Source organism: Hemiscyllium ocellatum, chromosome 35 (genome assembly GCF_020745735.1).
Source record: "Hemiscyllium ocellatum isolate sHemOce1 chromosome 35, sHemOce1.pat.X.cur, whole genome shotgun sequence".
In the NCBI taxonomy this organism is placed as follows: Eukaryota; Metazoa; Chordata; class Chondrichthyes; order Orectolobiformes; family Hemiscylliidae; genus Hemiscyllium; species Hemiscyllium ocellatum.
This window is the reverse complement of record NC_083435.1, coordinates 25,124,709-25,382,187: the sequence shown is the minus strand read 5'-3', so window position 1 is coordinate 25,382,187 and position 257,479 is coordinate 25,124,709. Positions and strand designations below refer to the sequence as shown.

The window sequence follows — 257,479 nt, the reverse complement described above, 5'->3', positions numbered from 1 at the left end:
GACAGCTCAGGGCTAACCACGTGGCTTTGCGTATGGGGTCACGTGCAGGTAAGGCCAGTTTCAGATGTTAGCTGGAGTACTGTCCACTGTTCGCCTTAGAGGATGGACGCCATTGTGTAGAGTCACAGAGCCGTACAGCACAGAAACAGACCCTTCGGCCTAACTCGTCCATGCCGGCCAGATGTCTTAAGTGCCAACATTTGGCCCATATCCCTCTAAACCCTTCCTATTCATATACCCATCCTGATGCCTTTTAAATGTTGTCATTGTACCAGCCTCCACCACTTCCTCTGGCAGCTCATTCCACACACACACCACCCTCTGTGTGAAAAAGTTGCCCCTCAAGCCCCTTTAAAATCTTTCCCCTCTCACCCTAAACCTACGCCCTCTAAGTTTCATTTTAGATTCCCCTACCCTGGGGAAAATAATCCTTGCCTATTTACCCTATCCACGCTGCTCATGATTTTGTAAACGTCTATAAGGTCACCCCTCAGCCTCCGACACTCCAGGGAAAATAACCCCAACCTATTCAGCCTCTCACTACAGCTCAAACCCTCCAAATCCTTGTCAATATTTTCTGAACACTTTCAAGTTTCACAGCATCTTTCCTATAGCAGGGAGACCAGAACTGAATGCAGTATTCCAACAGTGGCCTAACCAATGTCTTGTACAGCCGCAACAGGACCTCCCAACTTCCTGTACTCAATGCTCTGACCAATAAAGGCAGCAGAGGAGATTTACTGAACTAGAGAGCTTCAGTCAGCAAGAGAGATTGGATAGACTGGGGTTGTTTCTTTTAGATCAGAGGAGACTGAGAGGGATTCTGATTGACATATCGACAATTGTCAGGGGCATAGTGAAGACGGGAGGAAATCTTTCCCCTTGACGGAAGAATCAATAACCAAGGAAGATAGATTTAAGATATGGGACAGGAGGTTTTGAGATTCGATGTCATTCAAAGTATGGTGGGATTCTGAAACTCGCTGTCCATAAAGCTGGTGGACACACAACCCCTCGTAACATTCAAGAACATAGATGTGCGTCAGTGATGCCGAGGTAAAATGGGACTAGAATAGTTAAGTCTTTGTATTTGACGGGTGCGGATTCGATGGGCCAAAAAGCCTTTTTCTGTGCTGCTGCCCTCTATTACCTTCCCTAGGAGACAGCAGTGAACCAGATATGTTCTATTTTAAGACAGCAATCAATGCAATGGTCACCATTACTAATATCAGCTTTACATTCCTGATTTATTTATTGAAATTTAATTCCACCAGCTCCCCATCATAGTAGCTTATGCCTTTGGATGACTTGCCCAATGACATGACCACCATGACATCATCTCCTCCTTTTTTGCAAGGTTTGTGAAGGTTTGTAGCTCAGGTTGAGGTTTAGGGTGTAGGTTTGCTCGCTGAGCTGTAGGTTTGATATCCAGACGTTTCATTACCTGGCTAGGTAACATCATCAGAGATGACCTCCAAGTGAAGCGAAGCTGGTGTCTCCTGCTTTCTATTTATATGTTTGTCCTGGATGGGGTTCCTGGGGTTTGTGGTGATGTCATTTCCTGTTCGTTTTCTGAGAGGTTGATAGATGGTATCTCGATCTGTGTGTTTGTTTATGGCGTTGTGGTTGGAGTGCCAGGTCTCTGGGAATTCTCTGGCATCTATCCCAGGATAGATGTGATGTCCCAGTCGAAATGGTGTTTTTTTTCCTCTGTGTATAGGGCTACGAGGGAGAGAGGGTCGTGTCTTTTTGTGGCTAGCTGGTGTTGGTGTATCCTGGTGGCTAACTTCCTTCCTTCCTGGGAAGTCATCTCCTCCTGTTGTGGTTCTGTAGACTAGAACAGCCTGGATCTACGATCCCCAAATTTCAGTAGAACGAGGGATGACATAATTGAAACGTCAACAATTCTTAAAGGGCTTCTCAAGGAGGAATACTGAGAAACTGTTTCACCCCTGTGGAGAATCTAGGAGCAGGAGACACAGTGCCATGGTCATGGCTGGATGATTTGGGACTGAGATGAGGCTGTCCCTCCTCAGTTTTAAGCAATGTGAGTTTTCAGAATTCTCAGTCTGGGAGAGCTGTCTTGTTCACCATCCCCAGGACAAAGATCGTGGACACTGAGAGAGTTTAGGGACATGGGAATAAGGTGGATGGTCATTTGAGTCCACACTGGATCACCAGAAGAGTATCCCATCCAGTCTCAGCAACCCTGCATTTCCAATAGCCAATCCACCGTAACCTGCACATCTTTAGACTGCGGGAGTAAATCAACACAAACATGGGGAGAATGTGCAAACTCCACACAGTTGCCTGAAGGTGGGATCAAACCTGGGTCCCCAGCACTGTGAGGTAGCAGTGCTAACCATTGAGCCACCTAATCTAGTGAATGAACCTGCAGTAAAAGGTTACTGGCTCCTCGGATGCTGCCTGACCTGCTGTGCTTTTCCAGCACCACTCTAGTCTAGACTCTGGTTTCCAGCATCTGCAGTCCTTGTTTTTACCTTAGTGGGAGTAATGTTGACTGTGAAACTACTAAGTTGTTGTAATTTGGTTCACTGATTCCCTCAGGAAAGGAAACCTGCAAATGTTATTCTCCAACCCAGTCTACATATAACTCCAGACCCACAACAATGTGGGTGAATCTGAACCCACCCCCTTGGAAATGGCCAAGCATTCCGTTTGGTTGTATCAATGTGTCACAGGAAGTGATCCATTGTGGGTGTAAATGTATTGCAGTGGTTAGAGAAAGGGTTGGGTAGGAGGGTGTCTCACCCACCTTCTCAAGGGCAACAAGAGACAGGCGAAGTCTATATACAGGTACGCTGACACAGCATTAGGCATTCAGTGTGGCTCCAACAACCCAGTGTAAGAAACACTTGATCGAACTCCTACTGACTCTCGCACACATTAAGGCCCGCACTCCAAATAAATCGAAAACAATTTCAAAGTTGCAGCTGCTTTCTTTTTCGAAGGCTGGCGTAAAAGGTCAAACAGGTTCACACCTTCCTCCCTAGTTTGGTTGAATTCAATAAAACGTTTCATGAAAATTAACCGACTTGGTCAAAGGCTAATTTCCCCTTGTTAGTTACTGCTCCCCTCTCTGTATACTGAATGCTCTAGGTCACGGTGTGTCTCTGTCACTCTCTACTACCCTACACGCCTTTCCCTCTCTTTCTCTCTCTCCCCCCCTCTCTCTCTCTCTCTGAGTTCTGGGCAGGTAGAGGGACCATCTTATCCTTTCAACTGAAGTGACCATTTGTCAGTTAATAACAGGAGAGTGGTTGCTCACCAGGCTGTTCAGACTGATCAACATCAGCATATTTAATATCAGTTACAGACACCGGCCAGAATTGCTGCCATTGCTATGGTTCCTGTGGGCATTATCCCGAGATTTCACTGGAAGGAGCCTCCGTCTCATTGAGCTTATTCCATGGGTTTGGAACATTAATACATTGCTCAGGAAATGACCCCAAACAGAGCCTATTCCTCTCTGACTTTGAGTTTGCTCTGTAGTTTGTGGCCAGAGAGAGAGAGAGAGAGACTGTCAATTTTAGGTTGTCCGTAGCAACCAGCAGCCAATGAAGGCTACCAGAACATCTCAGAACTCTCGGATCCCTTGGTGACCCAAAGCGAATTGGGAGCAGTTTTTAATGAACTGGCTTGACTGGGGAATTCAAGGGTTTTAAGTCTCACCCATTACTGGCTTCAATAGTAGACCTAAAATCAAGAGCGGGGTGGACAACCATTGTGATAGAATCATTGATTCACTACAGATAGAGGCAATTTGGCCCATCAAGTCTGCAGCAACCCTCAGACCCAGTCTCCCACCCTATCACCACAAGGCGTCTTAATCCCCATGGCTAATGTACCCAGCCCACGCATCCCTGGACAGCACAAGACAATGTAGCACTGCCGATCCACCTAATACGCACACCATTGGACTGTGGGAGGGAACCCAGAGCAAACCCACACAGACACAGAGAGAATGTGCAACCTCCACACAGACAGTCACGCTAGGGTAGAATCGAACCAAAGTCCCTGACACTATGAGAAGATTAGAGTGGCACTGGGAAAGCACAGCAGATCAGGCAGCATCCGAGGAGCAGGAAAGTCAACGGTTCGGCAAAAGCCCTTCATCAGGAATAATCTTGACCGGGGCACTATGAGACAGCAGTGTTAACCACTGAGTCACCGTGCCATCCAATGGGAGCAGAGGATAATATACAAGTAAAGGTAGAGATGGAGGTAAGGATTGACCTCAGAGCACCACGTAATGGGGAGCAAAGGGATAGGTGGGAATGTGGAGTCAAGGCCATTACTAAATTAGCCAGGATCGTACGGAATGGTAGAAATTTGTTCCTTAATTCCCACATTTCTGCATACGAGAAGAGAAGCAATTAGTTCTTCCCACTTGGGGGAGTGCAGCGATCTGGTGCAAGGTAGGAATACCAATCAGCTACTATGGTGAGTGTAACTTTGAGGGGATGGGTGTGGCCAGTGGCAGAGGCATAACCCACTATCAGGCCTGGTCAGAAATCATAGGCTACAACTCACCAAAGCCTCCTTCGCAAAGCTGCAGTCTCCGCAGTGGCTGGATGGGAGCACCACCATTTGTCATTCCCCTCCAAGCCACACACCATCCTGATGCGGAACGGTATGGCTGTTCATTCACTGTCATTTGGAAAAATCCCAGAATGCCATCTTTAACAGGGCTGGGGATGTTCCTGCACGACATGGTGTCCAATGCTACAAAATGGGAGCTCAACCCTTCCTTTTCACAAAGGACAGACGATCCCTAATGGGAAGGGGTCTGATTCAGCACAGATTCCCACACTGCATCACAAAGTCATGCTCCAGTAATGTAAGTGAATCCCAAAAATAATATAACTGGCTCCTGAGCCAAGCCTATTCCACTGCCTCCTGAATGAGTTAGGTTCAAATCAAGGCTATCATAATATTTCCTGAATATTTTCTGGAACAATCCCTTTCCGATCATGGAACACCTCACCTCTCTAGCCCAACAGCTCACTCATCATGCGGTGGCCCAAGGTCTCCATTCATTCACCAGGGAATCCATCACAACCAACCCTGACGTGGTACTGGGGCAGCACGGTGGCTCAGTAGTTAGCGCTGCCTCAGCCCCATATAAACGGGCTGTCCTCAATCCCATATGACATCAGTCACTGAACTCTCAGAGCCCTTCACTGCCTGTGACTCACATCAGAATGTCATGATGTTTTGAAAGGCACGAGAGAAATGCGAGTTGAAAAATAGAAGTCCATCGCTCATTTCAATCTGTGTTTCCCATCAGCTCAAAGATAACCTGCAGACTCCAGCCGTCCAAAGCGGCTTTGGCTAGTTGTAGGCGATGTCGAGGGTGTGGCAGCGGGGGGCAGATGTTCAATTCTCCACAGAGCCACGAACACTGACCACAAACTGTGACCAGCTGCAAAGGATTGAAAGAAAATGGAAAGTTCAAGAACACGTTTCTCAAATCCACAGTTTCGTTTCGACACATTCTGCGCAGAGTGAACGTCATCGAAACTGACCATTCGGCCTGGTTGGTTTCTGTGTAACTTCCAGCTGAGCGTCCTCACTGTCATTCTCATCTCAACCCCATCAGCATATCCCTCTGTCCCTTTCTCGTGTGTTTATCTGGCCTCCACTATCCACCCGTTCCCCTCTGCCTAACGTGTACAAAAATATCTGTCAGTAGCAATGATGAGTCGGTCTCTCGAACCTGTTCTGCCATTTGATGAGGTCACGACTGATCTGATCGCGCTGCCAATTACACTTGCCTGCCAGTTTCCCATAGCTTTTCACTCCCTTGTTAGCTAACCTTGAACTTCTTCAATGGCTTTGCATCCGTGACTGTCTGCGGAAGAGATGACCACAGATTCTCTGAGGGAGGAAAACAATTATCTCTCGACCTCAATAACTGGGAAACTCTCCAGTTTGAAACTGTCTCCTCATTGTAGGCCAAAAGAGGAAACACTCTCAGAATCCAAAATCTCAAAGCTCCCCAGTCTACGTTTCATTGAGATCACCACTCACTCTTCTAAACTCCAATTAGGCATAACCTGTCCTGTTGTTCAGCATAAAATATCTCCCCTGTGGTAGCAGGGTTTGAAAACTGATTGAGTTCTGATTGAAACATTGCTCCTGAATTCTCTATTGGATTTGTTAGTGATTCGTTCACTGGGATATGAGGTGATCCCCGTGAATCACTGGGTGGCACAGTGGTTAGCACTGCTGCCTCACAGCACCAGAGATCCAGGTTCAATTCCTGTCTCAGGTTACTGTCTGTGTCGAGTTTGCATGTTCTCCCAGTGTTTGCTCCGGTTTCCTCCCACAGTCCAATGATGTGTGGGTCAGGTGAATTGGCCATGCGAAATTGCCTGTAGTGTTAGGTATGGGGTAAATGTAGGGGTATGGGTGGGCTGCGCTTGGGCAGGTCCGTGTGGACTCGTTGGGCCGAAGGGCCTGTTTCCACGCTGCAAATAATCTAATATATACCTGAAATTTATTATAGAGTTTGGATTCTGAAATAGTGGCATTTGGGTTTTTCGTCGATTTGCATTTAACGGTTGGCTTGTCAGTCCTTCTGGGACCATGATTTCAAACCAGGGTTTGACAGAGAGCAAGTGACTGGAGTGATAGGGTGAGTTTGAATTGTGACAGTTTTCCAATCAGAGACAGCAAACATTTGCACGCTTTCCGTTTTGAATAATCAAGAGGTAATTTATTTGCAGAGGAAAACTTATAGGTTGGAGGTGTTTTGGTTTATGCTACAGAAGACATGTTTGGGGTCAGCTGTAAGAAGAGTTTCTTTTGGAGAAAGTAGTTAAGAAATAGGTTACTCCCAATGAAAGTGTTTTAGTTTGAAAACTCCAGGCCAGAATTATTAGAAATCTGGAAGAGATAGTGGAAAGCTAAGAACATTTAAGCTCAGTGGTGTGAATAATCAAAGTTTATTAAGCTCTCAAGACCAGAAATGGAAAGGGAGAATTAGCTCAAACCTAAAAAGAAGGGAACCTCTTCCCTGGTATTTCAGTAAAGCAATGGTGTTGGGACTAGATGGGATTTAATTTTGCAATATGATTTGAAACATTTCAAATTGTGTCATGTGTAAATAGCTTGGTTTGTTCTTTATCTCCAAAACATTTGTGTAATAAACCTCTGCTTTATTGCTAAAACCAAATCTGCAGCATTGTGTGTCTTACATTTTAAAGACCACCGCATTCAACTAAAACACAAATAATCTGTCAAGATTTTGGACTCATACCATCAGCTGGGAACATAAGGTTACTGCCTCTAGTTCTGGTTTACCCACCAACGAAGACATTTCTGCATCTATACTGGCAAAACCTTTTTTTAATTTTAAAGATCCCTCTATTTGTGCAACCATTTTTACAGATAAACAGCCCAATCCTCCCTGACTGATTTGACCGATCATTTCTTGTCTCATTTGAATAAATCTTTCCTCTGTACTCTCTGCAATGCCTCTCTATCCTTTTTCTTTCTATAATCTAAGACGGTGCACAGAGTTGTCTGTGTGGTCAAACTAAGGACCGACACAAGACAGTGCAGAGAGAGAGAGAATCTCAGACCACAGTCACTTTCTTTTTTCAGCACTTGGCTGAGAAACATTGGTGCAAAAATGTTTTTTTTAAAAAAAGTCTTAAAAGGAAGTCGGCGTGTAACCGTCCGCCTCAGCCTCTACAGGAAGAGTGCCACATCTTGAGAAGCAGCCGGACTTCAAAGCACCTCAACAGAGGCTGCCTCTGGTCCGAGAAGTGGACGTAGAAAAGTTTCCACTGTTCTATTTTGAAATGGGGGCTCAGGGCTGGGGAGCTGTGAGCTCAATCTCCTGCACAGCAGCTGCATCTCAAAGGCGCTGCTCAGCTCTGAGATCCTGCGTAAGTGATCTGCCTCTTTTGCCTGGGGTCCCATTGGCAAACCTTAAGCAATCTTAGTGAAAGCATCTTGATGATAGGAGCTGCCTGAGTTGCAAACTGTTTCCATTCTTGAGAATGGCCGTCAGGCAATTTATGGGTCGGCGCGACCAAAGGGTCTGTTTCCATGGTATATGACTCTATCACTAGGGGGTTCAGGTACATAACTCTTTGAGGTTTGCGTCACATATAGATAGGGTGGCATTTAGCACACTTGCCTTCATTGCTCAGACCTTTGAGATTAGGAGTTGGGACATCATGTTGAGTACTGTGTCCAGTTCTGGTCACCCTGTTACAGGAAGGAGATTATTAAACCAAAGAGGTTTCAGAAGAGATTGACCAGGATGTTGTTGAGAGTGGAGGGCTTCACTTATGAAGAAAGGCTGGGGCTGTTTCCCCTGGAGCGCAGGAGGTTGAGGAGTGACCTTTTGAAGTTTATAAAATCGCGAGGGGTATAGATAAGGTGAATGGCAGGTGAATGGCAGTTAATTTCCCCTTAGGATGGGGAATTTCAAAACACGAGGGTATATGTTTAAGGTGAGAGGAGAAAAAATCAGAAAAGGCATTTGAGGGGTGACTTTTTTTACACAGAGAGTGGTTTGTGTGTGGAATGGGCTTCCTGAGGAAGTGGTGGATGTGGGTACAGTTACAACACTTAAACGACATTTACATAAGTGCATGAATAAGAAATGGCTGAGGAACTGAATAATTACTTCATGTCATTCTTCATGGTGGAAGACACGCTTAATATCCCAAAAAGTCAACGGAGTGACAGGGCAGAGCTGAGGGTGGTGGCCATCACCAAGGAGAAGGTGCTGGAAAAACTAAATGGCCTGAAGGTGGATAAGTCACCTGGACCAGATGGATTACACCCCAGAGTTCTAAGGGAGCTACCTGAAGAGATAGTGGGGGGGAGGGCGTGAGTGGTGATCTATCAGGAATTCCTACAATCAGGGAGGGTCCCAGAAGATGGGAAAATCATTAATGTGTCATCTGTGTTTAAAAAGAGAGTAATGCAAAAGACGGAAAATTACAGACTGATTAGCCTAACCTCGGTCGTGGGAAAGATCCTGGAATCCACTGTGAAGGATGAGATTTCTGAATACTTACCAGTGTACGGTAAAATAGGGCAAAGTCAGCATGGTCTCATCAAGGGGAGGTCATGCCTGACAAATCTGTTCAAATTTTTTGAGAAAATAATGAGCAGGTTAGAGCTGATGGATGTTATCTACTTGGACTTCCAAAAGGCCTTTGACAAGGTGCTGCACAGGAGGCCACTGAGTAAGATAAGGGCCCATGGTATCAGAGGCAAGGTGCTAACATGGATAGAAGCTTGGCTGTCTGGCAGGAAGCAGAAAGTGGGGATAAAAGGATTCTTCTCAGGATGGCAGCTGGGGCCAAGTGGTGTTCCGCAATGCTCAGTGTTGGGAGTACAACCTTTCACTTTATACATTAACGATCTAGATCAAGGAACTGAGGGCATTCTGGCTAACGTTGCAGATGATACAAAGGTAGGTAGAGGGACAGGTAGCATTGAAGAGATGGAGAGGTGGCAGAAGGATTCAGACAGGTTAGGAGAGTGGGCAAAGAAGTGGCAGATAGAGTACAACGTGGGAAAGTGTGAGGTCATGCACTTGGGTCAGAAGAGTAGCGGCATAGACTATGTTCTAAATGGGGAGGAAATTCAGAAATCTGAAGTGCAAAGAGATTTGAGAGTTCTAGTCCAGGATTCTCTCAAGATAAACTTGCAGGTTGAGTCAATAGTTAGGAAGGCAAATTCAATGATGGCATTTATTTTGAGAGGACTTGAATATAAAAGCAGGGATGTACTTCTGAGGGTCTAGAAGGCTCTGGTCAGACCACATTTGGAGTATTGTGCACAGTTCTGGGCCCCATATCTCAGGAAGGATGTCCTGGCCCTGGGGCATGTTCAGAGGAGGTTCACGAGAATAGTCCCAGGAATGAAAAACTTGAGGAACGTTTGAGGACTCTGGGTCTATACTAGATGGAGTTGAGAAGGATGAGGGGGGATCTAACTGAAACATACAGCGTACTGAATGGCCTGGACAGAGTGGATGTTGGGAAGGTGTTTCCACTGGTGGGAGAGACGAGGAACCAAGGGCACAGTCTTCGAGTAAAGAGAAGACCTTTTAGAACAGAGATAAGGAGAAACTGCTTCAGCCAGAGAGTGGGCAATCTATGGAATTCATTGCCACAGAAGACTGTAGAGATCAGGTCATTCAGTGTTTTCAAGACTAAGATAGAGAGAGATTCTTGAGTATCAAGGGGATCAAGGATTATGGGGAGAAAGTGGGAGAATGAGTTGAGAAACCTATTAGCCATGGTGTAGCAGACTGGATGGGCTGAATGGCCTAATTTCTGCTCCGGTGTCTTATGGTCTTAAATGTTTGGAGGGATATGGGCCAGGAGCAGGCAGGTGGGACTTGTTTGGTCTGGGATTGTGTTCAGCATGGACTGGTTGGACCGAAGGGTCTGTTACCTGACATTGTGATAATGTAAGTTGGAACACAGTACAGTACAGTCAGTTCTTCGATAATGCAATGGATGCTATCTTGTGCAACTCTGCATTTTACAAATATCACGCTTTAGAAACAGCGTTTAAAGTTTTGGCGATGTCATTGCGTTACAGCCAGCACACATTTTAAAAGTTCCCTCTTTAGACCACAGCATCCCCAGTGAATAAACGCTGATGAAACCTGCATTCTAGCAGAACGACTTGTACAGCGTAATATCTGTTTGCAAGTACATATGATCATTGGCCTATCGGATCCTGAAAACTGCCGGCAATATGGGATCTTGTTGTAAATCAGGGACAACCTGTATACGAAAGGAAAGCACTGAATTTAGCAATTAACATGTCAGATGAGCCACACTGGGAACCTGGAGTAGGGATTTAGAGCAACATGTCTGATTCATAAAATCCCTGAGAGTGTGGAAGCAGTCCATTGAATCTGTGCTGACCCTCTGAAGAGTACCTCACCCAGACCAAGGCTGTCTCTGTAAACCTGCATTGCCCATGGCTAACCCACGCTCCCTGCACATCCTGGGAAATCTAGCATGGCCAATCCACCCAGCCGGCACATCTTTGGACTGTGGGCGGACACAGGGAGAGGGTGGAAACTCCACACACACAGTCGCCCGGGGCTGGAATCGAACCCGGATCCCTGATGCTGTGAGGCAGCAATGCTAACCACTGAGTCACCATGCCATCTCAAATGTGATTTTTTTGCTTTTTTTTTGTTACAGGATTTCTGGAGCATTGAACGTGCATGAGTGCGGTGCTGGAAAAGCACAGCAGGTCAGACAGTATCCAAGGAACAGGGAAGTTGAAGTTTGGAGCATCAGGAAGGAGGTTTGTGGCCCAAGGGGGCTGAGAGATAAATGGGAGGGGGGGGGGTGAAGCTGGGGAGGAAGGTAACTGGGAATGCCATGGGAAGATGGAGGTGATAGGTTGGAGAGGATAGGTGGGAAGGAAGATGGACAGGTAGGTCAGTTCAAGAGGTCAGTGCTGAGTTGGAAAGTTGGATCTACGGTAAGGTGCATTCCTCAACAGCAGTGCAGGCGGGTGGGCAGATTTCAGGCTCTCGTATCTATTGTGCTGTGCTGGGGTTCTCAGGGTGTTGTCAAACCCATGGCAAGCCATCTGTCCCCACGGTGACGAAGCCAGTATGACACAGGGCAGGCTGAAATGATGTCAACCAGCAACCACTTGCATTTTAAACCTCCCCCCGAGCAGTCTTCCCGGGGGTTTGGTAAATCAACGCTAGCCAATGGAGGAGACGTCCAAACAGCTAGGCCACCTTTTGTAGCCATTCAGGTAGGCCCCAAAGGGGGGGGCGAACAATAGTTAGAGATACTGATAGCTTGAAGGAGACACACCAACAGTACAGGGGATGGCCTACTGTTATTACTAATGCACGAATATCCCCGGTACTGTTCTGGGTTCAAATCCCATCCGTGGCAGGTAGTGGAATTTGAATTCAAGTAAAGGAATTGAGTCTAATGATGACCATGCTGTGAGGGGACTGCATTCGTTGTCCTTTCCTTCACCCATTTTGTGCCAACACGTGCCTGAGATCCACAGCAAAGCAGCTAGCTCCTAACAACCCTCTGGGCAGTAAATGCTGGCCCGGCCAGAAACACCTACTTCCTGTGGACGCATTTCGAAAACAAAAATACACCTCAGCACGACCAGCAGCATCCTTCATGTTGAGGTGAACCGTGTAGGTAATGCATAAAGAGGTGAGAAGAGGAGAGAAGTGCAGAAAGTTAATGGGGTACAGTCTGTGCTGCGAGAACGAGCATTAGATTGGATTGCTTACAGTGTGGAAACAGGCCCTTCGGCCCAACAAGTCCACACCGACCCGCCACCCACCCATTCCCCTACATTTACCTAACACCAAGGGCAATTTCCCATGGCCAATTCACCTGACCCGCACACCTTTGGACTGTGGGAGGAAACCGGAGCACCCGGAGGAAACCCACGCAGACACGGGGAGAATGTGCACACTCCACACGGTTCAATTCCTGTCTCAGGTGGCTGACTTCGGCTTTAATGCGATGGAAGAATTTCGACCGCGATTTGCAGAAAGTGAACGCTCCTTCCCTGTGTTGGCTGTGACGCCAATGCATGCGTTTAAACGGCGCCATTTTCTTACAATGCGAGACAGCACGAGAACGGAACTATCGTGTTACGTCAGTCATTTGTCCAATGAAGAGGGCTCAATATACAGAGCTAGAGTCTGCAAAGAATTCACTTTGCTCCTTTGTAAGATACAAATACTTGGCCCGAGCACCGGTGAGCAGTCAGCCACTTGTGTCGTTACAAATCGAGCCAGACCATGGAATCCAGGACCCTGGTCAGGTATCCCCCCCTTAAAGCAGTAGAAGGCATGGTCCAAGGTGCTGGTAAGACCACATTTAGAGTATTGTGAGCAGTTGTCATTGATCATAGAATTCCCCTGCAGTGCAGAAACAGGCCTGACAAGTCCACACCGACCCTCCCAAGAGTAACCCACCCAGACTCATTCCCCTATCCTATTACTCTTCTGACTAATGCACCTAGGTTCCTGGTGAAGGGCTTTCGCTTTCGCTGCTCGTTGGATGCTGCCTGAACTGTTGTGCTCTTCCAGCACCACTGATCCAGAATCTGACTAATGCACCTAACCTACACATCCCTGAACACTATGGGTTGGCCCCTTTATTTATGGAAATGATATTATTTCACGGAAGGCAGTTCACACTCGGATGATCCCAGGTATGGAGTGGATGTCCTATGAGCAAAGGTTACGTCAGTTGGGACTGTATTCACTGGAGTTTAGAACAATGAGAGATGATCTCATTGAAACGCACGGGATTCATTAGGGGCTTGACAGAGTCAAAGCTGAGAGGATGTTTCCCTCATGGGAGAGTCTAGGACCAGACTCAGAATATTGGGGCACCAACTTTAGACTGAGATGAGGAGGAATTTCTTCCGTCAGATGGTTGAGAGAGCTGTGGGGGCAGAGTCCTTGTGTATATTTAAGGCTCGGATTCTTGATCAGGAGGGGAATCAGAGGTTACAGGGAGAAGGTAGGAAAGGGGATTTGAGGAATACCAGATCTTATTGAATGGCGAAGTGGGTTAGATGGACTGAATGGCCTAATCCTGTTCTATTTTTCTTTTGGGTTAGCTGTAAGGAACACCTGAAAGGAGGGAAATAAAGCGGAGAGGTTTCGGGAGGCTCAACTGAAGGCCCAGTCATGAGAAATTATAATTAGGCGTGCGCACGAGACCAGAATGAGAGCAACACAGACACCTTTGGAGAGTGTGGGGTTGGAGGAGGTTACAGAGATTGGGAGGGGACGGGTCATGGAGGGGTTCGAATGCGAGCGTGAGTTTATTTTAAATCAAGTCACTGGTTGACTGGGCGCCAAAGGAAGTCAGTGAGCAGAGAAGTGATGGGGAAAACGATGCAAGTAAAGACACAGAGAAGCAGAGTTTGAGAACCTCAGGCTTATGGAAAGCAAACCGTTGGCATGGTAACAAAGGCATGGAGTTGGCACAACACTTTACCGACAAGAATAATTTGAATCTGGAACCCTTTAGATTTCACACACCACCACCAACCTCCCTCTGCCCTTTGACTTCATCCCCTTCCCCCAGCTTCACATACTCTTCCCAGCTTCACATACCCTCCCCCAGCTTCACATACCCTCCCCCAGCTTCACATACTCTCCCCCAGCTTCACATACTCTCCCCCAGCTTCACATACCCTCCCCCAGCTTCACATACTCTTCCCAGCTTCACATACTCTCCCCCAGCTTCACATACCCTCCCCCAGCTTCACATACTCTCCCCCAGCTTCACATACTCTCCCCCAGCTTCACATACCCTCCCCCAGCTTCACATACTCTTCCCAGCTTCACAGCCAATGGGACTGGATTGGGTTAGGACAACTGGTCAGCATGGATGAGCTGGGCCGAAGGGTCTGTTTCCGTGCTGTACAGCTCTGTGACATGTGGTCAACATGGACGAGTTGGGCCGAAGGGTCTGTTTTTGGGCTGTACAGCTCTGTGACATGTGGTCAGCATGGACGAGTTGGGCCAAAGGGCCTGTTTTTCTGCTGTACAGCTCTGTGACATGTGGTCAGCATGGACGAGTTGGGCCAAAGGGCCTGTTTTTCTGCTGTACAGCTCCGTGACATGTGGTCGGCATGGATGGGTTGGGCCGAAGGGCCTGTTTTTGTGCTGAACAGCTGTGTGAAGTTTCTCTTGCCTTGTCATCAAGGCCAGATGATTATTATCCTGGAAGCGGGGCCTGAAAACCGCCTACATGATTTCAGTTGCGGTCTGACCTGTGCCTTATGTAGCTTTCCCTCCCCCGACGACAGCTATTTCAATCTGTGACTGAAATGGTCTTGTTTCAGTGATGGCAATCATGAGCTGGGACTATTAAAAGCTAAACCTGTCTTGCCCAGCTATTCTGGGGTGGGGGAGGGGGCAGGAGTTCAGCCAATGCAGCTGTCTCCAGGGTTACAGGAACACGCTGGATATATTTTGCCCACTCAAACAGTCCAGCCACCCCACTGAGTCTCCCATGCCCATTACATTCACCCTTACAGACTTTGTCTTTATTATCCATTCAAGGATAAGGCAGTCACAGGCCAGGCCAGCATTTATTGCCCATTCCTAATTACCCAGAAGGCAGCTCAAGAGTTGGCATGGTGGCTCAGTGGTTAACACTACTGCCTCACAGCGCCAGGGACACGGGCTCGATTCCAGCCTCGGGTGAATGGTCTGGGTGGAGTTTGCACATGCTCCCTTGTGTCTGCGTGGGTGTCCTCCCACAAACTAATGATGTGCAGGTCAGGGTGGATTGGCAGTGGAAAATTGCCCGTAGTGTTAGGTGTATTATTCAGAGGTAAATGCAGAGCAATGGGTCTGGGTAGGTTACTCTTCGGAGGGTCAGTGTGGACTTGCTGGGCCAAAGGGCCTGTTTCCACACTGTAGGGATTTTATGAGTCAACGACAATCGCTGTGGGTTTGGAGTCACATTTAGGCCAGACAAGGTAAGGAGCTGAAAGTGTGCTGCTGGTTAAAGCGCTGCAGGTCAGGCAGCATCCAAGGAATGAAGGGCTTATGCCCAAAACGTCGAATTTCCTGTTCCTTGGATGCTGCCTGACCTGCTGCGCTTTAACCAGCAATACATTTTCAGCTCTGATCTCCAGACCTCAGCTTTTCCTCCCAGACCAGGTAAGGATTCCAGCTTCCTTCCCTGAAAAACATTAGCGCCCCAGATGGGCTTTTCCAGCAACGGACGAGGGTCATCCTTAGACCCCCTAGCTCTTGCTCCTCCAGAATCAAATTCCACCATCTGCCGCAGCAGGATCCGAACCGGGGTACCCGGAACATTACCTGGGTCTCTGGCTTAACGGTCCAGCGATAACACCACTCATCCATTGCCTCCCCCTGTGTCTTGTGTGTGTCAGAGATGCCTTTAGGTTGTTTGGATAGAGTCAAACGCCAATGCTTTTGTTTGTTTCATTGTTAGGCTACTGTACAGAACCGAACTGCGCTTGTAACTATGTATACATACATAAAAATATTTTTTACAGATAAAATATATTTTTGAAATTTAAAAAAAAATGACTGGCGTGTTCTCAGCTGCCCTGCTCCACCCCAAATCAGGGACGGCCTGTAAATCCTTGATATAAGGGGCTGCTCCCTTTTCACCAGGCTCTGTGGCCATCGCGTGACCCCCGCAATTGTCGATTCAGAGTACAAATCGGTAACGTCAAAGTGGTCACCAACCTCCGAAAGCTGGCTCACTGAGAGTTATTTTTAAAAATAAATGACATAAATACATGTCCCGGTGGAAAGGAATGTACGGTCAGACAGGAAAGCGTCCCTATCGGGCGATGAATTTGCAGGCGGGTCACGGGCCTACCATTTTTCCTCGGACGGGAATCCCACTGGCTCGGGTGCAACGACGCAGTTTCATGCTCCCGTCCGCCGCCCAGCGCAAAGGGGGGGCACGGAATCCAACCCCCCCACCCCACCCCCTCCCCTGACCTTGACCAGGGTGCGTCATCATTGCTGCTCCACTCCACCTCCTCCCACCGTCCCACGACAGCGGGAGGTTCGTTCCTTCTCAGGGGTATTCGCAACTCGTGGGCGGAGGGTGGGCAGCCCCGCGGGGTCCGGCCATCCCACTGCCCGCCCACCCCCCAACCCACCCCCAAGGGGGCAGCGAATCACGGTCGCCAGGGAGCGGGCGAACAGGCAGGACGGGCACTTTGGGGTCCTCCGATGGGGAGGTGGCCAGTTGGGGTTCACGCCGAAACACCGCAGAGGCGAGAACGAGGCCGGTGATGATCACCCACTTGGCACCCTCCCCCCCCGCCATCGCCCCCGTCATCCCATGGTGTCAAGGCATGGTCTGGGCCCAATGTGGGGTGGGGGAGGGGATTCCTTTCACTGAGAGGTTGGGGGGAGCAGAGGGATCGGCCTGGGGGAAGGGAGTTAAGAAAGCAGAAGCCGGTCACTATCCATATGGATGCCACGGAGAAGAGGAATTTGTCAGTCGCTGCCAACGCTGGTGGGAAATGGCATCAAAGCTTGGCCAATCCCGCGGACGGTATCGCCCTTATTAGTGTTACACAAAGAGGCAGAAGGCCTCGAGTCGAGTGTAGTGCTCATCTACGGTCACCCTCGAAGCACGTTGACAGGGGGAGGAGGAGGGGGTGGCCTGGGGAAGGAAGGACCCAATCCCCCATTAAATCGTCACATTGCTTCCCATCGAGTTAACCTGGTCGAAAAGAGAGAGAGGGAGAGAGAGAGAGAAAGATAGTGAGAGAGAGAGAGACAGACAGACAGACAGACAGACAGAAGAAGAGAATGAATGAGTGAGAGAAAATGAGAGAGAGAAAAAGAGAGTGACAGAGAATGAGGAAGAGAGTGAGTGAGTGAGAGAGAGGGAGGGTGAGAGAGTGACAGTGTGACATTCTGAGAGAGACAGAAAGACAGAGAGAGAGAAAGGTGGAAGGAGAAGAGAGGGAGAGAAAGGGGGAAGCCAGCAGCAGTGTTTGAGCTGGTGAAGAACCACAGCAGATTGAGGTGAAAGGGAAGGCACTTCCATTGCTGCTTTGGCTTCTGGTCCAGTATTCACCCCGACGGGCCGAACCACCTCGTTTCGGCTTCTGCGCGTGTGAAAGGGGACGGAGGGTGAGGGTGAGGAAGGTACCTGTCTGTCGGCCGCTGCGGTGGGCGGGGAGCAGACCGCCCCGGTTCTGGAACATTCATCTGGTCAGATTGCTGAGGCAGGGCCCCCCACGCCCCATCCCCGGGGGTGGGGGGGGGGGGGGAGGGTTGGCGGGGGGGTGGGGGCTGGGGAAGGGGAGATTGGACAACAACGCAGACACCACCCAACGAAAAAAAAACAACCCCTCTTCCGGTCGATGGCTCTGTCAACATCGCCTCCCGTACTGCCAAGTTGAGCCACCAAAGCCAGCCCTTCCCAGAAAAGGGCACCGACCCAGCGGTAACTGGGCAACTGCAGTGGGTATTGGTGAGGGGGGGGGGCGCAACTCAGATGGCAGAGTCGGGCGTGTTCTGTGGTCACAGGGAGGGTAGTGGGGGGAGGCGGTGGAACCGGGATTGTGGAAAGCGGGCACCTTCTCCCGTCCCATCGCCATCGCTAGACAGACCCTTCCCTCACCCCTTTCCCGTGTGTGTGTGTGTGTGTATGCTCACCGCCCAGTTCCAGGGCAGTGGTGGAAGGTGAGGCGGGGGTTATGGGAGGGGTGGGGTGTGGGGTTGGGGAGTGGGACTGGACTATGACCCGCGCGGGTGGCAGAGGCCACCGCCGTTCACCACAGACCTGACCGCGACGTTTCCCCGGCGCTTAGAGCAAACGGGCTGCCCCCGCCCGCCCCCCCACCGCCGAAAACAAAGTGAGACTTTTATTTTCAGAGCCCCCCCACCGCAAGACCGTCATGTTCCGTACTGCCATCCTGTTTAACGTTGCGGGCAGGGCCGGGGGTGGGGAGGGCGGAGGTGTAGGCTCCCCTGCCCTCAGCCGCGACCCGCTTTGTCGGTTCACGGCCGCCCTGCAGCCTCCTCCTTCCGTGGGTCAGAGGTCCGCATTTCCCCTGCCCTCTGGCGGTTAAGGGCTAGCCTCTAAAACAAGGCCCTGGCGATCTTCTTCCCCTTGGACTTGATCTTGGGGAAGGGCGAGCCGTGCTCCGCCCTCAGCCTGGGCGACGCGTGGCCCCGCCTCCGCAGGATGAAGTCGATGCTGGTGGAGCTCATGGCGTAGAAGACGTTGGCGTTGTGCGGGATGGTGAACTCTGCGGACAGAGGGCAAGGGAAGAACAAAAAAAAAGGGGGCACACGGTTCAGGGCGAGCAATTCCTCACAGAGATCTACAGCACGGAAACAGACCCTTCAGCCCATCCCGTCCCTATATCCTAAACTAGTCTAGCCCCATTTGCCAGCACTCGGTCCATATCCCTCCAAACCCTTCCTACCCTAACTGCAGATTTTAAGATGGCGAGGCCATTCAGCCTGTCACCCCTCTACTATCTAGCACCATCCTCCCCCCCCGCACCCCCACCTCCTAAACAGATCCCTGCATGTCATTCCTGTCTGAATAACCACCCAATGGCCCATCTTGAAGGCCTCAATTGAGCCTGTCCTCTGCCACATTTCCAGACTCTGCATTTCACACCCAAAATATTGTCCCACAATATGTACATTAGGTCGATGGGCCGTGCTAAGTTGCCCACAGTGTCCAGGGATTTGCAGGCTAGGTGGATTAGCCATGGGAAATGTAGGGTTACAGGATAGAGGGGAAGGACACTCTTCGGAGGGTCAGTATGGACTTGATGGGTTGAGTGACCTGCAGTAGGGTTCCATGATACACACACACGGTGCTGTAAACTGGAATAGCTCACTGGAAAGTAGGCGGATGGAAAGATTTCTCACATTCACAAACATGCAATTGCCTAAGGCGTGGACTGGTGTGCACTAATCCAATTGGCAAATGTCTCGGAACATGACCTCCCAACTCCTATACTCAATCTCAGCCACGTTGCTGTGGGGTCTGGAGTCACGTGTAGGCCAGATCTGGTAAGGATGGCAGATCTCCTCCCTCGAGGTCATTGGTGAGCCAGTTGGGCTTCTGCCCTTGACAACGGTCTTCCTGGTCAGCATTAGACACGCTTCCAGATTTTCCACGGGTTTCAAATTCCGACACCTGCCGTGGCAGGATTACAAACCCAGCTCTTCTGAACGTTACAGGGGTCTCCGGTTAATAGTCTAGCGACAGCAGCCACGAGGCCATCAGCTCGCCGGTAGCTGCTAAAGGCTTTGAGTGGAGAAATCTCTGCTCACCTCGATCCTGGACGAGCCCCCCTCTCCCAACACTCCCTCCCTTGAACAGAGCCCCAACCCCACATTCTCCACCTTGTTGGGGTGGGGGAAATGCCCCAACCAGTGAAGCCCGCTCCAAGAGCCCTCACCTTTGTCCTCAGAGATGAGCTGCACCAGTTCGTAAGACGGAGCTGCATTGGAATCCTGGTTGTGTTTCTCCAGCGCCTTTGCAACCACCGCTGGGGACTTGTCCTGACTGGAGACCTGTGGGAAGCAAACACAGGCCATTCCATTATCCGCAGCTTGTGGACGTCTCCTGCTCAGTTTGGTCACAGCAACTTTACACAGAGGGTGGTAGGTGCCTGGAATGCGTTGGCAGCAAAAGTAGCAGAGGCAGGCATGGTAGATTCATGTAAGGTGTGTCTGGACGGATGCATGAGGAGGTGGGGAGCAGATAGTTAGGAATTGGGCGATACAATGGACTTGGATCAGCTCAGGCTTGGAGGGCCGAAGGGCCTGTTCCTGGGCTGTAAAGGATCTTTGTTCTTTGTATATACCCGTGTATAGGTTGGATTTTGGAGAGGAGTTTTTTAAAAAAGTTGAAATTAGGGGGTCGACTAATACATGAGGTATTGTTTTCGAGGGGATGAAATTCATGCCTTGTATGAGTCAAAAAGTGGACAAACAAGAGCCAGATCTCTACATAAAACAAAAGGAAAAAGAATTATGGCCATATTGAAATATTTATCTTCAAAATAACTGTTTCCATTATCTGTGCTCCAGTAGAACAGTAATGTTGCACTGTTTCCCAGTTACCAATACCGTGCAGTGCATGTTGGTCTACCCATATGAAAGTTGAAAATGCGTTGCTGGTTAAAGCACAGCAGGTCAGGCAGCATCCAAGGAATAGGAAATTCCCATATGGCCAGGAAGAGAGGGTCGACCTATACATGAGATATTTGAAAAATTTGGGGTTTTTTTGCGTTACAAGCAGTGGGTTGACTTTTACATGAGCTCAAACTTTACACGAGTATATACGGTAATAATGATTCCATGCAGGGTGCAGTTGATGCTGGAGGAAGGTAGAGGGCAGTGGTGGTGGAGGTCTTTAATTTGGCCGACTTTGTGAAATTTAAACTTGGAATGTGCAGCACTCAAGCTTTCATGGATTCACGGATTCATAGATCCGTAGAGTCATCCAGCACGGAAACAGACTCTTCAATCCAACCAATCCATGCCGAGCATAATCCCAAACTAATTTCGTCCCACCTGCCTGCTCCTGGCCCATATCCCCCTCAAACATTTCCTATCCATGTATTACCTAAGTGCCTTTTAAACATTGTATCTGAACCCACGTCCACCACTTCCTCTGGAAGATCATTCTACACACAAATCACTCTCAGCGTAAAAAAGTTGCCCTGTGTCTTTTTAAAACCTTTCTCATCTCACCTTAAAAAATACCCGAGTCTTGAACTCCCCAATCGAGGGAAAAGGTACCTGCCATTAACTCTATCTATACCCCTCGTGATTTTATAAACCTCTGTAAGGTCACCGTCAACCTCCTAAGCTCCAGTCTCTTATAACTCAGCCCTTCTATACCCAGCAACACTTTGGTAAATGTCTGCTGAACCTTCTCCAGCTTAATAATATCCTATCCATAACAGGGCGACCAGAACTGGACACAGTACTCCAGAAGGGACCTCACCAACATCCTATACAGCCTCAACATGACGTCCCAACTCCTGTACTCACAGGTCTGAGCAGTGAAGGCAAGCTAAACACCTTCTTAACCACCTGTCTACATCCAAGCCTCAAAGAGTTATGTCTTGAATCCCTGGGTCTCTCAGTTCTACAACACCACCCAAGGCCCGATCATTAATTGTATAAATCCTGCCCCTGCTTGTTTTAACAAAAATGCAATACCTCACATTTATCCAAATTCAACTCCATCTGCTACTCCATTGACCCAAATGATCATGTTCTCTTCATAATCTGGCATAACCTTCTTCACTGTCCAATACACAACCAGTCTTGGTGTTATCTGCAAACGTCCTAACCATGCCTTTTATATTCTCATCTCAATCACTTATATTTAAGTCTAACCAAGGGAAATGGGCCGTGATTGTTTAATAGGAAGCCATTTTCACCCGTTGTTGAAAATCGATCGCTCATTTACACTTGCAGCTGCATTCAACTCAGAACTTGCCTTGGAGGGAAGGACGTGCCAGAGGTGTGGGGAGCTGAGGAATCGGCTTGGGTAGCTCCAGCCCAGTTTGGTCGTGACGGTTTTGAGGGGCACTCATTTAACACTATATCAAAAGGCACTGAGATTGAGTCAGTGAAGAAACCTTCATCTCCTGATTTTTCAGTTGCACCTCCTGGGAAGCTTCACTGTTTTGTGGGAGATTCAAATGGACATTACCCAGATGAGGTAGGAGTACTCACGTTTTTAGATTAGATTAGACTTACAGATTAGATTACTTACAGTGTGGAAACAGGCCCTACGGCCCAACAAGTCCACACCGACCAGCCAAAGCGCAACCCACCCATACCCCTACATTTACCCCTTACCTAACACTACGGGCAATTTAGCATGGCCAACTCACCTGAGTCGCACATCTTTGGACTGTGGGAGGAAACCGGAGCACCCGGAGGAAACCCACGCAGACACGGGGAGAATGTGCAAACTCCACACTGTCAGTCGCCTGAGTCGGGAATTGAACCTGGGTCTCAGGCGCTGTGAGGCAGCAGTGCTAACCACTGTGCCACCGTGCCGCCCGCTACAAGTTCACTACATTTCAGCTAATGACCACAGGCAGAGAAGAACCAAAACTTTGTAACATTGAGGAGAGAGGGACAGGGCTTCTACACTTAGTGGTAGTGCCTTGGGTAGCGTTGTAGAACAGAGGGACTTAGAGGGTCAGGTACATAATTCTTTGAAGTTTGCATCACATGTAGGCAGGCATTGAGCACACTTGCCTTCAATGCTCAGACCTTTGAGTATAGGAGTTGGGAAGTCAGGTTGAGGCTGTACCAGACATTGGTGAGGCTGCTTTTGGAACACTGCCCCCAGTTCTGGTCTCCCTGTTATACGAACTAGAGAGGGCTCTGTAGAGATTTACCAGGACGTTGCCCGGGTATGGACGGTTTGAGTTATAAAGAAAAGGCTGGATAGGCTGGGACTTTTTTTTGTCTCAGACTCTGTGAAGTGGCAGGTGAGCTATTATTAAGGCCCATTCAAGGATCAAGGAATCCCAATGTTCTGAGTGCTCCAGGAATTCTCCTCAAATACTCAGGAGGCATGAGAAAGATGCCTGCTTGATCATCACCCTATGCAAGGTTCAATTCCTACAACACCTGCGCAAAGGGGCACCACTCCGTACCATCTGTAGGTGCCCTGTGGCAACACACCCAGTCTCCTTCTGAAGCAGCTTCCAAACCAGTGACCTTTACCCCTGAGAAGGGCCGTAGATGTCTAGCATCACCATGGCTCCTTTGTCAACACTCATTTCACCAAGAAGGACAGCAGAGAGAGACCTAGAGCTGTATAGCACGAAAACAGCCCTTCAGTCCAACTTGTCCATGCCAACCAAATATCCTAAATTAATCTAGACCCATTTGCCAGCACTTGGCCCATATCACTCTAAACCCTTCCTATACATATACCCATCCAGATGCCTTTTAAATGTTGGAATTGTACCAGCCTCCACCACTTCCTCTCATTCCACACAAGCACACCCTCTGTGTGAAAAACCTGCCCCTTAGGTCCCTTTTAAGTCTTCCCCCCTCACCCTAAACCTATAGCTTTGGACACCCCTCCCCTATCCATGCCCCTCATGATTTTATGAACCTCCATGAGGTCACCCCTCAGCCCCTGACACTCCAGGGAAAACAGCCCCAGCCTATTCAGCCTCTCCCTGTAGCTCAAACCCTCCAACCCTGGCCACATCCTTGTACATCTTCTCTGTACCCTTTCAAGTTTCATGACATCCTTCCGACAGGAAGGAGACCAGAATTGCATGCAATATTCCAAAAGTGGCCTAATCAACATCCTGTACAGCTGCAACATGACCTCCCAACTCCTGTAGTCAATACTCTGACCAATAAAGGAAAGCATACCAAACGCCTTCTTCACTATCCTATCTACCTGCAACTCTACTTTCAAGGAGCTATGAACCTGCACTCCAAAGTCTCGTTGTTCAGCAACACTCCCTAGGACCTTACCATTAAATAGATATTATGTGGAGATGCTGGTGTTGGGCTGGGATGCACAAAGTTAAAAATCACATGACACTAGGTTACAGTCCAACAGATTTATTTGGAAGCAGTAGCTTTCAGAGCGCTGTTCAGAGTTACCTGATGAAGGAGCGGCGCTCTGAAAGCTAGCACGTCCAAATAAACCTGTTGGACTGTAACCTGGCGTGGGGTGATTTTTAATTAAATATCTAAGTCCTGCCTTCGTTTGCCTTACCAATTACAGCTCCATGGGAACACCACCACCTATAAGTTGCCCTGCAGATGACACACCTTCACGATAGCACTGTTCCTTCAGTGGCGCTGGGATCAACTTCTAAGATTTCCAGAGGTTGAAACAACCAGCACCAATCTCGAGGACAATTAGAGATTGTCAATAGACACTGGCCTTGCCAGCGGCATTCCTGTACCAGGAATAAACATCCAAGAGACTGTCCTCATGGGCAGAGTGCACCACCTACCAAAATGCTCTTGTACAAGTTCCCATTGGAGACGTCGAGGCGCACCCGGATGATCCGACAGTCGGACTGCGGAGAGCCGATGGGCGAGGATGGCGGCACATACGTCGCACCACAAGACGCAGACCGCCTGTGCCCTTTGACAAAGGTGGCGGTGGGCGACAACGTGGAGGGCGAAGGGGGGCAGGTCGGGCTTGGGTCAATGCCAGCTGAGTCCAGAGAGGAGACCGAGGGGAACTTCGTGTGCTGTGGGAGGAGAGAGAAACAGAGAGAGAGGGAGAGACAGAGAGAGAGAGACCAACAGAGAGAGACAGAGAAGGCAACAATGAGAGAGTGAGAGAAATACAAAGAGAGAGAGAGAAAAACAGAGAGACACAGAGAGAGAGAGAGAGAGAGAGAGAGAGACCAACATAGAGATAGAGAGAGCAACAGCGAGATAGAGAGAGCAACAGAGAGAAAGAGAGAGAGACAGAGAGACCAACAGAGAGAAGAGAGAGAAAGGCAGAGACGGAGAGAGAGCAACAGCGAAAGCAGTGAGAGAGACCAACAGAGAGACAGAGAGAGCAACAATGAAAGAGAGATATAGAGAGAGAGAGAGAGAGAGAGAGAGAGAGACAGAGACCAACAGAGAGATAGATAGAGAGAGAGAGAGAGACAGAGAGCAACAGCGAGACAGAGACAGAGAGACCAACAGAGAGAAGAGAAAGAAAGGCAGAGACAGAGAGAGCAACAGCGAAAGCAGTGAGAGAGAGAGAGAGAGAGAGATCGAGAGATCAAAAGAGAGAGAGAGAGAGAGCGAAAGAAAGAGAGACAGACAGGCAGAGATGGAGAGAGAGAGACAGACAGACAGGGAGAGCAACAGAGAGACAGAGAGCAACACAGAGAGAGAGATAGAGAAAAACAGAGGGAGAGAAAGAGAGATAGGCAAGAGAGACCAACAGAGAGAAGAGAGAGAGAACAATAGAGAGAGAGAGAGAGAGACAGTGAGAGAGACAGAGACAGAGAGAGGGAGGGACAGAGGGAAGGAGAGAGAGCAACAGAGAGAGAGAGAGAGATAAATACCATATTAATTCCCCGCTCAGCAAAAATATCCCAATCAGGTTCATCGTTTCAGCAGTTAATCACGACTTAGAAACGTCCACTCTGCATGTAGTGCTGGCACAGCTGACAAGACCAACCGAAAGGCACTTCCCATCCTTGAACGGAGCAGCTCCCTCAGCAATTTTATAGTCAACCCATCTGCAGTGGGCCTGACCACCACATGTAGGCCGGGACCAGGTACGGACGGCAGACTTCCTTCCCCTGAAGGCAACATGGATTTTCAAAATGATCATTGCCACCACCTCACCTGCAGCTCAACGTTTCTTATCTGACGTTGACCACACCCAGCCTGCCGTTGTGGGGGTCGTGTCCTCACAGCGTTAGACTAGGCCTCAGGATGGAGGGCACTGCGATGGTCAGCCACCCTCGTGCAACCGTACAGCGCAGGACCCGGCCAGGGAGACCTCCCTCTTCTCTTGCCGTGCCATCGTACCCAAATGCCCCCTCCTCGATTGAAAGCACGCCCCACCACCGCCACCTCGCTCCCGGGCAGCGCTTTTCCACACCCAGGGCGAGAAACCTTTACTTCAGCTCCCCCCACTTTGCTTCTTCCGCTCAACCCTTGCGATGTGTTCCTCTCTCCCTCATCGCCGCCCCTTCACCAGCCCCCTCCCCGACTTCTCAATCCAGCCCACCCTGTGCTTTTCGAAGAGCTCCCACCACCCCCCGCCAACCCTGAGCCAAGTCTCTCCCTCGGCAGCGCTGCAAAAGGGATTGCCAAATGCTGAAGCGATCGAGAGCACGCCCTCTCAACGCGCCCCCCTTTCGTAAAGGGTGTCAGGGCAGGCGTGGGGGTGGGTGGGCGTTCATCATTACCCGGGCGACCTTGCACAGCAACGCGTTGATGGGTTTGAACGAGTGCTCCTTGAGCCCGGGGAATTCGCCGGGGCTGTCCTGGTCTGGTGTGGGTGAGCCGGGCACGTCCCACGGTACCAACCCGCTGCTCGGAACAGTCGGGCTGTTCTGGCCAGACGGAGGGCTGAAACGACAAAGACACCCCGCGTTTAAAAACATTTTACTTTGCTCAAAAACTGGACAAATCCGTGTAAACTTCGAGAAAACTACACAGAGGGCTTGTCAAGCTAGATCGGAGTGGTGCTGGAAAAGCACAGCAGGTCAGGCAACATCCAAGGAGCAGGAAAATCGACCTTTCGGGCAAAAGCCCTTCATCAGGAATACAGGCAGGAAGCCTCCAGGGTGGAGAGATAAATGGGAGAGGGAGGGGTGAGGCTGGGGAGAAGGTAGCAAAGAGTACAATAGGTGAATGGGGGTGGGGATGGAGGTGATAGGTCAGAGGGGAGGGTAGAGGGGATAGGTGGGAAGGGACATTGGCTGGTAGGACAAGTCATGAGGACTGTGCTGAGCTGAAGGGTAAGGTGGGAGGAGGGGAAATGAGGAAACTGATGAAGTCCACATTGAGGCCCTGGGGTTGAAGTGTTCCGAGGCAGAAGATGAGGCGTTCTTCCTCCAAGCATCGGGTGGTGAGGGAGCGGCGGTGAAGGAGGCCCAGGACCTCCATATCCTCGGCTGAGTGGGAGGGGGAGTTGAAATGTTGGGCCACGGGGAGGTGGGGTTGATTGGTGCGGGTGTCCCGGAGATGTTCCCTAAAGCTCTCTGCTAGGAAGTGCCCAGTCTCCCCAATGTAGAGGAGACGGCATCGTCGTCAATCTGACATAGCATTGGGACACAGACAGACTTCACATTTACTGAGCTGTCTTGAGAATGTAACTTAAAGGAAGTTGTGGGATTTACATATCGAAGAACAGAAACCGGCAAATCCCATTCTAAAAGATGAACAGTTTAATCTAAGATGTGTCACATCTCCATGACACTGAGACTCCTTTTGCTATAAATTCCGTGAGGTAAAAACATGGACTGCAGATGCTGGAAACCAGAGTCTAGATTAGAGTGGTGCTGGAAAAGCACAGCAGGTCAGACAGCATCCAAGGAGCAGGAAAATCAACGTTTCGGGCAAAAGCCCTCCATCAGGAATGATGATCTATACATTCCGTGAGTTTGATCTTAACCTCCACAACCCCCTGATGAAGGAGGAGCGCTCCAAAAACTAATGCTTCCATATAAACCTGTTGGGACTGTAACCTGGTGTTGGGTGACTTTTAACCTTGATTATTAAGTCAGCATTCACTCTCGGGCAACCGTCGCATTCAGAACCATCACCTCAGCAGGTGAGCACGGATGTGGCTGGAGGGGGAGGTGGTGGTGATGGTTGTGGTGGTGGGGGGAAGGGGCATGAATGGTTGGTGGGGCGAGAGAACATCGGAGCCACCTTAAACCATGAACTTCCCTCGCATCAACTATGGATTTCACCTATTGCTGCAGGAACTAATGTTCCACAATCCCGGAGTGGGAACACAAAAGTACAAGAGGTACGGAACTGGTTTGATCTGCCCATTTCGACACTTTTGAACAGACTGAAAGCTTTCAAATGGAGGAAAGCGAGGGAACCACTGACCACCCAACGACATGAGCGGCTACCCATGGCTGAAAAAGGCAATTAATTGACACTTAATTTACAGGACGGCATGGTGGCTCAGTGGTTAGCACTGCTGTCCCACAGCGCCAGGGACCCAGGTTCAATTCCAGCCTCGGGTGCTGTCTGTGTGGAGTTTGCACATTCTCCCCGTGTCTGTGTGGGTTTCCTCCCACAGTCTAAAGATGTGCAGCTTAGGGTGGGTTGGCCATGTTAATTTGCCCAGAGCACTCAGGGATGTGTAGGTTAGGTGATTTAGCTGTAGGAAACGCGGGGATAGGGTAGGATTGGATCTGGGTGGGATGCCCTCCGGACGGTTGGTGTGAACTTGATGGGCCGATTGGCCTGCTTCCACACTGTAGGGATTCCATGACACAGAGAAAATAACATGCCTCTCGAAGCGGGTTGGGTGCGTTTCTGTGTCCCATTCTGCGCACCACACTTTAGAAAGGAGATGAGAGCATGCAAATTATTTACCAGGATGTCCCAGAGATGATAGACTTCTTACATATTAGATAAGAATATGGCTGATCTCATCTCGGCCTCAGCTCCAAAATCCTGCCCGTTCTCTGTAACCCCATTCCCAATTAAAAATTGACTCAACATCCCACCCGGAGTCTCGGGGAATCAACTGCACCGATTCACCACTCTTTGGGAGAAGTCATTCCTGCTTTCAGACTGCCATCCCGAATTGCCCTAGCAACCTCACTACTTTATGCACCAATAGCCCAGCTTTCCCTTGCCCCATTCACATAATGCAGCTTTCTGACGGTGGGTCTAGTTGCGTCGGGTGAGGAGGAAGGTCCCCAGTTCAACCCCAGCCTGAACAGGGCTTGATCCCATGACAATGGCTCCCATCTGATCCACACAAACCACTCTGTTCCCAGCATGCACGCTGTTTTGGCAACAGATACACTTTCCCATGTATCTGCTGAGACCTGGGAACCTTCCTGGTGATGGTAGTCTCTATAGCTTCTTCCAACATGTGACTGAACAGGAATCTCTACCGTCTTTATTGTTGATGTGCGTTAGAACGTTTTACTTTTTAATATTTGTTCACTTCCTGTTAGCATCACTGCTTGGGTCACTCATCCCTAAGCAAGGACATCACATGGCTGTGGGTCCGGAGTCACACATAGGGCAGAGCGTGTAAGATTGTTTTCACTGGAAAGACAGCGACTGACATGAGACCTGATAGAGGTCTACAAAATTACGAGAGGTGTAGACAGGGTGGATAGTCAGAGGTGTTTTCCCCCAGGGCTGAAGTTTCAGTCACAAGGGGCACCTCAGTCAAGGTGAAAGGGGGAAAAGTTAAGGGAGATATGCGAGGGACATTTTAAACACAGAGAGTGGTATAGCCTGGGATGCACTGCCAGAAGGATGGTGGAAGCAGGCATGTGGGCGACATTTAAGAGACACCTGGATGGTTACATGATTGGGGTGGCACGGCAGCTCAGTGGTTAGCACTGCTACCTCACTGTGGCAGGGACCCAGGTTCGATTCCAACCTTGGGTGACTACCCGTGTGGCGTTTGCACATTCTCCCCGTGTCTGAGTGGGTTTCCTCCCACAGTGCAAAGATGTGCAGGTTAGGGTGGATTGGCCGTGCTAAATTGCCCCATAGTCTTCAGGGATCTGTAGGTGAGCTGCATTAGTCACGGTTAAATGTTGAGTAATGGGTTTGGGTGGGATACTCTTTGTTGTGGGGGGGGGAGAGAACAATATGGGCTTGTTGGGCCAAAGGGCCTGTTTCCACACTGTAGTGTTCTATGAAAGGGAGGGAACCAAGGGATAAGGGCAAAAGGTTTGCTTTACAGTTTAGTTAGGGCATGATAATTGGCACAGGCTTGGAGGGGCGAATGGCCTGTTCCCTATGCTGTCCTTCCCTTTATTTTCTTCTTCTATGAAGGACAGGAGTGAACCAGACGAGGTTAAACGACAATGCTTCACTCAAATTAAATTTTATCATTAGCCTTGGTAGGATTCGAACCCATGTCTCCAGAACATTATCTTGTGGGGGATGATGAGGATCCTACCAAGATGATTAGATTCCCTACAGTGTGGAAACAGGCCCTTCGGCCCAACAAGTCCACACTGACCCTCCGAAGAGTAATCCATCCAGATGCAGTTGCCTACATTTACCCCTTCACCTAACACTATGGGCAATTTAGCGTGGCCAATTCACCTGACCTGCACATCTTTGGATTATGGGAGGAAACCCACGCAGACACAGAGAGAATGTGCAAACTCCACACAGACAGTTGCCTGAGGCGGGAATTGAACCCGGGTCCTGGGCACTGTGAGGCAGCAGTGCTAACCACTGTGCCACCGTGCTGCCTAAAGATGTAGGCTGTCTCATGAACGCAACTTCACCAGGGCCATCAGGGAGGCCTGGGGAGGGATTGGAAGCAGGGGTGTACAGCATGGAAACAGACCCTTCGGTCCAACCCGTCCATGCTGACCAGATATCCTAACCCAATCTAGTCCCATTTGCCAGCACCTGGCCCGCATCCCTCCAAACCCTTCCTATTCATATACCCATCCAAATGCCTTTTAAATGTTGGAACTGTATCAGCCCCCACCACATCCTCTGGCAGCTCATTCCAAACACGTACCACCCTCTGCGTGAAATAGTTGCCCCTTAGGTCCTTTTATATCTTTCCCCTCTCACCCTAAACCTATGCCGTCTGAGTCTTACCCACTCCCACACACCGTGCCACAAGAGCACCCCAAACCCTGCTAACCCCCTGAAACCGCCAGATGTTTCCGGTCACCAAGCTCGCACTCCTTCGATTTAAAAAAAACACCCTTGACCTCCCAGGCGGAGCGGGGGATTTCCCACGGCACGCGGCAGAGCGCGCTGGGTCAGCGCAAGCCCGGCAAGGCGTACTCACTCGCTGCAGTGCGTGATGATCAACGTCGGCCGAGTCTTGGTGGGAGTGCCGCTCGCTTCCACCAGCGGCTCCACTTCGCACGATAACTTGTAGCTGCAAAAGACACCAACCGGTTGGCCGTTTGCCCGGAAAGATGAACCCTGCCGGTACTCTCTCTCCTTCGCCTCACTCGCACACACGCGCAGTATGGGAGGGGGGCTTTCCTCTTCGCCTCCGAGATCCCCATCCCACTGTGAGCTGACTCTACACATGCGCGCAGCGGGACCCCAGTGCAAAGCCACCACTCTGGGTTGGGGGGGGGTGGGGGGAGGCAGCCAATGAGGAGTCCACTACCGGTGCCTCTGTCCAATCAAGTGTGGGTTTGGCTCCCAGCAGCGCACCCCCCCCCCCCCCTCGCCAATGTTGCCAACACCAGCCACAGGCTCGTCCACCTCAAGTGGGGTGGAGGGAAAGGGCCTCCAAGTGTCCCGACTGGGCACGGCGCCAACCCAGAGATACATGGCACAGGAGCTCTAAGAGATTGGGTGCTCCCCCCGCCCCTCCACGCCTCACCCCCACCCAACGTCCAGCTCTCCTTACCTCGCCCTCCTAACGCTTGGAAAACTGTGCCGCTTAAGGGCACTAGGGCATCACAGGGACGGCGAACGAGAGAGAGGGGGGGGGGTGGGAGAGAGGCAGTTCACCAACATTCCTCCTCCACAAGGCCTAACGCTGCCAAGCCGTGCTGTCTCCTCAGGCGAGGGTACCAAGTGACACACTAGGCCGGGTTCAGTGAGTTTATTGCCTGAATCCTATAAGACCATTAGACGCTGGCCTAATTTCAGCTCCTTTCAGCCCATTGAGCCCGCTCCACCATTTACTCATGGCTGATAAGTTTCTCAACCCCATTCTCCCCCTTTTTCCCTGTAATCCTTGATCCCCTTCATACTCAAGAACCTATCTACCTGCATCTCAAATACACTCGGTGACCTGGCTTCCACAGCCTTCTGTGGTAATGAATTCCCTAGATTGCCCACTCTCTGGCTGAAGAAGTTTCTCCTTATCTCCATTCAAAAAGGTCTTCCCTTCACTCTAAGGCTGTACCCTCGGGTCCTGGTCTCTCCTACCAACGGAGACACCTTCCCAACATCCACTCTGTCCAGGCCACCTTTGTCGGGCATCAGGAGGGAGAAATGTCGATTGGAACTTTTGTGTTGTCGGAAGGGCAAAAAAAACGATACAAAAACCAAATATCAGCCACATGCAAGAGAAAGAGAAACAGAGGGGGACAGAGGGGGACCGAGGGAGACCGAGGGAGACCAAGAGAGACCGAGGGAGACCGAGGGAGACCGAGAGAGACCGAGGGAGACCGAGACCAACGGTCTGCTGACTGACTCATTTCCCACACCCCTTCAAACAGGGCAGTGTCAGACTGTTCTGGGAAGAAGCTGAATTCCCACACTTTAGAAATTTATAAGGAACAAGACGAAGACTGACATATGCCCCTCACGTCTGAAAGAACAGAATTGATTGCCGTTGGATCGTTCAGCCCATCGAGCCGCGCTATGGAAGGAGGGTGACTGCGCAAACATTGGAATGCTTGCCTTTCATGGCCTCAGCAGGTGCCAAAGCACTCCGGCGCCCGATCTGAAGGGAGGCCGCAGGGGCAAGCGGCAGCCAATCCGTGCACAGCTAGATCCCACAACCATCAAGGGGGTGAAGCCTGGCTCACCGATTTCCCTGATGCCCTCGGGTTGGGGGATAAATCCTGGGTGGGACGCCGGGCAGAAGTCCTCAGCTTTCCTTCCAAGGGATCCATCGCCCGTCCAGCTCCCGGGTGGCCGGCTCGGTCAGAAAGGTGACAGCCCGGCCCTCCCTCCGGCCTTGCACAGCCTCTGAACTGCATCTTAAATCCACGAGCCTCTGCGGTACAAACGCTGCTGTCTGACAGGCAGTTGGCACCAGGAGGTGGCATCCAAGGTGGCTATGGGGCCAAGAATTGCCAAACCCCCAACGTGGCAGAAGTGGGATGGGGTGGAGTGGGCAGGGGGACGCATGGGTGCAGATTCAGGCAAGACTGCATTGATTCAATCAATTGACTGCAGTAATAACTAGAATCAAGGGAGTTGTCTGCTGAGGGCAGGCCAGAGTTCAGAGGAGTAAGGGACGACTTGATGGAAAAGCATAAGGTTTGAGTTGACAATGCAGACGGGGATGAGTCTCCTGGGGAGGGGGGGTGAGTCTAGAGTCAGGGAGCACTGTTTAAAAAGCGAGGGGTTTCAGGAGTGAAATGGGAGGGGGGGGAGGCATGTTCTTCTGACAGGGTCCCGGCGCTCTGTCACTCTGTGCCTCAGTAAAGGCAGACACGGGCAGATCTGAAACTCATCAGCCCAAGACGGACAGGAAGGGAGCCCGCCAGTCCCAATTTCCCCCCAGTCCGAATTCGAAGCAGATTCGCTTCAGGAAAAGAGGATGGAAGGGTTACCGTGGGGTGGGCTCGGGGGGGAACAGGGTGAGAGGGGTCTACGCCCACTCGGTGCCTCCCACCCGGGATTCCACCCTGCTGGGGTTCCAGTCGGCACGCCATGGCTGCTGCTGGGTCGGCTTCAGCGACGTCTCAGAGACCGCCTGCCTGACCCCTGGCCGCTCCCTGCTCACCGGGGCTGGCTCGGCCGACCTTTTCCGAACCGCTCCGGTGCCAGTGTTTGGGGAAGTGGGTAACCCTCACGGGGCAAGCCAACAGGGGAAGGTGACGGGGGAAGGGTCAGGCTTTGAAGATGGGGCCGACAATTCCCTTTTGATTTGAGTTGCCTTGCTGGCATTGATGGGCGTCAGACCACCTTGAACCTAAACTCGGGAAACCCGCCTGACCGGGTGGAAGACTGTTTAGCGTCCTGGATGGGGGAGTCAGTGGAATATATTAGGGGGTTGCTCAAAAAGCAACTTGTCAAAACATTTCACTTTGCACTCATCTGGACATCTCACAAGAACACCAACTCAACGGGTTCATACTGCAGCAGAGGAGGGTGCTGATTGGTTGCCAAGCGAATGCTAATTGGTTCACCAGAGACAATGCATCCAGTGAAGCTGATTGACAGTTAACGGCCAGGCTTTGTTTAAATTTTGAAACGAGGACAGGTTGACCTGAGGGGTGTGGTGGGGAAGGCCAGAGCACTGGGCAGCATTTCTTTTGTCGAGTTGACAGAGACAAGTAGTGTGTGCACACGTTCTCACTCATGGCAAAGAAGACCCTGCTCAAGATTACTCTCCACTGGCATCTACAGAGACAAAACTCAGGGAACAGGGAGAGGGGAGGTTCTCCCATTTCAGCGTGATCCCCTCACCTATCAGTCAGAAATCTGGCTAGACCACACCCCCTGGGCACTGCAGCTCAGGAAGGGTATATTTCAGTTTTAGAGGGAGTGCAGTGGGTCAATTTACCAAAATAATGCCTGATCTCCAAAGGGAGTGCTTATACAGGGGAGGTTTATGATAGGGTGTGGGAGAGTCAGTGCAAACTCAATGGCTTTTCGGTACTGTAGGGATTTGATAATACTGATTCAACTAGTGAAAAAATTAAACAGAACAGTCAAGGTTGAATAGAAGACAATCTTGTCCAGAAGGAGAGAGAAGTCTCTCAAATTAGAGTTAGACTTACCAAGTGATTATAAAGGACATAGGTCCCCACAGAAACAGGTAGACCATTTCAGCCCGAGATTGATAGGTGTTAACGATAGGTAAAGGGCGTCGTTTTTTCCAGTTCTTTGACCTTATATGCGCAAGGCCAGCATTTGCTGTCCTTCACGTTGTTGTTGTTAGGGACGTGATGGGGAGCCGTTTTAATGAACTGCTGGGATCCATGTGAAGTGGGTGTCGAACACACAACTGAGTAACTCGCTACACCAATGCAGGGGGCAACTACCAGTCAACCACGTTGCTGTGGGTCTGCAGTGATACTTAGGCCAGAGAATGCAGGGGCGGTAGCTTACTTCCCCGAAGGGACCGCCTGAATCAGACGGGCTTGTGGTCATAAGGAGATAGTGAGGACTGTGGACGCTGGAGAGTCAGAGCCGTAAAGGGTGGAGGCGTTGGAAAGGCACAGCCGGTCAGGCAGCATCTGAGGAGCAGTAGAGTCAACGTTTCAGGCATAAGCCTTTCATCAGGAACGTGGGGGTGGGGAAGGGGGCTGAGAGATAAATGGGGATGGGGGGTGGGAGTGGGGCTGTGGGGGGATGAGGAGGTAGCTGGGAAGGCTAACCACTGAGCCACCGTGCCGCCCTGACGCATATCCACGTGCTTACCTTAAAGTCCCTTAAACACCCCTCTCGCATCTCCCTCCACCACCACCCCGGCAGCGTGTTCCAGACTCCTGCTACTCTCTGTGTAAAACAACTTGCCCCTCGCATCACCTTTGAACTTCCCCCACCTCACCTTAAACGCATTGCCCCCCCCCACCCCCCATAGCAATAAATATTTCAACTCAGGGACAAAAGATTCTGACAGTCAATCATCTCTGTGTCTCAGTTTTCATCATTCATTCTCATCAATCGTCTTTCGGAGCGGATAACTTGAAATTGTCCTGAGTTAGACAATTTAGGATCATAAGGGTCCACAGCTTATTCCTCCTAGATCTGCCCAAATGCTTCCCAAATTACCAAATTGTACTCAGCTCCATCACTACCTCTGGTAGCTCATTCCAGACACTTCCCCACCTTCTGTGTGAAAAACATTGCCCCTCTGGACCCTCTCCCCTCTAGTTTTGGACTCCCCTACCCTGGGGAAAAGCTATTGAACATCTATGCCCCTCATGATTTTTTTTAATCAACCTGTATAAAGTCAGCCCTCGGTCTCCTCCGCTCCAGCGCAAACACAAGTCCCTGATCATGAAGCAAGGAGTCAGCCAGGAGAAAGTGGGGGGCGCAGATGCTGCAGATCAGAGTCGAGGGTGTGGTGTTGGAAAAGCACATCTTGATGAAGGGCTTATGCCCGGCCCTCCTGCTGCTCGGCTGCTGCCTGAGCGGCTGTGCTTTTCCAGCACCACTCGACACAGAAAGCGGTCAGGCACCAAGGCCCTGACAGGTCTGTCTCACCTTTCGGCTTCACTGAGCGTCTCCAGGCCGTCGAACCAGTTCAGGAATTCCGGATCTTTCTCAAAGTGGTAATTCTTGCAGGCTTTCTGGAGCAGCTTAATCTGGGCGATGATTTCAAATTCCTGTCAGTCCGCCACAATGTACCCCCCGCACCCCAGCCCGGGGACAAACAGAGAGAAAAAAATAAACATAAGGATTGGAACAACTAGAGAAAAAAATAAAATCACACACCGAAGGAAAAGAGCAGCAGGAAGTGGCAAATTGCCGCGGGAAACTGTTACCTTTCTCCGCTTCTCAAAGTTAATCATTCCGTTCTGGAAGAGAGAGAGAGAGAGAGAAAGTTGCTTGCGGTTATGTTCTGAAAGAGTTGCAAAGTTGAAGAGCCCTCCCTTTCCCAACGCTTTAAGGAGTTGGGAAAGAGTCCCTCCCCTCCCCTTTCCTGGAATTTATGCTCTAGGGGCGGCACGGTGGCTCAGTGGTTAGCACTGCTGCCTCACAGCGCCAGGGACCCCCGGTTCGATTCCAGCCTCTGGTGACTGTCCGCACTGGAGTTTGCACGTTCTCCCCCCGCCCCCCGTGGGTTTCCTCCGGGTGCTCTGGTTTCCTCCCACAGTCCAAAGAAGTGCAGGTCTGGGTGGATTGGTCGTGCTAAGTTGCTGTGTGGATTAGCCATGGGAAACGTGGGGTTAAAGGGATAGGGTAGAGGTGGAAGAGGTAAAAACAAATGACTGCAGATGCTGGAAACCAGATTCTGGATCAGTGGTGCTGGAAAAGCACAGCAGTTCAGGCAGCATCCAACGAGCAGCGAAATCGACGTTTCGGGCAAAAGCCCTTCATTGTAGGGATTCGATTAAGAGTTAGCTAGATGGAGACAGAAATGGAAGTGGATGTCTTCACAAAGAACAAGGGGGACAAATATATATATATTTAAAAATGATCATCCCCGCATTTCCCATGGCTAGTGCACCTAACCGACACATCCCTGAACACCCCGGCCAGTTTAGCATGGCCAATCCACACTAACCTGCACAGCGTTGGGATTGTGGGAGGAAACCAGCGCACCCACAGGAAACCCAGGCAGAACATGCAATCTCCATACAGGCAGTCGCTCCAGACTGGAATCGAACCCAGGTTCCTGTCACTGTGAGGCAGCAGTACTAACGTGCTGCCCTTTGATTAGCTGCGTCCCTTTGTGCTCCAAAGGAGAAAGCTGTGAGGGGGCAGGGGGCATTGATTGTCTTCGGTTCATGAGCAGCTACAGCAAGACATCAGGAAAGCTAATCGAATGTGACATTTACCACGTGGGGGAGGGTGAGAGCAAAGTAAGGGAAAGTGAGGACTGCAGATGCTGGAGATCAGAGCCGAAAATGTGTTGCTGGAAAAGCGCAGCAGGTCAGGCAGCATCCAAGGAGCAGGAGAATCGACGTTTCGGGCATGAGCCCTTCTTCAGGAATGAGGAGAGGAATGAGGAAGAACGGCTCATGCCCGAAACGTCGATTCTCCTGCTCCTTGGATGCTGCCTGACCTGCTGCGCTTTTCCAGCAACACATTTTCAGGCAAATTAAGGGAGGCAATTCTTCAGTGGTAAGGGACATGGATGAGATCAGTGCAGCGCACTGGTCCCCTTATTGAAGGAAGGATGTTGGAAGCAGGCCAGAACAGGGTAACCCCTCGAACAAGAGGATTGTGTTATGAGGAAAGGTTAGTCAAGGGTGCGCTTGCATTGGAGTAAGAGGCAACCGCATCGATAAGATCCCAAGGTCGACTTGGGGATCACTTCCTTCGATGGAATTCCAGGATTCAGAGTCACAATGAAAGGGTCAAAATAAGACCGACAAGGAGAATCTCTTTTCTCAAGAACAGTGTTCCTAGCGACCTTATTAGATTACAACTAACATAATGTGGCCTTCTAACATGAAAAGGTTCCCCACCTCTGTCCTAAATTAATATCGTCCCATTTGCCAGCACTTGGCCCATATCCCTGTCAACCCTTCTCATTCATGTCACCATCCAGATGCCTTTTAAATGCTGTAATTGTACCAGCCTCCACCACTTCCTCTGGCAGCTCATTCCACACACGCACCTTAGGTCTCTTTTATATCTTTCCCCTCTCACCCTAAAATTACGCCCTCTAGTTCTGGTCTCTCACCCCAAGGAAAACACTTTGGGCTTCTCACCCTATCCATGCCCCTCATGATTTTATTAACCTCCTCAGCCTCTGATGCTCCAGGGAAAACAGCCCCAGTCTATTCAGCCTCTCCCTGTAGCTCAAACCCTCCAACCCTGGCAACATCCTTGTAAATCTTTTCTGAACCCTTTCAAGTTTCACAACATCCTTCCAACAGAAGGGAGACCAGAATTGCACGCAATATTCCAACAGCGGCCTAACCAATGTCCTGTACAGCCACAACATGACGTCCCAACTCCTGCACTCAATACTCTGACCAATAAAGGAAAGCATACCAAACGCCTTGTTCATCAACCTGTCTACCTGCGACTCCAGTCTCAAGGAGCTATGAACCTGCACCCAGAGAAAAGAATAAACTATAAAAGCACGTGCGGAACAATAGTGGGTGCAACTGAATGAGACAAAGGGAGAAGTTCAAGTGGCAGATAGACATCAGCATGGACACACTGCAATGACTGGTCAGTTGGGAGATCTATATAGTTCTGAAATGTCTCTTATTATTACTTGAGAGAGGGTCAGGGAAGGATGTGCTCCAAGTATTCACTTATTGGTTCCGGGTGCTCGCTCTGCTGTTTTGTCTGCTTTCAGATCGTAATGAATTTGAATTAGAATTGGCTTTATTGTCACATGTACTCAAATCAGCCCAGTGAAACGTTTACAGGTTGTCACTTATAGCACCATTTTACGTACAAAGGTACCTAGGCACAGATTCTTAGGTGAAAATTGTCAGGGGCAAAAAAAAATAGAAAAACACAAGAGTGTCGGAGAAAGCGTTTTGATAGAACCCTTACATTGTGGAAGCAGACCATGCAGCTTATCGAGTCCAAGCCAACCTTCAGAGAGCAACACACCCAGACACACCTCATACACCCAGTCCATATCTTTGGACTGTGGGAGGAAACCGGAGCACCTGGAGGAAACCCACGCAGAACATGCAAACTCCACACAGACAGTCACCCAAGGCTGGAATCGAATCCGGGCCCCGGGTACAGTGAGACAGCAGTGCTAACCATTGAGCCACCAGCCACCCACACTCTGCAAGCTTCAATATCTGGTGGGCTTGATGGTTCAGTTGGATATTTTCCTGCGTCCCACCCCCAATATTGTACTGTTCACATTTTCCTTTCCAGCTGAATGGATTAAGCCAGGACAGGCTCCGATTTCTGCTGGTTCAAACCTTTGATCTCTTCTGTTTGTGTTTTGGTGTTTTCACTGGAATAATAATCCAGGGGCCCAGATATTACCACGATCACAGGCCAGCAGAAGGTGGATTTAATCAATAATGAAAATAAAATTGGCTTTAGTTACTGTCAGTGAGCATCAACTGGTCATAGAGGTGTACAGCACAGAATTAGACCCTTCAATCCAACTCAATCATGCTGACCAGATATCCTAAACTATTCTCGGCCCCATTTTCCAGCATTTGGCCCTTATCCCTCCAAACCCTTCCTATTCATATACCCATCCAGATACTTTTTAAATGTTGCAATTGTACCAGCCTCCACCACATCCTCTGGCAGCTCATTCCATACACCCTCTGCATGAAAAAGTTGCCCCTTAGGTCTCTTTTATATCTTGCCCCCTCACCCTAAATGTTTACCCGCTAGTTCGAACTCTCCCCCCACCCTGGAGAAAAAAGACCTTGGCTCCTCACCCTATCCGAGGCCCTCATGATTTTATAAGGTCACCTCCCAGACTCTGACGGTCCAGGGAAAGCTGCCCCAGCCTGTTCCCAGCTGGTTCACCGATGACCCCCCCCTCCCCCCCGAGGGTAGGAAATTGATTCAGTCTGGTCTGTACGTGACTCCACACCCACAACGACGTGGCTGACTTTGAGCTGCTCTTTGAAAGTGACGAGGGCGCTATTCAACTTCAAGGACACCTCGGAATGCACGACCAAGACAGACTTTATCCCATATAATACTGCATTGCCACATGGGGGCGCCTTGGTACTGACAGTTCGATGTCTACATGAATGCGGGATACGCACATCCGACCTTGATCCTGCCTCATTTCTTCAACACCTCTTGGGATCTGAGGAGGGGCTTCTGACAGGGACTCTCAGGGCACATCGGTAGTGTCCCTATCTCTGAGCCAAGTGGCCGGCGTTCAACCCCCACCTTGTAACAACAGCCCCGACAGAAAATATCCGCAGGGGGCTATCTTCGAACAAGTGCCGCCCTGAATTTGTAACCTGCTGCGGCTTATTTCCATTGTGATTCCTTTCCCTTGCGCGTGCCAGGGGTTTTGAAGGCTGCTGGTGTCGTGGAGAGGTACTGTGGAGAGTCCAACTGGATGGAAGAGTGTGGCAGGAGACGCTTGGCCTCGTGTGTCTATTCTGACTCTTTCGAAGGCTGTCACCGCTTTGGAAGAATTATTACCATTGCAGCAAACCCTGTAATGATTTATCCAGTTTCCTTTGGGAAATTCCTGTTTTATCAGCTTCCATCACTATTTCCGTCAGTGCACCGCAGACTATAACAACTCATTGTGTAAATGTATCCTCACAACGCCCACAACGCCCTTAAACCTGTGTCTTTTTGGCCTTTGGAAACAGTTTCCCCTTACTTAAAAAAAATCCTTCTCTATTTTGGACACCCCTCCCTCCAGCAAATTCCATCTCAACTCTGCTCCAGTGAGAGTTATCCCAATCTCTCCACGTTTGCTTCATTGCAAACAGCATTCTAGTAAATCTCCTGGGCACCCCTCCCACACGGTCCGACATCCCTTCCTAGAGTCTGGTCCCAAATCCAACCAGGAGCCAACAACGAGTTCAGGGTCTGTGTGGGTGAAAGGCAGGAAAGTGGAGTTGAGAATTATCAGCTCAATTGTGATTCCATTGAAATGCGAGAGGGATAGGACTCAAACTGGGGGCCGAATGGACTACATGCGCTCCGACATCTTAGGATTCCTACTGCAGTAGGAACGGGTGGCCATGTGCTTACAAGTCATCAGTTGGAGTGTCCACACATGAAAGACATTGAAGAAGTGACAGCGAGGGTCATGGGAAATTCGTACAAACATTCTCAGTCAAATGAACGCAATCTATTTGGTCATCTCATCTGTGCCATTCCGTCCCTTCGACGTTCCCCCCATCCCCTGCCTTTCCGTTTTTCCACAAGCCACCCTCGCATGCCCCTTCCCTTCCATTGGCATGTCACCCCTCCCATGCCTTTCCAACGCTCTCACACACCACCCATTGCTTCTCTTCCTACCCATCCAATGTGCTGGCCTTTTCATTGGGAAAAAGACCCAGGTATAAGGACAGAATTCGACACCCCTGGGGTGGCACGTTAGCTCAGTGGTTAGCACCCCTGCCTAACAGGGACCCGGGTTCGATTCCAGCCTCGGGTGATTATCTGTGTGGAGTTTGCATGTTCTCCCTGTGTCTGTTTGGGTTTCCTCCAGGTGCTAAATAATGTGTTGCTGGAAAAGTGCAGCATCCAAGGAGCAGGAGAATGGACGTTTTGGGCATAAGCCCTTCTTCAGGATTCCTGACGAAGGGCTTATATCAGAAACGTCGATTCTCCTGCTCCTTGGATGCTGCCTGACCTGCTGCGCTTTTCCAGCAACATATTTTTCAGCTCTGATCTCCAGCATCTGCAGTCCTCACTTTTTCCTTCAGGTGCTCCAGTTTCCTCCCGCAGTCCAAAGATGTGCAGGTTAGGGTGAATTGGCCATGCTAAATTGCCCCATAGCATTCAGGGAGGTGTCAGTCAGGTGAATTAGTCAGGGGTAAATATAGGGGAAATGGGTCTGGGTGGGTTTCCCTTCAGACGGTCAGTGTGGACTTGTTGGGCCGAAGGGCCTGTTTTCACACTGTAGGGATTCTATGATCCCGAAAAGAATTCGGAGACTTTTGTCGGTTGTAAGGCACGGAACTGAGCCTCACACATGGCTGGTGTTACGGTCAACTGCCCAGCCTCCTGAACACCACCATCTGAAAGTGCCCCTCCACGCCCATCACCATCCTGACTCGAGAATATCTCACTGTTCGTTCACAGTCGCTGGGTCATAATCCTGGAACTCGGGACCTACTGGAATTGTGCGCAACATCTGCAATGAGTCAGCTCACCATCACCTTCTCAAGGGCAATTAGGGGCGGGGAGAAAGGCTGGGCCTACATCCCACCAATGAAAACAAGCCTCCACTATCAAACAATGACTCTTTGCTCCCTCAAGTGCTTGTCTAGTTCCCCTGCAAAATTTGTCTATTTACCTCAACCACACTCTGTGCGATGACAAGTTCCCCATTCTCACCACCTTGTTCTGGGTAAAGTTTCTTCCGAATTTGGGACAGATTTCTTGGGAACGGTCTGACGTTGATAACTTCTGGGTTTGGTCTTATTTTTATTGGGGGGGGGGGAACTGGTGTAGGGGGAATATTCTCACTACATCTACCCAATCAAAATCTTTCATCATTTGCAAAGAGCTTTGCTGGGTTTGCTGTTTTCGAGAGCGCGCAGCGGGAGGCTGTTAGTTTGAGAGGGGAATGGTGAACTAATTATAGTCGTAGTGATGGCTGCTTCAAGTAAGGTTGACTGAAAGGTGAGGCAGACTGAGGGCAGTTAGGGCAGACACTGCCTTCCTTCAAGAAACAAGGGTGTTGTTTAAAAGGGGAGCAAAAAACACTTTTGACTATAACCCCCTCCAGAAGTGGTCAGCACATAGTGCCTTCGAGACCCCATGGGAAAAGGGGGTGGTCAATACTGTGGTATGGTTCCCCGAGCAGACTGTCCCAGTCATTTGGCAGAATGCCTCATCGCCAGAACTTTCCAACAAGCACCAAGACATCGCTCAGCTGCTGGTGAGAAGGGCTCTGTCTGTCAGATCTTTCATGGACACCCTTTGGTCTGTGCCACCACACGCTGGCCTCAAAGCAGCTGTCGAGGGGGTGGGTACAGACTGTCAGCCATCTCCCTCTGGAGTGTGCCTTTGTAAAGGGAGTCTGGAGGGAGATGCAGCGGTTTATGTCGAGGCTCGTCCTGAGCAGCTCCGTGACTCCGTGCTCTACGGGCTGTTCCCCAGGACACACACACCAAGACAAACACTGACTGTGCCTGGAGGACCGTCACCTCGGTGAGAGACACTCTTTGGTCTGTCCGAAACCTGTCGGTCTTCCAGAGCAAGGAGTTGACCCTGACCAAGTGTTGCAGACTGGCACATCCCAAGGTCCAGGACTGTGGGCTGAGGGACGCGCTGAAGCTTGGGGCAGCTGCCGCCAAGGGGCAGTGGGGACAGACCACTGTGTGGGGCTTTCCTGCTGAAGCGCTCTGCTTTCAGTTATCAGACCCTCCCGGTGCCTCAAATGTATGTAGATATAGTCTTGTACAAGTAAGAAATGTCTTTGGTTTGGATAATTGGAGAGGTGGATCTCAAGCCTGCTCCCTGCGGATGCAGGGATATTGAACATTGAATTTGCAAGATTAGTGACAGTTTGTTTGCAAGATGGAGTCAAACTCCTTCAGACGCTACTGTACAGAACTGAATTGGTTCAGGTGTTATGTGTGGAAAGATATTTTGATGAATAAAGTACATTTTTGAAATATAAGTAAAAGGAGTACCATCTACAATAATGTCCCCGCCAAATCACACACCATCCTGACTTGGAATTATATTTCTGTTTCTTCAGCTGGGTCAGAGCCCTGGAACTGCCTTCCTTACAGCACTGTGCGTGTACCTAACCCCTCTCTCTAAGGACAGACGCTTACAGAGAAGAAAGCTCATCATCGCCCTTCCCAAGGGCAATTAGGGACAGAATATAAATGTGAGCCGAGCCAGTCGTACCCAAGAACACGGGCTTTGGATAGGTAGCTCCAAACAGGATTTCGCTCTGCCCTTTCACAGCTCCTGAGGTCTATTTATTGCACAGGGAGGTGCATTCAGGACAGCGGTGCAGCCTCCCACTCCCATGTCTCTAAGGGGACAGAGGTTTACTGGGCCTCCAGGATGCTCTGCCTGGTCCTACGTCGCATAGTGGACTCCAACACTGGCTACATCCGAGGTGCAGGAGAGTCGACGTTTCGGGCAGAAGTTCCTGATGATGAGCTTATGCCTGAAACGTCGACTCTCCTGCTCCTCGGCTGCGGCCTGACCGGCTGTGTTTTTCCAGCGCCCCACTCTTTCTGACTCTGATTCCCCGGCATCTGCAGGCCTCACTTGCTCCATCACTACGGATCAGCGAACTGACTAAACCGAAAAGCAACCCAACGAACGGCGGGTGCTCGAAGTCAGAAACTGAAACCAAAACTGCTGGAGAAACTCAGGCAGCATCTGCGGAGAGAAACGTTTCGGGTCCAGTGACTCACCTTCAAGAACGGACGCGCGAGCATAGGTTCAGGGTGAGAGGGGAAAGATTTAAAAGGGACCTAAGGGGCAACTTTTTCACGCAGTGGGTGTATGGAATGAGCTGCCTGAGGATGTGGTGGAGGCTGGTACATTTACAGCAATTAAAAGGCATCTGGATGGGTACATGGATAGGAAGGGTTTGGAGGGATATGGGCCAAGTGGTGGCAAATGGGACTAGATTAGTGTAGGCTATCTGGTCAGCATGGACGAGTTGGACCGAAGGATCTGTTTCCGTGCTGTTTATCTCTAGGTCTACGACTGACCAGCCACTTTCCGATTTCTCTGATTCTTGACGTTAGTAACTCGAAAAGCAAAGAGGTGACAAACGCACCGTCTTATTTGCAAAAGGTTGTGCACATGCTATTTGTTGGCTTCTTTGAATCTTTTTTTTTAATGCGTCCACACACCGTCACCCAACGGAACAAGAACAGGGTCTGTGAGTCACAGACAGAGACACGGGGCGGGAAAGACTCTCAGGGCTAGGAAAATTCCAGATGCAGAGTTGCGCGTTGCCCCCACCTCCCACGTCGCTTGCCTCCCCGCAACATCAACATCCTGAGAGCAATCGGCCGAACGCCCACTCACCTCCACGTAGTCCTTCACAGCAGTGTCTAACATCACCAGGTCAGTCAGGAAGGTCCCAAGGTATGGCACAGTGCCCTGAACGACGTTCTGCAGAGACACCAACACAAAGAGAGACAACACTGAGCGTCCCTGCTACCTCGGTCCTGTCGACACCTGAACTCACCAGTGGGCAGCGTCTGCTGCTCTCCTCCCCCCACTAACCCCTCCCCTCCCCCGACTCGGTCTTCACTGTGCGCCTAACACGAGTGGAACTCAGTACGGCCCCACAATGTCTGGGGGCAACAGGTCGCCGGGGACTGACGTAGTCATACAGCATGGCAGCAGACACTTTGGCGCATCCAATCCATGCCGAACATAACCCCAAACTAAGATACAGGTCAGTAGTGCCATAGAGATGTACAGCAAACAGATCCTTCCATCCAAGTCTCCCATGCTGACCAGATATCCTAACCTAATCTAGTCCCATTTGCCAGCACTTGGCCCATATCCCTCCAAACCCTTCCTATTTATATACCCACCCAGATGTCTTTTAAATGCTGTAATTGTACCAGCCTCCACCACTTCCTCTGGCAGCCCATTCCACACACACGCACCACCCTCTGTTGTCCCTTTTAAATTTTTACCCTCTCACCCCAAACCTATGCCCCCTAGTTCAGGACTCCTCCACCCCAGGGAAAAGATCTTATCTATTTACCCTATCCAACCCCCTCATGATTTTATAAACCTCTATAAAGTCACCCCTCAGCCTCCGACGCTCCAGGAAATAACGCCCCAGCCTGTTCAGCCTCTCCCTGTAGCTCAAACCCTCCAGCCCTGGCAACATCTTTTCTCATTCTGCTATAACGCATGTGTATTGTTAATGCAAAGCGTGATTGACGAATTGTTTCTAAACCACGATCTTTCAAAGCGTGTATAGGTTATAACGTGATTTCACCCCCATTAGATAAATGGTGCTGCTATTACACAAGTTTCTGATAAGACTAGACTGCATGAGGATGGAACTACTGCATTATAGCAGAACCCCCTCATCCAACCTTTATAGGTGCGCCAGCGAGCGCATTCTGTCTGGATGTATAACCACCCAGTATGGCAACTGTACCATTCAAAATTAGAGACGGTTACAGAGTGGTGAACGCAGCCCGGACAATCACAAAGGCCAACCTCCCATCTATGGAATCCATCTACCAGGCTCCACTGTCAGGGAAAGGCCGCCAGCATTCTCAAAGATCCATCCCAACCTGGCAATACTTTTCTACAACCTCTACCATCGGGGAGAAGGTACAGAAGCCTGAACACACGCATCGGCCGGTTTCCAAACAGTTTCTACCCCACTGTTGTCAGAACAGAGAATGGACTCACAAACTCTTAACATTCGCCTGTCCCTGTGTGTTTGTTTTTGCCGCTGTTTCCCTATTATTGACTTATCTCTGCTATTTAACTCTGGGATCTGCCTGTATTGCTCGCAGGACACAGCGTTTCACTGTGCCTCGGTACACCTGACAATAAACTCAATTCAGTTCAATTCCGAAAAGTCTTTAAAACATTGCAACTGCACCCACGTCCTCAGGAAACCCTCTGTGCAAACAATTTTCCCCTCATGCCTTTCTTAAATCTCTCTCCTCTCACATTAAAAAATGACCCCCTTGTGTTGAAATCTCCCATCCCAGGGGAAAACCAAACACCTGCCATTCAAGCTGTCTATGCCCTTCATGAATTCATACAACTCTATAAGGTCACCCCTCAACCTCCTACACTCCAGGGAAAAAAGTCTCAGCTCCTCCTTATAACCCAAACCTTCCACACCTGGCAACATCCTGGTAAATCTCTTCTGAAGCCTCTCTCACTCCACAATTTCCAGCCCCTGTCCATTGCAACTGAACAGCCATGTTCAAGGCCAGCTCACCACCACCTTCTCAAAGGGGCAACTAGGGATGGCCAGTAAATGCTGGGCCCAGCCAGCGACGCCCACGGCCCATGAATGGATTAGAGAGAAAAAAGATCAAAACCGTGCTTGTGAAACCTGAGAGGGAGGGGGAACCCTCAAGGGCGTAGTTGCCTAGCAACGAGACAGGGATGGAGGAGCGAGTTCAGGAGGCTGGATTAGCAGCAGCTTTGAGGATGGGAGACGATACACCTCACTGAGGTAAGGCTTTAAGATGCAAATGTTTCCTTTTCTTCTTGGCTGTTTCTTGTGTCGCTGGGTTTTTTAAAAATTCTGTTTCTTGTATCTAAGATGGTTGTTGCTGTGAAATTCTGGTTCTTTGTACCTAAAATGGCGGCACGCGTTCACCGTACTCCTGTATTTGCCAATGAAACCTAATTGGAATTCTAGCGTCTCTGAACAGGAATAGACTGTATTATAACCGCTGTTTGCTTTATAATATAGGCTTGGATATATACCCATGTCGGTTGTGACTGCTCAGAAGGTATGTCAGGGAATGTTCCCCAAGTGCCCGGGTGGATGATCAAACCTCCATTAACACTCAGGGAACTTGACACCATCCAGGCTACAATGAGCTGAATTACCAGCACACTAACCATCGCTATGGTGAGGCGACGGCCTACTCATATTATCGTGGGCGGCACGGTGGCACAGTGGTTAGCACTGCTGTCTCACAGCGCCTGAAACCCGGGTTCAATTCCCGACTCAGGCGACTGACTGTGTGGAGTTTGCACGTTCTCCCTGTGTCTGCGTGGGTTTCCTCCGGGTGCTCCGGTTTCCTCCCACAGTCCAAAGATGTGCGGGTCAGGTGAATTGGCCATGCTAAATTGCCTGTAGTGTTAGGTAAGGGGTATATGTAGGGGTATGGGTGGGTTGCGCTTCGGCGGGTCGGTGTGGACTTGTTGGGCCGAAGGGCCTGTTTCCACACTGTAAGTAATCTAATCGTGGACTATTAATGCTAAAGACCTAGATAATGTTCTGGGACCCTGGGTTCAAATGCCACTGAGGCAGATGATAGAATCTAGATTTAATTTTAAAAAAAGAGAAATCTGGAATTAAGAGTCTCATGATGATCATGAATCGATTTTGGGAAAAACCCCATCTGGTTCACTCATGCTGCCTAGGGAAGGAAGCTGCCATCCTGATCTGATCGGACCCACAGCAGTGTGGTTGACTCTCAGCTGCCCCTCTGGACAATAAACGCTGGGCCCAGTCAGTGACATCCCGGTGAGTGATATTAAAAAAATAATTCACTCTCTCCAAGATGGGTATCCAACGCTGGCCTCACCAGCAGTGTCCACATCGCCAGAATCAATAAAGAGTGGATTTTTCTCACGACGTTCAGCGGGGGCAAATATAAAAGTAGTTCGCTGGTTCAATGCAGAGCTCAGAGGGATCCGGGATGTGCCATTTGACGAATTACAAGAAGTTAGTGTGCAGGTACAGCAAGTGATTAGAAACGCGAATGGAAATCCTAAGAGGGGTCAAAGGGTTGTGAGACCTCACTGCACCGTACAGAGGTGGGGACCAAAATCTGACATATCATGTACTATGTTGGACAGCCTTATTTGAAAGGGGAATTGAGAGACGATACACTTGAATAGCTTATATAGTGAAGAAACATTCCACGGCATGGGCCGTTTAAGGTAAAGGTGGATTGCTGAGTAACAGAGGAGCTGAAGGTCAGGCGGACAACAGAAGTCAGGTCAGCCAGACCAGCCATGATTATACTGATTGCTGAACAGGCTCAGACAGCTTACTCCTGGCCCCTACTCTGCACAACACACAAGGGGGACCTTGTTATTTTCTTTCGGGGGTGGGCTTCCGGATAGCAATCCTGAGCTGCTCAACTTTCCAGTCATGTCTGCTCCAGTTTCCCAGGAACGGTTTCCACCCTGGGCCCGTATAAATGCACAGATAGCCATAAAAGCTGCCAGAGATTCAGGGCCCACCCTGATCGAATCGGTACCGTCTCTCGCTTTCAACTGCGTCAAGATGTTATGAAAGGAGACTTACGGGAGCTTTATGGTCTTTCAGCCTTTTTGGGTGTTTCTTGTCCAACGTGGCGAACTTCGACGTTCCTTCCTGCAAAACCGTCAAAACAAGGAGACGCTTTTTAAAATAAATTTCCCGTCTGTCAGAAACTTCAGCTCAGAGGCCCAGGACGTATCTCCCAGGATGGGTTCCACTAATCAACGCCAATGTTACCGCGACAGGCATCTGGGGAGATGCCAACCATCACCGAACACAGAACAGTACAGCACGGGGAATGGACCCTTCAGCTCATGAGCCTGACGCCAAATTAAATGAACCCCTTCTACCTGCCCATGGTCCATATCCCTCCAGTCCTCGCATACTCACACACTTATTCAAAAGCTCCTTGAACACCCCTAACATATGTGCCTCCACCACCATCCTTGGTTCCAGACTCCTACCACTCTCTGTACAAAAAAGACTTGCCCCCTCACATCTCCTTTGAACTTGCACCCCCTCCCAGCCTCACCTAAAATGCCCCTCCAAGGGGAGGGGGGGGGGGTCATCCGTGGAGAATGGGCACAGTTAGTGCCAGCCAGAGGCGTAACCTGGCTAAGGGGGTGGAACCATGCATGCCAATAGGAGACTCAGTACGAGGGCAAAGACAGGAACTCCGATCTGAGGGAAGAGGGTGAGGGGGTTCTGTGGCCTGAATTTCCACTCCACCCCAGGGGCTGGAGACCACAACAGCAGAGTGAGATCGGGAGCTGCGGCCACTCATCCCAGAGAAATAGTGCCAGGCGCAGAGACAAACTGGGCACAGATTCTGCCTCACTACAGCGACACTTTGGTCAAACGATGAAGAGGTGCCAAGGAACAAGAAAAAAAAGGCACATCCACCCACCACCCCCCAACCCCCAACCCACTCAAACCTCACCCCCTCCTCAAGGTCCCCTCATGCACTCTCCGTTCCATGTCAGTACCCAACCATATCACTTCATGACCCCCCCCCCACCACACACACATCTGTTCCCCCATGACATCCGACACCCCCACCCTGTTCCAATCAGTTCCCCAAGTCCCCTTTACAGTCCCTACACCAACTGGGTACTGGTTGATGCCAAATCATGCACACCTCCCCTTTTTCTTACCCATGCCCGGTAACCACCATGAACCCACCTCAAACCCCTTGCTGAAATATTCTTCATCCTAAACGATAAATGCATGATTTCAAGCGATTAACTGCTCTCATTGACAAAATCTCATCCACTCCATTCATCTTTCTTGCATCCTTTATGAAAATTCATATCTCCACTGAGGAGGAGGAGACAATGGCCGAGAGGTATTATTGCTAAACTATTCATCCAGAGACCCAGGTAATGTTCTAGGATATGGGCCAAGTGCAGGCAGATGGGACTAGTTTAGTGTGGGATGATGGTCGGCATGGACTGGTTGGGCCGAAGGGTCTGTTTCCATGCTGGATGACCCTATGGCTCGAGTTTGAATCTTGCCACTGGCTGATGGTGGTACGCGAATTCAAGAAAACTTTGTCATTAAGAGTCCAACAATGACTATGAAGCCATTGTCAACTGTTTTAGAGTCATAGAGATGTCCAGCACGGAAACAGATCATTCGGTCCAACCTGTCCATGCCAACCAGATATCCCAACCTAATCCAGTCCCATTTGCCAGCATTTGGCCCATATCCCTGTAAATTCTTCCTATCCAGGTGCCTTTTAAAGCGTGTCATTGTACCAGCCTCCACCACTTCCTCTAGGAGAAAGTGAGGACTACAGATGCTGGAGATCAGAGTCGAGAGTGTGGTGCTGGAAAAGCACAGCAGGTTAGGCAGTACCCGAGGGGCACTGATAAAGGGCTTATGCCCGAAACGTTGATTCTCCTGTTCCTTGGATGCTGCTTGACCTGCTGTGCTTTTCCAGCACCACACTCTCCACCACTTCCTCTGGCAGCTCATTCCATACACGCACCACCCTCTGCGTGAAAAGGTTGCCCCTCAGGTCCCTTTTATATCTTTTCCCTCTCACCCTAAACCTATGCCCTCTAGTTCTGGACTCCCCAACCCCAGGGAAAAGGCCTTGTCTATTTATCCTATCCATGCCCCTCATGTTTTATAAACCTCGATAAGGTCACCCCTCAGCCTCCGATGCTCCAGGGAAAACAGCCCCAGCCTATTCAACCTCTCCCTATAGCTCAGATCCTCCAGCCCTGGCAACATCCTTGTGAATCTTTTCTGAACCCTTTCAAGTTTCACAACATCCTTCCCATAGCAGGGAGACCAGGATTGAACAAAGCATTCCAAAAGCGGCCTCGCCAATGTCTTGTACACCTTAGGGAAGGGAAATCTGGCTTCCTCACCTGGTCTGGCCTACACGTGACTCCAGACCCACTGCTATACCTGGGTCTCTGGATTAGTAAACTCGCAATAATGTTGCTAGGCCATCGCCTTCCCTTAGCGGTGCAGTGGTAGTGCCCCTATGTCTGAGTCAGCAGGTCCATGTTCAAGTCCCACCTGCGCCAGAAGTGTACCATAACATCACTGAACAGCTTAACTGGAAAATATCAGGACATGAGAATTGGTAGCAGTACTCCGTCTCAACCACAAGTCCTGACACCTAGAGGACAACTCCTGGTACCTTGTGGTAGTGGTAAATACTACCAGTTTGAAGTAAGGTAAGGCCACCATTGTCCTAACAGACCATGGGGCTGCACTCACATTAGCGGGGGGGGAGAGAGAGAGACAGAGAGAGAGAGAGAGAAAGAGAGATGACTAGAGGTGGTCTAAGCCAAGGATCACCATGCCTCAGGTGAGTGGGAGGAGTTGAGGAGTAGAGACCTTCAGAACCTCTACCAGTGTGGGAACTGAACCTGCACTATTAGCATCACAAACCCGCCGTCCAGCTAACTGAGCTGACTGACCGCAGGAGCGGCACGCTGGCTCAGTGGTTCGCACTGCTGCCCCACATCGCCAGGGACCCGGGTCTGATCCCACCCTCGGGTGAATCTCTGAGTGGAGTTTGCAAGTTCTCTCCATGTCTGCGTGGGTTTCCTCCCACAGTCCACAGGGTAGGGTGAATCGGCTGTGCCAAATTGCCCATAGTGTTCAGGGCTGTATAGGATAGGTGGGCTTGCCTTGGGAAATGTGGGGTTACAGGGATGGGATGCTCTTTGGCAGGTCTGTTCAGACTCGATGAGCCGAATGGCCTCCTCCCACATTGTATGGGTTCTATGACCCCATCCTCCCCAGTATGTGGTACAGAGTAGCGATTGTTTATAGCAGTTTTCGAAGGGGTCCAGTTCTCAGATAACAAGGCGGTTCATTGCAGGATCGCAATCAGGAAAACTGCATTTAGTCAGACATTCCAGGACCTTCAGAGAGCTGGAACAGATACATCTGCTCCTTCCGAAAGCTAACTTGGAACAATCAACCCACAGACGGTGCGTGGCTTCAGGAGAATCAATGGAGCCCAAGTGATGTCAACGGTAGCCCCATTCAAAACTAACACATAGCAAGACAGAAACAGAAAATAAGAACAGGAGTAGGCCATTCGGCCCTTCGGGTCTGCTTCGCCACTCGTGATGATTGTGCCTCATCATCCGATTACCCTTGTCCCCCCGTCCCCTTCTATATCCAACTCGGTCTCGGAAATATGCAGAATTCTGGTCTTGCCTGCTTTGCCCGGCTGAGAATTCCACAGGCTAACCACTCTGTGAGTTAACAATAAATTTTTCCTGATCTCAGTCCTAAACGGTCCACTCTGTATCCTTAGACTGTCACCCCTGGGTCTGGACTGCCCCAGCCACTGGGGACATCTCCTTCCTGCATCTACCCTGTCCCGCCCGGTTAGAAATTTTATAGCTGTTGACCAGACTCTCCCTTATCCACGCCAGTGAATGCAATCCTAACTAACTCAACCTGCCCACTGCCATCGCGTCAATCAATCTATTCAAAAGTAACCATTTGGACCTGCCATTTATTGTGTATAATCTATGGGTATACGTGTTATGGACCAGGCTAAACCACTCAGAACATTCTGAAGCAGGCAACCCAGACCATAACTTTCCATTTTGCTTTGGTAAGTGTACAGTGAAAATTACACAGAGTAAGTTAGCGAGGTTGACTACCAGGTTTTAAAACAGACAAAAATGCATTCACTAAATTACACAAAACACAAAGGACAGAATAAAGAACCTCTACAGAACTCAGTCTATCCAAACTAGACTTAACTATGCTGTTCCGAATATACACAACAGACCCAATAAGTAAACCCCCTTAAAAAACAGTAAAAAGGGAACAAACTCTTACAGGTTAAAGTTAGAAAGGCAGAAGGAGAGATAGAGACAGAGCTTTGCAGTCTATTTCTACACAATTCACTGCTGAACTCCTAACTAGTTCTGGACTGACCTGCTCAGCGAGACATCTGACCACTTCCCTTTCATTATACAGGTCACTTCTAAAACATGACCACTTTGTCTCATCTGTTCACATATTAACAAAAAGGCCTCTCAATACCCTTTAATCTCTCAACCAAACCAGTCTAATCAGAAGCAGGAGCTGTTTACGACCGCTCTGAGAAAAACCAAGGACACAGAATTCCTGAGAAAAGGAACTGCTTTTAGAGAAAAGGGACAGGCTTTGTGTCACCTCAATCTTCCCGTTGGTGTGTCATTATCTAGCTGCACACTAATATTGAGCAGAGAGAGCTGTATCTTCCAGGTCCAAATCCGAATTCCTTACCCTGATTAGCAGCTCCCGGCTTTGGGAATAATTGTTCTCCTCCGAAAAGATCTCTGACAGTTCATTGTAACTCCGGAAGATTTCTCTGGAAATGGAGGCAACACAAGACGTACTAATTAGAGAGTGATAATTTTGATCCTTGTCTCTCAGGACTGGAAATGCAAACGGATCCAATTTATCGTGACACTGTCTGCCCGTGAGGTGCCTCTTGGGAATTCTGAGCTGCCGACTGTCAGTTGGAGTCTGCGGAATTGTCCCCTCTCCAGATGAGAATCTGGGAACAGAGCTCCAACACTGAGAAATGCAAAAATGTAGTCCTCCACACTACAGGAACAATATCGGAACATCACGTCAACTTCACATTGCACTGGAAATTGGGAACGCCATGCCATAATGAGTTACTGACCCGAACAGCGCATTATACCCGAGAATCTGGGAACGTGAAACATTGGTCCTGACTCGCAGTGGGATCCTGGCCACGGTGTGGACAGTGAGATTCCTGGGAAATTTTGCTCCAGTACTGGCTAGATGATTCCTGGAACTGGAAGCCTGGTCCCAATTTACACCATCCCTCGGGATCTGGGATCATTGCTCCGATGCCGAGACACTAACATCACCCCCTCCCCGCCTCCCCCCGCCGACCGGGCACACGGTCCACTCTGGGGAACGTCGCCCCAGTACTAGGATCCCATCTCCCCCTCCGCCGCACATACCTGGGAATCTCCTCCCACGTTTTCTTCAGTCTGTGGACCGGGTTCGACTGGAGGGCGGAAATGATGGCGTAGAGTGAGGAGAAGTTCTTCAAGGCCCGGCACTCCTGGAGACAAACACAATGGGGAGGGCCGGGAAAAACAGAGTCAGTTCCAGACGGATTCCCACCGATAACGCTCAGCGCAGACAGCCTCGACCACCTTCCCCCCCATAACCCCCCAAACACAGCGGCGAACCAAAGCAGGGAAATGACCGTCTGGGGAAAAATTCAAAAGCTTTCGAATTCCCCAATCTTGGCGAAATTCTCCCGCTGACCTCAGGCTGTTACTGAGATCGCAGGGATCCCCCCTTGACAATGGGGACAATTGGGCGTGTTCAGGATGACGTCCATCGCAGGGAAGGTGCTAGCAGAGGCAATGGTCTGGCTGTGTGATCGTTAGAGCTATTAACCGAGAGATGCGGGTAAGGTTCTGGAGAAAGTGAGGACTGCAGATCAGAGTCAAAACGTGCGGCGCTGGAAATTCCTGATGAAGGGCTTAGGCCCGAAACATCGACTCTCCTGCCCCTCGGATGCTGCCTGACCTACTGCACTTTTTGACTAATATTCTGGAGACTCAGGTTGGAATCCCAGCGCTGCAGATGGGTGGAACTGGAATTTGTTAAGAATCTGGAGCTATGATGAGCTTGGGATCCTGAAAACCGGCTGGTTCCCTGATGTCCTTGAGGGAAGGAACTGCCATCCTTACCTGGTCTGGCCTACACGTGACTCCAGACCCACAGCAGTGTGGCTGACACTAAACTGCCCCTCTGGGCGATAAGGGATGGGTAATAACGGTCAGACTAGGCCAGTAACACTCTCATCCCGTAAAATCCAAAGGGAGATGACCTGTTAACACAATAGTTACTGAGTTACGGCACTGGCGTGATCAGACGTATGGGGCACTGGGGGAACTGGCGATCCCACGGTTAGAGGGGGCTATGGTATGAACTTACCTCTGCGACACGGATCCATTTCTCCAGGATTCGGGCTCGCTGCTGTGGCCGGAGTCTGGTGTTGGTGAGACAGGAGCTGATCACACAGTTGGCGAGTTTGTTGAACTGCCGGACCGTGGCCCAGATGGTAGCAGCCATGTCCTCCTTCCCTTTCTTATCGCGCTGAGACCAGATCGAGCCCAGGCAGTGGTAGGGCACCACCTTCATGAAGAGCTCCTGGTTGGGGGTGGGGAACAAGCAACAAGCAGTTTAACCACACATCGAGTGGTCTCCGCGGGGCAGGGAGAGATCAGGAACATGACTACAAGACAGGAGCAATCAGAACATAAATCCGGGACAGGAGAGGCCAGGAACAGGAGAGACAAGAGGGCCTAGAAATTTCAAGGTTGGGTAGCAGAGACCAGGATTGTAATTGAGAGGAGAGACCACGAACATAAACATGAGATAGTAGAGCAGGAACGTAAAAGTAGGACAGAGGAGATCAGGAACATAAATGTTGGACAGGGGAGAGATCAGGAATGTAAATGTGGGAGAATATAGAGATCAGGAACATAAATGTGGGACAGGGGAGAACAGGAACGTAAATGTGGGACTGGAGAAAGATCAGAATGTAAATGTGGGACAGGGAAGAGATCAGGAACGTAAATGTGGGACAGGATGTTAATTGGATTGAAACATAATAGCAAACTGAGGACCATTCTGCCCATCACTGCTGTGCCAGCACAGTCAAACAGCTGTCCCATTAGTTCCACTGCCCTGCCCTTTCAAAAATTATTATCCAAACCAATAATATCTTGTACTGCACTCCACATGAGCCAAATGTGCACTCTACAATTTAAGCATTATAAATTCCACACATGTCAACTCCTCACAGTGCCATCTGGTGTAAAAAAGCAACACCTAACATTCTGCCCTGAAATGATTAATGTTCCCATCCTCACGTCCTGATTTGAAGCTAACCCACCCAGCAAGACCCACGCTGGAAGGGCAAGCAGGCATCTGACCCCCTCTTCATCAACCTGCCGCCCCCCCCTCACTCTTTAACTCCCCACAATCGCCACCTTCCTGTCCCCACTGACAACAGAAGCCAAATACCAACACCGTATCTTGTGTCCATCGTCCGTTTGCTGTCAAGACTCGTGCTTGAACGGTAAATAAACAACATGGGGACAGCTGTGCTAACAGACACGACAATTGGTTCAGGACAGGATATTGCTGTACTCTGCCTCCCATGGCCATCAGTTCTGAGCACATCCGAGGTGGATTTCTGTCTCGTGAAGGACTCACAGAGTCATGAGATGCATGGAAACAGACCCTTCGGTCCAACTCGTCCATGCTGACCAGATATCTTAAATCTCATTTCATTTCCCAGCACTTGGCCCATATCCCTCCAAACCCTTCCTATTCATATACCCATCCAGATGCCTTTTAAATGCTGTAATTGTACCAGCCTCCACCACTTCCTCTGGCAGTTCATTCCATACACACACCACCCTCTGCATGAAAAAGTTGCCCCTTAGGCCCCTTTTAAATCTTTCCCCTCTCACCCTAAACCTATGCCCTCTAGTTCTGGACTCCCCCACCCCAGGGAAAAGACCTTGTCTATTTATCCTATCCATGACCCTCATGGTTTTGTAAACCTCGATAAGGTCACCCCTCAGCCTCCGACGCTCCAGGGAAAATAGCCCCAGCCTGTTCAGACTCTCCCTGTAGCTCAAACCCTCCAACCCTGGCAACATCCTTGTAAATCTTTTCTAAACCCTTTCAAGTTTCACAACATCTTTCCGATAGGAAGGAGACCGGAATTGTACACAATATTCCAAAAGTGACCGAATGATAATTCTGATTTCTCTTTCTCTCTCTCTCTCTCTCTCTCTCTCTCTCTCTGTCTCTTTCTCTCTCTCGGTGCAGCTAGGTTGCTTTTGATTGGAGGTTTCAGCCCAGTGCCGGTACAGTGTGGCAGTCAGACTTTATGACCCACTGCTTCAGATGAGCAAGTTCAGGTACTGGGTACCTCGCTGCAGGTGAAACGATGGTCGTGATTCACACAGAGTCTCGCCCTGACACCAACAGAGTGAGGGGGTCAACTCCTACCAGTCACCCCCTCCACCAGAGGGAGGAACTCCAGAACGGGCTGGTTTTAATCTCACTGGCTGGGCTGGAGTCTCCCCCTGGTGGTGCACGTTTGACAGCTCATCAAGGCTCTCTCAGGTGAACAGCCAAGCCCTTTTCCCTGAGGTGGGGGAGACCAAAACTATAGGTGCAGGGTGAAAGGGGGAAGATTTAAAAGGGACGCAGAGGATGGTGCGTGTGTGGAACAAGTTGCCAGAGGATGTGGTGGAGGCTAATACAATTACAGCATTTAAAAGGCATCTGGATGGGTATAGGGATAGGAAGGGTTTGGAGGGATATGGGCCTAATGCTGGCAAATGGGACGGAGATTAATTTGGGATATCTAGTCAGCATGGACGAGTTGGACCGAAGGGTGTGTTTCTGTGCTGTACGACTCCATGACATCACGGGGAGTAAAACCAGAGCAATATCATAGAGTCATAGCGACACACGGCATGGAAACAGACCAACCCATCCATACCGACCAGATATCCTTAACCTCATCTAGTCCCATTTGCCAGCACCCGGCCCATATCCCTCCAAACCCTTCCTATTCCTGTACCCATCCAGATGCCTTTTAAATGCTGTAATTGTACCAGCCTCCACCACTTCCTCTGGCAGCTCGTTCCATACGGGCGGCACGGTGGCACAGTGGTTAGCACTGCTGCCTCACAGCGCCTGAGACCTGGGTTCAATTCCCGACTCAGGCGACTGACTGTGTGGAGTTTGCACGTTCTCCCCGTGTCTGCGTGGGTTTACTCCGGATGCTCCGCTTTCCTCCCACAGTCACAAAGATGTGTGGGCCAGGTGAGTTGGCCATGCTAAATTGCCTGTAGTGTTAGATAAGGGATAAATGTAGGGGTATGGGTGGGTTGCGTTTCGGTGGTTCGATGTGGACTTTCCACACTGTAAGTAATCTAATCATACCTGTACCACCCTCTGTGTAAAACGTTGTCCTTTAGGTCCCTTTCATATCTTTCCCCTCTCACCCTAAACCTATGCCCTCTAGTTCCGGACTCCTCCACCCCAGGGAAAAGACCTTGTCGATTTACCCTATCCATGCCCCTCATGGTTTTATAAACCTCTGTGAGGTCACACCTCAGCCTCCAATTTCAGCATCCTCCCTCCCACCCCCTCAGGCCTGTGATGGTCAGGACGAGTTAAAACGAACCCCCACTTTCTCATAATGAGTGTACCCCGTGAAAAGAGATCTCCCCGAGCACAAGCAGCTGCAGTTGTCTCAGAGCAGAAACTCATTGACGGCAGCAACAGCCGAACTTAGAGAAACCTCTCCACCGGTCTATGCAGGCTGCGTGCAACGGTGCAGCACCAAAACCGTCGTAACTGGGTGTATTATCACGGGCCTCAGAAAACACAGCAATTCCTGGACTAGTTTCCAAGTGTTAAAGGAGAAAAATGGTAAAGGGGGGTTGATGCCTTTGTTTAATCAGTGCACAGGTCTCAGCCAAACTGTTGAAAAACAGAAGCACATGTCTGTCCATCTGTTCCAAATGTTTCTCTTGATAATTTGGCAGACGCTCCCATTAAAACGGTCCAAGAACTGTGGGTGCATCTGACTCTCAGCAGCCAATGTTTACATAGCCCAGAGGATATCACTTAAGCTGACATTTTTTTTTGAACAGCCTTTTTCACTGCCTGTTTGTCTATTCATGCAACATTGAGAGGGGCGAATCGAGCATTAGCTTTTCGTCTTTTAACTCGAAGAATGGCTGAATTTGATGTTAGGCCACAGTAACAGGGGCTTTTGTATTCCAAAAGGAATGTTAAATGGTTGTTTCAGGTTTGGATCCAGACTACATAACTATGATTCTCAACTCCATTGGGACAGTGGCTCAGTGGTTAGCACTGCTGCCTCACAGCACCAGGGACCCGGGTTCAATCCCAGCCTCGGGTGGCTGTCTGTGTGGAGTTTGCACATTCTCCCCGTGTCTGCATCGGTTTCCTCCCAGAGTCCAAAGATGTGCGAGGCCATGGGAAATTACCCGTAGTGTTAGGTACATTAGTCAGAGGGAGGTGGGTCTGGGTGGGTTGCTCTTCAGAGGATCAGTATGGACTTGTTGGGCCTGTTTCCATACTGTAGGGAAACAAATCTAATCTAATCCATTCAGGTATTGTATGCTACGTCTCAGAACTGAATGGGTCCAGATCTATCAAAATGGCATGGGAGGTGTCTTTCAAATGACCACCTTCCTGACAGATTGTCAGAAGCATGAACGGGAGGTGGGAACGTCGGAAAGGTGACCCTCCCGCCAGTGCTAAAGATCTCCATGACTCCATGAGAATCTGGAAGTTAGGAGGTCATTGCTTCCCGTAGAGCATTCAGACAGTCCCATTTCCCCCCATCCTACCCGCGAATCTCAAACACCCACCCAATTCCCTTTTGGAATCAGTTACTGTCTCCACTTCCATCACCTTTCACAGGCAATGTGCTAATAGAGTCACGGAAACAAACCCTTCATTCCAACCAGTCCATGCTGACCACAGTCCCAAACTAAACTATTCCCACCTGCCTGCTCCTGGCCCATATTCCTCCCAACATTTCCTATTCATGGACTTATCTAAATGTCTGTCAAACACTCTACCCGTAAGTGTATCCACTACTTTCTCAGGGAGTCCGTTCCCAACACAAATCAGTCCGTGGGTTACAATATTCATTACTACTTTGCTGTACAGAATGGTTAAATCTCGCATCCCCTTATCCATCCCCTTGCCACCAAAAGATTAAATCTGAGTTGACTTGTCCCTGGCCTCTTTAGATAATGGCAAGAGGTTTTCTTTACCAACTTGATTCAACCCATCAGAATGTGGTACCCACTCAACAACCCTTACTTAATCCCCAGCTTCTCCAGCCTCAGGGGATTAGAGTAAGGGTTGGGAACTCTCTTTGGTACACTGAGCGATCTATCTATCTATTTATCTATCTATCTATCTATCTATCTATCTATCTATCTATCTATCCATCCATCCATCTATCTATCCATCTATCCGTCTATCTATCTCCCCCTCTGTCTCTTTGTCTCAATCTCTCTTCCCCCCCCTCTCTTTCTGTCCACGTCCCTCTCCTTCTCTCTCTATCTCTATCTCTCTTTCTGTCTCCCTCTCTATCTCCCCCTCTCTCTCTTCCCCCTCCCTCTCTCTGTCTCTATCACCCTCTTTGTCTATCTCTTTCTCTGCCTATCTCCGTCTCTCCCTCTCCCTCTCTCCCTCTCTCTCTCCTCCCTGTCTCCCTTCCTCTCTCTCTCTCTGTCTCCCTCTCCCCTTCCTCTCTCTCTCTCTGTCTCCGTTCTCTCCCCCATCGTCTCCATCTCCACCTCTCTCTCTCTCCATCTCTGTCTCTCTCCCCCGACCTCTCTCTCATCCCCCTCTCTGTCTCCCTCCCTCTCTCTGTCTCCGTCTCTCTCATTCTGTCTCTGTCTCCGTCTCCGTCTCTCTCTCTCTTTGTGTGGCGGTACTAGCCTGGCCTACTGGCCACCTGCCTGCGTTGCCTGATTATCGGATAATGGGGTTTACAGAGTGAATCAAGATTCAGGACTCACCGCTTCGATCATAGTCAGCTGCGCGGCCGTCACATCTGCCGTGAAGGTCAGGATATCGACTGTTTCCTCTTTCTGCTGAGGCTTGGTCTCAGTCTCCTCAGCCTGGGTCAGCTCGTGGCCCTCCTGGTCCTGAACTGTCAATCGGAAACATTCATCACTGGGACACGGATAAATACCGAGCTGTACACATATCAGCGGGAGCATCCCAAACCAACAGTGCAGATGGAGTGGAGCTAGTTCCACCAAACTCTCAAACTGAGGAAGGTGGGTCACGGTCTTAGGGTGGGAGAAAAATTCCGAAGCACTTCTCCACACAAAGGCTGGGAAAAGCCTGAAAGGGTGGCACAGTGGCCCAGTGGTTAACACTGCTGCCTCATAGCACCAGGAACCAAGGTTCAATTCTACCCTTAGGCAACTGCCTGCATGGAGTTTGCCCACTTTCCTGGCGTCAGTGTGGGTTTCCTCCCAGAGTCCAAAGATTAGGGCGGATTGGCCACGTTCTATTACCCACAGATTGGCCATGGCAAACTGCCCCATGGTGTGCAGGTTGGGTGGGTTAGCCATGCAGGGATAGAGGCATGTGGGCGAGTCTGGGTGAAGATGTTCTTCGAGGAGGGCCGGTGTGGCGTCGATGGGCCAAATGGCCTGACTCTACACTGTCGGGGTTCTATGAAACGTCTTCCACTAAGAAATACCTGTTGATGCTGGGGTCACCCGTGCACTTGAAGTCGGTGATTGAGTAGGAGAGGAATAGATTCTTATTTTTTTTTTCAGATTTGAGAGGCAGCGAGCACTGAGGTAGTGGGTCCGCCCATAATCATATTGTGAAGTGATTGTAACGCGATCAGCCAGAATGTGAGTCCCCTGACTGGGGCTGTTAATCCTGTCCAATCAGGAAGCTCTGGCTGACATTAAAAAAAGGGACAGTGACGCTCTCGTACCTGACTCTGAATGAGGCAGTGTTCGAGTCAAATAGAAACAAAGGGTAACTGAGTGCCGGCCTCCGTGGAGGTATTTCGATATCGACTGGTGGAGCAGTCTCAAAGGGCTGTATGGCCTAATCCTGTTCCTAATTTCCATGTTTCTATGACTTTTGGTGACCAAACGCGTTCCGGGATATGGGACAAACACTGGGTCACAGAGTGTGGTCAGAAATCAACCAGGGTCTCCTTTAGCATCGACACGAGGTTGAGAAACAAAATAGGGTGCCTTCCAGTTGCCATGCCCCGACTTAGCACCATCGGTGATGCATCGCTATAAATAATAACGCAGCAGGAGTGAGACCAGTGGGACGGCTCTTTCAAAGGCGCAAGCACGATAGGCCGAACGGCCTCCTGCTGCCCAGTCTTGTTCCCTGACGTTGCTTCCCAACCATTTTCCCGCTGTGACCCAGGGTGAGCCCACCCCTGTGTGTGAAAATCTGGGAGCTACGGGATTCTCTCGAGGGGGTTTCGGGGAGAAAGCGAGCAGGGCTCAGTTCTTGAACTGGGAGTCTGGGGAGAGGAGAGAGCGTAGGCCTCAGTCATTCAGGAGGAGCAGGGAAAGGGTTAAAAACACAGCGTTCCTACAAAAGCTGACAAAAATTAAATAAATATTCACACATCTGTTGTTTTTTTTTTGGAAAGGCAACTGAAAGGACAGTGGCCATGCCCCAGAATTATCGAACTCTGAGACAGGCCTCAGAGCTGGGGAAAAGGTGCCTGAAAGTTCAAATATACCACATCTACTGGCTTCCCCTCATCCAGGTCTTTTCTCCGTCACATTCTCACAGAATTCCAGTCGATGCTTTCCCTTTTGCAAATCCACATGCTCCCTTCTTAGTTCTTTTACAAGCGACCCTAGCACTTCCCCCTCTACTGACAGCAGCCTGACTGGTTTGTAACTCCTCTCTTTAAAAGTGGGGTGACGTTAGCTGCTCTCCGGTCTGCAGGAACTGTTCCCGAGTCAAAAGGTTCTTGGAAGATGACCCCCAATGTATCCACTATTTCTCGGGCCCCTCACCCCGCTCCCCCCTTCCTTACGTTCTCTGGGATGTAGATTATGAAGCCCTGGGAATTAATCATGGTTAATTTCATCAATTGCCCCAACACCATTTCCTCACACAATAAAACTGCAAATGCCAGAAGCTGAAACAAAAGCAGAAATGGCGAGAGAAACTCAGCCGGTCTGGTAGCAGCTGTGGAAGGAAAGTAGCATTATCATTTTCAGTGATCTTTCTTCATTAACACTCTGCTGTCTGCGCACAGATTAGATTAGATTACTTACAGTGTGGAAACAGGCCCTTCGGCCCAACAAATCCACACCGACCTGCCAAAGCACAACCCACCCATTCCCCTACATTTACCCCTTACCTCACACTGCGGGCAATTTAGCATGGCCAATTCACCTGACCCACACATCTTTGGACTGTGGGAGGAAACCCACACAGACACGGGGAGAATGTACAAACTCCACACAGTCAGTCGCCTGAGGCGGGAATTGAACCCGGGTCTCTAGCGCTGTGAGGCAGCAGTGCTAACCACTGTGCCACCGTGCCACCCCAGGCTGGTTGAGTTCCAACCAGAAATTTCTGTTCTTCTAACTTCAGCTCCTCCCAGTCACTAATAGATGTGTTCACTAACATCTCTAGCATGCTATTTGTGCCCTCCTTTGTGAACACAGAACCAAACTATGTCTTTAGTCAGTCAGTCATTTATGTATTCACCGTTAGGAATTCTTCTGTAAGGGCCTTCATTCATCTTCACCAGTCTTTTTTCCTTCACATACCTATCGAACCTTTTATCGTCAGCACTTAAGTTCTCAGAGTGCTATAATGGGGTTTTTTCTTTCTTAATCGATTCCTCTTTTGCTAAATTCTTGTCTCTATGTTTTCTAGCTAATTTGTATGCTCCTCTCTTGGATCTAATACCATCTCTAATTTCCCTTGTGAACCACAATCTGGCCACCTTTCCCATTTTATTCTTGTGTCAGACGAAAGAAGGAACAATTGGTGCAGTTCACCCATGCACGCTTTCGAAGGTGGGTGGCATGGTGGCTCAGTGGTTAGCACTGCTGCCCCACAGCGCCAGGGAGCCGGGTTCAATCCCAGCCTCGGCTGACTGTCGGCGTGGGGTTTATACGATCTCTCCCTGTGTCAGTTTCCCTCACAATCCAAAGATGTGTAAGTTAGGGTGGATTGGCCATGGGAAATGGAGGGGAGGGGTGGCATCTTGGTGGGATGGACCGAACAGCTTGCTTCCACACTGCAGGTGATTCTATGTTGGCAATTACCTTTCCCCTATCATCCCTTTGAGTGATGTTCTCTAATGTACCATCGTCAACCTGCATGTCGTAGATTCGGGAATTTGGTCCCTGAATCAACTAAGCCACACTCTAACTTAAGAAATTACAAATAACTAATACTGGCATTTGAGAGCTGGGCAGACAGATGGAGTTGGGTTGACAGACACAGATTGGCCAATGTCCTCTTGTTTCACTTTCTCAAACTGTTTTTTCTCCATTGTGTGACCTCAGTTATTGCACCATTTCCCTGCTTCGCCTGGTACCACACGTTAATAAACATCCTCAAAAAAAGTATCACCCAGCCTTCATTTTCTCTCGAAACTTCCTAACTCTAACCCTAATCTGTCGTCGTTTCAGCATGTTTGAGGGTTCACACTCTGCCTGAATTAATTTGGTTTGGTGTTAATCCCACAACACAGTTAGGAAACAGGGGGTTCAGACAGTGATCTTGGAGGAGGTAATCAGAGAGTGCTTTTTAGAGGGGTAACTAGACAGTGTTATTGGGGGGGTAATTAGAGAGTGTTGTGGGGGGCAATTAGTGTGTGTGGTGGGTAATTAGAGAGTGTTCTGGGGCAATTAGAGTGTGTTGTTGGGGTAATGAGAGAGTCCGGTTGAGGGGTAACTAGAGAGTGTTGTTGGGGGTGATTAGAGAGTGTTGTTTGGGGTAATTAGCATTTGTTGTTGGGGTAACTTGAGAGTGTTGTTGGGGGTGATTAGAGAGTGTTGTTTGGGGGTAATTAGCATTTGTTGTTGGGGTAACTTGAGAGTGTTGTTGAGGGTAATTAGAGTATTGTTGGAGGTAATTAGAGAGTGTTGTTGGGGCGTAATTAGAAAGTGTTGGGGGTAATTAGAGAGTGTTGTTGGAGTAATTACAGAGTGTTGTTCAGGGGCAATGAGAGAGTGTTGTTGGGGTAATTAGAGAGTGTTGATGGGGTAATTAGAGAGCGTTGTTGGGGGAATTAGAGAGTGTTGTTGGGAGGGTAATTAGAGAGCATTGTTAGGGGTAAGCAGAGAGTGTTGTCGGGGGGTAATTAGAGTGTTGTTGGGGGTAATGAGTGTGTTATTGGAGTAATTAGAGAGTGTTGTTGGGGGGTAATTAGAAAGTGTTGGGGTAATTAGAGAGTGTTATTGGAGTAATTACAGTGTTGTTGGGGGCAATGAGAGAGTGTTGTAGGGGACAATGAGAGAGTGTTATTGGGGTAATTAGAGAGTGTTGTTGGGGTAATTAGAGAGTATTGTTGGAGTAATTACAGAGTGTTGTTAGGGGGGCAATGAGAGAGTGTTGTTGGGGTAATTAGCGAGTGTTGTTGGGGGGGTAATTAGAGAGTGTTATTGGGGTAATTAGAGAGTGTTGTTGGAGGGTAATTAGAGAGGATTGTTGGGTGTAATAAGAAAGCATTGTTGGGGGTAATTAGAGAGTTTTGTTGGGGGGGTAATGAGGGAATGTTGTTGGGGGGTACAAAGTTTGTGAGAAGATTTGTAGCTCGGGTGCTCATTGTTGTGGTTCTGTTCGCCGAGCTGGAAATTTGTGTTGCAGACGTTTCGTCCCCTGTCTAGGTGACATCCTCAGTGTTTGGGAGCCTCTTGTGAAGCGCTTCTGTGATGTTTCCTCCGGCATTTGTAGTGGTTTGTACCTGCCACTTCCGGTTGTCAGTTCCAGCTGTCCGTTGCAGTGGCTGGTATATTGGGTCCAGGTCGATGTGCTTATTGATTGAATCTGTGGATGAGTGCCATGCCTCTAGGAATTCCCTGGCTGTTCTGTTTGGCTTGTCCTATAACAGTAGTGTTGTCCCAGTCGAATTCATGTTGCTTGTCATCTGCGTGTGTGGCTACTAAGGATAGCTGGTCATGTTGTTTCGTGGCTAGTTGGTGTTCATGAATGCGGATCGTTAGCTGTCTTCCTGGTTGTCCTATGTAGTGTTTTGTGCAGTCCTTGCATGGGATTTTGTACACTACGTTGGTTTTGCTCATGCTGGGTATCGGGTCCTTCGTCCTGGTGAGTTGTTGTCTGAGAGTGGCTGTTGGTTTGTGTGCTGTTATGAGTCCTAGTGGTCGCAGTAGTCTGGCTGTCAGTTCAGAAATGCTCCTGATGTATGGTAGTGTGGCGAATTCTCCGTTCGGTGTTCTCTGTACCATCACGTCTAGGAATGGGAGTTGGTTGTCCTTTTCTTCCTCTCTAGTGAATCGGATTCCTGTGAGTGTGGCGTTGATGATCCAATGTGTGTTCTCTATTTCTGTGTTTTTAATGATTACAAAGGTGTCATCCACATATCTGACCCAGAGTTTGGGTTGAATTTGCGGTAAGACTGTTTGTTCTAACACTTGCATTACTGCTTCTGCTATGAGTCCGGAGATGGGTGAGCCCATGGGTGTGCCGTTGATTTGTTCATATATTTGGTTGTTGAATGTGAAGTGTGTTGTGAGGCACAGGTCCAGTAGTTTGAGTATGCAGTCTTTGTTCATAGGTTCACCGTCCTGTTGTCTATTCTGTATGTCCAGCAGGTTGGCTATTGTTTCTCTGACTAGGGTTTTGTCGATAGAGGTGAACAGTGCCGTTACATCGAATGAGACCATGGTTTCTTCCTTGTCTATGTGTATATTTCTGATGATGTCCAAGAATTCCTGTGTTGACTGTATAGAGTGTCTGGATCCGCTGATCAGGTGTTTCAGTTTCTGCTGTAGTTCTTTAGCCAGTTTGTGTGATGGTGTCCCTGGTAGTGATACTATGGGTCTGAGTGGGATGTCTGGTTTGTGCACTTTCGGTAGCCCATCGAATCTGGGGGTGTTGTTGTTTTCAGGTTTAATTCGCTGTAGGTCATACCTGGTTATCTGTCTGTTTTTTTGTAGGTTCCTCAGTGTGTTGCTTATCCTATTGGTGCCTCACAACACACTTCACATTCAACAGCCAAATACATGAACAAATCAACGGCACACCCATGGGCTCACCCATCTCTGGACTCATAGCAGAAGCGGTAATGCAAGGATTAGAACAAACAGTCTTACCACAAATTCAACCCAAACTCTGGGTCAGAGAGTGTTGTTAGGGGTATTTCGAGAGTTGTTGGGGGTAATGAGGAAGTATTTTGGGGTAATTAGAGAGAATTGTTGCAGGGTAATTAGAGAGTGTCAGGGTAATTAGAGAGTGTTGTTGGGGGGTAATTAGAGAGTGTTGTTAGGGAGAATTAGAGACTGTTGTTGGGGGTAATTAGATAGAGTTGTTATGGGTAATTAGACAGTGAAGTTGGAGGTAATTAGAGAGTGTTGATTGGGGGTAATTAGAGAGTGTTGTTAGGGGGAACTAGAGAGTGTTATGGGGGTAATTAGAGAGTGTTGTTAGGGGTAATTAGAGAGTGTTGTTAGGGGTAATTAGAGAGTGATTTTGGGGGTAATTAAAGAATGTAGTTGCGGGTTAATAAGAGAGTGTTGGGGTTAATTAGAGAGTGCTGGAGTAATTAGGGAGTGTTGTTGGGGGAGTAATGAGGGAATGTTGTTGGGGGTAATTCGAGAGTGTTATTAGGGGTGATTAAAGTGTGTTTTGGGGTTAATTAGAGAATTTCATTGGGGTAATTAGAGAGTGTTGTTGGGGGTAACTAGAGAGTATTGTTGGGGTAATTACAGAGTGTTGTTAGGGGGCAATGAGACAGTGTTATTGGGGTAATTAGAGAGTGTTGTTTGGGGCAATGAGAGAGTGTTATTGGGGGAATTAGAGAGTGTTGTTGGGGGTAATTAGAAAGTGTTGTTGGGGGTAATTAGAGTGTTGTTGGGGCAATGAGAGGGTTATTGGGGTAATTAAAGAGTTTTGTTGGGGGAAATGAGGAAATGTTAGTGAGTAATAAGGGAGTGTTGTTAGTGGGTAATTAGAGAGTGTTGTTATGGGCTAATTAGAGTGTTGTTAGTGGGTAACAAGAGAGAGTTTTTTGTGGTAATTAGAGTGTTGTTAGTGGGTAATAAGGGAGTGTTGTTTGGGGTAATTAGAGTATTGGTGGGTAATAAAAAAGTGTTGTTAGTGGGTAATAAGAAAGTGTTGTTATAGGTAATTACAGTGTTGTTAGTGGGTAATAAGAGAGCAATGTTATGGGGTAATTACAGTGTTGTTAGTGGGTAATAAGAGGGTGTTGTTAGTGGGTAATTAGAGTGTTGTTAGTGGGCATTAAAGAGTGTTGTTTGGGGTAATTACAGTGTTGTTAAGGGGTAAAATGAGAGTGTTGTTTGGGGTAATTAGAGAGTGTTGTTAGTGGGTAATTAGAGTGTTGCTATTGGGTAATAAGAGTGTGTTTTTGGGGTAATTAGGGTGTTGTTAGTGGGTAATAAGAGAGTGTTGTTAGTGGGTAATTAGAGTGTTGCTATTGGGTAATAAGAGTGTGTTTTTGGGGTAATTAGGGTGTTGTTAGTGGGTAATAAGAGAGTGTTGTTAGTGGGTAATTAGAGTGTTGTTAGTGGGTAATAAAAGAGTGTTTTTGGGGTAATTAGGGTGTTGTTAGGAGGTAATAAGAAAGTGTTGTTATAGGTAATTACAGTGTTGTTAGTGGGTAATTAGAGAGCGATGTTTGGGGTAATTAGAGTGTTGTTAGTGGGTAATAAGAGAGTGTTGTTTGGGGTAATTAGGGTGTTGTTAGTGGGTAATAAGAGAGTGTTGTTTGGGGTAATTAGAGTGTTGTTAGTAGGTAATTAAAGGGTGTTGTTGGGGGGCAGTGAGAAAGTGTTGTTTGGGGATAGTGACAGAGTGCTGTTGTGGGGTAATTAGAGAGTGTTATTGGGGGGTAAATCGACAGTGTTGTTAATTGATAATTAGAGTGTTTTGGGGGGGTTATTAGAGTCTTGTGGATGAGTTAGTGAGTGTGTTGGGGGTAATTAGACAGTGTTGTAAGAAGGTAGAGAGTGTTGTTATGGGATGGAGTGCTGCTCACTGGGCTAATCGCATTGTACTGCCAGTGGTGGCAATCTCACAGAGCTGTTTATGGGATGGGGGGGTAATCAACAGTACCGCTGTTGTAGCATCATCACCCCGCTGATTTAAGGGGGGCAATTCTCAGGGAAAGAGTTCCCAGTCACAACCCAGCTCCCATGAAGGGACAGTTAGTACATTCTGAAGTCCCGGGGAGGGGGGGAGTGGATCTGTGACCTGGAGGGAAAGAGTTTCTCCTGTGTGTCCCTGCCAAACTCACTCATGGTGTTCATCACTTTGACACATCAAATACAGTAATACTTCAGTGAACATCGAAGAAACACAGACTAGATGGCATACCATCGGTCGGTACTCTCCCATCGCTGATGGACAGACTCTCATTCTGTAACAGGAGTTCTTCAGCTCGCCGCTCCAGATCCGAGCCCCGGCATTCCTGTCGGATATAAAGCACCAGGCGCTGCAGGCAGTCACCATCCAGGCTGAGAAAATCTTCCGAGTACTGTTCTAGCCACGTGGAGAAAACAGAGGAGGCCGTGCTGCAACGTGAAGGCAGGGCAGTTAGGAGACGGGACCTTGGGTCTGTTTGATTCTATGACCTTGATCAGATGGGCCAACGGGCTGAGGAGTGGCAAATGGAGTTCAGATCGGATTACTTACAGTGTGGAAACAGGCCCTTCGGCCCAACAAGTCCACACCGACCCGCCAAAGCGCAACACACCCATACCCCTACATTTGCCCCTTACCTAACACTACGGGCAATTTAGCATGGCCAATTCACCTGACCCGCACATCTTTGGATTGTGGGAGGAAACCGGAGCACCCGGAGGAAACCCACGCAGACACGGGGAGAACGTGCAAGCTCCACACAGTCAGTCGCCTGAGGCGGGAATTAAACCCAGGTCTCTAGCGCTGTGAGGCAGCAGTGCTAACCACTGTGCCACCGTGCCACCATTTTGATAAATGTGAGGTGCTGCATTTTGGAAAGGCAAATCAGGGCAGGACTTATCCACTTAACGCTAAGGTCTTCGGGAGTGTCGCTGAACATAGAGGCTTTGGCATGCAGGTTCATAGTTCCTTGAAAGTGGAGATGCAGGTAGATAGGACAATAGAAAAGGCGTTTGGTGTGCTTGCCTTTATTGGTCAGTGCATTGAGTATAGGAGTTGGGAGGTCACGTTGCAGCTGTACAGGACATTGGTTTGGAATATTGCGTGCAATTCCAGTCCCCTTCCTATTAAAATTAAGTTAAACTTGAAAGAGTTCAGAAAACTTTTACAAGGATGTTGCCAGGTTTGGAGGATTTGGGCTTATCGAGAGAGGCTGAATAGGCTGGGTCTATTTTCTCTGGAGCACCGGAGGCTGAGGAGTGACCTCATAGAGGTTTATAAAATAATGAGGGGCATGGATAGGATAAATAGAAAAGGTCTTTTCCCTGGTGTGGGGGAGTCCTGAACTTGAGAGCTTAGGTTTAGGGTGAGAGGGGAAAGATTTAAATGGGACCTAAAGGGCAACTTTTTCAAATAGAGAATGGTGTGTGTATGGAATGAGCTGTCAGAGGAAGTGGTGGAGGCTGGTACAATTACAGCATTTAAAAGGCATCTGGATGGGTATATGAATAGCAAGGGTTTAGAGAGATATGGGTCAAATGCTGGCAAATGGGGCTAGATTAGGTGAGGATATCTGGTCAGCACAGAAGAGTTGGACTGAAAGATTTTTGTCCATTCTATACAGTTCAATGACTCTAGGATAGGGATTGAGTTATATTCCAATAGTTGAACAATAATACTAGGAATTAATTACTCAATGTAACATTTATTTATAGTGTGCAACATCAAAAGCATGTACCTCCTAAATCTGGTTTCAATGAGTGTCATTTTAGATCTGAAACCTCAATTCATGCCCTCCAGCTGTAAATTATTAAAACCAACTGATGTGTCGTGAAGAGGAAGTAGAAATCTCAACCAAAGTTAGCTGGCCAGCTCTTCCCAGTCATAGGCTTTGCAATTCCCCACTGAGGTGATGAACTGGCTCTGGCTCATTCAAAAGATGCCACTCCCAACAGTGCTGCACTCCCTCAGTATTGCACTGGGTGTATCAACTGGGACATTTAGCTTCACGTCTCTGGAGTTGGCCTTTGAAACCACAACCTCCTTCTGTCGAGGTGAATGTGCTGCTTTCTGAACCATGACGGCAGAATTCTACATTGGTTGTCAAGTGCTTTGTAAGGTCCTGGGGCCTAAGTCTTCCTCTCACACTGGTTCATGATCACTTATATAACCCGTTCATCTTTCCTTTTAGGCTTTTGGAGTGGGAATGAGTTCCCTGATTAGGCACCTCCTGGTGGCTTTGAATGAACGATTGCAGGAAAGAACTCTCCAATAAGCAAAAGAGCAAATGAAAAGCGTCAAAACTTACTGTCGAAGATGGTCCCAATCGTTTAATGAACAGCAGTCTGTGGTCTCTCCTAGTTCTCGTTTTAAGTGGTCCAGCCTACATGGATAGAAGGAGGAATACATTAAACTCATGACCGATCAGTTACAATAGACAATAGGTGCAGGAGTAGGCCATTCTGCCCTTCGAACCTGCACCACCATTCAATATGATCATGGCTGATCATCCTTAATCAGTATCCTGTTCCTGCCTTATCTCCATAACCCTTGATTCCACTATCATTGAGAGCTCTATCCAACTCTTTCTTAAATGAATCCAGAGACTGGGCCTCCACTGCCCTCTGGGGCAGAGCATTCCACACAGCCACCACTCTCTGGGTGAAAAAGTTTCTCCTCATCTCTCTCTCCTAAATGGTCTACCCCGTATTTTTAAGCTGTGTCCTCTGGTTCGGCACTCACCCATCAGCGGAAACCTGTGTCATGCCTCCAGAGTGTCCAATCCTTTAATAATCTTATATGTCTCAATCAGATCCCCTCTCAGTCTTCTAAACTCAAGGGTATACAAGCCCAGTCGCTCCAGTTTTTAAGTGTAAGGTAATCCCGCCATTCCAGGAATTGACCTCATGAACCTACGCTACACTCCCTCAATAGCCAGAATGTCTTTCCTCAAATTTGGAGACCAGAACTGCACACAGTACTCCAGGTGTGGTCTCACCAGGGCCCTCTACAACTGCAGAAGAACCTCTTTGCTTCTATACTCCATCTCTCTTGTTATGAAGGCCAGCATGCTATTAGCCTTCTTCACTACCTGCTGTACCTGCATGCTTACCTTCATTGACTGGTGTACAAGAACACCCAGATCTCTCTGTACTGCCCCTTTACCTAAATTGATTCCATTTAGGTAGTAATCTGCCTTCCTGCTCTTGCCACCAAAGTGAATAACCATACATTTACCCACATTAAACTGCATCTGCCATGCATCTGACCACTCACCTAACTTGTCCAGGTCACCCTGTAATCTCCTAACATCCTCATCACATTTCACCCTGCCACCCAGCCTAGTATCATCAGCAAATTTGCTAATGTTATTGCTAATACCATCTTCTATATCACTAACATATATTGTAAAAATCTGCAGTCCCAGTACTGATCCCTGCCGTACCCCACTGGTCACTGCCTGCCATTCCGAAATGAAGCCATTTATCACTACTCTTTGTTTCCTATCAGCCAACCAACTTTGAATCCAAGTTAGTACTTTGCCCCCAAGACCATGAGCCCTAATTTTGCTCACTAACCTCCTATGTGGGACTTTATCAAAAGCTTTCTGAAAATCCAGGTACACTACATCTACTGGATCTCCCTCGTCCATCTTCAGAGTTACATCCACAAAAAATTCCAGAAGATTAGTCAAGCATGATTTCCCCTTCATAAATCCATGCTGACTCTGACCTATCCTGTTACTACTATCCAGATGTGTCGTAATTTCATCCTTTATAATAGACTCCAGCATCTTTCCCACCACTGAGGTCAGACTAACTGGTCTATAATTTCCTGCTTTTTCTCTCCCACCTTTCTTAAAAAGTGATATAACATTAGCCACCCTCCACTCTGCAGGAACTGATCCCGAATCTACCGAACTCTGGAAAATAATCACCAACACATCCACAATTTCTCGAGCCACCTCCTTCAGTACCCTGGGATGTAGACCATTAGGCCCTGGGGACTTATCAACCTTCAGACCTAACAGTCTCTCCAACACCAATTCCTGGCAAATATAAATTCCCTTAAGTTCAGGTCCTTCAGCCACTGTTACCTCAGGGAGATTGCTTGTGTCTTCCCCAGTGAACACAGATCTAAAGTACCAATTCAATTTTTCTGCCATTTCTTTGTTCCCCGTAATATATTCCCCTGTTTCTGTCTTCAAGGGCCCAATTTTAGTCTTCAACATTTTTTTGCCTTTCACATACCTAAAAAAGCTTTTACTATCCTCCTTTATATTTTTGGCCAGTTTACCTTCGTACCTCATTTTTTCACTGCGTATTTCCTTCTTAGTAATCCTCTGTTGTTCTTTAAAAGCTTCCCAGTCCTTCGTTTTCCCACTTATCTTTGCTATGTTATACTTATTCTCTTTGAACTTTATATGTTTCTTAACTTCCCTCATCAGCTACGGCCGCCCATGCCTCCTCCTAGGATCTTTATTCCTTTTTGGAATGAACTGATCCTGCAACTTCTGCATTATACACAGAAATACCCGCCATTGTTCCTCCACGGTCATCCCTGCTAAGGTATTGCACCATTGAACTTTGGCCAGCTCCTCCCTCATAGCTCCATAGTTCCCTTTATTCAACAATACTAACAACAACTGCTTTCCTTATCAACACGGATGTTCTGATGAAGGGTCACTGGATTCAAAATGTTAACTCTGCTTTCTTCCCATAGATCCTTCGATGCTCAATTTCGCCATCAATTTAGATTCATCGAGTCATAGCAATGTACAGCACAGAAACAGACCCTCCAGTCCAACTCCTCCACATGAACCAGATGTCTTATCCTAATCTAGTCCCATTTGCCAGCACTTGGCCCATATCCCTCTAAACCTTTCCAATTCATAGAACATAGAACATAGAACATAGAAAAATACAGCGCAGTACAGGCCCTTCGGCCCTCGATGTTGCGCCGACCGAAGCCTACCTAACCTACACTACCCCAATAACCTCCATATACTTATCCAATGCCCGCTTAAATGCCCATAAAGAGGGAGAGTCCACCACTGCTACTGGCAGGGCATTCCATGAACTCACAACCCGCTGAGTAAAGAATCTACCCCTAACATCTCTCCTATACCTACCACCCCTTAATTTAAAACTGTGTCCCCTAGTAACAGCTGACTCCATTAGCGGAAAAAGGTTCTCACTGTCAACCCTATCTAAACCCCTAATCATCTTGTACACCTCTATCAAATCTCCCCTAAACCTTCTTTTCTCCAATGAGAACAGCCCCAAGTGCCTCAGTCTTTCCTCATACGATTTTCCTACCATACCAGGCAACATCCTGGTAAACCTCCTCTGCACTCGTTCCAATGCCTCCACATCCTTCCTATAGTATGGCGACCAAAACTGCACACAATACTCCAGATGAGGCCGCACCAGAGTCTTATACAACTGCAGCATGACCTCAGGACTCCGGAACTCAATTCCTCTACCAATAAAGCCCAGTACACCATATGCCTTCTTCACAGCATTATTTACCTGGATGGCAACTTTCAGAGATCTGCGTACATGGACACCAAGATCCCTCCGCTCATCCACACTACCAAGTAGTCTACCATTAGCCCAGTAATCCATCTTCTTGTTACTCCTACCAAAGTGAATGACTTCACAATTAGCTACATTGAACTCCATTTGCCACCTTTCTGCCCAGCTCTGCAACTTATCTATATCCTGTTGCAACCTGTCACATCCTTCTTTGCTGTCCACAACTCCACCGACTTTCGTGTCATCCGCAAACTTGCTCACCCAGCCTTCAAGCCTCTCCTCTAGATCATTTATAAAAATGACAAACAGCAATGGTCCCAAAACAGATCCTTGTGGAACACCGCTAGTAACTGCACTCCAAGATGAACCTATACCATCAACTACTACCCTGTGTCTCCTTCCAGCCAGCCAATTCCTATTCCAAACCTCTAATGCACCCTCAATGCCATACCTCCGTAGTTTTTGCATTAGCCTGCCATGGGGTATCTTATCGAACGCCTCGCTAAAATCCATATACACCACATCTACTGCTTTACTCTTGTCCACTTCCTTGGTCACCTTCTCAAAGAACTCAATAAGGTTTGTGAGGCACGACCTGCCTTTCACAAAACCATGCTGACTATCCTTGATCACATTATTCCTATCCAGATGTTGATAAATCCTATCCCTTACAATTCTCTCTAAGACTTTGCCCACCACAGAAGTCAGACTCACTGGCCTATAGTTACTAGGGCTATCCCTACTCCCCTTCTTGAACAAGGGGACCACATTCGCTATCCTCCAGTCTTCTGGCACTATTCCCATAGGCAACGATGACATAAAAATCAAGGCCAATGGCTCCGCTATCTCCTCCCTAGCTTCCCAGAGGATCCTAGGATAAATGCCATCAGGCCCAGGGGACTTATCTATTTTCATCCTTTCCAGTATTCCCCAGACCTCTTCCCTACATACCTCGAGGCCATCCATTCTAATCACTTGCAACTCAATATTCACATCAGCAACAGTGTCCTGTTCCTGAGTGAATACTGACGAAAAGTATTGATTTAGTGTCTCTCCAATCTCCTCCGCCTCCACGCACAACTTCCTACTACTATTCTTGACTGGACCGATACCTACCCTAGTCATGTGCCAATCCAGATGCCTTTAAATGTTGTAATTGTACCAGCCTCCACCACTCCCTCTGGCAGTTCATTCCATACACGTACCACCCTCTGCATGAAAACAATGCCCCTTAAATCCCTTTTATATCTTTCCCCTCTCACCCTAAACCTATGCCGTCTAGTTCTGGACTCTCCCACCAGAGCGAAAGGACCATGTCTATTTACTCTAGGCCTCGGAACTACAGGTCGTTCTGTTATAACGCAGGGTTTCATCAACACGAAATCACTGTAATGTGATTGATGAATTGGGGATGCTTTATTGATAGCATGACCTTTAAAACCATGTGCCGTAACACGATGACATCGCCAGTGTGGCTTCTAAAGCGCGACTTTTCTATAACACGGGGCTGCGTTAACAAGAACGCAACCATTGCGTTACAGAAGAATTGGCTGTATATCTAACTCCTTGAAAACCTTCAATGTTTTGGGGCTCTTTTGGTGGAGGAAACCCACATGGACAGGGGGAGAATGTGCAAACTCCACACAGTCAGTTGCCCGAGGCTGGAATCGAGCGTGGGTCTCTGGCGCTGTGAGGCAGCAGTGTCAACCACTGAGCCACTGTGTTGCCCGAGAGGTCCGAGGGAGCACTACTTGTTTCCTGTCCTAGAGCACCCTGAGAGTGGGCCCAAGCCAAAACAACAGGAAGCAGGAAGTCAGGTAAGTCTTTTCATGTGCTTTTGAGAAAGCTTACAGCAACTTAGGCAATTAGCTGCAGAATTAGCCCTTAAAGAGACAATGTAACCAGCTCCAGCTTCAAAAGGCGATTGAAATTTAAACTAAAATGACATTTTTTACCCAAGAAAGGCTTGAGGCCTAGCAAGGGGACACTGCTCAAGGACCAACTGGGTTCGGACACTGCCGAAGAAAAGGAAGTCAATTTTCGGAGTTACCAACTCAAAAAATATTTCAAAGTGAAACACCAAAATGTTGTTCTGGTTGGGGGTGGGGGAGATAATGCTCTCCAGTCCCTGGAGTGTGCATTACATGTGGAAGGCCCCATTGGACAACATACACTCCCTCTTCAGGGACCACGAAACACAGACGTAAACACAGAAGAGGTATAAGTACTCGATCCAACAGTCTGCTTGATATTTGGGTGTGTTAATGGTCTACTGTGGCCAGGTCCACACCCAACACCAGCCCAACCTTCACTCCCGGCACCTTCCCCTGCAACCGCAAGAAATGCAAAACTTGTGCCCACACCTCCCCCCTTACTTCTCTCTAAGGCCCCAAGGGATCCTTCCATATCCACCACAAATTCACCTGCACCTCCACACACATCATTTACTCCATCCGCTGCACCCGATGTGGCCTCCTCTATATTGGGGATACAGGCCGTCTACTTGAGGAACGTTTCAGGGAACACCTCTGGGACATCCGGACCAACCAACCCAACCACCCCGTGGCTCAACACTTCAACTCCCCCTCCCACTCCACCAAGGACATGCAGGTCCTTGGCCGCCTCCATTGCCAGACCATAGCAACACGACGGCTGGAGGAAGAGCGCCTCATCTTCCGCCTAGGAACCCTCCAACCACAAGGGATGAACTTAGATTTCTCCAGTTTCGTCATTTCCCCTCCTCTCAGTCAAATCCCTCGAACTCAGCACCGCCTTCCTAACCTGCAATCTTCTTCCTGACCTCTCCGGCCTATCACCCTCACGTTGAACTCCTTCCACCTATCACATCTCCATCGCCCCCTCCCCCAAGTCCCTCCTCCCTACCTTTTATCTTAGCCTGCCTGGCACACTCTCCTTATTCCTGAAGAAGGGCTCTGGCCGAAACATCGACTCTCCTGCTCCTTGGATGCTGCCTGACCTGCCGCGCTTTTCCAGCAACACATTTTCAGCTCTGAGCTCCAGCATCTGCAGTCCTCACTTTCTCCTACTGTGGCCAGGCCCAGGAGCAAAGCATCAATAAACCCCACCCCCATCCACCCTGGTCGAAAGTGAGAATCCCTGCTCATCTAGCCTCCCGCCTGGTGGGGGCGCCTCTGAGTGGTAAGACAGAATGCAAAGTTGGAGCTGGATGGTTGGCGGACGATAGGAGATTCCCAAAGTACTGAGAATCAATTCATACCCTTCGCCTTAACGTACCATTAATGCCTGACCATCAAAAAACTGGCACACAGCCAACTTAAATAGAGGACACACCAGTGTTCTCGTTCCTTCCTGTTTGCTGGTCACCCCCTTCATCTGCAGGACCATCCTGCAGGCCATGGTGGGTGAGACGCACCCAATGGGTGAAGCTACATGCCCTGCCATGGGCAGAATGGGTGCCGAGTCCGGGCTTGGGAATTAAGGGGTTCTTATTTTCCTTTCATTCATTTACGGGGACATGTGCATTGCTGGCTGAGCCCCCTCCCTAACGTTGTTGTTGAGAGGTTGGCGGCGAGCTGCCTTCCTGAACCCCAGCAGTCCACATGATGTTGGGAGACCAACACTGTTGGCAGGGAGGGAGTTCCAGGATTTTAAGCTGGGTAATACAAGCCACAGCTGGTCTTCAGAAAGGGCTGGTGCAGGTGAGGAAAGTGGTAACTTTTAGGGTACTGGACTGGCAGAAGGAACAAAGGTGGGTGAGACACATATATATCCTTCACACAAACGCACCACATGAGCTTGTTTGTGACAACATTTCCAAACCGGTCAAACCAGCACCCACTTCCAGCAACCTTATTTCTCAGCGAGCAGTTAACAGCTTCGCAGTTAATAAGGGAGCAATTATTTCCTGATAGTCAAAACAACCCCAGGCTCCTCTTGCCAACAATGACATCAACAAGCTAGGCCCTGAAGTGTAAACATCTTGCAAAGCGATCCGACTGGCCGTGAGGACCAGTCAACAAAAAGCTGGAGAAACTCAGCAGGTCTGCGAGAGAGAGAGAAACACAGAGTTGACACTTTGAGTTTGATCTGACCCTTTCTCAGAACTGTGAACCATAGAAACCGTACAGTGTGGAAACAGGCCCTTTGGCCTGACTCTCCCGCTCAAACCCATTTCCCCATTAGTCTATATTTATCGCTGACTAATACACCTAGCCTAACTGTCCTTGAACACAATGGGGCAATTTAGCATGGCCAATCCACCCTAACCTGCACATCATTGGACTGTGGGAGGAAACCCACACAGACAGTTGCCCAAGGCTGGGATTGAACCCAGGTCCGTAGTGCTGGCAGGCAACAGTGCTGACCGCTGAGCTGCCATGCCACAGGACAGAGAACCCTGAAGAAATCATATCAAACCTAAAACAGTAACTCCCTCACTCACTCACTCTAAACAATTCCAGCATTTTCTGTTCCTATTTCAGCATCCGCACTCATTTTAGGTATTTTCCTAGCCAGCTCTCTCAGAGACGCTATTACACACCTATGGAGTAGATGGGTCTTGAACCCAGGCCACCTTGATCAGAGATAGGCTACTATCACAGTGCCACAAGAGGTCCTGGTCTTTTGCTTTTAACTGTGATGCCCGGGTTCAATTCCCACCTCGACGACTGTCTGCGTGGAGTTTGCACATTCTCTCTGTGAATTTCCTCCGGGTGCTCCGGTTTCCTCCCATAGTCCAAAGATGTGCATGTTAGGGTGGATTGGCCATATTAAATTGTCCCATAGTATTCAGGGACGTATAGGTTCGGGATGTTAGTCAGGGGTAAATGTAGAGTAATAGGGTAGGGGGAATGGGTCTGGGTGGGTTACTCTTCGGAGGGTCAGTGTGGTTGGGCCAAAGGGCCTATTTTCACACTGTAGGGATCCTATGATTCTTCTATGATATCAGTTAACCCTTGCAACAAATATGTCTTAAACACAAAATAGACTATAATAGAATATTCTAACACAGTAGGAGGGCATTCATTACTCACTTAGAGATCAACCAGCTATTCCCACTTCCCTGTTCTTTCTGCATTTCCTTCCTTTTCCTATCTCCATTGTATTTATCCACAATTTCAAAGCCCGCATTTCCAATGCCAACCACTAGTTGTGCTATTTCTGTTTCTCTTGCCACTCACCTGAAATCTGTGCCTACGGCCTTCAGTCACTAGTAATAGTTTAGTTTTTTCACCCCACCTCAACCTAATATCTTGATTAACAAAAAAAAAACAGAAGAACAAATCCAGCTCAGTTACCATGATGCAACCCCGCATTTCCTATGGCTAACCCACCGAGCCTGCATATCCCTGGATGCCATGGGGCAATGGAGTATGGCCAATCCACCCTTAACTGCGCATCTTTGCATTGTGGGAAGAAAGCAGAGCACTGAGAGCAAACCCCCACGCAGACACAAGGAGAACGTGCAAACTCCTCACAGACTTGAATCCAGGTCCCTGGTGCTGTGAAGCAGCAGTGCTAACCACTGAGTCCTGGTATTATGAAATGAAAATGGCTATTTAATAACCCAATTGTGAAGAACTTTTACGGAATATTGACCATTGCATCATGGGACTTTTCCATTAAGCTTGAAAAAGAGACCCTTAAACCAGGGACAGTCATAGTCATAGGGATGTACGGCATGGAAACAGACCCTTTAGTCCAACTTGTCCATGCTGACCCAGATATCCTAAATTAATCTAGGCCCATTTGCCAGCATTTGGCCCATATCTCTCTAACCCCTTCCTATTCATGTACCCATCCAGATGCGTTTTAAATGCTGTAATTGTACCAGCCTCCTCCACTTCCTCTGGCAGCTTATTCCATACACACTCCATCCTCTGCATGAAAAAGTTGCCCATTAGGTCGCTTTTAAATCTTTTCCCTTTCACATTAAACCTATGCCCTGTGGTTTTGTACTCCCTGACCCCAGGGAAAAGACCTTGTCTATTGTCTATCCATGCCCCTCATGATTTTTTAAACCTCTAAAAGGCTACCTCTCAGCCTCTGACCCACCAGGGAAAATAGACCCAGTCCATTCAGGCTCTCTCTATAGCTCCAACCCTGACAACTTCCTTGTAAATCTTTTCTGAACCTTTTCAAGTTTTACAGCATCCTTCCTATAGCAGGGAGACCAGAGTTGCACACAGTATTCCACGAGTGGCCACACCAATATCCTGTACAGCTCCCAACTCCTACGCTCAATCCACTGACCAAGAAAGGTAAGCGTACCCAAAGTCTTCTTCACTATTCTATCCACCTGCAATTCCACTTTTGAGGAACTATGAACCTGCACCCCAAGGTCAGCAATCCTCCCCAGGACCTTCCCATTAAGTTTATAAGTCCTGCCCTGATTTGCTTTTCCAAAATGCAGCACCTAACAATTATGTAAATTAAACCCCATCTGCCACTTCTTGACCCATTGGCCATCTAATTGAGATCATATTGTACTTGAGGTAACCTTCTTCGCTCTCCACTACACCTTTAATTTTGGTATCATCTGCAAACTGTACCTCCTACGTTTGCAACCAAATTATTTGCATAAGTGATGAAAAGCAATGGATCAAGCACCGATCCTTGTGGCACACTGCTGGTCACAGGCCTCCAGTCTGAAAAGCAACCCTCTACCACCACCCTCTGTCTTCTACCTTGTCGCCAATGTTGTATCCAAATGGCCAGCTTTCTCTGTAATTCCGTGTTATCTAACCTTGCTAACCAGTCTATCGTGTGGAACCTTGTCAAGCACTTTACTAAAGTCCACATCCATCACTCTGTCCTCATCAATCCTCCATGTTACTCCTCCAATAAACCTCAATCAAGTTAGTGAGACACGATTTCCCACGCACAAAGCCATGATGACTATCCCGAATCAGTCCTTGCCTTTGCAAGTACAAGTGAGTAATTGTAGTGGATTGAAAAGCAGACGACAGAGGAACCTCGGTTATCCAATGGACACAGGTGGGGGTAAATGAAAGTCCAGCTAATCGAATGCCAGGTAACATAGTTTAGCTAAGCATCGGAATCTTGCAATCTTGCTGGATAATCTGGTATTCGGATAATCGAACGCCGGATAATCAAGGTTCCTCTGCAAAAGGTTAGACAGTAGATAGGCAAGGCTATTATTTAAAGAAATAATGTTGCTTTACAAAACAAAACATATATTCCTTTTTAGCAAAAATACCCAAAAGGGTTAAGCAAAAGAACCATGCCTAGCAAGGAAAGCTAAATATCACACTAGTTCAGAGGAGGTGTGATATAAAGTTTCCAAAACAAGTGGTAAGCCTGGGGATTGGGATAATTTTAGAACTTAGCCAAGTAGGACCAAGAAAGAAAGAGAATAAACTATGAAAGTAAAATGGTAACAAATATAACAATGATTACAGAAGCTTCTAAAGGGAGATATCAGCAAATATAAATCTATTGGGGAGAAATTATAAAATCCAAAGAGAGAGTCAGTGCAGAGAAGTCCTCTTTTTGTCTGTCCTCACAGAAGATATCACAAGACTCCCAAAAGTCATTAAAAAGCAAACACCTCGTGTGGAAGTAAAGAATTTAATTCAAAAATGTAGCAATGGAGAAATTAATAGGACTGAAAATTGAGAAACCCTAGTCACAATGATCTTCAACCCAGAGTACTGAAAGAGATGGCTGCAGAGAGAATGGGAGAAAGTGAGGACTGCAGATGCTGGAGATCAGAGCTTAAAAATGTGTTGCTGGAAAAGCGCAGCAGGTCAGGCAGCATCAAAGGAACAGCAGAATCGACGTTTTGGGCATAAGCCCTTCTTCAGGAATGAGGAGGGTGTGCCAAGCAGGCTAAGATAAAAGGTAGGGAGGATGGACTTAGGGGAGGGGCACTGGAATGTGATAAGTGGAAGGAGGTCAAGGTGAGGGTGATAGGCCGGAGAGGGGGTGGAGAGGGGAGAGGTCGGGAAGAAGATTGCAGGTCAAGAAGGCGGTGCTGAGTCTGAGGGTTGGGACTGAGAAAAGGGCGGGGGGGGGTGAGATTTCTCCAGCTTTCTTATTTCCCTCCCATTTCTCATTTCCCAGCACCCCTCTCCCAAGTCCCTCCTCCCTACCTTTTATCTTAGCCTGCTTGGCACACCCTCCTCATTCCTGAGGAAGGGCTTATGCCCGAAACGTCGATTCTCCTGTTCCTTTGATGCTGCCTGACCTGCTGCGCTTTTCTAGCAACACATTTTTATGCAGAGAGAATGGGTATACTAGTGGTCACCTTGAATCCTGCACCAATGCCTGCAGGTTGGAATGCTGTAAACTTACTTTTCAAGAAAGGAAGGAGAGAGTAAACATGGAAATACAGACCGGTCAGCCTGATTTATAATGTCTGTATTAGGGGAAAGACTGGAATCTGTTCGAAAAGGGTGTGATTACTGGATATTTATAAAACAATTTTCGAACTGAACAGAAGCAACATGAATTTATGATTTGGAGGTGTCGGTGTTGGACTGGGATGTACAAAGTTAGAAATCACACAACACCAGGTCATAGTCCCAACAGGTTTAACTGGAAGCACTAGCTTTCAAAGCACTGCTCCTTCAACAGGTGTGCTATAAATTGCGATAAATTCCGTGCCTTATGATCTTATACTCCAGAACCACATGATGAAAGAGCAAGCTTTCCAAAAGCTAGTGCTTCGGATTAAGTATAAGTGAGGACTGCAGATGCTGGAAATCAGAGTCTAGATTAGAGTGGTGCTGGAAAAGCGCAGTAGGTCAGGCAGCATCCGAGGAGCAGGAAAATCGACATTTCGGGCAAAAGTCCTTCATCAGGAATGAAGGCAGGGAGCCTCCAGGGTGGACGATAAATGGGATGGGGGGGTGGGGTGGGGGGGGGGGGGGTGAAGATAGCCAAGAAACCTGTTGGACTATAACGTGTTGTTGTGTGACTTTTAAGTTTGGATTTCTGAAAGGATTATTGACAAAGCTGGCAGAGATTATGGAGGGGGTTTGCTGGCAGCGTGGATAAAGAGCGCAAGAGAAAGTGACACATGTGCATTTTCAGAAGGTGAGCGGACAAAACTGAGGTGCATGAGAGGGCTGAGGAGGGGGTGACCTTATCGCGATTTATAAAATCATGAGGGCTATCGATACGGTTGGTGTCTTTTCCCGAGGGTGGGGGGATTTCAAGACAAGGGGGCATATTTTCAAGGCGAGAGGAGAAAGATTTAAAAAAAAGGACATGAGAGGCAATTGTTTTTACGTGGAGGGTGGTTCTTGCGTGGAATGGACTTCCTGAGGAAGTGGCTGACGTGGGTACAGTTACGTTCAGAAGACATTTACATAAACTTATGAGTAAGAAATGTTTGGGGGGGGGGGGAAGATGGGCCAGGAGCAGGCAGGTGGGACTAGTTGAGCTTGGGATTATGTTCGGCATGGACTGGTTGGACCGAAGGGGCTGTTTCTGTGCTGTAAGAAGCAATGAGGTTGGGGATAAGAAGCAAGCATTGGGGATTGGTGAACAGAAAGCAAGCTGAGAATAGGAATCAATGAGTTATTTTCCGATTGGGGGCAGGCTGTGGTCAGTGGGGCTGTAGTTATTCACAATCCATACTAATAGTCTGAAATTACAATATTTTGGAGTTTGAAGATAATACAAAACTGGCAAGAAAGTGAGCTGCGAGGATGAAGTCAAGGGATTGAGACAGGCTGCGTGTGTACTGAGGCGGACTACAGTGTGGGTAAGTGAGAGGTTATCCACTTCTGTTAAAACAAAGGGGTTGCAGGTTTTCTGAAATGGCGGAAGTTGGAAACTTCTGAGGTTTTGAAGAGCTCAAAGTCAGATGGCACAGAAACAGGCCCTTCGATCCAACTCATCCATGCCAACCAGGTAACCCAAGCTAAACCAGTCCCATTTGCCTGCGCTTGGGCCAGACACACCTCAACCGTTTCTATGCATGTACACATCTTTTAAATGAGTTGAAATGCCCACCAGCCATGATTGAATGGCGGAGTGGACTCGATGGGCCGAATGGCCTTACTTCCACTCCTATGTCTTATGGTTGAAATGTAAGTGTTCCTGCATCTACCACTTCCTCTGGCAGTTCATTCCACACATGAACGATGCGCTGTGTGAAAAAGACATCCCTCAGGCCCATTTTTAAATCTTTCTCCCCTCACCTTAAAATTATGCCATCTAGTTTTAACCTGCCTTATCCTAGGGAAAAGACCTTTGCTGTTCAGCTTATCGATGTCCCTCATGATTCCAAAGGGAGCTGTGTCCTTGCTCATAAACCACTGGCATGCATGTTCACCGAGAAACGCAGAAGATAAGCAGTACGTTTGCCTTTGTTGCAAGAAGATATGAGTATGGGAGCAAGGAAGGCTGACTTCAGTTGCGTCAAACACTGGCAAGGCCACACCTAGAGTGGTTTGCACAATTCTGGTCCCCTCGCCTATGGAAGGATGTACTCACACTAAAGGGAATACAGCAGCGGGTCGATAACTGAAAGAACTGCCTGAAATCTGAAATTAGAGCAAAAATTGCTGGAAAAAGCTCAGCAGGTCCGATAGCACCGTGGAGAGAAATCAGAGTTAACGTTTCGGGTCAAGTGACCTTTCCTCAGAACTGAAGTGAACCTCCTTCGGAACTAAAGTGACCACTGACGTGGAAAGGTGTCAAACTGGACCCGAGACGTGAACTCTGAGTCCCCTCCACAGAGCTGCTGAGATTTTCCAGCAACCTCCGTCTTTTTATTTGGTTCACCAGGCTGATGCCTGGGAGGGTGGGACTGAGGACCTGCACGCGTGAGATTTAAGAACGAGGGGTGACCTCACAGAGACGTGAGAACAATTCAAATGCAGAGAGTACAGTCCAGAACCTGGGGCTGGAGGGGAGGAGCAGAATGGAAGGTAAGCAATTGAAGACTGAGATGGGGAGGACCTTCTTCACTGAGAGGGCGCTGGATGTTTGTAAATCCTCTACCCCAGAGGGTGAGGGAAGCTCAGTGAGCTCCTGATGGAGGTTGATTGCTTCTGGTTGGCAGTGACATTAGGGGAAGTGGGTATAATGCCATTGAGGTAGCTGATGAGCCCAACATCACCCATCGCACCCTAGTGATGATCTCCCTCAACCTGTTCTGTCCGACAGAAGATACAGAAGTCTGAACACACACACCAACAGATTCAGGAACAGCTTCTTCCCTAGACGGGATGTTATTAGACGGATGAATGGACTCTCCAGCCTCAAATAATGCTGATCTTGCCAACGTTTGTCTCTCTTGTATGCCCCGTGTACGCCTCCCTCGAAACCTTCTGTTCTGAACATCTTTGCTCTCCATCTGTCTGTACCTGTCATAAACAAAGCTTTTCACTGTACTTCAGTACACGTGGCAATCAATCAATTATACCTAAAACTACTGTGCTAAATCTTTCCCGTTCCCTCTCCAAAGCACTCACTCTCTTTCCGTCTAGAACAGTTACCGGTAAATCGAGTCAGGAATTCAACTATGCGATGAGAATGTGCTTTTGGAGTGAGCCATTTGGGTGAGCAGCAACTGGAGATGAATCGGGTAACCGTGGTTACGTGACTGAAACACCTAGGATCTTGACAGTGTGGATGAGGAGAGAACTAGATGTCTCTCTTTCAAAATAAAAGGTGGTCCCTTTAAGACACCCCTCAGGAGACATTCTTCGTCACTTGAGGGTATAGGTCTTTGGATCCCTCTTCCTTAACATGATGTGGCAGCTGCACAGACGTCGAATGCTTTTTGACATAGAGGTAGACAAATTCTTGATGAAGAAAAGGTTGGTTGGGAATGTGGAGTAATCACATCATCCACGCCCTAAGTGAATGGCAGAACAGGCTCGAGGGGCCGAATGGCCTCCTGCTGCGCCGAATTCACACGTTCATACAAAGGAGAAGAAGCAGACGGTCATGATGACGGTACGAGATGAAGAGCAAACAGGCTTTTGCGGAATATTACTATCGGCGTGGACTACCAGGGCTGAATGGCCTAGACCTATTGGGCAGATCCAGTGAGGCTGATTGCCTTCCTCGATAACGGGAGAGTGAAGTTGTGAGCAAACTGGGACACTGTAGATGAGCACAGCCCCAGCAACGCTCAAGAAGCCCAACACAAGTACACTTGGTTGACACCTCATCCATCACCTTAAAGAATTCACTCCCTCCACCTACACCTCTCCCTGCCTCGGAAAGGTAGTCAACACCAAAAGTCCCTCCCCACCCCGATTATCATCTCTTCCAACCTCTTCTGATAGGCAGATGATACAGATGCATAAACACATGGGTGGCACGGTGGCACAGTGGTTAGCACTGCTGCCTCACAGCGCCTGTAGACCCGGGTTCAATTCCCGACTCAGGCGACTGACTGAGTGGAGTTTGCACGTTCTCCCCGTGTCTGCGTGGGTTTCCTCCGGGTGCTCCGGTTTCCTCCCACAGTCACAAAGATGTGCGGGTCAGGTGAATTGGCCATGCTAAATTGCCCGTAGTGTTAGGTAGGGGGTAAATGTAGGGGTATGGGTGGGTTGCGCTTCGGCGGGTCGGTGTGGACTTGTTGGGCCGAAGGGCCTGTTTCCACACTGTAAGTAATCTAATCTAATCACACGTGCCAAGCAGTTCACAAACAGCTTCTTCCCCACTCAGATTTCAAATCTAATGCAGATCTTGCTTATTGTGCACCTTTGTATTCCTCGCTCTGCTCATTCACCCGATGACCTTTGTACCCTACAATCAGCCTGCGCTGCACACAGAACAAAACTTTTCATTGTACTTAGGTACACAGGGGACAATAACAGATCAAACATAAACCAACGTGTGTGCCATCAACAAGATGCAGCGCAGCTACTCTCCAAAAGCCATTCGAAAATACCTTCTAAACCCGTGACGTTCACCAAATAGAAGGGCATGGGCAGCAGAGACATGGGAACAGCCCCACCTTGCAAGTTCCAAGCCATCTCTGTCACCAGGGTTAACATCCTGGAGCTCCCTCCCTAACAGCATTGTGGGTGTTGCTATAGCAGTGGTTCAGGACGGCACCTCACAGCACCTTTTCAAAGGCACTTAGGGGATGGAGCAATAAATGGGCTGGTTTCATCCGCAATGACTAACCTCAGGCACATTCTAAAACAAATACGTAGACCTGGGTCTGTGTGAGAAGGAGAAGTTTACTACCCAACTGATCGCACAGGAACCAAACAGATCTCTAGTCCAAGAGTGTGGCGCTAGAAAAACACAGCCGATCAGGCAGTATCTGAGGTGTGGGAGAATCGACGTTTCAAGCTTACACCCTTTATCAGGAATGAGGGGGATTTGGCATCAATACCAGCAATCATACATCAGTATTGGCCAAAATGATAGCTGGAATCCAAGGGTTGTATTATGAGGAGAGGTTGTCCAACGTTGCCTTGTGCTCCCTGATATCTTGGAGGTTAAGGGGTGAGTGCGTTGAGCTGGACTGAGGGTAATTAGAGAAAAGGAATTTATGATGGTCAGTTTAGGGGACATCATCTGACATGGGGCGCCAGGCCTTTCAGGAGTAAAGGTGGGATGCTGCCTGAAATGATGAGCTTTTCCAGCTCCACACTTTTCGACTCTGACTCTGCAGCATCTTGAGTCCTCCCAAATGGACCTCGCCCACAACCAGACAGATTCTCCCAAATGGATCTCTCCCACAACCGGACAGATTCATGGCCATTTTTACTGGTGTCAGCTTTTTATTCCCAGGTTTTTCTGAAACAAATTGAATTTAGCAAATTATTGTGCTGGAATTTGAACTCGTTCATGTTCTCTGGATTAATAAGTCCAGGATGCTGAGAGGCACCCTATAATGCGAGAGTAGCCATCTTGCCACTGTACTATTTTTTTGAAAGGCCACATGCAAAAATCCATAAGAAGATTTAGTTGGAAAGAAACGTTAAATACTCCGTATTTGATCATATTTCAGGTCCAGTGACTCTTTTTCAGAACTTGGATTTGATAAGGTGGATAGTCCATCACCATAATCCAAATATCACCACTTTTTGCGACAACATAACATCCCTTATTGGCACGGTGGCTCAGTGGTTAGCACTGCTGTCTCACAGCGCCAGGGACCTGGGTTCGATCTCACCCCCCCCAAACGACTATCTGTCTGGAGTTTGCACATTCTCCCCGTCTCTGTGTGGGCTTCCTTCCACAGTCCAAAGATGTGCAGGTTAGGGTGGATTGGCCAAACTGCCCATAGTGTCCAGGGATGTGCAGGCTGGGTGGATTAGCCATGGGGAATGCAGCCTTACAGAGTAAAGGGGGGGTGGGTCTAGTGGGATGTACTTCAGAGGGTCAGTGTGGATTTGATGGGCTGAATGGCCTGCTTCCACACTCTCTGATTAATGCAGCATTGTTGACATTAATACACAATAGCTGGCATCGATATTAATTTCGGAACACTTCACACTCTTTCAGCCTTTCCAATGGTTAGTCTACAACGTAACGCTGAATACCTACGTCTAACAAAAACCCCATCAAGCTTAGACTTAAAAGTTTAACAATCCTCCTTGTTTCATTAGCTGTTTGTGGAACAGAATTCCAAACTTCTGTTACCCTTTCCCCACAGACCAGCATCCCACCTTTACTCCTGAAAGGCCTGGCGCCCCATGTCAGATGACATCCCCTAAACTGACCATCATAAATTCCTTTTCTCTAATTACCCTCAGTCCATCTCAACGCACTCACCTCTTAACCTCCAAAATATCAGAGAGCACAACGCAACGTTGGACAACCTCTCCTCATAATACAACCCTTGGATTCCAGCTATCATTTTGGCCAATACTGATGCATGATTGCTGGTATTGATGCCAAATTAATTATGGTTGAATGCAACAACTGAGACTAATGTTGCTGCTTTGATGTCATAGTGACTCATGTCATATTACTGACATTAATCCTGTGTCATTGTTTTTAATGTCATGCTGTTGTCATTGAGATAAAAACACAACTTAATATGAATGGAATGGTTATTGGTATGTGTATGGAATAGTCAGTCAAAGAGTCATAGAGATGTACAGCATGGAAACCAACCCTTCAGTCCAACTCGACCATGCCAACCAGACATCCTAACCTAATCTAGTCCCATCTGCCAGCACCTGGTCCATATCCCTCCAAACCCTTCCTATTTATATACCCATCCAGGTGCCTTTTAAATGCTGCAGTTGTACCAGCCACCACTACTTCCTCTGACAGCTCATTTGAAGGTGATGTAATTTCAATAGTGGTGAGTTCTTGAGATATGTCTTAAAAGTCATAAACTCATCATAACAGTAAATGGTGCCAATGTAACATAATGGTTATGACTGGCTTTGCCTGAAGGGCATTACAATGATTACTGTAATTAACTGGCAAGTTACGATCACAAGATCAGGAAGTTATTCCAATGAGCTGCACTGCATTCATTGAAAGCAGATGCAACGGGGACGTTCAAAAAGGAAATGAATAAAGGAAAAATAAATTTGCAGCAAGAACAGGGGGGTGGTTGAGGAGGTGAAATGTGGGATCGACTGGCCAGCTCCTTCACTAGGCCAGAAGTTGAAGGACGGGCCCAATGGCCTCCTACTCTGACACACGCTGCGGGTTGTATGTTCAAACCCCCAACTCAGGACACTGGCACCGAAAACTCTCAGCTGCCACTCCTGCGGCTGTCAGTACTAAAACCAAAGGGCTTTCCCTACCCTCTCGGGCTGATGTAAAAGATCACTTGGTGCTATTCAGCTCAAGTACCAATGGGGGTGGCGCAGCTGGCAGCGAAGGTGGTGATCTCAAGATCGTATGGGACCAAGTTCAGGGGGGCCAAGGAGTGGCAGATGGAATTTAGTTTTGATAAACACAAGGTGCTGCATTTTGGGAAGGCAAAAATGGGGCAGGACTTATACACTTAATGGTAGGGAGTGTTGCTGAACAAAGAGACCTTGGAGTGCAGGTTCACAGCTCCTTGAAAGTGGAGTCACAGGTAAATAGGATAGTGAAGGCGGCGTTTGGTATGTTTTCCTTTATTAAAGTCACAGAGATACACAGCATGGAAACAGATTCTTCGGTCCAACCCGTCCATGCCGACCAGATATCCCAACCCAATCTAGTCCCACCTGACAGCACCCGGCCCGTATCCCTCCAAACCCTTCCTATCCATATACCCATTCAAATGCCTCTTAAATGTTGCAATTTTACCAGCCTCCACCACATTCTCTGGCAGCTCATTCCATACACGTACCACCCTCAGCGTGAAAAGGTTGCCCCTTAGGTCTCTTTTATATCTTTCCCCTCTCACCCTAAACTATGCCCTCTAGTTCTGGACACCCCGACCCCAGGAAAATACTTTGTCTATTTATCCTATCCATGCCCCTCATAATTTTGTAAACCTCTATAAGGTCACCCCTCAGCCTCCGACGCTCCAGGGAAAACAGACCCAGCCTGTTCAACCTCTCCCTGTAGCTCAAATCCTCCAACACTGGCAACATCCTTGTAAATCTTTTCTGAACCCTTTCAAGTTTCACAACATCTTTCCGATAGGAAGGAGACCAGAATTTCATGCAATATTCCAACAGTGGCCTAACCAATATCCTGTACAGCCGCAACATGACCTCCCAACTCCTGCACTCAATATTCTTACCAATAAAGGAAAGCAGACCAAACGCCTTCTTCACTATCCTATCTACCTGCGACTCCACTTTCAGGGAGCTATGAACCTGCGCTCTAAGGTCTCTGCTCAGCAACACTCCCTAGGACCTTACCATTATGTATCTGAGTCCTGCTAAGATTTGCTTTTCCAAAATGCAGCACCTCGCATTTATCTGAATTAAACTCCATCTGCCACTTCTCAGCCCATTGGCCCATCTGGTCCAGATCCTGTTGTAATCTGAGGTAACCTTGTCGAACGCCTTACTGAAGTCCATATAGATCACGTCTACTGCTCTGCCCTCATCAATCTTCTTTCTTACTTCTTCAAAAAACTCAATCAAGTTTGTGAGACATGATTTCCCACCCACAAAGCCATGTTGACTATCCCTAATCAGTCCTTGTCTTTCCAAATACATGTACATCCTGTCCCTCAGGATTCCCTCCAACAACTTGCCCACCACCGACATCAGGCTCACCGGTCTATAGTTCCCTGGCTTGTCTTTACCGCCCTTCTTAAACAGTGGCACTACGTTTGCCAACCTCAAGTCTTCCAGCACCTCACCTGTGACTACCGATGATACAAATATCTCAGTAAGAGGCCCAGCAATCACTTCTCCAGCTTCCCACAGAGTTCTATGGTACACCTGATCAGGTCCTGGGGGTTTTTTTTTGATTAGATTAGACTTACAGTGTGGAAACAGGCCCTTCGGCCCAACAAGTCCACACCGACCCGCCGAAGCGAAACCCACCCATACCCCTACATTACCCCTTACCTAACACTACGGGCAATTTAGCATGGCCAATTCACCTGACCCGCACATCTTTGGACTGTGGGAGGAAACCGGAGCACCCGGAGGAAACCCACGCAGACACGGGGAGAACGTGCAAACTCCACACAGTCAGTCGCCTGAGTCGGGAATTGAACCCGGGTCTTCAGGCGCTGTGAGGCAGCAGTGCTAACCACTGTGCCACCGTGCCGCCCACTAACCTTTACCCATTTCAAGAACCCAGCACTTCCTCCTCTGTAATCTGGACATTTTGCAAGATGTCACCATCTATTTCCCTACAGTCTATATCTTCCATATCCTTTTCCACAGTAAATACTGATGCAAAATATTCATTTAGTATCTCCCCCATTTTTCTGTGGCTCCACACAAAGGCCGCTTTGCTGATCTTTGAGGGGCCCTATTCTCTCCCTAGTTACCCTTTTGTCCTTAATGTATTTGTAAAAACCCTTTGGATTCTCCTTAATTCTATTTGCCAAAGCTATCTCATGTCCCCTTTTTGCCCTCCTGATTTCCCTCTTAAGTATACTCCTATTTCCTTTATACTCTTCCCAGGATTCACTCGATCTATCCTGTCTATACCTGACATATGCTTCCTTCTTTTTCTTAACCAAACCCACAATTTCTTTAGTAATCCAGCATTCCCTATGCCGATCAGCCTTCCCTTTCACCCTGACAGGAATATACTTTCTTTGGATTCTTGTTATCTCATTTCTGAAGGCTTCACATTTTCCATCCGTCCCTTTACCTGCGAACATCTGCCCCCAATCAGCTTTCGAAAGTTCTTGCCTAATACCATCAAAAATGGTCCTTCTCCAATTTAGAACTTCAACTTTTAAAACTGGTCTATCCTTTTCCATCACTATTTTAAAACGAATAGAATTATGGTCACTGGCCCCAAAGTGCTCCCCCACTGACACCTCAGTCACCTGCCCTGCCTTATTTCCCAAGAGTAGGTCAAGTTTTGCACCTTCTCTAGTAGGTACATCCACATACTGAATCAGAAAATTGTCTTGTACACACTTAAGAAATTCCTCTCCAGCTAAACCTTTAACACTATGGTAGTCCCAGTCGATGTTTGGAAAGTTAAAATCCCCTACCATAACCACCCTATTATTCTCACAGATAGCTGAGATCTCCTTACAAGTTTGTTTCTCAATTTCCCTCTGACTATTAGGGGGTCTATAATACAATCCCAATAAGGTGATCATCCCTTTCTTATTTCTCAATTCCATCCAAATAGCTTCCCTGGATGTATTTCCGGGAATATCCTCCCTCAGCACAGCTGTAATGCTATCCCTTATCAAAAATGCCACTCCCCCTCCTCTCTTGCCTCCCTTTCTATCTTTCCTGTAGCATTTGTATCCTGGAACATTAAGCTGCCAGTCCTGCCCAACCCTGAGCCATGTTTCTGTAATTGCCATGGTATCCCAGTCCCATGTTCCTAACCATGCCCTGAGTTCATCTGCCTTCCCTGTTAAGCCCCTTGCATTGAAATAAATGCAGTTTAATTTATTAGTCCTACCTTGTCCCTGCCTGCCCTGACTGTTTGACTCACTTCTGTTCTAAGCTGTACCCGTCTCAGATCGATCTCTTTCCTCACTATCTCCCTGAGTCCCACCCCCCACCTTACTAGTTTAAATCCTCCCGAGCAGTTCTAGCAAATCTCCCTGCCAGTATATTAGTCCCCTTCCAATTTATGTGCAATCCGTCCTTCTTGTACAGGTCACTTCTATCCCAAAAGAGATTCCAATGATCCAAAAACGTGAATCCTGCTCCCACACACCAGCTCCACAGCAGTATTGAGTACAGGAGTTGGGAGGTCATGTTGCAGCTGTACAAGACATTGGTTAGGCCACCATTGAAATAGTGCGTTCAATTCTGGTATGCCTCTTATCAGAAGAATGCTGTGAAACTTGAAAGGGTTCAGAAAAGATTTGCAATGATGTTGCCAGGGATTTGAGCTATAGGGAGAGGCTGAACAGGCTGGAACTGTTTTCCCTGGAATGTCAGAGGCTGAGGGGTGACCTTATAAGAGGATTTTAAAATCATGAGGGGCATGGATAGGGTGAATAGTCAAGGTCTTTTTCCCCCCAGTGTGGAGGGGGGGGGGGGGGGGAGTCCAAAACTAGAGGGCATAGGTTTAGGGCGAGAGGGGCAAGATTTAAAAGGAACATAAGGGGCAACTTTTTCACGCAGAGGATGGTACGTGTATGGAATGGACTGCCGGAGGAAGTGGTGGAGGCTGGTACAATTGCAGCATTTAAGAGGCATCTAGATGGGTGTATGAATAGGAAGGGTTTGGAGGGATATGGGCCGGGTGCTGACAGGTGGGACTGGTGAAATGTAGGATATCTGGCCGGTATGAACGGGTTGGACCGAAGGGTCTGTTTCCCTATCGTACAACTCTATGATTCTACGAGTCAGGTCAGCTATCAGCCCCTCTCAGTGCCTCAAGTGCATGTGACCATAGCCCTGCATAAGTAAGAGCTGTCTTGGGTCTCTTTTTCATAATTGCAGGGAATGCCAACTTTCGGAGGTTTGTTGTTATTCATGTGGAAAGACTGCACAGAAATTTTTCAATACGTACATAAAGTTCACTTTTAATGAATAAAGTATATTTTTGCAATAGAAGGAAAATCACTTGGCACCATTCTGAGGAAGGAGCACGCGAGGACTGCAGATGCTGGAGATCGGACTCGAGAGAGTGGCGCTGGCAAAGCACAGCCGGTCAGGCAGCATCCGAGGGGCAGGAGAGTCAACGTTTCAGGGATATCAGGAATCTGATGAAGGGCTTATGCCCGAAATGTCGATTCTTCTGCTTCTCAGATGCTGCCTGACCGGCTGTGCTTTTCCAGCATCGCACTCTCGACGCCATTCTGAGGAAGAACAAGGGCACTATTCCTGACCCATTGGTAACTTAGTTCCACCTTGATGAAAATCGCTGCAGCGATTGGTCCAACTGCAGATTTGTGGGTTCATGCTTTGTACAACCAGGTCTGCTGGGCCCCCTGAAATGAAGCAGCAACCACACACCTGACCTGACGGCACCGTGGCTCAGTGGTTAGCGCTGTTGCCTCACAGTGCCACGGACCCAGGTTCAATTCCAGCCTCGGGCGACTGTGTGTGTAGAGTTTGCACATTCTCCCTGTGTCTGTGTGGGTTTCCTCAGGGTGCTCCGATTTCCTCCCACAGTCCAAAGATGCTGCAGGGCAGGTGAATTGGCCATGTTACACTACCCATTGTTTTAGGTGCATTAGTTAGAGGGAAATGGGTCTGGGTGGGTTACTCTTCAGAGGGTTGGTGTGGACTTGTTGGGCCAAATGGCCTGTTTGCACACTGTAGGGAATCTGATCTGACATAGAGACATCTGCAAAGCACTCGAGGACCTCTTAAGGTCATGAAAGGTGCTATGGCCGAATTTGAATTTTACTCTCTAGATCCTTCCTCCCTTGCCCTCTCCTCTCATTCCACCCCCTCCCACCAACCCCACTTCCTGCCATGTATTCATCACCCCCCTCCCCACCTTCCGTTCTCCAATTCCTAACATTCCGTACTCGGCAAAGGTCTTGGCTTTATCTCTCTGCGTTCCCACCTTGATGAGTTGCGGGCATGACGTCAAGCTCTTCTTCCGTCCCCTTCACCTCCGCGCCCACCTCTTTGGGGCAAGAGCCCTCTCCCTATCCCACAATCCCCTTTCGCCCAGCTCTAACACTCTCCCTCCACCTGCACCCTCCCTCTGGCCTTCGACCTGCACCCAACCCGTTCATCAAGAACTATCAATGTGACACTGGTCGCCTTAATTTCTCTGCGCACTCCACCCCCCCACCCATTCCAAACGACGAACTGACTGCATGTTGCGTGATTAGATCCATCCCTGACTTTGTTACCAAGCTTGCTGGCGGTGCTGTTGTAGTTTGGTGTACTTTTTCTTTAATTTATTCACAGGATGAGGGCATCATTGGTTAGGCCCGGAATTTATTGCCCATCCCTAATGGCCCAGAGGACATTAAAAGTCAACTACTTTGCTGTGGGTCTGGAGTCACATGTTGGCCAGACCTGGTAAGGATGGCAGTTTCTCACCATAATGGACATTAGTGAACCCAATGGGTTTTTCCAACAATTGATAATGGATTCATGGTCATCATTAGACTCTGAATTCCAGATATTGAATTCAAACCTCACCTTCTGCCATGCAAGATTTGAACCTGGGTCTCCGGGATGTTACTTGAGTCTCTGGATTAACAGTCCAGCGATAATACCACTAGGCCATTGCTTTCTCGACTGACCTCTACATTACAGAGCCTGAGCACCAGCTCTCAAGTACCTCCTCCTATCTCCCCCTGCTCCATAACCCCACCGTAGCACACCAGGTCATTGGGTCCACAACATTCACTGACCTCATTTCACCTGGTGATCACCCCCCCACCCCACCCAACCTCACAGAACTCACCTCTTCCGACCTTGGCTCAGTACTTTCTCCCCGGCCCAGTCCGTGCCCACATAAACCAGCGATTCCGCTGACGCTTGACGCCGGTTTCGGAATGTCCAGTTCGCGAGCTCCAAGCCGCCTCCTCTTTCCCATGACCGTGCAATCCCTTCACACGTCCATCCCTCACCAGGATGCACTCAGGGCTCCTCGCTGCTTCCTGGAGCGCAGGCCTGACCCGTCCCCATCCACCACTTGGCCATCCTCACCCTCAACAGCTTTTCTTTTAACTCCTCTCACTTTCCTCAGGTCAGGCGGGTGGGCGTGAGGACCCGCATGGGCCCCAGTTATGCCTGTCTCTTTGTGGGGATACCTGCAGCAGTCCTCGTTCCATTCCTGTTCCAGACTCCAACCCATAATTCTCTCTCCAGGACATCCTCGGTGCTGCTTCCTTCTCTTGGTTAGAATTAGAAAAACATTATCTATTTTGCTTCCAATTTCCAGCTCGCCCTGACCTTCACCTGGTCCATCTCAGATGTCCCCCCTTCCCTTCCTCGCTATCTCTGGCCGATATCCACTACAAACCCACTGACTCTCACAGTTACCTTGACCAAACATCCTCACACCCTGCTTCCAGGAAAGACTTGGAACCCTCTCCTGGCTGCTAAAACATAGATAGAGTGTCAACTTGACCAAACCGCAAGGGATGCTGGGTACATTGGTCAAGTAAATCCACACACCAAACAATGCAAACACAGTGCCCCCATGTTAATGACATTAACATAATCTAAAAGGCGGAGGGAGCAAGGACTGCAGATGCTGAAGGTCAGAGTCAAGCGTGTAGCACTGGGAAAGCACAGCTGGCCAGGCAGCATCCGAGGAGCAGGAGAGTGCATGTTTTGTGCATAAAGTCTTCATGAGGCTTGTGGTCCAATGGAGATGAGAGATAACTGGGAGGAGGGGTGAGGCTGGGGTAAAGTAGCTGAGAATGCGATAGATTAGATTAGATTACTTACAGTGTGGAAACAGGCCCTTTGGCCCAACAAGTCCACACCGACCCATCGAAGCAAAACCCACCCATTCCCCTACATTTACCCCTTACCTAACACTACGGGCAATTTAGCATGGCCAATTCACCTGACCCGCACATCTTTGGACTGTGGGAGGAAACCGGAGCACCCAGAGGAAACCCACGCAGACACGGGGAGAATGTGCAAACTCCACACAGTCAGTCGCCTGAGTCGGGAATTGAACCCGGATCTCTGGTGCTGTGAGGTAGCAGTGCTAACCACTGTGGCACCGTGCTGCCGGGGAGCTGAAAGTGATGGTGATGGGTCAGAGATGAGATAGGTGGGAAGGAAGATGGACAGGTCGGACAGTTCTAGAGGGAGGTGCCGAGTTGGAAGGTTGGATCTAGGATAAGGTGGGATGGAGGGGAAATGAAGGAACTGGTGAAATCGTCATTGATTCCATGGGGATGGGGGGTCCCAAGGCTGAAGATGAGGCGTTCTTCCTCCAGACGTCGGGTGGTTAGCGTTTAGTGGTGGAGGCGGCCCAGGACTTGCATGTCCTTGGGGGAGTTGAAATGTTCGGCCACAGGGCAGTGGGGTTGTTTAGTGCGTTGTGTCCCAGGGATATTCTCTGAAACATTCCGCAAGTTGGCTTCCTGTCTCCCCAGTGTAAAGGAGACCACATTGAGAGCAACGGACACAGTGGATGACGTTTGTGGAAGTGCAGGTAAATCTCTGTTAGGTGTGGAAGGATAATGTAAAAGGCAACTGTTATCCTGGGCAGACACCCCAAACAACTTATCTACTAAACCAAAGAGGGGCCGAGACAGAACGGTCATGCCACACAAAGATCCAAACAAGAGCAAGCCATCCAAATGATTGACACTGTTTCAAAGTATTCAGAGAGTCTCCCTGGTCAGCCAGGACTACAAGTTGTTGTGGTTCTGTCACCGAGCTGGGAAATTCCCAACTTGGCGAACAGAACCACAACAACGAGCACCTGAGCTACAAATCTTCTCCCAAACTTTGAAGAACCACAAGTTGCAAAAAACCATCCACAAATAAAGAGAGAGAGAGAGAGATGAGAGAGAGGACTCGATTGGGTTGGGATATCTGGTCGGCATGGACGGGTGGGACTGAAGGGTCTGTTTCTATGCTGTACATCTCTGTGACTCTATGAGATGAGATAAAGAGAAAGAGAGAGAGAGAGAGAGAGAGAGAGATAGAGATAAATGTCTGTGTACAACAGAGAGAGAGAGAAACAGACACAGAGAGAAAGAGAGAGATAGAGAGAGAGATAAATGTGTGTATAAGAGAGAGAGAGAGAGAGAAACAGATAGACAAAGAGAGAGAGAGAGAGAGAGAGAGAGAAGTTTTCAGTCCCACAGAGACAGAGGGGAAATTTACAAGCGACTCAGGAAGTATTGTAAGCTGACTGGGTTGAATAGGATGAATGACAGTATTGTTTAGGAGGAAAAGCGATTGTAACTTGCTTCCTAATAAAGTTGGGACTGTTTTGTATTGGTACCAGTTTGTGTCTGTCGTGATTTGTCAGCTCCAAATTATGGGATACCTGGGAAAATACATTCACAACATTCTAGTCAGAGTTGTCTGACTTGTTTGATGAGGGACCAGACAACATACTCTCATCCATTCTCCCAGTTACTCTGACCGTTCTGATATGATGCCAACTTTGACAAGGGGGGGTCTCTGCATTGTCACCGACTGCGGGTGACAGGGCGCTCTGATCCATCTCCCACACCTCTGCCTTCACGCCCCTCTCTTCCCTCTCACAACAGTGATAGGCTCCCCCTTGGCTTCCCCTACTATCCCACCAGCATCCACGTCCAAAGTATCATTAGCTGCCATTTCCTCCAGTGAGATGCCACTACTGGACACATATTCCCCTCCCTCATGAGCCTTCTACAGGGGTCATTCTCTCTGGGGCTATCCTCGCCCATTCCGAACATCCCACAACCCCACCCCACCCCTCCCCGCCCCACCACAGCACCTTCCCCTGTAACACCTGCCCATTTACCTCCCCCCTCCTCAGTATCCAAGGGCCCAAACATACTTTGCAGGTGAAGCAGCAACTCAGCTGCACTGCTCACAATCTTGACCACCAGCATTCGCTGCTCACAAAATGGCCCCCTCTACACTGGGAAGATGAAACACAGACTGGGTGAATTCTTCTCAGAACATCGACGTTCTGCGAGCCTGAGCTTTCCAATTTTTAGATTAGATAACTTACAGTGTGGAAACAGGCCCTTCGGCCCAACAAGTCCACACCGACCCTCTGAAGAGCAACCCATCCAGACCCATTCCTCTACATTTACCCCTTCACCTAACGCAACGGGCAATTTAGCATGGCCAATCCACCCTAACCTGCACATCTTTGGACTGTGTGAGGAAACCAGAGCAAACCCACGCAGACTCAGGGAGAACGTGCAAACTTCACACAGATGGTTGCCTGAGGCGGGCATTGAACCCGGGTCTCTGGCACTGTGAGGCAGCAGTGCAGACCACTGTGCCACCGTGCCGCCCACTTTCCTGCCACTTTAACACCCCACCCTGTTCCCTGGCCAGTATCTCTGCCTCGGGCCTGCTGCAGTGCTCCAGTGAAGCTCAGCGCAAGCTGGAAGAACAGAGCCTCGTTTTCCACTTGGGGAACCCTGCAGGCTCCTGGACTCGATATCGAGTTCAACAGTTTTGGGACCTGAGCATTTTCTCCCCTGTCCTGACGCCAACCCCCACACACACAAGGCCCATTTGTCACATTGTCTGCTATTACACATACCCCATTGTTAGCCACTAACCACAAGATCATAAGACATAGGAGCAGAAATGAGGCCATTCAGCCCATTGTGCCTGCTCCACCATTCAATCCTGGCTGAGAAGTTTCTCAAACCCATTCTCCCCATAACCCTTGATCCCCTTGATAACTATCTCAGTCTTAAATCTACTCAATGACCTCCCCAGCCTTCTGTGGCAATGAATTCCACAGATTCACTTCTCTGGGTTGAAGACGTTTCTCCTTATCTCTGTTCTCAAAGGTCTCTCCTTTACTCTGAGGCTGTGGTCTTGGTCTCTCCTACCAATGGAAGCATCTTCTCAACATCCACTCTGTCCAAGCCATTCATTATTCTGTATGCTTCAATTTAATCCCTCTCATCCTTCTGTCAAGTATGGAGCTAGAGTCCTTAAACATTCCTCATATGTTAGAATCCCCATTAACAGCTTTTGACTCGACCAGCCAGATAGTCATCCACTCCTTGGTCTGTCCAAACGATCCTCTCTCTCTCTCTCTCTCTCTTTCTCAATCTCTCTCTGGGCTCTATCTCCATCTATTGTTTCCTCCTCCTCCCTCCCCACCGTCTGTACAAACACCAACCCTTTTCCAAGCTGCCGTCAACGCTGAGGAAGAGTCACTCGATCCCCGAAAACGTTAGCCCTGGCTCCCCCCCACAAGCCTGCCAAGCTTCGCCAGAAATCCGCAGCCCCTTTCCGTTTCTCAAATCTGATTTGCCTCTCCCCTCCGGCCGGGGGAGCGGTCGCCTACCTGGTGAGGAGCAGGTCGAGAACCTCCTGGGTGGTGCTGAAGGCCCGGTAGGTGGCGAGGAAGACCGAGACGTAGGACAAATCACCGCAGTCGAAGGACTCGAGCAGGTGCTGCACTATCTTCGCCAGCGTTCCAAACTTGATGGTGCGGGTTTTAACCGTCTCGCACGTGGTGCCCACCAACTCGTTTTCCATCTGCAAGGGCGACAGGGCGGATCATAAAATGACACCGGGCGGAGGGGGCTGCCCCCTCAGTCGCGTCAGTGCCAGCGAGCGCCTGCAGGGGGTGCCGCTCCCCCTGTCCCACTACGGTTGGGGGAGGGGGTTTACTGCCCCTTCCATGCCATGACCAAGCAGGTCCTGCTCCTCGTGCCCACGTGACCATGGCTAATTACTCTCTCTGGAGTCTGAGAGCCAGCTCTTTGGGAAATGGCGCTACTCACTGTGTGCCTCGGTGAAGGGGTTTTGCAGGAGGTCACCACGGAAACAGAGAAAACAGGAGTTGCAGAAGGCCATTCAGCCCCTTGAACCCGCTCCATCATCCAATATAATCATAGTGGGTCATCCAACTCAGTCCCCTGATCCCACACTCTTCCCATGTACCCTTTGACCCCTTTAGCCCTAAGAGTGATAAACACCAATGAGTCTCTTTTCCCCACACAACTCCCTACAAGGGCAGCACAGTGGCTCAGTGGTTAGCACTCCAGCCTCACAGCGCCAGGGATCCGGGTTTGATCCCACCCTCAGGCAGAGTGTCTGTGTGGAGTTTGCACATTCTCCCCGTGCCTGCCTGGGTTTCCACCCAAAGATGTGCAGGTTAGGGGTGGATTGGCCCATGCTAAGTTGCGCTATGGCATCCAGGGACGTGCAGGCTGTGTGGGTTAGCCATGCGGGGTTACGGGGATGGGGTGGGCCTGAGAGGATCGATGGGCCAAATGGCCTGCTTCCACAGTGCAGGGATTCTATGAGAGAGACCCGTTCTTTGGGGGAGTGTTATGGCTTACGGTAAGACCCTCTGACCACACTTTTTGACTCTGATCTGCAGTCCTCCCTTTCCCCAGAACATGCTTGCAGAGTGAAGAAGCCAGCTTTCAGTCTCACCTCAATACGCCATGATGTGGAGGCGCCAGTGTTGGACTGGGGTGGACAAAGTTAAAAATCACACAACACCAGGTTATAGTCCAACAGGTTTATTTGGAAGCACTAGCTTTCAGAGCGCTGCTCCTTCATCAGGTGGTTGTGGAACAGGACCAGAAGACACAGAATGTTTTTTAATATAAAAACCTTAAGTTATCTGGAGAATGTGACTTAAAACAAGTTCTGGGATTTACATATTAATGAACTAAAACCTGCAATCCCATTCTAAAAGATTTAACAACAATCGAGGTTGTTCAATGCAGAGATTAGATTATTTACAGTGTGGAAACAGGCCCTTCGGCCCAACAAGTCCACACCAAAGAGCAACCACTCAGACCCATTCCTCTTCACTTAACACTACGGGCAATTTAGCACAGCCAATCCACCTGACCGGCACGTCTTTAGACGACGGGAGGAAACCGGAGCACCCAGAGGAAACCCACGCAGACACGGGGAGAACGTGCAAACTCCACACAGAGAGTTGCCCGAGGCGGGATTTGAACCCGGGTCTGTAACACTGTGAGGTAGCAGTGCTAACCACTGAGCCACCGTGCAGCCCAGAGGAACCTCGATTATCCGCCATTCGATGATCTGAATATCGGATTGTCCAGCAAGATTGCAAAGTCCTGATGTTGTCTAACATTCCATTATCCGGAATTTGATTAACCGAACAAAATACTCCCGCCCGTGTCCTTCACATAATCGAGGTTCCTCTGCGTATCATTTCAGTTTCATGACCCTGCGATCTTATGTTGTATGTTCTGCTCCACAACCACCAGATGAAGGAGCAGTCCTCCGAAAGCTACTGCTTCCAAATAAACCTGGAGTTGTGTGATTTTCAACCTCCTCCCCAGTACAACCTCACAAGGCTTAGATTTATATACAGCTGCCTGCATCGATTAAATTGCACTGAATCATCCACCTCCACGTGTTTTACTGCTTGACTCACATTGCTCTAATTGAGAAAAGATCCTCAGGCTCCATTCCCCCACCCACCAATGTCCTCCACGGGTCATTTTGCTATAATGCCAACAGTTCTGTTCCTGTGCAACGTCAAGTCGTGGAAAATCGCATTGTCAAAGAACAACCTGCTGTGAAACTTGAAAGGGTTCAGAAAAGATTTACAAGGATGTTGCCAGGTTGGAAGATTTGAGCTACAGGGAGAGACTGAGTTTTCCCTGGAGGGTCGGAAGCTGAGGGGTGACCTTATAGGAGGTTTATAAAATCATGAGGGGCATGGATAGGGTGAACAGACAAAGTCTTTCCCCTGGGGTGGGGAAGTCCAGACCGTGAGGGCATAGGTTTAGGGTGAGAGGGGAAAGATATAAAAGAGACCGAAGGGGCAACTTTTTCACGCAGAGGATGGTACGTGTATGGAATGAGCTGCCAGAGGAAGTGGTGGAGGCTGGTACAGTTGCAACATTTAAAAGGCATTTGGATGGGTATATGAATAGGAAGGGTTTGGAGGGATATGGGCTGGGTGCTGGCAGGTGGGACTAGATCGGGTTGGGATATCTGGTCGGTATGGACGGGTTGGGCCGAAGGGTCTGTTTCCGTGCTGTACATCTCTCTCTGACCCTACGACCTGGACTTGTCTCCTCCTTGGCTCCGTCACCAGCACCAGCTCCAAAAGCCCCTGTGCGATATCTGTGCCCGCTCGGTCTCTGTCCTGAGCCGTGTATCCCAGGATTCAATCAATCCGACAACGGCTGGCGTTTCCGCGGCAACCCTGGCCACAAGCATTGGAACCGTTCCCCTGCCCACCCCACGTGCTCTCTCAACCTCGATTCCCTCCAGCATTCTGGTGAAAAAACCCTCCTCAAACCCCTGGCAGTGCTTTTCATCACCTCCCTGGTGAACTGCCTTGGGAGGACATTAAATGCACATAAAACTATCGGCGGCCGACGTCCACACAACAGAGAAATGGCCTCAGGCTGAGCCGCAATACACTTCAAGGATCAAATCCCTTGACAGTTAAGAGAGCTCTTTCAGCCGATGCAGAACAGGGGGTCACCGAAAGGTGATGAGCTGCGATGAATCAAGTCTATACCCACTGGGTGGGAAATCAAATGCCAGTCTGCACAGCATGGTTTTCCCAAGCAAAAGGGGAAGCAAATTTAAAGTAGGGGGAGAGGGTGGTTATCCAGAACGGATACAAGGTCTCGTTGGCACAACAGGATAGACTTTGATCGCTGCTGAGTTTGCCTCACCAGTCGCTAATCCTGGCACAGACGTGAACTGATATCTGTGACCACCCCCTCCTCCCCTCGTCGTTTCTTTTACTGATGCTCGCTGTTTGTCCATCCTTCACAAAGGCCCCGGACGCAACGGCGGGCCTTGTTACCTTCACCAGTGCTGAATGAGGCGATAATTACCCAAATGATCCAGTCTCGCTTCAAGCCTCAGCCCTGCCATCCCAGGAATTAGCCCGGTAAACCTTCACGGCCCTCCCTCCACAGCCAGGAACATCCTTCCTCAGATACTGAGACAAAACCTGCACACAGTATTCCACGTGGGGTCTCAGCAATTGCCAGCAAGACATCCCTGCTCCTGTACCTGACTGCTCTTCACTGCCTACCGCACCTTACATCCAAGCGAGTGATGATTCCCTATCATATGAATAAGACGTGGGGCGTGTCGTGCTGAAGGATTTAAAAGACTTTTGTTACAGCTCCAAGTATATTTGAATGTGCAGCACTCCAGTGTCGGAGTTGGGAGGTCGCGTTGCAGATGTTCAGGAGGTTGGTGAGGCCACTTTTGGAAAACTGCGTTCAATTCTGTTCTCCCTGCTATAGGAAGGATGTGGTGAAACTTGAAAGGGTGCAGTAAAGATCGACGAGGATGTTGCCAGGGTCGGAGCTATAGGGAGAGGCTGAGTAGGCTGGAGCTGTATTCTCCTTCCTGAGTCCATTTGCAGCCTGACAGAAGAGTCTAACATACAATGGGATTGGGGGTGGTATACTGATATAGATAGAGAACTGGGTGGCAGACAGGAAACAGTGCGAACAAATGTGTCTTTTTTTTTGTGATTAGATTAGATTAGATTCCTTATACTATGGAAACAGGCCTTTCGGCCCAACCAGTCCACACTGACCCTCCGAAGAGTAACCCACCCAGACCCATTTCCAGCTGAGTAATGCGTCTAACACAGCGGGGCAATTTAGCATGGCCAATCCACCTGACCTGCACATCTGTGGACTGTGGGAGGAAACCAGAGCACCCGGAGGAAACCCACGCAGACACGGGGACAATGTGCAAACTCCACACAGACAGTCACCCGAGGCTGGAATCGAACCTAGGTGCTGTGAGGCAGCAGTGCTGACCACTGAGCCACCATGAGCGGCAGGCAGTGACTAACTGGGTACCACAGGGATCAGTGCTTGAGCCTGAGCTAATCATAATAATATATTAATAACTTAGATGAGGCAGGGATCTAATTGAAACTTACAGAATACTGAAAGGCCTGGACAGAGTGGATGTTGGGAAGGTGTCTCCATTGGTAGGACAGACCAGGACCCAAGGGCACAGCCTTAGAGTGAAGGCAAGACCCTTTAGAACGGAGATAAGGAGAAACTTGTTTAGCCAGAGAGTGGAAATCACTGCCACAGAAGGCTGGGGAGGTCAGGTCATGAAGTATATTTAAGACGGAGATAGATAGGTTCTTGATTGTTTACGGGATCAAAGGTTTACAGGAAGGAAGCAGGAGAATGGGGTCGAAAAGCCGATCAGCTGTGCTTGAGTGGCGGAGCAGACTCGGTGGGCTGAATAGCCTAATTTCTGCTCCGATGTCTTGTGGAACTGAATGGGCTACCTCCACATCAGCTGAGTACACAAAGCTGGGTGAGCTGCGAGGTGGCTGGCAGAGATGCATCAGTGTGACGTAGGCCAAGCTGTGTGAGTGGGGTGGGCGCACGGCAGGTGAAATAATAACGTGGTTAAATGCGAGGTGACCCACTTTGGGAGCGAAAGGTAGATCGTTGTCTGATTGGTGACAGATCAAGAAACGGGGAGGTGCAACAAAACCTGGGTGACCTTGTACACCACGCGCTGAGAGTAAGGTGCGGTAGGCAGTGAAGAGCAGTCAGGTACAGGAGCACGGATGTCTTGCTAGCAATTGCTGAGACCACACGTGGAATACTGTGTGCAGGTTTTGTCTCCGTATCTGAGGAAGGATGTTCCTGGCTGTGGAGGGAGGGCAGTGAAGGTTTACCGGACTAACTCCTGCAATGGCAGGGTTGAAGAGAGATTGGATCATTTAGGGTTACATTCAGTCGAATTTAGAGAAAAATATAAGGGGGAGGCAGGGTCTCTTCAAAATCTCTAAACTTCAATCGGACAAGACAGGGTAAATACAGGAAGGAAATTCCCAATGGGACTCTCCTACCCCAGGGGAACAGACCAGCACTTGGGGCTGTTCTCATTGGAGAAAAGAAGGTTTGGGGTGACTTGATAGAGGTGTACAAGATGATCAGGGGTTTAGATAGGGTTGACCATGAGAACCTTTTTCCACGTATGGAGTCAACTATTACGAGGGGACATAGCTTTAAATTAAGGGGTGGTAGGTATAGGACAGATGTTAGGGGTAGATTCTTTACTCAGCGAGTCGTGGAATGCCCTGCCAGTAACAGTGGTGGACTCTCCCTCTTTATGGGCATTTAAATGGACATTGGATAGGCATATGGAGGATAGTGGGCCAGTATAGGTTAGGTGGGCTTGGATCGGCGCAACATCGAGGGCCAAAGGGCCTGTACTGCGCTGTCTTTTCTATGTTCTATGTTCTATATCTATTCACCCTGTCCATGCCCCTCATGATTTTATATACCTCAATAAGGTCACCCCTCAGCCTCCGCCGCTCCAGGGAAAACAGCCCCAGCCTGTTCAGCCTCTCTCAATAGCTCTCCAACCCCAGCAGAAACCTCATCAATCTTTCCTTGCAGGTTTGACAACAGTTGACCAGACAGAAGAGCAGCTCGGGATAGGAAGCCATTACTGCTCGATGGGCTGCCGCTGAGGCAGCCGGTTCAGGTTCTGGCTGGTAAACAGGAGCGCAGGGGTAGTTCTACCAGCCAGGGGTGCCTAAGGGCAAATGGATAACCAGCGGGGGCTGGATATCCCAACACCGAGCGCAAGAGACCCAGGCGAGAAGATCTGCTTACCCCCAGCCATTGCTGTCCCTTGTTCGCTGCCTGTTGAAGCTGCACTTGCCTCTGTGACACCGAATAAACGGCCCCGTCCACTGTCTCCTCGCTGAGGCTATGTGGGGACTGCAAAAAAAAGGGGAGCCAGGTTACTCACATAGCAACAACTTACATTCGCACACCGCCCTAAAGGCCATGAAATGCACCCCACCGACCCACCCGCTAACACATTCCCATAATGCAGCTAACTTGCACATGCCGAACACCGTGGGCAATTTAGTAAGGCCTATTTAGAGTCATAGAGTCATAGAGATGTACAGCATGGAAACAGACCCTTCGGTCCAACCCTTCCATGCTGACCAGATATCCCAACCTAATCTAGTCCCACTTGCCAGCAACTGGCCCCATATCCCTCCAAACCCTTCCTGTTCATATACCCTTCCAAATGCCTCTTAAATGTTGCAATTGTACCAGCCTTCACCACATCCTCTGGCAGCTCATTCCATACACGTTCTACCCTTTGCGTGAAAATGTTGCCCCTTAGGTCTCTTTTATATCTTTCCCCTCTCACCCTAAACCTATGCCCTCTAGTTCTGGACTCCCCAACCCCAGGGAAAAGATTTTGTCTATTTACCCTATCCATGCCCCTCATAATTTTGTAAACCTCTTTAAGGTCACCCCCCTCCGGCTTCCGACGCTCCAGAGAAAACAGCCCCAGCCTGTTCAGCCTCTCCCTGTAGCTCAAATCCTCCAACACTGGCAACATCCTTGTAAATCTTTTTCCAGCCCTTTCAAGTTTCACAACATCTTTCTGATAGGAAGGAGACCAGAATTGCACGCAATATTCCAACAGTGGCCTAACCAATGTCCTGTACAGCCGCAACATGACCTCCCAACTCCTGTACTCAATACTCTGACCAATAAAGGAAAGCATACCAAATGCCTTCTTCACTATCCTATCTACCTGCGACTCCACTTTCAAGGAGCTATGAACCTGCACTCCAAGGTCTCTTTGTTCAGCAACACTCCCTAGGACCTTACCATTAAGTGTATAAGTCCTGCTAAGATTTGCTTTCCCAAAATGCAGCACCTCGCATTTATCTGAATTAAACTCCATCTGCCATTTCTCAGCCCATTGGCCCATCTGGTCCAGATCCTGTTGTAATCTGAGGTAACCCACTTCGTTGTCCACTACACCTCCAATTTTGATGTCATCTGCAAACTTACTAACTGTACCTCTTATGCTCACATCCAAATCATTTATGTAAATGATGAAAGGGATTTGAAAGGGCTCAGAAAAGATCTACAAGGATGTTGCCAGGGTTTGAGCTACGGGGAGAGGCTGAATAGGCCGGGGCTGTTTTCCCTGGAGCGTCGGAGGCTGAGGGGTGACCTTATAGAAAGGTGTGTAAAAACATGAGGGACATGGACAGGGTGATTAGACTCCTGGGATGGGGGAGTCCAGAATGAGAGGGCATTGGTTTAGGTGAGAGGGCAAAAATATAAAAGGGACGAAAAGGGCAACATTTTTACACAGAGGGTGGTGCGTGTAGGAGGTACAATTACAAGATTTAAAAGCCATCCAGGTGGGTATATGGATAGGAAGGGTTCAGAGGAATATGGGCCAAGTGCTGGCAAATGGGATTAGATTAGGTTGGGTGATCTGGTCGGCTTGGATGAGTTGAATCAAAGGGCGTGTTTCCGTGCTGTACACCTCTATGACTCTAGGACTCGCAGGCTTCCACGGTCCACCTCCAGGAATCTTGGGGCTCCAGTAGAAAGTAATGCCTCTAGATGCTGGAGATCAGAGTCGAGAGTGTGGTGCTGGAAAATCACAGCCGGTCAGGCAGCATCCGAGAAGCAGGAGGATCGATGTTTTGGGCGAAAGCCCTTCATCAGGAATGAGGCTTGTGGGCCAATGGGGCTGGGAAATAAATGGGAGGGGAGGTGGGGCTGGGGGAACAAGGTAGCTGGGAATGTGATTGCTAAGTGGAGGTGGGGGGGTGATGGTGATAGGTCGGAGAGGTGGATGGAGAGGATAGTTGGGAAGGAAGATGGACAGGTCGGGAGGGCAGTGCCGAGTTAGAAGATTGGGACGCAGGGAAGGTGGGGAGAGGGGAAATGGGGAAGCTGGTGAAATCCACATTGAACCCGTGTAGTTAGAGGGTCCCAAGGTGGAAGATGAGGCGTTAGTCCAGAGCTCTCTGAAAGTGGTCGGGTCAGTAGGAAGGCTGGTAAAGGAGGAGCAGGGCAGACTTGCCTTCATCGGCCAGGGAATAAGAGTCAGGATGTCATGTTGAGGGCACGGTGGTTCAGTGGTTAGCACTGTTGCCTCACAGCACCATGGACCCAGGTTCGATTCCAGCCTCGGGCAACTGTCTGTGTGGAGTTTGTACATTCTCCCCGTGTCTGTGTGGGTTTCTTCCAGGTGCTCCGGTTTCCTCCCACAATCCAAAGGTGTGCAGGTTAGGGTAGATTGGCCATAGCGTTCAGGGGTGTGTAGGGTTTGGTGCATTAGGCAGGGGTAAATGTCATGTAAGAGAGTGGGGGTAATGGGTCTGGGTGGGTTACTGATCGGAGGGTCGCTGTGGACTTGTCGGGCTGAATGGCCTGTCTTTCACAGTGTAGGGATTCTATTCTATGTGGCAGCTTTATAAAACTTTGTCCAGGTCAAGAGTATTGCATTCGATTCTGGTCACCACATGACGGGAAGGAGGTGAAGGCTTTGGAAAGAATGCAGGAGAGGTTTACCAGGATGCTGCCTGGATTAGAGGGTATGAGCTACGAGGAAAGGCTAGAAAAACTCAGGTAGTTTTCTCTGGAGCAGGAAGACTTGATATAAAATCATGAGGTGCATTGGTTGGGTTGATGGTCAGAATCCTTTTCCCTCAATGTCGAATGCTAGGGGTCATGCATTGAAGATGAGAGGGGGAAAGCTCAAATGAGATGTGGGGGGCAGGTCTTTTTTGCAAAAAGAGTGGTAGGAATCTGGAACATACTGCCAAGGGGTGGTGATGAAGGCAGGGGCGTTTGGGGCATTTGTAGATAAGTACATGAATCTGTAAAGAGCAGGGGGGATACGGACCAAGGGCAGGCAGAAGGGAACTGGTTTAATTTGGTGTCATGTTCCTACGTTGTTCTGTTCTATGTTTGATGTCAAACAATGAAATATTTTGACAAAGGGTTGGGATTTAAGGAATAGAGTGAGGCAGAGAGGCTGGGAGGGGAATTCCAAAGCTTGGATCCGAGGCAGACGCCAGTATCCAAAGCGTCGGGAATGGTTGGCAAGGGGCAGGGGCTGGAGATCACACCGAGAGCGAGGGGGAGAGGAATCTGAAAACAATATGACGAGTTTTAAACTCAAGGAGAGACTTGACCGGGTGCTGGCGTAGGTCAGCGAGTCCAGTGGAGGTCAGGGACTTGATGAAAGTTAAGACACGGGCAACGACCAAGTATTTGAATGGGGCAGAGCAGCGAGGGGAGCGTTGGGACAGCCGAATGCAGGGATAACAATGGTTTGGATGGGGACTTCAGATAGCAGGAGGTGGGAGAGGAGTCCAGTAATGTTAGAGAGGTGGAAATTAATGATGTAATAACGAGACCCAGACATTTCTCTCAGATGTACATTTCACTCCCGTACAGCAATGCACACGCACACATATACCTGTATACCAAAAGAATACATACTGAATCCCGCCCATATGAATAGTTGGCCCCATTGGTGAACAGGCCATCTGTGTTAAAGCCTATCCCATGCAGGATTATGGAACAATAAAGCATAGGTACAGCAACGAGAGGCCACAGAGAGTCAATGGCCTCCAGATATATCCCACCACGACTCTGACGGAATCCCCTGCTCCCCTCTTCCCAAGCCCCTCCACCCTCCAAGTCAAACAAGTCCGGAAAGTGCCCGCTGGAACCTCCCTCCTGTTGGAATGGTGCACTCCAGAACTGCTTCAAGGTAAATCGGCAGGCACCACCTCATGAATAGCTGTGGTTCAGGAATCCTGCTCCAGCATGCCTCAGTGTCAGACTCAGCCGAATGAGCCCCACCATCTAATTCCACGTTAGACAAATGAAGGTGTTTCACAGGGACTCACTATCAAACAAAGTTAACCAGAGACTGTCAGTGTAACACCTTGCTTAATTTCCTAGAACCCTGACAGTGTGGAGACAGGCCATTTGGCCCATCCAGTCCACACCAACTCTCTGAAGGCATCCCAATCCAGACCCACCCCCTCACTCACTCCCTGCAACCCCGCATTTCCTGTGGCTAACCCAACTAGCATTCACATCAGATGGATTGGCCATGCTAAATCGCCTATAACCCAGACATCTTTGGACTGTGGGAGGAAACCGGAGCGAACCCACGCAGACACGGGGAGAACGTGCAAATCCACATGGACAGTCATCCAAGGGTGGGGATCGAACCCAGGGGCCCTGGCACTGGGAGGCAGCAGTGCTAACCACTGAGCCACTGACCCTCCAGTCCTACTCACCTTTTCTCCCATAAACCTCCATTTCTCAAAACACATTGGTTTCTAACCTGAACTATTCCTCTTTATGGGGTGGCTCAGTGGTTAGCACTACTGCCTCTCAGTGCCAGGAACCCGGGTTCGATTCCAGCCTCGAGCGACTGTCTATGTGGAGTTTGCACGTTCTCCCCGTGTCTGCGTGGTTTCCCTCTGGGTGCTCCGGCTTCCTCTCACAGTCCAAAGATGTGCAGGTTACATGAATTGGCCATGGGAAATTGTCCCATAGTGTTCAGTAGTGCATTAGTAAGGGGTAAATATAGGGTAGGGGAATGGGTTACGCTTCACAGGGGTTGGTGTGGACTCGATGGGCCAAAGGGCCTGTTTCCACACTGTATGGATTCTATGACACATATTCAACCTCATCCACTGGACATAACCATGCAGCTGAAAAATTGACAAAGACAGAAAGAAAGATCGTTTTGACCACCCCCAGCCCAGTGTCACAGAGGATGGTAATATCCAACTACTATGTTAGCTAAGAACAATCAGATGGGCCAATGGGCTGAGTAGTGGCAGATGAAGTTTTATTCAGATAAATGTGAGGTGCTGCACTGTGGGAAAGAAAATCTAAGCAGGACTTATACACTTAATGGTAAGGTCCTAGAGAGTGTTGCTGAACAAAGAGACCTTGGAGTGCAGGTTCATAGCTCCTTGAAAGTGGAGTCACAGGTTGATAGGATAGTGAAGAAGGGATTTGGTATGCTTTCCTTTATTGGTCAGAGTATTGAGTACAGGAGTTGGGAGGTCATGTTGCAGCTGTACAGGACATTGGTTCGGCCACTGTTGGAATATTGCGTGCAATTCTGGTCTCCTTCCTATTGGAAGGATGTTGTGAATCTTGAAAGGGTTCAGAAAAGATTTACAAGGACGTTGCCAAGGTTGGAGGATTTGAGCTACAGGGAGAGGCTGAACAAGCTAGGGCTGTTTTCCCTGGAGCATCGGAGGCTGAGGGGTGACGTTATAGAGGTTTATAAAATCTTGAGGGGCATGGATAGGATAAATAGGCAAAGTCTTTTCCCTGGGGTGGGGGAGTCCAGCATTAGAGAGCATAGGCTCAGGGTGAGAGAGGAAAGATATAAAAGGGAACTAAAGGGCAACTTTTTCACACAGACATTGGTGGCATATGTATGGAATGAGCTGCCAGAGGAAGTGGTGGAGACTGGTACAATTACAGCATTTAAGAGGCATTTGGATGGATGTAGGAATGTGAAAGGTTCAGAGGGATTTGGACCAAGTGCTAGCAAGTGGGACGAGATTGGGTTGGGATACCTGGTCAGCATGGACGAGTTGGACCGAAGGGTATGTTTCCATGCTGTACATCTCAATGACTCTATAACTAATGCATTACAAATCAAGAATCAAAGAATTTATGGAGGACGTGAGTCAAGCTACAGCAGTGTTCAATGAAAATGCACATCCAGTCTTTCATCCGACTCTCTGGAAATAGTGGAAATGATTTCTGTGACTGAACAACATGTGATAGTCTGTGTAGGGCCAGAGTGTCCTCCTTCTGCAACACCCTAGCACCAGCGTCCATGAGGCACTCCTTCCCACAAGAACGAAAAAACAAACCGGAAACAATAGAATGAAGCCTGAACTCTCAGCCCTGTGGCTGAAGTTACCCGTTGCCCAGGCAGAATACAAGCGCGTTCAGATGGGCTTTGGCTGTAAGGAGGTGAACAGGTTGTGGTGGGGTTCCCAGCAAACCTATTCCGCTATAACGTTCGCCTGTACCTCAACCGAAGGTGTAACGTGCACAGGCAGAAAAGAGACCCTTTCCTCATCTCTGAACAACTGTCTCCTCCATCCATTCTCAGACTGACAGAGATGACATGCCTGAATCAATGCATCTGTGTTCAATCACAGTGCACACACACGTGTACCAACATTACATAACGTTCACTAATGAAGGATTACAATGCCTTGCTTACTGTGTGTGCACTTGGATGCAACGTGTAGCTGTATCAGGCTGAGTGGTGACCCTCCATACGCAACCACGAGGTACTGAGGTTCTACGTCGCCCCGGTGTGCGAGGGATGGGCCTGCCCTCGCTGCCACGGAATGCTCCGAATAGTTGGACCATTCCGCATCTCCAATCCTCCGTGGAGAACTTGCAAAGTGAAGCTCCTTTTACCACAGCTCCATCAGGAAGTGTTCAGCACGAGATGCTTTGGAAAAAGGTGAGGTTGGATTCTGACGCCTGGTTCCCCGAGCCTGTCCAAGTCATTTGGCAGAACATCTCATCACCAGAACTTTCCAACAAACTCCAAGACATTGCCCGGCTGGTGGTGAAAAGGGCACTGCCCGTCAGATCCTTCTGTACACCTGGTCGGACTACACTACCTCACGCTGGCCTCAACCAGCTGCAGGGGGGTGGCTACAGACTGTCAGACATCTCCCTCTGGAGTGGGCCTTTGTAAAGGGAGTCTGGAGGGAGATGCAGTGGTTTATGTCGAGGTTCGTCCTGAGCAGCTCCGTGACTCCGTGCTCTACGGGCTGTTCCCCGGGACACACCGAGACAAACATCGACTGCGCCTGGAGGACCGTCACCTCAGTGAAAGATGCTCTTTGTTCTGCCCTAAATGCGCCAGCCCTCCAGAGCAAGGAGTTGACCCCGACCGAGTGTTGCAGACCGGCACTTCCCAAGGTCCAGGACTCCGCGCTGAGGGACACCAGAATCCTGAGGGGAACGCTACCCCTGCTCATGACTCCACCCAATTCCCCCCACCATCACACCCACTCCAGTTACAGGTTCCGGCCCCCTCTCCCAGCTCCACAACCACACCAGATCCCAGCTCTCAGCCCTGCTGAGTTTTCACCATCCCCCCAGACCTTCCCCTCACTGAGGACGAATGATCAGTCCTTCATCCCCCTCCGTCCACGCATCAATTAATTTAATACACGCTGTGACGTCGAACAATTCTTCTGTCGCCTCCGCCTCTGAGCTTACTTTCACAATCAGGATTCCCGCCCACCTTCCAAGGACCCCTTCACCCACCTCCAACACAGTGCATCCACCTGGACACCCCGCGCTGGCCTATTACCCGCCCTCGACCTCTTCATTTCCAACTGCCACCAGGACATTAACCGCCTCAACCTGTCTACCCCCCTCCCCCACTCCAACCTCTCACCCTCACAACGTGCAGCCCTCCAATCCCTCTGCTCCAATCCCAACCTCACCATTAAGCCAGCGGATAGAGGGGGTGCAGTGGTAGCCTGGCGCACTGACCTCTACACCGCTGAAGCCAAACACCAACTCGAGGACACCTCTTCCTACTGTCCCCTCGACCATGACCCCACCCCCACCATCACCAAACCATCATCTCCCAGACCATACAGAACCTTACCACCTCAGGAGATCTCTCACCCACAGCTTCCAACCTCACAGTCCGGGATCCCCGCACTGCCCGGTTCTACCTCCTTCCCAAGATCCACAAGCCTGAACACCCTGGCCGACCCATTGTCTCAGCATGCCCCACCGAAGTCATCTCTACCTACCTCAACACTGTCCTATCCCCCCTAGTTCAGGAACTCCCCACATACGTTCGAGACACCACCCACACCCTCCACCTCCTCCAAGACTTCCGTTTCCCCGGCCCCCAACGCCTCATCTTCACCATGGATATCCAATCCCTCTTCACCTCCATCCGCCATGACTAGGGCCTCCAAGCCCTCCATTTTTTCCTCTCCAGATGTCCCCAACAGTACCCTTCCACCGACACTCTCATTCGTTTGGCCGAACTGGTCCTCACCCTTAACAATTTCTCCTTCGAATCCTCCCACTTCCTCCAGACCAAAGGGGTAGCCATGGGTACCCGTATAGGCCCCAGCTATGCCTGTCTCTTTGTTGGCTACGTTGAACAGTTGATCTTCCGTAGTTACACCGGCACCACTTCCCATCTCTTCCCCCGCTACATTGATGACTGCATTGGCGCCATCTCATGCTCCCGCGAGGAGGTTGAGCAATTCATCAACTTCACCAACATATTCCACGCTGACCTCAAATTTACCTGGACCATCTCTGACACCTCCCTCCCCTTCCTCCATCTCCATCAATGATTGCACCTCTTCCCACTCTACCACTTGCAAAAATGCCATCCCATATTCCCAATTCCTTCACCTCTGCCGTATCTGCTCCCAGGAGGACCATTCCACCACAGAACACACCAGATGGCCTCCTTCGTTAGAGACCGCAATTGCCCTTCCCACGTGGTTGAAGGTGCCCTCCAATGCATACTCGTCCACATTCCATACCTGCGCCTTCAGACCCCACCCCTCCAACCGTAACAAGGGCAGAACGCCCCTGGTGCTCACCTTCCACCCTCCCAACCTTCGCATAAACCAAAACATCCGCCGACATTTACGCCACCTCCAAAAAGACCCCACCACCAGGGATGTATTTCCCTCCCCACCCCTTTCCACCTTCCGCAAAGGCCATTCCCTCCATGACTACCTAGTCAGGTCCACTCCCCCCTACAACCCACCCTCCCATCCTGGCACCTTCCCCTGCTACTGCAGGAACTATAAAACCTGCGCACACACCTCCTCCCTCACTTTTATCCAAGGCCCTAAAGGAGCCTTCCACATCCATCAAAGTTTTACCTGCACATCCACTAATATCATTTATTGTATCCGTTGCTCCCGATGCAGTCTCCTCTACATTGGGGAGACTGGACGCCTCCTAGCAGAGCGCTTTAGGGAACATCTCTGGGACACACGCACCAATCAACCACACCGCCCTGTTGCCCAAGATTTCAACTCCCCCTCCCATTCTGCTGAGGACATGGAGGTCCTGGGCCTCCTTCACCGCCGCTCCCTCGCCACCAGACGCCTGGAGGAAGAACGCCTCATCTTCCGCCTTGGAACACTTCAACCCCAGGGAATCAATGTGGACTTCAACAGTTTCCTCATTTCCCCTTCCCCCACCTCACCCCAGTTCCAAACTTCCAGCTCAGCACTGTCCCCATGACTTGTCCTATCTGCCTATCTTCTTTTCCACCTATCCACTCCACCCTCCTCCCTGACCTATCACCTTCATCCCCTCCCCTACTCACCCATTATACTCTATGCCACTCTCTCCCCACCCCCACCCTCCTCTAGCTTATCTCTCCACGCTTCAGGCTCTCTGCCTTTATTCCTGATGAAGGGCTTTGAATGCTGCCTGAACTGCTGTGCTCTTCCAGCACCACTAATCCAGAACATTAAAGCTTGGGGCAGCTGCTGCCGAGGGGCAGTGGGGAAAGACAAGGGGGTCTGTTTAATTATCAGATCCTCCTGGTGCCTCAAGTATACGTAAATAGTATCTTGCTGAAGTAAAAAATGCTTTTGGATTTGTTAGAACTGTGGAGAAAGTCAAAATCTAACGTTTGTTTATTTCTCCAAATGTAACGACTTTACAGAATCAAACTGCTTCAGTGACTATGTACACATTTGAAGTTTTTTTATGAATTAAAATTAAAAATAACTAGATAGAGTTAACAGTGAATGTGCTCAGTGATGTTGTACTGGGTGTACTAAGTTACATTCCAGTTGGTTTATCACTGTGTGTGTGTGTGTGTGTGTGTGTGTGTAGCATGTAGGTGGTATGTACCCAGGATGTGTTGAGATGTTCACCGTGTGTATCTATGTTGGTGCTTCAGTGAGATGTGTACAGCCTGGTACAGACAGTCATCAAAGGCATGGCGTGCTCATCGAGGGTCTTATCCCTGACCTTTGTCAAATATAACCTCAGCTCTCCCCTTGGACTATGGAAGTTTACGAATCCTATGCAACACTTTGTTGCTCACGTGCCCACTTACATTCTAGTATTTTTTGGATGTATATCTGAGTTACAGTGTGTTTAGGCAAATACCTGAGTTGCATACAAACATCCAGAGGGTGTGGTTACATGGATGTGTACACTGTGGGTGTGTGCTGAGGTAAGATTGTGGTGAATGCAGTACATGGTCACATGGTCGTATTGGGAGTAGACCATACTGCTCACGGTGTGCAAGTCCACGTTACATTGTGTGTTTGCCAGGCCTTCTGGTGCAGCGTTCACAGAGTGAACGTCCAGCTTCAACTAGATTGGTATGGAATACGCGTCTGTTGTGGGAATGGGAGATCTCACTCTTTGCGCATTTCAATCCACCTTATTGTTCTTGCGATGAGTACACAATGAATTAAAACAGACTCCAGTTCTGCTGAACAGAGATGTTTTGTGAGGAGAGATTGGAGAGATTGATTCATGCCACAAGAATCTCAGACACGTTGGTATGGTCACTGTTTATGGCAATAAAATGATTAAGAATCTTAAGTGTACCACATAACCATGGCAACAGGAAAACTGAGATGAACACGAGCGTATTGTTTTAGTTCCGTGCTGTCTGAAGTTGGCACTGTTTGTTCTTTGAGTGTTTGTACTGTAGTTCAGTGTCAGTGCGTATGAAATATAGAGACCAAAGGCACAACTGTTGTCGTGTTTAAATGAATCGGTTTGCTGTAGTCACATTACAACTGTGAGGCACAGTAAATGTGGGCTCGCAGTGTCCACGGTGGTATCCCCATCACATGGCAGGTTTTTTTTTGTGTTTTTTTTTCTTACAAGGTATACAAATTTTTATTTAGTTTCCACCACCAGGAAGAAAGGAAACCCCCGAGTGGCCAGTGACAAGCAGTGCCCTTCACATCAAAGGGCAATGCTGTGTGATCAAACAGTGAAAGGGGAGGGCAGGGGTTAAATCAAAATAGAGTTGGAGGGGGAAATGATGCACTCCACTCCCTGCGGCGCCCACCTCTCCCTGAGCAACTCCAGGGCGTTGGTGGGCACTGCGTGCTCCCTCTCCAGGGACTCCCGGGCTCTGACATAAATGGCAGTGTTTATGCTGCGTGCCTAGTTACATTAGCGTATACATCCCGTTAGGAACGTACGAATTAGCGGCAATGGAGGACCTTACACTGCTCCTTGGACATTCAGTAAGGTCATGGGCCAATCTGATTTAACCTCAATTCCTATACGCCCTGACAACCACTGCTTAACTCTCGCTCAGCAAGAATCGACCTACTTCACCCTCACCAACATTCATAGATCCTGCCTACGCAGGCATTTGAGGAAGTGCTCCAACCTCCTGAGAGAAAAGTAAAATCTCCTTATCGTGGTCTTAAATCAGCGACCCTCTATTTTCAAACAGCGACCTCCCCCCCACCCTCCCCCTATTCCGGTTCTCACACCACAGCGAACAGCTTTTCCACAACAACCTTGTCAAAGGTCTGCCAGGATCTTACACATGTCACACAACTTTCCTCTCGCTCTAAATTCCGACAGATATAAGCCGACCTTGTCTTAGGCAGACAACCGCCCCGTTCCAGGTGTTGATCAAGTCAACTTTCTCAGAGCTGCATCTAGTTATGCGAAAGTGAGGACTGCAGATGCCGGAGATTAGGAAAATCGATTCCTGATGAAGGGCTCCTGCCCGAAACATCGATTTTCCTGCTTCTCAGACGCTGCCTGACCTGCTGTGCTTTTCCAGCACCCACTCTAATCTTGACTCTGTATCCAGTTATGCCCATCCCTCAACAAGGGTGACCAGATCTGATCTTACCAGAACCCTGGATAACTGAAGCATGACCTCTGTACTTTTCCATTCAACTCCACTTTCAATAAGTGTTAACATCCTATATGCTTTCCTAATTATTTGTTATACTTTTTTATGATAACGTTTTGCGAATATCCCACTGGGAGACCCAACACCTTTGCACCTCGGAGCTCTGCAACATTTAGATCATTGCTTCCTCTGCCAAAAAGGACAATTGCGCATTTTCCAACATTATACTCCATTTGCCCAATATTTGACCAGTCTCCTACTCTCTCTCTCTCTTTCTCCCTCACTTATAACCCCTTCACACCTTACTTTCCTCCCCGGTGCTCTGCCATCGGCAAATTTAGCCACAGCGCCATCATCCAAATCATTTACCAAAGCTGTAAAGACCCCAGCACTGAGCCCTCCAGCACAGCCCTTGTTCTTTATGCTAATTGGAAAATTATCTGGTTATGCCTATTTTGGATCTGATTAGCTAACCAACCTCGTACCCATGTTACTCCCTGCAGCACAGCTCTCACTTTTAGTGGTACCTTAACAAATGCCTTATGAAAATCGAACTACACCGCAGCATTCACTGTGTGTGTAGTTAGTTATACTGCAGTATACTGCAGCACACGTGATATGTGGCCAAGTTATTGCAGCGTTCATGGCGTGGACCTGATCATACGTTAGCACACCTGTCTCGATCACAGTTTTCATGGCACGGTGAACCTGGTTACAGCGTCAAAACTGCAAGGACTACGGATGCTGTAAATCAGAACCAATCCGGGCAGCATGGTGGCTCAGTGGTTAGCACTGCTGCCTCACAATGCCAGGGCTCAATTCCAGTCTCAGGCGACTGTCTGTCTGGGGTTTGCACAGTCTCCCTGCGTTCCTCCGGGTGCTCTGATTTCCTCCCACAGTCCAAAGACATGCAGGTTAGGTAACCTGGCTATGCTAAATTGTCCCATAGTGTTCAGGGATGTGTAAGTTAGGTGCATTAGTCAGGGGTAAATGCAGAACAATAGTGTAGGGGAATGGGTCTGAGTGGGTTACTCTTTGGAGGGTCGGTGTGGACTTGTTGGGCCGAATGGTCTGTTTCCACACTGTAGGGATGGTATGATTCTGTGAAAACAGAAATTCAGTTCTGAGCAAGGTTTCCATTAACTCTGATTTCCCTCCACAGCTGCTGCCAGATCCTCTAGGATTTGTCAGCAATTCCTGGTTAGATTGTAGCATTCATGCTGTGTGAGTGTGCATGTCTGCATGTGTGTGTGTGTGTGTGTCTGCCTGTCTGCATGTGTGTGTGTGTGTGTCTGTCTGTCTGCATGTGTGTGTGTGTGTGTGTACCCTCTGGATTATGTGATTCTTGAAGAAGCCAACACGTGCTGCTTTCAATAACTGATACAACTGTAGGTTTAAGTCAGTTGCACGTTACATACCTGGGCGAGTTTGCAATACCACTGCGTCTTCATCTCAGGCAGCTGCAGCCAGTCCAAGTTACTCGCTCGCTCGCTCACTCACACTCACGGGAGGTCACCCTGTGATTCAGAACTGGCTCGCACTCACGCTGTGCCCCAGCAGCTCTCTGTTCCGGTTGCGCTCACACAGACCTCGCTATTGACATTCCCAGTCCAGCTGCCAATATCATCTCTGCCCCCGACATACACTCACAGGGACATACAAACACACGATTCAGTCAAACTGCATGAACGACGATCCAAACACAGCAGGCAGTGAACTATGCAGTCAGATCTCTCAGGAATAGAATCCCACTCCTCTCCCTTTCTATTAATTGCTCCTTCTTTCTCTCTCTCTCTGTCTCACTCTTTTTTTTCTCAATTTGGTCTCTCTTTCTTTCTCCTTGCACCCTTATGACAATCTCTCTATTCTCCCTTTTGACTTGACTCCCTCCCTCCCTCTCTCTCTCTTTCCCTTTACACCTTTATGACAATCTCTCTTTTCTCCCTTTTGACTTGACTCACACTCTCTCTCTCTCTCTCTCTCTCTCTCTCTCCCTTTACACCTTTATAACAATCACTCCATTCTCCCTTTGACTTGACTCTCTCTCTCTTTCTCTTTAGACCTTTGTAAGAATTTCTGCATTCTCCCTCTTGACTCTCTGTCCTAGACCCTTGTCTGTCCGGTACAAGGCTGTGTTTTGAAACAGGAGCCGGAGATATGACTTGTCTAGTGAGCAACCATTACTTCCGGACTCACTGACCCACCTGTTTAACCCCTTCCTTTCCGATCTGCTCAGACGCTGAAGTGCAGGCATGTTCTACACTTGGTTCTCGCCCATTCTCACTCCACTGCTTGGGGTAGCCAGGGAGTTAAGGTCCCACACACCCAAGGGCAGACTGGAGCAGATAGGAAAGGAAAATGAGGTGATTAGACGACAAGGTAAGAATTTCAAACTGCAGGAGGAACTGGGGAGTGAGCCAGAGCATTGAGGTGAATCCCAGACTGGAGAACAGTGTCCACAGCTTATAAATTCCACTGACGTCACAGTGACTCAGTGGTTAGCACTGCTGCCTCACAGCGCCAGGGTCCAGGGTTCGATTCCAGCCTCGGGTGACTGTCTGTGTGGAGTTTGCACATTCTCCCCGTGTCCGTGTGGGATTCATCCAGGTGCTCCGGTTTCCTCCCACAATCCAAAGATGTATGCCGTACATCTCTATGACTCTATGTGCAGGTTGGGTGAACTGGCCGTGATAAATTGCTCCAGGGATGTGCAGGTTGGGTGGGTTAGTCATACGGAATGCAGGATTACAGGGAAAAGACGGGTCTGGGATGCTTTTCGGAAGGTCAGGATGGACTCGATGGGGTTGAACGGCCTGCTTTCCACACTGTTGGGATTCTAGGGTTCGGTTCTACGTTTCCTGCTGAGAGACTGGTGAATGCACTCCCCTTGCCCCTTCAGGGGAAGAAGGTCAAGTAGCCAACTCAATCTCATTCCTTCCACCATCAAAGCAGGGGAGCAGCAGTGTGGATTATCTCTGAAGCCCTAATTCACCAGCACAGCACTTTCCAAGGTGACGGTCCACGATCATGGGGAGGGAAGCAGATACATGGGAACACCATCCCCTTTTCTTGCCTTAAAACACCCTAATCTTCGCTTATCTTCTCCCACGGCTTGAAGTCAATGTTATCAATAACACTCCTGCAAAACTATTTGGGAAGTTCCTCTGCTGTCCCCAGTCTTGTGGCCTACTGTCTGAGCTCCAGTGAGAGGTCCAGGGCAGGGGAAGGGTGGGGTAATTATGAAAGGAGATTCTGGTGGTAGTGTCACAGCTGATGAATGAGAGCTGTCTTGCTCTCAGTACAGTCAAGGTACAAAGAGAAAAGGTAAGTGATATGGGAGACCATTTGGGGCGTGAGAGGCGTAGGACAGAGCGGAGAACACGATAGGCTCAGAGAAGGTTCCCTCACTGTACTCTGGGGGAGAGATTGGGCTGATACGCACTCGGGCTTTGAAGAAGGACAGGAGATCTAATTGCGATAAAAGGGACTGACAACATAGACACAGGGAGGATGTGGGGCAAATTAAAACAAGAGGTCATTTAGTGTAAGGGTTGGCAGGTTGAAAACAGAGATAAGGAGGAATTACAGGTTGTTGTTCTGTAACACAATGATTGCGCAACCCCGTATTATTGGAAAATCGCGGTTTGGAACAGCGCTCAAAGTGCCGACGATATAATCGCGTTAAAGCCAATACCCGTTTTAAAAGTTGGCACTTTAGAAACAGAGTCTCCATTTCGGTAACCCGTCTTACAGCGAATTTGCGCGTTCTAGCAGGGCAACCTGCCTTCCTCTCAAAAGGTCATGAATCTGTGGACTCCCCAGAGTCTGGTAGACGTTGGAACACTTAATAACTGTAAGGACGGGTTTTTAATCATTAATAGATTGAAGGGGGTACGTGCAAGAAAGTGGCATTGATTAGATCAGCCATGATCGCATTAAGTAACAGAACAGGCTTGACGGGCTGAATGGCCTACTCCTGCTCTCAAGGATAGAAAAGCCTTCAGAGGCTGAACGGCTTATTCCTTCTCTTAAGGATAGGAAAGCATTGAGGGCTGAATGGCCCACTCCTGCTCTATTGATAGGAACAAACTTGGTTCGAGACAAAATAACACTGTAAACACTGGAATCCGAAGTAGACAGGCAGGAGGCTGGAAGAACACAGCAAGCCAATACACCCGAAACGTTGACCTCTCCACCTCCTGGTGCAGCCTGGCTTGCTGTGTTCTTCCAATCTTCTGGCTGTTGACTCATAGATAGGAAAGCCTGGGCTAAAAGGCTTTTTGTCGTTCTACGTCCGTGCCCATTGTGAGTGCCACTGGGGAGAGGAAACATCAAGTCCTATAGACACAGCCTCCCCAGTGCGGACAGCAGTGATGAGAAGCAGCAAGTCTGTTGCTTTGAGCATATCTTCTGGGCCACTGGTGTGAATGTGGCTGACCACGTTTCACTATCCCTCCTGCGAACAATGACCGTAGGATCCCTGCCGGGCCTTCAGTACTTGAAGGTTGCTGAAAAGACTGGAGGAATGCGAGCAAGTCGAACTGCAAATGGTTGCGACGTTTGCCAAAGGGATTGTGGAGTCGGACGCTCTCTCTGGCTGAAATTTGGCATTCTTGAGTTAGTACTGATGAGTCCGAGTCAAACAACCTCAGCGAGACACTCACGTTCCTTCAGTCACGTTCAGGTTTCATGGCAAGGCATATGTTCGAAAGCACAAGATCAGCTTTGGCTTGGTCAATGGCTCATCAGTTGGACAGCCTTGAAGGCTCTGGCAGGTCCATAGCAAGTGCCAGTTGTGGAAGCTTGGGTCAAGCAGCTGCCCCCCTGGTTCTGCCTCTTCGTGTCTGCCTTTGTTCATCAGAAGGTCATCAGAGCATTTTCAACGGTGCACCAGGATTATACATTTGCCTCCCAAGTAAGTCCCAGGTAGACAGGATAGTGAAGAAGGCATTTGGTATGCTTTCATTCATTGGTCAGGGTACTGAGTATAGGGGCTGGGAGATCATTTTGCAGCTGTACAGGACATTGGTTAGGCCACTGTGGGAATACTGCGTACAATTCTGGTCTCCTCCCTATCGGAAAGATGTTGTGAAACTCGAAAGGGTTCAGAAAAGATTTACAAGGATGTGGCCAGGGCTGGAGGGTTTGAGCTACAGGGAGAGGCTGAACAGGCTGGGGCTGTTTTCCCTGGAGTGTCAGAGGCTGAGGGGTGACCTTATAGAGGTTTATAACATCATGAGGGGCATGGACAGGATAAATAGACAAGGGCTTTTCCCTGGGGTGGGGGAGTGCAGAACTAGAGGGCATAGATTTTAAGGTGAGAGGGGAAAGATATAAAAGAGACCTCAGGGGAAACATTTTCACACAGAGAGTGGTACGTGTATGGAATGAGCTGTCAGAGGAAGTGGGGGAGGCTGGTACAATTACAGCATTTAAAAGGCATCTGGATAGGTATATAAATAGGAAGTGTTCAGAGGGCTATGGGCCAAGTGCTGGCAAATGGGACTAGATTAGGTTAGGCTATCTGGTCGACATGGACAAGTTGGGCCGGAGGGTCTGTTTCCATGCTGTACACCTCTATGGCTCTATTGATGTTAACAGACCTTCCTGGAGGCTGTGAGATTGACACTGAGACATTTCCGAGCCCCCAGTATGTGAGCATGCTCCCTCGCTCTGACGGGAGCACCTATTTGAACGCTCTTGACTCAAGTCTTCCGACGACACCACCCATCCACGTCAGCCGCAGTCAGGGTATTACAACCCGCACGCCTGACCCATCAACAGCTGGGGGAGCAATGCTGTGTGTTCACACCTGGATAAGCACAATCCCGGAGGATGGATACACACGGAGGTATTCCTTCACCCACAGAGTGGAGGATCTGTGGACTTCTCCGTCACTGGAAGCGGTTGATGCCAGAATGATTTCATGAAGGAGCTCTGTATGGTTCTTAGGGCTAAAGGGACCAACGGTATGGGGAGAGAGCAGGAACTGAGTTGGATGATCAGCCATGGTCATATTGGAACAGGCTCAAAGGGCCAAATGGCCTCCACCCATTACTATTTTCCCTGCTTCTATCAGTCAAAGGCTGCTGTTCTTCTTGACATAAGGTCTATTTAGTCACTGTCCTTTAGCAGCCTGGAGAACTGTTAACCCACTGACTTGGAATTTAGTGTCAGGCTTGTTGTTGTGATTCTCAAAATTGCCAGCGTGTAACTTAGCAAAGGCTCAGCTGGCACATTACACTCAGTGGTACAGCCCTTCAATAATGGCTATTGTCAGGGACTGAGCTGCCAAGAGGCCAAGGCGCAGAAGTAGGCCACTCAGCCCATCGAATCTGTTCCGCCTTTCCGTGAGATCACGGCTGATCTGACAATCCTCAACTCCACCTTCCAGCTTCTGTCCCATTCCCTCACTAAGTAAAAATCTGCTCTGTACCAGCCTTGAATATCCTTTACAATCCAGGGTAAAGATTCACTGCTCTGTGAGGGAAGAAATTCCTTCCCACCTGGTCTTCGATGGGCAACCCTTCAGTCTGAGATGACAACCCTCCCCTCCCCCTTCCAATCTCCCACAACCTTTCCGGTTCAACCCTGTGACAGCCTCTAAGGATCCCTTACATTTCAGTAAGATACGCTCTCAAACTTAGGATGCGAGATGAGCACAGGCCTAACCTACTCAACCTCTCCTCATCAGACAGACCCTCCATAGCTAGGATCAACCCAACGGACCCTCTCTGGACTGCCTCAAGTATATCTTGACGGGAGTCAAAACTGTTCACAGTATTCAAGCCACAACCCCAAAAACTACAGTGAAATTCACGTTACCCAACACAGCAGACTCTTCCAGAGGGAGAAGTTGTAAAACTTGGAAACAAGTGAAGTGGACAACTTGAATGGGACAACACTGTGTTTCATTTATCAGTTTCCCATCAACTGGGAATCTCTGATATGGCAGGTGCACTCCTGAATTCCCTGCTACAGTATACAATTCGCGAGTTTTGAGAAGATTCGTGGCTCAGGTTTGAGGTTCTGGATGTAAGTTTGGAAGGTTCATTTTCAGGCGTTTCCTCACCATACGAGGTAACATCATCAGTGAGCCTCTGCTGAAACCCTGGGGTTATGTCCTGCTTTCTATTTATGTGATTAGGTTCCCTTGGGTTGGTGATGTCATCATCAACACAGGAAATGACATCACCAACCCAAGGAAACCTAATCACATAAATAGAAAGCAAGACATAACACCAGGGTTTCACCAGAGGCTCACTGATGATGTTACCTTGTATGGTGAGGAAATATCTGAAAAATGAACCTTCCAGCTCCGTGAGCAAACTTAAATCCACAATACATAATCCCCATGTCGTCAGTCTGAAGGTTGAGGTGTTTTTCCTTCAATGTTTACCAAGAGAAAATGTCTCTTCACAATAATATACGTCAGCACATGTTCCTGACCAAAAACTGCAATGGGCTGAACTGCATTTTCCATTTAACAGCACCATTTGCCCGTGATGTGTACCTGAGAGTGGGAATATTGTCAGAGTGACAACAATGTGGCAGAAAATGCATCAATACTCCTACTCGGCTCAATGACAGGGAGCTTTAATAAGGAGCTGACAAGTGGCAAGTAATATTGATGCCATGCAAATGCCAGGCTATGACCATCACAAGAAAGAGTCAACTTAACCACTGCCTCTTCACATTCAACAATGTTACTCTCACTGAATCCTGTACTATCAACATCCTGGGAGTTATCATTGATCAGAAATGCAAGCAGACTCACCACATGAATACAGTGGCTACAACAGCAGGCCAGAGGCTCCTGCGGCGAGTAACTCATCTCCTGACTCCCCAAAGCCTGTCCACCATCTAGAAGGCACAAGTCAGGAGTGTGATGGAATACTCCCCACTTGCCTGGATGGGTATAGCCCCAGCAACACTCAAGAAGCTTGACACCATCCGGGACAAAGCAGCCCATTTGATTGACACCACATCCACAAACATTCACTCCCTCCACCACCAACGCTCAGTAGCAGCAGTGTGTACCATCTACAAGACGCACTGCAGAAATCCACCAAAGATCGTCAGACAGCACCTTCCAAACCCACGACCACTTCCATCTAGAAGGACAAGGGCAGCAGATACATGGGAACACCAACACTTGCAAGTTCCCCGCCAAGTCACTCACCACCCTCACTTGGAAATATACCACTATTCCTTCACTGTCGCTGGGTCAAAATCCTGGAATCCCCTCTCTAAGGGCATCGTGGGTCAGGTGGACTGCAGCGGTTCAAGAAGGCAGCTCACCCCCACTTTCTCAAGGGGCAACGAGGGACAGGCAATAAATACAGGGCCCAGCCAGTGATGCCCATGTCCCAAAAATGAATAAAAACAAGAAAAAGCACCGGGTAAGCCGGTGGTGAGGAATCTCTGTCCCTTTAAGGGAGTGTAGCCACGGACTCTTGGTCTGAGTGAGAAGGTCATGGATTCTGCTGCCAGTCCAGAACTTGTGCACAATAGACCAGGTAAACACTCTAGCACTGAGACATGGAGGTGAGACACTGTGGCTCAGTGGTTAGCACAGCTACTTCACAACACCAGGGACCTAGGTTCAATTCCACCCTTGGGCGACTATCTGTTTGGAGTTTACACATTGTCTGTCTGGGTTTCCTCTGGATACTCCAGTCTCCTCCCACCATCTAAAGACGTATAAGTTAGGTGGGTTGGCCATGCTAAATTGCTCACAGTGCCCAGGGATGTGTAGGCTAGATGGCCTAGTTAGGGAAAGGGAGTTGGTTTAGTGCGGGGGAATGCCAGTTAGGAATTCCATGGTCAAGTGGCCCGTTTTCACTCTGGAGGGACTCTATGATTCCACTGTCACAATTCCAAAGAAAATCACGGCAAATAATTAAACACAATTAACATCACCTTTTTTTAAAATTAATTCACACGGCGATGGTGTCGCTGGCCAGGCCCAGCATTTATTGCCCATCCCTAATTACCCAGAGGGCAGTTAAGTGTCAACTACATTGGGGTGGGTCTGGAGTCACATATATGCTAGACCAGATAAGGATGGAACCTTCCTTCCTTAAAAAGCAATCGGGAACCAGATGGGCTTTTGCCCGACAAATCAGCAACATGTTCATGGTCATCATTAGACTCCTAAATATAGACATTTACTGAATTCAAATCCCACCTAGCTACCATGGCTGGATTCAAACCTGGGTCCCCAGAGTTGACAGTCGAGCAATGGTACCACTAGGCCATCACCTCCCCCACTACACCATCGCGAACTGGCCCATATCTCAGTGACTTGCTGGGTCTATTTCAGAGAGAAAGTGAGAGTCAACCACATTGCTGTGGGTCTGGAGTCACACAGAGGCCAGACCAGGTGTTAGGACAGCAGATTTCCCTTTCCCTGAGTACACCAGTGAACCAGATGGGCTTTTGTAACAATTAACCAGATTTCCACTTTGATTTGAACTTTCGCCATCTGCAGCGATGGGATTTGAACTCATGACCTCAGCACATTAGCCTGGAGTGCTTGCCTGGTGGCAACAGCACCATGACACAGCCTCACGTTTACATTCCCTAGAACTGTGCTCGTATTTCAGAAACTGCAGTTAAAAAGAACCATTTTGCAATACCCTGCAAGGAGTGGGTGAGGTGGTGTGTAAGTGTAAGTCTCTCTTGGTCACTTTGCTCCTGTTCTGTTGGGATTCAGTGCTAGGAGTGGCCAAAGCAATGATCGACAGACCACAGGCGCAGTACACGACTGCCTGTCCCCCTCTTCCGTGGTTCAGTCCGCTGCTTGGGTGCTCACTGAGAGGGAGCGTTTGGACTCCACCATTATGGGAAAGGAGGGCACCCCTGGGGATGAATCACCCCAGACCATGATGGAGAGGGTTCAGAAAAGATTTACCTGCATATTACCAGGATTGGATGGTGTGAGTTATATGGAGAGGATGGATAGGCCAGGACATTTCTCACTGGAGTATAGGAGGCTATGAGAAGGCTTTATATGAGTTTATAAAACAATGACAGGTATAGATAGGGCTAGTGGTAGCTCCCTTTTCCCTCGGATGGGGGATTTCAAAACTAGAGGGCATAGGTCTGAGGTGAGAGGAGAAAGATTCAGAAGGAACCTGAGGGGTAACTTATTCACACAAAGGGTGGTTCATATGTGACAGAGGTAGCAGTGGATATGGGTACAGTTACAACATTTAAAAGGCATTCATTGTGCACAGTTTTGCTCTCGTTATTTGAGGAAAGATGTATGGGGGCAGTTCAGAGGAGGTTCACTTGATCGACCCCAGAGATGAAGGGGCTGGCATGTGAGGACAAACTGTACAGTTTTGGTCTTTACTCTCTGGAGTTAGAAGAATGAGGGGAGATCAAACTGAGGTAATCAAAATGTTAAAAGGTGTGGATAAAATAGACATGGAGTTGATGCTTCCTCGTGTGGGGTATTCTGGGATAGGAGGTCAGAGTTTTAGGATAAGGGGTAGCAAATTGAGGAGAGACTACTTCTCCCAAAAGGGTTGTAAATCTGTGGAATTTGCTACCTCAGAGTGCAGTGGATGAAGGGACAATGAGTAAACTTAAGGAGGGGTTGGACAGATTTTTAATTAATAATGTGTTGGAGCGCTATGAGGAGCAGGCAGGAAAATGAGGGCGAGGAACATATCAGCCACGATCGAATGGCTGCACAGACTTGATGGACCGAATGGCCTAATTCTGCCCCGATTACTTATGAACTTGTGACATTTGGATAGGTACATGAATAGGAAAGGTTCAGAGGGACATGGGCCACAGGCAGGCAGGTGGGACTAGTTTAGTTGGGATTATGGTTGGTATGGACTGGTTAGGCCAAAGGGTCTATTTGATGACTCTGTGATGTACTGATTTAATTTTGCTCAGTTTCCACTGGAGTTTTGTCACATGCTCTTGCCTAACTCGCTAAAAGCTTCATTTCAAGGGCGAGACAGGGTTAAGCCACTTGCACGGCGCTGATGATGTGATCCAAACTCCACCCCAGGCAGTGTGCTCAGCCTGAGATAACAGCCCAAACAATCCACCCTCCCGGAGTTAAACTGGGTCAAAGGTTGCGGGAGCTGCCGCTCAAGTATATATCTGCAGCAAACAGTCATCCAGGAGGGATGGGGAACAGTGCCAATTGCCGGAACAAAGAGAGAAGGTGTAAGCCGGGATGGACGGAGTATGGCAAGGAGGTGGGGGGGGAAGGGGGGGCATTGGTGGTGGTGTTGGGAAGGAATCCACCCAGTGTTTTGGAAAGGAGTGGTGGGAATACCAGGGGAAGCAACGGACTAGTGGCATGATCGCTGGGCTAATAATCCAGAAACTTAGCTAACGTCCCGGGTCTGAATCCCTCCCCCTCCCAACAAAGGCAGATGGCAGAATTTGAATTCAGTAACAACCTGGAACTAAGAATCTACTGATGACCATGGGAGCTGCTGGTGGGGAAAAGCCCATCTGGTTCACCAATGTCCTTCAGGGAAGGAAATCTGCCATCCTCACCTGATCTGGCCTACATGTGACTCCAGACCCACAGTTGACCCTTAACTGCCCTCTGTAAATGGCAATCAGCTCAAAGGCAATTAGGATGGGTCATAAATGTTGGACAGCCAGCAATGACAAAACACAAACTAGAGTGAAGAACCATTATTTAAGGTTCTTTTTACGTTGCAAAAATATATTACACATATAGAAAAATCTCGATGCACGTTCCCAGGTACTAAAACAATTCTGTACAACCTTTGCATAGCAAGAAAGAAATATGATATTCCTTTCAGTTTCAAAAATCAACGCGATTTCTTATTCATGAAGGACACTGTGTGCATTCAAGCAATGCGAGGATCTGCTAACTGAAGAGACCGTCATTTTTTTAGTGAGATCTTAAATGGTGGTCTTTCCTATCCATGGCAGTAACACTTGGAAATCAAGCTGCAGGTCTGCTGTTTGGAAACATGCATAGAGTCACAGAGGCTTACAGCATGGAAGCAGGCCTTTTGGCCCAACTCACCCTTGCCACCCAATTTTGATGATTAATCTAGTCCCATTTGGCCCACGTCCTCTCCCTCCATACCTATCCCATTCGGGTACCTGTCCCAATGTTACTTAACTGACAAAATTGCCTCCACCACTGCCTCTGGCAGCCCTTTCCCAGACACTCACCAACCCCTCTCTGAAAACGTTGCCCCTCTGAACCCTTCTGTATCTCTCCCCTCTCGCCTTCAACCTATGCCCAAGCCATAGTAAATCTAACTCGTTTCTAGGTCATCGTTATCAATAATCCCCCTTGCCAAGGACAGACCCACTGTGAAACCAGCTGCCAAAGGAAACAGACTTTATTTGAAGGCTTCAGGGCCTATTGCAAGATTAGTTCCATTTATAAGCCTTTCGTTTACCAGGAGGCCCACCACAGCCAATCACGTTTAACCAGCACTCGCAGGAACATGGATGCTTGAGCTATACAGAGAGAGGCTGAATAGGCTGGGGCTATTTTCCCTAGACCATCGGAAGCTGAGGGGTGACCTCAAAGTCTTATAAAATCATGGGGTGGCACGGTGGTTCAGTGGTTAGCACTGCTGCCTCACAACACCAGGGTCCCAGGTTCGATTTCCAGCCTCGAGCGACTGGCTGTATGGAGTTTGCACATTCTCCGGTTGCTCTGGTTTCCTCCCACAGTCCAAAAATGTGCAGGTGAGGTGGATTGGCCATGCTAAATTGCCCCATAGAGTTAGGTGCATTAGATGCAGAGGGAAATGGGTCTGGGTGGGTTACTCTGCGGAGGGTCGGTGTGGACTTGTTGGGCTGAAGGGCCTGTTTCCACACTGTAGGGAATCTAATCTAAAAAAAATGAGGGGAATGGACCAGGATAAATTGTCAAGGTCTTTTCCCTGGGGTGGGGGAGTCTAAAACTACAGGGCATACGGAGAGGGGAAAGATTTAAAAGGGACCTGAGGGGTAATGTTTTCACACAGAGGGTGGTGTGTGTATGGAACGAGCTGCTGGAGGAAATGGTGGAGACTGGTATGATTACACCATTTAAGAGGCATCAGTATGGGTATATGAATAGGAAGGGTTTGGAGGGATATGAGTCAAATGGGTCACAGAATCATAGAGATGTCCAGCACTGAAACAGAACCTTCGGTCCAACTCATCCATGCTGGCTAGATATTCCAACCCAATCTAGTCCCATATCCCTTCAAACCCTTCCTGTTCATATGCCCATCCAGATTTAAATCTTTTAAATCTTTCCCCTCTCACTATGCCCTCTAGTTTTAGACTTCCCCACCCCATGGCAAAGACCTTGACTATTCACCCTGTCTAACTGAGGAAATCTGGCCGGCATGGACGGGTCAGACCAAAGGGTGTGCTGGAATTGAACTCTGGTCCTTGGCGTTGTGAGGCAGCAGTGCCAACCACTGAGCCACCATGCCGCCCTAATGGGTATATGAGTAGGAAGGGCTTAGAGAGATATGGGCCAAATGCTGGCAAGTGGAATTAGATGAATTCAGGATATCTGGTTTGGCATGGACGGGTCAGACCGAAGGGTGTGTTTCCGTGCTGTATGACTCGAGGACTGTAACAGACAACCAATGGACTGGCAGGTGCGAGCAGGGGTGCTTTTTGTGGGGACAGTGTTTGAGCTCAGGAGTATAACACCACCGGGGGGCTGCCAGTCAGATTCCCTGCTGATATGGACCGAGAGCGAGAGAGGCGGGACAGCTCTGCTCTGTCACTGATTCGCCACCAGGTCTCACTGCCCAGAGCCTCCACTGTCGGCTAAGCTTCCAACTGCTGACTCTCAAGGTAGCGCCCCTACCTCTGAGACAGGAGTCTCCCCACCTTGGTTCAAGTCCCACCCACTCCACAGGAGTGTCATAACGTCTCTGCGGAGGTTGGTTTGAGAATATTTTTTGGGTTTTTTTTGGTCTCTCAGCCAGAGACAGATATGGTCTCCCACATCAGCTAGATCCAAACAGGCCCAGGGTGGGGGGGGTGGTTGGTCAGAGGGGAGATGGGGATGGCAGAGATAGAGGCAGACCAGGAGTCATTGAATGCCTACAGTGTGGAATCAGGCCATTCAGCCCATCAGTTCACACTGGACCGCTGAAGAGCAACCCGCCCGGACACAGCAGGTCTGGCAGCATCAGTGGAGAGAGAAACACAGTTAATGTTTCAAGTCCAGTTTGACTCCTGCTCTGAAGGAGAGTCAATACCGGACTCAGATAATTAACTGTTTCTCCACAGGGACATAAGAACGAGGAGCAGGAGTACGCCATCCGGCCCTTCGAGCCTGCCCCGCCATTCAATGAGATCATGGCTGATCTTTTCATGGACTCAGCTCCACTTACCTCGCTCTCTCACTGAAACCCTTAGTCCCTTTGCTGTTCAACCTCGATTATCCAGAATTCGATTATCCGGCAAGATTGCAAGTTCCCGATGCTCGGCTAAAGTATGTTACCTGGAATTTGATTAACCGCATGAAATACCCCCCGCCCGTATCCTTCAGATAATCGAGGTTCCTCTGTATCCATCTTAGCTTTAAAAATGGTTACTGATCTAGCGTCATCTCCTTCACTGGGCAGGGAATTCCAGGGACGCACAACCCTCTGGGTGAAGACGTTCCTTCTCAATTCAACTCAGACGCTTCCAGATCTTGCTGAGTCCGTCCAGCAATTCCCGGTCCGAGCCCTTCCCCAATGAGCGGGCCCAGCCGTGACAGATGGAGTGACTTCCTTCGGTGCCCGAAGTTTCCGCAGTTCAAGGGTCATCGCCGGCAGGCCGTCTCCACGGAGCAGGCACTGGGAGGTGAAATCCGCAGGGCCACATAGAGTCATACAGGCCCTTCGGTCCAACTCTTCTATGCCGAAAATAATCCCAAAACGGAACTCGTCCCGTTTGCCTGCGTTTGGTCCATATCCCTCCAAACCTTTCCTGTTCACGTTCCTGAACCAATATCTTTCAAATGTTCGAAATGTTCCCGCATCCATTACTTTGTCTGGCGGTTCATTCCACACACAAACCACCCTCTGTGCGAACCACCCTTTGTTCTTTTGCCTCTCACCTTAAAAATATGCCCCCTGGTTTTGAACTCCCCCACCCCAGGGAAAAGACCTTTGCCATTCACCTGATCTACGCCCCTCATGATTTTATAAACCTCCATCCCTCAACCTCCTACGCTCCAGTGACAAACATCCCAGCCGATCCGGCCTCTCCTTATAACTCAAACCCAGCAACATCCTGGAAAATCTTTTCCGCACCCTGCCCAGCTTAATAACCTCCTTCCTACAGCAGGGTGACCAGAACGATATGCAGTAGTCCAAACGTGGCCTCACCAACACCTTGTACAACCACAACATGGTCTCCCAACTCCTGTACTCAGTGGCCTGAGCATTAAAGGCAAGCATGGCAAATACCTTCTTTACCATCCTGTCTACCGGTGACTCCATTTATGTACCTGAGCCCCTTGGTCTCTCTGTTCATCAATAGTACCCAGGGCCCTACCATTAACCAGATAAGTCCTGCCCTCGTCTGTTTTACCAAAATGCAAAAATCTCGCATTTATCCAAATTAAACTTCATCTGCCATTCCTCAGCCCACTGGCCCAGTTGATCATGCTCCCTTTGTAAGCTCACTGTCCGTGCACCACCACTTCACCTGACCTTTTCCCCCTCATCCGCACTTCCTGTATGACTCTGGCCGTTGTCACGGCAGTGGCATCCACAAAGACAAACGGGATCCCTTCCCAGGAAGGCAGCCCCAGATGAGTAATCGCTGGGAGAACACACACTTTGTATCTCCGAGAAGTGACAGAGTCAACAGGGGGTGATCACCAAGGGTGGGTCAGCAGGGGGATAAGACAACAGGGCGTGATCACCAAGGGTGGGTCAGCAGGGGACAGAGATAACAGGGGGTGATCACCAAGGATGGGTCAGCAGGGAGACGGAGATAACAGGGGGTGATCACCAAAGATGGGTCAGCAGGGAGACAGAGACAACAGGGGGTGATCACCAAGGATGGGTCACCAGGGGGACAGAGACAACAGGGCGTGATCACCAAGGATGGGTCAGCAGGGGGACAGAGACAACAGGGGCGTGATCACCAAGGATTGGTCACCAGGGGGACAGAGACAACAGGGCGTGATCACCAAGGGTGGGTCAGCAGGGGACAGAGATAACAGGGGGTGATCACCAAGGATGGGTCAGCAGGGAGACAGAGACAACAGGGGGTGATCACCAAGGATGGGTCAGCAGGGGGGCAGAGATAACAATCACACCATCTACTGAAGCATTCCCCAGAAATCCTGCTGACAAAATCCTCCATCGGAGACACCCCTCAGTCCAGGGAGAAACCACTGACCCTAGGATACACCAGATAGGCTTTATCTATAATAGGTTTCTCATATATGGATTTTATTACCATTAATGTTATCTATAGTAACGTCAGATCTATATATACACACAAGGCCATAAGACATAGAAGCGGAATTACGCCATTCAGCCCACTGAGTCCACTTTGCCATTCAACAGCTGATCTGACAACCCCAACACCACTTTGAGTCACAGGGACATACAGCACAGAAACAGACCTGTTGGTCCAGCTAATCCATACCGACCAGATATCCTCACCTGATCTCATCCCATTTGCCAGCACCCAGCCCATAAGCCCTTCCTATTCATGTAAGACATAAGACATGAGACATAGGAGTGGCAGTAGCATCCCTTTCGCCTCTCCCTCTGTAAACCCGTGCTGTTACTGCCAGGCCTCTATTCTCTCGAGTTAAGAAAAATGAGAGTTAACTGTGTGTTGAAGCGAACAAAGAGTCTGACAGAACTTTGACTGTGTCGATGCTCCCCCTACCCTTGGCTGCAGGGCCCGATATCCAGACTGGCCCCAGGCCCCGATCAGGCAGAGAGTGGATATAACCGAGGGATGGAAAGCTCTCCCCGCATGCTGTTGAGGGTGCTCAGGCCTTCACACAGACTGGGCGCCACCAAAACACACCGTGCAATCTTTGGAAAGACCAGTTCAGCGACCGAATTGCACGCGGGGCGTCTTCAGATTCGCAAGCGGGAATGATTGCAGCAATTGGCCAAATTATGAATTAGAACATTAGAGCACAGAGACAGGATGTTCAGCTCATCGCGTCTTCCAAAGTGTCACTCAATGAGTCTCGCTTGCCTGAGCAATCTTTCTCCTCAAGAGTCATAGAGTCATACAGCACAGAAACAGACCCTTCAGTCCAACTTGTCCATGCTGACCCAGATATCCTAAATCCATCTAGTGCTACTTGCCAGCGTTTGGCCCATATCATTCCTATTTATATATCTGTTAAGGTGGCATGTTAGCTCAGTGCTGCTTCACAGTTTGTTTATTCTCCCCCTGTTTGCTCCGGTTTCCTCCCACATTCCAAAGGTGTGCAGCTTAGGGTGAGTTCCTGTGCTAAATTCCCCTGGTGTCCAGGGATGTATAGGTTAGGTGCATTAGTCAGGTGTAGATACAGATATGGGTCTGGGTGGGTTACTCCTCAGAGGGTCAGTGTGGACTTGTTGGGCCGAATAGCCTGTTTCTATGATTAGATTACTTACAGTAGTGGAAACAGGCCCTTCGGCCCAACAAGTCCACACCGACCCGCCGAAGCGCAACCAATTCACCTGGGCCAATTCACCTGGCCTGCACATCTTTGTGACTGTGGGAGGAAACCGGAGCACCCGGAGGAAACCGATGCAGACACGGGGAGAACGTGCAAACTCCACACAGTCCGTCGCCTGAGTCGGGAATTGAACCCGGGTCTTTGGCGCTGTGAGGCAGCAGTGCTAACCACTGTGCCACCGTGCCGCCCTATGCTGTAGGGGATTGTATGATTCATCCAGATGCCTTTTACATGTAATTGCACCAGCCTCCACCACTTCCTCGTTTTTTTTAAAAAGTTACAGTCGTGGGAATCACTTGCTGTAGGAAACAACTTGTCACCCAAATCTAATTATTCTCGAGAAGGTCAGTATAAGCCAACTTCTTCAACCACCGCAGCCCTTCAGGTGTAGAGACACCCACAGAGCTGTGAAGAATAGAGTTTCTGGGATCTGCCCCAGTAACAGTGAAGGGACAAGGATCTACTTCAGTGTCAGGAGGGTAAATGGCTTGCAGGGGAACGTTCAGATTGTGGTTTTCTCCCAGGTCTCTGCTGCCCTTGCCCTCCGAGGTGGCCAAAGGGACTGGGGAAAGGAAGCTCGCTGAGCCATGGCAATCCGTTTTCGGAAACTAATTGAATCTGCTTTCATTGCCTTATAAGGTCAGACAGCACGGAAACAGACCCTTCGGTCCAACCTGTCCATGTCCACCCTCATCCCAAACTAAACTAGTCCCACCTGCCTGCTCCTGGCCCACATCCCTCCAAACCTTTCTTATTCACGTACTTGTCCCAATATGTTTTCAACATAGTAACTGTACCCACATCCACCACTTCCTCAGGAAGTTCATTCCGCACACGAACCACTCTGTGTAAAAACCAAATCACCCCTCATGTACGTTTAAAATCTACCTCCTCTCACCTTAAAAACATATTCCCCCAGACTTGAAGTCCCCCCAGCCTAGGGAAAATACACCTGCATTCACCTGATCTATGCCTCTCATGATTTTATAAACCTCTATGAGGTCACCCCTCAACCTCCTATGCTCCAGTGAAAACTTCTCAGCCTCTCATAGAGTCATAGAGATGTACAGCATGGAAACAGACCCTTCGGTCCAACCCGTCCACGCCGACCAGCTATCCCAACCCAATCTCGTCCCACCTTCCAGCACCTGGCCCAAATCCCTCCAAACCCTTCCTATTCATATGCCCATTCAAATGCCTCTTAAATGTTGCAACTGTACCAGCCTCCACCACATTCTCTGGCAGCTCATTCCATATACATACCACCCTCTGCATGAAAATGTTGCCCCTTAGGTCTCTTTTATATCTTTCCCCTCTCACCCTAAACCTATGCCCTCTAGTTCTGGACTCCCTGACCCCAGGGAAAATACTTTGTCTATTTATCCTATCCGTGCCCCTCATAAGTTTGTAAAACCCTATTAGGTCACCCCTCAGCCTCTGACGCTCCAGGGAAAACAGCCCCAGCCTGTTCAGCCTCTCCCTGTAGCTCAAATCCTCCAACCCTGGCAACATCCTTGTAAATCTTTTCTGAACCCTTTCAAGTTTCACAACATTTTCCGATAGGAAGGAGACCAGAATTGCACGCAATATTCCAACAGTGGCCTAACCAATGTCCTGGACAGCTGTGACACGACCTCCCAACTCCTGTACTCAATACTCTAACCAATAAAGGAAAGCATACCAAATGCCTTCTTCACTATCCTATCTCCCTGCGACTCCACTTTCAAGGAGCTATGAACGTGCACTCCAAGGTCTCTTTGTTCAGCAACCTTCCCTAGGCCCTTACTATTAAGTGTATAAGTCCTGCTAAGATTTTCTTTCCCACAGTGCAGCACCTCACATTTATCTGAATTAAACTTCATCTGCCACTTCTCAGCCCATTGGCCCATCTGGTCCAGATCCTGTTGTAATCTGAGGTAACCTTCTTCGCTGTCCAATTTTGGTGTCATCTGCAAACTTACTAACTGTACCTCTTATGCTCCCATCTAAGTCATTTATGTAAATGACAAAAAGTGGAGGACCCAGCACCGATCCTTTCGGTACTCCACTGGTCACAGGCCTCCAGTCTGAAAAACAACACTCCACCACCACCCTCTGTCTTCTACCTTTGAGCCAATTCTGCATCCAAATGGCTAGTTCTCCCTGTATTCCATTAGATCTAACCTTGCTAATCAGTCTCCCACAGGTAACCTTGTCAAATGCCTTACTGAAGTCCATATAGATCACATCTACTGCTCTGCCCTCATCAATCTTCTTTGTTAGTTCTTCAAAAAACTCAATCAAGTTTGTGAGACATGATTTCCCACACACAAAGCCATGTTGACTATCCCAAATCAGTCCTTGCTTTCCAAATACATGTACATCCTGTACCTCAGGATGCCCTCCAACAACTTGCCCACCACTGAGGTCAGGCTCACCGGTCTATAGTTCCCTGGCTTGTCTTTACTGCCTTTCTTAAATAGTGGCACCACATTTGCCAACCTCCAGTCTTCCGGCACCTCACCTTTGACTATCGATGATACAAATATCTCAGCAAGAGGCCCAGCAATCACTTCTCAAGCTTCCCACAGAGTTCTCGGGTACACCTGGTCAAGTCCTTGGGATTTATCCACCTTTTACCGTTTCAAGACATCCAGCACTTCCTCCTCTGTAATCTGGACATTTTGCAAGATGTCACCATCTATTTCCCTACAGTCTATATCTTCCATATCCTTTTCCACAGTAAATACCGATGCAAAATATTCATTTAGTATCTCCCCCATTTTCTGTGGCTCCACACAAAGGCCACCTTGCTGATCTTTGAGGGGCCCTATTCTCTCAATAGTTACCCTTTTGTCCTTAATATATTTGTAAAAACCCTTTGGATTCTCCTTAATTCTATTTGCCAAAGCTATCTCATGTCCCATTTTTGCCCTCCTGATTTCCCTTTTAAGTATACTCCTACTTCCTTTATACTCTTCTAAGGATTCACTCCATCTACCCTGTCTATACATGACATATACTTCCTTCTTTTTCTTAACCAAACCCTCAATTTCTTTAGTAATCCAGCATTCCTTATACCCACCAGCCTTCTCTTTCACCATAACAGGAAAATACTTTCTCTGGACTCTTGTTATCTCATTTCTTATAATTCAAACCCTCAGTTCCCAGCAATATCCATCTAACTCTCTTCAAAACTCTCTCCAGCTTAATCATATCGTTCCTATAGCACGGCAACCAGAACAAGACACAGTATTCCAGAAGAGGCCTCACCAACGCCCTGCACAACCTCAACATGATGTCCCAACTCCTATTCTCAAACGACTGAGCAATGAAGGCAAGCGTGCTAAACACCTTCTTAACCACCCTATCTACATGTGACTCCACTTTCAAAGAATTATGTACCTGAACCCCTGGGTCTCTCTGTTCAACAACAAATCTGCTCAGCGCTGACAAGTTGGTCTGAAGGGTCTGTTTCCGTGCTGGACATCTCTACATCTCTCTAATACCCAAGGCTCTACCATTAACTGCGTAAGTTGTGCCCTTATTAACAAAGTGAAATACCTCTCATTGATCCAAATTAAACTCCATCTGCCACTCCTCAGCCCACTGGCTCAACTGATCAAGATCCCTTTAGAATTAGCAGTGCTAACTACGGTGGCTCAGCGGTTAGCACTGCTGCCTCACAGCACCAGGGACCCAGGTTCAATTCCAGCCTCAGGTGACTGTCTGTGTGAAGTTTGCACATTCTCGCCGTGTCTGCGTGGGACTGCTCCCACAGTCCAAAGATGTGCCGGTCAGGTGAATTGCCCATAGTATGAGGTGGGTTGGTCAGAGGGAAATGGGTTTCTCTTCGGAGGGTCGGTGTGGACTTGTTGGGCTGAAGGGCCTGTTTCCACACTATAGGGAATCTACTCCAATCTTTATTGTCAGCTATAGCAGCAATTCACTTTCTTAACCATCCTGTCTACATGTGGTGCATAGAACTATGTACCTGAACCACCACGTCTCTCACGACGCAGGCCCAACATTTAATTGTATACGTCTTGATCTTGTTTGTTTCACCAAAGTGCAGGGAGGTGCACTGTTGATCACAACAAGTAATCAAGGCGTTGTCTGGTTGTGTGGTGGAACCAGGTTCAATTGAGGTATTCAACACGGCATTATTTAATGAGTGTTGAAGTGGAATCATTACGGAGGGTTAAGGGGAAAACAGCAGGGGATTGGGGCCTGGTCAGCCTGCTGAGAGAGCTAGGACAGCCCTGTTTGGCTGGACGGCTGCTTTGCGATGCAGGGTGAGGCCTACAGCCATGGGTTCAATTCCTGCAATTGCCACGACGGACTCTTCATCTCAACCTCTCCCCTGACCTGAGGCCTGGTGATCTTCAGATTAAACCACCACTGATCCTCTCTCTCTCTCAGCAATTCGACCTTTTCCACAGACACAATGGACCAAATGGCCTCCTCCAACACTAAAATACTTCTGTCATTCAGAGAATTACAGTCATAGAGGCAGTAGAAACTGAGGACTGCAGATGCTGGAGATCAGAGTCAAAAAGTGTGGCACGGGAAAAGCACAGAAGGTCAGGCAGCATCCGAGGAGCAGGAGAATCGACGTTTCAAGCGTACGTTCTGATTCCTGATGTCGAGCTTATGCTCGAAATGTCGACTCTCCAGCGAGACTCAGAGGTGTAAAGCACGGATGTCCAGAACCCTCGGTCCAACTCACGAAAGTCGATCAGATATCTCAAATTAACGTAGTCCCATTTGCCAGCACTTGGCCCATATCCCTCCAAAATCTTCCTATTCATATACCCATCCAAATAAGTTTTAAATGCTGTAACTGTACCAGCCTCCACCGCTTCCACTGGCAGCTCATTCCATACACATACCACCCACTGCGTGAAAAAGTTGCCCCTTCAGCCCCTTTTAAATCTTTCCCCTCTCACCTGAACCTATGCCCTCTCATTCTGGACTGCCCCACTTCAGTGAAATGACCTTGTCTATCTATCCTATCCATGTCCCTCATGATTTTATAAACCTCTATAAGGTCACCCCTCAGCCCTCTAAGGAAAACAGCAGTAGCCCCTATTCATCCTCTCCCTGTAGCTCAAATCCTCCAACCCTGACAACATCCGCATAAATCTTTTCTGAACCCTTTCAAGATCTTGTCACTTGGCAACAATCATAGACGATTCTTGCCATTTCGTTTCAAAGCCCCTTAACATTCTCCACAGTTAACCCAGCCTGCCCACATTACTGAGGACCTCACACTCACGATGTGAAATGATCAAAAAGCACAGACATTTGGATGGTGGAGTGTCCATTCTTAAAACAAACATGGCCGCCGTAATCATTGACCCCCATGACATCACAACAGCCCTTATTTTCTGCCAATGTTGACTTGGAACTCAGAGATCCAATCCAAAAATAAAGTTTGTCTTAAAGAGTTGCTTGGTAGCACAATATGGTACGTTTCTCAGAATGCGATTGTTTTCAAGAGCTCAAAACTGTAGCACTGCACGTGATAAACGGCCTGCCCACTCATTATCTGACAAAAACACAGAGGAGACTCAACCATAGTGGAAATACAAGACATTTCCTCTGGCCACCAACGCTTTAAAACATAGATGTGTGTGCAATCTTTGTTGTCAAAAACATCCCAAGCAACACCTCAGAGATCAATCACAAATAAATGATCACGGAGCGAAAGGAGGAAATATCGCACGTGAGCGCACCATTGGCTCCATCTCACAGCGATGTTGGTGTCAGACACTAAATTTATAAAGCACCTTTCGCATCTCAGGAGGTTGCAATGTATGTCACAGACGGCGCGTGACATCGGAGGAGTTGTTGTCATTGTACTGTGGAAATCGCAGCACTCAGTAGGAACACAGCCAATCATCATACACAGCAAACTATTAATAAGTCAATTCGCCATTTTATGGGCATTATTTGAGGGAATATATTTGGACTGCACACTGAAATTAATGCCCTCAGTACTACATCTTTGACAAAATAGTATGTCTTTAGTAGTGAACTTCCGACAGTACAGCACTCCCTCAGTACTGACCCACTGACAGTGCGGCACTCCCTCAGTACTGACCGTCTGACAGTACAGCACTCCCCAGCACTGACCCTACGACAATGCAGCACTCCCTCAGTACTGACCCACTGACAGTACAGCACTCCCCAGCACTGACCCTCTGACAATGCGGCACTCCCTCAGTACTGACCCTCTGACAGTGCAGCACTCCCTCAGTACTGACCCTCTGACAGTGCGGCACTCCCTCAGTACTGACCCTCTGACAATGCGGCACTCCCTCAGCACTGACCCGCTGACAGTGCGGCCCTCCCTCAGCACTGACCCGCTGACAGTGCGGCACTCTCTGTGCCCTGTGAGACTGGAGTCTGTCCTCACATTTTCAGGTTGACAGACCGGACTGAGACACGGCTGACCCCTCAAAGGCAGCAAAGGGAGGTCGAGTGTGGCTGCACGACACCCTTTGGACACCCCCTCATCCCCAATCCCTCCCCCTTGCCCACCTACCAGGTCCAAGTTGCAGTACCACTGTGTCCCTCCAACATTTCTAGGTACCCGCCGGATTCCCAGCAAGCCGCATATTCTCAGGTTGACTTCATCCTCGTCCATCTAGTTGGGGGGGGGGGGAGGGATTGCTTTCAGACCCCCACCTCACGGAGGGCAAAGCTGGGAGAGGGCATCCATCGAGCGCCGAGAGAGGAGCATCGCACCCGGGGCTGCTGGGAAGGCACACCACCTCAGGCAGGCAGTGAGCCAGACGCCTTCTCAACCACACACGCAGTCCGGAATCCAGGCGGGCAAAGACCCCTCTCGGGTTTCAGCTGCCAGCTGTGCGGGGTTGAGGGTGGGGGGGTTGGAGGCTGGGGGGGGTGGCGTCTTTGTCTCTCTCGACACCGACAGCCCGGTGTGAGGACCCCACCCCCACCCCCTCTGCTCGCTTCGGTACAGGCCGGTATCCTGGAGCGGGGCCCCACAGGAGAGACGGAGATAGAGAGAGAGAGAGGAGCTCGCAGCGTGGAGAGGCAGCCAAACAGGTCGGCACTTGCTGAACCAGAAAAACAGGAACTAACCCGACCGGCAGGAGGGAAGGAAGTCGTCTCTGACTTACAGCAAGGTCACCGACACTCTACAGGTGGCCAGGTTAATGGTTCCCAGGTGCCGGCTCAACTCCCCTGCACGTCTCGAATACTCTTGACTGAATGGTTTTTATTGCCTCAGGTGTTTCACATGGCGGTGTATTGTACGGTGACGACCCAGTGGTATTATCGCTTGGCTGTTAACCCGGAGAGTTGAGAGTGTGGTGCTGGAAAAAACACAGCAGCATCTGAGATGCAGAAGAATCAACCTTTCAGGCACAAGCCCTTTTCCAGCACCACACTCTCGACTCTGGTCCTGAGCATCTGCAGTATTTACCCAGAGACCTTGGTAATGTTTCAAAGGTGGCATGGTGGCTCAGTGGTCAGCACTGCTGCCTCACAGCTCCAGGGACCTGGGTTCGATTCCAGCTTCGGGTGACTGTCTGGCTGGAGTTTGCACATTCTGCGTGGGTTTCCTCTGGGTGCTCTGGTTTCCTCCCACAGTCCTAAGATGTGCAGGTTAGAGTGGACTGACCATGTTATATTGCCCATAGTGTTCAGGGATGTCTAGGTTAGGCCCATTAGTTAAGGGTAAATGTCGAGTAATAGATTTGGGGGATGGGTCTGGGTGGGTTACTATTCGGAGGGTCAGTGTGGACTTGTTGGGCCAAAGGGCCTGTATTCACACTGTAGGGATTCTATACTTCTGTGGACTAGGGTTCAGGGACGGTCCATTCTGTTATCGGATTGCGTCAAACACTATATCAAACAGACAGGCAGGAAACTATCCACAAGCACCAACTAGCCACCAAAAGGCCTGACCCACTACCACTGGTATCCTTACACACAGACAAAGGAGGACACCACTTTAATAAGGACAACACATACATCCTAGGTCTGGCTAAACAGAGACACGCACAGGAATCTCTTGAGGCCTGGCATTCAAACTGGAACTCCATCAATATGGACTCCGCTTACCAACCTTTGAGAAACAGAACCGGAAATGATGTCACCCACCCTTAAACAGACCAAGATATGTAAATAGAAAGTGGGTCACTAACTTCAGCTCTTCACCGGAGGCTGACTAATGATGTTCCCTAACGTGGTGACAAAACGTTTAACAACAAACTGACCAGCTCGGCGGGCAAACTTACAACCTGAGTTATCGGACCCTCCCGGTGCCTCAAATGTGGTCTTCCCTGCGTCAGAGAGTGGTGCTTGGTTTCTGTGGATGGAATCTAAATCCAATGCTTGTTTAAAACTGAAAGAACTGCGGATGCTGTAAACCCAGAGACAAAGATAGAAGTTGTTGCAAAAAAGCTCAGCAGGTCTGGCAGCATCTGCGAAGAGCCATTCAGCCCATCGTCCATGTGCCAGCTCTTTGAAAGATCCATCCAGTTGGACTCACTGACAGGATCTATCAACAGGGCCCTGCAAGTTTGTCCAATTCCATTTGAAATCGTTATTGAATCTGTCTCCACTGTTCCTATCAGGCAGCACATTTCAGCTGACAATAAAATGTATAAATACAGCTCCCCTCCCCAGGCTCTCTGCTGGTCCTCCTACCTCGATGCAAAAGGTTTTGCAGTTTAGAAACAAAATAATTCTCCCACTAGTCTTTTGAAGCTGACTTGACTGATGCAGTGCTGCATCGTCAGAGAGTCACTGCACCGTGTCCACGTCTGTGAAGAGAAATCAGAGTTAACGTCTCAGGTCAGGTGACTCTTGCTCAGAATCATTCCTGGAGCCGAAACGTTAACTCTGATTTCTCAGCAGAGATGCTGCTGGACCTGCTGACCTTTTCCCAGCAACCTCTCTTTCTGTTTCCAACATTTGTTTGTTCCCTTGATTTGCTACTGTGTAGAGCCGAACCACGTGTGTGTGTGTGTCTGTGCACAATATATATATTATCTTAAAGTGTTTCTTTCATGAATAAAGTATATTTTTGAAATAAGAGAAGGTAGGAGGTGAAACCTGAATTCAACAACAATCTGGAATTAAAGAGTTTAATGCTGACCATGAATCCATTGTTGAAAAATCACACACCACCAAGTTATAGTCCAACAGGTTTATTTGGAAGCACTAGCTTTCGGAGCGCTGCTCCTTCATCCTGCTCCACAATCACCTGATGAAGGAGCAACGCTCCAAAAGCTAGTGCTTCCAAGTAAACCTGTTGGACCATAACCTGGTGTTGTGTGATTTTTTTTATACTTTGTCCACCTCAAACCAACACTGGCACCTCCAAGTCATGAATCCATTGCTAGGGAAAAAGAACATCTGGCTCACTAATGTCCTTTAGGGAAGGAAACTGCCATCCCTTACCTGGGCTGGCCTACATGTGACTCCAGACCCACAGCAATGTGGCTGACTCTTAACTGTCCTCCGGGCAATTAGGGATGGGCAATAAATCCTGGCCTAACTAGAGATGTCCTCATCCTGGGAATGGATTTAGGAAACGGTGCAGTGACCCTCTGACGATGCAGCACTGCATCAGTCAGGTCAGCTTCAAATGACTAGTGGGAGAATTATTTTGTTTCTAAACTGCAAAACTTTGCATAAAGGTAGAAGAATCAGCAGAGAATCTGGGGAAGGGAGCTGTATTTATACATTTTATTGTCAGCTGAAATGTGCTGCCTGATAGGGACAGTGGAGGCAGATTTAATAACGATTTCAAATGGAATTGGCTAAACTTGCAGGGCCCTATTGATAGATCCTGTCAGTGAGTCCAACTGGTTGGATCTTTCAAAGAGCTGGCACAGGGATGATGGACCGAATGGCTTTTTCTGGCCTGATGCCATCTAAAGGTTTCTCCCGCACTTAGCAGGAACAGAAGAGAAGTAAAAATAAGAAAGAGGGAACAGCAGTTCCATCAGCGGTGAATGGTTCTAATTCGCCAGAGCTCCCCAGACTCCCAGGGTTTCCGTTGGTTAATTTGCAATGAACAGAAGGAAATGACGCAATGATTTTCGAGAGGAAGTCCATTTTATCCGAACGGTTAGACAGGAAGGTGCAAACTGGGAGAAAGAATCGGCAGGTCTTATGTGCCAACTGACTGCCGTGAGGTCACCAACCAGCCTCCAGGCCCCTGAGGGAAGTCATTCCCACCCTCAGCTCCTCAGAGGCTGCCCTCATAGCGCCAACGGGAGGGCAGTGGCTGCCGCCAGAATGACAATCAAGAGAGGGCCAGCACTGGGGAGCGAGCCAGGTCAGAGTTGGGTGATAGTGCATGGTGTAGACTGCAGGGCAAGAGTGCGTTACAGAGGTCAGACACAAAGGGAGACAGATAGCTCTCAGCATCCATCTTTCCCCCTGCCTTCCCACTGCCTGTATGTTTCAAAACAGGAAAACAAGGCTGTTCAACCCATCCAGCACATTCCACCATTGAACACAATCGGGGCCAATCGAACACTTCAATGCCTTCTAACCACAATTCTTCATGCCATCGATAGTCAAAGATGTGTCAACTTCTGCTGTAGATGCACTCAGAGAGTGAGTTTCCGCAGCCCGAGAAAATCCCAAAGATTTATCGATCTTCGAATGGAAAAAGTCTCCTCGTCTTGGATCCAAGTGGCTTCCCCTTCATTTTTAAATCGTTTTCCTCGTCCCAGACACCCTCACTAGGTGTCCGTCCTGTCCGTCCCTTTAATGTTTTATAGGTTTCAATGAGATCATCTCTTATTAGAGAGTCATAGAGATGTACAGCACAGACACAGACCCTTCGGCCCAACTAGTCCATGCTGACCAGATATCCTAAATCAATCTAGTCCCATTTGGCAGCATTTGGCCCCTATCCCTCCAACTCTGCTTCTTAAATCTTGTCTTTTAAAATGTTGTAACTGTACCAGCCTCCACCACTCCCTCTGGCAGCTCATTCCATACACGCACCACCCTCTGTGTGAAAAAGTTGATCCTTAGGTCCCTTTTAAATCTTTCCCATCCTACCTTAAACCTCCGCCCTCTAGTTTTGGACTCCTCTTCCATGGGGAAAAAGACCTTGGCTATGCACGCTATCCATGCCCCTCATGATTTTGTAAACCTCTACAAGGTCACCCCTTCAGCCTCCGACGCTCCAGGGAAAACAGCCCCAGCCTGTCCAACCTCTCCCTATAGCTCAGATCCTCCAACCCCGGCAGCATCCTTGTAAATCTTTTCTGAACCCTTTCAAGTTAAACAACATCCTTCCGATAGGAAGGAGACCAGAACTGAACACAGTATTCCAAAAGTGGCCTCACCAATGTCTTGTACAGCTGCAGCGTGACCTCCCAACTCCTGTACTCAATATTATGACCAATGAAGGCAAGCATGCTCAAAGCCTCCCTCACCATCCTATCTACCTGCGATTGCACTTTGAAGGAACAATGAACCTGCACTCCAAGGTCTCTTGGTTCGGCAACACGTCCCAGGACTCTGCTGTTAATTGTAAAAGTCCTGCTCGGATTTGCCAAAATGCAGCCCCTCATGTTTATCTAAAGTAAACTCCACCTGCTACTCCTTCGCCCGTTGGCCCAGCTGATCAAGGTCCTGATTGTACAAGGAGATACTTAATCTTGTCTCTAATTTTCTTCACTGTCCCCATACCACCGATTTTGGTCTCACCTGCAAACCATTCCTCCTAGATTCACATCCAAATCATTTATATAAATGACAAAAAGCAGCAGACCCAGCACCGATCATCATGGCACACTGCTGGTCACCTCCAGTCTGAATACCAACCCTTTACCACAACCCTCTGTCTCCTACCTTAACACCAACTTTGATTCCAATTGGCTATCTTTGCCCGGATCCCATGCGATCTAACGTTGCTATAACCAGCCTAACCTTGTCGGCCGTCTTACTGAAGTCCATGTAGAAAATGTCTACCCCTCTACCTTCATCAACCTTTTTAGTCGCCTTGTCAAAGGTCTCAATCAAGTTAGCCACGTTGACCTATCCCTAATCAGTCCTTGTCTTTACAAATACATGTAAACTCTATCCGTCAGAATCTCCCCTAACAACTAGGAAGCTGCTGGCCTAGTGGTGTTATCACTGGGCTGCTAATCCAGAGATACACCTGGAGCCCTGGTTTTGAATCCTGCTAAGGCAAATGGTGGAATTTGAATTCAACAAAGGATCTGAAAATAATAGATTAATGATGACCATGAATTGATTATTGGTGGGGAAAAAAATTCTGGTTCATGAATGTCCTTTATGAAAGGAAACTGCATTCCTTACCTGGTCTGGCCTACATGTGACTCCAGACCCAGAGTAATGTGGTTGACTCAATTGCCCTCTGGGCAATAGATGCTGGCCTGGCCCTCAGCCTGTGTATGAATAAATAAAAAACCCTTACCCATCCCTGATGTAAGGCTCTCTGGTCTATAAATCCCTGACTTTTCCTTGCCTAAATAAGGGTACTCCATTAGCCAATCTCCAGCACCTCAACCATGTGCACGATACAATTGTCTCAGCAACAATCTCTTCCCTAGCTTCCCACAGAGTTCTGGGAAATACCTGATCAAGTCCCATGGATTTATCTACTTAATGACATCTTCTTCTATAATGCTTCCCTGACACCCCTAGCTTCCATGTCCTCCTCCGCAGTAAATAATGACGCAAAATACTCACTTAGGATCTCACCCATATTCTGGGATCCAGACCTAGATGGTCACGTTGACCTCTATCCTCTATCTTCTTCTGAGTTACACGTTTTCACTTAATGTACTTACGGAATATCGTTAAAACTTGACAGAATCCAAGTCCAGTTTTGCTATCTCTTGTCAGAGGACTATCTCTCATTTCTGAAAATATATCTGGTGAATTTTCCTTGCACTCCTTCTGGGAGATTAATATCTTTTCTGAGGTAAGGTGGCCAAAAGTACACCAGGCTTCTTTACAATTGAAGCAATACATCAGTATTCCTGTATTCAAATCCTCTTGCGCTAAAGATTAACATTTCATTAACCTTCCTAATCTTGCTGCATCTGTCTGTTAGCCTTCAGTAACATATTAACAAGGATACCCTTTGAACATCAACTTTCCAAATTCTTACCGCTTAAGAAAAACTCTGCTCTTTCTATCAAAGTGGATAAACTCATATTTTTCCACATCATATTCTGTTTGCCATGTCCTTGCCCAATCACTAAATCTTGCTGGAAAGGTTTTATATCTTCCTCACAATATGCATTTCCACTTAGCTTTGTATCCTCTGCAAATTTGGATATGCAAATAATTTGTCATCATTGTGAACACTCAGAGCCCAGGTACTGATGTCACAAATCTCTTCCTTTTCTCAAGGATACTGTGACCTTGGTTCTCTTCAGAGCGGACATAAACCATTCCTGGCTGTGAGGTGACTAGGTTGGTACAGAGATGAGAAAGGACTTTGAGAGGCCTTTTGTTTATATGTAAACCAATGAGACTTCAGGCCAAAGTGGTCATGTTTTAGAAGTGACCTGTAGAATGAAAGGGGAGCGGTCAGCTGTCTCGCTGAGAAGTTCAGTCCAGAACTAGTTAGGAGTTCAACAGTGAGCTGTGTGGAAACAGGTTGCTAAACTCTCTCTCCTTCTGCCCTTCCAACTTCAACCTGTAAGCATTTGTTCCATTTTCACTATTTTTTAAGGGGGTTTGCTGATGGGGACTGTCGGCAAACAGCATAATTAAATCCAGTTTGGATAGACTGAGTTCTGTAACAGTTCTTTATTCTGTTCTTTATGTTTCATTGTGTAGTTTTGTGAAGAAATCTTTGTTTTAAAACCTGGTAGTCAACCTCACTAACTTACTCTGGGTAATTTTCACTGTACACTTACCAAAACAAATTGCAAACTTATGGTCTGGGATGCCTGCTTCAGAATGTTTTGAGTGGTCTGGCCTAGTCCATAACACTGATCCTCGCAGTACTCCACTAGTCACAACCTGCCAACACAAGAGTAACTCATTCATTACTACTCTCTGGTTCCTGTTTGTGAACCAACCCGTAATCCATGCCATTAAACTACCTCCTAACCGATGGACTTTAATCTTTCTAACCTCCTCCTGGGGAGGACTTATTCAAATAACCTTCTGAAAGGTAGAACATATGACATCCATCAACTCCCTGTTCTCAATGTTGTCAGTAACATCGTCGAAACACTCCAACATGCAGATCGATGTTACGTATGATTACTGCATTGTCATGCTGCAAGTGTCACTCATCTCCTGGTTTACACCATGGACTACACTACTATTATATCTCCAACTAAATCAACTTATGTCATTAGTTGTGGTGAGTGCGTGTGTGTTTCTGAGACGTTGTGGTGAGGCTGTGTGTATGTGTGTGGTGTGTGTGTGGTGTGTGTGTGTGTGTGTGGTGTGTGTGTGTGGTGTGGTGTGTGTGTGTGTTTTTGTGAGACGTTGTGGTGAGGCTGTGTGTGTGTGTGTGTGTGTGTGTTTTTGTGAGACGTTGTGGTGCGGCTGTGTGTGTGTGTGTTTTTGTGAGACGTTGTGGTGAGGCTGTGCGTGTGTGTGTTTTTGCGAGAGGTTGTGGTGAGGCTGTGTGTGTGTGTTTTTGTCAGACGTTGTGGTGAGGCTGTGTGTGTGTGTTTTTGTCAGACGTTATGGTGAGGCTGTGGGTGTGGGTGTTTTTGTGAGACGTTGTGGTGAGGCTGTGTGTGTGTGTGTGTGTGTGTGTTTTTGTGAGACGTTGTGGTGCGGCTGTGTGTGTGTGTGTTTTTGTGAGACGTTGTGGTGAGGCTGTGCGTGTGTGTGTTTTTGCGAGAGGTTGTGGTGAGGCTGTGTGTGTGTGTTTTTGTCAGACGTTGTGGTGAGGCTGTGTGTGTGTGTTTTTGTCAGACGTTATGGTGAGGCTGTGGGTGTGGGTGTTTTTGTGAGACGTTGTGGTAAGGCTGTGTGTGTGTGTATGTGTTTTTGTGAGACATTGTGGTAAGGCTGTGTGTGTGTTTTTGTGAGACGTGGTGAGGCTGTGTTTGTGTGTGTGTGTGTGTGTTTTTGTGAGACGTTGTGGTGAGGCTGTGTGTGTGTGTGTGTTTTTGTGAGACGTTATGGTGAGGCTGTGTATGTGTTTTTGTGAGACGTTGTGGTGCGGCTGTGTGTGTGTGCGTGTGTTTTTGTGAGAAGTTGTGGTGCGGCTGTGTGTGTGTGTGTGTGTGTGTATGTGTTTTTGTGAGACGTTGTGGTGAGGCTGTGTGTGTGTGTGTGTTTTTGTGAGACGTTGTGGTGCGGCTGTGTGTGTGTGTGTGTGTATGTGTTTTTGTGAGACGTTGTGGTGCGGCTGTGTGTGTGTGTGTGTGTGTATGTGTTTTTGTGAGACGTTGTGGTGCGGCTGTGTGTGTGTGTGTGTGTGTGTATGTGTTTTTGTGAGACGTTGTGGTGCGGCTGTGTGTGTGTGTGTATGTGTTTTTGTGAGACGTTGTGGTGAGGCTGTGTGTGTGTGAGTGTGTGTGTGTGTGTGTGAGATGTTGTGGTGAGGCTGTGTGTGTGTGAGTGTGTGTGTGTGTGTGAGATGTTGTGGTGAGGCTGTGTGTGTGTGTGTGTTTTTGTGAGACGTTGTGGTGAGGCTGTGTGTGTGTGTGTGTGTGTATGTGTTTTTGTGAGACGTTGTGGTGCGGCTGTGTGTGTGTGTGTGTGTGTGTGTATATGTGTTTTTGTGAGATGTTGTGGTGCGGCTGTGTGTGTGTGTGTGTATGTGTTTTTGTGAGACGTTGTGGTGAGGCTGTGTGTGTGTGTGTGTGTTTTTGTGAGACGTTGTGGTGAGGCTGTGTGTGTGTGTATGTGTTTTTGTGAGACGTTGTGGTGAGGCTGTGTGTATGTGTTTTTGTGAGACGTTGTGGTGAGGCTGTGTGTGTGTGTGTGTTTTTGTGAGACGTTGTGGTGAGGCTGTGTGTGTGTGTGTGTGTTTTTGTGAGACGTTGTGGTGAGGCTGTGTGTGTGTGTGTGTATGTGTTTTTGTGAGACGTTGTGGTGAGGCTGTGTGTGTGTGTGTGTGTATGTGTTTTTGTGAGACATTGTGGTGAGGCTGTGTGTGTGTGTGTGTATGTGTATGTGTTTTTGTGAGACATTGTGGTGAGGCTGTGTGTGTGTGTGTGTGTGTATGTGTTTTTGTGAGACATTGTGGTGAGGCTGTGTGTGTGTGTGTGTGTATGTGTTTTTGTGAGATGTTGTGGTGCGGCTGTGTGTGTGTGTGTGTATGTGTTTTTGTGAGATGTTGTGGTGCGGCTGTGTGTGTGTGTGTATGTGTTTTTGTGAGACGTTGTGGTGAGGCTGTGTGTGTGTGTGTGTGTTTTTGTGAGACGTTGTGGTGAGGCTGTGTGTGTGTGTATGTGTTTTTGTGAGACGTTGTGGTGAGGCTGTGTGTATGTGTTTTTGTGAGACGTTGTGGTGAGGCTGTGTGTGTGTGTGTGTTTTTGTGAGACGTTGTGGTGAGGCTGTGTGTGTGTGTGTGTGTTTTTGTGAGACGTTGTGGTGAGGTTGTGTGTGTGTGTGTGTGTGTGTTTTTGTGAGATGTTGTGGTGAGGCTGTGTGTGTGTGTGTGTGTATGTGTTTTTGTGAGACGTTGTGGTGAGGCTGTGTGTGTGTGTGTGTATGTGTTTTTGTGAGACATTGTGGTGAGGCTGTGTGTGTGTGTGTGTGTTTTTGTGAGACGTTGTGGTGCGGCTGTGTGTGTGTGTGTATGTGTTTTTGTGAGACGTTGTGGTGAGGCTGTGTGTGTGTGTGTGTGTTTTTGTGAGACGTTGTGGTGAGGCTGTGTGTGTGTGTGTGTGTGTATGTGTTTTTGTGAGACGTTGTGGTGAGGCTGTGTGTGTGTGTGTGTGTTTTTGTGAGACGTTGTGGTGAGGCTGTGTGTGTGTGTGTGTGTATGTGTTTTTGTGAGACGTTGTGGTGAGGCTGTGTGTGTGTGTATGTGTTTTTGTGAGACATTGTGGTGAGGCTGTGTGTGTGTGTGTGTGTATGTGTTTTTGTGAGACGTTGTGGTGAGGCTGTGTGTGTGTGTGTGTGTATGTGTTTTTGTGAGACATTGTGGTGAGGCTGTGTGTGTGTGTGTGTTTTTGTGAGACATTGTGGTGAGGCTGTGTGTGTGTGTGTGTGTATGTGTTTTTGTGAGACATTGTGGTGAGGCTGTGTGTGTGTGTGTGTGTATGTGTTTTTGTGAGACGTTGTGGTGAGGCTGTGTGTGTGTGTGTGTATGTGTGTGTGTGTGTGAGATGTTGTGGTGAGGCTGTGTGTGTGTGATTGTGTGTGTCTGTGTGTGTGTGTGTGAGATGTTGTGGTGAGGCTGTGTGTGTGTGAGTGTGTGTGTGTGTGTGTGTGTGAGATGGTGTGGTGAGGCTGTGTGTGTGTGTGTGTGTGTGCGTGCGCGCGCGTGTGCGACGTTGTGGTGATGCTGTGAAACAACCCATGTTGTTTCTTAGTTCACCCCAAAGACATTTCTCACATTGTTCTTCTGGTCAGAGATCCTCTCATACTGATGGAGAAATGCCATCCCCCATTACCACAACAACACCACGCCCTTCACCCTCTTGTCTGCTCTTCCTACTTGTCAAATAATCAGTTCCCAGTCACCATGCAGTCATGCTTCTGTAGTAGCAATTAGGCGATCAGTATTGGCCTCAATTGGTGCCTTCAGATCAACACTCTTATGAAGACTGTATCGATACCTGGGATTGAGTTACAGACTGGAATCTAATTGAGGGATTCAGATGGTTTATATACAGAATAATGGATACCTGGGAGTGAGTTACAGGCTTTAATTTATTCGGAACCTAGAATCCCTGACACTCCATTGGCCTTCCCAGACCTAATCAGGGCAAATCAGGGAAGACAACAGGATTTCCATCAGCGATCTGATTAAATACCCTGACACCGAGGCGTCTAACCTGCCAGGAAGGACATTAAATGCAGCTTTCAGCCCTAGTCCCCACATTGTAGAAAATATATGGGTGGCATGGTGGCCCAGTGGTTAGCACTGCTGACTCACAGCGCCAGGTTCCCAGGGTCAATCCCAGCCTCGGGTGACTGTCTGTGTGGAGTTTGCACATTCTCCCCATGTCTGCGTGGCCTTCCTCCCACAGTCACAAAGATGTGCAGGTCAGGTGACTTGGCCATGCTAAATTGCCCATAGTGTTCGGTGCATCATTCAGAGGGGAATGGGTCTGGGTTGGTTACTCTTCAGAGGGTCGGTGTGGACTGGTTGGGCCGAAGGACCTGTTTCCACACTGTAGGGAATCTAATCTAATCTAATCTCATCATATCTTGCCCTTGCACAGGGATGGGCGGGGTAACTGTGCGTTATCACCAGAACATTATCAGGACTTAAAAACGTCTTCCATAATAAGAATGGACTGTCGAGACAGAGCATGTATTGAGCTGGGATTGGAAGATCAAAGAGCAACTTTAATTGAGGTGTTTACGAGATTTGACTGAAGTGAAAGCATTTCCTCTCTCTCCACGGGGCAGTCCAGGACAAGGGCTCATGAGCGAACTTCGAATTTGAACCGGGCTGCTACGTAAATGTAACTCTGCAGCCTTCTACTCCACAAGGCTTCTGGGGGTGAGGGGGGGGAGGTGGGCCGAAGGTCAACTGAAAATATTCAAGAACAGAGGTTGGTATTTGTTTTTTTTTCTCTCTTTGTTCTTTTCAGGGCGTTGGGAGTTAAAAACATGACCGGGCACAGAACCAACAACATTAAGATACAGATCGGCCCCTTATCCCCTTATTTCATGGGATGTGAGCATAGCTGGCAGTGTTTGTTGTTCATCTCATAGCAAGCTGCCTTCCTCAGGCAGTGTCACCCACAAGTCCAGCTATCGCTCTGCTCTGAAGATGTCTGCTCTCAACTGTGTCATTGTCAAAATCACAAACCCCCCCCACCCCACCCCCACCAGTGTGGGGGCAGGCTGTTCAGCCCATCGAGTCCACACCAACCCTCTGAGGGGCATCCCACACCTCCTACCCTATCCCTCAACATTTCCCATGGCTCACCTGCGCATGCTACTGCGGCCAAGCACATCTTTAGACTGAGGGAGGAAACCTGCAGAGACACGGAGAGAATGTGCTAACTTCACACCCGAGGCTGGAATTGAACCCGGGTCCCTAGCGCTGCAAGGCAGCAGTGCTAACCACTGAGCCACCGCGGTGCATGCACTCATCACAAAAAGCTAGTGTCCAAGTTCAGCAGGTATCAAGGCAGGCAAATAGAACACAGCACGTTCTGTGTCTGGAATGCTGTGACCGGTTTTGGCTCCTTTTCCCCAGAAATAGACATTGAGGCAGCACAGTGAAGGCACTCTTGGTTGAGCCTGGATATGGAGAGACTGTCCGACAATGAGTGGGTGAGTCTGAGGGCCTGCACTCATTGGGGTTCAGAAGGAGGGTGGGGGGGGGCATCGATGATAAAAGGGGGTTTCCCATCTGTGAGAGAGTCTGGGACTGGGAGCACACAATCTCAGAGGATGGGGTCTAAGGCAGAGTTGAGGAGGATTTTTTTCTCTCAGGAGGGGAGTGCATCTGAGGAATTCTTATGAACTAGAAAGAAAGGGGGCTAGCACGGAGATGATGGGCTGACTGGCCTGCATGTGGGCAGTGGCATTTCTCAAACTGACCCGGGCGTGAGAGGAACAAAGCCCCAGTGGTGCAGAGCACTGGGAACCAAACTCCCAAAATCATTTCACCTCCAAACACGCACCCCACTCTTTACATGTCATGTCCCCAGCTACTCTGTTATAGTAAGGTCTTCCCCCAGCTCTGGGAACAATCCCGCCCAATGGAGCAAGAGGAAATGGATCCCACCATGTCCGAGGGGGCAGCCCGTTCCAATAGCTCTTTACAAATACCCAATTCCACATATAACTGGCTGTGAGAGCCCCATTGTGTGTCCGTCCCATGTTAATAGAGTTCATCGGGACTTCAGATGGTCATTCACAACAGCTGGACTCAGGCACTGAGAGAGCTCTGTCTCTCTCCAAACACCACCTGGCACCTCGCAATCTCACAGTCCATCGGGTCTCTCACTACCGTCTCAACAGAAAGGCATTTAACCTGAGTCAGCATGGAGGGCCTCTGTGGCACAGCGGGCAGTGTCCCTATCTCTGAGACAGAAGGCCCGAGATCCGTGGCGTAACGCGTCTGAAGACATTGACTAAGAAAACTTTGACACGGACAAACACAAGATGTTGGAGACAGCGGGTCGGGCAACATCCATGGATGTTTCAAGTCTAGATCAGACTAGAAACAATCTGCAAGTCAGCAAAGATCAGATACATTAGCCAGAACGTGAGGGAAAGGGCTCTGTGCTTGATTCAAATTACACCGGTTTGAACAGAACCTCATTGTATTTGACACTATATTGGTAACTGCCTCAACTGTGGGTGACACAGTGGTTAGCACTGCTTCCTCACAGCGCCAGAGACCCGGGTTCAATTCCCGCCTCAGGCGACTGATTGTGTGGAGTTTGCACGTTCTCCCTGTGTCTGCATGGGTTTCCTCCCATAGTCCAAAGATGCATGGGTCAGGTGAATTGGCCATTCTAAATTGCCCGTAGTGTTAGGTAAAAGGGTAAATGTAGGGGTATGGGTGGGTTGTGCTTCGGCGGGTCGGTGTGGACTTGTTGGGCCGAAGAGTCTGCTTCCACACTGTAAGTAATCTAACCACGGCACGACCCAGCGATCAGGCAGTTATGGGATCTGGTTTGAAATCACAATTGCTTGCCTCTGACTATGACAGAATTCAGAAAGATATTTATCTTCTCAACTGGGGTGTGGGTGTCTCTGGTTGGGTGAACATTTCTGTGCCCATCCCTAATGGAGCAAGAGGAAATGGATCCCACAGGGTAGTTAGGAGTCAACCACATCGCTGAGGACCTCAAGTCACATGTGAGTAGGCCAAGTAAGGATGGCGGATTTCCCTTCCCTGAAGGGTATTAGTGAACTCAATGGGTTTGCCCAACCATTGAAGATGGTATCATGTTCACCATTACTGAGACGACTAACTTTCAGCTCCTTACATCATTGTGGGTGGCACGGTGGCACAGTGGTCAAAATTCCTGCCTCAGGCGACTCTCTGTGTGGAGTTTGCACATTCTCCCCGTGTCTGCGTGGGTTTCCTCCCACAGTCCAAAGATGTGCAGGTTAGGTGAACTGGCAATGATAAATTGCCTATAGTGTTAGGTGTAGGGGAATGGGTCTGGGTGGGTTGCGCTTTGGTGGGTCAGTGTGGGCTTGTTGGGCCGAAGGGCTTGTTTCCACACTGTATGTAATCTAATTAAATTTAAATTCTACCAGGTGCCACTATGAGTTACAAACTGAAAGTATCATTCAGTCATAGAGATGTACAGCACAGAAACAGACCCTTCAGACCAACTCATCCGACCTATCCAGATGTCTTAAACTTATTTGCCAGCATTTGGCCTATATCGCTCCAAACCCTTCCTGTTCATATACCCATCCAGATGTCTTTTAAATGTTGTAATTGTACCAGCTGAAAATGTGTTGCTGGTTAAAGCACAGCAGGTCAGGCAGCATCCAAGGAATAGGAAATTCGACATTTCGAGCATAAGCCCTTCATCAGGAATGAGGAGAGGGTGCCAGGCAGGCTAAGATAAAAGGTAGGGAGGAGGGACTTGGGGGAGGGGCGATGGAGATGTGATAGGTGGAAGGAGGTCAAGTTGAGGGTGATAGGCCGGAGTGGGGTGGGGGCGGAGAGGTCAGGAAGAAGATTGCAGGTTAGGAGGGCGGTGCTGAGTTGAGGAAACCGACTGAGACGAGGTGGGGGGAGGGGAAATGAGGAAACTGGAGAAATCTGAGTTCATCCCTTGTGGCTGGAGGGTTCCCAGGCGGAAGATGAGGCGCTCTTCCTCCAACCGTCGTTTTGTTATGTTTTGCCGATGGAGGAGTCCAAGGACCTGCATGTCCTCGGTGGAGTGGGAGGGAGAGTTAAAGTGTTGAGCCACGGGGTGGTTGGGTTGGTTGGTCCGGGCGTCCCTGAGGTGTTCTCTGAAGCGTTCCGCAAGTAAGCGGCCCATCTCCCCAATTGTACCAGCCTCTACCACTTCCTCTGGCAGCACATTCCATACACTCACACCTTCTGTGTGAAAAAGTTGCCCCTTAGGTCTCTTCTATATCTTTCCCCTCTCACCTTAAACCTCTGTCCTCTAGTTCTGGACTCCCCCACCCCAGGAAAAAGACTTTGTCTGTTTATCCTATCCGTGCCCTTCATGATTTTATAAACCTCGATAAGGTCACCCCTCAGCCTCCGACATTCCAGGGAAAATAGCCCCAGCCCATTCAGCTCAAACTCCTAAAGCAACATCTTTTAAAATCTTTTCTGAACCTTATCAAGTTTAACAACATCGTTCCTATAGCAGGGAGACCAGAATTGCATACCATATTACAAAATTGGCCTAACCAATGTCCTGTACAGCCGTAACATGACCTCCCAACTCCTGTACTTAGTGCTTAGACGAATGAAGGCAAGCGGACCAAATGCCTTCCTCACCACCCTGTCTACCTGTGGCTACTTTCAAGGAACTATGGACCTGCACCTCTAATAGACTGGGCCTCATGAATAACTAGCTCAGTGACATAAACAATGCAGCACTTTCTTGCCAGACAGACAGGGATACCACAGTAGCACGGGATGAAAAAAGCCAAATCAATGGCCCGCTCTACTCCCCATCCAATCTGTTTCTCAGGAGCATCCAGTGACTTATCAGTAGGAAGGCTCGTAATCCACAGTAGGGTCCCCGCTGGAAGCCCTTGGTTCGACTCCTACTCAGGGACTCAACCAGTGAAGGTGGTTTCAGAAGGACTCGGCAGGCTGGTGAAATGGGCAGGCAGAGCTCAACAGGGAGAAGTGTGAGGTGATGGACTCTGGCAGAGCTAACACAACTACACGTTACACATTTGGAAAAAAAAACTAATTTAGGTGTGATTTTCTTTGGTACACAAATCCGGGAGGACTGGAGGCCATGTTGGCAATTGTTAAAAATCTTACATCCTGATGGGACATTGGGCAGGTGTGTCACAGTCAGAAAGCATAAGTAAGAAAGAGAGAGAGAAAGAAAGAAAGAGAAAGAAAGAAAGAGAGAGAGAGAGAAAGAGAGAGAAAGAGAGAGAAAGAAAGGGAGAGAGAAAGGGAGAAAGAAAGGGAGAAAGAAAGGGAGAAAGAAAGGGAGAAAGAAAGGGAGAAAGAGAGAGAGAGAGAAAGAGAGATAGAGGAAGAGAGGAAGGAAGGGAGAAAGAGAGAAAGGAAGAAAGAGAGAAAGAAAGAGAAAGAAAGAAAGAAAGAAAGAAAGAAGGAAAGGAAGAGAGAAGGAAAGAACAAAAGAAGGAAAGAAAGAAATAAAAGAAAGACACAGGCAGAGAGTGAAGCTTTTATTTGTCATATCTACCATACAATTTAGGGCGACACGGTGGCACAGTGGTTAGCACTGCTGCCTCACAGCGCCAGGGACCTGGGTTCAATTCCCGCCTCAGGCGACTGACTGTGTGGAGTTTGCACGTTCTCCCCGTGTCTGCGTGGGTTTCCTCCGGGTGCTCCGGTTTCCTCCCACAGTCCAAAGATGTGTGGGTCAGGTGAATTGGCCATGCTAAATTGCCCGTAGTGTTAGGTAAGGGGTATATGTAGGGGTATGGGTGGGTTGCGCTTCGGCGGGTCAGTGTGGACTTGTTGGGCCGAAGGGCCTGTTTCCACACTGTAAGTAATCTAATAACTAGACAGTAAAAACAAGCCAGTGTTCCTCCAGGACCAATGGACAGAGCAAAATATGCAGCATCAAGTGCATAAGAAGCACAAAACACGCAAGTTACACTGTAACAGAAGAATGATAAATAACAGTAAATCAAAATTGTGTAAAGAAACCTGGATGGGAAAGAGTCTGATCATACTGTGTTAAGGAGCCTGATGGCTTGGGGGTCGAAATTGTTGCACATGTCTGGCCGTGAGAGACTGAATGTTCATAGATCATTCTTTGGGTTTAAAATGAGCAAGTGATCCAGTGTCCACCAACTGTTGTGGAAGAGCATTCCAAACCTCGAGCACCCGAATACTCTTCTGCCAGCTGCCGGGGGGGGGGAAAGAGTTTGAGTGAGGGGTACGTGGGCTCTTCCACAATGCTCTTAGCCTTTCGGATGCAGCATGTGGGGTAAATCTCCGTAACTGCCCATCCCTAATTGCTCTGGAGAGAGTGGCGGTGGGCTGAACCGCCCCAGTCCGTGTGCTGTGCACACACCCTCAGAGCTGTGAGGTAGGGAGTGGCAGGAATCCTACCGAGCGCCAATGAAAGCACAGCAATGTGGTTCCAAGTTAAGATGGTGTGTGGCTTGGAGGGGGACGCTTGTGAATTAAGGCATTTTCCCTTAATCTGCTGCCCTTATTCTTCTAGGTTCGTCGGTTCGGACATTACTGTCTAAGGAGACTTGGTGAGTTGTTGCAGTGCGTCTTACAGACGGCACACACCAAGCATCTGGTGAAGGGGGTTAAAGGTGAACATGATGGGTTGGGGGCCAGTCAACTGGGCTGCTTTGTTCGCACTGGTGCCAAGCATCTTGGGAATTATTGAAGCTCAACCTGCCAATGGATATAAATAGAGGCATGGAGTCTGAAAGTTAAGAGACGGCACTAGAACCATATGGGTTACTGGTTGGGCCTCATCTGGAACTCTGTGTACCAGGCTTCAGAGAACACGCCTCCGAAAGAGTACAAAAGAACATTTACCAGGATGTTAGGAGCATAGGAACAGGAGAAGGCCATTCAGCCCCTCGAGGCTATTGCACCATTCAATGGGATCATGGCTGACCTGTGATCAAAGTCCGCACAGCTGCCTTTAGCCGTATCCCTTCATCCCCTTGGCTTGACACATTAAAAAAATCTATCTTGGGTTTAAAATGATCAACTGATCCAGTGTCCGCTGCCATTTGTGGGATGCGAGGTCCAAGCCTCTACCACTTTTTGCGTGTGGAAATGCTCCCTAACATCTCTCCTGAATGGTCTGGCCCTAATTTTCGGACGATGTCCCCTCGCTCTGGAATCCCCAACCACCGGAAATAGTTTATCTTGACCCACCTTGTCTTTTCCTGTTAATATCTTCAAGACTTTGATCAGATCGCACCTTAATCTTCTAAATTCTAGAGAAAACAGGCCTAATTTCTAATAGTATATTCTGCTGAAGCCCAGCTGTAAACTTACATTGTACTCCCTCCAAGGCTAATATATGCTTCTTAAGGTGTGGAAGATGTTACCGGGGTGAGGGACTATGGGGGAAGAGGCTGGAGAGGTAGAACTGCTCTCCTTGAGAGACATTAGGTTGTGAGGTGGACAAATACCGATTTTCAAAATGCTGTGAAGGTTTTTATTTCTCAGACAGAGAAACAATGTTCCTCCTGGTCAGTGAGTCAGTGACCAGGAATTCCAAATCACTGTCAAAAGATCCAAAGGAGAGAGGAGGAGAATTACTTTCAGCCAAAAGTTTAGATTAGATTACTCACAGTGTGGAAATAGGCCCTTCGGCCCAACAAGTCCACACCGACCCATTCCCTACACCACAGGCAATTCACCTGACCTGTGGGAGGAAACCAGAGCAAACCTACGCAGACACGTGGAGAATCTGCAAACTCCACACAGACAGTCGCCTGAGGCGGGAATTGAACCCAGGTCCCTGGCGCTGCGTCGCAGCAGTGCTAACCCCCGTGCCACCCACAGATATCGGGGTCTGGAATGCTTCCCTGATCCCATAAGTAAAGTGTATTGGACGACCGATGGAAGGCAAAAGACCACCGGGCCCTGGACAATAAAGCGGGGAGACATAGCCAAGTGTAACTTCTGCTCAAGGAAGTTGCAAGAGACAAGATGGGCTGAGTGGCTCACTCAATTTTGTACGAGTGTACAAAAGCAGCCCAGCCTCGCAAATCTCAACATCGGCCCCCATCCAAACTCCTCCCTCCCTCCCCAGCTCTTCAATTGAATGTCCTCCCAAGGCTGAAACCATTTCAGCAGGAGCTCGGGTCGTACTTCCAGTCATGCTGTGCAGTGCAGTGATTGTGGATCTAAGTAGTTGTGGTCTGGCTGCAGAATTAGGCTGGAGACACACAGGTTCAGAGCCACAGAGCAGCCTGTCCCACTTATGAAAATGAAATCTGCCTCACTGGTTTCTCCTTCACACGAATGGAAAATGAATTCCAAGCCAGTGTTCTGTCGCGAGTGCAATCTCAATATTATGGAAATGATATCACTGACCACTGAGACTCATAGGGTCACACAGCATGGAAACAGACCCTTCAGTCCAACCCATCCATGCCAACCAGCTATCCTATGCTAATCTAGTCCCATTTGCCAGCATTTGGCCTCTATCCCTCTAAACACTTCTTATTCCTGTACCTATGTGATAATGCTGGCCTGTTAAAAAAGGTTATGTTGCCCTTAGTGTTTGTCAAGAGGGGTTGCAAAGGCAGAGGTGCCGATGTGCCTTGAAAATAACGGCAGGGGAGTGGCCAGTTCTCCCAGTTCACGTTTTTTTTTCTAGTTTGGTTTAGTGTTTAGCAAGCTCAGTGGCTAGCACTGCTGCCTCACAGCACCAGGTTCGATTCCAGCCTCAGGCGACTGTCTGTGTGGAGTTTGCACATTCTCCCCGTGTCTGCATGGGTTTGCTCCGGTTTCCTCCCACAGTCCAAAGATGTGCAGGTTAGGGGTGAATTGGCCGTATTAAATTGCCTGTAGTCTTCAGTGCATTAGTCAGAGGGAAATGGGTCTGGGTGGGTTAGTCTTCGGCGGGTCGGTTTAGGCTGAAGGGCCTGTTTCCATACTGTAGCAAATCTAATCTAATCTAAAAAAAAGGGTGCTCCGGTTTCCTCCCACAGTCCAAAGATGTGCAGGTTAGGTGAATTGGCTGTGCTAAATTGCCCGTAGTGTTAGGTGAAGGGGTAAGTGTAGGGATATGGGTGGGTTGCGCTTCAGCAGGTCGGTGTGGACTTGTTGGGCCGAAGGGCCTGTTTCTACACTGTAGGTAATCTAATCTAATCTAAAAGAGGTCCCAAGCTTCATCAGAGGGTCTTGCCTGGACTTTCTCTCTCTGAAATCTCTTCCGCCTGTAACAATCTGTGTTTGAATTTACCTTTTGCCAAGATGTGTGTTTATGGGATTGAAACAGCTTCGTTAAGTTGCCACAGAGTTGATTGGGTTTTTAAATTAGTTACTCTAAATTCGGTTTCATTTTGGTCGTGTTTCACCCGTAGCGTGTAACTAAATTCTGTTTTGTTTCGAGCTGTGTGGTTTAACCAGCTGCATCATTCCTGGAATATTCACTTTACATCTGCCTCAAAAAAATGTTAAGAGTCTGGGCTACCTTCTGAAAACATTTTGAGGGGGTCTGGCCTGATCCCCCAGATGTCTTTTATTGAAAAAGTCAAGATTCATAGAATCCCTGCAGTATGCAAACAGGCCCTTCAGCCCAACAAGTCCACACCGACCCTCCGAAGAGGAACCCAACCCCTCCCATTCCCTGACCCGATTACTCCGCATATACCCCTGACTAACGCACCTAACCTACACATCCCTGAACACTACGGGGCAATTTCCCGTGGCCAATCCACCCTGACCTGCACATCTTTGGGCTGAGGGAGCAAACTGGAGCACCCGGAGGAAACCCACACCGACACGGGGAGAACGTGCAAACCCCACACAGACAGTCGCCCGAGGCTGGAATTGAACCTGGGTCTCTGGCGGTGTGAGGCAGCAGAACTAGCACCGTGTTAAATATTGTGATGACAATGTAACTGGCTAGATGGACTGCAAAAGCCTTTTCCAGTCCTGTCCACATTCTGAGAGTGTTCATCTCCGATACTCAACCTCAAACTGTTGTGGTTATACTTTGTACCTCTTTGCACTGTCGATTTGAGTTGATTTTTTGATTTGATTTGTTATTGTCCCATGTACCTGCGTACAGTGAGAGGTTAAGTTTTGCGTGCAGTACAGGCAGATCATACCATACAAGTGCATCAGGATAACAGAACAGAGCGAGGGATACAATGTCATAGCTGCAGAGAAGGTGTACAGAGACTGAGTTCTACATTAGATTTGAAATTTGAGAGGGCCACTCACAAGTCCAATAACACCGGAGAAGAAGCTGTTCTGCAACCTGTTGGTATGTGTTTACGTTTTTGCATCTGCTGCCTAGCGGAAGAGATTATAACTGGGGCTGGGGGAGGGTCTTTGATGAGGTTGGCTGCCTTCCCAAGGCAGTGAGTTGTGTTGGTGGAGTCAGTGGATGGAAGGTTGGGTTTGCCTGATGGATTGGGCCATGTTCACAACTTTCAACTTGTCGAGTGGGGGGGGGGGGGGAGTTCGTCAGTTTAATCTGCAACTCTTGCACAAACTGGCAAGCGCATTTTCTGCACGGCAGCCCTCCCCTCCCTTCCCCCCCACCCGGAGAAAGAAAACACAAAGAACCGCAGTTGCTGGAAAATCAGAAACAAAAGCAGAGGTTGCTGGGAAAAAAAAACTCAGCTGGTCTGGCAGCGTCTATGGAAGCAAGTCAGAGTTGGCGTTTCGGGTTCAGTGGCCCTCTCAAATTTCAAATCTAATGTAGATCTCAGTCTCTGTACACCTTCTCTGCAGCTATAACATTGTATCCCTCGCTCTGTTCTGTTATCCTGATGCACTTGTATGGTATGATCTGCCTGTACTGCACGCAAAACTAAACCTCTCACTGTACGCAGGTACATGGGACAATAACAAATCAAATCAAAAAATCAACTCAAATCGACAGTGCAAAGAGGTACAAAGTATAACCACTCTTCCTCAGAACCGATGGTAATTAGGAAATGGGGTGGGGTGTGGAGGAGGGATAAACGATAGATGAGGTCAGAGACCAAAAGAGAGACAAGAACAATTGCCCAGACAAAGGAGTGGGTGACGATCTGGCTGGGTGAGTAAATGGGGACTGCTAGTGGTTAACAACAGAGTGGTAACTTCCCAGGTTATGAAGTGCTTCGAGACATCCTGGGATTGTGGAAGGTGGTTTGTACCCTGAGACTTTCCACAGCGCCGATCGTTCAGTCTCATGATTCGATACGTTTATGTGTAAGGCTCCAACCGCAGGGGGGGCTGAACGATCAGCTTCAGGACTGGGCTGAGAGGTGGCAGATGGACTTTAATTCAGATAAATGCGATTGGGAAAGCAAATCTTAGCAGGACTTATACACTTAATGGTAAGGCCCGAGGGAGTGTTCCTGAACAAAGAGACCTTGGAGTGCAGGTTCATAGTTCCTTGAAAGTGGAGTCGCAGGTAGATAGGATAGTGAAGGAGGTGTTTGGTATGCTTTCCTTTATTGGTCAGAGTATTGAGTGTAGGAGTTGGGAGGTCATGTTGCAGCTGTACAGGATATTGGTTAGGCCACTGTTGGAATATTACATGCAATTCTGGTCTCCTTCCTATCGAAAAGATGCTGTGAAACTTGAAAGGGTTCAGAAAAGATTTACAAGGATGTTGCCAGGGTTGGAGGATCTGAGCTACAGGGAGAGGCTGAATAGACTGGGGCTGTTTTCCCTGGAGTGTCAGAGGCTGAGGGGTGACCTCACAGAGATTTATAAAATCATGTGGGGCATGGATAGGATAAATAGACAAAGTTCTTTTTTTTTCCCTGGGGTCGGGGAGTCCAGAACTAGAGGACATAAGTTTAGGATGAGAGGGGAAAGATATAAAAGAGACCTAAGGGGCAACTTTTTCACACAGAAGGTGGTATGTGTATGGAATGAGTTGCCAGTGGCAATGGTGGAGGCTGATATAATTGCACATTTCAAAAGCCATCTGGATGGGGATATGAATAGGAAGGGTTTGGAGGGATATGAACCATGTGCTGGCAAGTGGGACTGGATTGGGTTGGGATATCTGGTTGGCATGGACCGAAGGGTCTGTTTCTGTGCTGTACATCTCTATAACTCTATGACTGACTGTGAAAGCGAAGAGTGTTGAATATTCTATTGTACAGCCAGCAGCTGGAATTACCTCACATCTGGCTTCAGCTTTTACAATCGACGTGCCAAAGAGACGCAGTCTCCACCCAGCCGCTGGCAACTGAAGGGGAGTGTAAGAAGTAGTCACAGCCTTGTACAACCTGTCTAGTTGCACCTTAGTCTGAAGGCTTGTCCTCGGGTTCTGACCCACCACAACAACAACAGCTTGCATGACACAGGGCCGTAAAACATGGCGAAAGTGAGGACTGCAGATGCTGGAGATTTAGAGTCGAGAGCATGGTGCTGGAAAAGCACAGCATCCGAGGAGCAGGAGAATCGATGTTTCAGGCAGCTTTTGCCCGAAATGTCGACTCTTCTGGTCCTCGGACACTGCCTGACCTGCTGCGCTTTTCCAGCATCCCACACTCTCGCACCACAAAACATGGCAAGTCTCTTCCCAGGAGCTGTATAATCAGACAGCTACTTGACAAAGGCAACACTGGGCCAGGTGATGGTCAATGAGGGACTCGGCTCACTGCACTCTAGAATAATGAGTGGTGATCTCCATACAAGATCCTCTCAGCATTTATCCTGTCAAAAAATCCTCAATGTTTCAACGAGATCATGGAAGAGTCCAGGAAGAGAGGGCATAGTCTCAGAACTGAGGGGCACCAATTTAAGTCTGAGATAGAATCATAGAGTCATAGAGATGTACAGCATGGAAACAGACCCTTCGGTCCAACTCGTCCATGCTGGCCAGATATCCCAACCCAATCTAGTCCCACCTGCCAGCACCCAGCCCATATCCCTCCAAATCCTTCCTACTCATATACCCATCCAGATGCCTTTTAAATGTTGTAATTGTACCGACCTCCACCACTTCCTCTGGCAGCTCATTCCATACACGTACCACCCTCTGTGTGAAAAGGTTGCCCCTTAGGTCTCTTTCCCCTCTCACCCTACACCTATGCCCTCTAGTTCTGGACTCTCCCACCCAAGGGAAAAGACCTTGACTATTTACCCTACCCATTCCCCTCAAAAGTTTGTAAACCTCTATAAGGTCACCCCTCAGCCTCCAACGCTCCAGGGAAAATAGCCCCAGCCTATTCAACCTCTCCCAATCGCTCAAATCCTCAAATCCTTGTAAATCTTTTCTGAACCCTTTCAAGTTTCACAACATCTTTCTGATATGAAGGAGACCAGAACTGCACGCAATATTCCCACAGTGGCCTAACCAATGTACAGCCACAACAAGATCTCCCAGCTCCTCTACTCAATACTCTGACCAATAAAGGAAAGCATACCAAACGCCGTCTTCACTATCCTATCCACCTGCGACTCCACTTTCAAGGAGCTATGAACCTGCACTCCAAGAGCGATTGAATTTCTTCTCTGAGTAGAGTGAGTGTTTGCAACACCTTGCCAGAGAGAGAGAGAGAGAGAGAGCTGTGGGGACACAGTCCTTGTGGATATTGAAGGTTGTGACAGATACATTCTCGATCAGTCAGGGAATGGGGAAACGACAGGGAAGTGGGTGCGAGGAATGTCAGGTCAGCCACGAGCCAATTGAATGGCAGAGGGGCTGAATGGTCTACTCTTGTCCCTGTTTGTTATGGTCTTTAGTCAGATACTAAGGAATGGCTCAAAGGAGGAGAGGGAGGGAACTGCAGAGCTTAGGGTTAGACTTGGAGTGATCTCAGTCAAGGCGATCAGAGTGTTGGATGGGGATGACAGAAGACCAGCCTGGAGCCCATTCATTTCATAAACCTGCAGCTCATAACATATTGATGAGAGTGTTGGAAGTGGGATTTGCACTTTTTGTAATCGCCTGAAGACCTTTGATCCTCGCTGATTTATTGGTTAAAAACACTGAGGCTCAAAGGCCTCTAAATAATTGCGACAATACCTTCTGACCAGGCTCAGCGCAAGACGTCATTTGACCACACGCCCGTGAAGCACCTTGGGATGCTTAATCATGCTAAGGGCACTACATATACTCAAGTTGTTGTTGTGGCTGCACTGTGCCCAGCCCCACAGCAGAGGGCAGCGTGACAAGGAAGTCCGTCTGTTTGAAAATGAGCAACTTGAAGCAACACAATGTCTGAAACCTCTGCTTGGTGGCAGCAGGGAGACCGAGGATTGGCGAATCTGTCTCTCATTATTCCCCAGAATCGTTCTCATTCTGGCCTTTGCTGCAGTTAATCCATGGGTAAAAACTAGCCTTGTTATTGCCATGTCCCTGCTACATGGATTCTTTAAAGACTCATTTGGAGTCATGGAGATGAACCGCATGGAAACAGATCCTTCTGTCCAACCTGTCCATACCGACCAGATATCCCAACTCAATCTAGTCCCACCTGCCAGCACCCCACCCATATCCCTCCAAACCTTTCCTATTCATATATCCATCCAAATGTCTTTTAAATGTTTTAATTGTACCAGCCTCCACCACTTCCTCTGGCAGCTCATTCCATACATGTACCACCCTCTGTGTGAAAAAGTTGTCCCTTAGGTCTCTTTTATATCTTTCCCCTCTCACCCTAAACCTACGTCCTCTAGTTCTGGACTCCCCAACCCCAGGGAAAAGACTTGATCTATTTACCTTATCCATGCCCCTCATGATTTTGTAAACCTCTATAAGGTCACCCCTTAGGCTCTGACGCTCCAGGGAAAACAGCCCCGGCCTATTCAGCCTCTCCCTATAACTCAAACCCTCCAACCCTGGCCACATCCTTGTAAATCTTTTCTGAACCCTTTCAAAATTCAGAACATCTTTCCGATAGGAAGGAGACCAGAATTGTTCGCAGTATTTATCACAACGTTCCTAGATTGTCCGTGGTGTCAGGTCAATGAAGCCACTGTTGCAGGCTCCAGTCAAAAACAGAGCTGGATATAAATGGACAGTGAATGGTAATAGGTGTCCGATGATAATGAACAGTCATTCTGTTGTACACCTTCCATTTTCGTTACCACCTGGGTACAGTGAAAATTGAGATGCCAATTCCCTTTTGTCTATTTATAGTCCCACCTGAACTTGTCGGTGCCACCTTTACCCTTGATTGTGCCCTCATACTAAGGCAACATTACGTTTGATGTGGAGATGCTGGTGTTGGACTGGGGTGCACAAAGTTAAAAATCACACCACGCCAGCTTACAGTCCAACAGGTTTATTTGGAAGCACTAGCTTTCAGAGCGCCGCTCCTTCATCAGGTAGCTAGCTGACGATTGTGTGATTTTTAACTGCATTATTTTTGACACCCAGTTCAAGGGAGTGATACAATCTCTCCTCTGCATTTCCTACTTCCCCTCCCACTTTCACCCTCCTCGGCCCCATGATCCTGAGATCCTTATCCAACTCTTTGTTAGCTCTAATGCCCCCTTTACCAACAGCCTCCATGCCAATCTCCTGGCCATCAATCCAGACGTGATGGGTCAAGTGGTATCCTTCTGCACTGTATCACATCAATGAGTCCACCCATCAGTCCTAACCACAAAGCCTGTCCCGCCATCTCCAAGGCACAAGTCAGGGGGGGTGATGGAATACTCCCCACTTGCCCTGGATGGGGGCAGCTCCAACAACACTCAAGAAGCTTGACACCATCCAGGACAAAGCAGACCCCATTTGATTGGCACCACAGCCCCAAACATCCACTCCTTCCACCACCGACGCTCAGCAACAGCAGTGCGGACCATCGACAAGACGCACTGCAGAAATTCACCATAACTGCCCACACAGCACCTTCCAGATCCACGACCACATCCATCTGGAAGGGCAGCTCATCCATGGGAACACCACCACTCACCACCCTGACTTGGAAATGTTTCACCCTTCCTGGGTCAAACCCCTGGAGTCGTCTCCCTCAGGGCATTGTGGGATATCTACAGCAGGTGGACTGCAGCAGGTCAAGAAGGCAGCTTACTGCGCCCCCCTCCCCCACCTTCTCAAGGGGGGGTAAGTAGGGACAGGGCAGTTAGTGCTGGGCTCAGCCAGTGACACCCATGAGTGAACAAAACCACTTAGACCCGGCAGCTAAGCCAGGGTTCACAGTCCCCGCTTACAACCATTGAACTGACTGCCTGACTTTGCAAGTTCAGAGGACAACTGTAAGTTACATATACAGTACTCCAGACTTGGTAAAGCCGGTGGATATCCTTCCTTTCGAGGTATTAGTGAACCAGATGGGTTTTTACTGACACCAACTGATAGTTAGTTGCAACTGCGCAGGGTCCCTATGGAGTTTGTTTTAAAAATGCCCAGATACACAATATAAAGCCAATTATTCGGCTTAGTCCTACCACGTTTTTCTCTTCACCTATATCATGTTTCATTTTTATGGGTTTTTATCGTTTATTTTAAACAGTTTTTTTGACGGAATGGTGGCTCAGTGGTTAGCACCGCTGCCTCCCAGCGCCAGGCACCCGGGTTCGATATCAGCCTCGGCTGACTGTCTGTGTGGAGTTTGCACGTTCTCCCCGTGTCTGCGTGGGTTTCCTCCCACAAACCAAAGACGTGCAGGTTAGGTAAATGAGCTCGGCTAAATTGCCCTGTTGTGTCCAGGGATATGCATCAGTCAGGGGGGGGGGAAATGGGTCTGGGTGGGTTACTCTTCAGAGGGTCGGTGTGGACTTGTTGGGCCAAATGGCCTGTTTCCACACCGTAGGGATTCCGTGCGCAGGTCTTGGTGGATTGGTAATGCTACATTGCCCCGTAGGGAGCAGTGATATGTGGGTTGGCCATGGGAAACGCAGGGTCACAGGGTAGCAGGATGGGCGGGATGCTCTTCAGTTGGTTGGTGTGGACTTGATGGGCCGAATGACTTCCTCCTAACTGTAGGGATTCTAGACCGCTGCGTGTCAGCAGATGAAACAGTGTCTTTAATAGTGATTAATATTTGACCCACTCAGCTCATCACTCAGATTCAAGTTAATCACTAATTGAACACCCTGTACCCAGAGCATCAGTCTGGCTATCTGGATTGTTCGTCAACTTACCACCTTCCTTAAGCAAGTCTGCATGCATTCCCATTCAGATATCATGGTCATCCTATAAGCAGAATTCATGATCTCCCCTGTCCTAAACATGTCCCAGTCTATAGTGGACTAAATGTAAAACTCCCCTCCTCAACAACAGACTGCAAGCTGTGTAGGAATTGTTCTACGTGGGGAGATCAAGGATCACGGGAACTTTATCCTTTCCTACACAGAAGGAGGAGAGAACTTCAACATACAAAGTACTTCACAGACATTTCAGGGGAACACATTTACCCATGACCAGGGGAATGAAGAGTATGTGGTCAAGGTCACATAATAAAGCGGTCTTCCTGAGGAGGTCAGAAATGTCTTCATGAACAGGAATCGCTGATGAGTGATTTTACTGTCACGTGTAGTTTGCAGAAGGGCTCTGGCCCGAAACGTCGAATTTCCTGTTCCTTGGATGCTGCCTAACCTGCTGCGCTTTAACCCGCAACACATTTTCAGCTCAGTGAGAACAAACAGTAAGTTACAGTGAAAAGCTTTTCCACTGTCGTCACAATCCAGCGCCATTTTGAACAGTTTTAAAGAATAACAAAGATATAGTCCATCGGTCCTGAGGCAGCTCATCGCCTCCCCTCCCCCCACCGATTCACCACCATCTGCACTGGACCCAAGCAATGCAGACGTCGCCAACTCTTCAGATGCCACGTTTCACCACAGGGCCGATTCCTCTCCACCATTCGCCAACATCAGAATAACGTCCCTCGCCATTGGGCCTGCTTCCGTCGATGTTGCCGTATTGCCCTTCCACCACCTCTTCACCAACGCCCGCACTGGACCCAAGCAATGAAGTCAGCAATCTTCCGGCGCCACTCAGCTTCCATCAATGTAGCAGCCACCGATTCGGATGCCAGTTCTCATGCCCGTCCTGGAGAAGGAAGTAGGGGCCTACTCGATTCCGGGCTGGACTGACTCAAATCCACGATAGGACTACTCAAGTCCGTGCTGGGCCTGATCGAGTCCGGGCTGGGTCCACTCGAGTCTGCCCTAGGTGTACTCGATTCTGGGCGAGGCCTACTATGTTAGGCCTACTCAAGTCCATGCTGAGACTACTCGATTCCAGGCTGGGCCTACTCCAGTCTGCACTGGGCCTACTCCAGTCTGCACTGGGCCTACTCCAGTCCATGCAGGGGTTCCTCGCCAATGCTGATGCTGTCCATACTCAAGACAAGCAGTAAATAAAAAGTAAAAAATAAGAAAAGAAAAACAGTCTGAGTGGACAAGCCCCACTCAGCCGATATCTTGGTGGCATGTAGAATTCTTTATTCCAGACAGCAATGGATGCTCCATTTTTACAGTATTAAATAGTCAAATTAAATAATCGAGAGATAGTGGGGGGATTGGGAGGAAAATGTGCATCAGAGGACTGAGGGAGAGCTCAACCATGTTCTTATTGAATTGACCAAATGCAGCACCGATTCCTCACAATTGTACGCTGTGGGAATCCATGCTCTAGCGCCATGCTACGGCCACCTCCTTCTTCAGCCACCTCCGCCCTGCCCCCTCTCCCAGTGCCATGTCTATGGACCCAACCGTACTCTACGCTGCTGCTCCATTTCTGTTTCCAGCCTCTGCCGCACTGTGTGGTATCGGCCAGCACCGACAAGATGGGTTGAAGGGCCTCAAACTGTGCTCTGTGTTTCCATCTCTCTGTCCCTCTCTCTTTCCGCAGGACACTCTTCAGGGTGCGCAAATTCGACCCACAACCTGGCCAACGTTCTCAAGTAGCGACTCCTCCGTAAGTTGGTGATGATCATTTCCCTGGAGTCAAAAGAGATGTGCAGCACAGAAACAGACCCTTCGGTCCAACTCGTCCATGCCAACTAGATATCCCAAATTAATCTAGTCCCATTTGCCAGCACATGGCCCATATCCCTCCAAACCCTTCCTATTCATATACCCATCCAGATGCCTTTTAAATGTTGTAATTGTACCAGCCTCCACCACTTTCTCTGGCAGCTCATTCCATACACGCACCACCCTCTGCGTGAAAATGTTGTCCCTTAGGTCCCTTCTAAATTCTTCCCCCATCACCTTAAAACTATGTCCTCTAGCTCTGGACTCCCCCAAAGAAAAGATCTTGTCCATTTACCTTATCTATGCCCCTCATATTTCATACACCTCTATAAGGTCACCCCTCAGCCTCTGACGCTCCAGGGAAAACAGCCCCAGCCTGTTCAGCCTCTACCTGTAACTCAAATCCTCCAACCCTGGCAACATCCCTGTAAATCTTTTCTAAACCCTTTCAAGTTTCACAACATCTTTCCCATAGCAGGGAGACCAGAATTGAATGCAATATTCCAACAGTGGCCTAACCAATGTCCTGTACAGCCGCAACATGACCTCCCAACTCCTGTACTCGAATATCTGACCAATAAAGGAAAGCATACCAAACGCCTTCTTCACTATCCTATCCACCTGCGACTCCACTTTCAAGGAGCTATGAACCTGCACTCCAAGGTCTCTTTGTTCAGCAACACTCCCTAGGACCTGACCATTAAGTGTCCAAGTCCTGCTGAGATTTGCCTTTTCCATAATCAGCACCTCACATTTATCCACATTAGTTGAGCAGCACGACACTGGGTCCAGCTGTTGAGATATTCTGGACCCGACGTCTTCGGGAAGGGTGGAGATGCTGAGGCGGAGTTGGTGCTACCTCTGATCCATTGACTTGGGGACTGGACTTGCCCTGAAGGAGGAAGATCGTCAGCTCACTGCACAACTGGGGACGTGGAGTCAACAAGAGCAGGTCCACCCTCACGTTGCGATCGGGGCAAGGCGGCTTTCAAAGGCAGCCTTGAGAATCACACGGGCGAAAAGAGGCCTTTCAGCCCTTCTTTCGAAGAGATGTCCAGATTGGTCTGCAGGGCAGAGGTCTCCATAGATTGCACCCAGGAGGAAGTGAGGTCTGCAGATGCTGGAGATCAGAGCTGACAAATGTGTTGCTGGAAAAGCACAGCAGGTCAGGCAGCATCCAAGGTGCAGGAGAATCGACGTTTCGGGCATAAGCCCTTCTTCAGGAATGAGGAGGGTGTGCCAAGCAGGCTAAGATAAAAGGTAGGGAGGAGGGACTTGGGGGAGGGGCGTTGGGAATGCGATAAGTGGAAGGAGGTCAAGGTGAGGGTGATAGGCCGGAGAGGGGGTGGGGGCGGAGAGGTGGGGAAGAAGATTGCAGGTCAGGAAGGCGGTGCTGAGTCCGAGGGTTGGGACTGAGAAAAGGTGCGGGGAGGGGAAATGAGGAAGCTGGAGAAATCTGCATTCAGATTGGTCAGGATGCCTGGCTGAATGAAGCTCCGTCAGTACTGAAGGAGCGTGGCACTATCTAAGGCACTCGATGGGTATCCCATCAATGTTCACTCCCTCCACCACTGACATCTAGAGTGCAGCATCGACAAGGAGCTCTGCAGCAACTCACCAAAGGTTTCTTTCCTGATGGAGGGCTTTTGCCCGAAACGTCGATTCTCCTGCTCCTCGGATGCTGCCTGACCTGCTGTGCTTTTCCAGCACCAGACTCTCGACCCTAATGTCCAGGATCTGCAGTACCCACTTCTGCCAAAGTTTCTTGGACAGACCTGACAAGCCCATAAGCTCTCCCATCAACAAGGACAGAGCGGTTGCAGGCCATTCGGCCCATCGAGTCCACGCCAACTCTCCGAAGAGCATCACCCCTCCCCATTCCTGTAATCCGACATTTCCCATGGCTAACCCGCCGACTCTGCGCATCCCTGGACACTATGAGGCAAGTTAGCACTGCCAATCCAGATGTACCTGCACATCTTTGGACTGTGGGAGGAAACCGGCACACCCGGAGGAAACCCACGCAGACACGGGGAGAATGTGCAAACTCCACACAGACAGTCGCCCGAGGCTGGAATCGAACCCGAGTCCCTGGCACCGTGAGGCAGTAGGGCTCACCACTGAACCAGCATGCCACCCAAAGGGTAGCATGGGAGCTCCAACATGGGCAAGACCCCTTCCACACCACTCACTACCCTGACTTCAAAGTGGGTGGGCCAGTTATGTATTGCTGGCATTTTACAGCAACTGACGGGTCCCCATTACATTAGTTTGGTGCCCCGGACTTTTTCTTGAATACAAACTACCCGACTTACTACGGTGAGATTCCAAGTGGTGCCCCAAGGACATTAGGCAATGGTGGATACTGCAGATGCTGGAGATTAGAGACAAGATTAGAATGGTGCTGGAAAAGCACAGCAGGTCAGGCAGCATCCAAGGAGCAGGAAAATCAATGTTTCGGGCAAAAGCCTTTCTTTAGGAATAGAGGCCTCATTCCTGATGAAGGGCTTTTGCCCAAAACGTCAATTTTCCTGCCTCAAGGGCATTAGCCCGGGGCTAGGGATGACTACCTGAGTAATATTACCAGTACACATCGCTTGGATTTTGAACTACATAACTGTGTCCTCACTGTCAAAATTCTGGAACTGACTCCCCACCAGCATAGCGGTGGGAACTACACTGCACCCACCACAGTGGTTCCAGATGATAACTCAGCACCACCTTCTCAAGGGCAATTGGGACGGGCACAGCCAGCGATGCCCATATTATGTGAAAGGGTAAGGTAAAGGATCCTTCATAATTGGGAACACTACAATTGCCTTGTTGGAAGGAGGGTCATCAAAACTGCAGAGAGAGGGTCCAGAGTATGGAAGCGACTTGGTGGTCAGTAGGGGGGTGTAGGATGGAGGAGGGAGGTGTCTCAGTATAGTCATGCTCAGTATAGTCATGCAGAGGCAGGACACGTTCAGTAGGGAGGAAACCTCATCGGTGAATAGGATGGATGTTGTTGGGGGTGGGGGGGATGGGGAGGGGGGAAGGTGGTGGTGGAGTCTTCAATGACAGAACCGTTCAAGTCAAGGTGTTTTGTTTAAAAAATAATTCACAGAAGAAGGACGAGGCCAGCATCTATCAACTATCCCGGGTCACCCGGGGGTTAACCAGGTTCCTGTGGGTCTGGAGTCACATGGAAAGGAAGACCAATTTCCATTTCTGAAGGACATTAGTCAAACAGATGGGTTTGGACAACAATCTATTGGTCACATAGGGCCGGCTCTTTGCTCCAGACATCTTAACTCAATTCACCATCATTCATACCTCCGGAGGATTGAGTTTGGATTCTGGATTGTCAGACCACCTTCCACGGCAGGCATTCCGAGCCGCTCATAAAATGCAACTGTGTGATTTTGGTGACACCAATGCAGGCAGCCGCACTACTAACCTGAGCAGGAAACGCCCTAAACACACCACCATCTCTACCTCACCTCTGCGTGTTTACTTAACAAACAAAGTCATTCCGTAGCCAAGGAAGTCACACCCTCATAACCATCAAAAAAGATCGCACTCTGCTTTTCCCCTTGCTAGTTCACCAGCGAACCCACACAAAAAAAAGGTTAGGGCTCACAGCTCTCAGCCACGTGACAATGCATACTGAAATCACACACACATACACACATCTAACTGTGAGAAAGTGAGGACTGCAGATGTTGGGGTTCAGAGGCGAGCGTGTGCTGCTGGAAAAGCGCAGCACATCAGGCAGCATCTGAGCAGCAAGAGAATCGACGTTTCGGGCATACGCCCTTCATCAGGAATCACACACATCTAACGGTGCCTGCCAATTCAATCATTGAATCCTTACAGTGTGGATGCAGGCCATTCGGCCCAGACCAACCCTCCGAACAGCATCCCCCTCCCCCCCCCGCCACCCAATCCAGCACCTTGCATTTCCAATTTAGCATGGCCAATCCACATTGAGGACTAGAGGGCACAGGCTCAACATGAGAGGGGAAAGATTTGAAAGGGATCAAAGGGGTAACTTTTTCACACAGAGGGTGGTGTGTGTATGGAATGAGCTGCCAGAGGAAGTGGTGGAGGCTGGTATAATGCAACATATAAAGGCAGCGGGATGGGTACATGAATAGAAAGGGTTTGGGCCAAAATTAATTTAGGATATCTGGTCAACATGGATGAGTTGAACCAACAGGTCTGTTTCTGTGCAGTACATCTCTATAACCTGCACGTCTTGAGACTGTGGGAGGAAACCCATGCAGACACCAGGAGAATATACAAACTCCACACAGACTAGTCACCCAAGGTTAGAATTGAACCTGGGTCCCTACTGCTACCAGTCAGCAGTGCTAACCAGCAAGCCACCAAGGTGCACATTCTGATAGCAATAACGTCATTTACATTCCCAGTCTCACATTTGAGTAATGTCCCTTCAAATCAATTCACAAGATGTGGATATTGCTGGTCATTTCAGAATCGCCCATCCCTCGTTGCCCATCCCTCGTTGCCCATCCCTCGCTGCCCATCCCTCGCTGCCCATCCCTCGCTGCCCTTCAGGTGTTGCTGTGGAGCTGGGGTCTTCTGCTCTGAGGATAGACTGGGGGAGTCGGGGCCGATTCCCTTGGAGAGTAGAGGGCTAAGGGTGGGATTTGATTGTCGTTTACAAAAACCATGGGTGGGCCGCACGGAGTCGATAGGGAGAAGCTACTCCCGGTCATGAAAGAGAGAAGAAAAGAGAGGGCAGAGATTTAACGTGCAAGCAAAACAAGGGTGACGTGAGCAAGCCAAAACCACCCAGAAATCCACAGGATGCAGGTTCAATTGAGGCATTCGAGAGGGGCATCAGACAGTTACTTGGATAGGAATGGTGTGCAAGAATGTCACGAGGGAATAGTACAGACATGATAGGCCGAATAGCCTCCTCCGGCACCATAACTACCCGGTGAGCAGGAGTTGCACATAGACAGTGACCAAACAGATGCGGTAGATCCCTTTCCCCCCAAATGGGCATCAGTGAGTGACTGAGGCAGAACCTGATGTCAGTTTGGTCATTTTCAGTCAGGCGGACACCAGGTTATGTTTCCAGTTTTCACAGACGATGTCGTCCCCTCTGTAGTGGAGACTCAAAATGACCAAACTCACATGAAGTCAAGCAAAATATTGAACTTCTCAGCTCCCCTATGGTTCAAACACCTATCTCCACATGGCTGTTCCTTCAGGCCAGGAACATGGCACGGTGGCTCAGTGGTTAGCACTGCTGCCTCACAGCACCAGGGCTCCTAGGTTCGATTCCCACCTTGGGTGACTGTGTGGAGTTTGCACACTCTCCCCGCATCTGCGTGGGTTTCCTCCGGGTGCTCTGGTTTCCTCCCACAGCCCAAAGATGTGCAGGTTAGGGTGGATTGGCCGTGCTAAATTACCCCATGGTGTTAGTTGTATTAGTCAGAGGGGAATGGGTCTGGGTGGGTTACCCTTCGGAGGGTCAGTGTGGACTAGTTGGGCCGAAGGGTCTGCCCCCACACTGTCGGGATTCGATTCATAACCTTTGCTGTTTAGTTTTGGGGTGGCTCAGTGGTTAGCACTGCTGCCTCACAGCACCCTGGGTTCGATACCCACCTCGGGCGACTATCTGTGTGGAGTGTGCACTTTCTCCCTGTGTCTGCATGGGTTTCCACCCACAGTCCAAAATATGTGCAGGTTAGGGTGAATTGGCCAGGCTAAAAATTGCCCATGGTGTTAAGATGCGTTAGTTCAGGGGTAAATATAGGGTAGGGGAATGGGTCTGGGTGGGTGACTCTTCGGAGGGTCGGTGTGTTGGGCCGAAGTTTCCACACTGTAGGGAATCTAATCTAAACCTCCCCCCAACCCCATCACCGCCTCTCCAGGCAGTATTACCCCAAACAGCTGGCAGTTCAGCGTTCACCTGGGAATCTCTGGCTGCAACGGAAGACGCTAGAAAACCGTTTTGCCATTTAACTTGACCAACCAAGTGGCATCAGGAAAGGGAGGCAGATTCCCCAGACTGCCAGGATTCACCCCGGGGAGGGCAAAAATGATGTGTCTCACACCTGAGCCGCTGTTTCTCAGAGTTGAAGGTCATTTCCAACCCTCCCTCCCCTCCTGAGCCCCAGCTCAATACCAACCCCATGAAAGTCAGCGACCAAAAGGTTACCATCAGATAACCAACACTCTGTAGCCTGGACGTGAACGCTGAAAAGCGAGATATAGTTACAAAGGACGAGCCCATAGGAGTTTTTCCTTCTGTTTTGGTTTGTTTTGGGGTGAGAGCAAACCGCACATTGTTTCAAAGCCAATCCAACAACAACACCAACAACAAAATACCAAAAGTTACCCGTGCTTTCTTCTGTCCGCCTGACTCTGTCCTGGTTTTCCCGAACTGGCTCATCCTAGCTGGCACGCATGCCTCCACACAGCTCCCCCTCAGCTCCTAACCCCAGGCGAGAGGATCCATCCTTTGGGGGTTTCTGTTTTATTTCTTCTTTCAGGGCTGGCCCAATCCTGTTTCAGATCCTTCACGCCACAGGCTGCAGGCTGCAGGCTTTCCGCCCGGACTCACTGGGAGCTCTCTGTTCACAGGCACACGGAGTACAGTACCTCCTGCTACCTAGCACACTGCTGCTATATATAGAGAGCACACTCAGCCGCCCCGGGGTCACCGAGCCGATGTGTTTGACGTCGAGTTAATCAAACACTCCCAAGGCTATTGTACAGCACCACTCAATGGAAATCTACTCTTGAAATTAAGGCTACTTTTGACACGGGTCCCCACCAACCCCTTCCCAGGGGGAGACAAAGCACTGAGTTGGACTTCCCTCTAATCTTTAAAGTAAAGCTCCCTTCATACTTTTAAACTGAAGGTAAAGCTCCCTCTACTCTGTTAAATTAAAAGTAAACCTCCCTTCCACTCTTAAACTGAAGGTAAAACTCCCTCTACTCTGTTAAATTAAAAGTAAAGCTCCCTTCACACTTTCAAAACAGGAGGTAAAGCTCCCTCAACTCTCTTAACCTGAAAGTAAATCTCCCGCTACTCTTTCAAACTGAAATTAAAGCTGCCTCTACACTGTCCCCATCAACTATTCCCAGGACAGGTACAGGTTGGGCGTTAGATACAGAACAAAAGCTCCCTCTACTCTTTCAAACTGAAAATAAGTTGCCTCTACACTTTCTAAATTAAAATGAAAGCTTCCTCGACACTGCCCACCATTAAACACTCCCAGGACAGGGACTGCAGGGGGTTAGATACAGAGTAAAGATCCCTTTACACTGTCCCCATCAAACATTCTCAGGACAGGTACAGCACGGGGGTTAGATTAGATTACTTACAGTATGGAAACAGGCCCTTCAGCCCAACAAGTCCGCACCGACCCACCACCCACCCATACATACATATACCCCTTACCTAACACTATGAGCAATTTAGCATGGCCAATTCACCTGACCAGCACATCTTTGGACTGTGGGAGGAAACCAGAGCACCCGGAGGAAACCCACGCAGACACGGGGAGAACGTGCAAACTCCACACAGACAATCTGCCTGAGGCGGGAATTGAACCCCAGTCTCTGGCGCTGTGAGGCAACAGTGCTAACCACTGTGCCACCGCTACCTCTACACTGTCCCCCCCATCAAACACTCCCAGCACAGGGTTAGATACAGAGTAAAGATCCCTCTACACTATCCCCATCAAACATTCTCAGGACAGGTACAGCATGGGGCTAGATACGGAGTAAAGCTCTCTCTCCACTGTCCCCATCAAACACTCCCAGGACAGGGACAGCACGGGATGAGATACAGAGTAAAGCTTTCTCTACACTGCCCCCCATCAAACACTCCCACGACAGGGACAGCACGGGGTCAGATACAGAGTAAAGCTCCCTCTACACAGTCCCCATTAAACACACACAGGGACAGCACAGGGTGAGATACAGAGTAAAGCTCTCTCGATACTGTCCCTGTCAAACACTCCCAGAGCAGGGACAGAATGGGGGTAGATACAGAGTAAAGCTCCCTCTACATTGACCCCATTAAAGAAAAACTCCTAGGGCAGATACACTGCAGATCAAAGCACATTCACTGGTTCAGTGCCTCATGATCTGATTGTCACCTCTACTTTGTCCTGAATAAAGTGACCTGAGCTGCTCTGAGTGCTGAGTAAGCCAAGTGGGCTGGGGCAGGGTGGGGTGATGCAGTGAAATTATCGGTCCTCACTCCTAGCCCCAGTGCTGTTCCACACAGACAGGGAAAAAACCTGTGTCTGTAATCGCTGAGTGAATAAACCACTGCTAGTCACATACAGAAAGTCATGGTCACCAGGAAGAGGCCGCAGTGCCCAGCACATTTCACCCCACTCTGGAGGCACAGTCACTGGGAAAAGAACGAGGCACAGCAGATGATATCGGACTTCGTGTTCTATGGGCTGTTCCCCGGGACACACAACGAGACAAACACCAACTGCACCTGGAGGACCATCACCTCGGTGAAAGACGCTTGTTGGTCTGTCCGAAACCTGTCGGCCTTCCAGAGCAAGGACAGTGCGGCACTCCCTCAGTACTGACCCTCTAACAGTGCGGCACTCCCTCAGTACTGACCCTCTAACAGTGCGGCACTCCCTCAGTACTGACCCTCTTTCAGTGCAGCACTCCCCCACTACTGATCCTCTGACACTGCGGCACTCCCTCAGTACTGACCCTCTGACTGTGCAGCACTCCCTCAGGTCTGACGATCTGACAGTGCAACATTCCCTCAGAATTGGCCCTCTGGCAGTGCAACACTTAGTACTGACCCTCTGACAGTGCAGCACTCCCTCGGTACTGACCCCCTATCATTGTGGCACTCCCTTAGTACTGACCCTCTGACAGTGCTGCACTCCCTCAGTACTGACCCTCTGACAGTGCAGCACTCCCTCAGTACTGACCCTCTGACAGTGCAGTTCTCCCTCAGTACTGACCCTCTGACAGTGCAGCACTGTCTCAGAACTGACCCTCTGACAGTGCAACACTCCCTCAGTACTGACCCTCTGACAGTGTGGCACTCCCTCAGTACTGACCCTCTGACAGTGTAACACTCCCTCAGTACTGACCTTTTCACAGTGCGGCCCTCCGTCAGGACTGACCCTCTTTCAGTGCAGCACACCCTCAGTACTGACCCTCTGACAGTGCAGCACTCCCCTAGTACTGACCGTCTGACAGTGCGGCACTCCCTCAGTACTGACCATCTGACAGTGCGGCACTCCCTCAGTACTGACCCTCTGACAGTGCAGCACTCCCCCAGTACTGACCGTCTGACAGTGCGGCACTCCCTCAGTACTGACCCTCTGACAGTGCGGCACTCCCTCAGTACTGACCATCTGACAGTGCAGCATTCCCTCAGAACTGGCCCTCTGACAGTGCAACACTTAATAGTGACCCTCTGACAGTGCAGCACTCCCTCAGTACTGACCCCCTATCATTGTGGCACTCCCTTACAACTGACCCCCTATCATTGTGGCACTCCCTTACTACTGACCCTCTGACAGTGCTGCACTCCCTCAGTACTGACCCTCTGACAGTGCAGCACTCCCTCAGTACTGACCCTCTGACAGTGCAGCATTCCCTCAGAACTGGCCCTCTGACAGTGCTGCACTCCCTTAGTACTGACCCTCTGACAGTGCAACACTTAGGACTGACCCTCTGACAGTGCGGCACTCCCTCAAGACTGAAGGACGAGCCTCTTGCAGCCTGCAGTCCACCCTATTGCAGGGCCATGACCTACTCAGTGTGGGTTAAAGAAAAAGGAATGCGTTACTGTGGGAAACAGTGCAACAATGTACACGATTGTCCCTGCCTTTCTGTGCTGAATAAACCAGGTCACACAACCCCGGTAATCCTATCAGCAATCATGTGGCTCGGATCCCTCTGCAAAGCACTGACCTCCTGACTCTCCCTCCTGCTCTGCGTTCTGGGAAAAGAACCATTTCCTGATTAAAATGTTGCCACAGCTTCCAGGGAGGATTTATTCAGAGGAGGCATTCCAACTGGTTAGGGTTGCCGGAGAGCCGCTTGTAGTTCTCGCTCCTGGATGGAGTCCGGTTTCCTCCATGCGCTGGCGTGTGATGGAAGAGAGCAACAAGCGGAGGCCATTCGGCCTCTCCAGCCTCGTTCTGCCACTCAGTTCAGTTCTGGCATGCAGGCGTCGCCATCCCACAAGTTATCAGGGCACACAGCGCTTTGTTTCATTAAATAAGCTGCTTGACATTTCTGTTCATGGAATCCCTACAGTGTTGAAACAGGCCATTCTGCCCAACAAGCCCACACTGACCCTCCGAAGAATAACCCACCCAGACCCATTCCCCTACCGCTCTACATTATCCCTGACTAATGCACCTGACCTACATATACCTGGACACTATGGGACAATTCAGCCTGGGCAATCCACCCAAACCTGCACATCTTTGGATTGTAGGAGGAAATTGGATCAAACTCACCCAGACATGGGCAGAAACGTGCAAACTCCACACTGACAGTTGCCTGAGGCTGGAATCGAACCTGGGTCCCTGGCACTGTAAGGCAGCAGTACTAACCACTGCTCCCCCATGCCAGCCATGATTGCCTCCCAAGGATGTGTTATTGGGCCAGCACAAGACATGCTGGGTCAAACGGCCTCCATCTTCAGCAGTACATTTTTAACACACTCCCTCTCCCTGCCCTGTGCTCTTTCAGCCTAGCTAGTATATCACACACAAGTGTTGGAAGCAATGGAAGACCATTCAGCCCATCAAGTCACTGAACATCAGTATGGCCAACACTGGGCTTCTACACCATCATTTATTTTGCTGACTCATGGGTATTGTTAGCTGGGCCCACCATTTACTGCCCATCCCTAGTTGCCCCCTTCAAAAGGTGGTGGTGAGCTGCCTTTTTGAACTGCCGCAGTCCACCTGCTGTGAGTTGCCCCTCAATGCCCTTAGGGAGGGCGTTCCAGGACTTTGACCCAGTGACAGTGAAGGAACGGCCTTCCATTTCCAAGTCAGGATGGTGAGTGGCCTGGAGGGGAACTTGCTGGTGTCCCTATGTATCAGTTGCCCTTGTCCTTCTTGGTGGAAGTGATTGTAGGTTTGGAAGGTGCTGTCTAAGAGTAAACTTCTGCAGTGCATCTCATAGATAGCACGCACTGCTGCTACTGAGTGTTGGTGGCGGAGGGAGTGAATGCTTGTGAGTGTGGTGCCAACCAAGTGGGGGCTGCTTTTTACTGGATGGTGTCGAGCTTCTTGAGTGTTGTTGGAGCTGCACCCATCCAGGCAAGTGAGGGAGGGGGGGGGTGGTATTCCATCACATTCCTGACTTGCCCACTCCCCATCTCCCATGATTCCCTGAGACTGTTCCTGTGCCCGACTTAAAAGCATTCAGTGATGGTGTTTCCATGCTCAACAACTGAATAAGTACACAGCCCTTTTAACAAAGTTATTTTTCACGCACTTCAGTCTTAAAAGATGGCTCCCCTGAACTGACCCCGTGCTGCCCGCGGATTACAAATGAACATAGATCATTGCCTCAATCTCCAAAAACCAACCACTCCCTCTGGAGTGTGCTCACCAGCTGAGTGTGTGTAGTTCCTGGGGGTTGCAAACTCCATTGGTCCATATCCCTCTAAGGGAAGTAACTTGGGAGAATCCCTACAGAGTGGAAGCAGGCTGTTCAGCCCATCAAATAGTGCACCGACCCTTGAAGAGCATCCCACCCAGCCCCTTACCCTGTATCCAGAACCCCATATTCATCATAGCTCCTACACATCCTGAGACGCAACAAACAATTTTACACAGCAGTTTAGGTGGATTGGAGTCGAGAGTGCTGCAGGCATTCCTGATGAAGGGCTGAGGCCCGGAACGTCAATTCTCCTGCTCCTCGGATGCTGCCTGACCTGCTGTGCTTTTCCAGCACCACACTCTCGACTCTGATCTCCAGCATCTGTAGTCCTCACTTTCTCCTAGGTGGATTGGCCCATGCTAAATTGCCCAGAGTGTCCAGGAATGTGCAGGCCAGATGGGTTAGCCATGGGAAATGCAGGGTTAGGGGATAGAGTGGGGTGGGGGTTTGCGAGTCAGAAGCTCTCCAGAGTGTCAGTGTGGACTCGATCTCCACACTGTGCGGCTCCTATGATTCTCATCCACCTAACCTTACACCGTTGGACTTTGGGAGGAGCACCCGGGGGTAACGCATGCAGACATGGGGAGAACGTGCAAACTTCACCCAGACAGTCGCTCCGAGGGTGGGATCGAACCCAGGTCCCCAGCGCTGTGAGGCAGCAGTACTAGCCACTAAGCCACTGTGCCACCCAGTCTTCCCTCATTGCAAGACTATGGACCCGAGGTCTCAGCTTCCCACAGTTGGTTGAATCTCAGAAGGCGATGAAACAGACTACAGATGGGAAGTGGAAAACCTGGAAAAATGGTGCACTGAGAACAATCTAGCTCTCAATTCCGGCAAAACCAAGGAACTCATTACTGACTTTCAGCGGGATGTTACTCATGCCCCCCTACACATTAACAGCACAGAGGTGGAATGAGTGGGGAGTGTCAAGCTCCTGGGAGTGGTCATCCACAACAAGTTTTCTTGGATTCTTCACATGGACCCACAAGTTACAAAGGACCAACAATGTCTCTTCTTCCTCAGGCAGCGGAGGGAATTTGGGATGATGGCGAATACCCTTACCAACGTTTATAGGTGCGCCATCGAGAGCATTCTATCTGGATGTCTCACTACCTGGTATGGCAACTGTACCATTCAAGATCGGAGACGGTTACAGAGAGTGGTGAGCTCTGCTCAGACAATCACAAAGGCCAACCTCCCATCTATAGACTCCATCAACCAGGCCCCACTGTCAGGGAAAGGCCACCAGCATTCTCAAAGATCCATCCCACCCTGGCAATGTTTTTCTACAACCTCTACCATCGGGGAGAATGCTGGTAAGTGGAGTTGAAACGCCCATCAGCCATGATTGAATGGCCGAGTGGACTCGATGGGCCGAATGGCCTTACTTCCACTCCTATGTCTTATGGTCTTATAGGGAGAAGGTACAGAAGCCTGAACACACGCACCAGCCGGTTTTGAAACAGTTTATACCCTCCTGTTGTGAGAATACTGAATAATCTCACAAACTCTCAACCTTCGCCTATACCTGTGTTTTTGTTTTTGCCGCTGTTTCCCTATTATTTACTTATCTCTGCTACTTAACTCTGGGATCTGCCTGTATTGCTCGCAAGACAAAGCTTTTCACTGTGTCTCAGTACACGTGACAATAAACTCAATTCCCAGTCAGAGGGGATCTCAACAACCCCGCCCCCCCCCCCCCCCCCCACCCCACCCCCACTCCCGGCCCCCTTGCCCATGCTTACCCCGTCAGTCTGATTGCGCATTTGCTATGTTTCGATGAGATCACTTCTCAGTCTTTGGAACAGGCAGGAAAGACCACTCAAGCCTCTCCTCAGCTTCACAGAACAAACCCCCCACCCCAGCAACCAGCCCTGGGAACCATCACTGCAACCTCCCCTTTAAATCCCACCAGCCCTTTTAAAAGTATTGGCCTGCTGTGATGTTGACGTCTGCACACCGAATATTTAACAAATCGCAAAGACTCCTTGTTCAAAGGCCCTAATGAATTAAATATCTGCACTGAGTTTTGTAACGTGAGAGAACAAAGTCAAAATTTAGGAAACATCCAACTCTGATTTGTTGCATATTTCTTTCCTCTATAATTTTGTCAATAAAGTCACCTTTGATTTGATTCCCTACCGTATGGAAACAGGCCCTTCGGCCCAACAAGTCCTCACCGACCCTCCAACGAGTATCCCATCCCATTCCCCTAACTACATTTGACTAACAAACCTAACACTACAGGCAACTTAGCATGGCCAATTCACTTGACCTGCATATTGTGTGGTAGAGTGGTGCTGGAAAAGCACAGCTGTTCAGGCAGCATCGGGAATGACGAAGGGCTTTTGCCCGAAACGTCGATTTTTTCTGCTCCTCGGATGCTGCCTGAACTGCTGTGCTTTTCCAGCACCACTCTACTCTAGAATCTGATTTCCAGCATCTGCAGTCATTGTTTTTAACCTGCATATTGTGTGGACTGTGGGACGAACCCCACGCAGACAGAGGGAGAATGTGCAAACTCCACACAGACAGTCAGCTAAGGTGAGACTTGAACCCGGGTCCCTGGCACCGTGAGGTAGCAGTGCTAACCACTAAGCCACCAGGCCGCACCACTTAGATTAGATTAGATTACTTACAGTGTGGAAACAGGCCCTTTGGCCCAACAAGTCCACACCGACCAGCCGAAGCGCAACCCACCCATACCCCTACATTTACCCCTTACCTAACACTACGGGCAATTTAGCATGGCCAATTCACCTGACCCGCACATCTTTATGACTGTGGGAGGAAACCGGAGCACCCGGAGGAAACCCACGCAGACACAGGGAGTACGTGCAAACTCCACACAGACAGTCGCCTGAGTCGGGAATTGAACCCGGGTTCAGGTGCTGTGAGGCAGCAGTGCTAACCACTGTGCCACTGCTTGAGGGGAACTTGGACTTTAGGTTCTTGTAATTAAGACAAAACGCCATCTGTTTATTTCTGTGCCTATAAAAGCAGCTTTAAGTTACATGCTCAGGGAGAGGGCAGTGATGAAATGGGGCTTTCACTGGACTAGTAACTCAGGGACTCTGGTATTTCTGTGGGAATCCGGGTTCACGCCCCTGAAGGGCCGACAGTAGAATTTGAATTTAAAGGAAAATAAGATCTAGACTAAAAAGTTCGGTGATGACCTTGAATCAATTGTGACTAAACATCCTCAGGGGAAAAAAATAAACAAAAATTTGCGGAAACTAGAGATCTGAACCAAAAGCAGACATTGCTGCAGGGAGCTGTGAGGGAAGGCGGTGTTGTTGTTTCGAGCCCAGTGATTCTTCTTCAACCCTGCAGAATGGTTAAAAACCCATCTGATTCCACTCATGTCCTTCAGGGGAGGAAATCTGATCCCCTTACTGGGTCTGGACCGACAGCAGTTTGGTTGACTCTTAACTGCCCTCTGCTGGCCAAGCAAGTCAAACACTTGTATCAAACTGCTCAACAAACCTAGATAGGCCAACTGGCAAGAGAAACCACAATAAACTTGACCCTGCAAATCCCCACTGACCAACATCTGGGGCTTGAGACAAAATTTGTAGAATCCCTACAGTGTGGAAACAACCCTTCGGCCTAACGTGTCCACACCAACCCTCCTCGGAGTAACCCGCTCTCCTAATATTGCATATTTACTCTTGATTAATGCACCTAACCAACACATCCCTGAAGTCTCTGGGCAATTTCCCCTAACCTGCACATCTTTGGATTGTGGGAGGAAACCCACATAGACACTGGGAGAACGGGCAAACTCCATACAGACAGTCACCCGAGGGTGGGATTGAACCCAGGTTCCTGGCGCTCTGAGGCAGCAGTGCTAACCACTGAGCCACCGTACGTCCCAGCCTACTAAAGCAATAGCCTGGCTTAATCACACTCCCAGAGTCATACTGGGCAAACTCATTCCAGACTCTGCCATCACCTTCCTCGAGTAACCGCTGTCGTGTGTAAGTTACCACGGGCTACTTTTAATTCAGCTACTTATTCAGAAATCTCATCGGACACCCAAAACCTGAAATGATCATTTGTGCTTAGTTTCACGTTTGCAGCCATAATGACATCTCTCAAGTAAGCAAGTTAAGTCTCCCAAGTCCACTCGGCCATTACCTGATTAATGGTGGAATTTGGCTACAACTCCAACCAACAGCATCAGTCTCTGGATGGCCGGGGTTCAGCCTTTGCACAGAGTTGTTCTCTTGGGTTCTACTGCTGAAATATCCTGAAGTTGAATTCTTACAGGGCTTCCTGTCTTGCCTGACAGAGCCAGAGACCCGGGTTCAATTCCCGCCTCAGGCAACTGTCTGTGTGGAGTTTGCACATTCTCTCCGTGTCTGCGTGGGTTTGCTCCGGTTTCCTCCCACAGTCCAAAAAACGTGCAGGTTAGGTAAATTGGCTGTGCTAAATTGCCTGTGGTGTTAGGCGCAGGGGAATGTGTCTGGGTGGGTTGCTCTTCGGAGGGTTGGTTTGGACTTGTTGGGCCGAAGGGCCTGTTTCCACACTGTAAGTAATCTAATCTGTCCTTCCATAATATTGATGACACTTTTGGAGTCATCAGGACTACAGATGTGCCTCCTTCTCAGGACGGGTTTCCCTGTTCCTGGCTACATTTGGTGCTAACTGTTCAAAACATTGACGGTCCTGTCAGTAATCCCTTCCCCTCAGGGTGTTTCTTATTCAGGCAATCTTAATTGCTCATTCATAGAGTCATAGAGATGTACAGCACACAAACACACCCTTCGGTCCAACCCGTCCATGCCGACCAGATATCCCAACCCAATCTAGTCCCACCCGCCAGCACCCGGCCCATATCCCTCCAAACCCTTCCTATTCATATACCCAACCAGATGCCTTTAAATGTTGCAATTGTACCAGCCCCCACCACTTCCTCTGGCAGCTCATTCCATACCTTCTGTGTGGAAAAAGTTGCCCCTTAGGTCTCTTTTGTACTTTTCCTCTCTCAACTTAATCCTATGCCCTGATGTTCTGGACTCCCCTAGCTAGGGAAAAGACCTTGTCGATCCATCCCATCCACGTCTCTCACAACTCTATAAACCTCTACCAGTTCACCCCTCAGCCTCTGATGCTCCAGGGAAAATGGCCCCAGCCCATCCAACCTCTCCCTACAGCTCAAATCCTCCAACCCCGGCAACATCCCCGCAAATCCCCTCTGAACCCCTTCAAGTTTCACAACATCCCTCTGATAGCAAGGAGATCAGAATTGCACACAACACCCCAAAAGCGTTGTGTATGTCCTGTATAGCCACAACATGACCTCCCCCCAACTCCTGTACTCAACACTATGACCAATAAAGGAAAGTATACCAAATGCCTCCTTCACTATCCTATCTAGCTACGTCTCTACTTTCAAGGAGCTATGAACCTGCACTCCAAGGTTTTGTCATTCAGCAACACTCCCAAGGACCTTACCATTAAGTGCACTCATCACAAGGCCGCAAGTCCTCACCTCCTCTCTCCCAGGAAGCAGGTTTTTTGTAGAACAGAATCCCAACAGTGTAAAAGCAGGCCATTCAGCCCCTCTGAAAAGCATCCCACCCAATCATCCTGGTTAACCCACACATCCCATGACACTATGGGCAATTTAACATGGCCAGTCCAACCTAACCCTGCACACCTTTTGATGATGGGGGAAACCCACACAGACACAGGGAGAACATGCAAACTCCACAGAGAGAGACGCCCAAGGTTGGAATCGAACCTGGGTCCCTGGCGCTGTGAGGCAGCAGTGCTAACCACTGAGCCACCGTGCCACCCTTTGAGTTGCTTCACCTCCTTCCTCCCAGGGATGGTTATTTATCATGTTGCTTTTAATTCTTTTATAACATTGTCTCCTTCATTTCAGAAAGCCATTAATTCCAGCAACAATTCTCCCAATCCCTGAATAGTTATTGAAGTATTTACTGCATCACAGTCTTTGTTCATTACCATGTTCCCCCCGGCAGGACAGTCCCAGCAGAGGTCACTGTGCTGTGTACAGTTGGAATGCCCACAGTGTGGGAACAGGCCATTCGGCCCAACACGTCCACAGCGACCCTCTGAAGGATAACCCACCCAAATCCATTCCTGACTAATGCCCATAACCTACACACCCCTGAAACACTATGGGGCAATTTAGCATGGCCAATCCACCCTAACCTGCACATCTTTGGGCCACGGGAGGAGACCGGAGCACCCGGAGAGAACCTGCGCAGAATGTGCAAACTCCACACAGACAGTTGCCCTTGGCAGGAATCGAACCTGGGACCCTGGTGCCGTGAGGCAGCAGCGCTAACCACTGAGCCACCATGCCACTCCAGTTGTGCTTGGAGTCCTCAATGTTAACTCTGGACCCCGCAAAGTCTTAGACCAAAGCAGGGAGAGGGAAACCTCCTGCCGATGACCCTGTAGCACTCTTCAATGTAGACTAGAGGAGGGAGCACCAGGAGCTGCAACAAGCACACACAAAAAATACCCGGTCAATGTGCTGAAGCTCCGACTACGAGCAATCCAAACAATAGGCAGGAGTTAGGGACCCCACAATCAACGGATCAGGTCTCAGCTCTGCAGTCTGACCACATCCAGCGGCGGACAATTAAACAACTCAGTGGAGGAGAAGGATCCACAAACATGCCCACCCTCAATGATGGAAGGGCTCTGCACAACAGTGCCAAAGATAAGGCTGAAGCTCTCGCAGAGATCTTCAGACCGAAGCGTTGGGTTGATGGTCTGTTTTGACGTGCTTCTGTAATCGGTTACATCACAGGGCGGCACGGTGGCACAGTGGTTAGCACTGCTGCCTCACAGCGCCTGTAGACACGGGTTCAATTCCCGACTCAGGCGACTGACTGTGTGGAGTTTGCACGTTCTCCCCGTGTCTGCGTGGGTTTCCTCCGGGTGCTCCGGTTTCCTCCCACAGTCCAAAGATGTGCGGGTCAGGTGAATTGGCCAAGCTAAATTGCCCGTAGTGTTAGGTAAGGGGTAAATGTAGGGGTATGGGTGGGTTGCGCTTCGGCGGGTCGGTGTGGACTTGTTGGGCCGAAGGGCCTGTTTCCACACTGTAAGTCTAATCTAAAAAAAAGAAGCCAGCCTTCGGCTAATCCCATTCACTCCTATGTGATATCAAGACACTGGATACTTCAAAGGTAACATCTCTCCCCGAGAGGCCAAACTCTGACCTTAGTGTTGTCTATCCTTCCTCTCCGCTCACCCACCAGGAGAAACTGTCTCTTTCAACACTTCAGCTCCCTCAACCGATCACACATTAATCTTGTATATCCCTGGCAAGGCAACTCTAGTTGAGGTAACCTCTGGCATCCAGCAATAGTCCCGAAGACTTGTCCTCCAACAGTTGCTGCTCCCCAAGTCAAGTTGTTCCAGTACAGTTAGAGAAAACAATTAAATGCTGGGGATCACAGCAGGTCAGACAGCATCCATAGAAGAGACAGCAAGGTAATGTTTCAAATCAGGATGACTCTTCATCAGACATGGCGTGAGGTGTGGAGGGATAAGCACACTGGCTAATGGTGCCCAGATATGTCCTGTACACAAAACAGCAGGAGATATCTAACCCGACTAATTACCACCCCATCGGTCTGCTCTCGATCATCAGTAAAGTGATGGAAGGTGTCAGCGACGGTGCTATCTAAGCAGCACCCAGTCAGCAATAACCTGCTCATGAACACTCTGCCTGGACTCTGTGCCAGGGCCCACTTAGCTCCACACCTGATCGCAGCCTTGGCACAAACTCCAGAGAGTGAGGTGAGAGTGACAGCCCTTGACATCATTCGACCGAGTGGGGCATCCTGGAGAAACTGGAATCGATGGCAGACTCTCCGCTCATTGTTAGAGGTCAGTCGTCTCAGCTCCAGGACAGCTCTGCAGGAGTTCCTCAGGGGAGTGTCCTGGGCCCAACCATCTTCAGCTGCTTCATCGATGGCCTTCCCGTCTTCATAATGTCAGGAGTGGAATCTTTGCCGATGATTGCACCAAGTTCAGCACCATTCACGATTCCTCAGGGACCGAAACGGTCCCTGCTCAAAAGCAACAACATCTGGACAATATCCAGGCTTGAGTTGGTGTGTGTCATGTAACAGCTGCACCACACAAATGCCAGGCAATGCCCATCTCTACCAAGACAGAGAATCGGACCATCACCCGTTGACATTCAATGGCATTAGCACCACTGAACACTAAATGCTATCCTTGACAATCATGTTCACATCACATGACCGGATGGCAAAAAGGGAGATTACCCCAACTAGATTTGCTTTGCCTGGAATAAACAAGATTCAGGAGTGATCTGTCGAGGGAGTTAAAATGTCCAAACGAGCTGGCAGAGTCAATTTCTCCTAGTGGGTGAGCCGAGAGGAAAGGTAGACATGTTAAGGGTCAGAGCCTGGCCCCTCATAAAGTCATAGAGTGCTAGAGGTGTACAGCAGAGAAACAGACCCATCTGTCCAACCTGTCCATGCCGACCAGATACCCTAACCTAATCTAGTCCCACCTGCCAGCACCCGGCCCATATCCCTCCAAACCCTTCCTATTCAAATACCCATCCAAATGCCTCTTAAATGTTGTAATTGTACCAGCCTCCACCACTTCCTCTGGCAACTCATTCCATACACGTACCACTCTCTGTGTGAAAAGGTTGCCCCTTAGGTCTCTTTTATATCTTTCCCCTTTCACTCTAAACCTATGCCCTCTAGTTCTCCCAACCCCAGAGAAAAGACTTTGTCTATTTATCCTATCCATGCCACTCATAAACCTCTATAAGGTCACCCCTCAGTCTCCGATGCTCCAGGGAAAACAGCCCCAGCCTATTCAACCTCTCCCAATAGCTCAAATCCTCTAACCCTAGAAACATCCTTGTAAGTCTTTTCTGAACCCTGTCAAGATTCACAACGTCCTTCCAATGGAGACCAGAATTGCATACAATATTCCAAAAGTGGCCTTACCAATGTCCTGTACAGCCGCAACATGACCTCCCAACTCCTGTACTCAATACGCTGACCAATAAAGGAGAGCATACCAAACACCTTCTTCACTATCCTATCTACCTGCGACTCTACTTTCAAGGAGCTATATGAACCTGCACTCTAAGGTCCCTTTGTTCAGCAACACTCCCAAGGACCTTACCATTAAGTGTATAAGTCCTGCTAAGATTTGCTTTCCCAAAATGCAGCACCTTGCATTTATCGTGGAACTGGCACTGATCCTTGTGACACTCCACTGGTCAGAGGTCTCCAGTCTGAAAAACAACCCTCCACCACCACTCTCTGTCTTCTACCTTTGAGCCAGTTCTGAATCCAAAATGGCTAGTTCTCCCTTTATTCGGTGAGACCTAACCTTGCTAACAAGTGTCCCATGGGGAACCTTGTCAAACGCCTTACTGAAGTCCATATAGATCATGTCTACCACTCTGCCCTCATCAATCTTCTTTGTTACTTCTTCAAAGAACTCAATCAAGTTTGTGAGACATGATTTCCCATGCACAAAGCCATGTTGATTATCCCTAATCAGTCCTTGCCTTTCCAAATACATGTACATCCTGTACCTCAGGATTCCCTTCAACAACTTTCCCACCACTGACATCAGACTCTCAGTGGAGAAGTTAGCAAACAGTTGGTATCAATTGTGAATTCTATCCCACATGAAGCAGCAGCTATGTGAAGATGAGGTGGATTTAAGAGGTCATTTTGTCCCGGTTTTGCTGTTAAAGTGAGGCTGTAAGGTAGTCCGAGCAGAATACAAAAGCCCTGAGAGTAAACAGTTTGTGAGGCCTTGGGTGTTTTAAAGTTGGAACAATAGAAGCAGCCTGGCTGGGTGTGGCCAGCTCTCATAGAACAGACTTCCTTATTTTTTTTTAAATTATACGACACCAAGTTACAGTCCAACAGGCTTATTTGGAAGCACTAGCTTTCGGAGCACCGCTCCTTCATGAGGTGGTGGTGGAGGTTCACAGAATTTATAGCCAAAGAAGTCCCAGTGTCATGGAGATGTGACTCAGTAAACAATCTTAGATTAAAACTTTCATCTTTTATAATTGGATATGCTGGTTTCTGTTCTTTGATATGTAAATCCCACAACTTCCTTTAAATTACACCACCCCCCCGCACTCACACCAACATACGCACCCTCTCACACATACCCCATCACACTCGCTCACACTCCTAACCAAGCTTACACACCCACATGTCACACATACACACACACCCACACACACACATGCACACTCACTCTGTCGCTCCTACACGCACGCACACAAGTTTCTGGGGGGAATTTGTTTTTTCAGAATTGCAGTTTTCAAGCAAAATAAAATGTATGACTCCATGTAAAGCTTTGTAAAACTAAACAGAGGGTTTGTCAGTCTGACAGCATTGGTACACAGACAGACTTCACATTTCCTGTTTAAAAACCTGAGCTATCTTGAGAAAATAATTTAAATGAAGTTGTGGGATTTACATATCAAAGAACAGAAACCAGTATATCCCATTATAAAAGATGACAGTTTTATTGTAAGATTGTTTACTATGTCACATCTCCATGACCCTGGGACTTCTTTTGCTATAAATGCTATGAGCATGATCTTAACCTCCACAACCACCCGATGAGGGAGCAGTGCTTCGAAAGCTAGTGCTTCCAAATAAACCTGTTGGACTGTAACCTGGTGTTGTGTGATTTTTAACTTTGTCCACCCCAGTCCAACACCAGCACCTCCACACCATAGCTTATTTGTAGGTTTTAGGTTAAGCTTTAAGCAGCCGCTGTTGTGAGCTTGAAGTGGAAGCCATCTTTCCCCTCTCTGGGTTACAGCTAGAAACTGGGCGTCTCTCTGCTGCTGGGTTACCGAGGACAGAAATCCATCTTTCCTCTCTCTCTGGGTTACAGCTAAGAGCTAGGAACCTCTCTCTCTGCTGCTGGGTTACCTGTGAGACAAATTGATTTCCCTGCATTTGCCTTTTTGCCAAGGTGTGTGTTTATGCAATGTTACAACACTATATCGATTGTCCTGTTAAATTTTCCAATAGAGTTCCATTACTCTACGTGCATCTTTCTTTGGTTGTATTTTAACTACAGTGTTTAAATTAATTGTGTTTTGCTTAGCTTCCAATAGTTTGACTAGTTGAATTGCTTCTGGAACAGAGGCAATGATCTGACCTTCAAAATAAGAAAAGGTTTGCAACCACCTGATGAAGGAGCAGCACTCCAAAAGCTAGTGCTTCTAAATAAACCTGTTGGACTATAACCTGGTGTTGTGTGATTTTTACCTAGGTAAATGGAGTTAGGATACAGAGCAGCTACAGTCTCATTGATCAGCTATAGTACGGTAGAAAAGAGAGTTAAATGGTCTCAGCCCTCTTCCACTACTGCCTTTATTCCTGATAAAGGGCTTTTGCCTGAAACGTCGATTTCGCTGCACTTTGGATGCTGACTGAACTGCTGTGCTCTTCCAGCACCACTGATCCAGACACTGCACGTCAAAGCAGGGCTCAGAGGGGAGAGATTTAAAAGGGACCAAAGAGGGAACTTTTTCACTCAGAGGGTGGTACGTGTATAGAATGAGCTGCCAGAGGAAGTGGTGGAGGCTGATACAATTACAACATTTAAAAGGCATCTGGACGGGTATATGATTAGGAAGAGTTTAGAGGGATATGGGCTAAGTGCTGGCAGGTGGGACTAGATTAATTTGAGATATCTGGTTGGCATGGATGAGTTGGGCCGAAGGGTCTGTTTCCATGCTATACATCTCCAAGACTCTATGACAAGTGCAGCGCTTCAGTGTTTGCAAGTTCCCCTGCGAGTCACACCCCTTCCTGCCTTGGAATGGTATCGACTGTCGCTGGGTCCAAATCCAGGAACTGTCCACATAAACAGCACCAGGCGGGTGACCGTACCCCAAACAGTGTGGGGTGGGTCGAGAAGGCAGCTCACCACCACCCTCGCCTGGGCAAATAGGGACGGGCGATAAATGCCACCCCAGCCGGTGACGCCCACATCCCGGGAATGGAACTTGCAGCACAACCTACAGTATTCACAAAAACGTCCGAACTCTGAGGAGCGCTGTTGTGTTGAAGGTCACATCGGCTAGAAGGGTCGACGGGTTGGCAGAGAGCTTCAGGAAGTGGATGAAGATTCTGTGGCTTTGCTCAGTCATTTCCAAGGTCGGATAAGAATCAGCCTCATGGCGCGGAGTCACACTGAGGTCAGGCCGGGTTAGTGAAGCAGACAGTCTGCATTCCTGATGAAGGGCTTTTGCCCGAAACGTCAATTGTCCTGCTCCTCGGATGCTGCCTGACCTGCTGTGCTTTTCCAGCACCACTCCAATCTTGAGCCCTCATAACAGATGGGCCTTTTACAACAATCAACAACGCTGCTCACCATTTCTGAAATGTGCTTTCAATTCCATGCTGATTGATGGAATTGAGATTTCACCAGCTTCGGGAGTGGGTTTTGATCCAATGTCACAGAGCATTAGGCTGGGCCCCTTAAATACTAACCTAGTGACATAATCATTTGGAAGAATGTGTCCCCAGCTACACAGCCAGACTATGTTAAGGGGAGTGAGCAAGGCCAACTTACAGACTGTCCCCCAAACCACCCAGCTCTACCTGTGCATCACATTTTTGTATGTATTTGCGTGTGTGTGTGTGTGTGTATGTGTGTGTGTGTGTGTGTTGATTGTGCATGTGAGTGTGTTCAGACTGTGCGTGTGTGTTTGTGTGTGTTGAGAGAGTGAGTGTGTGTGTGAAAATGTGTTGAGTGTGTGTGTATTGAGTGTGAGTGCGTGTGTTGAGAGTGTGTGAATGTGTGTTGAGAGTGTGAGAATGTGTGTTGAGAATGTGTGTGTAAGAGCTTGTATATATATGAGTGTGTGTGTGTGTTTGAGTGTCTGTGTGTGACAGACACTGTGCATATAAATGAGAATGTGTCTGTGTGTGTCTGATGTGTGTGTCTGTGCGTGTTTGTGCATCTGTGTGTGTTGTAAAAGAGTGTGTGTGGGTATGCACATGTACAAGTGTGATGGATGTGAGTCTGTGTGTTTGTGTGTGTATAAATGAGAATGTGTGTGTGTGTGTGTGTGTGTGAGTGTGAGAGAAAGAGTATGTATATGTGCAAGTGTATGTGTGTGAGAAAAAGTACATGTATGTGTTAGTGTGGTGTACATGAGAGTATATGTGTCAGAGAGAGTATGTGTATGTGAGTGTGTGTGTGTGTGAGGGGGAGTATGTGTAAGTGTGAGTGTGGTGTTATGAGAGTGTGTGTGTGTGAGTGTGGTATGTGAGTGTGTGTGTGTGTGTGCGTGTGTGTGTGTGAGGGGGAGTATGTGTATGTGAGAGTGTGTGTATGAGAGTGTGTGTGTATGTGAGTGAGTGTGTGTATATTTGTGTGAGGGGGAGTATGTGTGTGTGTGTGAGTGTGGTGTTATGAGAGTGTGTGCATGTTAGTGTGTGTGTATGTGTGAGTGTGTGTGTATGTGTATGTCGGAATGTGGTGTTATGAGTGTGTGTGCATGTGAGTGTGCGTGTATGTGTGTGAGGGGGAGTATGTATATGTGTGAGTGTGGTGTTATGAGAGTGGGTGTGTATGCGAGTGTGTGTATGTGTATGTGTGAGTGTGGTGTTATGAGAGTGTGTGTAAGAGAGTGCGTGTGTGTGTATGTGTGTGAGGGGGAGTATGTGTGAGTGTAGTGTTATGAGAGTGTGTGTGTGTGTGTGTGTGTGAAGGGGAGTATGTATATGTGTGAGTGTGATGTTATGAGAGTGTGTGCCCATGTATGCGTGTTTGCCTCTGTATGTGTGACAGAGACAGCATGCATATGTGTGTGTGTGTGAGTATTTGTGTGAGAGAGAGAGTGTGATGTGTGTGCATGTGAGAGTGTGGTGTGTGCGAGTGAGTGCGCATGTGTGAGAGAGAGACAGTATGTGTATGTGCATGTGTAAGCCATGAGAGAGAGAGGGTATGTGTATATGCAAGTGTGCAAGTGCACGCATGTGTGTTTGTGTGAGTGATACTCTGTTTTCAGATGCTATCTGGCAGTTCTGCCACGTTGCTGTCTATTTTTCACCTTGCATAATTTCACCTTCTTCGATGCTTAATCTTTCACTCAGGTCTGCTGTGCTGTTTCAGAGTCGAAATCGGAATCCCGGTGGAGATGGGGTCATTATGTAGGTGCCAGTGAAGTGACAATAATTGGGTTACTGGAGACAGGGCACACATATAATCTGAGGGCTGGTTTCAGCAATCCCATCAATAGACAGTTAGATATTGTCAGTTCATAAAATTACATGTTTACGTGTATCCACATTTTGGGATTTGCGTCACGGCAGTAATCAGCAGCAATTTCTGTCCATCCATGAGTCAGCCTGAGGGCATTCCAAGTTAGTCAGTGACAGGCTATCACAGTGTTACTCAGAAAGAAAATCACTGACTCTCCACTGAGCAGAGGAAGTGGTGGAGGCTGGTACAATTAAAAGGCACCTGAATGGGTACATGACTAAGAAGGGTTTAGAGGGATATGGGCCAAGTGCTGGCAAATGGGACTAGATTCGGTTAGGATATCGGGTTGGCATGGATGAATTGGATCGAAGAATCTGTTTTTGAACTGTTTGAGCAAGACCGTGATGCAACCAGGAAAGTGGGGACGTGTTGATCGGTGATGAACTGTTTCAGACAAACCTTAATGCAGTCAAACATGTCACAAGTGCAACTAACAAGCAAAGGCTGACACCAAGTCAGACCAGGGCCAACTCAAAGTTAGGTTCTAAGCAGTATCTTAAAGGGGGATAGGGAATAGGAGAGGTTTTGGGAAGTAAAGGAATTTAGGAGTCAGATGGATGAAGGTAAGGCAGACAACCCTCAGGGAGGTACTGAAATGAGAGAGAGAGAGAGAGAGAGAGAGACAGAGAGTGTGTGAGAGAGAGTGTCTGTGTGAGAGAGACAGTATGTGTGTGAGAGTGTGTGTATATATATGTGTGTGTGTGTCTGTGTGTGAGTGAGAGAGTGTGTCTGTGTGAGAGAGACAGTATGTGTGTGAGAGTGTGTATGTATATGTGAGTGTGTGTGTGTAAGAGACAGTGTGTATGAGTGTGTGTGAGAGAGAGTGTGAATGAGTGAGTGAGTGTGTGTGCATATGTATCTGTGTGTGAGAGTGTGTCTGTGTAGAGAGTGTGTGCGAGAAAGCGTGAGAATGTATGTGTGAGAGAGAGTGTGAGTGAGTGTGTGTGCGAGAGAGTGTGAGTGAGTGTGAGTGTGTGTGTGTGCAAGAAAGCATAATTGAGAGTGTGCGTGTGTGTGCATGAATGCGTGAGAGTGTGTCTGAGAGTGTGCGCGAGAAAGCGTGAGTGTGTGTGTGCGAGAGTGTGAATGAGTGAGTGTGTGTGTGTGCGAGAGAGTGAGTGAGTGTGTGTGTGCAAGAGAGTGTGAGTGAGTGTGTGTTTGTGTGAGAGTGCGAATGAGTGAGTATGCGTTTGCGAGAGTGTGAGTGTGAGTGAGTGTGCGAGAGAATGTGTGTGCAAGAGAGTGTGTACAAGAGAATGTGAGTGAGTGAATGTGTGTATGTGTGTGTGTGCGAGAGAGCGTGTGCGAGAGAGTGTGTGTGTGTGTGTGTGTGTGTGTGTGTGTGTGTGTATGTGCACGTGCGCATGCATTGAGAGAGTGTAATTTGTGGTGCAGACTGCGGGCTGCATGCCAGACAAGATTATTGTGCAAAGGAAGCTGGTTTGGCTTTTTGCTGTAATTAAACCACCAGCAAAGGGGAAGGTCCAGATGATCAATTTGGGGCCTGAGTCATTCCCATCTCTTCCCATTTATATTTCAGCCATTTTCCCCAAAGAACAGGGATCAACCATTCCGGCCCTCTAACGACAACCACACACACACACGCACCTGCAGGGGACTAACCTGCCCACTCTCTTCTAGTTCCTCACACTGAGGAGGCCAAAGAGCCCTCGGGTCTTTTCTCGCTCCCCCCACCCCTGTGGCTTCAGGAAACGTCCCTGGTGTTCGGACACTTGTCTCAGAACGTGTCCTGGATTTCGGCTTCTCCCAGTCGCTCAGCAGCAGCAGGACCTGTTCTCTTTGAAGAGACTGGTTTGGTTTGAGGAGGCCCAAGGCCAGAACGGGACTCCCTCGCCCTGTGCTGCGCCAACCCATTTCTGAATAACACGCGTGAGGCGCGTCTGGGTGAAGGCTGGCACGGGACGGGTGCTTGCCCAGGTCAGTCACCATCGCTGAGGTGTGGTCGCATCAGGAGCCTGAGGGAAACTGATTTTCAGAAGAAGAAATGGCACCAATGCGCAGCCACCATCCCCTGGACATTTGGTAACATGGTGACAAAAATGGACAAGGTGCCGTAGGAGGGGATTGGATACACAGAGGTCACAACGTTTCATAGAGTCAGAGATGGACAGCATGGAAACAGACCCTTCGGTCCAACTCGTCCATGCCATCCTAACTGAATCTAGAGCTGAAAATGTGTTGCTGGAAAAGCGCAGCAGGTCAGGCAGTATCCAAGGAACAGGAGATTCAACGTTTCGGGCATAAGCCCTTCTTCAGGAATCTGATTCCTGAAGAAGGGCTTATGCCCGAAATGTCGAATCTCCTGCTCCTTGGATGCTGCCTGACCTGCTGCGCTTTTCCAGCAACACATTTTCAGCTCTGATCTCCAGCATCTGCAGACCCCACTTTCTCCCCTAACTGAATCTAGTCCCATTTGCCAGCACTTGGCCCACATCCCTCTCAACCCTTCTTATTCATATTCCACTTCCTGATGCTGCCTGAATTGCTAAGTTCTTCCAGCCTCCTGCCTGTCTACATTCCATACACGCACCACCCTCTGTGTGAAAAAGTTGCCCCTTAGGTTCTTTCATATCTTTCCCCTCTCACCCTAAACCTATGGCCTCTAGTCCTGGACTCCCCCATCCCAGGGGAAAGCCCTTGTCTATTTACCCTATCCATGTCCCTCATGATTTTATAAACCTCTATAAGGTCACCCCTTAGCCTCTGACGCTCCAGGGAAAACAGCCCCCATCCCTGTTCAGCCTCTCCCTGTAGCTCAAACCCTCCAACCCTGGCAACATCCTTGTAAATTTTTTTCTGAACCCTGTCAAGTTTCACAACATCCTTCCTATAGCAGGGAGACCAGAATTGCACGCAATATTCCAAAAGTGGCCTAAACAATGTCCTGTATAGCCGCAATGTGACCTCCCAACTCCTGTACTCAGTACTCTGACCAATAAAGGAAAGCATACCAATTGCCTTCTTCACTATCCTATTTAACTGTGGGTCCACTTTCAAGGAGCTATGAACCTGCACTACAAGGTCTCTTTGTTCAGCAACATTCCCTAGGACCTTACCATTAACTCCTGATCCCATTTCAAAACCTAGAAAATCTGGCCACACTAAATCCCATTCTAAATTCGTCACAGGGCTCCTGGTCAATAAGCAGGGCCTGAATTCTTTCCTCACAATGTTCTGGACTTCACTATGTGTGCAAGCATGAAACAACAACCATCTCCAACCAGAGAGAGAGTCTAACCAGCGTCCATTGCCACGCAATGGTCTTACCATCACTGAATCCTCCTCTATCATCATTCCCGGGAGTTACCAGTGAGCAAAATTATCGGATTCCTGAGGGGGGCCTGACAGGGTATACGCTGAGAGGAAACGAAAACAGCTCGGGGAAATCTCTAGCAGCATCTGCGGGGAGAAGACAGAATCAATATGTTTGGGTCCCGGGCATGCCGAGAGTGTGGTCCCCCTCCCGGGAGAGTCTAGAACCAAAGGGTCCACTCTCAGAACGGAGGGGTGCCGATTTAGTATGGAGATCAGGAAGTATTTCTTCTTGAGGAGAATGGAGAGCCTTTGTAGATCCTTGCCACAAAGAGCTGTGGGGGCAGGGCCCCAGTGTATAGTTAAGGCTGCGACAGATTTTCATCAGAAGGTGAGATTAAAGGTTACACGGGAAGGAGAGGAGAGTGGACGTAAGTGTCAGATCTGTCTTGATCCAACGGAATGGGGATGCAGGGTCAAGGGGCCGAATGGCCTGCTCTGTTCCTATTTATAATAGAAACTCAACTGAGCTAGTCATGTCAATGAAGTGGCTACAAGACCAGGTCAGAGGCGAGGACCGTGCAGTAAATAACTCACCTCCTCACTCCCCAAAGCCTGTCCCACCATCTACAAGGCACAACTCGGGTGGGGGGGGGGTTATGCCTGGGTGGGGGCAGCTCCAACAACACTCAAGACACTCGGCACCATCCAGGACAAAGCAGCCCCCCCCGGCATGAGTGGCTCACCTCATCGATAAACATCCACTCCCTCCACCACCGACACACAATAGTGTACACTATCTACAAGATGCACTGCGAATATTCAGTAAGGCTGCTTAGACAGCACCTTGCAAACACCTAACCACTTCCACCCAGAAGGACATGGGCAGCAGATACATGGGGGACACAACCACCCACAAGTTCCCCTCCAAGCCACTCACCATCCTGACTTGGAAATCTATCACTGTTCCTTCACTGTAGCTGAATAGAAATCGTAAAGCCACCTTCAAAACAGCAAAGAAGATGTTCCTACACCAACTGGATTGTTGGATGGTCGGTGCTGCTAAATTGCATGTTTCTGCTTTAACACAGTTGAAGAATTTAGATTGGGATTTGTAGAACATGAACTTTCCTTCCCGGTATTGGCGAGAATGTGATTCCGGCTCCAGGAGGTTAAATGGTGCAGCTATCGGGCGATTTTCTTAGAAGGCGTGATCAACGTGAACAGGGCTATCACATTATATCACAACCACCTGTATTCAAGAAGGCAGCTCACCACAAACCTTTCCAGAGAAAACAGGAATTGGAAATAAATACTGACTCACCTAGTAAAGTCAACAACCTGAGAATTAAAGAAATAAAGGCCAGCATTGAGAAGGAACAGTCTGGGTCCTGTTTAAACAGACATGGCTTTGGCAAGGGACATAGTTACAAAACTGACCCTGAGTTATGGTGTAGCTACAACACTGACCCTGAGTTATGGTGTAGCTACAACACTGACCCTGAATTAGGGCCATAGTTACAACACTGACCCTGAGTTAGGGCATAGTTACAACACTGACCCTGAGTTAGGGTGTAGTCACAACACTGACCCTGAGTTAGGGTGTAGCTACAACATTGACCCTGAGTTAGGGTGTAGTTACAACACTGACCCTGAGTTAGGGCGTAGTTACAACACTGACCCTGAGTTAGGGCATAGTTACAACACTGACCCTGAGTTAGGGTGTGGTTACAACACTGATCCTGAGTTAGGCTGTAGTTTCAACACTGACCCTTGGTTAGGGCGTAGTTACAACATTGACCCTGAGTTAGGGTGTAGTTACAACGCTCACACTGTGTTAGGCCGTAGTTACAACACTGATACTGAGTTAGGACATAGTTACAACACTGACCCTGAGTTAGGGTGTAGTTACAACACTGACCCTGAGTTAGGCCATAGTTACAACACTGACCCTGAGTTAGGGTATAGTTACAACACTGACCCTGAGTTAAGGTGTAGTTACAACACTGACCCTGAGATATGGTGTAGTTACAACACTGACACGGATTTAGGTTGTAGTTACAACACTGACCCTGAGTTAGGGTGTAGTTACAAGACTGACCCTCAGTTCGGGTGTAGTTACAACACTGACCCTGAGTTAGGGTGTAGTTACAAAACTGACCCTAAGTTAGGGTGTAGTTACAAAACTTACTCTGAATTCAGATGTAGTTACAAAACTGACCCTGAGTTAGGGTGTAGTTACAACACTGACTCTGAGGTAGGCCATAGTTACAACACTGACCCTGAGTTAGGGTGTAGTTACAACACTGACACTGAGTTAGGGTGTAGTTACAACACTGACACGGATTTAGGTTGTAGTAACAACACTGACCATAAATGAGGGTGTAGTTATAACACTGACCCTGAGTCAGGGCGTAGTTACAACACTAACCCTGAGTTAGGATGTAGTTACAAAATTGACCCTGAGGTAGGCCGTAGTTAAAACACTGGCCCTGAGTTAGGAGAAAGTGAGGTCTGCAGATGCTGGAGATCAGAGCTGAAAATGTGTTGCTGGAAAAGCGCAGGTCAGACAACATCCAAGGAACAGGAGAATCGGCGTTTCAGGCATAAGCCCTTCCTGACCTGCTGCGCTTTTCCAGCAACACATTTTCAGCTCTGATCTCCAGCATCTGCAGACCTCACTTTCTCCGAGAAGATTTTAACCTACTGCGAATCCTCTGACAAGGATGCCTTCCTGGAAGAAGCTCTCTTCCTCCCTCTACAAGGATTTCAGTGAGTCCCTCTCTCACTGCACACCCCAGGTCATCTCCTCTGCCCAGAAGCTCTTCTGCCACGTTATCAAACAGACTCGCTACCACAGCCATATCTCCTTCCTCAGACCCTGCCTACGGAATCAACTAACCCCTCACGGACTCCGGACTATGTTCAGACCAACAAAATTTGGACCCAACCTCCTGCCCCACTGAACTCATCTCTGCATACCTCAACATGTTCCGTCCCCCTTACTCCAAGAACTCCCCACCTACGTACGGAACACCACCCATGCCCTCCACCTCCTCCTTGATTTTCGCTTCCCGGACCCCAATCCCTTATCTTCACCATGTACAGGTCCCTGTACACCTCCATCCCCCATCACGAAGGACTCAAAGCCCTCCGCTTCTTCCTTTCCCACCACACCAACCAGTACCATTCCACTGACACCCTCCTTTGACAGACTGAACTGGTCCTCACTCTGAAACATTCCTGGAGAAGGGCTCATGCCCGAAACATCGATTCTCATGCTTCTTGGATGCTGCCTGACCTGCTGCGCTTTTCCAGCAACACATTTTCAGCTCTGACCATGAGTTAGGGTGTGGTTACAACACTGACCCTGAGTTAGGCCATAGTTACAACAGTGACCCTGAGTTAGGGCATAGTTACAACACTGACCCTGAGTTAGGGTGTAGTTACAACACTGACCCAGAGTTCGGGCAGAGTTACAGCACTGACCCTGAGTTAGGGTGTAGTTACAACACTGACCCTGAGTTAGGGTGTAGTTACAACACTGACCCTGAGTTAGGGCATAGTTACAACACTGATACTGAGTTAGGGCATAGATACAACACTGACCCTGAGTTAGGCCCTAATTACAATACTGACCCTGAGTTAGGCTGCAGTTATAACACTGACCCTGAGCTAGGGTGTAGGTACAATACTGACCCTGAGTCAGAGCATAGTTACAACACTAACCCTAAGTTAGGATGCAGTTAAAACACTGACCCTGAGTGAGGGTATGGTTACAACACTAACCATAAGTGAGGGGGTAGTTACAACTCTGACCCCGAGTTAGGCCCTACTTACAACACTGATACTGAGTTAGGGCATAGTTACAGTGACCCTGAGTCAGGGTGTAGTTACAACACTGACCCTGAGTTAGGGCGTAGTTACAACACTGACTCTGAATTAGGCTGCAGTTAAAACACTGACCCTGAGTGACGATGTGGCCACAACACTGACCAAAAGTGAGGGGATAGTTACAACACGGACCCTGAGTTAGGCTGTAGTTATAACACGGACCCTGAATTAGGTTGTAGCTACAACACTGACCCTGAGTTAGGGCATAGTTACAACACTGACCCTGAGTTAGGGCGTAGTTACAACACTAACCCTGAGTTAGGGTGTAGTTACAACACTGACCCTGAGTTAGGGCGTAGTTACAACACTGACCCTGAGTTAGGGCTTAGTTACAACACTGACCCTGAGTTAGGGTGTAGCTACAACGCTCACACTGTGGTGGGCCGTAGTTACAACACTGACCCTGACTTAGTGTGTAGTTACAACACTGACCCTGAGTTAGGGTGTAGTTACAACACTGACCCTGAGTTAGGCTGTAGTTCCAACACTGACCCTGATTACAGGGACATCGTCACTGTGACCGGATTCAGTCATATGTTGAGAAGATGGCTCAGCCGCTTCGCGAGACTAATGGTTGTGCTTTTTGACAAAGCCCTTTAACACCACAGAGACTTGGCTCAATTCCTGTTGAGTAACACAGCCAGAGGTGTAGAAATGGAGCTCACTCTTCGGTTCGGGCAGTATGACTGGCACCATCTGTATAATTGATAAATAGATCAATTGCAAGCCATCGATGAACCACACGAATAAAATTCTCGGCCGCTTTGTACCACTAAAGAATTTACAAAACCTGCTGAGCTCAGGAAAATAAAATGAATTTTGTTTCAGGACCACCTGACTGTGGCTCCACGATATTATGTGGTATTGAGTGTCTTCCTGGGGTGTAGTATACTGCAAATAATTAATGTATCTCAAAGTCAGCCCCGAGCCTCAGTGCTGCAGCATGAAGGAGGTGTTGCCCACAACTGAGTTGGAGTGAACAGCCCAGTCTCAATAACATCTCCTGCTCGATTGGACAATGCTGTCTCAGAGGTCAGAGCAATCACACCCTGTCCTGCTTTCCAAGCAGCTTTAACCGAACTCTCGTAAATGATTTTGAACTTTCCCACAAACACCTTTATCTTGTCTCAGCAGTAGAGGGCAAGGGGAGATGGTCTTTTTAGTGAAACATGCCGGATAACCGGCAGCGGGAAAAGGGGGTACAGGACCGGACATCAGTCTTGAATCACACTAAAACATAATGCGAAATGTGTGCACAGACAACCCAACCAAAGGGTAAACTTCAGCAAGACCGCTCCTGTCAAGTTGAAACTAAAAGAGACCGAAACAGACAGGGGGGAGAAAAAAAACTGCAGACGCTGCAAATCAGAAATAGACCAGAAATTACTGGAAAGTTTGCCTTCTAGCCGTTCCTGTTTTTTTTTAGTTCCGAAAGAGACCAAATCTGGCAATAAAAGGCAGAATTGCAATTACATAGCGCCTTTCACTGTCACGGACAGTCCTCTGGCGCCATATGGGGGCTTTACTTTTTGAAGTGTTGTGATGTCGGGGACGCAGCAGCCGAGGTAATGTACCTCTCTCTCTCTCTCACACACACACACACACACACACATATACGCCCTCACACACACCCACACATACACAAACACCACACACACACACGCCTCTGGCGTGAATTTGTATTTTCAGATACATCCTATATTGTTCAAACAACACACAATCTGTAGGCAGTCACTCAATGTGACATTTTACAAATATGTACTTTGGAAATAAAACCAGTCTGATTCCCGGTTGGGACTCTAACCTCACACTTTTAATGATCTGTCTGAGCTGAGATGTCACTTTTTCTTAGATACTGACAAAACCTTCAGTGATTTCAAGACATTCTGGGATTTCCATGTTAATCAATCGAAACCTACATCCTCATTCTCATTAAAGACTTACCAGCAACCTAGGATAGTCTAATACATCGCGTCAAGATTAGAGTGGTGCTGGAAAAGCACAGCAGGTCAGGCAGCATCTGAGGAGCAAGTAAATTCCTGATGAAGGGCTTTTGCCTGAAACATTGATTTTCCTGCTCCTCGGATGCTGCCTGACCTGCTGTGCTTTTCCAGCACCACTCTAATCTTGACTCTAACCTCCAGGATCTGCAGTACCCACTTCTGCCTCATACATCACATCAGTTATATGCCACTTTGATCTTTTGGTATAAATTCTGTGCCCTATGATCCTGCCCCATTTGCAACCTGAGGAAGGGGCAGCGCTCCGAAAGCTTGGACTTTGAATTAAACCTATTGGACTATAACCTGGTGTCATGTGAAGGGCTTTTGCTGAAAACGTCGATTCTCCTGCTCCCCTCGGATGCTGCCTGACCTGCTGTGCGTTTCCAGCCCCCACACTCTCGACTCTGATCTCCATCATCTGCAGTCCTCCCTTTCTCCTGATTTTTAGCTTTGTCCACCCCACTCCCAGCACCGGCTCCTCCACATTATTGATAGTTCAGATGAAGTGATGGGAACGTGAGAATGGGTGAGCAATGGTGCATCGAACTATTAGCCTGGAATGGACAGACAGTCTGTGGATTCAAAGCTGGGGAGCGGGAATGCGTCTATATGAGGCTTTCAGACTCGGAGGAGAGGGTACTGCCTGAAGGAATGCCACACTGTCACATGAGTGACAATGGGAGGGAGTGAATGTGTTATCGGGGTGCTGTTGATGTTCAAGGCTAGCAATCCTCTCTGATGAAGGGCTTATGCCCGATACGTCGAATTTCCTGTGCCTTGGATGCTGCCTGACCTGCTGTGCTTTAACCAGCAACACATTTTCAGCTCTCTCAGAATAACCTCATCACCAACACAGCAGCTGCACCCTGCACTGTGATCTCTGCCAAGTCATTGCTTGTGCTCTCTGCCCTGTTCTAAGACGTTGCTGGTTTGCAATCTCTCACTTGGAACCTGCTGCTCTGTTTACGGGCAACGGACTGTATTTATAGTTCACAGTTTTGTAGGCGATACCGGTTCGGGGAGTGGATCGATCTGTGCCTGTGTCTCTCCCCAGCTCGCCCCTCGAAGACAGACTGCAGACTTCCTTTACTCTACTCTCCCGATCTCGGCACATTCTGCGCCACTCCCTGTTCCTGTGCCCATTTCTTCGGCGCTACCGATACCTCTGTAAATAACCGCCCTCAGCGGCCCCCAGGCTGACAATCGGGAGCACTCAGTGGCTCTGATCCAGAGAACGCCCTCCTTGAAAGCCCTCACCACCTCCCCAACTTCCCCATACCCCACTACTGCTGCCTTCACCTCAGGTCAAACTGAAAGCCTCTGTCCCCCTGTGCCTGTCCATCTTCCTGCCAGTGTTATCTCGGATCTCAATTGTTCGAATTCACTCCTGGCCAGCCTCCCACCTTTCTCCCGATTAAAGCTCAAAAGACACGCAGCGCGGAAACAGGCCCTTCGGCCCACTCTTCCAGGTTACTAAAACTGAACTTCACCCCACGAGGGAGCAGTGCTCCAAAAGCTGGTGATTTTTCTTTGAAAAACCTGTTGGACGATGACCTGACGTCGTCTGACTTTAAACAGCAGCAGTCCCCTTTGCCTGCATTATCCCTCCAAACCCTTCCTATTCATATACCCATCCAGATGCCTTTTAAATGTTGCAATTGTACCAGCCTCCACCACTTCCTCTGGCAGCACATTCCATACACATACCACCCTCTGCATGTAAGTGTTGCCCCTTAGGTCCCTTTTATACCTTTCCCCTCTCAACCAATGCCCTCTAGTTCTGGACTCCCTCACCCCAGGGAGAAGACTTTGTCTATTTACCCTATCCACGCCCCTCATGATTTTATAAACCTCTATAAGGTCACCCCTCAGCCTCCGACGCTCCAGGGAAAATAGCCCCAGCCTATTCAGCCTCTCCCTGTAGCTCAAACCCTCCAACCCTGGCAACATCCTTGTAAATCTTTTCTGAACCCTTTCCAGTTTCTTAACATCCTTCCTCTAGCAGGGAGATCAGAATTGAACGTAATTCTCCAATAGCGGCCTAACCAATGTTCTGTACAGCCGCAACATGACCACCCAGCTCCTATATTCAATGCGTGTGACAAACAGGATATCCTCTGAACAGACACATTAGTAAGACAGGTCTGATCACAAGCTGAAAAACCAACACGTGTACCAAACGCCTTCTCTGTGCCAAACATTACTCTGTGACTCTACTTCCAAGGAGCTATGAACTTGTGCCCCGAGATTTCTTTGTTCAGCCACACTCCCCAGGACCCTACCATGAAATATACACGTTCAGCCCTGGTCTGTCTGACCAAACGCAACATCCTGACATTTGTCCAGATTGATCTCCTCAACACTTTGGCCCATTTAACCAGGGTTCCCGTTGTACCATAAGAAAACCTCGCTCACTTACTGGCCCACTGGTTTTGCTGCCATCTGCAAACATCCGCCCATTTCAGCTCCGAGGGAGGCCATTGGGTCCATCAGCTTGTGCTGGCTCTTTTGGAAAGTGGATCAGGAAGTGAGTCCCAATCTGCCGCACTTTCCCTGGACTCCTGCTAGTTCTCTCCTTGCAGGTGTCGACTCAGGCACATAGAAACAGAGAAGGTAGGAGCAGGAGGTGGCCGTTCGGCCCTTCGAGCCTGCACCCCCATTCAGCAGGGTCATGGCTGACCATCCAACTCAATAACCTAATCCTGCTTTCTCCCCATAACCTTTGAACCCATTCGCCCCCGAGTGCCGTGTCTAGCCACCTCTTGAATTCATCCAATGTTTTGGCATCAACTCCTTCCTGTGGTAGTGAACTCCCCAGGGCCACCGCTCTCTGGGTGAGGAACTGTCTCCTCATCTCCGTTCTAAATAGTCCACCCTGAATCATCAGACTGTGACCCCTGGTTCTGGACACACCCACCATCGGGAACGTCCTCCCTGCATCGACCCTGACAGCCCAGTGGCTAGCACTGCTGCCTCACAGCACCAGGGTCCCAGGTTCGATTCCAGCCTCGGACGACGGTCTGATAGAGTTTGCACATTCTCCCCGTGTCTGCGTGGGTCTCTCAGAGACTCCGGTTTCCTCCACCAACCCAATGCTGAGTTTGCTCATAGTGTGTAGGTTAGGTGTGTTAGTCAGGGGTAAGTGGAGTAATAGTGTAGGGGAATGGGTCTGGCTGGGTGACTCTTTGGAGGGTCGGTGTGAACTTGTAGGGCCAAAGGGCCTGTTTCCATACAATAGGATTTTATGCTTCAGTCCTGTTTCTAAGTCTCTATGAGATCACCCCTCACTTAATTGAACTCCAGTGAAAACAATCCTAACCTAGTCAATGGGCAGCATGGTGGCTCAGTGGTTAGCACTGCTGCTTCACAGCACCAGGGACCCAGGTTCGATTCCAACCTCGGGTGACTGTCTGTGTGGAGTTTGCATGTTCTCCTTGTGTCTGCGTGGGTGTGCTCCGGTTTCCTCCCACAGTCCAAAGATGTGCAAGTCAGGTGAACTGGCCATGCTAAACTGCCCATAGGGTCAGGTGCATCATCCAGGAGGAAATGGGTCTGGAGGGGTTACACCTCAGAGGGTCAGTGTGGACTGGTTGGGCCAAGGGGCCTGTTTCCATACTGTGGGGAATCTGCTCTAATCTCCAACATCAGTCCCACCTGTCCCTGGTAAACCTTCACTGCATTCCTTCGAAAGCATGACCATCCTTCCTCAAGACAGGAGACCAAAACTGGATACAATATATTGGGTGCGGCCTCACCAAACCCCTGCGTAACCGCCAATCATCTCTTGTCTCACACCCCCTTTCAAAGCCCTGCAACATTTAACATAGATTGTCGCTCCTTACACCGGTACAATTAGTCTTCACCACTGGGCAATCTGTGGCAGCAACTTGGGAGGGAGCGTGGCCAGCTGGGGTGAAAGGTCAAGTGGCCAAGAGCATCATGGGATAAAAGGGCGTCAAAGAAGGGACAGTGTTCAGGGGAACTCGCACTAGCCTTGCAGGGAGCTGGCATGAGCAGGTGAGGAGTTACAGAAGCTAGAACAAAGGGCCTGAGGCCAAACCTAGACAGGTACCTGTTAAAACCGCTGGAAAAGTTCCCCAGCCACAGCTTGCCAGTAGGTCGGAGGGGAAGGTTTGGGTTTGACCTCACCCCGGGGTTCAGGCACACATGCTTTCAGCTTGTGACAAGACCCAGCTCATTAATGGACACTCTTGTGTCTGTTCAGCTCATATCCTGTTTACCATCGTTTCCAAAAGCCGGACGCCACAGCCACTGGCCGGGGGATGGGGGATGGGAATGCAGTTGGAATGAAAGCCCATGTGGAAATTTGGAATCAGGCAAAAGCAAGTCTGAGTCATACGCATCCCTCGAGGTCAGGAGCAGGATATCCTGAACGTGGACCACACAATGGGGACAGGAATCACACGACGCAGCATTGATCACAGAAATAACTGTCCTAGATACACAGGATCCCCGAGAACACTGAGACTCATAGAGATGTACAGCACAGAAACGGACCCTTCGGTCCAACCCGTCCATACCAACCAGATATCCCAATCCAATCTAATCCCACCTGCCAGCACCCTGCCCATATCCCTCCAAACCCTTCCTATTCATATACCCATCCAAATACCTTTTAAATGTTGGAATTGTACCAGCCTCCACCACTTCCTCTGATAGCTCATTCCATACACGTACCACCCTCTGTGTGAAAAAGTTGCCCCTTAGGTCTCTATTATATCTTTCCCCTCTCACCCTAAACTTATGCCCTCTAGTTCTGGACCCCCCCCCAGGGAAAAGACTTTGTCTATTTATCCTATCCATGCACCTCATGATTTTATAAACCTCTATAAGGTCATCCCTCAGCCTCAGACACTCCAGGGAAAACAGCCCCAGTCTGTTCAGCCTCTTCCTGTAGCTCAAATCCTCCAACCCTGGTAACATCCTTGTAAATCTTTTATGAACGCTTTCAAGTTTCACAGCATCTATCCAATAGGAAGGAGACCCAGAATTGCACGCAATATTCTAAAAGTGATCTAACCGATGTCCTGTACAGCCACAACATGACCTCCCAACATCTATACTCAATTATCTGACCAATTAAGGTAAGTATACCAAACGCCTTCTTCATTATCCTATTTACCTGTGACTCCACTTTCAAGGAGCTATGAACCTGCACTCCAAGATCTCTTTGTTCAGCAACACTCCCTAGGACCTTACCAATAAGTGTATAAGTTCTGCTAAGATTTGTTTTCCCAAAATGCAGCACCTCATACTTATCTAAATAAAACTCCATCTGCCATTCCTCACCCCAGTAGTTGCCAGGTTTCAGGACTTGCCAGGAATGGGAAGGGGCTGGTTCCCCTGTGAATGTGGGACATCAACTCAAGGTGTTCAGAATTACAAAGGTATTTGAAAGAGCAGCCAATGAGAGACTGACTCCAGAGTTGGAAGGATCAGTATTGGAGTCGCAGGGAGATAAGACCCTCCAACGAGCAACCTACCCAGACCCCTACATCTATCATTTATGGGCATTTAACGCGACCAATTCACCTGCCCTGCACAGCTTTGGACGAGGGAGTGGGAGGAAACCGGAGCACCCGGAAGAAACCCACACAGACACGGGGAGAACGTGCAAACTCCACACAGTCACCTGAGGTGGGAATTGAACCCGGGTCTCTGGAGCGATGAGGCAGCAGTGCTTGCCACCGTGCCGCGTTGTGAAACTTGAAAGTGTTCAGAAAAGATTTACAAAGGATGTTGCCAGGGTTGGAGGATTTGAGCTACAGGGAGAGGCTGAACAGGCTGGGGCTGTTTTCCCTGGAATGTCAGAGGCTGAGGGGTGACCTTACAGAGGTTTATAAAACATCATGAGGAGCATTGATAGGATAAATAGGCAAGAGGCAGGAGAGTTCAAAACTAGAGGGGCTTGGGTTTAAGATGAGAGGGGACAGATATAAAAGAGATCTAAGGGCAGCTTGTTCACACAGAGGGTGTTACGGGTATGGAATGAGCTGCCAAAGGAAGTGGTGGAAGCTGGCACAATTGCAACATTTAAGAGGCATTTGGATGGGTATATGAATAGGAAGGGTTTGGAGGGATATGGGCCGGGTGCTGGCAGGTGGGACTTGGTTGGGTTGGGATATCTGGTCAGCATGGACGGGTTGGACCGAAGTTGTTTCCATGCCGTACATCTCTATGACTCTATGAGTAACTGGAAGACAGAGCTTGGAAGTGATTGAACTGAAGAACAGGCAGTGGGGTGGGCAAATAGAGATTATTTTATTCAATGTAACAAGTGGTTCTGATCTGGGCCCTGGACGGAGGTTAAATTCCAAAAGGGAAGTGGACGAATAGTAGAAGGCGGAACAGCTCAGGTCTTTTTGTTGGGGGGGGGGGGAGATCTAACCAGACAGCAGTGCCAAAGTTACACTAGGCTGAATGTCTTCCATCTGTTCTATAGAATGTACCCACTGTGCAGTCTTGGCCTAGGCACAGCAGTGTCATCACTGACTTGGAGACTGTACCTGCATGGAAACAGTGGTCTGAACTGGCTTACCATTCCAAGGTAGGACAGAGCAGGACAGACGCATTTACAAGGAAGCTACGTAAAGACAGGACAGAGAAAGGGATTGCCGGATATGCTGACATGCTGAGCTGACAAGGGCTGGTGGAGGAGGTTTGTATGAAATGTGCACACCAGGAATAGGCTCAGTGACGATGAATGTCAAGAGTATGGTGTTGGAAAAGCACAGCAGGTCAGGCAGCATCTGAGGAGCAGGAGAATCGACGTTTCAGGCAAAAGCCCTTCAAAGGGTTGCTGCCTGACCTGCTGTGCTTTTCCAGCACCACACTTTTGACTCTAACCTCCAGCATCTGCAGTCCTCACCTGTGGTGATGAATGACATGTTTTGCTGCTTTAACATTCCTGTAGTGATCGGCAAAGGTTAATGGCACAGAGTGGTTTGAGTTTTACTCTGTATCTAACCCTGTGCTCGACCTGTTTTGATGGGACAGAGAAACAGGTGTCTTGTTCTGTGTCTAACCCCAGGCTGTATCTGCACTGTGTGCGCTTAATGGACACAGTACAGACAGAAGCTTCCATTTCATTCTAAAAGATGAGAGGGAGCTGTACCATCACTTTAAAAGAGTCGAAGATTCTTTACTCAGTATCCAACCCTGTACTGTACTTGTCCTGAGGAGTTTTGATGGGGACAGTATGGAGAGACCTTTCAATTTAAATACAACAAGGGAGTTTTACTCTCTTTACCCTGTGCTGTACCTGTCCTGTGAGTATTAAATGGAAAAGTGCAAAGAGGGCTCCATTCCATATCCAACCCAGGCCATTCATGTCACAGGAATATTGATGGGATGGTGTAGAGGGACGTGCATTCTATATCTAACCATGTTATAACCCTCCGGAGCAGATTACAGTCTGACCCTGCACTGGGAATATTTGATGGGCATAGTGTACAGGGAGCTGGACTCTATATCTATCGAGTCATACAGCACAGAAACAGATCTCTCGATCCAACCAGTCCATGCCAACCAACTTTCCCAAACTAAACTAGTCCCAACTGTGCTGTGTTGGGCCTCTCAACCCTTCCTGTTAACCCGAGATACATCTGATGCAACTACTGCAGATTCTGAAAACCTGCAAAGACAGGGCAGTCATTGACCTTAACCTTCAACTCCGTTCCTCTACCTACAGGTGGTGCCTGCCCTAATGGGTATTTCCAACAATGCCTGTTTTTATTGTCAAACTATACCTGAACTGGGTGTGCTTTAGGTCCCAGTGCACAATAATGTTTCTTTTAAAATAGCATAACATTCTGCGGCGATGATGTCACCCACACGGTTTGATGAGAATTAGAAAGGTTCAGGAAAAATAAAATTGGCTTTGATTGGGAGAGACGATCGAGATTACAAAAGATTGGGTCAGTTCAACGGGAGCCACCTATTTGCTGTCACAAGGACTCATTGGAAAGTTATGGTGCAGCATAAGGCATGCGTTATTTGTCTGCTTTCTGATGCTGCTAGGTTGTTTTGGGATTTAGCTCCAAGGATAATCAGTCCCTCCCTGTGGAACTTGGTGTAAGTGGTATCTTGCAGAGGCAAGACAAAACAGTTAGTGCAAAAGTCTGTAACAGCACTGTAATTGGAACCAGTTCATCAGAGAGAGAGACAGACAGACAGACAGAGACAGAGACAGAGACAGACAGAAACAGAATTAGAGAGCGAGAGACAGAGACAGAGAGAGACAGAGAGAGAGAGACAGAGAGAGAGACAGAGAGAGAGACAGAGAGAGAGACAGAGAAAGAGAGACAGAGAGAGAGAGACAGAGAGAAACAGAAACAGAATTAGAGAGAGAGACACAGAGCGAGAGAGAGACAGAAAGAGAGAGAAACAGAGAGAGAGACAGACAGAAAGAGAGAGACAGAAAGAGAGACAGAAAGAAACAGAAACAGAATTAGAGAGAGAGAGAGGAAAAGAGAGAGAGAGAGAGAGACAGAGTTAGAGAGAGAGAGACACACACACACAGACAGAATTGGCTTTGCAGGAAGGTTTGCAAAGGCCACCCTACCTTGAGGTTAAAGTACTCGCCATTTTCCCATTTGCGTGGTAGCAAGAAAACATAGGAAACAGAGGGGGGGTCCATTCAGCCCGCTGAGACTGCTTCACCACTCAATATGATTGGGGTCGCGCTAGCTCGAAGTGAGATTAAGCAAATGGGTTTACCATTTCAGGTGGAGTGAAGGCTGGAAATCGCTGGCGGAAAGTTTGCCGAGGCTGCTGGCTGGATGGGGGCCAGTTAAAATGGTGGGAACTCGGATTTACAGGACAAGGGTGTGCAGGCATCCAGAATCCAGCCAGCGTCCCGACCACGTTCTGCTAGAGGAACAGACTCACTTTGAGGGGGCTAAATGGCCTTCCCCTGTTCGGGCTTGGGAGGCAATGATAGGGAAACACACTCTCCCACACGACTGTGGTCTCCCTGTCGGTGTCAGTACCTCTTAAACAACTATTTAGCTCTCCGAAAGGAAGGAGTGACCCCAGTAGGCCGTCATGAGGATGTACCAGTTGTGGAGAAATGCATGTGAATGCTGACTGTGGTAAAACAGTGTCAACATCCAACTGCAAAGTGATTCAAGGACAATAGGCCGATTGTCAACATGCTGCGTGGGGGGAGCCTCACACGCATTTACTCACAGTGAGACAACAGCAGATTAAATAGCACCATTCGTGAACAAACTCCGAACATAAAACCCCATTCATTTTAATGCAAGATAAATGATTATCTTTCGCTAAACTAAACCTCCACAAACACAGCATTATTAAAGGAAAGTGCCTGTACCCTATACTCCCCCCCCACCCCCCCCAGCCATGAAATACAAATCACAGTCGCTTAGAAATTATCATGCGTTCATGAGCAATCAGAACATTGTAATAAATGGATTAGCACACCAATTAATATGGTAAAGTATTCTTAATAGAAGTGTGCCAATATGTGATCTACTTATCTCGCTGTATGCTAGAAACCATGAGTGGTTCGCTGGGCTAGGGGTATGATTCTTGCTTTGGGTGCGAGCGGTCCCAGGTTCAAATCCTCAATTTTAGGGTGGCTCAGTGGCCCTAGCACTGCTGCCCCAGGACTCCCATCCCATCCTCAGGTGACTCTCTGTGTGGAGTTTGTATGTTTTCCCCGTGTCTGCGTGGGTTTCCTCCGGGTGCTCTGGTTTCCTCCTACAGTCCAAAGGTGTGCAGGTTACGGTGGATTGGCCATGCTAAATTACCCCATAGTGTCCAGGGATGTGCAAGTTAATGTGCATTAGTCAGTAAATGTGGGGTAATAGGGTAGCAGAATGGGTTTCGGGTGGGTGACTCTTCAGAGGGTCAGTGTGGACTAATTGGGCCGAAGGGCCTGTTTCCAGCCTGTAGGGGTTCTATGAAAATATGGAAAGGAAACCAGAAAGGGGTGAGTTCAGAGGTCTCTGTACTTCAGTTGATCTCCAGATTGAGGGAGTGCTGCATCGTTGGGGGTGCAGTCTTTCAGATGAAATATAAAATGAGGCCCACTCTGACCCTATCACATCTAAATTTTCTACTGGTTTCAGAAGAGAAGACAGATGCTCTCCCAACTTCACAAGAACACGCGATCTGGGCTTTATCACTCTGTCATTGGTGGGATCTTCCTATGGGAAAACTAGCCACCCAACCCCAGAATTTCCCTCGGAGCGGGAGACAATTTCAGGGGGTTACAACTGAGCCACAAGGAGGAGGCAGAGACTGGGCTAGTGGAACAGGCAGGCAGGTGGAAGATGCAGTTGAGTGCAGACAAGTGGGGATTTTGAGATCCTTTCAGCAGACTTGGCTGCCCGTAGCCAAGCTAGACTTAGAAAATAGTCAAAAGAGTCAACCACATCGATGTGAAGCCACAATCGTGAGTGGGAAACAAGAGGAGGGCTGCAGGAGAGGGCAGATTTTTGTCTCCGTAGTGAACCAGACAGGTTTTTGTTTTAAAACAAGAACTGATAACCATTCATGGTCAACGTCATTGATACCAACTTGGTCCAACCAAAATGGTGGAAGCAACAGGTTAGGCTGATTCTGGGCTCGAAGCCAGGTTTCATCCACTCTGTCCGCTTTCCACTTTTTTTTCGTTCTTCTCTCATTTCTTTCCCTTTCTCTTTTTTTTTTAAGTTTCTTGGTGTTTTTTTTTACTTCCCTTCTGGAAAGAGCTCAGCAGCTGGGGCCCAGCAAGATGGCGGTTGGCAGCAAAGCACCTGGCAAGGCCAGGAGGGGCTCTGACCAACACGGGTGAGAGCGTGCCCAGTGCGGGGAAGAGGGGAAGCAAGCCTTCATGGGAAAGGCCCAGCATGGAGTGACTGTAGGCCTAAGGCTTAAGAAAGGAATGTCTTGTTTAGCTTCTAACTTTACTTCCTTACTCTTCTACTTTATACTAAAAACAGAACTGCAGTGATGAACATTTTTTAAACTAATTTAGTGGGTGGCACAGTGGTTAGCACTGCTGCCTCACAGTGCCAGAGACCGGGGTTCAATTCCCGCCTCAAGTGACTGTGTGGAGTTTGCACATTCTCCCCGTGTCTGGGTGGGTTTCCTCCGGGTGCTCCGGTTTCCTCCCACAGTCCGAAGATGTGCAGGTCAGGTGAATTGGCTGTCCTAAATTACCTGTAGTGTTAGGTTAGGGGTATGGGTGGGTTACGCTTCGGCGGGTCGGTATGGACTTGTTGGGCCGAAGGGCCTGTTTCCACACTGTAATCTAATCTAATTTTGTTATTTTTCTGAGATTTTGTACCTTTCTCCCTGACACAACACCGGGAATGACGACATTGTACGATTTTCACTGTACTCCTGTGTGCCAGAGTACCCGTGACAACAAAACCAAAATCTAAATGGTAGAATCCGGATTCACGAACTGAATTCGAATTCCACCGGTTGCTACGGCGATACATTTGAGGAGGACGAATGAAGACGGACAATGGGTAAAATCGAAAGGGGCGTGCAGGGATGGAGGTGAGGAGGCCGGAAGGTAAATGCCTAAAGCTCAGTGAAGTTGAGGATGCATTGAGTGAACTGTACAAGGCCTGGGCTTCACAAGTTTCACTCGATGGTCTACTTATGCTCCTACCTGGTATGTTTCAGGACTCGCTGCATTCGCCCTCCTGCCAATTCTACCCCTCCCCACTTATCTCCCTCTCGGCGTCGAGCAACGTCCCACTGGTGGCTTTGCAAGTGGAACATTAGCCTCTGTGACCGTGAGCCATCAGGAGGCCAATCCAAAAAAGCAAAAGGTCCACATCCTGAATCTCCGGATCGTCACAGTTAGCGGTTACTCAAACACACTTCATAGCCTGGTTCCTGAACGGCACTAGAACAGCGAGGTTACTGAAGGCCCACTTTCCAAGCAGCCTCTCAGGAAGCCACAGTTTGCATCCACTAGCTTTAATCTGGGCTTCAGAGAATACTGGCATCAGAGGAATGCATCAAAGGTGTAAACAGCACATGCAGCAGAGGCAGTCATAGAGAGGTGCTGCATGGTCACAGACCCTTCAGTCCAACTCGTCCATGCCAACCAGGGTATCCGAAGTTAATCTTGCCGGCACTTGGCCCCCTTTCCCTCTAAACCCTTCCTATTCATATTCCCATCCAGATGCCTTTTAAATGTTGTAATTGTACCAGCCTCCACCACTTCCTCTGGCAGCTCGTTCCATACACACATCACCCTCTGTGTGAAATAGTTGCCCCTTAGGTCATAGAGTCACAGAGATGTACGGCATGGAAACAGACCCTTCGGTCCAACCTGGCCACGTCGACCAGATATCCCAACCCAATCTAGTCCCACCTGCCAGCACCCGGCCCATATCCCTCCAAACCCTTCCTATTCATACACCCATCCAAATGCCTCTTAAGTGTTGTAATTGTACTAGCCTCCACCACATCATCTGGCAGCTCATTCCATACACATACCACCCTCTGCATGAAAACTTTGCCCCTGAGGTCCCTTTTATATCTTTCCCCTCTCACCCTCTCGTTCTGGACTCTCCGACCCCAGAAAAAGACTTTGTCTATTTACCCTGTCCATGCCCCTCATAATTGTCTAAACATCTATAAGGTCACCCTTAGCCTCTGGTGCTCCAGGGAAAACAGCCCCAGCCTGTTCAGCCTCTCCCTAAAGCTCAAATCCTCCAACCCTGGCAAACATCCTTGTAAATCTTTTCTGAACCCTTTCAAGTTTCACAACATCTTTCCGATAGGAAGGAGACCAGAATTGCACGCAATATTCCAACAGCGGCCTAACCAACGTCCTATACAGCCACAACATGACCTCCCAACTCCTGTACTCAATACTCTGACCAATAAAGGAAAGCATACCAAACAGCACCTTCACTATCCTATCTACCTGCAACTCCATTTTCAAGGAGCTATGAACCTGCACTCCAAGGTCTCTTTGTTCAGCAACACTCCCTAGGACCTTACCAGTAAGTGTATAAGTCCTGCTAAGATTTGCTTTCCCAAAATGCAGCACCTCACATTTATCTGAATTAAATTCCATCTGCCACTTCTCAGCCTATTGGCTCATCTGGTCCAGATCCTGTTGTAATCTGAGGTAACCCTCTTCGCTGTTCATTACACCTCCAATTTCGGTGTCATCTGAAACTTACTCACTGTACCTCCCATGCTCACATCCAAATCATTTTTGTGGCACTCCACTGGTCACAGACCTCTAGTCTGAAAAACAACCCTCCACCAACACCCTCTGTCTTCTACATTTGAGCTAGTTCTGTATCCAAATTGCTAGTTCTCCGTGTATTCCATGAGATCTAACCTTGCTAATCAGTCTCCCATGGGGAACCTTGTCGAACGCCTTACTGAAGTCCATATAGATCACATCTACTGCTCTGCCCTCATCAATCATCTTTGTTATGTCTTCAAAAAAGCTCAATCAAGTTTGTGAGACGTGATTTCCCACGCACAAAGCCATGTTGATTATCCCTAATCAGTCCTTGTCTTTCCAAATACATGTACATCCTGTCCCTCAGGATTCCCTCCAACAACTTGCCCACCACCGAGGTCAGGCTCACCGGTCTATAGTTCCCTGGCTTGTCTTTACCACCCTTCTTAAACAGTAGCACCATGTTTGCCATCCTCCAGTCTTCCGGCACCTCACCTGTGACTATTGATACAAATATCTCAGCAAGAGGCCCAGCAATCACTTCTCTAGCTTCCCACAGAGTTCTCGGGTAAACCTGATCAGGTCCTGGGGATTTATCCACTTTTAACTGTTTCAAGACATCCAGCACTTCCTCCTCTGTAACCTGGACATTTTGCAAGATGTCACCATCTATTTCCCTACAGTCTATATCTTCCATATCCTTTTCCTCAGTAAATACTGATGCAAAATATTCATTTAGTATCTCCCCCATTTTCTGTGGCTCCACACAAAGGCTGCCTTGCTGATCTTTGAGGGGCCCTACTCTCTCCCTAGTTACCCTTTTGTCCTTAACATATTTGTAAAAACCCTTTGTATTCTCCTTAATCCTATTTGCCAAAGCTATCTCATGTTCCTTTTGCCCTCCTGATTTCTCTCTTAAGTATACTCCTACTGCCTTTATACTCTTCTAAGGATTCACTCGATCTGTCCTGTCTATACCTGACATGTGCTTCCTTCTCTTTCTTAACCAAACCCTCAATTTCTCTAGTCATCCAGCATTCCTTATACCTACCAGCTTTCTCTTTTATATATTTCCCCCCTCACCCTAAACCTATACCCTCTAGTTCTGGACCCCCCCACCCCAGAGAAAAGACCTTCTCTATTTAGCCTATCCGTGTCCCTCATGATTTATAAACCTATATAAAAGTCACCCCTCAGCCTCCGACGGTCCAGGTAAAACAGGCCCCAGCCTGGATCTATAGCATTTATGTCCACCCACCCCCACTTCTCTGTTCTCTCCCCACAGCCCTGCAAGTCATCGAGCTTTACAACAAGGAAACCTTCGGTCCGACTCCTCCATGCTGACCAAATATCCGAAATTAATCTAGACTCATTTGCCTGCACTCAATTGTACCAACCTCCGCTACTTCCTCTTTCACTGAGTGAGAGGATCAGGAGCAATATGGATTAAAGATTGGCTGAGTGGTTGAAAACAGAGAGTCAAAGAACAAAACAAAACAGTACAGCTGAGAAACAGGCCCTTCGGCCCTCCTGCCCTGACACATTTTGCCCTTCCTTACTAAAACGGTCTTCACTTACAGGATCCGTGTCCCTCTATTCCCTTCCTATCCATCTATTCATCCAGGTGCTGCTTCCACCACCTCCTCTGGTAGTGCGTTCCAGGCACTTATCACCCTTTGTGCGAAAAACCTGCCTCGCACATCTCTTTTAAGCTTCACCTCTCGCACCTTGAACCTCTGTCCCCTGGTAATTGACCCCTCCACCCTGTGAAAAGCCTCATACTTTCCGCACTATCCATCCCATTCACAGCCTTATCAACTTCTGTCAGGTCACCCCTCAACCTCCTACATTCCAGTGAAAACAAACCCAGTCTACCCAACCTTTCGTCATTGCTAAAATCCCCCATATTGGGAAACATCCTGGTAAACCTTTTCTGCATTCTCTCCATAGCATCCACATCCTTCTGATAGTGTGGTGACCAAAATTGTACGCAATATTCCAAGCATGGCTTAACTTAGGTTCTATGAAGTTGCAGTATAATTTGTCTATATCCAATGCTGCTTCCAATGAAGCCAAGCACACAAAAAACCTTTTTTATTACCTAATCTACCTGCACTGCCACCTTCAGTGATCTGTGAACCCGCACACTCAGATCCCTCTGCATATCAATACTCCAAAAGAGTTCTGCCGTTCACTGTATAATTTCCACCTGTGCTTGACCTTCCAAAATACATCACCTTCCAATTGTCCGGATTAAACTCCCTCTGCCATTTTTCTGACTTCGCCTCCAACTGATCTATATCCCACCGTATCCTCTGAGAATCCTCCTCATTATCCGCAACTCCACCAATCCTTGTATCATGATACTTTCAGACTGGAGGAAGGCCAATATTGGGGGATGCCTGCTTTTTATAATGTGGGTGGCACAGTGGTTAGCACTGCTGCCTCACAGCGCCAGAGACCCGGGTTCAATTCCCGCCTCAGGCGACTGACTGTGTGGAGTTTGCACGTTCTCCCCGTGTCTGCGTGTGTTCCCTCCGGGTGCTCCGGTTCCCTCCTCAAAGGGCCGAAGGGCCTGTTTCCACACTGTAAGTAATCTAATCTAATATCGAAATATGTACAAAATGCTGGAGATCTTGTTATTCAGGGGACAGGTTCGAAGTCAGCAGAAGACGCAAAACTTGGGAGAATTGTAAACTGTGAGGCGGACAGTGCACAACTTCAAGAGACTCCAGTCAATGCAGACCCAGATTCCTCAACCACTCCTCATACAGCAAAGCCCATCATCTCCAGGAATCAATCCAGATGTTAGTGGAGTAGGGAGATGGGGGCCAGATGAAACTTAATGGAATTCAGAGGTGGAGAGAACAATATAAAACAAAAGATACTAAATAATTATAAAATGGTGCTTCAGAAGAGATCATGAGAAAAACAAAAGAGTTGTATTCTAAATTAGGCACAGGAGCAGAAAGCCAAAAGGGTGTACATTTGAAGGAGCAGGATACGCAGAGAGAGCTATTAATAAAGCACAAGGTATTCTAAGTTTTGTTAATGGAGCACAGAGTACTGGAACAGGGAGGTTTTGTGATGTACAAGGTGAGACTTCAGCTTGTGTTCTGGCTGCCACATTTTAGGAAGGATGTGAATGCATCATAGACAGAGTGCAGGAAAAGGTTGGTTCTAAGGAACTTCAGATCTGAGGATAGACTGAAAAAGTTTGGGATGGTTTTCCAAGGAAAGGAGGTGGCTGAAGGGAGATTTGATTGACAGAGCAGATCAGGAGGAATCATCCCCACTTGCAAAAGGATTGAGAACCAGAGAGCACAGTGTTTCGCAAAAGAGGCAAATGCGAGGGGAGACCAAGCTTCTTTCACACAGCGCGTGGCCTGGGTTTGGAACACACAGCCTGGTGACGCAGGAAGGTTACACCGAGGCATTCAAGAGGGCACTGGATGGTAACTCAGACAGAAACAAAGTTCAGGGTTACGGGGAGGAATGGCAAGAGTCGAACACCAAGTCAAGACGGATTGAGAATGGCTGGATGGGCTGAACGGCCACTGCCTGTACCACAATAATTCTGTGATATTACACCAAACACTTTGTCACCCTGAATGTGCCTGTATCGCATGGCAGTAAAAAATGAGGTCTGCAGATGCTGGAGATCACAGCTGCAAATGTGTTGCTGGTCAAAGCACCGCAGGTTAGGCAGCATCTCAGGAATAGAGAATTCGACGTTTCGAGCATAAGCCCTTCATCAGGAATAAGAGAGAGAGAGCCAAGCAGGCTGAGATAAAAGGTAGGGAGGAGGGACTAGGGGGAGGGGCGATGGAGGTGGGATAGGTGGAAGGAGGTCAAGGTGAGGGTGATAGGCCGGAGTGGGGTGGGGGCGGAGAGGTCAGGAAGAGGATTGCAGGTTAGGAGGGCGGTGCTGAGTTGAGGGAACCGACTGAGACAAGGTGGGGGGAGGGGAAATGAGGAAGCTGGAGAAATCTGAATTCATACCTTGTGGTTGGAGGGTTCCCAGGCGGAAGATGAGGCGCTCCTCCTCCAGCCGTCGTGTAGTTGTGTTCTGCCGGTGGAGGAGTCCAAGGACCTGCATGTCCTCGGTGGAGTGGGAGGGGGAGTTAAAGTGTTGAGCCACGGGGTGATTGGGTTGGTTGGTTCGGGCGGCCCAGAGGTGTTCTCTGAAGCGTTCCGCAAGTAAGCGGCCTGTCTCACCACAATTCCTTCGTCTCCGCCGCATCTGCTCCCAGGAGGACCAATTCCAACACCGCACAACCCAGATGGCCTCCTTCTTCAAGGACCGCAGATTCCCCCCAGACGTGATCGACGATGCCCTCCACCGCATCTCCTCCACTTCCCGCTCCTCCGCCCTTGAGCCCCGCTCCTCCAACCGCCACCAAGACAGAACCCCACTGGTTCTCACCTACCACCCCACCAACCTGCGCATACAACGTATTATCCGCCGCCATTTCCGCCACCTCCAAACGGACCCCACCACCAAGGATATATTTCCCTCCCCTCCCCTATCAGCATTCCGCAAGGACCACTCCCTTCGTGACTCCCTTGTCAGATCCACACCCCCAACCAACCCAACCTCCACCCCCGGCACCTTCCCCTGCAACCGCAGGAAATGTAAAACTTGCGCCCACACCTCCACACTCACTTCCCTCCAAGGCCCCAAGGGATCCTTCCATATCCGCCACAAGTTCACCTGTACCTCCACACACATCATCTATTGCATCCGCTGCACCCGATGTGGCCTCCTCTATATTGGTGAGACAGGCCGCTTACTTGCGGAACGCTTCAGAGAACACCTCTGGGCCGCCCGAACCAACCAACCCAATCACCCCGTGGCTCAACACTTTAACTCCCCCTCCCACTCCACCGAGGACATGCAGGTCCTTGGACTCCTCCACCGGCAGAACACAACTACACGACGGCTGGAGGAGGAGCGCCTCATCTTCCGCCTGGGAACCCTCCAACCACAAGGTATGAATTCAGATTTCTCCAGCTTCCTCATTTCCCCTCCCCCCACCTTGTCTCAGTCGGTTCCCTCAACTCAGCACCGCCCTCCTAACCTGCAATCCTCTTCCTGACCTCTCCGCCCCCACCCCACTCCGGCCTATCACCCTCACCTTGACCTCCTTCCACCTATCCCACCTCCATCGCCCCTCCCCCTAGTCCCTCCTCCCTACCTTTTATCTCAGCCTGCTTGGCTCTCTCTCTCTTATTCCTGATGAAGGGCTTATGCTCGAAACGTCGAATTCTCTATTCCTGAGATGCTGCCTAACCTGCTGTGCTTTGACCAGCAACACATTTGCAGCTGTATCGCATGGCAATCTCTTTGTGGCCTCCACACAACTTACATTCCCGTCCAAATTTCATATTTCAGCCAATGTGGATCCTGCACTCTCTGACTGCAGGAGAAAACGAGACTCAAATTCCCAGGCTGCACAGCCCACCCCTCCTCACTCCCGTGTTATTCCCTCCCAGTGTCCGAACCCAAAAATAACCGGGCCTATTGGTTTCTGGGGATACAGAGAGTTTGGAAATCGGAGCAGGAATAGGCCAGTTAGTCTCTGCCATTCAACCCAATCATGGCTAATCTACCTCTTCAGGGCCACAGGACCCTGTTACACTCACACTGACCCTGCCACACTGGCACTGACAGTCTGACCCTGTCACATTGAGAGTGACCCTGATAGTCTGATCCTGTGACATTACCCTGACCCTGACAGGCTGCTCCTGTCACACTCACACTGACCCTGACAGTCTGACCCTGTGATATCACACTGACACTGACCCTGACAGTCTGCTCCTGTCACACTGGCACTGACAGTCTGACCCTGTCACACTCACACTGACCCTGACAGTCTGACCCTGTCACACTGGCTCTGACAGTCTGACCCTGTCACACTGACACTGACCCTGACAGTCTGACCTTGTCACACTCTCACTGACCCTGACAGTCTGACCCTATGATATCACACTGACACTGACCCTGACAGTCTGATCCCATCGGAGAAAATGGGGACTGCAGATGCTGGAGATCAGAGCTTAAAAATGTGTTGCTGGAAAAGCGCAGCAGGTCAGGCAGCATCAAAGGAACAGGAGATTCGACGTTTCGGGTATAAGCTGAAGAAGGGTTTATACCCGAAATGTCGATTCTCCTGTTCCTTTGATGCTGCCTGACCTGCTGCGCTTTTCCAGCAACACATTTTAAAGTCTGATCCCATTGCACTGATAGTGACTCTGATTGTCTGATCCTGTGACACTGACCCTCACAGTCTGATCCTGTCACACAGACAGTGATCCGAACAATCTGGTCCTGTCACACTGACATGACCACCTCAGTCTGATCCTGTCACTAGCACAGTGACCCTGACAGTCTGACCTAGTCACATTCACACTGACCCCAACAGTCTTATCCTGTCACACTCACAGTCTGACCCTCACAGTCTGATCCTGGCACACTCACAGTTTGACCCTCACAGTCTGATCCTGTCATACTCACACGGTAGCACAGTGGTTAGCACTGCTGCCTCACAGCGCCAGAGACCCAGGTTCAATTCCCGACTCAGGCGACTGACTGTGTGGAGTTTGCACATTGTCCCCGTGTCTGCGTGGATTTCCTCTGGGTGCTCCAGTTTCCTCCCACAGTCCAAAGATGTGCGGGTCAGGTGAATTGGCCATGCTAAATTGCCCGTAGTGTTAGGTAAGGGGTAAATGTAGGGGTATGGGTGGGTTGCGCTTCGGCAGGTCGGTGTGGACTTGTTGGGCCGAAGGGCCTGTTTCCACACTGTAAGTAATCTAATCTAACCCTGACAATCTGATCCTGTCACACTCACACTGACTGTCACAGTCTCATCCTGTCACACTGACACCGAGTCTGACAGTCTTGAACCTGTCATCCTCACACTGACCGTGACAGTCTGATCCTGTCACACTGATAATGCCCCGATAGGCCGATCCTGTCAAACATACACTGACCCTTACAATCTGATACTGTCACATTCACATTGACCGTCACATCTGAACCTGTCACTCTGATAGTAACGTTGACAGTGTGATCCTGTCACACTGAAAGTGACCCTCACCGTCTGAAACTGTGACATTCACAGTGACTGTCACAGGCTGAATCTGTCACACTGATAGTGCCCTGACAGTCTGATCCTGTCACACTGACAGTGATCCTGTCACACTTACACTGACCTCACAGTCTAACACTGTCACATTCATATTGTCCATCACAGTCTAAATCTGTCACACTGATAGTGACCCTGACAGTGTGATCCTGTCACATTGACACTGACTGTCACAGTCTGAACCTGTCACACTGATAGTGACCCTGACAGTGTGATCCTGTCACAGTGTAAGTGATCCTGTCGGTCTGCTCCTGTCATACAGACAGTGACACTGACAGTCTGATGTCACACTAACAGTGATCCTGACGGTCTGACCCTGTCACACTCACACTGACTCTGACCGTCTGCTCCTGTCACACTCACACTGACCCTGTCACACTCACACTGACCCTGTCATACCTACACTAACCCTGACAGTCTGAGCCTGTCACTCTCTCTGTGATTTTTATTTCAAAAATATACTTTATTCGTATAGTTTTCCGTGTAGTCATTGAAGCAGTTCTGTTCTGTACAATAGCATGTAAACAAACAAATTTTGGAGTTTCCTGCAAACCGAAGACATTGCTTACTTGTACAAGACTATATCTACATGTATTTGAGACACGAGGTGGGTCCAGTAACTGAACGGACCCCCATTTACCTTCAGCAGGAAGACCCCAGACGGTGGTCTGTCCCCACCGCCCCTTGGCAGCAGCTGCCCCAAGCTTCAGTCCATCCCTCAGCCCACAGTCCTGGTGCTGGGGATGTGCCAGTCTGCAAGACTCAGTCAGGGTCAGCTCCTTGCTCTGGAAGACCGACAGCTTTCGGACAGACCAAAGAGCATCTTTCACCGAGGGGACGGTCCTCCAGGCACAGTCGGTGTGTGTCCCGGAGCTGCTCGGGACGAACCTCGACCCAAACCACTGCATCTCCCTCCAGACTCCCTTCACAAAGGCACACTCCAGAGGGAGATGTCTGACAGTCTCTAGCCCCCCCCCCCAGACCCTCCCCCCCCCCACCCCCCACGATCCACACTTACCGGAGGGGAGTCCACATCCGGATCCCTGGCCCTGTAGCCGCTCAGAACCACACTGGCATCTCCGGAGATCTCCAGCCTGACCCCGTCCAGGATGTGGCGGACTGTCCGAGGTAGCATCGCCGGTCCGGGAGGAGCATCCGCAGAGGGCTGGGGGATGGGGGGGGGGGGGGGGTGTGGGAGGGGTGGGGAGTTGGAAATGGGCGCCTCCCCTCCGCGGTCTCCTCACAGACCGGACCCCTTCAGGGGAGAGCGAGGGTTCGGACCGGGGCTGACCGCTGACTGGGGGGCTCCTCGGGGTCTGACCATGTTTGCTCTAACCCCCCCTACCCCTCTCACCTATCCTCCCCCCTCGCCCTGACCCTCCTCCCCCCAGTTACTGGGGCCAGCCAAGGAGCCCTGGGCACTCCTGGGTCACACAGTCACAGGTTTTGGAAAGAGGAAATAACAGGGAGTTAACATTGGCCAGGCTGCCTTGTCCCTACTTATCCACCCGGAATGTCAGGAGCACCCCAAGATGGGGCAGCCTGCTCTGTCTTTTCTCCAGCTCAGGGGAGTCACACCCACTTTCATCCGCAAGGTCCCGGGGTCAAACTCGACACCTCTTCCCCCTTGGGCCGCTCATCTGTGGAGAGAAACAGGAAGACGTGAGAGAATTGTTCATGATATGAGCCCGTTTGCAAACTTGCTGACGGGACGAGAGACGCAGCATTGAACACCGACCGTTCAGAGAGAGAGAGAGAGAGTTCCCTGCTTTCTCCCGAATGCTCACTCCTTCGCCTCAGGTCCCTCCCCCCATTCCCCCCATTCCCCCATGTCCCCCACTCCCCCATGTCCCCCACTCCCCGAGGCTGGAGAGATTTACAAACCCGGAGCTCAGAGTAAGCCAGCCAAACCACTCGGCAAATCTGGAAAGGCAGCAAGCCGATCGGGAGGATTTAAATAACAAAAAAAAGCGCAAAGAGGCGTGGGGGGTGGGGGAGCAGGGTCCCCGTCAGCACCAGCAGTGAGGGAGGGTGTGTATTCCCACCCCCCGCCACCACTACTGCAGGGTCTCAGGTCGTCTGCAGTGAAGGGGAGCAGCATCAGTTCCAAAAGGGGGTTCTGGTGTTAGGCACTGGCTGCAGCCAGCCGAGAATCACAGCTGCACAGAACGGCCCAGACAGACTGAAGTACCGCACACACAGTGTCAGCACACATACACACACACACACACATACACACACACACACACTCATTCACACACACATACACACACACACATACTCACTCACTCTCACATACACACACACACACACACACACACAGAGAACGGCCCAGACAGACTGAAGTACCGCACACACAGTGTCAGCACACATACACACACACACACACATACACACACACATACACACACACACTCATTCACACACACATACACACACACATACACACACACACACACTCACTCACTCTCACATACACACACACACACACACACAGAGAACGGCCCAGACAGACTGAAGTACCGCACACACAGTGTCAGCACACACACACACACATACACATACACACACACATATACACACACACACACATATTCACTCATACATACATACACGCTCTCTCACACACACACACATACCCACTCACACACACATACACACTCTCTCTCACATACACACACTCACTCACTCTCACACACACACACACACACACAACGGCCAGACAGGCTGAAGTACAAGCACAGTGTCAGCACACACACACGCGCTCTCTCTCTCACACACACACACACACATACAACGGCCCAGACAGGCTGAAGTACAGCACACACAGTGTCAGCACACACACTCAGACACAAGTACACACACATCTACACACACAGACACAAGTACATACACACATGTACAGACAGACACAAGTACACACACATGCATACAGACAGACACAAGTACACACACATGCATGTACACATGTACACACACATACACAGACACAAGTACACACATACATGTACACACACAAATACAGACATAGGTACATACACACACGTACACACAGACACAAGTACATATACACACATGTACACATACAGGCACAAGTACATACACACAAATGTACACACAGACGCACACACGTGCGTACACACGCAAGTACACACACACACATACATACACAGACACAAGGTTCCCAATGGGAGACTGGTTAGCAAGGTTAGATCTCATGGAATCCAGAGAGAATTAGCCATTTGGATACAGAAGTGGCTCAAAGGTAGAAGGCAGAGGGTGGTGGTGGAGGGTTGTTTTTCAGACTGAAGGCCTGTGACCAGTGGAGTGCCACAAGGACCAGTGCTGGACCCTCTACGTTTTGTCATTTACATAAATGATTTGGATGCGAGCGTAAGAGGTACAGTTAGTAAGTTTGTAGATGACACCAAAATTGGAGGTGTCATGGACAGCGAAGAAGGTTACCTCAGATTACAACAGGATCTGGACCAGATGGTCCAATGGGCTGAGAAGTGGCAGATGGAGTTCAATTCAGATAAATGCGAGGTGCTGCATTTTGGGAAAGCAAATCTTAGCTGGACTTATGCACTTAATGGTAAGGTCCTAGGGAGTGTTGCTGAACAAAGAGACCTTGGAGTGCAGGTTCATAGCTCCTTGAAAGTAGAGTCGCAGGTAGATAGGATAGTGAAGAAGGCGTTTGGTATGCTTTCCTTTATTGGTCAGAGTATTGAATACAGGAGTTGGGAGGTCATGTTGTGGTTGTACAGGACATTGGTTAGGCCACTGTTGGAATGTTGCGTGCAATTCTGGTCTCCTTCCTATCAGAAAGATGTTGTGAAACTTGAAAGGGTTTAGAAAAGATTTACAAGGATGCTGCCAGGGTTGGAGGGTTTGAGTTCTAGGGAGAGGCTGAACAGGCTGGGGCTGTTTTCCCTGGAGCTTTGGAAGCTGGGGGGGGGGGGGGGTGACCTTATAGAGGTTTACAAAATTATGAGGGGCATGCATAGGATAAATAGGCAAAGTCTCTTCCCTGGGGTGGGGGAGTCCAAAACTATAGGGCATAGGTTTTGGGTGAGAGGGGAAATATATAAAAGAGACCTAAGGGGCAACTTTTTCACACAGAGGGTGGTATGTGTATGGAATGAGCTGCCAGAGGAAGTGGTGTAGGCTGGTACAATTGCAAGATTTAAAAGGCATCTGGATGGCTATATGAATAGGAAGGGTTTGGAGGGATATGGGCCGGGTGGTGGTAGGTGGGACTAGATTGGGTTGAGATATCTGGTCTGCATGGACGAGTTGGACCGACAGGTCTGTTTCCATGCTGTACCACTCTATGACTCTAAGTACATACACACACAGACACAAGTACATACACATACATACACACAGACACAAGTGCATACACATGTACACACACACACACATACAGACACAAGTACATACACACAAATACACACACAGACACACACAAGTACACACAGAGACACAGACATACACACAGACATGTGCACATACACAGACATATGCACACACTTACATGCAGACACACAGTCATGCATAGATGAACAGACACATACACATACTAATGGACACTGACATGACCACATTTACCCACAAGCACACACACATGCACACAGACTTAAACACATACCAACTATACATACACAAATACACACACTGACAGTTATACATACACATAAACATACTCATGTGTGCACATATACACAAACACATGCTCAGACCTACACACACACAAATGCACACAGACACATACATTTATACATACACATCTGTGTGTACACACACACACATTCACAGTTCTACACAAACACACATTGAAACACATGCATGCACACATGTACACATACATACACTGACATACAGATGCAGAGGGAGAAAGTGAGGACTGCAGATGCTGGAGATCAGAGTTGAGACTGTGGTGCGGGAAAAGCACAGCAGGTCAGGCAGCAGGAGAATCGACGTTTCGGGTATAAGCCCTTCATCATACCCGGGACATCACTTCTCCTGCTCCTGGGATGCTGCCTGACCTGTTGTGCTTTTCCAGCACCACGCCCCCACTTACAGATGCAAAGGCACAGATATACACACACAGAGATACACATACATATACAGTGGCACACACATACACAGACACACAGATACAGTGGCACACATACACACACACAGAGACACAAACACAGAGATACAGTGCACACATACATATACAGTGACACACACAGATACAGTGGCATACATACATATACAGTGGCACACACGTACGCACATACACACAGATACAGTGGCACACACAGACACAGTGGCACACATACATATACAGTGACACACACAGACAGACACACAGACAGACACAGATACAGTGGCACACATACACATACAGTGGCACACACGCACAGATAAACAGTGGCGCATACACACCTCGGCGGCTGTCCGTCTGACATTACGTGCAAATTCCCGGTACCTACCCGCCGTTAGCACATGCCCAGCTGCTAACTCGGTCGTGAAGTCGGAGGCAGCCTGGCTTTCGGCGGTCAGTTCCCCCAGCACTTAATGACCTTGTTCAGGAAAGCACCAGAGTTATCCCCCCGGACAGGGAGGAGGTCCTTAGCTGGCAAGTCTAGGGATAGCAGGGCGTGTGTGTGTGTGTGTGAGAGAGAGAGAGATTAGAACTGTTCACAGTCTGCAAAGTAAAAGGCAAGGAGGGAGAGAGAAAGAGAGAGAGCTGGATAAAGGCAACACCCCTTTCTGATTTCTGCTGACTGATGAAATACTGCGAAGGTTTCGGTCTGGTCCGACATGAAGGAGAGATGGGACCGGGTGCAGCCGCTCCTGCTGCTGTTTCTCCAGAGAGACAGACAGAGAGAGAGAGAGAGAGGTTGCACAGGCTGGAGGGGGAATAGTGCTTTCGCTCTTTCTCTTGCAGGTTTGCATCAATGCTCCCTGTCTCGCCCCTGAGCAACCCCTCCCATGTCTCTGCAGGAGGAATCTGCACCCCCTCCCCCGTCAATTTCCAACCCCTTCCACACACCACACACCACCACCGCCCCGTTCTCCCCCTCTGGGTTCCGGCTCCAGGTATTTCGGGCAGCCTCAGTCCCTTCCTGCTGAGAGCCGGAGCTGGTGTGGTGCAGAGGGGAGGAGGGGGGGGAAGTAGCCAGCACACGCTAAAACGCGGAGTGGATTTCTCTTCAGGGAGAAATCAGGTACTATCAAAATGCAAATGTGTCAGAGCTGTATGGCCGGTGTTAACTGTTACTGCCGTAGAGTCATAGAGATGTACAGCACGGAAACAGACCCTTCAGTCCAATCCGTCCATGCCGACCAGATATCCCAACCCAATCTCGTCCCACCCGGCCCATATCCCTCTAATCCCTTCCTATTCATATGCCCATCCAGATGCCTCTTAAATGTTGTAATTGTAACAGCCTCCACCACGTCCTCTGGTAGTTCATTCCATACACGCACCACCCTCTGTGTGAAAAAGTTGCCCCTTAGGTCTCTTTCATATCTTTCCCCTCTCACCCCAAGCTCTCAAATTCTGGACTCGCCCACCCCAGATCTTGACTATTCACCCTACCCATGCCCCACATGATTTTATCAATCTCTACAAAGTCACCCCTCAGCTCTGACGCTCCAGGGTAAACTGTCCCAGCCTGTTCAGCCTCTCCCTATAGCTCAGATCCTCCAACCCTGGCAACATCCTTGTTAATCTTTTCTGAACCTTTTTGAATTAGCCGCACTAAATTGCCCACGGTGTTCAGGGATATGTAGGTTAGGTGCATTACTCAGGGGTAAGTGTAATGGGTCTGGGTGGGTTACTGTTAGGAGAGTTAGTGTGGACTAGTTGGGCTGAATGGCCTGTTTCCACACTGAAGGGATTCTATGAAGTTTTACAACGTCCTTCCAATGGGAGGAAGACCACCAGCAACAACAACAGCTTGCATTCATGTAGCATGTGTTAGGGAAGAGCCCAACAGCACTTGGCAAGGCCGGTGTGTCATGAAATCTGACCTGGAGTCACCCCAGTAAAAGATACGGCTTGTGTTTTTGTCACTCCCTTCCAAGACTACTAGATGGTGCAGGACCTTCGAATGGCAGTGACTGTTATAAAACAAAGTGTAATTTGTGTGCACACACAGCCAGGCCCAACAGACAGGAACTGAAATTGATGATTACCAATTTTCTTTTTTTAAATTCACGAGGGCTAGTGCACCAGGATCGCTCCGGGCTTCTCTTTAGACAATAGAACCACTCCAGATTCTCAGTCACCCACACCACTGTTTAATGTCTCCCACAAAAAGTGGCCATTTTCTGCAGTGCAGCCCTCCCTCAGTATTGCACTGGCAGGCCACTGTCCCTCTCCAGCCCTGTAGTGAGCTTTGAAATCAGTTCCTTGTGCCATTCCCCACTTATAGAGTCATAAAGATGTACAGCACGGAAAGAGACCCTTCGGTAACAACTGTCCATGCCGACCAGATATCCCAACCCAATCTAGTCCCACCTGCCAGTACCCAGGCCATATCCCTCCAAACCCTTCCTATTCATATACCCAACCAGATGCCTTTTAAATGTTGTAATTGTACCAGCCTCCACCACTTCCTCTGGCAACTCATTCCACTCACGTATCACCCTCTGTGTGAAAAAGTTGCCTCTTAGGTCTCTTTTATATCTTTCCCCTTTCACCCTAAACCTATGTGTATTCTTGATGAAGGTCTTTTGCCCAAAACGTCAATGTTACTGCTCCTCGGATGCTGCCTGAACTGCTGTGCTTTTCCAGCACCACGCTACTCCAGAATCTGGTTTCCAGCATCTGCAGTCATGGTTTTTACCTATGCCCTCTAGTTCTGGACTCCCCCACCCCAGGGGATAGACCTTGTCTATTTACCCTATCCATGCCCCTCATGATTTTGTAAACCTCTGTAAGGTCACCCCTCAGCCTCCAGAGAAAACAGCTCCAGGGAATAATTGAATCCATAGAGAGAGAGAGAAAAAAAACAGGTTTTGGCCATAGATGAGCTGTGACAAGACTGGAATTGGATAACTGCACACAGGTGGAGATAGGCAAAACTTATAATCGTGGAGATGTGCGATTGTCAATTGTTCAGAGTTTGGGAACGTTCTTTCTTCATTTACTTTGGCCATACACTCCATGATTTTAAAAATAACCTATCTGATCTCCTCAGCCTTTTCTGCTTTTAAAGGGCCTCAGTGGTCAGCGCTGCTGCCTCACAGCACCAGGGACCCAAGTTCGATTCCCGCCTCGGGCGACTGTCTGTGTGGAGTTTGCACGTTCTCCCCGTGTCTGCGTGGGTTTCCTCCCACTATCCAAAGATGTGCTGGCCAGGCGAATTGGCCCATGCTAAATTGCCCGTCATGTTAGGTGCATTAGCCAAAGGGAAATGGGACTGGGGGGCTTACTCTTCGGAGGGTCGGTGTGGACTTGTTGGGCTGAAGGGCCTGGTTCCACACAGTAGGGAATCTGATCAAAAGGGGCGGGGGGAAGCCCTCCTCTAATGGACCCGAGTAACCTCAACCTTGCAAGTATTTTGTACAACCAACAAAGTTTTTGCATCTGTCCTGATAATTTGCAATGCAAAAAGATCCAACAGCTAACTTGCAGTCGAAGGGTTTTGCCTGCAATCTATAATCAAAAGAATTTGGACAGGAAGCTGCAAATTTCTGGATGTTTGACGGGTCATTTCCTTCTTTCCTGATGACCTGTGGAGACAGAAAGTCTGGTTAAAGTTGCTGATATCCTCAGGCACAAATGAATGGTCATAATGATGCAGAGATTTTTTTATTAACCATTCAGGAGGTCGGTGGGGTTGAGGAGTTGCTCTTGCGCTGGTAACCTTCAGTGCCTTGGTTAATTTCCCGTGGGAGCAATTTCAAATCTGGCCAACTTCGGGAAAAAAAAATCGATGACGACTGCTCCCAGAGGGCTTCAGGGATCCCATACTTCTCACACAATGGTGGCACAGTGGCACAGTGGTTAGCACTGCTGCCTCACAGCGCCAGAGACACGGGTTCAATTCCCGACTCAGGCGACTGACTGTGTGGAGTTTGCACGTTCTCCCCGTGTCTGCGTGGGTTTCCTCCGGGTGCTCCGGTTTCTTCTCACAGTCCAAAGATGTGCGGGTCAGGTGAATTGGCCATGCGAAATTGCCCGTAGTGTTAGGTAAGGGGTAAATGTAGGGGTATGGGTGGGTTGCGCTTCGGCAGGTCAGTGTGGACTTGTTGGGCCGAAGGGCCTGTTTCCACACTGTAAGTAATCTAATCTAAAAAAAACACCAGGTTATAGTCCAACAGGTTTAATTGGAAGCACACTAGCTTTCGGAGTGACGCCCCTTCATCAGATGATAGTGGAGGCCTCAATCCTAACACTTCCCTTGAATAATCCCCCAACATCCAGCCTAGACTGTAGCACAACATTGTCACCTACTGGTGGACTAACATATTAGACAAGTGGTCTGTAGCTGTTGGAAAATGGTACATGCTAGGGGTTGGAGCTGTGTGCTGAGGGATGGGCCAAAGTCTGGGCCAGCAACTGCAGAAGTACATTTGGAAAAGGCTATAGTGTGAGTCCCTCCCGCCCGCCCTTGCAAACTTGAGGGGGTTGAAGCCTGTCAAAAACCCCTCTGGCCGCCTACACTCAAAAAAATGTTGACGTGAAACATAAACGCAACATGTTCAATGTAACCTGTAGTTGCAATTACAGCAAGGCCGGTCAGGGTCTTATATTGAAACTACTTCTCATATAGTGACAACGTTGAACTTGTGTAAGGCATTGTTTGCATTTTTAATAAATAAAGCAATTGCGTGATTTCAATGTTACTGTTGATGTGGAGGAGCCGTGTTGGACTGGGGTGGACAAAGTTAAAAATCGCACAACACCAGGTTATAGTCCAACAGGTTTAATTGGAAGCACTAGCTTTCAATTAGTGGGCGGCACGGTGGCACAGTGGTTAGTACTGCTGCCTCACAGCACCAGAGATCCGGGTTCAGTTCCCGCCTCAGGCGACTGACTGTGTGGAGTCTGCACGTTCTCCCCGTGTCTGTGTGGGTTTCCTCCGGGTGCTCCGGTTTCCTCCCACAGTCACAAAGATGTGTGGGTCAGGTGAATTGGCCATGCTAAATTGCCCGTAGTGTTAGGTAAGGGGTATGGGTGGGTTGCGCTTCGGCGGGTAGGTGTGGACTTATTGGGCCGAAGGGCCTGTTTCCACACTGTAAGTAAACTAATCTAAATTCAGAGCGCTGCTGCTTTGTCGGGTAGTGAGCGGAGCAGGATCATAGGACACAGAGTTTATAGCAAAAGATCATGGTATCATACAACTGGAACAAACCTAGATTCATAGTGTGACACAACCACTGGGACGTGTTGAACAAAGCAACTTTGGAAATAGTACCGGTCCAATAGTGTTAATGGTGTTAACACTGTATGACCATACACCATCAGAGATAAGAAAAGGAGAGGTTGTTTCTGTCCCTTGAACCTACTCTTCAATACAATCATGACTGGTTGGGGTTAAAAGGGAATCACACAACACCAGGTTATAATCCAACAGATTTATTTGGAAGCAGTAGCTTTCGGTGGTTGTGGGTTGTCCTGATGAAGGAGTGACGCTCCGAAAGCTAGTGCTTCCAAATAAACCTGTTGGACGATAACCTGGTGTTGTGTGATTTTCAACTTTGTCCACCCCAGTCCAACACCGGCACCTCCATGTCACGTCTGATCCGACACTCCTTGCATCCACATTCCTGCCCTTTCCCCATGACCTGATGAAGAATATCTATCTCAACCTGAGACATACTGAAGGACTCTGCCTCCACAGCTGCCTGAGGCAAGGAGTTCCAAAGGCTCATAATCCTTTGACAGAAATTCCGTGTCATCTCGGTCTTAAATCCGTGCCCCTTTATTCTGAGACATTGCTGTCTGGTCCTACCCTCTCCCATGAGGGGGAACATCCTCTCAGTATTTATCCTGTCCAGCCCCTTAAGAATCCTATTTGTTTCAAATTTCCAGTGAACAGTTTCCTAACCTGGTCAGACTTTGCCCATAAGACAATCCCTCCATTCCAGTGATCATCCCAGTGAACCATCTCTGAACTGCATTGAAGAATTTCTTCCCTAAGTAAGGGGAACAAAACTGCTCTCCGCTCTCCAGCAGTCTCCCCAGCACCTTGTGTGGTTGCAGTAAGATTTCCCTACTCTTTGATTAGATTACTTACAGTGTGGAAACAGGCCCTTCGGCCCAACAAGTCCACACCGACCCGCCAAAGCACAACCCACCCGTACCCCTACATTTACCCCTTATTTAACACTACGGGCAATTTAGCATGGCCAATTCACCTGACCCGCACATCTTTGGACTGTGGGAGGAAACCGGAGCACCCGGAGGAAACCCACGCAGACACGGGGAGAACGTGCAAACTCCACACAGTCAGTCGCCTGAGTCGGGAATTGAACCTGGGTCTCAGGCTCTGTGAGGCAGCAGTGCTAACCACTGTGCCACCGTGTCGCCCACCAACTTATACTCCAACTCTCTCCCCCCCCTCCCCCACCCCTTGAAATAAGAGCCAACATTTGGGGGGCAGCATGGTGGCTCAGTGGTTAGCACTGCTGCCTCACAGCTGGTTCAATTCCAGCCTCAGGTGTCTGTCTGTGTGGAGGTTGCACGTTCTCCCCGTATCTGAGTGGGTTCCCTCCCACAGTCCACAGACATGCAGGTCAGCTGGACTGGCTGTGTTTGATTGTGCAGGCTACTTGGGAAGCGCACAGCTATGGGGAGGAGACGATGCTGTTTGCAGGGTGGGTAAGCACTTGATGGACCAAATGGCTTCCGTCTGCATCAAAGGGATTCCTTTGTTCCATTAGTCTTCCTGATTACCTGCCGCACTGCTGTGTGAGGATTTGTGTTTTGTGCAGTTTCTGTGCACTGATCCATAAGAATATAAAAGCAGGGATGTAGTTCTGAGTCTCTATAAGGCTCTGGTTAGACCACATTTGGAATATTATGCACAGTTTTGGACCCCATATCTCAGGAAGGATGTACTGGCCTTGGAGTGTGTTCAGAGGTTCACGGGAATGAAAAGCTTAACATATGGGGAATGTTTGAGGTCTTTGGGTCTATATTTGATGGGGTTTGGAAGGATGAGGTTGGAACATCTAACTGAACCATCTTGAATAATGAATGGCCTGGACAGAGTGGATATTGGGAAGATGTTTCCATTGGTGGGAGAGGCCAGGATCCGAGGGCACAGCCTTAGAGTAAAGGAGATAAGGAGAATCTTCTTCAGCCAGAGAAGTGAGGAATCTATGGAATTCATTGCCACAGAAGGCTGGGGAGGCCAGGCCACTGAATGTTCTTAAGACTGGGTTAGATGTGTTCTTCAGTGTCAAAGGAATGAAGGGTTATGAGGGGGAATGGGGTTGAGAAACTTATCAGCCATGACTGAATGACAGTGCAGATTGGATGGGCTGAATGGCCTAATTCCTGCCCCTGTGTCTTGTCGTCTTATGGTCTAACTGTTCCAGAGTCTGCAGAATGTTGAAAATGACCACTAATGCATTCACTATTCCTCAGGCCACTTCCTTAAGCGCTCATGGATCCCAGAGACCAGTCCACCTCCTAAGGTCTTGATATTAGTGCACAGGAGGGACTTGCCACAGCCCTTACACACTGTGGTCTTGTTGAGATACCCAAGAGGACATGAGGCTGGGGCAGACCCCCATCCTCGTGCTGAGTGACTGTCCACGACAATGGACGACACGCCAAAGTAACAGCATGCTTCCTGCCACTTGACCCAGCCGAGCAACAGCCAATGAGAACGATGAGTTTGGTGAGTCAGTGGTTGGTAGGATTGACAGCAGGTGTGTTGTTGGCACTGATAGTCACATGGAAGATTCACATTGCAACTTTAACTAAGCTTACCAGGCGACAATCCCATGGGATGAGCTGGGATGTTGATTTAGCATCTCATCCAATATTCCTGTTTGCCTCTGACAGGACGTGTCGGGGGAGTGAGGTGTAGGAGGCAAAGGCCTTACGGTTAGGATTCCTACAGTGTGGAAACATGCCCTTTGGCCCAACCAGTCCACACCGACCCTCCGAAGAGTAACCCACCCAGACCCATTTCCCTCTGACTAATGCACCTAACACTCTGGGCAATTTAGCATGGCCAATCCACCCTAACCTGCACACCGTTGGACTGTAGGAGGAAGCCAGAGCACCCGGTGGGAACTCACACAGACACAGGGAGAACATGCAAACTCCACTCAGACCTGAGGCTGGATTCGAACCTGAGTCCCTGGCGCTGTGAGGCAGCAGTGCTAACCACGCTGAGACACTGTGTCACCCATGAAGAAAACTGCACTATGACAACAAACACAGAAGATTAGATTACTTACGATGTGGAAACAGGCCCTTCGGCCCAACAAGTCCACACCGACCCGCCGAAGCGCAACCCACCCATACCCCTACATTTACCCCTTACCTAACACTACGGGCAATTTAGCATGGCCAATTCACCTGACCTGCACATCTTTGGACTGTGGGAGGAAACCGGAGCACCCGGAGGAAACCCACGCAGACACGGGGAGAACGTGCAAGCTCCACACAGTCAGTCGCCTGAAGCGGGAATTAAACCCGGGTCTCTGGCGCTGTGAGGCAGCAGTGCTAACCACTGTGCCACCGTGCCACCCATAAAGGTTTAGGAAAAATCTCCATTCACCTCAAATTGGACTTGAACCCACAACCCCTGACTTGGAGGTGGGGGGGGGGGGGCGGGGGGGAGTCGGGGAGGAGGCGCCAGTGCCACATCCATGAGGCCACTGGGGCCGCATTATCACTGGAATATCAATCCGGAAATTCAGCTACCGTTCTGGGGACTGAGGTTCGAATCTTGCCTCAGTATGTGGTGGAATTTGAATTCAGTAACGAATCTGGAATGAAGGGTTTAGTGGTGACCACGCATCGAATGCTGACTGTTGGGAAAACCCCATCTGGCTCACTGATGTCCTTTCGGGAAGGAAATCTGCCACTGTTACCTGGTCTGACCTACATGTGACTCCAGACCCTCAGCAATGTGGTTGACTCTTAACTGCCCTCTGGGCAATTAGGGATGGGTCATCATTGGTGGCCTAACCAGAGATGCCTCCATCCCTCGAATGAATAAATAAACAGAAATGGGTGGCTGTGGATGACACTGTGGCTCAGTGATTAGCACAGCACCAGCCACCCAGGTTTGAATCCAGCCTCGGGTGACTGTCTGTATGGAGTTTGCACATTCTCCCCGTGTCTGTGTGGGTTTCCTCCCACAGTCCAAAGGTGTGCAGGTTAGGGTAGATTGGCCATGCAAACTTGGCTTATAGTGTCCACGTGAGGTGGGTTAACCATGGGAAACGCAGGGCTATAGGGGAAAGGGTTGTGTCTGGGTGGTATGCTTTTCGGAGGGTTGGTATGAGCCCAGTGGCCTGCTTCTATATTGTAGGGAAAGTATTAGAGTAAATTGCATGTGATGCCAAAAGTTCCCCAGCTGAAGTTCACTCCTACCACATCGCTTCTGCCTGTCACCTGCAGGTATAATCCTGATGGAATTGCGAGTTGTAATGGAAAGCAGTAGATTCAGCAACAGGGAATAAAAATGATGAAAATATTCAGTAGATCCGGCAGCAACAAAGGGAGTCAGACATTCAAAGTTAATATTTCAACTCTGTGACATATCAGCCTGCAGTGTTAACGGAGTTGCACACTCCGGAGATGTTGGCAGGCTGGTTGAGTGTTTCCAGGATTTTCTGCTGTTATTTGTGGTTTCACAGTGCTTTGTTTTTGCATCTGACACGTGACGATGAGATCAGTTTCTGCAGAGCCCTTTGAATGGTGCAGGAGGCAGTAAGTCGTCATGCTCAGGAGACAGACAGGTCCGGGGGCTTCGTGAGCTGTCCACATTCAAACCTGCCAAAAAGAACAAGGAGCTAATTACAAATGGTGGTCTCAGACCCCCGGCCTCAGTGTGGGACCCAGAGTCCCAGCCTCAGTGTGGACTCAGAGTCCCAGCCTCAGTGTGGACTCAGAGTCCCAGCCTCAGTGTGGGTCTCAGACTCCCGGCCTCAGTGTGGGACTCAGACTCCCGGCCTCAGTGTGGACTCACACTCCCGGCCTCAGTGTGGGATACAGACTCCCGGCCTCAGTGTGGACTCACACTCCCGGCCTCAGTGTGGGACTCAGACACCCGGCCTCAGTGTGGACTCACACTCCCGGCCTCAGTGTGGGTCTCAGACCCCCGGCCTCAGTGTGGGACTCAGACCCCCTGCCTCACTGTGGCACTCAGACTCCCGGCCTCAGTGTGGGTCTCAGACCCCTGGCCTCAGTGTGGTCTCAGACTCCCGGCCTCAGTGTGGGTCTCAGACCCCCGGCCTCAGTGTGGACTCAGACTCCCGGCCTCAGTGTGGGACACAGACTCCTGGCCTCAGTGTGGACTCAGACTCCCGGCCTCAGTGTGGGTCTCAGACTCCCGGCCTCAGTGTGGTCTCAGACTCCCGGCCTCAGTGTGGGTCTCAGACTCCCGGCCTCAGTGTGGTCTCAGACTCCCGGCCTCAGTGTGGGTCTCAGACTCCCGGCCTCAGTGTGGGACACAGACACCCGGCCTCAGTGTGGGACACAGACTCCCGGCCTCAGTGTGGGACTCACACTCCCGGCCTCAGTGTGGGACACAGACACCCGGCCTCAGTGTGGGACTCAGACTCCCGGCCTCAGTGTGGTCTCAGACTCCCGGCCTCATTGTGGGACACAGACTCCCGGCCTCAGTGTGGACACAGACTCCCGGCCTCAGTGTGGACACAGACTCCCGGCCTCAGTGTGGGACTCACACTCCCGGCCTCAGTGTGGGTCTCAGACCCCCGGCCTCAGTGTGGGACACAGACTCCCGGCCTCAGTGTGGGTCTCAGACCCCCGGCCTCAGTGTGGGTCTCAGACCCCCGGCCTCAGTGTGGGACACAGACTCCTGGCCTCAGTGTGGGACACAGACTCCCGGCCTCATTGTGGCACTCAGACTCCCAGCCTCAGTGTGGGTCTCAGAGCCCCGGCCTCATTGTGGGACTCAGACCCCCGGCCTCAGTGTGGGATCCAGACTCCCGGCCTCAGTGTGGGACTCACACTCCCGGCCTCAGTGTGGGACACAGACTCCCGGCCTCAGTGTGGGACACAGACTCCTGGCCTCAGTGTGGGACACAGTCTCCTGGCCTCAGTGTGGGACACAGACTCCCGGCCTCATTGTGGCACTCAGACTCCCAGCCTCAGTGTGGGTCTCAGAGCCCCGGCCTCATTGTGGGACTCAGACCCCCGGCCTCAGTGTAGAACCGAGATTCCAGGCCTCAGTGTGGGATACAGACTCCCAGCCTCAGTGTGGGACACAGACTCCTGGCCTCAGTGTGGGACACAGATTCCCGGCCTCAGTGTGGGACACAGACTCCCGGCCTCAGTGTGGGTCTCAGACCCCCGGCCTCAGTGTGGGTCTCAGACCCCCGGCCTCAGTGTGGGACACAGACCCCCGGCCTCAGTGTGGGACTCACACTCCCGGCCTCAGTGTGGACTCAGACCCCCGGCCTCAGTGTGGGATCCAGACTCCCGGCCTCAGTGTGGGACACAGACTCCCGGCCTCAGTGTGGCCTCACACTCCCGGCCTCAGTGTGGGACTCAGACTCCCGGCCTCAGTGTGGGACACAGACTCCCAGCCTCAGTGGGGGACTCAGATTTTTTTTAATTTCAAAAATATACTTTATTCGTAAAATATTCATAAAATAATTTGATACACTGTACATTTGGTCATGCCATACATATGTCCACATTAACATACACAGCTCAGAATTATCATTATTATATACAGGTCTGTGCATTTCTCGCTCATATGCCCATATATTGAGCTAAGGCGTCAGCAGAGCCCAAATGACTGCATGGGCCCAAGATCTTCTTTCGACAGGCAGATGTTAAACTGTGGTCTTTCCCCACCGCGCCTTGGCGGCAGCTGCCCCAAGCTTCAGTGCGTCCCTCAACACGTAGTCCTGGACCTTGGAATGTGCCAGTCTGCAACACTCAGTCGGGGTCAACTCCTTCAGCTGGAAGATCAACAGGTTTCGGACCACCCAGAGTCTCAGACACCCGGCCTCAGTGTGGGACTCAGACTCCCAGCCTCAGTGTGTGTGTGCCTGTGTGTGCGCATGGGTGATGTGCGTGCGTGTGTGGGGTGAGCGTTGCTGTGTGTGTTTGTATGTGTGTGGGGCATGTGGGTGTGTGTATGTGTCTGTGCGTGTGTGTGTGTATGTGGGTATGTGTGTGTGTGGTGTGCGTGTGTGTGTATGTATGTGTGTGCATGGGTGCACATGTATGTGTGTCTGGTGTGCGTGTGTGTATGGAATGTGTGTGTGGGGTGTGTGTGTATGCATGTGTGTGAGGGATGTGTGTGAGTTTGTGTGTCTGTGTGTATGTGTCTGTGTGCGTGTGTGTGTGTTTGCGTGTCTGTGTGTATGTATCTGGTGTGCGTGTGTGTGTGTTTGTGTGTCTGTGTGTATGTATCTAGTGTGTGTGTGTCTCTGTGTGTTTGTGCGTCTGTGTGTATGTGTCTGGTGTACGTGTGTGTTTGTGTGTGTGGGGGGATGTGTGTGTGTATTTGTGTGTCTGTGTGTATGTGTCTGGTGTGCGCGCGCGTGTGTGTGTGTGTGTCTGTGTATGTGGCGTGTTGTGTGTGTCTGTGTGTGTGTAGGGGAGTGTGTGTGTGTAGGGGAGTGTGTGTGTGTGTCTGTGTGTGTAGGGGAGTGTGTGTGTGTAGAGGAGTGTGTGTGTAGGGGAGTGTGTGTGTGTATATGTAGGGGAGTGTGTGTGTGTGTATGTAGGGGAGTATGTGTGTGTGTAGGGGAGTGTGTGTGTGTGTGTGTGTAGGGAAGTGTGTGTGTGTGTAGGGGAGTGTGTGTGCGTATGTTTCTGTGTCTGTGTGTGTAGGGGAGAGTGTGTGTGTGTGTGTAGGGGAGTGTGTGTGTGTGTAGGGGCGTGTGTGTGTGTGTGTGTGTGTAGGGGAGTGTGTGTGTGTAGGGGAGTGTGTGTGCGTGTGTTTCTGTGTCTGTGTGTGTGTAGGGGAGTGTGTGTGTGTGTGTGTGTGTGTAGGGGAGTGTGTATGTGTGTGTGTGTAGGGGAGTGTGTGTGTGTGTGTAGGGGAGTGTGTGTGTGTGTAGGGGAGTGTGTGTGTGTAGGGGAGTGTGTGTGTGTGTGTGTATGTAGGGGAGTGTGTATGTGTGTGTGTAGGGGAGTGTGTGTGTGTGTGTATGTAGGGGCGTGTGTGTGTGTGTGTGTAGGGGTGTGTGTGTGTGTGTAGGGGAGTGAGTGTGTGTGTAGGGGAGTGTGTGTGTGTAGGGGAGTGTGTGTGTGTGTGCTCAAGCATCTGTACCTTTTGCTTGACGGAAGATGGAAGACAGCGTTACCATGGTGGGAGGGGTCCCTGAAAATCAAAGTTGCGATAGCATAAATTTGACAGCCTAGTTTGGGATTGTGAGTCGTCTAGACTTGAAATGTTCACTTGTTCTCTCTCCACGGATGCTGCCTGACCCACTGTGATCTCCAGCATTTGTTGTTTTCAGTTGGGGTCATGAAATTCAGCAGAAGGTGTAATGTTCTTCGACCTAACCCGAAGAACACTGAGCCGTGTCTCGCACACGTTCCCGGGTTCAGTGAATGATGGGCTATCTGTTCAGATTATGTGTGCGATGTACCCATGCACCCATCAAGTTATGTCTGCCCGTTTCTCCCATGTAGGGAGGTCCGTTCCCTGGTGATCCATTACGGGCCTTTCCGTAGCCCCCTCCACATCTGGGTCTCTACCCTGAAGAAGGAGTTGTGTGAACTGACGAAGTCACAGGGCTGGGTTTCAGGTCTGCAGCATCCTGTTTACGACTGAGAGGGAGCGGACCAGGGGGAGCTGACAATGACAGCTGGGAAGCCATTTGAGTTAGCTGCACACCCAATGTACGCTTCTTGCCCACCCTGGCAGAGTCCACTCAAATGCAGCTTGCATTCCAGGACAGAAAGGTTCGCTTTCCGAGTCCAAGTGCTTCAACACCAATCTTTGTAAAGCAGGAAGTGCAGCAGCCGGATATGCTGAGCAAACCCAGCAGTACAGGAAATGAGATCATCCACTTTGAACTGTATCTGATGTTGGTCAGTATACATTGTTGGACAGTCAGAATAACCAGTGAGATCATTGAGATACCGCTGAGATGGGGGGTCTGAGATGAGTGGTCCTTCTGAAAGATGCCACCGCTGACACTGCAGCACTCCCTCAGCCTGGCATTTTGGTCTTGACTGGGATTGGGCCATTTTAATTCGTCTGACCAAACGTGCCTGACATTCAGCTAATCCTAATCTTTAAGATATTATCATCGCAATTTGAGTGGCTCAGTGGTTAGCACCACTGCCTCACAGCGCCAGGGACCTGGGTTCGGGCAACCGTGGAGTTTGCTTATTCTCCCATTGTCTGCATGGGATTCCTCCCACTGTCCAAATATTTGCAGGTTAGGGGGTTTGGCCACGTGTCCGGGGATATGTAGGTGAGGTGGATTTTCCATGGGAAATGTGGACTTATAAGCGAGATGCTCTTCAGAGGGTCAGTGTGGACATGATGGGCCGAATGGAATGAATTCCATTCCACGTGTTAATCATTCCTGTGCAAGGACTTCTTGGAGTTGCTGCGACATTTTCTTTTTCCCAATTTGACCCTGTCCAGCTCGGTTTTATATCACTTTGCATTGACGGCAAATAGTGTGCCTATTTATACCATCTGTCAAAAGTGCTCATTACCCATTTCTACTTTTATCCTGGTCACTTCCTCTTTTTTTTTGCCACGCGTTGCCCCTTTCACACGCATCTTCTGCAAATGCGGTCCGACTGTGAAGCGAGTTGGAAACACTTGCCAAACCCAAAGGTCGCTGTCTTAACGCGGGTGTGACGGCTTATCTCTGTTGAAGTGTCCTTTGGTAGGAAGTGGGAGGGTAACTAACTGAGCTACGGTTGTCGCTAACGCCAACAGAGGCCAGCGATCACAAACTCAGTCGGGGAAATGGTTTAACATAGAGTAGGATCGGCGGTAGGCCATTTCGCCTCTGGAGACCAGTTCCACCGTTCAAGAAAAGGTCACGCTGATCTGCTTGTGATTCCAATTCCACATCCCCAGCACCTCTGGGCAACCTTGCTGGGTGGGCCTCTCTAACCCAGCCTGGGATTAGATTCATCAGAGTTCAGAAGAATGAGGGGAGAGGGGGGATCTCAGAGGAAATAGCAGGAGAGGGGCGGTTCTGGGTGGGATGCTCTTTGAGGTGGTGGGGGGCGGAGTTGGGGAGGTGAGGTCACTGTGGACCAATTGACTTGCTTCCACACTGTCGGGATTCGATGATTCTCACTTTGGTGTTCAATTCCTCTGGTAAATTAAGGATGGCATCACACTGTACCTGCTTGTTGTGTTTTGTACACTGAAACACCCAAATCCCTCTGCACTCTGGAATCCCCAGGTGTTCTTCCATTTAAGCATATTCTGCATTTTCATGTGTTCTACCAAAGTCAATGACTTCGCACTACCCCACATAATACTCCATCAGCCAGATCTTTGACCACTCACTCAATGTATATGTATCCATCTGCTATGTCCTTATGGCTTCATGGAATCCATACAGTGTGGAAACAGGCCCATTGGCCACCCAGGCCCATTCCCCTTCCCTATTACTCTCCAGTTACCCCTAACCTACACATTTCTGAACAATATGGAGCAATTTAGCATGGCCAATTCACATCTTTGGATTGTGGGAGGAAACCCAGGCGGACACGGTGAGAACATACAAACTCTACACAGACAGCCGCCCAAGGCTGGGATTGAACCCGGCTCCCTGGCACTGTGAGGCAGCACTGCTAACCATCGTGCCAACCCAAGCTTCTTCATGGCATACTTTCCCACCTCACTTGGTGTTAGCTGCAAACGTAGCCACCATACCTTTGCTCCCCCTCCTCTTGGGTCATGTAGGCCAATTGTAAAAGAATGAGACTCTTCCATCAATCTGCAATGGGCTGAGAGTCACACCATCTGGATCATGGGACAGGCCACCCGTAGGGAATGAAAGAAATGGAAGCACATCTGGTCCTCTTGGGTTGTCCGACCGCACGTGCCTAAGGATCTGGGGGTCAGAAGTCGACTTGTTCAGTCACGGGCAGGTGCACAACGGAAATCCGGAACTCTGAGTGAAACATATCATCATCTTCACAGACAGTCTGTATCGCTCTGCCTACAGAGATACCTTCAGCAACAGCTTCATCTGTTCGGAAGAGAATGCAGTGGTGGCATTTATTTTGAGAGGACTTGAATACAGAGGAACCTTGATTATCTGAACGAGATGGGTCAGCATTATTTCGTTCGGATAATCGATTTGACCTTAAACAAGGGAAGCCAAACTAACCTAACGCCATGCTCTCCTGGGGAGTTTGTTTCAATCTATAATTTTGATGAGTCTTTTGTTTAAACAAACTAATCATTACATTCTGCAAATTGCAGGTTACACTGAGAAGGGCTAAACCCTTACCATCACTGTATATGAAATCCCAGCATCAAACAGAGCCCCAAACAGCGTCTGCAATCACAAGAGCATTTGTCAGTTTCCAAGAACATGATAGAGAGACAGTTGCCTCGCCTCGGGCATGTGTTTATTTTCTCTGCCATTTTTTTCATGAACGGCCCGATCAAGTGATAGGAATAAAGCACTTGCATTTGCAAAGGGCTGTGTAACTAACCCTTATGTAAAAACTATCCAGTCGCTGATACTGGAGCTGCTTGTGTTTCTTTGTTTTTCTCGGCATTTTCACACGTCCTTCAGCACAGGTAATCCGAATTCACTTACCTCTTGGCTGTAACGTTTTGGCGGGAGACCTTGAGATCTTCTTCGGATAATCCGAAATTTGGATAATTGGTATTCGGATAATCGAGGTTCCTCTGTATAAAAGCAGGGATGTACTCCCTAAGCCTCTGGTCAGGCCACATTTGGAACATTGCGCACAGTTTTGGGCTCCATATCTCAGGAAGGATGTCCTGGCCCTGGAGTAAGTTCACAGGAATGATCCCGGAACTGAAAAGCTTAATGTATGAGGGATGTTTGAGGACTCTGGCTTTGTACTCAATGCAGTTTAGAAGGATGGGGGAGGATCTAATTGAAACACATAGAATACTGGACAGAGTGGATGTTGGGAAGATGTTTCCATTAGTGGGAGAGACTAGGACCCAAGGCCTTAGAGTAAATGGAAGACCTTTTCGAATGGAGATAAGGAGAAACCTCTTCAGCCAGAGAGTGGAATTAATTACCACAGAAGGCTGGGGAGGCCAGGTCATTGAGCATATTTAAGACTGAGATAGATAGGTTCTTGAGTATCAAGGGGGTCAAGGGTTATGGGGAGAAAGTGGGAGAATGGGGTTGAGAAACCTTTCAGCCATGATTGAATGGTGGAACGGACTGGATGGGCCGAATGGCCCAACTTCTGCTCCAATGTCTTTTGGTCCTATGGTCCTCTCCCCCTCGAGTGTTGTCTTGATATCGCACACTGTGTTCACCCTCGTTCACAAATAGTCACACAAACGCACGCAACCTTTCAGCAACATCCCCCTGTTGGATGAAAGTAGAAACTGTTGGGCAGACACAGCAGTGTCTGTGGACAGGGAGAGAGAGTTTTCAGTCCGATGTGACTTTTCTTTGGAAACAAAAGATTAATCAGGCTCAAAACTCTGTTTCCCTCGCCACAGATGGCAGCAGTCCTGCTGAGTTTCTCCAGCATTTTCCGCCTGTATTGAAGATCGCTCAGCCTTCCGTGGACTTCGCTTCTGTTCCCCTTTCTGCATCGCACACATCTCTTCTCCTTCGTGCTGTGTCACCCACCTAGTGCCGAGGAGGACATGTCTCCATCCACTAATGTTCTGATCTTGCCTGATTTGGTCTCATCCTCTCTCTCTCTCTCTCTCTCTCTCTCTCTCTCTGTCTACCTACCTATCTATTCATCTAACCCCAGCTTACCAGATAGCCTTGACCCTTTGCAATTCACAACCTATGAAATCACTGAACACCGTAGAGTGCAGAGCTGTTGTCATCACCATACTGCACTGATCCATCATCAGTGAGCCAGCTGCTATCCAGATGGCCAAAGAAACCGTCTTCTCCTCCTCATCCTGTTTTCTCAGCTCTCGAATGGCTCATATTAGATTACTTACAGTGTGGAAACAGGCCCTTCGGCCCAACAAGTTCACACCGACCCACCGAAGCATATACCAACTAGACCCATTCCCCTACCTTTACCCCTTCACCTAACACTATGGGCAATTTAGCATGGCCAATCCACCTAGCCTGCACATTTTTGGATTGTGGGAGGAAACCCACGCAGACACGGGGAGAATGTGCAAACTCCACACAGAGAGTCGCCTGAGGCGGGAATTGAACCCAGGTCTCTGGCACTGCGTGGCACCAATGCTAACCACTGTGCCATCGTGCCACCCATTCCAGCAAGGACAAACACGGTCAAGCTGAACTTGAGGAATTGCACTGTTGCTCAACAGGTCCCCAGAAGGTGTAACCTCCCTGGCCCAACTCGCACCGCCGGGACATCAGGATAACAAGGATACCTACGCCAGCTGAGTACAGTTTCGCTTTTAACACTATCGTTCTGAACGGACTGATCTCTAAACTCTGAGCCCGGACAATCACAAAGGCCAACCCACCATCTATCAAATCCATCTACCAGGCCCCGCTGTCAGGAAAAGGCTGCCAGCATTCTCAAAGATCCATCCCACCCTGGCAATGTCTTTCTACAACCTCTACCATCGGGGAGAAGGTACAGAAGCCTGGACATGCACCAGCCGGTTTCAAAACTGATTCTACCCTACTGTTGTTAGAATACTGAATAGACTCACAAACTCTTAACATTCCCCTGTACCTGTGTGTTTGTTTTTGCTGCTGTTTACCTGCTATTTACTTGCCTATGCTATTTAACTCTGTGATCTGCCTCTATTGCTCGCAAGACAAAACTTTTCACTTTGCCTCGGTACGCGTGACAATAAACTCAATTCAATTCAATTCAATTCACCTAGATGTTGGCTCCTGCCTCTGTTACGGGGTACTCTCTGACCTATACACCGCAAACAGCAATGACAGCTCCTCCAACGTAATCCTCAACACCGGTGCTCCACAATGCTGCAGACTCAGTCTCCTCCTGTCCTCTTTGTACACTCATGACTGGGTGGCCAAATTCCGCCATTTACAAGTTTGCTGACAATATAGGTCAGATCTCAGACAGTAAGGAGACCGAACACAGGAGATAGAGTGCTCAGCAGCATGGGTAAAGGCAACAATCTCTCCATCAACGTCAGCAAAACGAAGGAGCCGGTCATTGGCTTCAGGGAAGAGAGTAGAGGGCACGTTCCCGTCTGCATCGATGAAGCTGAGGTGGAGGTGGCCAAGTTCCTGGGAGTGACGATCAGCAATAATCTGTCCTGGTCCACCCACATTGCCACCAAGGTCAAGAAAGCACAGCAGTGTTCCTCCGTCCTCAGGAGGAACAGGAAATACGGAATATCCACAAAGACTCTTCCCAATTTTTACAGGTGCATCCTATTTGTGTGCATCCCAGTGTGGTTTGGCAACTGCTCTCCCCTAGACCGTGAGAAACTACACAGGGTTGTGAACAAAGCCCAGTCCGTCACAACCTCCCCTTCCATTGTCTCTGTCTTTACTTCCAATTGTCTTGGGAAAGCAACCAACACAACCAAAGACCTCTCTCACCCCGGTCATCCTCTCTTCCACCCTCTTCCGTTAGACAGAAGATATAAAAGCTTGAATACACATATGAATAGATTCATGAACAGCTTTCTGCTGGCTGTCATTAATCCTCTGAATGCTCCTCTCCAATTTGAAGATCTTGCTCTCTGTCCACCTTCGCTGCAGCCATAACTTTGTATTCCTCGCTCTGTTCCATTACCCTACGGCACTTTGTGTGGTGTGATCTGCCCGGACTGCACACAAAGCAAAACTTTTCACTGTAACTTGGTACATATGACAATAATAAACCAAACAAAACATCGCCATCTACCGGCCTCTCCTTCTCCCACTGCCTTCAGTCACCTCTGTCTCTCTATCACCATCTGCTGATACCTTTATGTCACTGCACCCATAAGAATTAAAATACACATTTGCAGAGTTTCCTACTTAGAGCAAGTGATTATGCATCGAAAAGTGTGCTGCTGGAAAAGCACAGCCAGTCAGGCAGCATCCAAGGATCAGAAGAGTCAACATTTTGAGCATAAGCTCTTCACCAGTCCTCACCTTCTCCTGCAAGTAATTATGCAGCAGGGTTTGAACCGGCTCGATCTGTGCTTGTTCACGGGGACAGGAGGCTATGTAGCATCTCAGCATGTGCTATTTTTATTGCGAAAAATGTGCTTTATTCATTAAAAAAAACTACATGTTCATAAAAAGGGTTCTCCATCTGTTCCTTGCAGTCTTTACAGAGAGAAAAATGAGACACAAACAATATATGGGAATTTAACATCCTACTGTCCATAAATGTTTTTTTAAATGGATAAAACATATTTTTGGAAATTAAAAAAGTTACAGCCCAGCTGCAAAAACAAAGACATTTTTAACTTGTGCAGGAAAAATATTTATACATATTTTAAGACAACGGGAGTCTGAGAACTGAATGAATTTCCATTGTATTTTGGCAATAAGACATCAGATGGTGGTCTTTCCCCACTGCCCCTTGGCAGCAGCTGCCCCAAGCTTTAGCATGTCCCTCAGCGCGTAGTCCTGGACCTTGGGATGTGCCAGGCTGCAACACTCAGTCAGGGTCAACTCCTTGCCCTGCAAGACCAAAGAGTGTCTCTCACCGAGGTGATGGCCCTCCAGGCACAGTCGGTGTTTGTCTCGGTGTGTGTCCCTGGGAACAGCCCGTAGAGCACGGAGTCACGGAGCTGCTCAGGATGAACCTCGACCCAAACCACTGCATCTCCCTCCAGGCTCCCTTTACAAAGGCACACTCCAGAGGGAGATGGCTGACAGTCTGTACCCACCCCCCTGCAGCTGCTTTGAGGCCAGCGTGTGGTGGCACAGACCAAAGGGTGTCCATGCAGGATCTGACGGGCAGTGCCCTTCTCACCACCAGCCGAGCGATGTCTTGGTGCTTGTTGGAAAGTTCTGGCGATGAGGCATTCTGCCAAATGGCTTTGACAGTCTGCTAAGGGAACCACGTGATAGGATCCGCCCTCTCCTTTTCCCGAAGGGTCTCGAGGACACTACGTGCTGACCACTTCCTGATGGACTTGTGGTAAAAGTGTTTTTCTTCATAAACTTCTCCACGAAGGACAGGTGATACGGAACGGTCCAACTACTCGGAGCGTTCCGCGGCAGCGAGGCCAGGCCCATCCTTTGCAACACTGGGGACAGGTAGAACCTCAGTACGTAGTGACACTTGGTGTTTGCATACCAAGGGTCTATGTACAGCTTGATGCAGCTGCGCACAAAGGAGACCATCAGGAAGAGGGCAGCATTGAGTATGTTCTTCCCCACTCCCCTTGTGCATGGTGTCCCATATTAGGCCTCCAGGTGAAGTGAAAGATGGCTTGGGTGACTGAAGCAGCACGGTTTCAGGGAATGGGTCACGCACAGCAACAGAGAGAGAGAGCAAGAGAGAGAGAGAGCCTCACACCCTGATGACCAGGTTTCTACCTGCAATGGAGAGGGAGGGGCGGAGTTCCCAAAAGCCCAGTTTCTGCCTCACCTTGACAACACTCGCCTCACATGCCCGTGTTGGTGCACATCCTAGCCCCTCTGAACAATATTCCCAGCACCTCCATTTGGTCCGTCCTGATGGTGAGGGCAATAAAGGATTGGACGGCCCAGTTTCCAAAAACCATGGCCTCTCTCTTATCTCAACTTACCTTGGTTCCCATGGCAACGAGGCCCATGTACAGGGAGGCTTTGACCTGCAGGCCCCTGCTGCCTCCTCCTTCTCCAGCTCTATTCCTTCCTTGTTTATTATAAAGCTTTCCATTGAAACTGGCAATTTCTTAAAAAGGAAATTCAATTTCCGGTTAATAGCTGGCAGAATGACATGATTTAACTTTTTGTGAAGAAGCTAACAGTAACAAAGCACTATAAGCACAATTAAGTAGACACTAAATTTGTGAGCAACTTCTACTGCAAACCACACAATGAAATGCCAACTTTTTAACGTCTTGGACAACACAATTGTATTTATTTTCTGATCAATGTACCCACTCATGTGGTCTGGGGTGGGTGCGATTTGAACCCAGGCCTCTTTGGGTTCAGAGGTCGTGAAAGCCTTGCTCTGCCATAAGGACCCTCACATAGTCCTTCAAATAGAGATTCAATTTTCCCAGAATCAGGTCAAATGATTCTTACATCCATAAAGTTTACTTCTTTGTTCGATTCTCTGAAGGTGGTGAGGCAAATTGAAACAGTTGTTCAGAATTCTTGGGTTTATAAATAGAA

General features: G+C 49.0%; 1 protein-coding gene across 5 annotated transcripts; it reads right to left on the bottom strand.

Annotated features, from left to right (window-relative positions):
- Positions 1-15,983: 15,983 nt before the first annotated feature.
- Positions 15,984-235,845, bottom strand: LOC132832895 (ral guanine nucleotide dissociation stimulator-like). Of its 5 annotated transcripts, none has more exons than XM_060851104.1 (19): positions 235,378-235,845; positions 230,913-231,534; positions 107,805-107,912; positions 101,513-101,706; positions 71,860-71,934; positions 69,786-69,982; positions 61,259-61,392; positions 55,590-55,805; positions 54,599-54,702; positions 53,886-53,970; positions 49,173-49,241; positions 45,215-45,301; positions 36,376-36,408; positions 36,095-36,216; positions 31,026-31,118; positions 26,458-26,620; positions 24,544-24,786; positions 19,978-20,092; positions 15,984-18,804 (listed from the first exon to the last, which is right to left on the bottom strand). In XM_060851104.1, exons 2-19 carry the CDS (start codon positions 231,027-231,029, stop codon positions 18,635-18,637), a joined length of 2,325 nt encoding a protein of 774 aa, XP_060707087.1. In that variant the 5' UTR covers positions 231,030-231,534; positions 235,378-235,845; the 3' UTR covers positions 15,984-18,634. The 5 variants fall into 5 exon arrangements, with proteins under 5 accessions (XP_060707087.1, XP_060707088.1, XP_060707090.1 ...); XM_060851105.1 differs by lacking the exon at positions 235,378-235,845 and adding an exon at positions 231,779-231,798; XM_060851107.1 differs by lacking the exons at positions 230,913-231,534; positions 235,378-235,845 and adding an exon at positions 180,784-181,002.
- Positions 235,846-257,479: the final 21,634 nt, after the last annotated feature.

Bases quoted from the DNA above. Each gene is read 5' to 3' on its own strand.
- LOC132832895 (XM_060851104.1), bottom strand. From the start codon at position 231,029: ATGCTACCTCGGACAGTCCGCCACATCCTGGACGGGGTCAGGCTGGAG. The intron at 101,707-107,804 runs GTAAGCAGATCT...TCGCCCTTGCAG, and splicing joins AGGGACAGCAATGGCTGGGG to ATGGAAAACGAGTTGGTGGG. The intron at 26,621-31,025 runs GTGAGTACGCCT...TTGTCGTTTCAG, and splicing joins ATCATCACGCACTGCAGCGA to CCCTCCGTCTGGCCAGAACA.